Source organism: Streptopelia decaocto, assembly GCF_964273445.1.
Source record: "Streptopelia decaocto genome assembly, chromosome: 9".
In the NCBI taxonomy this organism is placed as follows: Eukaryota; Metazoa; Chordata; class Aves; order Columbiformes; family Columbidae; genus Streptopelia; species Streptopelia decaocto.
The window spans coordinates 293,907-582,264 of record NC_138664.1 but is presented as its reverse complement, the minus strand read 5'-3'; the positions used below and the strand labels follow the sequence as shown (position 1 = coordinate 582,264).

At 46.5% G+C, this 288,358-nt stretch overlaps 2 protein-coding genes and 1 long non-coding RNA gene across 7 annotated transcripts; 1 reads left to right on the top strand and 2 right to left on the bottom strand.

Moving 5' to 3' along the window:
• Positions 1-73,100: 73,100 nt before the first annotated feature.
• Positions 73,101-166,678, bottom strand: WDR72 (WD repeat domain 72). Its single transcript, XM_082060727.1, has 20 exons — positions 166,556-166,678; positions 158,874-159,035; positions 157,687-157,793; positions 154,065-154,143; positions 152,056-152,227; positions 151,448-151,524; positions 150,318-150,437; positions 148,322-148,503; positions 147,907-148,003; positions 144,566-144,707; positions 143,837-144,082; positions 141,741-141,961; positions 141,201-141,396; positions 133,229-133,434; positions 117,789-118,603; positions 113,943-114,034; positions 112,168-112,250; positions 108,073-108,178; positions 79,165-79,263; positions 73,101-74,000 (listed from the first exon to the last, which is right to left on the bottom strand). Exons 2-20 carry the CDS (start codon positions 159,024-159,026, stop codon positions 73,945-73,947), a joined length of 3,249 nt encoding a protein of 1,082 aa, XP_081916853.1. The 5' UTR covers positions 159,027-159,035; positions 166,556-166,678; the 3' UTR covers positions 73,101-73,944.
• A 387-nt stretch (positions 166,679-167,065) lies between these two features.
• UNC13C (unc-13 homolog C) lies at positions 167,066-280,067 on the top strand. Of its 4 annotated transcripts, XM_082061244.1 has the most exons (38): positions 167,067-167,099; positions 169,692-169,941; positions 171,260-171,289; positions 171,825-171,924; positions 177,133-177,250; positions 177,600-177,723; positions 181,553-181,673; positions 182,387-182,453; positions 209,959-210,023; positions 213,287-213,365; positions 218,028-218,099; positions 223,209-223,428; positions 226,494-226,721; positions 230,166-230,307; positions 234,350-234,519; positions 236,415-236,530; positions 237,200-237,363; positions 242,475-242,625; positions 243,459-243,527; positions 244,529-244,618; positions 245,605-245,733; positions 247,957-248,090; positions 253,120-253,205; positions 258,964-259,090; positions 259,384-259,480; positions 259,928-260,071; positions 261,068-261,145; positions 262,188-262,265; positions 262,656-262,685; positions 267,031-267,119; positions 268,653-268,802; positions 269,102-269,225; positions 270,457-270,513; positions 271,557-271,637; positions 273,036-273,183; positions 277,002-277,094; positions 277,723-277,882; positions 278,685-280,067. In XM_082061244.1, the coding sequence occupies exons 2-38, from the start codon at positions 169,920-169,922 to the stop codon at positions 278,968-278,970; spliced, it is 4,239 nt and encodes a 1,412-aa protein (XP_081917370.1). In that variant the 5' UTR covers positions 167,067-167,099; positions 169,692-169,919; the 3' UTR covers positions 278,971-280,067. The 4 variants fall into 4 exon arrangements, with proteins under 4 accessions (XP_081917372.1, XP_081917370.1, XP_081917371.1 ...); XM_082061246.1 differs by lacking the exon at positions 271,557-271,637 and having other exon boundaries at positions 167,066-167,099; XM_082061245.1 differs by lacking the exon at positions 262,656-262,685 and having other exon boundaries at positions 167,068-167,099.
• On the bottom strand, positions 271,499-276,263 carry LOC309443911. 2 transcript variants are annotated; one of them, XR_014184880.1, is made up of 4 exons: positions 275,790-276,263; positions 274,610-274,829; positions 274,045-274,224; positions 271,499-271,667 (listed from the first exon to the last, which is right to left on the bottom strand). It is a non-coding gene; the product is annotated as an uncharacterized lncRNA (long non-coding RNA). The 2 variants fall into 2 exon arrangements; XR_014184881.1 differs by having other exon boundaries at positions 274,610-274,725.
• Positions 280,068-288,358: the final 8,291 nt, after the last annotated feature.

The following is a 288,358-nucleotide window of genomic DNA, read 5'->3' as shown; positions in this document are numbered from 1 at the left end:
AGCAGAGAACTGAGCGCAGGGTCACCAGCTGCACGTTTGATTTGAATCGGGTTCACCGCACCACTCGAGTGCACCCAGCATGGGTCGCCAGGGATCAGCATCCAGGTGCTTGAGCTGGGCCCTCTGCTCCAGCTCTGCATTCTCAGATTCTCCATCTTCCCAGTCCTCAGGAAAATGGGTGTCCTTACATGCATCTTCATTTTTAACATAGAATTTAATGTGCTTGTTGAAAATCCTTATAATACACAGCGTAAGTGCCAGGTCACTACAACAACGGCTGCTTTAGCATCGCAGTAAGATTTATCACTTGCCATTTGTAGCAGGAACGTGCGTCTGCACAGTCTCTGAGGAGCCAGGCAGTTCTTACACAAATACGATGCTGTCCCATACACTCTGAGTCGACCCTCCTGGAGATCAGCAACTTTCACTATAAAACAGCAGTAAACTAATAACCACACATTAGCCGGTTTGTGAAACTGCTCTCACTCTTTAAACACATCTTGTAAAAGGAGAAGGGTCTTAAACCATGGCCTATAACTTGACTGTTTCAAGCCAGAGCCCAAGTGCCCTCGGAGACAAAGCTATTGCGGCAAACTACGGGCTGCAAGAAAGACAGCTGATTTTTCTTACCTTTCCATTGAAAGGACTTCTGTGTGCATCACAGAACCTTTTCAATTTTATTATAAAACCTCATTACTTCTTTTTATTGCAGACTTAGTGGAGCCTTCTTGTAGAAATTAATCATATGATTAACTGTGAGATGGTCTTTTAATACTGTAGAGACCATATATTGTTAAATGTCCTTCTTGACCCTTTATTTGCAACTTGGGTATTCTCGTAGGACAGAAAATAAGAGACGAATCAATGCAATAAGATATTTCATCCAGGGCTTCCTGCCCTACCCTAAACTCACATTATTTTAAACCTTATTATTCAAGGAAGGTATGGGATCAAAGTCAACTGTCAGAAGCCATTACAGTCAGTGGAGCCCTATCTGCTTATTCTAACAGGAAAACTGGCCAACATCATACATCTTAGCCTTGACTACCTTAACCCAATGCCTCAAACAGGGAGTTTTGCAATACAACGGTAATAGAGAAAAGGTTCTCCGAACTAAAGACACTATCTAAGACCAGATGTACAACCTCCCAAGGCAATGAGCCTTCCCATAAGGCTGCAGACAGAGGTTGTCAGGAGCAGAGACATTCCCAACAGAACACATGCAGGTGGAGAGGAACAAAATAAACAAAACTCATAAGCTCCATTACCCCAAAGACTTGGGGAGATGTTCAATGGAGCTGGAGCTCCTTTATGTGCAAGCCTACAGCTGCACAGAAACAGCTCCTGTCCTTCCCTTTGCCTTTTAAACGGTGCAGCTGCAGTTTCCATTTTTGCAGGAAATTCAATCTGAAAATTTGAAATGGAATAACAAACGCTTTCATCTGCTTGAGGATTTTAGAATGCACCACCACTTCTGTCTGTCTGTCTCTTGGAGGAGTCGCACCAAAGGAGCAGATCCACACCCCGCAGTGCAGCCGCTGTCCCACGACTCTCAGTCCTGACCATTATCCCAATAGCTGGAGCAGTTGTCAGCCCATTAAGAGAAGCAAATGCCAGTCAAGATGTCTACAACACCCAAGAGCTTTTTCACAGCACATGAAGTGCTGTGGAGGCTGCAGAGGCTCTTTGGGACAGCAGTTGGTTTGCTCTGTACTCACACTGTGCCCCATGTCCCAGGCAGCAGTGCTGCAGCGTCCCTGAGCCCTACATCCCAGGCAGCGGTGCTGCAGCGTCCCTGTGCCCCACGTCCCAGGCAGTGCTGCAGCGTCCCTGCGCCCCACGTCCCAGGCAGCGGTGCTGCAGCGTCCCTGTGCCCCACGTCCCAGGCAGCGGTGCTGCAGCGTCCCTGAGCCCTACATCCCAGGCAGCGGTGCTGCAGCGTCCCTGCGCCCCACGTCCCAGGCAGCGGTGCTGCAGTGTCCCTGTGCCCCACGTCCCAGGCAGCGGTGCTGCAGTGTCCCTGTGCCCCACGTCCCAGGCAGCGGTGCTGCAGTGTCCCTGTGCCCCACGTCCCAGGCAGCGGTGCTGCAGCATCCCTGTGCCCCACGTCCCAGGCAGTGCTGCAGCGTCCCTGCGCCCCACGTCCCAGGCAGCGGTGCTGCAGTGTCCCTTGCCTATAAGCCCGTTGGTCCTCGCCTGTTCTGTTTGACAGATGGATAGAAACACATGACAGAAAAAAAACAGAATACAGCTCTTTGATGTTATCAGCATTAAACCTGTACCTGTGCTTTACCAGTCATGAAATCCCTGGCCCAAAATGATATATCAGCATTTTTCTTAAGATGATGGTGAAGGGAGACAGGGTATTAATCTGAGCTGGCTATACCATCTGTCACAATTCTGTGTGATCGTGGTCACGTTTCATTTTTCCAGACAACAAATAAGGAGAAATGGCGTATCTATACTTCCCAGAGCCGGATATTCAAACTCAGAGAACATTCAGATATTATTGTAATGGGACCATTTTATTCCTAAGACTGATGAATCTCAAATCAAGAAGCAGCTGGATGTTCAGATACCCAGCTGGGGCGGAACCGGCTCCCCCGCAGCCCCGGGAGCTCCAGGGGTCCCACCGGCCACCGCGCGTCCGGGCTCTGCCCATCGCTGCCGCGGCTGCGGCTGCGCTCCAGAGAACGTACCATTTGAACCCAGAAATCAATGGTAATTGGTCTTTGTACAAACTCACTCTAAGTGAAAGACTCAATTTCATGTGATATCATACTGATTGGAAATCAATTTTTAACAGCAAAAAATGTTTTTAGGCATCTCACAAACTCATTCTTAAAGACCTGGATCACAACCATGTTACAGGACAGAAGCATTTGTCTCCATATACATAAAGATTCAGACCTTAAAACTACAGAAAAATCAAAAGTGAAATGTTGATGTAAATGTCCAACCATTCGAAGATCATTCAGTATCTCCCCTGTTGTAGGTTTGTTAACACAGAAAAAAACACCCAAATGGAACTGCTTTGAAGTCTTTACCACTACAAATAATGTAAAGCTGGAGCGCAATAAATACACTGTGTAATCTCACTCAGAGGAGCGACAGAAACATCGCACACGTGCGTTTGAAGATGTGAAACGTGCAGCCGGCGGCGCGCACACCCGTCCTCCCCACAGCACCGGCCCTCGCAATCGCACAAGAACTGGGGAGGCGAGCACACAAACCGCAGCTCAGACCTGCCCTCCTCTCCATTCAGCTGGAGCGCACGCAGCAACCACACGAACTGCTTCCAGCTCCGGGATTCTCAGCCAGCGCCGTGCTCCTGCACAGCACCACTGAAATAGTGCCGCACCTTCAACTCTGTTTGGGATCCTACTTCAAGACAATTTTCCCCGTTTGCTGCCCTCCTCTAGTACTCTTGCTTCAGCTCCAGCTTCTCTGAAGTACAAAAGGAAAATACTTTTCCTTTCTTATTTACAAGGCAAGTCTTATTTTCCCTGCATCCATTGACTCTCACGGCCAGAAGCTGGTTCCTGCCTCTCTCCATCTCACCCCATCACCGCCTTTTTGTCTTTTACAAAACAAACCTTACACGCATTGTCCCTCTCAGTTGTGTTGGGCTTTCCAGGAACCTCTAGAGCGCTACACCAGCCTTTCACCACCCTCACCCGCACGTCGGTTCGGAAGCCCCGCTCGCTGTGGCGCAGGGGAGCCCCGGTGAACGAGTCCCGGTGAACGAGCCCCACCGCCCTGCCCCACCCGGCTGGTGACGGCACCGCCTCCTTTCACCACCCTCACCCGCATGTCAGTTTGGAAGCCCCGCTCGCTGTGGTGCAGGCCGAGCCCCGGTGAGCCCGGTCCCGCCGCCCTGCCCCACCCGGCTGGTGACAGCAGCCGCCTCCTTTCACCACCCTCACCCGCGTGTCGGTTCGGAAGCCCCGGTGAGCCCGGTCCCGCCGCCCTGCCCCACACGGCCGGCGACGGCACCACCCTGAGGCAGCAGCTGCCCGTGGGCTCCATCGGCCCCAGACACTCCACCGACTGGCGATGCTATTGATCTGCACGGAACTACAATCCGTCTCCAGATGACTTCAGTGTATTTTGCCCGTACCAGTATTCCTCACTCCTTCAAGTCTTTTTTCTCTTACAGAACACACGTTAGGTCAATCTTTCTAAGTCTTCAAAACCCTAAATCATGTGTTTGTTTGCCTTCCACCGCACTTTTACAAGCTCAGTCAGCAATGGCCTTCCTGTAATACACTGCAGAATTGCAGATGTTCCAGACGGAGTCTGACTAGTGATTTTCAAGGTGGCAGAGTAACTGTAGTAACGCACACCTGCATTTATAGTTCTGCCAGCGTTTACCGTTCGAGACCATCTTTGTACGTCTGCGTTCCCAGAGCAATGTGGAAGTGCTGCCTCTCCAAACGCAAAAGCGCACGACTTCGGCCACAGCGACAGGCGCTCCCTCCCCAAAGCGTTCTCTGAATGTGGCAAAAAACCTTTCAGGGTAACTGACGAGTCCCATCCCCTACTCGCAAGCTTAACACGCTGGATGCATCCACAGCGGTGATTTTAGGTGTTGTAAGACGCATCAACATTAAATCAGTGACATGCATACCCAGTTAATCAAACGAATCCATAACCAAAACCTCAGAGTGACTCTAAGGGCTTCCACCCTCTTTGATTTCCTATTCTTTGGATGAGATACACACTCCAATCTCCTTCGTAAAAATCCCTTGGAGAACTTTGCAACCACCCTTCGGTACAACACTGGCTCAAATCCATCTCCTACAATTATAGTTCATTATGTTCCTCCATGCTGTCGATAGCCTCTCCTTCACGGTCTTCCCCTGCCATCCTGAAATGTACTCTAACACACAATGCTTAGGGACTGCTGCGCTATACCTTGGAGGGGGCATCATTTCAACACTGAGGATATTGATTCCAATGTAAACTTTATTTACATTGATGCTTTAGGACAAAAGATACCCCACAGAATCACTGCTAACGATTGCCACCCCTCCCCCCAGACTACACCCACTGACGGGTTCCTGTTCGGACCTGTCAGAGGCTTCTCGCTCCTCAGCCCCGCCGGGACAGAGGCGGGGGCTGTTCCGGGCCCGCGCGCGGGGCTGCTGGGAGCGGGACCCCGCAGCTGGCGCAGACGCTCCCGAGCCCCGCTCCAGGACATGAGAGCTCGGACAGGACGCCTGGATAACATCTCAGCGCCATCGCTTTTGCGGGAGATCCTTCGCACTGCGACAGCTCTGCCACAGCGGTGTCACATCCCTCTTTACACTTCATGTCTGTTCACACGTTGGCACATTGATGAATCAATTAAAGCACTTTCTTGGCTTTTCCTCTCTCCCTTTCGCATCAACATGGGACGGTTGGCTCACAGCACGACAAACTTCCACATCTAGATTTTCAAACTTTTCCTGGAAGCTGATGGGGACACGTGTTCCACATGTTAATAACCAGTAGGGCAGGACAATAGTGGAATATTTCTCTAGTTTTGTTCTTTTTCTTGCAGATGTACAAAAGGGTGGCTCTGGCCTCCCAGCTCTGGCAGACTTCGAAAAGGAGGCTCTGGTTTGACTTGCAACAACCAGTACTATCAAAGCTATTACGCTTGGATTGTGTGCTAAAAATACTATATCCTTGAGGTCTGGCCAAAATTTGGAAATCTGAACGAATATGCATTAGACTCAACTTAATTTGAGTTCCCAACAGAAGTTACTTGAATTTCAGGAGTGGTACATGCGCATAATCCCATTGCGATTAGAGAGCACTACAGGCGCTTCACAGCTTGGAAAACACCGCTGCTTCTACCTAGAGGTAGTAATATGGCTTAGAACGTACATTTAGGTACCCATGTTTAAAAACGCTGGTATCACCGATGTTACCATGTATATACCGGTGTAATCCATGAGCAGCCACTTGAACATCAAACCTACAGAAAGCCTGTTTTTCAGCAACACCAACACACACTGGCATTATCTCCTTCAAAATCAGACACCAAAGGAAAACCAAAATCGCACTGTAAAGGTTTTCAGAGCTGCTTGAGAGAGCAGCCCCAGCGAGCACTCCGGCCCGACAGCCCGACCGCCCTCCGAACCGCCACACGGCGCTTCCCCAAGAGGAGCAGCCGAGCTCCAGCGCGGCCGAGCCCCAGCGCGGCTGCTCCGCGCCCGGCCTCGCGCGCCGCAGAACCAGCCGGGCGCCGCAGAACCAGCCGGGCTGGCGGGACACGGCACACAGGCTGCTCTTACAGTTTGTACCCACAGAAATGCAGGCATGTGTACATATACCTTTTTATATATGTACACAGACATACATCAAACATACAGTGTGGAAATGGGCATTTTGCACAACTATAACTGAAGGGATTCGGTGTCCACTGAAGTTTAGGACCATGGAGGTCTGCCCAAAATGGTTTAAGCCCTGCCCAAAGATTTACTCAGAGCTAACATAGCAAATGGTTCCACTGAGACCACGACAGTACTTTAAAAAATATGCAAAGTAATTCACTTTAATGACTATTTGATTGTGAAATCCTTTGTTAACAAAAAAGGCAAACTCACACATGTTCTTTGAAGACAGCTACATTATTTTTTAAATAAAAGGATTTCCAAACTGTGCTCCCCACCATATGTGAAATAAATTCCCGTCATAAAGATATAGTGTCTAATCCTACAGTTTCTTTCTTATGAATGTTGTCCTCACTGTCCACTAGTGATTTTCCACGACGGGTCCAACCTGTAAAATGCATTTTTATAACATGGAGTTTGAGACAGATTTTATCCTAGGCATGAATAAACTGTTACCCTTTACAAGTCTTCTCGACCTGTTGCACCTGTGGAGTGACATTCCGAACCTTTCCCACATCCCTTTTTCAAGAAGGTAGATGAAATTTGTGTGAAAGCTTCTGTAACCTTTAATTCACTGAATTAGGGATTTCCCAATTAAAGAAGAAAGCGGTTCAAGGAAAAGTGACATGTGAGTATTTACTTTCTGTTTAAAGACTTTTTTTTGATTAAAAGATATTGGACCAGATAACACCCCAACATCAGTTTTTGCGGTGCTGGCGAGGGCAGGGTTTCTGCTGTTGCTAGGATATGCCGCCCTATCACAGCAATCTTGACAGTGAAAATTGGTGCCTTAATTTCCCAGCGGTCCACGCTACTCCTGACTTAGGCCTCACTCTGGTTAATCACGCTGTCATTCTCACTGCAGATTGCCTTCTGACATCTTCATCTGCAGACACATTCCACAGCCAAGTTTGGCGGCGGCAAGTCAATTCAGTGTTCCACCGGCGGTCAAGACTGCACCCGAGGTTGAGTTTCTCGTGAAAGAGCTTCACTGAGGGTGAGGAATACAGGAATTGAAGGCTTATTTTCCTTGGCAGAGCAGGCTGGGGCCACACCTGAGCAAAACGCGATAGGAGCGGTGATCCCGCTGGCCCCCGGTACCGCAGCCTCGGGAGCCGTTTACACGGCACCAGGAGCCAGAACCCAGAGGCTTCCCTTGCTCGGGCCGGTTTGAATAACACGCCGGGGAAGAGCTGCTTCGGGTTTACACTGAGAACCGGAGTGCGCGTCACACTCCGTACTGTTCTGTCTCACATGACAGATCCTGCTGAAGACAAAGTTTTAGACAGTTTAGAGAGCTTTTTATTCTGAAAATTAATTTCTCAGATTTTGCTGTGATGTCTGTTGCGCTGTTCACAATGTGTAATAGATTGCTCACAATGTGTGATCCATGGGGATAATGGGTTATCTGTATTAACTCCCTCTCAAAGTTGCAATTCATGCCCTCAGCTACCTGCACATCTGCTCCCTATAAAGCAGCTCCACAGCGTAGTAAGATGTAACATACACCCCGAGTATACCCTGTGAAGACAGGGGTGCTGCCAAATGCTGCTTAAGAAGCCTTTTTGAGGAAGAGTGACAGGTGTCTCAGGCTTCGCCTGGAGAGCGGCATTAAACCCTGTGAGCTCCAGACAAGGCGAGTCCCAGCAGGCTGGAGAGGGATCTGTCTGAAGAGGCACTGACCTCCACGATGTGCGAGGTAAGACATTCATTCAGGTCGAAATTAAAATAGAGATGGCACTCTGTACACAATTATATCCAAACTACAGGCTTTTTTTTTCCCAAACACATTATTGCTTCCACTGCTGTATAAGTCTAATGTGGCCACAAGCTACATTAGATCCCAATTTCCACCAGAGAATTCATGAAGATGTCAAAGTTATGTCAGTAGAGAAATGCAACAAAACACTGTGCTGTTTTGCTCTAGGTAGGAATGAACAGGAAGCATTTTAGTATTTTGAATAATTTATTGATGCTTTTGAAAGGCAGATGTGCTCTCATTAACACTGCCTCTCCGCTAACTTCTGCCCTTGCTACCAGGATTCCTTGGTGCCACTCACCTATTGTTCTCCCCACACTTACGACAGCAGCCCACTTCAGGAAGCTGTGCAGAAACCGTGCAGCCAGCCCTGCCCACAGCTTCTCAACTATCGCTATTATTTTATTGGAGAAGAGCAGACAGATCATCTGCTCTCAGCACCTTCCTTGGTACCCGGCAGGTCTCAGCTCTGAAGGCAGCAGTTAAACCAATGGGGAAAAGAGTCCTTATTTCCAGAGAAGCCAACGAACCAGACTCTGCGACTCCTGCCTACAAAGGCCAATAGTTCCACCAAGGGCATCTAAATTTAAACCAGTCTTCTGGTTTAAATTTCAAACTTCTCAACATAACCCAGTATAAGAGCCTGGAGTTTCTAGAAGGCAAGATAGCCCAAAATGGATCTGGCCAATGTAGCAATTAAGTGGAAATACACATAGCAGCATCTGTTGAAAGTGGGGCTAAATAAGCGATTGAAGTTATTCGGAATATGTAAATAAAACCCAGAATGAAACACAAATCTCAATACAAAGATACTACTTTGCAAATACACAAAATGGCAAATAAAAGGCACATACTTTTAACACAGCAGAGAGATCGTCTTGGACAAAGAGTTCCCAGTTCATACCATTACTAGTAAGATGACATGCGAATTGTAAACACAGCCCTCCTCTTTTCAGCAAGGCCAAAGCCAGCATGTTCCCTCATATGAAATAATTACACACCCCATCTATGTAGCAGCGACACACATGTACCAGACTCTGAAACCCAGTGATAAATTGCACTTCCCCAGCACCTCTGACCGCTCACCTGCACTCTGCCCGCTAATCCATCTCCGCCAGGGCTACCTCGGACCTTCCAAACCCATCAGCTGCCTGCAGACAACCATCATTTTTTCCAGATAATGACCTGCTAGAAAAAGTGTTTTCTTCCTTCCTACAAATGAGGAATTTGCCCCCAAAATGTATTGGTCTGCAGTTCAGGGCGCTCCTCAAGTACAAGTTTAAAGTCCAATATCTCAGAACACTTGAGGGCTAGAAATTAGAACTTTTATATAAGTGGGGAACAACTACAAACTCACCCCCTAATTATTCACTATAGGCTTTACCAGATGTAAAGGTTCTTATTTCAGTCCTGATAGATAAGACATGGGATTCCCACGTTGTGGTGTTGTGAGGCACAGAGACTCTCAGCTCACACGTCTGCCTCGCAACGCCTGTAAAACCAGCTTCACAGAACGGAGGGAGGTTGGTACAGAGGAAGAGAAGAGAAGGATGCACTCATACAGGATCCTTACAAAGCGCAGAATACATCGACTGCTACGTGGTTATATGTGTTACCAGGTACAGGTGAAGTCCATGCAGCCCATCACACCCTTGGATATATTGTTTTCTACCATGGCATAATTAAAATAGCAGGAGACACGGCCAACATTTCCAGCAGCGGGGTGCACGTACAGAGAGCTACTGAAATCAAGGCAGACGCCTCTCATTGTGAATTTGGGCTGAGGAGCACGTTCCTCCACCGCACAGAAATAACATCCAGCCAGAACACCGGTGGGACCACCGCCTCCCTTCCAGCTCCGCTAACGCGCTGTGATGGACGGACACGAGGCACCGTAAGGGACAAACGGCCGTTACGTGCTCCCGAGCTCACACGCGCTCCTACGCAAAGCTCGCGTCCATCTCGTTTCCCTGATCTCCGACTGGCAAGTCGGCACGATTCAGTAAACTGCGAGATCTCGGGAAGAAACAGACCTTCCCACGCAGTGCTGCCCGCAGGTTACTTGTCCTCCTTCGCTACTGCGCTACTGATTGCTGTCTCTCCTTTACAGGGAGCAGAGCACTGGGACATGCACAGGGTTGGGGACAGTCCCATCGGCGCGGGCTGGCACCACCGGGACATGCACAGGGCCGGGGACGGTCCCATCGGCGCGGGCTGGCACCACCGGGACACGCACAGGGCCGGGGACGGTCCCATTGGCGCGGGCTGGCACCACCGGGACATGCACAGGGCCGGGGACGGTCCCATCGGCGCGGGCTGGCGCCACCGGGACACGCACGGGGACAGTCCCATTGGCGCGGGCTGGCGCCACCGGGACACGCACGGGGACGGTCCCTCCGCGCGGGCTGGCGCCACCGGGACATGCACGGGGACAGTCCCATTGGCGCGGGCTGGCGCCACCGGGACACGCACGGGGACGGTCCCTCCGCACGGGCTGGCGCCACCGGGACACGCACGGGGACGGTCCCTCCGCACGGGCTGGCACCACGGGGACACGCACGGGGACGGTCCCTCTGCACGGGCTGGCGCCACCGGGACACGCACGGGGACGGTCCCTCCGCACGGGCTGGCGCCACCGGGACACGCACGGGGACGGTCCCTCTGCACGGGCTGGCACCACGGGGACACGCACGGGGACGGTCCCTCCGCGCGGGCTGGCGCCACCGGGACACGCACGGGGACAGTCCCATTGGCGCGGGCTGGCACCACGGGGACACGCACGGGGCCGGTCCCTCCGCACGGGCTGGCCCCACGGACACGCACGGGGACGGTCCCTCCGCACGGGCTGGCCCCACGGGGACACGCACGGGGCCGGTCCCTCCGCACGGGCTGGCCCCACGGACACGCACGGGGCCGGTCCCTCCGCACGGGCTGGCCCCACGGACACGCACGGGGCCGGTCCCTCCGCGCGGGCTGGCCCCACGGGGACACGCACGGGGCCGGTCCCTCCGCACGGGCTGGCCCCACGGGCAGCAGCTGCACCAGCACCTCACGCACTTGTGCCTCCTCGGAGCATCTCTGAGAAAACTCGTTTACCTGTATGTAAACTGAACTATACCGTCACCTGTCTCTGTGAAAACAAACTCCCCTTCAGTTCAGGGAGAGTTGCCTTTCCATAGGATACACTTTTCCATAAGACACTGCACACAGACCTTGTTTTATTTGTCTCGTAAGCAGTGAGAAGTTAGAGCTGGGATTCACACCTTGGGATCAAAGGAGCACAGGTATTTGAAACCTGATTCTTAGACTGTTAAAATGTTTGCTCTGGGACAAGCTCCATATGTTTTACCGCTTTCCTCTCACAAGTTACATTCTGTAATAAAATCTTTATGTTCTTAAGCTTTCTGAAAGTCATAAATTTACCAGAAAACACTGTTTTAAAAGAATATGATGAACTTAGGATGACATGGATTGACTCCCAACAGCCTTTCCCGGACCTCCATGTGACAGCAGCATTAGGCTTAGTCGTAGGGACAAAGATATGTTTAGGTTCTGAAAAAATCAGTACGTTCCCATTGGTGACAGACCTTAAACCAAACAGAAGGGTAAGAACTCAGGGACAAAGAAACATTTGTTTTGTTAATTGTTTAAACAAAAAATGCTTATAATTACCTAGGTTTTAATGGTTTTCTAAAGGAAACAGAACGGTTCTTAGCTAACACTTTGCTTTGTTAGAAGTGGAGAGGGTTGTAAATGCACTGTACCATTACCCCTGCCTCCCTTCGCATGTTGTGATTATGTGTTCAGTAAATAGCATCCCGACTAAAAAGACCTTGTTGTGAAATCAAGCAACATTAACTCATTAAGTCAATAATTCATGGATTCTTTTATCTAAAGTGGCAACATCACACCATCAATTCACAAAACAGCCACTTCTCTGAAGTGCGTGTGATGATAATAATGGATTTTCTAACAATACGCTCTCAGAGCAAGGTCACTGCGCACAGATGCAGTGGACGCCGAGATCTGACCTAGGTCAGCAAAACAAGGTTTATTATTGAACCTAATTATGAACTATCAAGATAATGGCCTAGACTAAACTGTTTCCTAGGGGATTATTTAGAAACTAGTCAGCCATTTTAGGTTCAAATCTACTGTACGGCGCTACCTTCAAAAGCAGAGCAATTGCTGCTGGTACACGCCGTATGTGCCGGGTATGGTACATACACACACACTGCACATTCATTTTTCAGTATCCCCAGAGCTGCCAAGATACCCACACGTGCACAGCACACACCAAATGAAAACGAACGGCGGTTCTGATGGGGTCGGTGCAGCCCAGTGGAGGCACAAAGGAAAGGAGGCGCACAGCGGCACGGACACCCGCCACGGGTAACAGCCAAGCCCTGCGCTCGGCTTGCGGCTGGACACCGAAAACATCTTAATGCAACGATGTTTTAATACAGCCTGATCACAATACAACGCTAATAAAAGAAGGAAAACCTATTTGGGATACCATTGGCTGCTTTCAGCCCAGCGACAGTAAAACTCATCATGTTTATCATATATCTCAAATTCACTCTTTAAGAGAGCTCATGTAGAAGTACTTCGTGCTTCCCACATTTCCCTGATTAGTTAAAATCAATGCGTGTGATCAAAGCTGCGTGCTGCTGGTTCTGTTCAGCTGAGAGCTTTTCCTGCTCCTAGAAGAGAAAGCATTTCAGCTGAGTTCATCTCTCCAGCCTGAAAAGTCATTAAAACCTTCCTTCCCTGTGTGTCTCACACCGTAATTCTCCCAGGTATAGAGAACTGACTCATTATTATTTTATATTTCAGCTCATGTAATTAGAGCCAAGTTTCAGAAAGGAATAGTTCCTTGAGATCGGACTGCTGCTTGTGTTAGAAGTGAAGCCAACCTCTGAGTATTCCTGGCAGGGGAAGATTGATTCCCTGTATGATTCCCTCAATTATTTAAAATGATCTTGTTTTTATTTAAGGTTTTGATTCATATGATAATTAGAGACCTATTTTAGAGATGTTTGTTTTCCTAAGATCAGAGTTGTGTTGCCGTGATAGACGTCCATCCCGGCGAAGCAGCCCCCCTGTATGGAGTAGCACGGTGTGACTGCCCCTTGCCCGGGGCCCCGGGAACACGCCGGGGAGGGGGGCGCTCGCCCTTCACCGCGCGGCCTGCGAACCGCGAGAGCCGGGGCTCCCACAGGGGCTGGGATTTGAAAGCAACCCTTCAAACCACCCTTGGAAAGGTTCACAAGCTCCAGCGCTAATACAGCGGGGCAATTTGCAGGAAACTTTGCGCTCCTCCACTCCGTGCTGACAAGACTGAAGGTGCACAAACTCAAGCCAAAAGAAGCCATAGGGAAAAGGAGTTTTTCACAAAAACCAAGATAAAAGAATGGCTTTGTCATGCATTGATGGAGGGAGTCTCTAGAAATAAATGTAAGAGTGAAGAAGGGGAGAAAAAGCCCATCAGTTGCAGGGGAGTGGTGAAAAAGCTGCCTTTCAGACATAGAGCTTTCTCCATTTCATGTCCTGAATTAGCCAGGCTGTGTTTATTCTGTATTACACAGACTTCTATAGCAAGGCTTCTGATCTTCTGTATAACCCTTTAACGAAGTCAGAGTTCACCCAACACTGACAGGTTTGGGGCTCAGGTCTGTCTAGGCCTCCAACCTACAAGACCCTTTTTGCGCATGCTGTACGTTCACAGCTCTCGTGGACCTTATGCAGCAGGGAGCGCAGATGATGTCCATGGAGATATTTAACATGATTTTAGACATCTAGTGGTAGGCAAATGCGACGTGAAAGCGAAGCTCCTCCGCAGCTCACCCTCTGGAGCACTCCTGCTAGCAGTCCTGCCCCCGGCGCTTGGGCTGCGCCCCTGGGCTCCCACGAGCCGCCCCGCGGCTGCGCAGCAACGCAGAGCTGGAGCTGACAGCTGCGAGCTGGGGCGGCACAGCGGGGAGCCGGCAGCGCCGGGTAAGGCTCTGGGCCACAGCAAATCTTTGGCTTCTATAGGGAACGGGATATCCAGGTTCTGCACCCTCGCTCCTGCACACCACCCTGATACCTCACTTGTGCTATGAGACCAGGCATGGCAGCCGCTCCGGCACAGCGGCTCCATTCCAGCGCCCTGCGCTCCGCTTCCCCGCCACGGGCTGCAGGAACAGGCTCCAGCCAGGACACCACGGAAATCACCAAGAACCCTCTCATTCCTTTCACTGGATACAGCAAGCGCTTGTGCAGCAACGTGAACACACCGGGTTTGGAAGGCACACGCGTTACTGCATTGTTCATTAACATCTCCGGAATCTTCCTACAGAAAGCTTTTATAACTGAGACAACTCCAAAAAGCATTAGGTGCAGTAAATTCCTAAGACACAAATGACAGCGGGCAGTGTTGAACAGTCTTGTGTAACTTCCAAGCATTTTAGTCAAGCTGATTTTCTCTTTTTTGTGTGTGCACGCACTGATGTGGTTTTTCATACAGCTCTGGTAAGTAGAAATAGCCTTTTCCATAACCTCATGATATGTATGTGCTGAATCAGGCCAACACATTGCTCCATACATAAGTGCAAGCAACAAAATCAATTGTCTGGAGCATTATCTGATGTAGTCGGCCACTGGAAGGCACTTTACATTCTGTTTATGCCCATTCCTGCGCGCTGTTTGAAAATAAAGCATCTCAAAATGGTGTTCGCTTTTCACCGCAATTCTGCTACACTTCTAGATTCCAGATAAGGAAGGAAACGTAGAATAGACATCATTACAAAATTTTAAGAGGCAAAATACTTTAAAACATTAAAACCTAAGTGTTATTTAATTGTATTTCAAGAAATACAAAATCCCTCTTCTCCTAGATTATCTTGATTTCAACATTAAAAACAGAGGTAAGACGGAAAGCCATCAGGCCAGTTCTTCAATAACAGCAAAGAGAAACTGCCTGATAGACAGGATTATACCTCCAGCATTACGTTCTTCCCGCCTTCCTTCAGTCCTCGGTTGTTCCCCAGTTTCTGGCTGAAGTCAAGTCTCTTTATCTGGTTGCAACTGTAGATGAGTATCAGAGTAGTGGAGTTACTAACTACAATAAGAGGATACACCGCGTTTGTGCTAATAAGCACTTCTTTTTAAATGCTAAGAGCAATTAGTCCTTTTGTGTCAAGTATCGATTATGCAGACTGATAGACAAACCCCCCACAGCCCCATTCTTCTTTCTTCTGGCTGTCTGAAGAGCAGAAGCGGCTCAGAGCGGCCGTAAGGCAGCGCGACGGGCCGGCCCGGAAACGCAGTCGGGGCGGCCGCGGCAGAGCAGCGCCGGCGGCTGCCCCTGGAAATGCAGCGCAGTGCAGTGCGGCAGAGCAGTGCTGGCAGCTGCCCCTGGAAATGCAGCGCAGTGCAGTGCGGCAGAGCAGCGCCGGCGGCTGCCCCTGGAAATGCAGCGCAGTGCAGTGCGGCAGAGCAGAGCCGGCGGCTGCCCCTGGAAATGCAGCGCAGTGCAGTGCGGCAGAGCAGAGCCGGCGGCTGCCCCTGGAAATGCAGCACAGTGCAGTGCGGCAGAGCAGCGCCGGCGGCTGCCCCTGGAAATGCAGCGCAGTGCAGTGCGGCAGAGCAGAGCCGGCGGCTGCCCCTGGAAATGCAGCCGGGGCGGCCGCGGCAGAGCAGCGCTGGCGGCTCCCCCAGAAACGCAGCCGGGGCGGCCGCGGCAGAGCAGCGCTGGCGGCTGCCCCTGGAAATGCAGTGCAGTGCAGTGCGGCAGAGCAGCGCTGGCGGCTGCCCCTGGAAATGCAGCGCAGTGCAGTGCGGCAGAGCAGCGCTGGCGGCTGCCCCTGGAAATGCAGCGCAGTGCAGTGCGGCAGAGCAGCGCCGGCGGCTGCCCCTGGAAATGCAGCGCAGTGCAGTGCGGCAGAGCAGCGCCGGCGGCTGCCCCTGGAAATGCAGCGCAGTGCAGTGCGGCAGAGCAGCGCCGGCGGCTGCCCCTGGAAATGCAGCGCAGTGCAGTGCGGCAGAGCAGCGCCGGCGGCTGCCCCTGGAAATGCAGCGCAGTGCAGTGCGGCAGAGCAGCGCTGGCGGCTGCCCCTGGAAATGCAGCGCAGTGCAGTGCGGCAGAGCAGCGCCGGCGGCTGCCCCTGGAAATGCAGCGCAGTGCAGTGCGGCAGAGCAGCGCCGGCGGCTGCCCCTGGAAATGCAGCGCAGTGCAGTGCGGCAGAGCAGCGCCGGCAGCTGCCCCTGGAAATGCAGCGCAGTGCAGTGCGGCAGAGCAGCGCTGGCGGCTGCCCCTGGAAATGCAGCGCAGTGCAGTGCGGCAGAGCAGCGCCGGCGGCTGCCCCTGGAAATGCAGCGCAGTGCAGCGCGGCAGAGCAGCGCTGGCGGCTGCCCCTGGAAATGCAGCGCAGTGCAGTGCGGCAGAGCAGCGCCGGCGGCTGCCCCTGGAAATGCAGCGCAGTGCAGTGCGGCAGAGCAGCGCCGGCGGCTGCCCCTGGAAATGCAGCGCAGTGCAGTGCGGCAGAGCAGCGCCGGCGGCTGCCCCTGGAAATGCAGCGCTGGCGGCCGGGCCACCGCGACACAAGCGCTCCCGACGCGGTGCTTCAGCAGCGTTCTGTGAAAATACCCACTGCCAACATCAGCTTTCTAGACCAAGCATGAAGAGGATTCTTTCATGAAGTTTTAATATCAATAATGTCAGGTGTTTCTAGTTAAATCTGTTTTTGAAATCGACTTTTTGCAGTTATTCTACATGCATTCGATTTAAAATTTTCTTTCTACATAATAAACACGGCTCAAAGTTCGTGCATTTAGAATCATATTCTGACTGAATTATGCAGCTCTGCCAAGACAGAATCCTCAACCGCCACAATCCAGGGCCAGCTGCGTGCGTTGGACACTGCATGTCCAACTGCTTGGTTTATTTAAATAGCATGCAGCTTCAATAACGTGACTTCACAGTCTTTTATAAACAAGTTTAAGTAATAAATAACCGGTATATTGCAACAGCACAAACACATGTTCTTTCAAGAGTGTAACAACACTCTTGTACCTTTATGGAAATTTAATCCTTCAAGGCAGCATTCGGCTCCCGTGACCCCTGCAGACGGCTCAACCGTCCCCGCGTGCTCTGCGCATTCGAGCCGGATACACGGACACAGTGAAAGAGAACTACCCGGCGTCAGAGTCACCTCATTTCACTGGCGGCAACAACGGACACTCGAGAGGTACGGGAGGTGTTTATTGTGTTGGCTCCAAGTATCTAACAGTCCTATGATCATTCCTTTAGGCACGTTTTCATCGAAATATGGGAATCCTTCAAAGCCCAGAGCAAGAGAAAGGGGGAACTCAGTAATTCCACATTTCCAGTGATGTGTCAAGGATTTGTTTTCAAGACAGAAATATAATGTTTTCATATGGAGATTAAAATAAAATCATAACCTTCTACAATTTCAAGTCCAAAGCAGCAAGGCGCTCAGCTCTGCATGCGACTGGAGCTGCTCCTGCTCAGGTTTTATATTGCTGCACTGCTGCTTCACACAAGTGACTGAAGTTATTTCATGAGCTCATTGATCTCTATGAATTCATTAAACACTCCGGACCTTATTAAAACAGCATGCTTGAAAGACAAGCATGGCGAGTGCCACGAGGAGATGTTGCTGTAATAAGGGAGGATGTAACAGGCCTTCATGCACAGTGCTCGAGAGCCAGAACATTTTCAAAGGGAATAACATAAGTAAGTGCCTTATAAGGAAGGTGGATCCTATACATATTGCAGTTTGAAGATTTCTTGATACAGCACATTAAATCCATACAAGGATTCTATATTCAGACATACACATGAACATACCAGCCTGTATCATATTCACGCTTTGAAGAGAATACGCAATTTGCCAAGACACTGTTATTACTATTTTTCCCTCCACAAAGACGTATACAGAGTACGAACATGGTATACACCAAGACTGAGCGGAGCATCAAGTTCCTGTGAATGTATTAAAAAAGTGTACAAACTGCTCATAATTTAGCTGTCGGGGGTAGCAGTTTGATCCCCTGCTGCTGGACCTGCTCAGGACCCCTGCTCAGGACCCTCTGCTCAGACCTGCTCAGGACCCCTGCTCAGGACCCTCTGCTCAGGACCCTCTGCTCTAGATACAGTCTGGGTGCAGAGTCCTCGAGTGCTCTTGCCCGCGTCAGGGGCCACATCGCGAGCACTCACACAAAGGAACGACAAGTACAAGACATAAACCTCTCTTCAGCCGATGGATAACTGCCTTCAAGGTTATGGCTATGTGACACATGCAAAAGCATTGCAGTGTATTTTGGTAAGTGCCTATTAGCACATACATTTATGAAGTTCAAATGTTTAGTATCAGGTTATTAATATATGCAGTTAAAACCCAAGTAACGTATTTCTGTGAATCTACCTTATCTGATTAATGCTTTTCCTTTTGCTAGCATTTCTTCGGCTTGAAAATACCTTCCCCGTTGTTTTCCTTTCCATGAGCACTGTTGATCCCATTACTGAAATCTCCACTCAACCATTAGGTTACTTTTCTAAGTGCATGCATCACTTTTGAAAGCTGTTGAACTTCCAGATTTATGACACTGAAAATCTAAGCCATTGATCCACCGTGCAAATACATTATGGAGAAGGCTCGCAGAATACAGCAGCTCCTCTACTGGAGAGTATTTCAACATGCTCAGCCCTGACCTGGGGCTCATCTCCAGAAGGGAGAAAAGTCTTGAGTCATTGAACTTCTCAGTCAGAACTAGAAAACGCACTAATACTATACATTGCTGGGGCAACGCTGACACTCCTGAAAGCACGGCACGCTCTGCCCATCAGCGCTCTGCTTTACGTCTGTGATCTGTGGACGAGAAGGTCTGCACCTCTTCCAGGCTTCACACAACTAGCAGCCTACGCATCATTTAAATGACTGAAATGCCACGCGAGTCTGTTGCTTAAGAGTCCTGAACTTCAGAATAAGGGCATCTATGAAATGTATTTAAAAAAAAAATCTAAAAACCCAACCTCTGTAAAAAGATGTGCTGCACAGAGTCAGCAGCTTGAGCAGGCTGCTCAAAACACACAAAACTGATTGCAGATCAAACATTTTAAACGGGATTTAACACAAATTTATTGGCAGTGAATTCTTGTATTATATTCGTGTCCTAACTGTTGGAAGGTGGCCAGAAAGAGGCAAGATATGACATTTAAATTAAATTTGCTACTTGAAAGAGATGTGTGCAAGTATTTAGAAAGAAATATGCATCTGTTATTTAATATTAGATAGGTGCACACTAACTATTTCCTGTAAACTCCACAATTACAATGAATAACCACTGTTGTGGGAAACAAATGTACAGCCAGCAATAGATCGTTCTTTGATGGGAGGTGTTTTTGCTTGTGAACTTTCTTAAAATACCTGGAATTACGTCTCCCCCACCCACTTCATTGACTGCAAGTGTTCCCTCTTGCTTTATGCCATTGGTTTACTGAAGAAAAATAGCAGTTTCTGTATAATGTAATTTAGGATAAATTAGAAACTTTGAAATATGCTTTTCTGTTGTGCAAATCATCTTAATCAAGGACCGCCACTAATACATTGACAATAATAGTGTCTGCAATGTTTTCCTGGAATGAAAGGGAAAAATTCTCATTTTGATAACGTATCATGTGACAAGAAATACGTAATAGCAGTGCCATTCGTGAGCACTGCGGCTGCGCAGCGGCTCCCGGAGCACGTCCCGCACGCGCCTCGGGTCCCGCAGGCCCCAGAGGCTGCGAAGGGGCGCTCCGGAGCCGCCGGGAAGCGCCGGGGCCCCCTCTGTCCTGCCCGCACCCCAGAGCCCTGAGCACCCCCCAGCTCCAGGCCCATGTTCTCAGAGCCCTCGTGCAGCTGCTCGGACGGGTACAGTTATAGAAGCTTCTGCTCCAGAAGAGGCCTGAGTAACCCTCCAGCAAAGGACAGTTAAGCTCCATCTCCAGAGCTACTTTTTCTCCTGAAGAATTAATTAACTTAAAACATTGCTCCTGCAGCCAAAACTTGATACACTGATGCAGAAAGATTAACGTAGCTGAGTATCACAGAGATGAAGAATTTCCCTCTAATTAAAACTTTCTGGCAAGATAACTGAATTGCCCTCATATTAAAGATTAATGCTTTTGATAGTTTTGATGGCTCAGTGTTCCCTGTAAATCATAACAGAGAGATGCTTAAAGAATTGATTCAAGCTCATTAATTGCAAAAATAAATAAATATCACACCATCTACAGCAACTATAAAAAGCAGAATACTAATCATGGCTAAGTTAATTTTTAATTCTGTTTGCTCGGCACTGCATCAGCGCAGTAACAAAGCCTGGCTGCCCGCAGGCTGCAGCTCGCAGCTCCCCTGCGCGTCCAACGCCCGTGACCCGCGTGGCACCGCGGGAACGCCGCACTTACAGGAACCAGCCTCCTCCTGTCCCGGCAGCTCCCAGACCCCGTCCCCCCGGCACCGCCAGCGGCTCCTGGACACGCAGCGGCCAGGCTGAGCCCCCGCTGCTCACTCCTCGCCCTGTTTGTCTTGTATTTATGGACTCTCTGCCATTAACAACAAAAGCAGCCCCCCGCTCCAGATAAACGCCTCTTCATTTGAATGTGAGCAACGTATTGTTTTTCAACATTAACTCAGAAGTTGTTAGTTTTACATACTGCTCTGCCACAAGCCTCATGTTAGAAGTGCCTGAGTTTGTGTTGAGGTTTTGACGTTCCCCTTGAACTCCAAGGGACTGTTGACTGGAAAACATCACACACCTTCAAGATTCTTCATTTGTTTTTCTTCAAGAAATGACAAAATGGCTGAAGGTCTGCGCATAGTAAAACTCAACATACAACTTGTTTAAAATACTATATGGGTCCGTCCTTATTTCCTGCCTTTGGCCATAGTTTAGGAAAGGATGTGGAGGTACCGTGTACCCGGGCGCGTCTCTGGCGCAGCCATTCAGCCACCTTTCCAACAAGCAGGCGGCAGCTCCGCCGCCCCGAGGCGGGAGGCACAGAGCTGCCCGCCCCCCCGCGACCGCGCTGCCCGGCCGCCCCCGCCACCGAGATTGCACTGCGACTGCAAACATACCAGACAACACCAACATTTAAAGTCTGCTCATGGGAAACTTACAGAAGCAAAGCCAGAAATAAACGCAGCCCATATTTCATCATGCAAACACTGCCAGGAGATTATTTTTTCAACCTGCTTCAGGTTCATCTTAGTATTAATTTAGTTTCCTATTCCAGTGTGCTATATGCTTGCAATCTTCGGTTAGCAAGCATTAGAGGTAGAATAGAGCAAAACTGCATTTTGTATGCTAACAAGCAGCACAGGAGGCATCGCAAGGGTCATTTTCTCCTGCAGGACTTGCAGAAGCGACGGTCGCTTGCGTGCGCCAAGTCAAGTTCTGATTCTGTGACTCATAAGGAAACTGAAGTTGATGGCATGTACAAGAACTACCCCATTAGTTTTACTTCCAGCAAGTTTTACTAGCTTTTGTTACTGTTTCTCCAGTTAAATCCACATGAAATATCTGATTTGTCTGAAGAACTATTTTATTTTACGACTAATCAGTAATACAGAAGACAAAGCACTGTTGGAGACGTGTCTCTGGTCTCTTAACAGACCTGGGGGCCTGAGATGAAGGGAACCAATGACAGTCTTCAGAGTTGAACCGGGAACTGGCACAGCTATTTACTTCTACCAGTATTCAACACTTCATGCTCACAACCATTTCCACATCAGCTACTGACGCAAACTCGAGTTTGAAGGCTGTCAGTATTTAATTGCAGAAGGAACAATAACCTGTTGCCTGATCCAATGGAGGTGACGTTTACCTGTTCACTAGGGCGCATGAATTTGGTGTTTGAAGGAGCAAGTGCCTACTGCACTAATTCAGTGGTTGCTTTGCAGTAAACCTGCAGACACAGGTCTGGACACCCCGGTGCGGGAAAGAGAAAATCAAAACGGGTTAAATGGCAAAGGCTGAGAACAGGGAATAACGCAAGTACCCATGTCATTGTGAAGCCATGGTCCCTAAAGCCTGGGCTATTAATATAATGCTGGCTCTGCAAATGGCTCAAGGTCTTAAATATACAAATATGTAGCACAAAATATATATATTACATATAAATATAAAGCACCAAAAATTGCTTTAACATTCCAGAAAGAGAGACTCCAAATAGCTGGGACTGAATGTTTTCTTATGTTTTGTTTCAAATACATACGAGATTCAACAAAGCCAACACTGATAACAAAAAAACCCCAACCCTATCTCGTTTTCCTTTTGCTTATTATAAATTTCAATTCTTGCTTTCAAATACAGGCATCCCCCGGCACTCCAAAGCTACTGCAGCAACAGGCTACATCATGTCAGTGTAAGAGAGCTAAAGCAGCTCAAAGAACCCAGAGTCCTGCCTCCTCTCTGAAGCCCCCGAGTCCCCCCTTCAGCCTCCCCATGTGCAGCGGGGGCTGCGCCGCACTGGCCATGACCGCGGGGGCTGCGCCGCATGGGCCACGACCGCCGCACGGGCCACGACCGCGGGGGCCGCGCCGCACGGGCCGCGGGGGCTGCGCCGCATGGGCCACGACCGCCGCACGGGCCACGACCGCGGGGGGCCGCGCCGCACGGGCCGCGACCGCGGGGGGCCGCGCCGCACCAGCCCCGCCGCGGGCTCCACCTCGCCCGGCAGCTCTCAGTGGAGCAAGAACCTCACCACGTACTGCACAGCCTGAGACTGCATGCTCCCCCTTCCAGACGTGACCATACCACCAGCACAGAGCACACCTGAGAGCGCATTCAAAGGCAATGGAGTAGCTCCTACTGAAGTCACTGGCCTTTGAAATCAATTTCTCTACATTGATTTCAAATGGACCTGAAAAAGACTTGCGTGTGCTTATAAAGTTGGAAAAAAATACTGAGGAAAAAAATACTGCATTTCCCCTTTTTATGAAAAATAAGCTCAACAAAATGAAAACCTGCATCATTTTTGCAGCCAATAGCTCAGACAGGATAGTATTGGCAGTGACTTACATGAAATTGAGGTCAATAACAGAATTTCAGGCATCTAAGCATGTTTATGTCCCAAACAAAGAAGAAGTAGACAAGAACTTCACTGTTCATCTTTTCATGGGCATGTTCTGAATCTGAACCGATTGCAAGAGCTGCAGTTGTGCCCGTGAAGCGAGGCAGCTGGAGCACAAGGCGGAAGGGCCGTGCGGCTCTCCTTGTGCCGCGCTGTCCTGGAGACGCGGCGCGCACACGCAGCACCCCCGGCAGCACGGAGGGCACCGCACCCAACAACGCACGCCTCCGCCCTGCTCACAGGGTATTCTTAAGCAATACAGCCCTACAGAACTATTAATTGGGCTGGTCCTTCCCGGGTTCAGACACCTGTTTTCTAGACGTTGCCTCTTTACAATGGGGTATCTTTACCTGAAGCTTCCCAGTTTAAAACGGTACTATGTAATCACCCAGCTCGCTGATTGAGAGGCGTTTGTCACTGTCAAGGAAGATGATAAAAACACACGGAGTCATACCTCGGAAAATGAAGACAGCAGAAGTATCTCATCTGTCTTACAATAATGTGATCATTACAGAGGCAAGGAGTAGAGAGCTCTCTGGAGAAGTGAACCAGGCCCCTTAGCAAAGAGGCACTTTTCTCAACACCCCAGAACACACAGAAAAGCACAGTTTCCATTTGAACAAAGTGGAACAATTAAAGCATCTCCAATGTCTTTATAATTCACATTTAGGACATTGAACCAAAGAATCTTTCCAAAGTGTTCTCGGTTGTAGGACCAGCACCGATCACTGAGCAGACTCGCATAGCCAGTACCCCCGAATCACAGACAACCATCCCCAAGAAAGTGGTTTAGCACATTAAAACTGAAAAAAACCCAAAAATCAGAAAAGTGAGCATTGCTGCCTTTTACAGAAATATTATGGAATGGTAAAGACTCAAGTGAAGCCAATATAGTGTGCTGGCGATCTGTGTTCTTTTAACAAATAGGCTATTCAGTCTAAGAATAAACCCCAGAAAAGATATTATTCTGGGACAGAGGATTATTGTTGTTTTATCTTTACTTCTTTCTAGCCAGAGACAATTCATCTAGAGGCAGAACTAAAGCAGTGAGGAAAGGTGTCTGTATGTGAAGCAGAGAGCTGAGCGGGGCAAACGGCGGCTCTCCCAAGAGAAGGGAGCTCTCCAGCCGCAGAGCGGACTACGGACCCAGCAGCACAGCAAGGCCGTCTTGGTACGGCCATTCTGACATTCGCCGTGTCTCAGTTCATCTGAACTAAATACACCAGAAAACAGCATGTTCTGGGCTTCCAGACTGCAAAGAACCATTCCTTCCGCACACAGCTGTGCAAATTAACCACTTCTGCTGGTAAAGCACTAACAAGACCTTTGGTATTATTCACATGACTACTGCCAAAGGTGAGTAACTGTGGCACTGGGCCATCTGCCAGCTGAGAGTTTCTGACACTTTTACCGAGTATTACTTTATTTTGCAAGTTGACCTGTAATGAGATTCTGATGGGCATAGACAGCAGCTTTTCAGCCAGCATAATTCAATGACAAAAAAATGATGGGTATGAAATTACATTTCTTTCATATCATTCTCCTGCTCCTTCTACTGCATCCCTGTAGCTTTTTCTTTTTTAAGCCCCAGATAAGGATTATATTACAACTTAGGGTAACAACGAGCAGAAAAAACGGACCATCTGAACAATAAGAGGTGCAGCTCTCAATAGCACAGGAAGATTCCGCTCCAAGGTTTCCCTGAAATGCGTTTTCCATTGCCCAGAGTGTAATACAACACGCTCAACACACCCAAAACCTCACTCGCCATCACTGCCCAGTGCACGGGGGACAGAAGCGCACACGGTCAAACTCGGGGACTTTCAGAGAGGAGCACGTGTTGCTGCTGCCCGCTGTCCCTGCTGAGTGTCTGCGACCCGCGCAGCTCAGGATCAGCGATGGCAGCTCAGCTCCGCACACGCTGTTGCTGCTGCCCACTGTCCCTGCTGAGGGTTCGTTGGGTCATGATGGGCCCCGGCGACCCGCGCAGCTCAGGATCAGCGATGGCAGCTCAGCTCCGCACACGCTGTTGCTGCTGCAGGTTCGTTGGGTCGTGACGGGCCCCGGCGACCCGCGCAGCTCAGGATCAGCGATGGCAGCTCAGCTCCGCACACGCTGTTGCTGCTGCGGGTTTGTTGGGTCGTGACGGGCCCCGGCGACCCGCGCAGCTCAGGATCAGCGATGGCAGCTCAGCTCCGCACGTGCTCCGTGCCAGCAGGAGCCGTCTGAACCAGCGGCCTGACACCACCATCGCGCTTGCTCTCCGAAGGCACAGCTGGCACTGTGGATGTGCGTTTTGTCGATGTGGTCTAAAACTGGAGAAGCGGATTAATTTTCAGTCCTACCGCAGTGTTAAGTAACGCAGAGGAGAAGCAGGATTATCAGCCAGAGGCCAAATTCACTTTCTTCTAGCCATCACCAAGCTCCAGAAGAAGTCAGCTTTCACATGAACTGAGGTGAAAATGCTTAGCAGGTAATTTCCAGTTCTCTTCAAAAGCCTAAAAGAATTCTTATTTGTATGCATAATTATCATTTCCAATGATCTGAAACCCACAAATTCTAACTTTTTTCTCCTGATATGAAAAGAGACGCACAATAGCCCATAACAAACAGGAGGTGACCGTGGTTCCCAAACCCGGCACAGCTCGCGGTGCGCGCTGCGCTGCTGGCGCGGGGCCGGGGAGCGATCGCCCAGGCAGCGCTCTCGCTGCTCAAAGATGAGCAGCACACGCTTCCCTCCTTAGAAACTCTATTCTAAAAAAATGCAACAGAAACACGTGCAAGAAATGAATGTAGCTGGTAAACAGAAACAGGCACGACGTTATGGAAACAAGTTTGCTCAGGTACTGTTTCCTGGAAACATGAATACAGGCAATAGGTCAGTGACAGTGTGAGCGTACCCATTCATAGGTGTGCAAACAGTAGCCACAACTGCCTGGTTGTCAGCTGGGTCATTATGAGATCTCTTGCGTCAGAGTAAATGGAGGTGTCGGAAACAACGGGGTATGACAGTGTGGCCTTTTGTAGGAGGGGAGAAACAAAAGGAAGTTTTGGGGAGGAGCTGTTTTTTTAAAGCACGGATGGTCCATCTAGGGCCCCTCGGTCATCTCAGGGCAGTGCCCGTGTTCCGTTCTTAGTCCGAAAGGAACACGTTGGGCTGGCTGGCGCTACACCTGTTCCCTCCCAGCCCTGCCAACAGCCAGCCTTGTGCTGCAAGCACCCGACCACGGAGGAACGGGCTGTCAAATAGCTGATTTCCAAGAGCTTGTGTGGCCTCATACGCGTTTAATGAACGCTGAAGCCAGACAGTTTAAGGCTGTCCCTAATTCTGCAGCTCAGGTCAAGATGAGAGGCATGTATATTGTATGTATGTATGGCTCCGCAAGCAGCCACACGTGGGGCTGTTGTTGGGGCCCTGAAGAGCACACTCAGTACCATCGTTCTCCATCGGTGTTGGACACAGTTTGTGGCACAATTTTTGTTGTCTGGGCATTTTCTACTTCCTTGTAAAACTGAATAAACAGCAGAATTTCCCTAAAACCTCATTCCCTTGAAAATGAAAGCTTTAACGCTTATCATTTTGCCTCCGAGACCGATGAGTTCTCTGACCAATTTTCATTGTCTCCAGGAAAACATGAGAATCACTCCTAAAAATTTCTCAAAGGAAAAACAGATTTCCTGACAAAGCAACTATTTTAAAATTCACCAGTTGATTCAGCAAAGTTCTTCAAAGTGTTAAATTAAAAGGTCTATGGCTTAGTTTTCTAAAAAAGCAACAACAACCCCACTACCAACACAATGCTGTAAGTGTGACTACGCCTGCTGGGAACACCGCGAGACGAGCTCTGACAGCACTGCACCGGTGACCTGGAGACACATCAGCTCTCAGTTGTTGCTGCTGTTCCGCAGAGCAGAGGAATGCTCCAGACCTGCCTGAGGAAGCCTTGCTGTGTCGCTCAGGGGCATTTCGGAGCGCCCGTCTCAGTATCCTCAGGCTCTTCTTCAGCTATTAATGATTTCAGTAGAACAGGAAAAAATCTGCAAGAGCTCAAGGCTCTTGTGATTGATAGAAATTTTGTTAATGTACAAATTAACTATACATGTGGCTTTTAAATTCAATTTAAGCCTGAAAATCTAACCTTGGGGGTTTGAAATAATGGGACATTAACTTCACTGCCTTTTACAAACTACCATGAAACATAAGTAAATGACAAAGATGAATAAAATCAGAATGATGAATGTTTTATAGTTGGTATTTTTTTTAAATAATGTTATTGCCATTGAAAACCTAAGTGAAATGAATTCGGCCATTTCAGCTCAGTCCCTGGTGGACAATAGTCCACATTTCAGAGGCATCACACATAATTTGGCAGAATTGGCAGCCTCGGCTCAGATGCGGCTCAGGGCCGCGTCCGCGCGCAATTCCCCAGCCAGACGGCCCTCGGCGCGGGGAAGGTCAGCGCTGGCGCTGGGGCAGGACGGCTGCGATTGCCCAGCCAGACGGCCCTCAGTGCGGGGAAGGTCAGCGCTGGGGCAGGACGGCTGTGATTGCCCAGCCAGACGGCCCTCGGCGCGGGGAAGGTCAGCGCTGGCGCTGGGGCAGGACGGCTGCGATTGCCCAGCCAGACGGCCCTCGGTGTGGGGAAGGTCAGCGCTGGCGCTGGGGCAGGACGGCTGTGATTGCCCAGCCAGACGGCCCTCGGTGCGGGGAAGGTCAGCGCTGGCGCTGGGGCAGGACGGCTGCGATTGCCCAGCCAGACGGCCCTCGGTGTGGGGAAGGTCAGCGCTGGCGCTGGGGCAGGACGGCTGCGATTGCCCAGCCAGACGGCCCTCGGCGCGGGGAAGGTCAGCGCTGGCGCTGGGGCAGGACAGCTGCGCTCATCACCAATACAGGCACGGGGCTTCGGCTGCTGGGACGCGCAGCCTCCCAATATATCATACTCTTCCCTTAAATATACATGCACCTGCACTTCCTTCCCGTCTCCCAGATAAAACACACCCTCCCTGTCCAGGACAGACAGCCCCTCAGTCAGTTTTACAACCCCTGTCTTCCCCCTCCTCCCTTTCCCACCCCACAGCCATATTTCACCTTATACTAGATTTAAAAGATTGCCCATTCTTGACCCAGAATACAGCTGGGCAATATACTAGTTTAATGGCAGGAAAACAGGGGCATCAATGGAAATTACAGAAAATCAAATTGAACAGATGTCTGGAAGCACATCAGGCATTGTAAATGTGAGGGATGCCCGTCAGACAAGGTTACGGAGGTGAAAAAGCAGCCCCCGTGTAAAAGAGCAGAGCAAGAACAAGCAGAGCAGCGCTCCCCCGCCCGCGGGCTGACGCGGGGAGGTCACCCCGTCGCTCCGCAGAGCGACTACGGGATCCGCCGCATACGGGACTATAAAATAAACAAGCCTCACAGTAACATCAGTGTTACAAAAATACTTTTGAAAACAATGTCGTTTCATTAAAAGCTAACAGAGATTCAGGTCAGGCCCTGAAAATACTACAACATCTTAGATTCCACGGGAATTTTACACTGATTGTAACTAGAGAAGACCAGATTTTTAAAAGTATTCAGACATTTAACACAGTAGATTGTGCCCAGTGGGATTTTTAACAGGGCCCAGACACAATTCCCATTAGTGACAGATTTGAAAAGCCCGCTGTCATCTGGGCATCCTCAGCATTTAAATAACTCTACAGATCTGGCTCAGAGTGGAGGTTTTTCTGCCTTCTGTGCTACATGTAAGGCAAAGAGTAGAGCCAGTTTCAAATATGAGCAGGACACACGAACTTCTGCTTTCAGCTCAGGTAACTCCATCCACCGAAACAGCATCACGGTAACACAGCTTCTGCTTTCCTGCATCCTACCAAGTCGAAGTTAACTGGAACAGTGGTCACATTAGGTCTTGAGAAAGGACAAATAAACCTTGCTCTCTCTTCTGAGGCAACGAATGTCTCGCTGAAATAAGCGTTTATACACAAGGTACCTTTTCCCTAGGTTTGCCAATCACATAGCACAGTAGTATAGAACTATTCTAGTATAGAACTTCCTGGAAATACTCTTTGTGCTTTCTAAGAGTGTGCCATCCACATGAGAATATTTTGTTCAGTTTGTGTCAAGAACTGTATTAACACACATTAACAGGGCCCAGGGCGTCCTCTGCCCACAAAGCCCAGGCTGCCACGTACATCTGAAAAATCAGACATCGCACCATTACCATCGCTGAAAAAGACTGCAGAAGGCACCTTAGTTTCCTCATGTACTGGGGTGTGGTCCTTGGTTCCCTGTACATAGTCAGCTCCCTTGACCGTGACTCCGACAGTTTTAACCAGGACAACAGCTCAACAAGATGGGCACTTAGCCAGTTTCAGATGTTTCGGAGTAGAAAAAAAATTAAAGGAAAAATAACAAACAAACTTGGACAGCAGGCTCTGAAGCCAACAGCTTCTAAGCTTTTATTTAGAGACAAAATGTTTTGAAATTACTAATAAAAGTTTCCCTTAAGTGGCGATGCAAAGTCAAGCCGCATGCAACTCGCATCTCAGTACGAAGTGACGACGCAGAGAACATCAGGTTTGACTGCCCCGGGTTACCTCGATGACGCAGAGAACATCAGGTTTGACTGCCCCGGGTTACCTCGATGACGCAGAGAACATCAGGTTTGACTGCCCCGGGTTACCTCGATGACGCAGAGAACATCAGGTCTGACTGCCCCGGGTTATCTCGGCACGCTCCCCCCTCCACCCGCCCAGCCCAGGCTCCTGCGGGAACGCGGCCCCGCCGGCCCCAGGGCGCCCGACAGACCCCAGACCCGCGTTGGGAGAAGGGCTCACGCAGCCCAACCGCTTCTCCCCGCAGGGTTCAAAATCTGGACAGATACCTGTTTACTACCACGAGCTTGAGTGTTGCCATGAAACCACCTTGCCCATCACTTTGTTCATTACTTCCAGTTCTTAATTGCTTGGACCACGCCAGGCCAGCTCATCTTTAATTGGAATAAAGAGTTAATCTTTCACACAAAGGACCCAGCTGAGCCTTTGTATGTATTTGAATGTGCAAAGGGCTGTTGGCAGTTTGGAGTGTGTGTGGTGTTAGCGGGATTTAGCTCATTAGCAAACCACAAAGGCTCTGCTGACACTGTACTCTGGGTAAAATACACGAGGCCAACCTACACCCTGTGGACATGTACAGCATAACTACATAACAAACAGGCATTTATTAATAATTTTATCTGTCACACATGCAGAAGGAGAGGGTGAGAAGTCAAAAGCTGTCATATGTTGCAACTAAAGAGGCATAATTAAAATGATAAGTGTCATGTGATTATAACCCTTGAAGAATTAATCTAGCATGAAACAACAATGGTATAAATACAACAGCATATGTTCCAAAAATTAATTTCACATAATAGGCAGCTGATGTAAGCACTTAGACCCAATTATGTATGGTCATACAATAGCAGCTGATGCATGGAAAATCTCCTCTATAGTGTACACTGCAATAATCCCATTATAAATGAATGAATAGAAAGACTCCTTTAAAGTCTTTGCGCTAGTGTGTATTTACAAATTAGAATTTATGGAAACATTACGTAGTTTTCACTTCTCCACTCATTTGTTTCAAGATTTAACTTTTCAAGCCATATATTGCTTCCTCAGTACCTCAAACCATTGGCTGTCCTGTGGAAACAGGATTTGTCACGACAGCAGGTACAACCTATATATTTGTTTAACCTTCACTTTAAATAATTCTTTAATTGTTGTATTTCATAAGTTCTACTCTACTCAAATAGGACTTGATTCCTATTGTTATTCTATCTGATTCTCCCTCTAAAGTTAAATGAAACAGAATACTGCATACTGCAGAGACCAGAATTGAAGAGATAATAATGACAACACTCATTGGTTGTTAGTGTTTAAATTAATGTTGAATGTTTTGGTTTTACTTACATTAACATTCATTTTAACACTCTGATGAACCTTTTTCTCACAGTGTGAGCAGTTTATACACAGCTAAGCACACTGGTATTGCAGTTCACACGAGCTTCGCTCTGTTGACCTCCACTCTGGTTGCGTGCAATGCAATGTCACATCCCAGCTTTCAGCTTGAGAGCACAATGTGCATCCAAAATCTTAAACCTGGAAGCACCGATAAGAATTCAGATGCACACAGATTGCCTCCTGACAATGACAGAAAAACTTATTCCAGAGAGAAACTCTATTTATTGATTAAGTTTTGGCCCTGAAATCACTTTGGATGCTTGTAAGGTCAATCAGAATGACCTACCATATGCTTCAATAGCCTTCTGTTCTCCTGCAAATTATGCAACTTTTGGTTGTGAAGCGGTGAACATCCCCACTGCTGCCACTGACTGGTGGCACTGGTTCTGCTCTGAAAAGCTAAAGGCAAATTTCATTCACTGTGTCTATAGAGTCAATATACTAAACAAGAGGAAAAACAATGGGAGTCTTATAGCACTATGACAAGAAAACAATGTTATCTACTCCATGGAATTAACGTTGAACTGTAAAACAGCATTCCGGGTGCCACGCGGGGCAAACGAAGCCAGAGGTAGCAGCGGACATGGAATTATCCATTCAGCTGATCACAGAACTATATCTGACAAAAAAACAACCACCCACCCACCACCAACCCCCCAAACCAAAACACTAACAGTCCTCAGCAAAGAAAAAAACCATACAACGTGCCTCCAAAAATTCACTTACAATGTATGCTACTAGTTCTTCTTACTTGGATGCGCATTTAGTTTTTTCTGGGAGCTGAAGAATGCGAAGAAATACATACAGCTCATTAAGCAGCCTCCTAACAGTTCTTATGAACTAAAGACACAGCTGGACTTTAAATACAAACAGCAAAGACACGGCCAAGATTTTAACAGCAACCATATTTGTTTAGTAGCCAAATCACATTTTGGCAGCAGCCAGCCAATGACAGTCACAAGTCCTTTTTGGGAACGTAATAAAGTGTTACCTCTGGAGAACACAATATACTGTTGGCACGTGGTGAACGGGCAGGTGGGAGCTGCCCCAGGAGCCAGGTGAGCGGGAGCGGCAGCCGCAGCAAAACGAGCAGAACAACAACGCTTCAAATACCGCGGCTTTGTTTTGTCTAAACGTCATCTATTTCCTATCAGCCAGGACAGGAGCAAAACATTTTAGGGAGGAATCAAAACATTTGAAAGAAAAACAAAATTAGAGAAGGCCAAGCACTAATTGCTTACTTGAAATAGGAAAGGAGAGCTTCAGTTTAAAGTTAATGCATTTACTGAGATTTTGAAATTTCACTTGACATTCAATTCCAGCCATTTGTAAACCACTGATTAAATTAAGGCTCCTCAAACAGCGGCACAGGCCAATGACAACGTTGCTGTAAGAGGCTGTCAGTCACCCAGCCAGCCCCGCTGCCCGCGGTCCCGCCGGCACCGCGCTCACGGAAACACCCGCGAACGCCGCTGACCCGCGACTCCAACGCGCTGCGCCCGCACACCGCGCTCATGGGAACACCCGCGAACGCCGCTGACCCGCGACTCCAACGCGCTGCGCCCGCACACCGCGCGACTCACCCGCGAACGCCGCTGACCCGCGACTCCAACGCGCTGCGCCCGCACACCGCGCTCATGGAACACCCGCGAACGCCGCTGACCCGCGACTCCAACGCGCTGTGCCCGCACACCGCGCGACTCACCCGCGAACGCCGCTGACCCGCGACTCCGACGCGCTGCGCCCGCACACCGCGCGACTCGCCACGAAGCGCGGAGCCGCACATCGCCCGTGCTCCGCGGCAAGGCGGGCACACAAGCAGCCCGTTAAGACGCTGTTTCTCTGCAGAGCAGACCAGAGCGCGGCTCCAGGGCTGTGCTCCACCACAGAACGCCGGATGAGCCAGCGGGCTGCTCTCACGTGTGGCACCTGGACAGGCCCCTTGGGGACACATTCTGCCAGGAAGGGATTATTGGCCTTCGCTAATGGCCTTTCTGCTCCTGGCTGTGCCTTTAAAGAGCAGACATCTACAAAGGCTTGTGTACCAGCACAGCCTGCAACCCATGGACTCGTCTCTGCACAGGAATAGGATGAGGAGGATGAGAAAATTCACTTCAGACAAGGATCCATCCCAAGTCCCTCAATTTTCAGCTAAGTTGCTTTCAATAGACTCAAGCCAGTTCATTACCAGCGGGCAGCGGGGTTTCTCCGGTCCCGCCGCGCTGGCGCGGGGCTGGGCGCGCGGTGCACACCAGCGACCCGCTCCCGGCTCCAGCGCTTGGGGCCGCAGCTACAGAGCTCAGGAAAAAACATATGCAGGTTTTCCTGAATGAAATCTTATCTTTATCAAAGAAGGCCACACATTTGGGCCTGGAAGTATTATAGTAACAGCTGTAACTAAGTGAGTGTTACTAAGAAAGGAAATAAGGAATCGGGAAGTATTTGAAGTTCCGACCTTTCACCCCAGCACTATGACTCAAGCTAATCCTGAAGACCTGACTATGATCTATCAATGATTTCTGGTTTAGATCCCCAAGAGTTAATTTGGTTCATGCTGGGAGAAGTTGCTTGATATGGTTTAAAAAGTGGGCTATTAGTAACGGCACATTACCTGTTTGTGCAAAATCATGCACACGAGCTTGCCTTAAGCACTGAATAAAACAGCAATATATACACACATTACAAGGTTCTGAAAGTACTAAATTGAAAAACAGGTTCAAATTTTGACAATGTAAGTCACGCTAAATTATTTTTCTCTCAGTAGAAAAGTCTTGACTGAATGAGAAGAGTATCCCTGGACTCCATGCCATGGAAACTAAGATAATGTCTGATGAATTTAAAAGTACTGGACACTTCAAAGGCTGCTTCATTATATCTTTCAAAAATATTGCTCTATTAGAGAGGCATTTCATCAGTTAGAAGGGAGACATTACTCAGTTTAATGAAATATAGCAGACACCTGAGGATGTACATAAAAATTATTTCATTTAAAATTAGGTATGTTTTCATGGATAATAAAGAATATTCCTTCTGAGCAGGAGAAAAACTGTCAGGGAGGCAGAGGTTACGGGAGGATCCCTCAGCGATGTTATAAAATCACGGCGGCATCAAAGCGACACCAAGTAAAACGCGTTCCCTTCTTTCTTAATTGTAGAAAGGCTGCGCAGCAGCTTTAATCATGCAGCCCACTCGATCCCCCTTTCAACAGAACAGATTTGCTTCCTTGCTTTTCCCCCAATTTTGGCGTCAAGTAAACATTTAAACTTTTCTGTCATACGAAATAAACAAAAGATATAAATACAGTAGCCAGGTTGAAGGGATAATGTTTTATCAGCAGTTTGACTGTTGTTTGAGAACAACCCTGAGATAAAAAGGAAAGGTTATTACACTGAAACAACCTTAATTCTTCAGGGAAAGAGGCGGGTTTAATGACAGCAGGCAGCCATCTGCTGCTCGAGGGCCCGTGCAGACGGAGCGCCCCGCACCCGCGGCCCCCGCGGCCCCCCGCCCCCGCGGGGCAGGACACGTCCCCCCAGGGCTGCGGGAACCCCCCGGACACGAGCCCTGCACCTGCAGAGGAATAGATTTTCATTTAATGCCCTGAGCGTAGAGGTAAGTTAAGAGATTAAAGGTCCTTATTACATGCTTAAGTTTAGCAAGCAAGTGTCCGTGTGGCTGAGTGTGCAGCACGAGGCATGACAGCTGCAAATGGAATGTTACAGGAGACACGGGTACCTGTTTGCCTGCAATGTTATGGGTCACTGCAAGGAAGGAGCTGCCAGGCGGGAGCTCAGCCCTGCTGTGGAGGCACAGACCTTGGCCGAGGGTCCAGGAATCAACGGGTTAAAACTGTGTAGAGACACAGACACATTGGAGATAATCCAACAAAGGGCCACGAGGATGACTGAGGGATTACAGCATCTCTCCTATGAGGAAAGGCCAAGAGCTGGAACTGTTTAGCCTGGCAAACAGAAGGCTCGGGGGATCTTATCAATGTATATAAACACCTGAAGGGAGGGTACAAACAGCACACGCACTTTCCAGTGGTGCCCAATGACAGGACAAGAGGCAAAGGGCACAAACTGATACACAGGAGACTGTCTGAACGTCAGGAAACACCTTTTTGGCTGTGAGGGTGACTGAGCACCGGCACAGGCTGCCCTAGGAGGTTACGGAGTCTCCATGCTGGAGATACTCAGAAGCCATCTGGACACTGTCCTGGGCAATTGGCTTCAGCTGGCCACGCCGGAGCAGGTGGGTTGGACCAGATGACTTCCAGAGCTCCCCTCCAACCTCAGCCATTCTAAGAGTAATAGATCAAATTGTTAAGCAAGCTTTAAGTTTATATTCCTTAGGAACTCAGTTCTCAGGAACTGAATCTTCCACACTGGGTGACAGATAAGGACACCACTTATCCAATGAGGCATTACAAGTTTACCCATGCAGCCTCCCAGAGCTTTTCCATACCAGCATTCCCAGTCTGAGTACACACAGCACACAGATCTTACTCCTTAGGCTGTAAGTAGAAAAAAGGTTTAACTGTGGTTTCCCTGAAAGGTCTCAGCTGCAGTCAGCATGTGCTTCTGAGAACAGAAGAGCGGAGGGTAACAGCCCTGCTTTGTTTCCCCTTCCCACAGGTTTGCTCGTGGGGCTGACCCCGCAGCCGGGGTGCGGTGATGGTTCTTTGCTGGTTTGTGTGTGTGGTTTTTGGTTGTTTTTTTCTCCACACCAGCAGCAGCACTGTTGGGGATGGTAAGGGGGTAAGAAAGAATTTTCTGTTTTCTCACACCTGTGCACCAGTACCTGTCACCCTGTGTACTGCACCATTAACAGGTAAAGGAGCTCAGGAGTGTCAGACTTCTGGGGACAACTCCAAGGAAAGGGGACAATACAAGTTTTTTTAACATCAAATGAAGATTACCATAACAGCAGCAAATTTGGATCTGAATTGACTGAGGTAACGATAAGAACCTGTGATATTTGAACTTGTGTTTAGCTGAGGTTTGCTTTAACCCTTACAGGTCTTCTGTAAAGCAGATTTGGAACATGCCACTGTATTTGCTGTTTGAAGCAAAAAGGCCTAAGTGAACCTCCCAAGTATGGAGGCCCATGCAAAATGTCACATCGCAACAGACTAAAACCCAATTGCTGCTCACAACACCTATTCAAAATTGTGAGCCCAGCCACAGAGAACAGCAAGCACGGGGTCAGGGATAACAGGGGCTCGTGAAAAGTTCCAGGTTAGTGCTTCCCTAAACCCACGACAAAGCACTGAAACAGCATCTTCCTGCAGATTCAGGAAAGGACTAAATAAAACCTCTCCATTTTGTGCTGTTGCTCTTCCATAAAGCGCTGATGATACCATTGCCTCCCGTAGGCTGGAGCAGTACGAACTCCATCCGACAGCCTGAGCCAGATTTCTAAGTCAATATTATCATTGAATGGGACCCATTGATCGACCAAGCGAAGCAGTAAAAAAATGGATCCCAGCTTGAGGAAAAAAAGATGACTCGGGAAGCTGCAAGTCTGGCTTGACAAAACTGAAGTCTCTGGGCTTTGGCTGGGTTATAACTGCAGCTTGCACAGCCCAATGAACTCCAGGCCATTATAACCTAGATTTAGCACCACACTACAGTTAAAATAGCTTCCAGACCAAGGTTTAACTTCGGGAGGTCAGGAGATGAAGCCCGACCTGGCTGGAGTAGACTGAGCCCATGACATGGTTTGACACAGTTACATGGTCAAACCAACCCCTACTTAATTACAGCCTTGGCAGCAGCTTGGCTTGCTAATGAGAGGCTGGCTGCAGCACTGCTATTTCCTGAACCTCTCTTGCCTCTTGGTCTATTGCACTTGAATGGAGAAGAATAAGAGAAGGAAGGAGGGGAAAGAGTGCGAAGCAAAGGCTGGTCCAGCAGAGCTCACAGTGCTGGAAGTGCCTCTGAAACAAGAGCTGCTCGTAGGAACCGCCCAGCCCTGCCTCGCACCAGCACTGTACAGCTTCTGTCGTACCTCATGGACACAGACGGAGCGCTCCTTACGCAGCAGGGAAAACGGTCTGTGATACATCACCACCCGGGCCCCCTGGAAGGTGAGCATGCGATAGGTACGGTGAACTGGGGCAGTCTGGATAACGACAGCAAGCCAGGAAACAGAAACCATAGTTACATAGTGCAAATTATCGCATCCCTTCCTGTAACCAAAAGTGCACTATAATAATTCATTAGGAACATGGATATTTCTTTTTGTTGTTTTTCTGCTGCAACGAACTTTGGTGATTACTATTAACAACCAAGAGTTGTTTTCAGGTGAAGCTATTTATTCATATCCCATTGAAAAGCATTGTGGGCCATTTATTATCAGTTAATCAAAGGAACTTTTCTAAACCTCCTGTAATGTTACCCTTATCTAAAAAACAAAACAAAAAAAACCCCAACTCATCTTTTCAGCTCTCATTTGGCTTCACTATACAGCAGAGGTAGATTTCAAGCATTACCAATACCCTGGCTATAACAAATAAGTACCACCAAAAGGCCTATTTTTATACAACAGACACTGGACTAGAGATGTTTTTTCTGTTTTGTATAGGTTACTGTATCGCCTTCATTACCAGAGCATGTAGGCAATTTTAATTAATACATTAAGAGACCTTGCCACACACAGCTGGCTCCTCTGATCATCTCCCACAAGAAAAGCGGAAACTCAACATGTGTATGCGACTCTTTTTCTTTGTTATTGTCTCTTTTCCAAGAGGGCAACAATTTGCTATTGGCCTGCAGTCCAAAATATTCATACTAAAGTGTTTTACCAAGGTTACATCACTTTAAAATCTCAGCTTGAGAAAGCCACAGAAAATTCAACCACGTTCTCCCCGAATTTAATCGGCTCCTCAGAGCCAGCTGAGGTGTCCCAGATTCATCTTTAGACATTACTTGTACTGCAGTAATTGCAGTAACAATCTCCACAGAGAGGACAGTCCGTTATTCACACCTACAGAGCATCTAAACACTGCCGATGTTAGATCAATGTCAGATAGACAGCAGAGTGTGCCCGCTGCTCTGCACGAGCCCCATCCCGTCCCGTCCCGCCGTCTGACGCGGCTCCGATGTTAGATCAATGACAGATAGACGGCAGCGTGTGCCTGCTGCTCTGCACGAGCCCCATCCCGTCCCGTCGTGGCTCCGATGTTAGATCAATGTCGGATACAGGACAGCGTGTGCCTGCTGCTCTGCACGAGCCCCATCCCGTCCCGTCCCGCCGTCCGACACGGCTCCGATGTTAGATCAATGTCGGATACAGGACAGCGTGTGCCCGCTGCTCTGCACAAGCCCCATCCCGTCCCGTCCCGCCGTCCGACGCGGCTCCGAGCCGGGGCCCTGCGCTGACCCAGCCAGGAAAACAGCTAACGCACACCTTCCAATCTTGGGCACTTTATTCAAATGTGAAGGCAACCAGTGACAGAAACACCCCACAAGATTGATACGGTTTGAAGCATGTTATGTACGACTTTGCTGTTCAACTTGCAAGTAATTTGTAAAGCGGGTCTGTCCTGACTATGAAACATGGTATCAGTGTGATTGGAATCAATAGTTCCTGCACTGTCATTTGTCACATATTTACAAGCCTGAAAAATAGTTCATTCTGTCCTGATCCTATAACTCAAAAGATTGAATCAGAGCCCTGGAGGGATCCTGGAGTGCGACACATTCATTCCTGGTCACCGGTCTTGGTGACGCTGCGATCGCCGCCACGCCGGGGATGCGACTCCAAACTGAAACAGGGCGCTCCCACGTGTGCTTTCTGCTCAAGTATATTCAAAACCTGTTGGTAAGTTGCCCTGTACCATTTTATTGTAGTTAACTTCAAAGAATGAACTTATTTGTACTGTAATTTGCTTTTCAGTTTTAATTGCCCTTTTTAGAGGAGCTTTCACACTTTTTGCCTCAGCTTTTTAACATTCCAAATAGTGCACCAGTTTTAAGGAACGAACGCAAGCCACAGAAAAGTCAAACTCATTCACGTTTTCTCCTTAAACTTCCCTTCGAATTAACTTTTATAGAAAAGTTTTAAAACCTCCCTTCTTGAAAGGTTTTTACGGCGAACTGCACGTCTGCTCCTGAGGCCGAACTCTGGACGCGCGGCCCAGCAGCCCAGCCTCAGCACACCCCGAGACTAGAGGGACTCACGGCGCTAAAGCAGAGCGCAGTGCGGGTCAGCAGCGCGTTGGACGGGGCGACACACGCCGTCCACATGAACAACTCAGACTCGCGCTCACAGACCACGTCCACTCACCCCGAACTGCCAGGATTTCTACGTCGCAGCCGAGCAGCAGGCGAGGGACTCCCCACCAGCCCAGGTCCAAAGGGGAGCCCGATGTCCCCTGGGCCGCCCCCGCCCTCCCGCGGCCCCAGAACTGGAGGGACAGGTAAGGTGCCCCTTACACGTGGGGACACGGGTTCCCACAGGCTCCCACACTTGCCCAGCTAAACCAGCATCCAGCCCAAAAGCAGCAGGACTCCCTTCCCCACAGTCCTTCCTCACTGCATATTTGGCAAAATATTGCTTTTTTTGGCAAAAAGGCCCTTAGCATGAGTTTCCCTTGAAACTATTGTCTCTGCAAAGTCACAAAAGCATCAGAGTCGCTTTTCAAGGTCTGCAGCTTAATCCTGTCCAAGAACTTCAGTTCCAAGAACTCTGTTTCGCAGCTAATGTGTCACACAGGCACAAGAAGAGGTTGGATCAACAGAAACAAAAAATCAAATTTCAGTAGAAAAACCCCACAATTTCAGGAGAGAGAAAGAAAAAGATAAAGAAAAGCATGACGGCACTTCTGACCCACGACTTACAGTCTACAAAAACACAGTGATATTTCCAATGATCTCTCAGGAAAACAAACCTCAAGTGCCAAGATGCTTCTAGCTCAAGAGGTAAAAGTGCCATTTTCAAACATAGAAATCCTTATATTTCTGTTTGTTCTGTAAAACTTCTGCCATATTTTTATATTTTATGCTGACCACAATGATTTATTCAGAAATACCTTATATCCACACATAAATCCATTTTACTGTAGCTGCAGCAAGAAAGGAGTGCCAGGACAGGCTCCATTTGTTATTTAGAAGCCAGATGCCCCAGGTTTCCCTTTCCAGTCTGTCTCTACGCATTCTCAGGCACCAGGTAATACCCTGAAGGCCACAGAGTGCTTCTCAATGCTGTGCAACTAGCAGTAGACACATAATGAACAAACTCGGAGCTAATAGGCCATGGGAAGAGAAGAGGATAGATGAAGGACGTTTACAGAGCGGGGAGTTTGTCAAAGTTAATTTGATCCTTGCAGTGACGCTCGGGGCCCAAAATCGAACCAAGCAGCCCTTGCTCTGCCTGTTTTTATGCCCCTTCAAACCACATTTGTGCATATCCTTCTTGTATCACTTGTCAGTTGTCAGAAACATTAATAGGGTTTAGAGCCTGTAAGCTTTCCTTAATCATCGCGCGTGTTAATCTGCACACTTCCTAATTCTTCATCTGTTGTCTTTAAACATCTGATGCAGTTTAAGTAGATCTGCACCATCTTCATCTGTAAAACCAGATGCAAAAGCTAATATCTCTGGTGTTTAATATCTTAACCCTTAATCTGTACTTTAGCATCAATCCCTAAGAAGATCAGTTTTTTAAGTATTTGCCTTCTGACTTTACAGCAAACAAGAACTCCAGCAACAGGTAAAACGCCTTACTTTAATTATACCCCATTGCTTCTGAATCTCCTAGCCATCGCTTTTCATAAGCAAACATCCAAGAAGGCAAATGAAGAAACCAAAGCACGAGAACGGTACTAGAGCTAGAGATGTGGTTACAAAGCCCTGCTCCCTATGTTGCCACTACATTTCCTGCATTCTTCATACTTTCCGTCACGAGTCACCTCACTGTGTGTTTCCATTGCGGCTGCACGCTCAGCCGGGGAGCCCACCGCGGCGGAGCCGAGCGCCCCCAGCACCCGCAGCGCCCACCGCGCCCCCAGCACCCGCGGGCCTCTCACCTGCGCCAGCCGCCCTCCTCAGCAGTGCCCCCAGCACCCGCGGGCCTCTCACCTGCGCCAGCCGCCCCCCAGCAGCGCCCCCCAGCACCCGCGGGCCTCTCACCTGCGCCAGCCGCCCCCCAGCAGCGCCCCCAGCACCCGCGGCCTCTCACCTGCGCCAGCCGCCCTCCTCAGCAGCGCCGCGGGAGCCGCGCACCACTCCAGCTCTCCAGTGTCCTTGTGCAGTCCGCCATGGAAAGGCGTAAGATGCCTTTTATCTGTCCTCTTTTGTGAATGCAGCTCCTTGAAGTATCTCTTCTTCTGTCCTGGAGTCATTACAGCCACTATTGCAAGCTCATAAGTTACAGAGAGCTCTGTCTGCAGGACGGAGACAAGAGGCTGCTGCTCACTTCAGTCACGATGGCCTTGCAAGGAGATGAATAGCCCGGGCCACCGTGGGGCCGGCAGCCTGGAAAAGCCAGGTTTGCACAGCTCTGCGGGGCAAGCCCTTCAGCTCATTCACACGGTGCTCTGGAGAGCCATGGAGGCACAGTCCACACGGCTGCAGCATCAGCCCTGCAGCACCAGGCTGCCGCACACAGTCATTTCTCCAGAGCACAAGCCAGCAAGCCAAGGCCACTCTCAGCCATCTTCTGGAGGCGCAGCCATCCCACCAAGCCCATGGCACACAGCTCTCCCCACCCCACTAACAACACTGCCCCAAGCCCTGGCAGGGCTCCTACTTGTAGCCTCCACCAGGTGCTGGAGGTGGGAGGAGGTCTGATGAGGCTCGTTAGCTCGTTTGCACCTCCTGGCAACTTTTGCAGCAGCAGAATATTGCCCCAGAGCCACCTGGGGGAAATAGGAGGTTCCTGTCACTGAAAATGTTCGGGGTTTTCTGTTGCAGTTCAGACAGTATTTAATGCTCTGCCTATGTAACGTTTCTTAAAATCAGCAGCCAGAGCAAGCCCGCCAGGCCTTGGCCTTAGGGTTTTGAGTATGTCTGCGTCCCCTCCAGTTCTGAGGTGCTCTGCAGCCCACACAGCACATGTGCCTGGCAGGCCCAGACCTCTGTGCAGCTTGGGAAAGACATGGAGGTGCTGGAGCAAGCTCAGAGGAGGGCCATGGGAGGGGCTGGAGCACAAGCGTGGTGAGGAGCAGCTGAGGGACCTGGGGCTGTTCAGCCTGGAGAACATTCTGATCTCCACCACTACCTGAAATGAGGTTGTAGCATGCAGGGTGTTGGTCTCTTCTCCCAAGTAACAGGACAAAAGGAAATGGCTTCAGGTTGTGCCAGGGAAGGTTTAGATTGGATATTAGGAACAACTTCTTCACAGAAGGGGTTGTCAAACGTGGGAACAGGCTGACCAAGGAAGCGGGGGAGCCGCCATCCCTGGGGGCAGGTAAGACGTGCAGATGAGGTCTTAGGGGCACGGTTTAGAGCTGGACTTGGCAGGGCAGGTTAACGGTTTGACTCGATGACCTTAAAGGTCTTTTAAAACCAAAGCAATCACAGAGGATACTAAACCATAGAACGATTCTATGGTCCGCAGCCCGGTCCCTGGCACCCCGCAGGACCCCATGGCGTGTTCTGGGTGGGTGTGGGCCTGGGGGCGAGCAGGGGCCCCGAGGGTGGCCCCGGGGAGCTGCTGCAGCAGCGTCTTTGTGTCATGTACTGATACAGCTCGTAAGCTCTGTCTTAGATGAAGCAGAGATTTCATCAAATTAACACAGCTCATTCATCAGGGAAACATTTTTGTATTTGTAATAGTGACAACATATCTAGCTAACTTTAATAATTACTTTTTGGTTTTTAATTGCTTTTAAGAAGTGAGTCTTTGCCAAGCAGCTGAAATGTCCGAGTGTGCTAAGGGGGCCCAGCTGTGCCTGCAGGTGAGGCTGCTCAGCACTGGGCGAGCACTGGCTGTCCCAGCCAGGCAGCTGTTGCAAATCCGTCACAAAATTGCTGAAGATGATTGCTAGCATTCTCTTTGCACATTCAGAAATCATTTCCTTTTCCATAGACTCTTGTCTGTTATTTGGGATAACTCAATAGTAAACTAACCAAGTAGAAAAGAACATTAGATTTGTCTGAAATCACCAAGAAACATGGATATGGTTGACATGGGTAGTCCTCTAATACAGATGCACACACACACACCTACACACACTCCCCCATAGAAAAGTGCCATCAATTCTTGACACAGGAAAAGAAATATTAATATTCTTGGTTGCAAATAGCTTCTCAGACTTATTTCAGTCATAGAAATCACCTACTACATTTCTTTTTCAATTGAAATGTGTTCACTAATGTTTGATCTGGTGTTTTGAACAGGAGACACTTGCACCAGAGGAACAGCCTGGCAATGATCTCCCATGGCACTGATGTATCTGCATAGAACATCCTATAGAGAAGGTGAGCACACATAACTCATCAAATCACAAATAGCTGACAGTTCTTAACAACGGCAGTCATGTAGCCAGACAGACGGAAAGCTGACACCCCCAAGCAAGCGAACACCGACCCACGAGTAAGATGTATCACTTCCATCACTGCTTTCCCTCGGTGTGAGCCATTATCTTTTACTAGCCCTAACTACGATCTCCTGTTGTTCCTATCAGAATATGAAATGCTCTCGGAAGCGGCGGCACGCTGCCCCTGCCCACGCTCGCTCTGGGAGGAGAGAGGTGGCGACTGGGCTGGGTGACGGGAGGAGGCTGTGGCCGGTCCCCCACCGGTCCCCTGCAGTCCTTCCCGACTTCAGATTCCGGTCACAGGCAGCCCCCCGGGGTGCCGCAAGGAGCACTTTCTTGTGACCACAGTGATAAAGCCACGATCACTGTCATCATGCTGCAATTACAAATGGCATGATACATGCTATGGGAAGTCTAGTATTTGCAGAGGTAAAGAAAAGGTTTTCCTTGAGATGACCAGATAGGCTAAAACCAGTGAGGTATTCTTTCTTTCTTTGCAATATCAATTAGAAAAGAGCGCCAATGAGACTCAAAAGTTACATTTTGTAATGGGTCCAACTGAACGAGATGTTTTAACGAGCAGAGGTCATTTTCAGCAACAAAGGCCAAAGTGCCTGGTAGATAAGGAGCTGTGGCAAAGGGCCGCTGGCACCATGCTGAACGTTAGGGTAAACCCTGAGGTTCGGGGAGGGATGGGCGGCTGCAAGGCTGCAGCCACCCCAGTTCAGAATACGCTACAAAGCTCCCAGTTCAAGCAGCCCACAGAGGAGCGGCACCTGCTGAGCCATCAGGAGCGTCTTCTACGTTGGTCTGCCTTCCAGAAAAGGCCAAGCATCAGACACAGCCTCACGCGAAATACTGCATTAGCATTTAACAAATTCCTCATTACTGCTTCCAAACTGTGGATTTGGTTATAGCATGCAAGAAGTCCAATGGAGGGGGCATTCTCTCCTAAGTTTTGGTAGCAGGAGAGGCAACTGGGTGTATGAAGGTCAGGACTCAGAAAGCACTTTTTCTTCACATGTAGTAAACCAGAGGAAAAAAGCAAGCAAACAAGCAAACAGCAGAGAACAAAGCACGCGGCAGCGCGCTCCACAGCAAGAGCACATTTAACGAGGAGGAGCCCGCAGCACCTCGGAAAGCACATCAGGTACGCCACCCCGACCGCCGCTCAGTCGCGCAGACCCAGCGCGCCGACGGCCGGCAGCCGGCGGGCAGGACGCCGGTCACCGGCAGAGGGAAGAGGCGCCCGCCGCAGACCGGGCACCGCCAAGGACTCCACAGGCTGGACAGCCAAACCGATGTAACGTCAGACCTGAGGATGGATTATACAGAGCTTCCAAATAAACAGGCCTCTGCTATTAACACACTTTAATTGCTACGAGAAACATAAATACAGGTTTAAATTTGGTTACATCTTCCTGGGTTGATATACAGGGTGAAAAATACCTTGAATATCATGACTACTGGCTCACACTTGCAAAAAAACCCAACCGACTTACTGTTAAAATTTTTGTTAAACTTAGTATGCAATGGAAAATTAAGTAAAACCATTATTAAACAGGCAAGATATTTACTGCTTGCCTTCTTGATTCAATCTGTTGTTAAAACGATAAACTTATATTTTCCTTTCACTTGCAAAACCTCTGACGGTCCCGGCCCCAGCGCCGGGCTGCCAGGCCCATGCTCTTCACACTAGGCACCCTGGGCTCTCTAGTTGCCGCATGTGTTTAATTTAATTACAATTAATGAGTTACAATTTCCCCTAAGGGAAAACTAGCTTTTGTTGACAAAGAGGTGTTTAGTGAATGGCATTCAAATTCTGACCTAGACCTCAAATTAACAGGCTCTCCATTAAGAATGCATGAGTAGCTTTAAAGACTGCATTTATCTGTCATGGTCCTTTAAGTCCTCTGTGATGTCTTAAAAAAGACAATCAAAACGGCAACACTACAAAAAGGATTCAAACATTACTTTTGATGGCCATGTTTTCACTGCAAAATATTATTGAGCTCTACTGGATTACAGTCCATAAAAAGACCACAATAAGTTAAAGTCCTACCTAAATACTGATGCCACTTTCCTCCATGCAGGAAACAAAGCACCAGGGCTCCAACAAAGCGGGTCATCAGACGCTCTCCCCTGGTCCCCATGCGCGGGGAGCTGCCTGATGTATTCCCAAGAGAAGCGCGGCTCGAGTGACAAAAAGGCGAGCCCAGTGTCACAGGTAAGTGAAGCAAACGGTTCAGGTGCACTCGGAGACTTTATTCTAACTATTGGTCTGCAGAACTATTTTCAGATCTATTTTTTTTAGTTGTTAACAGGGTATAAAAGAATACCAATTCCAAATGAAATGGGAAAAAGCTTTTTACAGTATTTCAGAAATCTACATGATCAAATAATGATGTCTGAGAGGCTATACATGATGCAGTAAAAAATTCAGTCTAGTTTCGAGAGTTCAGCTTGCATTTAGCTAACCAATGCCCGTCTCATTCATGTATTATCTTCTTATTGCAGGACGGGGTGAAGCAACCTGTCGATCACCCTCGGCCTGTGCAAAGCAAGCCCAGCTGCGGGTACCCTGACACTGTGCGGGTAACTCTGCAAAACCTTCTGGATTAAACTGTTAGAAACACTAGATACAGGGTTATTAAAATGTACATTTATGTGGTATAACAGTAACTGCAAAATCCGCGCAACATGGCCACGTGCCGTTGGTGTTTTTCTCTCTGTCTGGCATGCACTGTCAACTTTCTCACAAAGACCTGCATGTGTCCAAGGCTTTTTTAAATATCAGTTAATTAGCTTGTGCTATTCAGTAGTTTCTAGTCAGAGCTGCAGATTTTGACAGGTTTCTGCTTCATTCTGCATCTTACTTCTCAGTCAAATACAGTAGCAATACAGAACAATAAAAACCATCATTAACAGAACACAAACACCTACATTCAAGCTGCTAATGTGCTACGGCAAATTAATATTTCGAAGTGTTGCTGAATTTGTTGAAAGCAGATGGATCTTTTCACTAGGAAGTTCCTTTCAACCGGACTACTTTCAAAGGCTTTTACAATTTAAAAAGTTAAGCATGAAACTCAGATACTCGGGTATTTTTGCCCTGACAGTTATCCATAAGTACCCCTAATTTTAATTTACTTTGAAATTACTGTAAGCTAACAGCATTAAGTTTTTGGTGGTAAAAATTAGGCTGATGAGGGATGAAAGTAAGAATCCAAGACACTTGAGCAATATGGCAAAGAGTCAACCCCTACCAGCGGAGCACAGACCTGCCACCAGCATGCGGACTGACAGCGCTCTGTGAATGCTGTGAACGCACGGACGGTAACGCAGGAGCACGGGCCGATATTCGCCCGGGCTAACGGCCAGAGCCCGGCAAGGAAACAGAGGCAGGCGCGGCGCACGGCCACGGGGTCCGCGTTCACAGACGCCTGTGACAAATCCACCCCACTTCTGTCAGCTGAAACTACCTCTAACTTTTATTGGCTTGTTAAATGCATTTGCTGATTTTCAAGTTGCGGAGTATTTGGTAAAGGAGGTCTAGGGAACACAATGCCATCAGCTCGCTCATATTTCCTACATAATCTTGCTTAGATCACTACAAATCAGAAGTAAATTGTTCATTGTAAGAGTGCATCTGGTCTGAAGCTCACACGTGTACAAAGCTGCTGTCTCCACTGGGGAACTATTCCAAGAACCCTTGGGTTAACTGTTCTCTCGAGATATCCACCGTGAATCTGTGAGCGCCTGATGGGAGCCCCTTGCTATTTAGATAGTGAGAGATAAGATTTCTTCTTTAAATATTAGCTGTCAAACTGTGTTATGTCTTATTATGTTTCATCAGATTGGCATTCAGCATGATGAGGTTTAACAGCACATGCTGATAACGCACAAATAGTGTAACATGACTTAGGAATAAAATTAAAGGGCAGTGGACTACTTTCAGCCTAGATACCTGCTTATCAATGGTTTGAGAGAGAACACAATTCAACCACAACAGGAAATGTAACTCACGTTCTCAAACCTGGCCAGTTGTTCTTTCCCCAGGGCTGGACCAGACCAGAGCGGTGCGGGCGGCAGGTCTGTCCCTGCTCTCAGCCACCGTAACGTTGGCACAGGACTTCCAAGGTGTGTATGCTTTGTAGCTCCTAGACGAAAAAGCTGCCATTTCACAAGTATTCCTTAGGCTACGTGTTTTGGATGAGTATTTAAGAGACATGTTCTGTGTCCGGTACAATTACCATCAACTTGAGGAGCAGCAAAGGGCAGTTTCTAAACAGATCAACGAGCCTCCAAAATCTCTGTCTGACTAAACATGCTGAGCGCATTCTATGCATCGCAGATTATATACCTTTAAAACCCTTTCATCAAGAAGAACACCTTTTGAAAGTTGAAAAGAGACAGACTGCTGATTTTAACAGGTTACTCAAGTCTGTAGTCGAATTCCCTCACCCAAACTTGGGTTCCGCAGTTGTAAGAACTCAGCTGCAATTTTCAGTGCACTTCTTCCATGCAAAGTTTTCTTTCCTCCTAATTTTGACTGCTAATGTATTAATGGCAAATAATTTTTTATCTCCCTCCCTTTCTCCCCTAAACTTCAATTACAGGTTGCATTCCAAAAGATTAATATTTGTGCATGGTTGGGAATTAAAGCGCTGACCTTCGTACACTCTTTTTCCTCATTGTTTTTCCGACCATCTGCTCTGCACCTGACAAATGAGGCAGCGAGGTCCCTCCGTGTTCTGTTTGGGGTCTATTGGCTGAGGAACTCTTGGTCATCCTACCTGCCTGACGTCTGGGATCATGATGAATTGTCTCCAACTCCAGCCTCAGATTGTTTTTTAACATTTAATTTAGTTTCTTCCTGTGCTTGGATGAACATGGCCACGTTATGGATTTCTGCTCTAATGTACACCAGCAGGTTGGAAGAACAAGCCTCAGCAAGCTGTGGAAATAAGAGAGGCTGGATCAATAGTCAAGGTCACGACCCTGGCTCTGATTCTGTACACTGTCCTGAGATTTTCTCCCCTTAAAAGGCTCCAACTGCTTCTAATGTGGATCCAAGTGCATATTGAGAGAGAAATTCTTACCAATCAGCCCCCAAAAGGGTCGGTGTTGCTGGATCCTCTTACCTTTGGCATCTTACGTACAGAGCTGGCCAGGCATGCGCCCCTCTGCATTTAGGCTAAAAAATTAACACCTTTTACACATGATCCCAGGCAACATTTTGATAAAGTGATAGGACACTGAAATTTTGTCTTCTGGTGCTGGAAAAACATCCACTCATTCTGAGAGTAATTCAGACGGTACTAGAAACGATTTCAGATAGATATTAACTGCACGATCCAATCTTAATGAACATGCACAATTGTTACGTAAGCTAAAGAGACAAAAAATAATTTCACAAGTATACCTTGATTATAAAAGTAGAAAATACTGCCATGAAGTGTTGTGATAGAGGAACAAAGATGCCAAGTCATTTGTTGAGCCTGCTTTTGTGCCGCAGATAGAGCTTTGAGGCTTCAAATATATGACTGTAATGCAACCAGCCACACTCTGAATGGGTGTAATTTCCACTGCAGGACACGGTCATGCTGGGATTCAGTGCTTAGGAAAAAAAGAAAAAGAAAAAGATTGCAAAGGTATTTAATGTATCAAACCACCCCCCCAACCCTTGATACAGATAAATTGCCGTATCTGGTAAGACCCGGCCCACAATGATGTGCAGTCAATCCAATAAACAATTCAGTCTCCAGCAGAGATGAGCAGAAGTATTTCTCACACAAAGCAGCAACCTTTTTGTTGTCTCTGCAAAAGGGTGAAAACAATCACTCTTCAGTTGGCCCCGTTTCTGCCTTTCACGTAGCAGAGCAGAGAGAACACAGACAGAACGGAAGGTGGGTCACGAAATGCAGCTCGCTGCACCGCTCTGCCCTGACGCGGCCCGCCCAACCCCCAGCAGGCCGGCTACAGAGCGCTGCAGCGAGCACCAACAGAACACAGTGCTCACGCAGGCTTCCCACAGCAGCTGGAAATCGTTCACATGTAAAATTTGCCTCCCAGTCAAGGGAACGGGAATTGGTAGCGTTTCACATGGTAAAAATCAGGGATTTGTGCAGTGTGAGGAAGAAGCTAAGTGAACTTTATGAATTGACACAGGAAGGTTGCCCAGAGGTATTTAGGTGCCCCATGGGATCTCCAGTCAATGCAAATTCGATATGCAGTGGTTTTGAAAAATCTCGCTCCGTGCCTACTGCATGTTGAGGTGCCAAATCACTTCTAATAACAGTCATTGAACCCTGTTACCCATTAAAAAGGAGAGGTAGAGGACTTTGCTTTAGCTTTGAAATTGTCCTTTTGGTTCCAATGTCCAGCTTTGAATGTAGGTGTTTCTCTCCTATATGGTGAGGACTAAGCAATCAGACTCCTCGCTTGTATAGAATCCGTGCCAATGTGCCCGATTGTGGGACCACCACTCCACGCTCCTCAAGCAAATGATCTGACATTTTACTTGCGTCAAATACATCATCTCTATCTGCAATCTGTAGGAAAAATAAGCACTAAAATTTCCCCAAATCTGATGCCACAGAATGATGTGATATGGCTGGATGACTGAGGAGAAACAGAGAGGAATCAATAAAAAATCGTGAAAGGATGTTGTGAACAATACATACACAACGTGCAAGGATGGGCTAGACTTTCAAACTACTGTTCTCTTTAGAAATCAGCAGCACCTCAGCCTCTTAATGAACCGTTGCCCTCCTGTGTTCCTTATATGCGTGATTCTTGCATATGTTGTCCCTACCTACAAAAAATCTGATTTAAAGGTTATCAGCCACTTCAGTTTCCACCAGCTTTTGAAAATGTGGATTATCATAAATGCATGAAGAAATGCAGCCAAGTAAAAACCATCAAGCCATCAAACCGAGTAAACTCTGTCTCATACGAAAGCAAGAGAAAACGTCATATTTAACCGTTACTGTCTGCTGGCTCCTCTTTCTACCTGGCTCCGGGTACCAGACCAGGATCAGACTCGCAGCGCCAGGGCTGCTCACACTGTCTCCACGGGAACGCTCCTGCCCCGGCAGCCCTGACACCCCACCCTGCCCGTGCACAACTCCCAAATGAGACCAGGCCACTCACGGGCATCCTCCAGCGGCTACAAGCGGGCGCGACGGAGTGTGGCTCTATAGAGGCAAAAACTTCCAGCGACGCGCTATCACGTGTGTTACGCTCACACGTGGGACTGTGGACGTAGAAGAGCAATGTGGCACCACAAGGTCCGTTTGCAGGATTTCCTGAATATTCAAGGAGTCAGTATATATTCTGTTCAGGCTGTTGAACAAACACTTTAAATGACAAAAGCTCTGCTTGCAGACTGCCTGCTGAACTTGCCACCCTGCTCTACTTCCCGATGGAGAGTCAAAGAAGAAACGAACATTTAAAAACCAGCAATTATATACGTAAAGATTTTAACAGAAGAGTCAGCCTCAAGTAGCTTTTAGTGTCATCAGCCAATAACTCCTGTATTTTGCCAGAAATGGTAAATTAATAAACAGAGCTATGGGGTTGTTTATGGACTGAAGAGATCCTCCTTCAGAAAGAAAATAATATATTAGTGTACCACCATTATGTTTGCTTAAGAAGTATATTATTTTGCAACCTTATTTATATAAAAAAATTCCAAACCTATTTTTAAAATAGCAGAAATGTAGGCAATTGTGTGTAAAAAGAGGGGCTGAGCAGTGTGGCTGTCGCCAGAGTCATCTCCAAGAAGGAGAAGCGCGAGTGGAAGGCACCAGCAGAGTCCTGCGTGTGCCCCGGGAAAACAGCCGCTTGTGGCCAGAATGCGAGATCTGCAGAACTTAAAGCAGCCTCAGTCTTCCCCAAAGCTGTGTGACCCCTTCCCCTGCCCCTCCTCACCCACGGCCTCCCCACAAACACGCAGATGCACCAGCGGACAGGAAAGACGCTTGTGAAAACCGCAGTGTCTGCAATCAAAAGTACAACGTTTACTGTGGCTTTTATCAAAGACTTCAACTCCCTCATCTTAAGGAAAATGACCCTTTTATTTTGTTGTGGACATAAAATTATGGCTCAGGGAAAATTGGAAGCATTTCTGTTGAGGGAAATCAATTTTCTCACTGCCATATATGATCAACATGTCACAGCCATCACCTAGATAATAACAGTAAAGTACAAGTAAAACGGCTGCTAATACCGGCTTAAAAAAAAGAGCAAGATAACACTGCTGTGTTTTGGTTGTTTTTTCCCCCAAACATGTTTGCAATAAAAAAGGAGGAAGAATGCAAAGGTTTCTCCGGTGATCATAGCCTTTCAGAACAGTGTTTTATTCTGTATATTGATAGTCTGAAGTGTTGATGAAGCTGATGAGAAACTTGGTGTTCCTGCAAAAGAGTCAGTGCTTTGCGTAAGCTCTTCTGGGCCCTTCTCCATCAGTTGTTAATGGGTGGTTAATAACAAGGAGATGTGACCAGCCTGAGATTACCCAGCAGTATGTTCACATAGAGGCACCACTGAGAGCGCAGAAGCATCTTCTTCATTTGGATACTCCACACAAAGGAAACATCGAGTCTGACCTTGCTGCGGCAATGTTGATGGCCTCTGCTCGTCCTCCTCCGGGCCCTCGGCTCCGCCGTCCCGCCTCGGGAGGCGCCGGCACAGCCCGCGCCAGCACCACCGGCCCCACGGAACCGGGGCCTGGACACGGGGGACACGCCACAAGAGATCAAGTGCTCCTTGACGTTCAAACACCAGAGCTGAGCACATCTGCAGCGACGCCACAGCAGCACGCTCAGGGTACATCAGAGCTCTGCTAAAGAAAAGGAAGCTGTTTAGTTTGTCAGGTTAAAATTCAATGGTGCCCAGTAAACCAGCCTCCCCGGTATAAAACAAGCCCACGCTCCATGTGCACAACACTCCACAGCAACAAGGCCCCATTTGCAGCACTGAACACAAGTGAAGTTGTGCCGTGACTGTGGGATTCCCGTGAGCACCCCTGAGGATCCCAGGAGTGTCCCTGCGAGAGGCACCGAGACGGGACCGCGTTCCTGTTTTATCAATGACAAAAGCGAGGAAGAGACTTTCTACTGAGGTTGTCAGGCAGCAAAAGCATCCAATTCAAACCTTCTGGTAGTCACATTCATTACTAATCTGCATAAAACAAAGAATATGTTTATAATTTTTGCAGGATTTATTGTGAGTTTCATTGAAGTCCACCATGTCCTCGGTTTGGCAAAGTGTTTAAGAATAAAACTGCTGTGACTACTAATGTGCTTAAAATCAAGCATCTGCTTTATTAGGTGAGGAGCTCTGTGTAATGACTAGTGAGGGTTAAACATTACATTTTCCAAGCCTATCTGACCATTCTAAGAATATGCAATGCCATGACATGCTTCAAATCTAAATACAGTCGGGAAATGTGCTTCTAAGGAGTAAAAAGTATAACTGAAATGTGCTAAAAATACGGTGAAGACCTTTCAAATCCTTTTTTTAGCCTTTAATCCATTATTTAGCACTTCATTCTTTAGAACAAACCTGCAGAGCTATATCCTCAGAAGCACAACCTTGAAACAAAGTGTTTTCAGACATGCACAGAAAGCATTAGCAGCTCATTGCCAAATGACACCTGTGCGCCCCCGTGTCCCGATCCCTGAGGCCGGAGCTCAGAGTACGGAGTTATTCATTCAAACCCACTCCATCTGACTGATATCAACGTCCCCGCTCCGGGCTGCACAGACTAAGTAAATGTCCAGCTCAGACAGCAAACACTGTTGTCTTGGAATCTTTCATTCTGGGCTATTATCATGCATTTATCATTACGGTGTTTCATACCCACATACCCATAAATATTTGGCTTTGGTTGCAGGCAGACCCGAATGTCGTGGAAAGCTGACCTGCAAGTAAGTAAGAGGAAAATCTTATCTGTGGCCTTGGAGAAAAGGAGATAAAAGTGAAGGGAAAGTTTGAGTAGTGTGAGCAAAACTTTTTTGAAAGCTAAATTAAGTAAATGTCCTGTAGTCAGTTATTAACTTCACCTAGTTAATGTGGCTGTTTGGTCTAGAAAGGTTATCTGCTCTAACATTTCTTAACATTTTCATAATGTTATCAAGAATTAAAGAGGTAACATTTATCAAACACTGACAGTGTCCGTGAGTCAGAACAAAGAGCAGCCCCGCAGTGTGATAACGGCCAAGCTGCCGAGAGGCAGGTCCAGGTACCTTGGAGGTATTTGCCTTGGATGATGCATTCTTTGTCATGTCAAAATGTAACTTTCAAAGTACACATGTTACTGATTAAGTTACAGTCAAAAAAATCGTATTTCCTTCTAATTATTCCTAAAGCCCTATGCAAAAGATGGAGAAGGATAATCAACGGGATGATCCAGATAAAAGCGAGCCTTAACACGAAGAGAAATCAAAGGGCCCAATCCTCCCAGTCCTTCTGTGATTAGTCCTTAATCTGCAGTGAGATTGCTCACGTGAAAAAGAATTTACAGGATCAGATCTTAAATCTCCCAACTGCATTTTTCCTAACAAAAGGGGTGGATAAAATCCAGACCTAGGGTCTCATTGTGCCTGACAACGTGGAGCAGCAGTGGCAGCAGCCGCTGAGTCTCGAAGGCTCACGCTGCTCCAAAGGGCTCCCATTCCATCGCCGGGACTGACCCCTAACGCAGCCAGCGGAAATCTCGTTATAGCACTTTACGTCAGATCCCTTCCACAAAGCAAGTGACCCCATAAGAGTGAGCACGCCAAAGGCAGCCCAGAAACTAGGATTCCCAAACCCTTCCTCTACATCAGAAAGCAGAACCTCTGATCCAAAAGCTTGCTATCATTTCAAAATTTGAGAAGGCAGAGCAATTAGCAATGGCTGTCATTACCGCCTGGGTGTCAGAAGTGGCTACAGGTTAAGACATTGTCTCCCGATTCACATTTGAACAATTACATTTATGTGGAAGCTATTCCAAGCAACTGCAGCGTGCGCGTTAGCCAATGGAGAGGCTTGGATAACACGAACTAAACTGAACCCCCATCTGTCTCAGGTTCATCTCCAACCGTTCCATTCCTTTCCCAGTCGGATCTAGGCAGTAGCTGGCACTTCTGTGTCAACAGCTCTCATCCAGACCTACTTCTAGTCAATAATAAATAACTTGGGAAGAGTAAATAGGTGAGCAGAATTGCTAGTTACAATCTCTAACAAATTAAAAGGCATCAAATCAATATTACGTTTCAGTGGGACTCCACACTTTCCAATTCACTCAATACTTCCTAAAATTATCATTTCACCAGTTAATCAGGGATTATTTAAATGATGTGTCAGCCATGGCTTGGCTGTCAGTGCGCCTTCCGCGGAGTGCAGCACATCCTGCGCCGGGAAGGGGACCGGGATGCACGAGGCACCTGCGTCCCTGTGTCTCGCACGCACACCCGAAGGCCACGGCCCGGGCTCCGTCCTCTCCGCCCGGTCTGCGGCCACGGCTGGGACACGAGAGCGCACAGGCGGCTCTGCTGTGCTGTGCGGTGCCGTGCTGTGCTGTGCGGTGCCGTGCTATGCTGTGCAGTGCCGTGCTGTGCTGTGCAGTGCTGTGCGGTGCCGTGCTGTGCTGTGCGGTGCTGTGTGGTGCTGTGCGGTGCCGTGCTGTGCTCCGTGGCGGGGCCAACGGGCACGGGCACACCAGAGCTCCTCTGCTCACAGCTCTAGAGCTCCCTGCGCCTCACAAATGCCCCCGTTGCTCAGGCCAATGTACTGCTGTTCTACATTTTTCCTGTAAAATAGATCAAAATTATAGATGGCTCATTGTCCTTATTCTGTTTCAGAGATCATGTTACTTTGCTTTCTGATATCCTGACTCCTCTGTAGAATATAACGGGTCTTAGAACAAACCTACTAATCAGATCTGAACACATTACTGATTCTGCTTCCCTTCCTCATAAGCATGACACAAATCCCTTCCCAAAATGCACTGTGGGTTTTGCAGCAAAACAGCATTGGTAATTCATTTATTTTTTTTTTAATTATGTACTTGAAAATATTTGCTATTTTATGTAATACTTTATATTATTACAACCATTGATGTTCACCTTAGAGAACTGTGATTAGAATTACCAAGGCTAGTCCAGGATAAAGATCCAATTCCAGGCCAAATTTTGACCCAGGTTATCACCAGCAAGTATAGAATAATCTTTGGATTGCAGAGACATTGCTCTGGATTTCCTCCAGTCTGCCCGGGATCAGAATTGGGCTTTCTTTAAATACATTGTTCTCTGGGACGACGCCTTTCCAGATGTGGCACAATTACATCCTCTTCCCCGCAGGCCCATCTCTGAGCTGGAGGTTTACAAGCTCTGGTGGTTCAGAACGAGTGCCGGAGGGAAACGAGTTACAAGGGTCTCCCGCAGCTCTAAAGGTCCAAACTCTTTTGGTTTTGATGTGGAAGCCACAAAAACACACCAACCGTTCATTCATTCAGACTCCTCCCTCTTCGCTTGAAGGGTAAAAGGCACTTCCAGAACGCAATGGGCTGTCTCCCCACACCTGTGAAGCACTTCGGAAACCCTTCTACGCACTTATTACCTCTTCAGCTACCAGAGCAAAAAGACTCTTGGCATTCACAGTCAGAAAGTAATCTTTCAACTGGAGAATTGCTAAGCCAGAGGGGATAGCTTAGTGATCTAAACATCCAGGATCAAATTAAGCCTTGGTGCAAGAGAAAGCAACTCGGCTGACTTCAGTCGCTCATTTACATCAGAGCGGAGCTCGTCCTGCAAGACTGCACGGAAACGGGTCAAAATCCTGCAGGCGGGGCTGGTTGAGCGCAGCCCGTCAGCTCAGCGGTGCGGGACCGTGCTCACAAAATCCCGCAGCCCGTCAGCTCAGCGGTGCGGGAGCGCGCTCACAAAATCCCGCAGCCCGTCAGCTCAGCGGTGCGGGAGTGTGCTCACAAAATCCCGCAGCCCGTCAGCTCGGCGGTGCGGGAGCGCGCTCACAAAATCCCGCAGCCCGTCAGCTCAGCGGTGCGGGAGCGCGCTCACAAAATCCCGCAGCCCGTCAGCTCGGCGGTGCGGGACCGTGCTCACAAAATCCCGCAGCCCGTCAGCTCGGCGGTGCGGGACCGTGCTCACAAAATCCCGCAGCCCGTCAGCTCGGCGGTGCGGGACCGTGCTCACAAAATCCCGCAGCCCGTCAGCTCGGCGGTGCGGGACCGTGCTCACAAAATCCCGCAGCCCGTCAGCTCGGCGGTGCGGGACCGTGCTCACAAAATCCCGCAGCCCGTCAGCTCGGCGGTGCGGGACCGTGCTCACAAAATCCCGCAGCCCGTCAGCTCGGCGGTGCGGGAGCGCGCTCACAAAATCCCGCAGCCCGTCAGCTCAGCGGTGCGGGAGCGCGCTCACAAAATCCCGCAGCCCGTCAGCTCGGCGGTGCGGGACCGTGCTCACAAAATCCCGCAGCCCGTCAGCTCGGCGGTGCGGGACCGTGCTCACAAAATCCCGCAGCCCGTCAGCTCGGCGGTGCGGGACCGTGCTCACAAAATCCCGCAGCCCGTCAGCTCGGCGGTGCGGGACCGTGCTCACAAAATCCCGCAGCCCGTCAGCTCAGCGGTGCGGGAGCGCGCTCACAAAATCCCGCAGGCGGGGCCGGTCGAGCGCAGCCCGTCAGCTCAGCGGTGCGGGAGTGCGCTCACAAACGCTGGCTTAGGAGGGGCTGCTGAGAATAAAAGGGGAATCTGAATTTCCTGCAGGATATGGCACACCAGAAATGAGAGGAAGGCTTGGCTCACAAATGTGTTTGCAAATATACGGCATTGCATACAGAAGAAAAAAAAACAACAAAAAACGCTCTCCCCTTTTCCTTTCAAAAATTCTCATTTCTTTGCTTATTTCCTCCAAATATTATTTGAAGACGTCACTGGTTTGCAAAAATGCTCATCAAGACATGTTACCAAAATATGGTCAGTTGTTTGCTTTAAATAAAAAGCGGTTTTATCTAGTAAAAACGCCAAAGGCCAAACCACATGAAATACGAAGGGCGATGCTCGGGCTGCCGCACGCTCACCGCGGCTCCAGACCGGGCGCAGGGCGGCGCGGGCGGGGCGGCCCCGTGGCCGCGGGCGCCCGGTGGGCCGGAGCGGAGCCCCAGCCGGTGCTGGGCTGCTGGGAACAGTTTCACCCTGGGCTATTTTATCTTTCAAAATCATTTGCTCAAGTAGCCGACAAATTTTCATCAGCACAGAAAATGCTGCTGGACGCTCTTCAATTTGCTGTCCCATAGACAGTATGAATAATGCCATTTACTAATCCACTCCATTAGAAATTGCAAATTTTCCCTACTTTTCCACACTTCTTATCTGTTCTTGTTTCCACGGTGTTAAATGTGAAAACTAATAATCCTTCTTGTTTCAGACCCGGGGGAGCAATGAAGACTGCATTCTCCTTTTCACACTGCACTTTGACTAGGTATTTTCGTTTGTTCATCAAGGCAAAGTAATCAATATTTTAATTTTAAAATAAAGACAAAAGTATTATTATGAACAACACAAAGGTGATTTTCAGAGCTGCTGTACGGCCCTTCACAGGGAAGCGGAAGGGGAAATCGACCCCAGCTCCTGTTTTCTCCGACTTCCAGGGGACAAGGCTGCGGATCGGCAGCGGCAAAGACAACGTTCCAGTTCCAGAAATCTCCCAACCAGAAAGTTGTATCTTGGGCTTGTTTCCCAGAGCCCTGCAGCAGCCGAGTCCCTAAGTGCTGTTAGATGGCAATTACACCTTAAGCAAAAAGATATTGCAGATCATTGATTCCTGCAAATCTCCTCTCCTTTGAAGCAGCAGCACTTGCTTATGAATGAAGATACACTTTCACCTTGAAATCACATAAACCTATTTTCTCCATTTAGTCCTGGAAGCACACGAATTAGAAGTTCCAAATTGGATACATCTCATCCTAAGAAAAAAGAGGTTTGATCCTCAGAGCCTGGCTTTCAGCGGGCGAGATACGGGGTGACCGGTCTCAGCAGCGCGACCGAGGCTGTTTTGGGAGTGCCAATTGTCACCACGCAGCCTGCGGGATGCAGCCTGCGGGATGCAGCCTGCGGGATGCAGCCTGCGGGATGCAGTCTGCGGGATGCAGCCTGCGGGATGCAGCGGTGTCTGCGCCGGGCCGGCGCCCAGCCCAGCGCTGCGAGCGCGGGAGCGCACGGGGGAGCTGCCCTGGGCGCAAACAGGGACGGGGGAGGCAAACACGGCAGAATGAAGCTCTTCTTTGATTGCATGGAACATTGACTGCTGTAAATGTGACCTTAAATTCAAATTGATCTGATCTTAAATGCAGAAGATTTCATCTACCTTCCAGGCAAATATGCTCCATATGTTAAATACCAGTAAATATAGTTAAGTTCTCTGTTGTCTATGGATGGAATACAGAGCAGCTTTTCTGTAAAGACCAGATTCTCCCTTAGCAGCAGAGGATTTAAAAGGTCAGAACTAGTAATGATCAGCTGAAAACAAGGGCTCTCCTGAAAGCTGTTAAGACTGTTTGCATTTCCAGTAGCTGCTAGAGCCCATTGCTGGACAGTCATCACAGACAGTCAGCTGAAAGAGAACCTGATGTGGGTTTGTTGGTTTGGTTTTGGTGGTGTTTGGGTTTTTATTGTTTGTTTATGATTATGATGCTTCTTTCTTTCTTTACGTTTTAATGATTGACAATAAAAGTGGAATGTTGTTTTCAGGAAATAGAATCAAAAGTCAGATGAATCCCCAGAGTCATTCTAGGAAAACGGCCCCAGGTACAAGATGTAACTGACCCTGACTGGGGGGTTTAGGAAATAGCTTGTTAGTTATCTCAAAATTGCTCACTGTAAGGCTTTGCATCTTTCCTGAAGCGCTGCACTGCTCAGCACCTGGAGACCTGCTCACCAGTCTGGCTGCTCGTTTGTTACGCGGCCCCCGACGCTGCTCGCCATGGCCGCCCTCTAGTTCCTGGATCGTCCATCCTGGAAGCAGAGCAGCGCTGCTCGCTCCAAAGACAGATTGCCCCGAGTGCCAAGAGCTGGCAAAGATAAAACCCGAAGCCAACAGCAAAGTGCTCCTGGCAGAAGGCTTGATGGAAGCTTTAGGGAACTAATTCTGATATGTTTGCTTTATTTTCTTTTTAATGGGTTGTCAGCTGAGGAGAACAAACAGCTCCTCCTGCATCCAGAACCATAAGCATTTATTGGTCCAGATAAAGCACAGAGAAGAAATATTATTCAGGGTGTACTATAAGTCATCACCATGTCTCTTCAGGTAAAATGCCAAAGTATTTCTGTTGCACGGTTTTCACTGCGCTGCTCTGTGCAGCACGGACTGGTAGCGGGAGGTACTCACGGCCGCTGGAACAGTGCGGTTTAATACTGAACACATCCTCTGCATCTTACCCTGTAACAGCCCCTGAGGTGCAGGACTTCTGATACCATGAACAGGAAAAGCAGCTCCCTTTGGAAGGACGCACGGTGCTCTCAGTACAAGGGTACGCAGCCCTCCGGTCGCGGGAGGGGCTTGGGAAGCCCTGAAGAGCCCGGGAGCGCAGCAGCGCCCCAGCTCCGATGAGCACGCAGGGGAACCCCCGTCTCCGTGCTCTCCGCCAGTCCCCATTCCGGGGAAAAAGCCTTTATATTCCTCTTCTCAGTCCACATCATCTGGCATTGGATTGAGCAAATGGTAGACATGGAAATCGCTTTCCCGGCTCTTCAGGATATGGACCTGAGCACAAACATGGGTTTATTTTCTCAGTGTCTGGGAAAAGAAAATGCATTGATACTGTTTAGATACCTTTCAGAATGTTGTCAGCATAAAGTGCAGAAATACATCTCCCTGCGCTCACACTGACCGGGGCTGGTAAACGTACCACTGAGCTGACACCGGTGCCTTTGCAATGAATCAAGTCTCTACGGAAACCGGGGTTTACAGCAGCGTGCTCTGGCTTTAGAGCAGAGCGTCGTTTTACAGATCCATGTTTCCTTTATGTATTTCAAAGTGCTTTACACCATAAGCCTTTCATTGCAAGGAACTCTTTAGAAAGCAAAACTGCTAATCACCTTGTACGTTCTGGATCAGCTCCTCAGCTCCCTCACTATGTTTCGATATGACTGCGTCCGTGTTGCTATGTAGAACTGCCCAGAGGACGACCAGAATGGCCTTCGCATATCATTTCCCAAAATGAAAGCTCTTCTGGTCACTTTGGTGTGGCTCGGTTGAACTGGCAGCGCAGCGTGTGTCTGCTTGGCGTCAGTGGTCAGACACCGCGCAGCCGCTGGCTCTCCCATCACCTCCGTGGTGACGACGGCATCACCCCCAAAGGCAACGCAGGGCCGTGCCCCGGCTGTGGGCAGCCGCGCTGACAGGTTTGGGGTGGGTTCCCGCGCTGCCCGGCGCCAGCGGGGGCACCGCAGAGGGGGCGGCTCTGGGGCGCTCGGGAGCGCAGGAGCCGCTGGGCCCCTCTCGGACAGTGCGGCCGCGGCCAACGGGGCCAGCGGAACCAACACCCGCTGAGAAAGCTCCCAGTTCCACTGTTACGCGGGTGGGAGAACCCTCAGGCTGCCACTTTATCCACTGCAGCTCATTCACGGACTGGCAGCTTTACGCCCATTTTTAATGGCATCATTTACACTCCTGAAGAATTTGTGCCGGTACTGTACAAATAATTCTGATCCCAGAATCTACTCAGGCCTAACCATCCACATATATCAGTTAATGACAATTTAATTGCATATGCTTATCATAATAAATACTGAAATATTTGTATACAATAATATGTGCTAAGGAACACATTGAATTTCAGTTTGCCATTAATTTCAGTTTGGTATTTATATACAGCATATGGATTTCAACTTTTCCCTTGACACTGGCGTTGTTGAAACAACCACTTGATCTATTAAATTTTTTGAGTAGCTCTTTAAATTATAAATAGTGCCCAGCTGTTTATTTCAAGTGCTTTCACTACTCCAAATGTGGTTTAATTGTATTTGAAAACTGCCAAATATCAATGGAGATCAATCCTGTCCCATTGATCTGTTTATGCAGTTAAACATGTAGAATATCAGATTCGGGCTCTAACATATTTAAATACTGCTCTATTGATCACGCTGCCATGATCCAGCGCAGACGATGGCACCGATGACTGCGGGAAGCTGCTGCTCTGCTTTGCTCAGCCCAGACCTCCGTCTGTCAAACGGCACCACGGACAAGCCGACCCGCGGCTCTAACGCAGAGCGTGAGCAGCAAACCCACGCAGGATGCTCGCATCTCTGTGGGAAACCACAAAGACACACACCGAAAGGGGGAGAAAGTCCATCGAAACCCTGGCCCTGGCTGCCCGGACGTGGCCCGAGCGAGCGGGCGCTCGCACCAGCCTCGCTCCGTCTCGAACGCAGCAAACCGCTCTGGGGGCTGTTGCGCAGCTATAGGACAACGGTGTGAACTCGTGACACAGAACTGTCTTCTGCAGAAGATTAGGGGACTATTCCAACAGAAATGCTGAAATGCCAGATCTTGCAATGATGTTACTTCAGTCTTTTGGATTGGTACATGATCCTAGTTCGAGAGCTCTACAAGCAAGTAAAAAATACTTTGCTTCAACCCCAAACGCCCATGAGCGGATTTTCTAGAGCTAAACAAATGTCTCTTTTATTTGTTAGCTATTTTGAATATCCATGAAAAAGCTGACCAGGAAACATCAGCTTCTTGTATTTGCAGTTCAGAGTTAACCGGGCACAGAAGGAGCGCACGGGGAAGGATGAAGCGCCCCTTCCCACGCCACACACAGTCAGGGCCAGACACCAAAGATCAGTCTCTTCAACACTGAGGTTCCGAGGGAGCAGTTCTGTGTTGGTCCCTCTCAGAGAGCAGAGGGAAAGCACCTCCCATTCCCCAGCCATCCACAGCTAAGCGAATGCAGCAAAAGACAGAGGGAGAAGAGGGTTTAGAACTTGGGAAAAGGGGAGGAGTGGGATGAATTAAGCGGTAAAATGCTCAGAGGGTTGGCTGAGCCTCTCCAGACAAGCAGCAAAATGAAATGCACGCCCAGCTCCAGAAAGCGCCCGACGCAGGTGACAGCACTTCAGAGGGTGACAACACTTCAGAGGGTGACAGCACTTCAGAGGGTGACAACACTTCAGAGGGTGACAGCACTTCAGAGGGTGACAGCACTTCAGAGGGCGACGCGAGGAAGCGCCAGCAGTGCGCTCTCCCGCGCCCAGGACGGGGCTCAGAAAACCCGGCGCTGCGCAGACGGACACGCAGAGCTTCATCAGCTGGGCACAACAGAGCACAACGCCCTGCTTCTTGTGCCTCCCTGCGTGTCGGTAGCTGTGCAACGCTATGGGACAGCAAAGGAAAACCACACGCAGACCGCTCTGTGGTGTTTCAGGTGAGTGAAAGCTTGGAATGCAACCACCATCATTATTATCACTGGGCTTTGCCAGTAAAGGTAAGTAAGAAGTAGCCCTTGTCAAGTTTGCTTCAAAATGAAACCTTGCTCAGGCCTTGAGCCAACAGCGCTCCCTGGGAACGGGCGCATGTGCACATCCACCTCGCTGTCAGTGCGTGGGCTGTCCCGACTGCGCACAGGACAGTGCTTGAACAAAGTCCAAATGCTTCTGAACTTCTCTTCGTGTGCTACAGGAACACTAAATCTATAGTTTAAGATAACCTACACACATGTTATGAGGTCATATTAACTGCATGCTACTAGATTAATAAAGACTTTCTTCTATATTAGTAATAATTATCGTAACTTTTTACTTACAATAATTTTTGAGGAGAATACTGCATCTGCTTGAGACTCAGGACTCGCATTGTAATTGATGACTGTCGTTAGCAGGGCTTAAAGATTTCGGTAGCTGCTGAAAATTAATTGTGGCAGAGGTATAATAACAACAGTATTTTGTACATTAAGGAACATTAAATAGGGAAAAGCAGGCCTGTGTGGAGCGAGGACGACTCCCCTCTCCGCAGCACTCCAGCTCTGCTGGGACGGCAACTTGAACTAGCACTCATTCATATTTCTAGATTACTAAGAAGGATCTAGCTAATCATTAGTTTCTTTACAGCCTCTGGCAACCTTGTAAAGACTGGTATGAGTTAATATAAATCCCATGAAGTTCACAAAATGTGCTACCACTCCTGGAACTTTGTGGGAAACACCAACTGAATAACCAACGGAGAGGTTACGATCCAAAACATTTGCTGAAGGTACGTTGGTGTCCGAGCGCGACCGACATGGTGACGAACGACGGCTGCGGGGCCAGCTCTGAGCCCGCGCTCCCCTCCAGCACAGGCGAACACGCCTTGCGGAGGAACCTACGGAATCCGCTTTCTGTGAGATCAGCATCCACATGCCAAACCTTTACAACTCTGCATGCAGCAGCAGAGCTTCCCGCAAAGCCGGCACAGCACCCCTAAAGCGAGCTGCCCCGTCCTGCCTGCCCCGTCCTGCCTGCCCCGTCCTGTCTGTCCCGTCCTGCCCCGTCCTGTCTGTCCGTCCTGCCTGCCCGTCCTGCCTGCCCCGTCCTGTCTGTCCCATCCTGCCCCGTCCTGCCTGCCCCGTCCCGTCCTGCCTGCCCCATCCTGCCTGCCCTGCCCGTCCTGCCTGCCCTGTCCTGTCTGCCCCGTCCTGTCTGTCCGTCCTGTCTGTCCGTCCTGCCTGCCCCGTCCTGCCTGCCCCGTCCTGCCTGCCCCGTCCTGTCTGTCCCATCCTGCCCCGTCCTGCCTGCCCCGTCCCGTCCTGCCTGCCCCATCCTGTCTGCCCCGTCCCGTCCTGCCTGCCCTGCCCGTCCTGCCTGCCCCAAGGCCGCCCAGCCCGCGGCAGGGCTGCAGCGTGCGCTCGCAGGCTCTCGCAGGGCGCTCAAAGCAGGCAGAGAGCACCAAGTGCTGTCTGTCTTTGTGTGAATTTGCAAGCCTCTGCTGAACTTGCCCGTCTGTGTTTAAAGGCTTAACATGCACACAATCCTCTTCTCACAGGCAATACTCGCCACAGCATTCAGCCACAAATGCAAACCAGTCTCTCAGATAAAGTGGAAAAAATAAGGATGGAAGGGGTAAAATATGCAGGAAGCTCTTCTATCCCCATGTGGCCTGAAATTTGCTCAGGGTATTATACATGTGATTAGCAACTGTCTGTCAACTAAAGAAAAAACACTTGGAGAATTTAAGGAGGATACCATTTTTAGTGAAGATGCAGGACTCAAATGGTAATTAAATATAAAAAAGAATTATAAATTTCTGCCTTACAGATGAAGCCTTTGAAGACAGGGAAGATCAGTGTAAGGTTCTCCTGTGTTTTGTTTGCTGAGACCTGCCCCGTAACAGGTGGAGTCAAATCTATCATTGTATTGTTCTGGTACGACAAAAATCAGACCCATTTATCTTTAAAATATCTTTAAGAGTGCTAAACATAAGTGTATATTAAAGTATAGAAGAGTTTGACGAGGCAGTATTATTGATTACGAATGGACGTGGGCTAATACACATAAAGACTGGTAATACACATACATGGAGAGTTAAACGTCTGCACATCCGCTCTTTCTGCAGTCCTATAGCTAACATTTCACAATGTAACCGCAATCTTCACCTTTAAAACAGGACTCAGTATGGAATATACAATAGCAGATAAAAACAAATACACACACACACACATACACATACATACAGGGCTTGACCCAAAATACTTCACGGTGAGCCTGTTTTCAGTGTGGTCTCAGTAAATAAAGGTGATGCTTTTAATATAAATTTGCAACCTCAAAATTAGTGAGTTTTAAAAACTTTTAAACATTTTAATTTAGCATCTCTAATGGGAGATATTTTACATCCTAACATATACATTTTGGAAACCAAACATCAACCATGAGCACGTATGACTTTCTCTCTCTGGCAGCAGCATGTTTTGCATTCACACCACATGCTGACGCCACCCGCGGTACCTGACGGGGGGTCCGCAGCACCGCGGAGCCCGCGGCCCATCCAGCCCAGCCCGAGCAGGGGCAGCGCGGGGAGCGCGCAGGAACGCGTCCCGCCCATGGCCCGCGGCCCATCCAGCCCAGCCCGAGCAGGGGCAGCGCGGGGAGCGCGCAGGAACGCGTCCCGCCCATGGCCCGTGGCCCATCCAGCCCAGCCCGAGCAGGGTCACTGCAGTGAGCGCGCAGGAACGCGTCCCGCCCATGGCCCGTGGCACATCCAGCCCACTGAGCAGGGTCACTGCAGTGAGCGCGCAGGAACGCGTCCCGCCCATGGCCCGTGGCACATCCAGCCCAGCCCGAGCAGGGTCAGCGCGGGGAGCGCGCAGGAACGCGTCCCGCCGGCCTGGCGCTCGCACTTACTGCTTTACTGTGGGTTGCACTCTATGGTTCGTCTGTTTCTAAAGTACAATGAAGATTCCTGAGAGAAGAAAAATTCCAGTTAAGCACAATATATTTCTCTTACAGTAATAAGTGGTTGATAGCACTTAACTCTGACATTTTATCTACATACTCACCTAGCTGCTCCCCTTACAGTATCTGACTGATTCACAAACCATAATGGATTACACTCACCAAACTCCCATGAAGCTGGAAACTCTTCCTCAGTGTACACGGGCACGGAGACCCACAGAGATGCGCACAGCTTGCCCAAAAGCAGGGCAGACGTTCGAACCTGAACCAAACTCAAGCCTTTTCAACTCCCTTTCAGGAGAACAGCTTGTCTTCATAAACTGCTCTTGTGCTTGGGTCACATTTAAAGGGACCCAATATATGCTACAATGTATGACATTCACATCCATTTTGTCCCCTTTATTGGTGTATAGCTGCAAAGTAAAAGCAGTAACAAAACACCCATAACTTTCTAATCTGTTATTTACGTAACAGTATCAAGAATCAGAGCTGCCTTTACCAAGCTATCCAGTGCATCCTATCAAATACAGTACTTACATTTTGTCTACTTCTATGTGCAGAATGAGAACTTAAATGAATAGGTTTACCTGCATTTGTTCTATTAAATAAAGACAATGGCTTGGTTTGGAGAGGTCAGTAACTTCTGCACCTTCTCTTGCCGCCGTTCCTCCTCGGTCGCCGTGGACGAGCAGGGACACCACGTTCTCGGGGCGAAACGGTTCTGTCTGCGTGGCTGACGTCCCCCAGCTCGGTGGGGACACAGCAGCGCTTCCCCGGGCACATCCTGCCAGGCCACAGAGGAGACAAAGACTGCAGTGGATGAGCCCATACGCACCTTTATTTTCTGAAGTGACACACTACAGACACAAACCTGAGTTGGAGGGGTCAGATCTCCATCAGCAGCAAACGCGAAGCTCTCCAAAATGTGGCAGGGTTCAGGTCTCCTGCCTGGGTTTGCTCCCATCCTTCTGAGAGATGAAAATGCAATAGGAAACTCCAGCAAGAACATGTATTTTCAGCTTCACAATTTCATTAATATTGGTAGAGCACTTTCAAAATGACTCATACTGCATGCCACGTGTTTCTCTTGAAGAGGATTCAATCCAGTTTTATACTAACTTGTATCACATCCAGGAATGCACAGATACTACACTTAACATACACTCTGTTATTGTGTCCATACCCTTTTTCCATGGGTCTGTGGTAGCACATCTGAAGAGCCCAGGTCTGTGTTGTGCCGATGAAGCCAGCTGCCGCCAGCTCTGACAGCAAGGGCGGGCGCAGAACTGCTCTGCCCCGCAGATGAACACGGACCCGTCCAAACGCCTCCCAGCGTGGTCACCGGGAGCGGCTCAGCTGCACGGGAACGCGGAGACCGTCCCACCACGCTGTGATCCCCATGAGCCAGCGCCCTGGCACGTCCCTCGCTCGAACCCAGCAGGGCAGACGCAGCACCTGTCTCTGCAGTCACCCTACGGCACGGCCCAGGCACACCTGCGCGGTCAAATGCATAGCTACAGTACCAAGACCGTGAAAAAGAATATAGTTACCTCAGAAGGAGAAACATACTGGGCTCAAATAGACCAAGACTGTCAGAGAAGCAGTTGCAAACTAGTTATGCCCATTTTTTTCCTATAAACATGAAAGCATTCTGTTTTCATTACTACTTACGTTCCAGGGATAACTCCGGGCACCCAGGCCTATGAGTGCGATTTCATCAGTAGAACGAGAGCGGTCAGAGCGGGCGCTGTCAGCACCTGTGCAGCCGCGCTCCCAGGGCGCAGCGTCCGAGCACGGGGCGCACGCGTGGGGGCAGAGGGTGAAGCACCCGCCGGTCTCACTGCAGACGGCCCAGCAAAGCTGAACCGAGGCCGTCACTGAGGATCCTGCGGCAGTTCCACAAGACCCGCTCAACGCAGTTCACTGGTTGTCACTGGTTCCAAAGCCACTGTTGTGCAGCGGCACTGGTGTGGAATGGAAGGTGAACCTCACCACAGAGATCGCCACATTTCCGTGGTGAGTGGAGTGACCCCAGCACGCTCCGTGAAGCACTTTGGGATTCTCACAGATGAAAGGTGCTATATAAGTGTCAGGTATTGTTATACACCACTTAGGAGAACTGTTTCCATTTATTCCTCTGGATTTACTGTTGAACATTTAGAGATAATCGTCATTGCTGACAATAGCGGTAAGAACAGCACCCTGAACGCTGCAGATTGTTCTGCATTCTGCTTGTCTGTAACAGGAGGTCGCACACTGATCAGTAGGAGGAATTTTTTGACCATGCAATTATGGAGAACTGGCTATTTTTCATATTACATGGTCAAAGTACAACTGCCAGAGTTATTTACATGGCTGCATCGTTCACAGCCCAGCATTACTGAAAAGATTCAGCTAAAAGGTAAGAGCCTTCATGGCAATATTCAAACCGCACAGTACAACAGCCTCCTACGGTACAGTAGCACAGCTGTTTTACTCTATGACCTGTTTGTATTTTTCCACATTCTACTCATTCATTTTATTAACAGATTTTATCCACATGCATGCTGGATGTTTTTAAATATGCTTATCCAAGCACTAGTTGGAATTTACTGGAGATTCCACTGTCCATCCTAACACGGGTGCCTTTGCATTCTTGTGGCTTTTTTGGGAAGGAAGGGCACTTCTTTTAACGTAACAGAGCTCTGAACGTAGCCCAATATTGACCCTAATAGGATTGTGAAAGGTAGCCTATTTTTGCTAGGTAGAGCAGTGATTTCAGCTCTGCGCTAACAAATCCAATGGTCTTTATAACAACCGAAACCAGTCCTGCCCCAGTAATTCTCTCAGCCGAGTGGCACCTGAATATAAAGCCCCTCACGTTCCCCTTCTCTGCCGCTTCCCGGGTCTCTCCTCTCAGATTTGTGCCTGCAGTCGGGTGTCTCATTAACCTGCGGCTCTATCGGGCCTCATTATCCTCTGCGACCATCAGACAGCGCAGGAGCCGGGCTGTGTTACCGCTGACGGCTGCTGAACGCGCGGTGCCCCGAGCCCTCCGCAAGCGGCTCCGGCTGAGCAAGCGCGGCTGCAGGACGCGGGCCGAACCCAGCACTGCGTAAGAAAACAGGAGAGAAACCCTGTGTGCAAGGGAGCTGAATCTATCTCCAAGGAAGCCGGGAAGGCTTCCCTCTTACTGCCAGTGTCTCTAGCACAGAAGCTGTAAAAGCATTAAAATGTACAGAACTACCTCCTCCTCTCCCTGCAGCCAGCAAGGGCACTTTCTGGCTGATCCAGAAGGATTACCCAGGCAAAGGGGCTAAACGCTCAAGAACACGCAGTGCTGCTGAGGTTCACTTTGCGGTCCCATCCGCCTGTCCGGTAAATGCCGGCCGCGAGCTCGGCGCGGCGGGCGCTGCTCCGGCACCGCGGGCTCCGGCACCGCGGGCTCCGGCTGCGCTGCTGCGCCCAGCGCAGCTCCCAGAAACGCCCATCTGCCTCCAGCAGCCTGTTCAGAACTACCACAGAAGACCAGAGTGCAGCTTGTGGGTCAGTGTGGTCATAGTCTGGCCACGCTGGTATATTTACTCTTGCTAATAGAGTTTAGTTCTTTTCATGCCTCCTTACTGCCGCTTTTCCCCGCTCTGTCCCTGCGGAGTTTAACGACTGCCTGTCGCAGCAGGGAGAAAACCCTCAGCGTTCTGTAAAGAGTGTCATAGATTGGTCCCACTTGCAAGGAAGAAACAGCCAAAACCACATATGAGCATCTATAGATGTGGGCATTGTAAAAAAGAGTAACACAGGGTGCTCCATGTTCTGTGGGCTAAGCAAAAGTTTACACCAGTAATATCTGCTTAAAGGAGTAAAATAACAGAAAACGCAATTTTTAATAAAAAATACAGAATGAAACCAGTAAAGTCCTCAGAGATACGGCTTAGGACATGGGGAAAAACATTTCCGAAATCCCCACGAAACCGTTAAAGCCGGTATCACAGATGCTGCCCGTGCACGGGGCTGGCGCAGCGGAAACCAAGAGCACGGGAAGGCTGTCAAACATCAGCTCTTCTTCAGCAACACAATATTCTTAACTGTTTAGTGGAACAAACAAGTAAACAGAACAAGACACGTGTTCATCCCATGATAGATGGTGGATCCACCCAACTCTTCCCAGAGATTTCTTTACGGAAACCACCAAAGAACCTCTGTAATTTAATCACTGGCCCCTGCGACTGGCTGACTGCCTGTTAATTGCTCAGACAATACCCAAATTGTCAGACCAAAAGACCACCCAGTGATTCATTGGGCTGTCACTCCATATAACTACAGCAACAAATATAAGAAACAGTGCCTGGAACGAGTCTTCGCATGTGACGTCTTCTCTAATGCTTTTCTCAGTATCCAATCCATTAAAATTGTTCATAAACTTCTTTAGAAGCTCGAAAGGAGCAGCGATACTGCAAAGATCTCTCTCAGGAAAGCCATGTTTGGTAGCTGCCAGAGTGTCTACCTCAGATTGCTCAGGTAATGTGGTGATTCAGCCTAACAAGTTTGGGCAGCTCTGAGTCGGGGTCTCAGTTTTGTTGCTCTCTTTCAAAACCTCTCTGCTCAGCCCGAGTACATGTCGGAGTTCAGCCGATTCCACACCACGCCAAGCTACAGATATTTGGGACTTGTTTTTCCCCAGGACAGCTCGTGCTCTGTTTTATAAAGCACCGTGACCGGTAGAGCCCCCAGCACAACACGCCCCCGGCGCGTCCCACCGCCCGCTCTGTGCCCCCGGCCAGCGGCTCCGCTGCCCCGGGACCCGCTGCCGGCTCCTCCCTCTGCTGGAAACAACGCGGGACTGGGCCGGGGAATCCCGACACCTCCCGGCTCTCAGAAACGCACTGTGTGTCTGAAACCCCGTGCAGCAGAGAAAACACTGGCCATTTAACTTACAGGAAGAAAACACATCACAGCGTACAAACCACCAAATGGTGGCATCTATATTCATACAGATAGGACACATTGCCTTTTAAACGCTGATATTATGAAGTTACAGGCTGCTTTAAAGGTACATAGAATTAAGCTGATATCCATCTTTAAAGTAACCATGCCTTCAGTTCATTCTTGACAATAATAAACATGCTATTTCAGAATAAAGTCCAGAAAAAGCTGGAGTGCATGTCAAGGCTTGAGTGCTGCTGCCATCTACATGGCGGGAAGACTACAAGCCAACAGCAGGAGCCCTGCGGTGCGTGTCCTGGCAGAGGCTGAGGCTGCCACCGCCACCGCAGACACCAACAGATCCTCACTGCCCCGGGGTTCTGTGTGCAAAAGTCAGTTTGGTTTATAGTACAGTTTCCCCAGGTCCTTATTATCAAGAAGTTTACACACTATTTAGATAAAATTGGAGAATAAGGAAAATATTATTTTACTAGTGCTGGATATTGTGTATATTTTTCTGCTGACTATTAAGCTTTCGAATGGTAAACAACAAAAACACACAAAAAACCAAACCACAACAAAATCTCCCAGTTGCTGTAAAACTGGAGAGCAATGTACTTAGTGAAATGACGTACTCCAGGGCCATTATTCTTCACAGCTGCCTTATTGAGCGTGTTGCCAGAGGGAGAAAAACAGCCTTTATCTCTGTGTTTGCAGGACACAAGGTAAGTTCAGGCTGCACAACTGTCTTCTCAAGCAAAGGTTTCCAGAAAAACATGAAAGAAAAAATGTGCAATTAAATTTGTACCATGTGAGAATTTTATGGAACAGTCAACTCTAAAAAACCTCTGCAGATGTTTGTGAAGTTCCATATATTGAATATGTTTAGCAGCTTGCGGCGCTGTGTCTGTACTCACCTGCCGCACAGTCGGGGTGCTCGGGTTGCGGCACACGGGGTGCTGGGGCCGCAGCACACGGGGCACTCGGGTCACGGCACACGGGGTGCTCGGGCACACGGGGCGCTCGGGCACACGGGGCGCTGGGGCCGCAGTACACAGGGCACTCAGGTCACGGCACACGGGGCGCTCGGGCACACAGGGTGCTCAGATCACGGCACACGGGGTGCTCAGGCACATGGGGCGCTCGGGCACACAGGGCACTTGGGTCACGGCACACGGGGTGGTCAGGCACATGGGGCGCTTGGGCACACGGGGCACTCGGGCACACAGGGCACTTGGGTCACGGCACACGGGGTGGTCAGGCACATGGGGCGCTTGGGCACACGGGGCACTCGGGCACACAGGGCGCTCGGGCACATGGGGCGCTCGGGCACACGGGGTGCTCGGGCACACGGGGCACTCGGGTTGCGGTGCACGGGGCAGGCCTTCCCGTGCAGGTTTCCTGTGCAGCACACACACTGAGGACCTTCCAGCAGGTGCCATTCAAGAAACAAACTTCCCATGGTCCCCAAGAAGACAACCCTGGGTTACTGTGTGAATTTTATGTCGCATTCAAGTTCAGCATTACTTCTTCAAAAACAAGATTGATGAACTTTCACTTTGGGGATCTATGAATTCTAATTATAACCCAACTTGTGCCAGCATGAGAGCTGGGACGGGTGACACCAGCCCACGACAGCTTGTGCCAGCGTGAGAGCTGGGACGGGTGACACCAGCCCACGACAGCTTGTGCCAGCGTGAGAGCTGGGACGGGTGACACCAGCCCACGACAGCTTGTGCCAACGTGAGAGCTGGGACGGGTGACACCAGCCCACGACAGCTTGTGCCAGCGTGAGAGCTGGGACGGGTGACACCAGCCCACGACAGCTTGTGCCAGCGTGAGAGCTGGGACGGGTGACACCAGACCACGACAGCTTGTGCCAGCGTGAGAGCTGGGACGGGTGACACCAGCCACCATTCCCGCCACGAGAGGCAGATCCAGACACGCCCGTCCCCAGGTCCCTGTGGCTTCCCGGGCGCTGCGGCTGCCGGCACCACAGAGCGAGCTCAGTGCTCTGAGCGCCAGGTTCACCCAACTGCAGAAACCCCCCGAACACCAGGTGGTAAATGAGTCTAATGAGCTGCAAATATTCCCCAAACATAACGATATATGTATTTCTTTTTTAAGTCAAAAATATGTAGCTGCTTTTCCCACTGAGCACAAACAGACATTCAATGAAGCGCGTAGTTTCAGAGGAGGACTCCAATGGGTTTCTCCAACGTCACAGTGGTACATTTCTATAGATGACGGTGATGGCAGTATTTCTAGAAAACCAACATTTATACCCTAGACACAACCAGATTTATAATCAATTCACCATGCTTTCCTGTGCACAGAACATTATTTGTATTTTAGTAGTTTCTAAATATTCCACATTTAATTCAAGATGTGCAGTTTTCCTTGAAATGCAAAAGAAAATTCTAATTATTTTCAATTCATCTGATTTTGCTCAGTGTTAAAATGCTATTGGTAACAAAGGTCAGAAGCAAGGAGAGAGAAAAATTTAAATTTGATGTATGTAAAAGAATATTAAAATTGATGAAAATCTTTTATGGTCAATCCAAGTTAGTAAGATTTGGGACCACCACGTAAACCAGTGAAAAACTCCTTAAACTAGAGAGTTAATAGAACTATCTAAATGTAGTGGAATAATTCTAAATCTATTACCCATGGAAGTGCGAATAGATGCCAATAAGCTGGCAAAAAGAAGCTGATCTTATGGAAGCTACTTCCGAAAACAAATTGTTGCAGGCGTATGACAACAAGCACAAGGAGCCGTTCCATGTCCGTGGCACACGGGCACTCCTGGCTGCTCCGGGCACCTTTGAGCCTTCTGGGCAGGCGGGGTTTCTAGCACAGCTTACAGGAGCACACCTTGGACATCCAGGGATGCGGCTTCATGTCATCTGCAAAAGAAATGCATTCAGTCGCTTAGTGATTTTACAATATGAGGGATTAGGCTAGATTTTGGTTTTCTAAAAACAAGTTACTTTACAATCGTTTATAGAATAATAAACTCTAAAATTTGTATGTGTTTATGTTACAATTTCTATACTACAACAGGCAATATGGAACCCCAAACAGCTGCTGTTGTTTTAAAGGAAAACATTCCAGTGGATCAGCAGCAATAGAATCTGTTTTAAATTAATAGATTGTTTATGTTTCCTCTGCAAATACAATTTTCAGATGACATCTCTTTTCTTTCAGCAGAAAGAATCCTGCAATGGCTGTAAACAGAAGCAATAGGAAGTTATACTAACAAGGCATTATATTTTAATTCTGTCGTGGGTTATTAGAATTCCACAGAAAAGCACTCTCAATCATCAGTTCTTAGCTTCGTGATCTCGTCTTATCTGATGTATGGCAATATTTACAACCTGAATTTTAAATATTGCTTGTATTGGAACCTCTGCTTAACAGACACAACAGCTTCCGTGAGCCCACGAGCACCAAGAAAGCAGCGCACAGTATTTTTTCCCCATCTAATGGATATCTTGTAAATTTATCACGTTATTTACCATCTTTCTGTCTGTGCTTTCCTAGGGTGCTGCATACTCGGAAATTCACTGAACATTTCCTTTTCCATTCTGCGTCCATACTGATCAGCAGCCACACAGGTGACATTTGAAATCCTCTCCAGTGGATGGAACTTGCAGCTGACAAGTGAATATTTGCTAATTATAACTTGCCTGATTAACAAGACAGTCACAATTGTAGTGCTGTATCTTTAAGCACACTGTGGCTAATAAGGATCTGTTGTTCTTGATGCATTCTCAGTTCTGCCTCTCACAGACTGTAGTTCAGGGACAGTCAAGAGGTATTTCCCATTCTATGCCAAGGTCTATCTAGGACAAGCAACTGAGCGAGACTGTGAAAATGGCACAGACTTTGCTATTATCTGTTATCTACCCAGAATGACATTCTGTTGTGAAAAGCGAAAAAATGAAGATGGAAAAATATAATATGGGTGATGTTTGTGGAATGAAGGGATGGGAGAGGCAATGAGCGTCAGAAGGGACTCGGAGAGCCTGGCTGCTGACGGCCAGGAGCACACAGGCTTCTCACCACTTACATGGTTTTCAACCAAACGATAGAAAACGCTGTAATTTCCACCTCCATCTCCCAGCCCTGTCTTCCGCTAAGGAGGCTCAATTCCCCTCTATCACCCAGGGAATTAATAGTCCATTGCTCAGTCTACTGCAATATCTCTGTAGGGGGAAATCATGGGCAACGGGCACCTCTGCATTTCTTGTGACTTCAGCTCACATCTACTCCTTTTTCTCACGAGAGCTGTACTTGCAGAACCCTCCTTAGTGGGATTGCACGTGTATGAAGGCTCAGACAGCTCCAGTTGTGCCACGTCCTGCTACAATCCCCTCAGATTTTGACTGATGAAATTCAGAGCATTTGCCACCCCCTTAAGCCCACCAGAAGCAACTCCCTTTGGACGACACCACACTGTGCAGGTGTGGATCTACCCCCACGGTGTGTACAAGAACACTTGGGTGAACAGCGCAGACCTAGAGCTCTCACTCATACATCCACCTTCAGCTTCAGCCTCTTCCTCGCTTTCCCTCAATGTGAAAAATGTGTCTGATAAAATGGGCAACACTGCTGGGAATATATATGTACACCAAAGCAGCACTCCAAGGGAGAGTGAATTCTTTGCGGGGAGTTGATATGATTCAAAGCCAAGTTCTACACAAAGATGTTGTAATTCTCATCTGATTATTATGTTCGAGGCCAGCGCAGAGCCAAGTGTGGAAAGCCAAGGCTTTGCATGTCAAGCAGACGCGGTCCTCAGCGTGTGGGGAAAGTGGCAGGGAGAAACCTGCTATTAGGCATCTGGGCGAGGAGCCCAGCGTCTCCTCGGTGTGTGGGCGAAAATAGACGAGAGCCGCTATCACAGATAATGGCAGCTTGTAGGCACATGAAAGGAGCAACTAAAATCCATTTCACTTAGACAAGAAACTGCAGTCTGATATTTACCTGTGTCCATCACACGTGAAAAGTGTTTACTGCAAATTATCCAAGAGAAAAGTGCAGGTTGAGGGGTTTCATTACCTATCTGAGAGTAGTTCAGATCACACATTGAACTCTAGAAATCACAGGTAAATCTCAGATTGGTGTCTTGGGTAGTCAAATGGATTCCTGCTATTCATCTGAGTACAAGCCTTTTTCTGCAATTGCACATCCAGAGCAGTGAGAACATGTGCAGACACCCAGACAATGTGAAAGCAAAATAAGCAGAGTAAGCTTCGTGTGATTTTAGAAAATTAAGACCACTTCGACAATAACTGCCCGTCTAAAGTCAAGGTTAGAAACTCCACCTCCCACCATCCAACCCACGAGCACAGACACTTGTGCCAACCCTCCTGCTCCTGCGGAACAGGGAAGGAGAACCCTTTCTAGCAACAGCTGCAATTCCTTGCAGGTATACTGGCATATTTTCACCTTTTCCTCATCAGAAGAGACAATAAATTCAACATATATCTTAACGTCTCTTTTGCATGTACAATAACATCCTGTAAGCGAAGCACAAGAGGCTCTGCAGAACACATACATAGACATTTTAATAAAACCATACAAATGAAGTCTGTACTTTTGTCCAGACTGTGAATATGTGTGAGAGATTCTAAAGTCATCGCTTTCACCAAACCAAACGCTGACCTCTCAGATCCCGAGATACGATTCAAAGTTAAAGCACCTGAGAAATACCAGAGAAAATCACAGTCAACCCAATGTCATATTATTGTTTCACTGTTTGCTACTAAAAGTAAGTGGTAAGCTTTAAGTAAATGTATTGTGTTATCAAATCTTTCCTTTCAAACAAGCACTTCTGTCAGAAGTGTCTTAATTTCTTATCACAGAATTTCATCCACACGAGGAGCAATAAATAATTCATGCCGCAGCTCTTTGTTGTGCGTCCCTGAACTGCAGAGGCTGGAAGGCTGACAGCTGTGTCAGGACGAGCACCCAGGATCTGACATGACAAGTGACTAACAAGTTTCTTTCAGTCTATAGTGAAAGAAGACAATGGCATAAAGTGCAAAAACCAAATCCCGAAACAAAATGAAACTGTTTCTTTCTCTTTACCTAAGTGTTTGCTATGAGCTTATTTCCGACCCATAACCTCTGGTCATTTTCTAGTCCTGCCCAGCCCCCTCCGCTCCTCACATTCGCCTGGCCATTTACGCCTGTCCACGGATCAATATGAGCAATTCTTGGAGAAATACGATGTCTCCATGACAACCAAGCCACAAATTCTCAGTGGAAAGCAGTGAGACCAGTAGTGACATCTCCTGAGGTTTTCAGACCTATAAGACAAGATGTCTTAAAATGCAGGAACGGACAGAAACAAAAGCCAGAGTAATTCATTGTTTATTACTAGTTTAATGATGTCAGATGGACCGAATGGAACTCAGTTTTTAAGTTTAGATGCTTTATCAACACGTATTTTTGCCAGGCAATATTCACCTCCTGACAGGCTTTTATTCTTTCCGTTACTTCACACAGAAATGCAGAGTGCAGAACTGGATATTCAAACGTGCACTGGGCTGCACAGAATTAATGTAAGGTTAAAACTACTTTATCTTTGAGGTACATCAGTTCTCACCTGAATGCTTTAGTGCCACCTTGGTTCAATTCTCTGTCACTTCAGCAGAGGTCAGAACTTGAACAACCCACATTTTTGCCCATAATCACTGTTGAGGAGACCAAAGCCAGTCTCTGAAGGAGGTGCCGTGTACCACAGACTGCAGGTGTGGTCAGGATTAAACTTTGCTCCTCCTGAGTAGATCACCTCTTTCTAATCTCATGCTGGTTTCTGCTGTACAGCACTGAGTCCAAGCCTGTGTGGCTTTAAAATGAATATAGATTTACAATTCATTGGTTTCAATTATTCTAACACACCCTGGTGTTCATTTCTGTGGAAAGGATGAAAAGGGAATGTAGTTCAAATCAGGTATATGACAGCAGCTGAACTCCCGAGGAATCCTGGAGGAGCGGAGCGTGCTGAAATCTAATCCCCCCGACACGGGTCCGATCTGGGTTCTGAGTGACTTAGGGGACCTGACACGGATTTCAGGCTGCACCCTCTGACTGAAAATTAAATCTGGGCAGCGTTCCCCGGGGAGGGCTCAGGGACTGTTGGCAGCTGCCCCTGTCAGCACGGGCCGCGGGCTTTGGAAATCTCTTAACTAAGCTGACAGGCCGCAGAGACGATGAATCAAAAATATGATACACGGATCAGCACACAAAGATGCAGGAGGGTTCACAGAGACCAGACAGAGCGGGGAAGGAAAATATCTGGTGAAGACGTTTAACTCTTTCACTAATAAGGACTATGTGCAGGTTACGTGCATGGTAGATGTGGGTCAGGCTCACGGTTTGCTTAAAGGAACCCGGTATTTAGTTGCACAGAATGTTTTCGATCAGCTGTGACTCAATACACTTTATATTTAATTGTTTCCCTTTGGGATTCATTTAATAAATTTTGTAGATGTTCCATAACGAGAAAGATAATGAAACTACATGAAGATAAATCTTTTAGTCACCAAAAAGAATGCACTTTATGGATGTTCCTGTACTTAGCTGAATCAATGTTTAGAGCCATTAAAATGAAATAATGATTGTGAGCTGATTTGAGGAAAAGAATCAAGCTATTTAACGCTACCAATTTGCTTTCCTGCAGAGATGGTGTTTGGAGATCGCCGCTACATTCAACTGCAGTACATACGGCCCTTCCAATTTCTCCCCATCTCGTGCTGCCTTCGAAGGGTCAGACACTGTACATATATTAAGTAAGCAGTGTAGTCCAAAACTAATTATAATGAACTAGTAGTGTCAGCTTTCTTTTTGGTCATAAAGCCTTTATCCTTTCCAAGACCTGAATTCTTGATGAAAGAGGAAAGGATAACAGCTCCACACTGTGACCCCTGGAGTGACCATTAATTTGACACTGCAGCTGCTAAAATGGAAACAGCATTACAATGTGCTTTTTCCACAGACCCGAAGGCCGGGTCAGGTTTATCACTCGGTACTCGGTGACCGTCCCCAAGTGCCGCTCACCTGGACTCTCGGGCTCCTCCAGGACACATCTGTCGGGCGCGTCCTCCACATCTGGCAGGTTGGCCGCGTTCGAGCTCTTGTCTCGCTCCAGCGCGCTGACTGCAGCAACAAAGGACAAAAACGGGAGGGAGAAATGGACGTATCAGAAACAAACACTGCCTGATACGCTGTGGAGCTTTCCGTGCTGACAACATTTGTAAACACAAATAACAGGTTGAAATCAAACAGAAACTCCAAGTACTTCTGTGCACAGTTGAAAAACCTAGATGAGAATTCAGACGAGAATTTAGGCGTTGGCCTAAACGCGACCCCTTTGAGGTAAAAAATCTTTTATTTCTTATAGAATTCTACAATAATAAAGTAATTTAGAAGCCATAAAACGTGCTTGTCTGTTTCACCAAGGAAGCAAGTAAACAATATAAAAGATCAATTAGGTGGTTTTGTAATTACTGGAGTCATCCACCAGGGAGAGAAATGGTGTTTGTTCTAAGATAACAGTACGTTGTACGTAAGAAGCGAGAATGCCTAATAAAATCAGTGATAATTCCAAACTGCAGCAAAAACGAGACTGAGCTGCAGTTTAGAAATTACCCAATTTGATTTCTTCTTTTACCTAATGGCTAAAAATATTTTCATTTCAGAGCAGGAAAATATCTCCATGGAAACAATTATTTGTCTGTATATGACTTTTAAATTCACTTGGCTTGTGCTCAGATCCCAGGTAAGCTTTCTTGAAGGTATTTCCTTGTCAATGTCCGTCTCCCTCTCTTCTGCTCCGTACCTCCATATGGAGCCACAACTATAGCTTGACTTAATTTAAACACCCATTTAAGCTTCCCGAAATCATGGCTGCATCAACGCGGCCTCAGGGCATCACTCGGCAGGGAGATCTCAGAGGACACGGATTCCACTCCAGCGCCCCGAGCTTCCCATTGGTTTGCAGCTATTGATCCGGGTCGCCAAAAGGCTCCGTGGTTCTCGAGCCCTGCATCCGCAGGGGCCGTCTGAAGCAACCGGGCTTCAGCACAACTGCGGCATCAGATCCTTGGAAATGCAGGACTAAACCATTACAAATATGAACCTACGATAGTGACACTGTACGTCTCACCTGGAAAAAATAAACGGCAGTAATTGCCACGGCAGTGTTGACATGAGAATCTGCATGAGGTGAGCGGACACTGAAACCAACTCACAGTAAATAACGGGTGTTCACACACAAAAACACTCGCATACGTGCAGGAAGAAATAAATATCTTCAAAAGATATCTGCTTTTCTCTGATTTTTACAACATTTAAATAATTTCAAATACACTAATTGAAGGCCAGGATTCCCACTTTGAGAAAGAAAAGTCGGAAAACACAAGTGTGCGTATTATATTTAGAAAAAAAAAAGTTTTGTGCCCAATTCATTTGAAGACTGTTTCTAAAACAGTTCTTCCCATTCCGCAGCCAGCTCCACCGTGCGGTGACAGACTGAGTCATTACAGCCGCAGGAATCCGAAAGTCAGAACTACTCTGAACCGGAGCAATAGGGACATTTCCAACAGAATATACCGTGATAAAGGGAGAAAGCAAAAAGTACAGAGAAAGAGACAAATCACAAGAGCCATCCCCACCATGAAACACGGCAGCGACCAAAGATTCAGCATCACCTTTCCAAACACACGGTGTTCGCAGGCAGCAAAAACTGCAGCGAGGGGCGCGACGTGACCACGGCTCCACGTGCCCGTCCCGGACGGAGGTGCCGGGACCTCCCCGCAGTGCTGGAGCTGCTCCTGAACGGGACCCCCGCCCGCTCCAGCGCTCGCCCCGTCCCTGCCCGCGCCAGCACGGCTCAGTCACCCAGCTCGCACCAACCGGCCTGGTTTTACGGTGAGGGGGGCTGAGCAGCCACCTAGGGAAGGTGCCAGATTCAGCTGAGAACAGCTCAGAACACAGCGAACAGGAGAGAGCTAGAAGCAAGTCCAGACACAGGCGAGAGGTGTCACAAGGAGGGTCTGAAGTGGAGAAGAAAGACGACAAGGCAGGCGGCAAGGTCCCTGGGCAAAGCAGGAGGATCTGCGTTGACATGCCTGAGTTGACTGCAGAGATTCAGGAGAGGCTGGAGTCACTGAAAGCCGAGAAAGACAAAGACGAGAAAAAAGCGATCACATGTAGAGCTGATACTGCTGATAAACGACAAAAAAGAACAATGAAACACACTGATTGTTGATGGCAAGGAGTAATCAGAACAGCTGGGAGGGAGCGGGAAGCAGGGCCAGAAGGGTTTTCACAGAGGACAGAACTCTGGACAGAGAGAACGAGTTTCAGAAGGAAAGTGCCCATTTTGGAGAAACAGGAGCCAGGGCGGGTCGCTGTGCAGGCCAGGGGCGTGCAGCACGGCCCCGGCGCCGCAGCGCACGAGCCCTGGCAAACAAACCGCACAGCAGCGCGGGGCTGGAGGGGCGTGAGGAGCACGGCCGGTGCGTGAGGAGCACGGCCCTGGAGGTGCGTGAGGAGCACGGGTCTGGAGGTACATGAGGAGCCCAGGCCGGTACATGAGGAGAACGGGTCTGGAGGTGCGTGAGGAGCACGGCCGGTGCGTGAGGAGAACAGCTCTGGAGGTGCGTGAGGAGCATGGGTCTGGAGGTGCATGAGGAGCGCGGGTCTGGAGGTGCATGAGGAGCCCAGGCCGGTGCGTGAGGAGCACGGGTCTGGAGGTGCGTGAGGAGCATGGCCGGTGCGTGAGGAGCATGGCCGGTGCGTGAGGAGCACGGCTCTGGAGGTGCGTGAGGAGCACGGGTCTGGAGGTGCGTGAGGAGCACGGGTCTGGAGGTGCGTGAGGAGAACGGGTCTGGAGGTGCGTGAGGAGCATGGCCGGTGCGTGAGGAGCACGGCTCTGGAGGTGCGTGAGGAGCACGGGTCTGGAGGTGCATGAGGAGCACGGGTCTGGAGGTGCATGAGGAGAACGGGTCTGGAGGTGCGTGAGGAGAACGGCTCTGGAGGTGCGTGAGGAGAATGGGTCTGGAGGTGCGTGAGGAGAACGGCTCTGGAGGTGTGTGAGGAGAATGGGTCTGGAGGTGTGTGAGGAGAACAGCCGGTACATGAGGAGAACGGGTCTGGAGGTGCGTGAGGAGCCCAGGCCGGTGCGTGAGGAGCCCAGGCCGGTGCGTGAGGAGCGCGGGAGGGGCCGAGGAACACACCTCCCTCCGCTCGCTCGTTTAAAACATCGAGCTGTATGCTCAGTTTGAAAAGGAAGGTTCCTTAAAGGCACCATGAAAGAACAAAGTGAACTGAAAAGTTAAAAATAAGGAAAGAACAGTCTGGCCCAAATAAAAAGTGAAAGTAAAAAATAGCATTATTTAATAATGGAAAAAATGTTTTAAAAATGTTAACACTGACACCTACTTTACTGTGTCCTCCCCTAGGGGAACAGGACCTTATGTTCAAACGTCAATAGGGAAATGTTGTTCTGAACTGCTCATACCTAGGAGGCTGTTGCAATTTAAATTCTTTAAACATAAACAGCACAATCCTTATTCATTCTGAGGATACTCTGTCCTACTTTGGCTTTAAATGGACCTTAAAATTACTTTTGCTTCCCTTGGAAAGCTAATTTGTGTAGCCAAAGTGATGTAAATGTCTGGAGTATAAATGAGCCCCAAATCTACAAGTCAGACAAAAAGTTAAGGAACAATAATTTCTGATGTAACAACTCCAGTGACATTTTCTTTCTGTTCGGTGCAATGTCATTTCAATTATTACACGGACAGCAGAAATCACCTTTGTTAGCATGGAAGTAAAACAACAGATTTCAGTGAGGCAAATGACCTTGAACTCAGCCTATCAAAATGACATAAATCTTCATTGTACAAGATCAATCTGGAGAACCGTAGTAATTTTTTCTGATACATCTTCATAAGCTCTTAAGTTGTTTACTGAACTTGCTAGCCATTCTTTTACATTATTGAAACAGAGAAAGACATTAAAAATTGGTATGGCATTTAGAATAGCAACAGAATATAATAAAATCATAGTATTTAACACTTATGTGAATAGTTTCAAAATATTTCAAAATCCCCAAATTAAAAAAACGTTTCCAAAAAGAGATGGCACACTGATCTGTGACCGGCCCACGGAAGAACAGCCTGTGTGTGAATGATGAGCTGCTCTTCGTGAACAGACACTGGTCACTAACCACAGCAGCAACTCGGCGCTACAGTTTATCCCTGACTGTTCTGTTCAGCCTTCGAAAAGCCCTGTTCCGCTCCGGCCATACCACACGCCAGTCTCGACCACCTGCTCTGCACACCGGGTTGCACAGGGCACACACGGTGGAGAAAGCAGGTGAACAAACCCGGTAGCGTTTGCTGATAAGATGCCTCTGGTGTTAATAAGGCAGATTAGTAACTTCAAGACAATCTGTAGAGAAAACCAGCGCTTATTTGTCATTCGAAAAAGCAGATAGGGGAACCAAAAATTATTTTTCAACCAAAAATATTAGGCAAGATAAGCCATAGGTGATGTATTTAAGGGTCTATTTAAGGACATTTAAGGTTCAATACAGAACACAAAGCAACATGAATCTAAAAAAACTGCATGAAAAAAAGCTGTAAAGGAAAACACAATGCTGGTGTTTTTCTATTTCTGTAAATGGATAAAGCCGTTGTGCTGAGGTGCCACTCCTGGGATGTATGTGATCCACAGGCACTTACTGCATTATACTCGAGAAGCCTGATGGAGAGCTGGGCAACAAATGCTCTGAGTACTGGTTTTAAAAGCATATTCCATAGAAACCTTAAAAAGCACAAGAACAGCTTTCCTTGCTGAGACCAAATACCATCAGCGTAAGAGTTCAACAACCATTCCGTCCGTAACACTTCACCAGAAATCCCTCCTGAACTCCAACTCAAGACTTGGGGAATTCCAATTATTACTGATTTTTTTTGAACATTTAATAACTCCAAGTAGATTTTTATTCCATAAACTTCTCCAGTTTTCCCTTCAACATGTAGAGTTTTCTCATCCTTAACATCCTACACCCTAAATTGCCTTAACACGGCAAGCTCTGCTGTTTCACCTCACAGGCGTTTGTCAGCGCGTGTCACTATCAGCTTCATGTGAAATGCATTCTTGCACGAGAACAGGCACACGTACACTCTTGTATGAGAACAGGCACACGTACACTCTTGTACGAGAACAGGCACACGTACATTCTTGTACGAGAACAGGCACACGTACATGCTTGTATGAGAACAGGCACACGTACATTCTTGTACGAGAACAGGCACACGTACACTCTTGTATGAGAACAGGCACACGTACACTCTTGTACGAGAACAGGCACACGTACATGCTTGTATGAGAACAGGCACACGTACATGCATGTATGAGAACAGGCGCACATACATTCTTGTACGAGAACAGGCACATGTACACTCTTGTACGAGAACAGGCACACGTACATGCATGTATGAGAACAGGCGCACATACATTCTTGTACGAGAACAGGCACATGTACAAGCGCTGAGCGCTCTGTGACACTTGTGACTGAACTGTCCTTTGCTTTATCCTCCTTCAACCACGTCTTTTCCGGGTTGAGGATTACCATCCCATTTAGCTTTGCCCCTGTGTTTTGATGCCAACCTAAAAGGACACAATTATTTCATTAATGTTATAAGAAATGCAGAAAACATTCATGAAATGGCAAGTGAAATATTAGCCATGTTCTCCACCATTACGGAAAGAGAAGCAGCAGATGGTGAAGCTCCCGTAGGTGCTTTGGGGCGCCCGTCCTGCCGCGGGGACCCCCGGCTGAGCCGCGTCCCAGGACGGTGTCTGCCTGAGCCGGCCTGTGACCCGGGTTCCTGTCTGGGAAACCGTCCTCCTGCTATTTCTTGCCCCTCCTGTCTCTTTGCCGAAGATTAATCCTCCCTCAGACTAGATCCTTGCTCTTGTCCTTATTGAATTGAACCCCATTTTTTTTTCCAGACCATTTCTCACGCCATATAAACCACTAATTCATCTCACTGACAGAAGACATCAGTAGCCGGTCATTTCATAATTTCTAGTGTCGTTTAAGAAAACCTGCACTGATGCATGTAGTTGTCATTTAATTGACAATGGCTGGTTGTTATTTTCTGATGATCAAATATCACACTGGCCCAGTTTTCATTACATTTTAATTTTAAAGAGATTAAGAAATTAAGGTGGAGAAACACGCTGTTATTCTAAAGTGAGTGCTGTGGCATATGGAAGTCGGGCCTGTCCCTGAAATGAGCCATTACGGAACAAGCCGCACCAGCAGCTTCCGTGGCTCGAGCCCGCTGCACCGGGCGCAGCAGCAGGACCCAAGTGCGCGCAGGGCCCGGGCTGCAGACATCCCAACCCGGAATCCCGAGTCGCTCTTGTGCTCTCGAAGCCTCATGCAAACAAGTTCATTCCAGATGAGCTGCAGCTATAGAATACCTCTTCTGTAAGCATGACATTGCTGTTAGAGTTTTCATATACTTTAAATTAAAAAGTCCTGATGCTCCATGTTCCTCCCTCCCCGTGTCTATACGGACAGCATTACTGCACACAGCAAACCTGAAATTTTCAGTGATTCTGTTCCCACTACACCTCCAGGTTTTATTCACCCAGAGGGACTTCCCTACTTCTCTCAACTAAAATATAATGGCACGTAACAAATTACGCTCTCTAAGGACATCCCATTTCTGTTTCATTAGTTCAATGAAACATTCACTCAATTTTAAAGCAGTTGTCTTGATCTGAGTTGTGATTTATACCAGAATCTGCCCGTGTATTCTGTGTGTTATATATAATAAAACATCTAACTAGTAAAATTTATCTCGGTGGGTTCTGCTGCAAGAAATAAAACACTTTCCCACAAAATCCCACCCGTTTACTGCACAGCTCCGAGCATGCGCTTCTGTACAGCTCAGGAGGATCTGAAAAACGAAACAGTAACCCCAAATTATCTTTAATTAATTCTTTTATCACCGTACAGTGGCTTTTTCTTCTTGATGTCCTCTCTAGCCAGAAAGCCCAAACTTCTTTGTAATTTCCCTAAATGAGGATAGAGCATATTTTAACCAAACATGGTGTAAGACTGAATTATTTGATCACATTTAATCAACGTTCATTATCCCTCTCATTATTTTTTTCAGCAAGTAACTGGGAAGCAATAGAAAAACAATGTTTAGAGGAATTAGTGAAGAAGGCATTTCTAATGAAGGCGTACAGCATCTCCTCACCTGTCCGTTCTCTACAAACACAGAGCAGAACCGTCCCTGGCTCCTGCCGTGAGCCCGGCGGCGCGGAGGGCACGCGCGCACAGCACTGCACAGCACACAGCACTGCACAGCACTGCACAGCACTGCACAGCACACAGCACTGCACAGCACTGCACAGCACTGCACAGCACACAGCACTGCACAGCACTGCACAGCACTGCCCGCCCGGCGGCCGCTCCGCAGAGCAGCGGGGGACTTAAAACGCACCGAGTGTTTTAAAAACTGCGTTATTGACAGTACTGACTTCATCATGTTCATGGCACTAGACTGATGTGGTATTCAAGTCTAAAATCATTAATCAGGGAATTTTCAAAGGGTTCTGATTCAGTCCAGTTCTACACAGGAATTCCAGCTGTAGATTGCCTCAATTTGCTTTTAAAACCAAAATGAAACAGAAGCGTGCAGCATAATTATGACACTGACATATCCCTGCGCATAACGTGGATGTTATAGCTTGCACACTCCTGCTTTCCCTTGATCAAAGGTGCCCAAATAGCTTAATCCATGGGAAGAAACATACACAGAGCCTCTTTATTAACCTCTTCCGGCCAGATTATTGTGATCGTTTTGCATTCTGGCCCTGAAGAGTACTGCTGATGGGGAGGCAAAGCCAGCGCCGCCCAGCACGACGGCCGAGCGGCGGCTGTGGGACAGTGGAAGTGCTTATTTCCAAACCGCTTCTGCGACGCTCCCCGCTGTTAAAATGTTATCTGGCTTTAAAACACGTTCCGTTCAATTGTAAGCAGTAAGTAAACTTGGGCAGCACAGTGCTGTATACTGGAGAGTTTCACCAGCTGGTCAAAAGGCATTATTCCAAGAAACTAATGTGGTACAGGACTGCTTCCTGGTGCCTGAGACCTCTGATTGGCAAAAGCCAGTGGACTTTTCAGTCAGCAAGCTCGTTACCCATGGATGTGGCTCAAGGCTGACACACAGATTGACTGGTTCACACTAATTTACTTCACACAGATTCCATTTATCTCCTAGAAGATCCCCTGGCAGCAGCTTATAATGGCATATCCTAGGATGCCTGCCTGCATGAGTTTTTAAAGCTGCAGAGCTTGATGAATCTAAGCCCGGCAAACAGCCCCCAGATTGGGGACCGGGCGCAATCAGAACACATCAAGCAGCACAGCTGGGACTTGCCGGCGTGCTTGACTGGTTCGAGCAGCTGAGCATCACGGCGCTGCCTCCCCGCTGGCAGCCGCGGCTCCGGCACCGCGCGGCGCCGGCGCGGAGCCCAGGGACGGGGAACAAAGAGAGCGGCAAACGGGGAGCAGGTTACTGCACTGCACGGATACTGTTAACAGGTGCAGGAAAAATCATTACAACCTTTAATCGTCATGCAGCTCCAGGATTATCAAACTACATAATGCCCTGGTTAGCAGGTTTTGTGGCTAGGAATTTGGAAATTTTATTTCTCTCATGTTAACAGTTCCTAGGAAAAAAACTGAACAGAACTAAAGCTGTTGCCATTTCTTTCCTATTGAAAAAAAAATATATTCAATCCAGTAATACATGTATGATGAAATATAGTTACCGATATACTGGGTTTTACATTACAACAAGGTGAAGTACCGGTCAATGCAATTCCTTGCCTCCAGAGTACAACAGACTTCTATAGGTGTGAGCTTAAACATTGTATTTTTAAAAGAACTAAAAATACAGTCTTGAACTCTAGCTTTCAAAATTCAGGTAGGCAGAGACTATTCTTTAAAGTCCTTCTCACAAAGGAAACAGAAATTAATACTATTAGACAATAGCATTCGACATCAAACGTATTGCGAGAGATCCAAAGCACATTTAGTACTTAGGAGGTTAAAGACTCAGCTGTGGTGCTGGTTGATGAAAAAGCAGGATTAAGGCTTTAGTATGAGTCTTGACATGATCATGTTGTCTGCCTGCTGTCTTAAGCTGCAAAAAACAGCTGGGATCATCTTCTTATAATCTCCAACTCAAAGATGTTTAAGCAGTTCCCAATCCAATTAAACAGAGGTAAATATAAGGAAGGGACCTACTGAGCCAAATCATCTTATTTTTTAATGAAAAACAGCATAATTGCAGGTTACACAACTCCTTAATCTCACTTTAAACCTAATAAACTGCTGCCTTATAGTGCACACGGCAGGCCCAGTTAACCCCAGCACTCTGTATCAGTGTGCTTAATTTTCGATCATTATCCTTTATTATGTTACTTGTAATCCTAAAAGCCGATGATTGTGTCCAGATATTTGGCAAGGATTGTACCTGGATATACAGGGATTCCTCTTCTAAGAGTAGCGGATTAACGGGATAGTGCTGTGTGACTAGTAGGTGGTTTACAGTGAAACTGCCGGGCAGGTTTTAATTTGTGAAGTCCGTTTCCTCCTTCCGTCCCGTCCTTCCAACAACCCGCCCCTCCGAGCAGCGGCGCTGGCGCAGCGACCACCGCGGCGGAGCTGCAGGAACAACGCTGCCCTACCGAACGGCTGCTGACCAAAATGTTCTTTATCAAAAAACAATAGAAGATCTGGAAATCCTCTTTCTCAGATGGAATTGCATGCTCGGTTTCAAAGTGGCTCTCGCACGCACATGGCCCAATCATTGCATTATTACTTAAAGGCTTAGAGCACTACACCACTTACTTTCTGTATAGTCAAAAGCTTTTTCAGGTGTGCATATATGATCATATTGTGCCAAGGTATGTATTTTTAAATGATTAGGGTTAATACCATAAAAGCAAAAAATTCACATATGTAATCCTTCTACTTTGTCCCATAAATATGCACAAGGACCTTCTCTAAGGATGTAACAGCAAAATCTCATCAGGGACGACTTCAAATACAGACTCCTCCTGTCTGTAGGACCAAGAGGGAAATTCAAATGATGAGGAGCGAGCGGTTTGCAGTAGCTGTGTTACATTATGCATGAATCCTGGCTGCACAGTGTTTAATTTAAGATTTCCAGTTACACGGGTAAGATTTGTAGTGAACTGGCCTTTTGGGCAGCAAACTAGCATCGGAAAAATTGCTATAATTTTGTATTTTTTTAGTAAAAGTTAATACTTTTGTATTATCACTTTGCTCTAAGAACCGGGACTTTGAAAAAAGCAACACATAAGATTTGCCCTACAATTCTGAAGGTCGGCGATACAACACCGAATGCACTGGCTGTATCATCACGGCAGCCAAGCCCCTGGTTAGAATTGGATTTTTCGTTGAAGTCTGATCACTAGTTTCTTGTTAATTCCGAAAGCAAAGATTTCGATTGCTTTTTGCAATATACCTGGTCAACAGTATCTGGAAGGTCTTTACTTAGGCATTCCGACACCGCCTGTTCCCGGGCGCTGTTCGTTTGTGCACACCCGTATTCCAACCGACGCACGGCAAAGGTGGGCACACGCTGGCTATCTGGACACGATCCAGTCCTCAACAAGCAATTCCACATGGAAGCGTTCTGTCCATCTCCTGCAGGTATTTCAAACTATTTCTGGTGTTCTCCTCTTTTACTGGTTGATTTGTTTCTATTCCTACATGCTTTTAACTACCAGCTTGTCTGCACAATCAGAGGTGAACCTGGGGACAGACATATATATCCCTCTGCATACTGAAGGATAAAAACAAATTTAGTGTCTCAAGAAACCAAACTGCCGGTTCAGGAGATCACTAAAGGCTTCACTCTACCTTGTGTGAGGAGTGAAGTGGAAATGCCAAAAGGGCTCCTGCACAAGAAGGGTACAAATGTGCAGCAGGACCTTAATTGCAGTTTCAAAAGCACAGTGCAACGGCGGCGGCATAATTAACAGAGAACAGTGTTCCTGCAAAATAAATCACGGAATACTCACTCTCTGCTCAGGGCACTCAGCTCACCTCTGTGTTAACCAGGTGCGCTTCCACGAGCAGCAACAGGGCTGCTCTTGATTCACCACATGGCCAAGGCAGCTGAGATGAGGCGAGCAGCGCAGAAATTCTAATGGACACGGAAAAAAGATCAGAACAGGTATCGTAGAAGATGACTTTCCGTAACTACATTCAAACCAGCAGAGGACACAGTCACTTTCTCCAGAATATAAAAGGCATTCTGGAATCTGCCCAGTCTCTTCCAAAATAACCCAGATGTACTCAGCTCCAAAATGAAGCCTCAGCCTTCTCAGTACGATGACTGGGGACTACACAGCTGTAGCACAGCAGTACAGCTGATTGCGGTGACTAATGAAACACACAAAGCCCGCAGGCGCCCAGGCTCGCGCGTCCTGGTCTCGGCGGAAGGCGGGCGGGCTGCGCTGGAGCTGCCCGCGCTGCGCCCACGGGGAACGCTCCGCCAGGGCTCCCCTTCGCACTCCACTCAGTACCTGTCTGTTTGAAGTAGTTTTCCTAGTTTACATATAAGGTTGGCCATATTTCAGGTATGCTTACTTTCTGTTACTTAAAGTATGTGTGTTTTACAGCAATATTTAACAAACCATAAATTTACTACAGTATTACTAGAGGAAATCCATTTCCATGAAAGCTGTATATTCACAATATATTGTTGAAGTATACATTGCATTAATACTTCCCTGTGCTTATAAACATGAATACAGGTTATTTGTTTGTTACCGTGTCACGGCTGTTCATCACCTGCAGTGTCAGAGTGCACATCTCATATTGTCTGCGCCCAGGGCAGGACCAACGCGGCCTCTGGCTCCTCCTTTAACAGGGTGAAATCACTCCGAGGAACCACGCTGAGCTGCACAGCTCCCGTTGGGAACCCACCTGCCGTGTGGCTGCCCGTGTTCCACACTGTGCTGTGCCTTGTTCTCATGGCCAATCTTCTCTACAAAGTTTAGTGTTCTAAAATTCCAAAAATATTTTTCTTATTGTCATGTCATTTGTGTTTCCTGTTTACTCACCATGCAACAAAAACTTCAAATCATCGGATTGTTTGGGACTGAACTCACGCTGGCCACGTGTAAAGATATGGGACAGATGTGCATTTATTTCAGTGTAAGCTGTTAAGCCAGAAACTGTTTCCTCAGACATTGGTCAAGTTTTCTGGGTTCAGGAAATAAGAACATCAATGCATTTTTCACCTCTAGATCAGGATCATATCTGTAATCCAAAAATGTTTTAAAAATACTCTGGACACTCAGGTTTTTTCCTTTCCAGAATCTATTATAATCTCCAATAAAACGGTCTTCATGTGATTTACTTTTCTTGCTTTACAGTTCTAAGTTCTCCTATATTCAACTGATACGCATGTGTGGCAGATGTGAGAGATGCAGCTACTACTGAAAATATATCGAATACATAAATTACATATAGAAATAGTGAAGGGAATTCAGAGGAGGGGAGCGGTGAGAGCAGGAGCGAGGGGTGCGGGGCAGCTCCGCCGGCAGCGCGCGCTGCGCACAGGGAAGCAGACGCGCAGCCCCACGCAGGGATGAGATGCCGAGCTACCTGTGCTATTTCACAAGGACGAGCAGGTGCACACGTGGTCGTGAGCGCACACGTTTGTACAGACACCTGCAACTTCACCAGCCCCAAAGCCACAGCACATTCTTGGAGAGAATGAGGCTCATGTGAATCGGTAACTATATTATCTGTGCACAACACTGATTTCACTACAAAATGTGGCCAAGGAGAACGCAGCATTCCTTGACCCAGCTGATCAAAGGTCAGAAAGCAATTCTGAATAATAAATGAGCGCTGCTGACCCCGAGCCCGGCCCGGCAGGGACGCGCAGCTGCAGCCAGCCCGGCTAACGAGCCGCCCGGCGACACTGGGTGCCGCCAGGTACTAAACCAACCCGCAAACACTGCACTGATATTTACAGCGAAGTGCGACGTGACACACTTTGTAATCCTCGCTACAGCCATTATTTTACTGCTCCTCCTAGATGGCCTTTAACCACAAACATAATACCTGACTAACCGTTCCTTTAAGGTCTTTTCACATTTATATGGTTCCCATTCAGTGGATGTACTTTGAGAAGATATACTCTGATAAGGCATTTGTTTGGCACCTCATTTAATACAAGTAAAAAAAATTACTTTTACTATAAGCTTATATTTATTTTATTTAAATTCAAGCTAACATATTACTTCCTCAGTGCGTAAAAGACAAGCCCAAAGTGTGCAAGGCCAGGAAGGATTTTCTCCTGATCGCTCCACCAAGAGTCACCCCAGGAGGAGTCACCGAGCAGATGTTCGTGCAGACGAGCGGGCAGTGCACCCGAACTCACCTCGTACCCGTCAGATCAGCCCGTGCCTTGGGTCCCGTTCGGGCAGTGCACCCGAACTCACCTCGCACCCGTCAGATCGCCCCGTGCCTCGGGTCCCGTTCGTGCAGAGGAGCGGGCAGTGCACCAGAACTCACCTCGTACCCGTCAGATCGGCCCGTGCCTCGGGTCCCGTTCGTGCAGAGGAGCAGGCAGTGCACCCGAACTCACCTCGTACCCGTCAGATCGCCCCGTGCCTCGGGTCCCGTTCCGTGGTGCTGCAGCTGAGCTCCACGTCCCGCTCCTCGGCTCTGACACCGCCGCTCGTGGAATGTGCAGGAATACGCCCACATGTTTGCTTGTGTTCCACGTGAATTAGCAATGCAAAGCCAGACTTGTACACACCGTTGTCGGAGGTGTTTAGAGATTTATGCATAAGGAAAGATAACTGGCTTGGGTTCTCCTGATGTCTAAATACTTCCCTGTGAATGTAATTAGCTACAGGAACTACAAAAGCTACAGGAGCGCTCCTATGTCTCTTCAAAGTCACCATAATGACTTTTATGGAGGATGTATTTCAGACACTGACGTCTAGAGGCCACATTACGAACTCCACAGAAGAGTTACTGTGCTCCATTTGAGTCTGTTCTACTTCACATAAGCTACTTCGGACTTACCTGGCAGCTGGTGCGTAAGAACTCTGAAACTCTCCCCTTCCAGCGAAGAAGGGGAAAAAGTGCTGTCCTGTTGCACTGAAGGGGACTCTGAGGCACTAGGTACCATGAATATTGGTATTTTCTTTTAAGCTTTTTAAAGCTTCAGCCTTTGGGCTTAACTGCATGCTTGCATGCTCTTGGATTATGAGAAAGGATAAAGAAGAATGAGTAGTTAATTGAATTTAGTCAAACAATTTGTAATTCTGTATATTTCTACAACATTCTTTCCTATATAGCTTATCTTTAAACTAACCAGCGTTTAAAATTACACCGTCGATTTTTTCGCCTGCCTTTCAGCTCTGCTCTCGTCATGCCAGATCTTTTCAGAGAGTCACCAGAAAAGAACATGACCTCCCCAAAAGGCCCCACAATCGCTGTACATAATACCTTTGTAATATTTGCAGTGTTATGTACATTCTCACAGGTTCTCCGAGTGCCACAGCGCGACTTCGGAGTGCGATGCTACCCCGACACGTGCAGCCGGGATGTTCCCCCGTGGTGCTGGCGCACCGTGGGAGAGCGCGTCTGCCCCGAGCCGCGGCGGCCCGGAGCCGTTTAGATCTGTCGTACGAGCCTGATGAAGGCAGGCCGCGTGCCGCCCTCACAGCCCTCCTGCTCCGGTGAGCGCTGGGCGAGGGCAATTACACACTGTCTATACATAATCTACCCCAGCTCTTCACCGGGCCAAGGGTGTGCATGGAATACAACTCTGGGACTTCAGTACTGTGTGCAGATACCAATTAAACTCATTGCTAGAGAACCTGGCTGCTACATCTGAGTGCGTTCATTTAGGGAACCAGTAACAGTAACCAGCTCCTGTGCTACCAGTTGGCATGCAATTGAAACAAAATTTGATTATGAATAGATTAGATTAGAAAATTTGCTCAAAAATCTGCCTGTAGCTTTGCTTCATGTATTGGAGACAGCAGTAGCCTCCACAACAGAATTTCTTACTGCATATAGTGAATCAGTAAATTTACTCAGTCTTGCTTTGATTTCTTTCCTGGTACTAGATAATATGTGTATTTTTATGAGTCTGCTAGATTTCCTTAAAAACACTTCATTTGCTCTGCTTTATGACTGACACGAGCTCTACAGTGGGCAACCAGTGCCTAACACACTGTTGTGCTCCTTACTCGTCCCCTTCCCGGCTCCCCGCTCCCGAACACCCTCAATACTCCAGAGGCACAGCCCTCTGCAAAACGGAAAACCCAGCCGGCCCCGCCAGACCTGCAGCCGACCCAGAGGAACCGCCGTCTCATCCGTGCAGAGCTGCGGGAGCGTGCCCAGACCCAGAGGAACCGCCGTCTCATCCGTGCAGAGCTGCGGGAGCGTGCCCAGACCCAGAGGAACCGCCGTCTCATCCGTGCAGAGCTGCGGGAGCGTGCCCAGACCCAGAGGAACCGCCGTCTCATCCGTGCAGAGCTGCGGGAGCGTGCCCAGACCCAGAGGAACCGCCGTCTCATCCGTGCAGAGCTGCGGGAGCGTGCCCAGACCCAGAGGAACCGCCGTCTCATCCGTGCAGAGCTGCGGGAGCGTGCCCAGACCCAGAGGAACCGCCGTCTCATCCGTGCAGAGCTGCGGGAGCGTGCCCAGACCCAGAGGAACCGCCGTCTCATCCGTGCAGAGCTGCGGGAGCGTGCCCAGACCCAGAGGAACCGCCGTCTCATCCGTGCAGAGCTGCGGGAGCGTGCCCAGACCCAGAGGAACCGCCGTCTCATCCGTGCAGAGCTGCGGGAGCGTGCCCAGACCCAGAGGAACCGCCGTCTCATCCACCTGCCCTAACAGCTCCTTTCGGGCCCCCTCAGCAAAACCGGACGGTTGTGCCCAGACCACACGGGTTCTGTCACACCAGCCTGTTTTATATATACTAAAAAAGCCACAAGCGCGTTCAACAACTCAGAGGTAGCAAAATTTCTATTTCAAAGTAGGCTTAATATGTACTTTGCTAAAAATAAAAGTACTAGAAATTCATATTTCTTGTTCATACAGGTTTACTTTAATCTTATTCTTGATACTACGCAGCTTATTCACCAAGTAAACCCTAGTTTTCTAGCAGCCCATTGTATGCGGGGAAGCCTTCAGACGTTACCATTGCCAGAGAATAACTGAGGAAAAAAACCCCAACAAAACACAGCACATAATCAGGGACTACAGAATAATAATGGGAAATGAATAACATGTTTCTGATGAAAACAATTAGTCACAAGCATTACCAGCTGAAACTCGGCTCAGTGTTAAAGAGACAGTTTAGCAGCACACGGTACATCTATCACGGCTCCACAGACGAGTTATCGAGCTGTCTGTGAAAAGCAGAGCCAAACAGGAAAGCTTTCAGCAGCGCTGAGGCCCCTGATTGATAGAGCGAGATGATGCAAAGCTGGCTGATGGCCTCTCTGCAAAATAAAGTGAAGGGACTCAAGGTCTTTCATGCCGATCTCTGACCACAGATGAACAGCTACTTTATTACAGCGCAGATTGAGGTTGCACCTCAGTCCATATTCTGCCACTTCTGGATGCACACGGTTAACTTTACCAACACTCCGCTGTGTTTAACATAAGTGTCTGCCAGCTTCACAGGATTTAAAAAGGCACAGCTGATTGCAGCAGTTAAAAGCTTTGCCTCCCTTCTCTTTAACTGCAGTGACCAACAAAAATATAATCAGCTTTATCACAGGCTTCTTATCGCAGTGATAGGGCCGATTGTTCAGGGAGAAGCGTCTCATTTAAAAGACACAGAAAAACCCCCTTGTGCATAACAGCCAGAATGCACCTGCTGTGCTGCCTCCCTCAGAAATGAGGTTATTTACCTGTCCCACACTGCAGCCTCTGCCCCAGTGACCTGGCTGGGGTTCTGTTCTTCGCTGACACGGTGCCACAGATTTCACAGAACACATATTCCAGATTTGCCAAACCTGAGTCTTACCACACGCGTCCGCCTTCAGCAGACACCGCGCGCTCGTCTCCGGGTTTGTGATGCCCAGGAAACGCTTCTTTTAAGCCAAAAGCCAGCGCTGCCTGACCAATACCAAGTGTTTACAGCCACCCCAACAACCCCGGCTCGGGGGCACTAGTGGGTTCGGGCGGCAGCAGTGACTCTCTTTACATCAGCACCTGAGGGCACGTTTTCATCGCGTCACCTCCGCAGTCCTCCCGTGCGGGGAGGGTCCTGCCCCTCCAGCCCGTCCCTGGGTTATTCTCACAGTGTGCAGCAAACGCAGACCACAATGTTTAAGATCAACACCTGGGCTTGAGCCCCATGTTTTCCTCTGATATTAACACGAGTGTAGGACGCTGATGAGATTTTCTTCAGTGCTTAAATACCTAAAACCTGTTCACAGGGATTCTGTCCCCCTTCCTCCACAAACTTCGCTCTGGATACTTCGATGCAGTTTTAGGTGCTGTTTTGAACCCCTACAAGGCGCTTTCAAATGACCATGACCAGTATGTTTCCACTGCTAGTCAAGTCAGAAGAGCTGGAAAGAGAAAGAAGAGATGTGGGGACTACAGCTGTTTATCCTGTGGACATCTGCACACTGAATGACATTCCACCAAGAGCCTGACTCTGATTGTGCCCTGTTTTAAGGTTCTTATTGCATATCTGGCTCATGGGGTTGCTGAAGCAACTTCCCAGGAGTTGCTCTCATTCACTATCATCAGCTCTTCGCAGAAAAAAGCGCTTTCAGACACCTATTTGTCCTTAATTGCAAGTCTCTCCCATTGACAAGGCCAAAGCAGCGGCCTGGACTAGACAACTGGTGTAGGTCCCTTCCAACCGAACTGTCCTGGTCGGGTGCGTTTGACGTGTGACGTGCTCCCGTTCGGCGCCGCGATCGCCGTGCGCTGGACCGCGTTCCGGCCCGGCGCCGGAGCAGCGCGGCTCCGCACCGCGAGCGCACGGGTCACGCGTGGCCCAGCAGAGTTCGCTCCGGAAACAACATCTACAATAATTATTCCATTTTCTAGCAACTTCTGCCCTACCAGGAAGTCTTACTAATATCAAGACATTTGCTCCCACCTCTTCCACAGCCTTGATTTTAAAGACAGTGTTCATCACTGCTCCGCAAACTCTCCTCCTCAGAACAGCTCTCTCTTCCCATTACCGCAGGCCAATATTGACTTAGCGGCTGCTGCCTGAGCCGCGTCCAGCACCGGCGCTCAGCGCCCCGGCTCTCGCGGGACCGGCACGGAATCCTGCCTGGAATTCTGACTGCGGCGGCTGCTTTTCAAAGGCTTTTAAAACTGCTTTTACTAGCGCTTCTCACCAACTGCACACTTCAAATGTGGAACGTGCATTTGTTTTGGTGCTAGGCCACAGTCACCTAATTAGGTCAATATAAAAACTGTGAAACCAGTAAATGACCAAGTAAAGCAAAGAAATTGAGAAAAAAATTAACAATACTAATAATAGCAGAATAGCTGCTGGAATGTATCGTTCAGAATAAACAGTGCCTGTTGCTTCAGAAAACATTCTGTAATTCTATGCTCATTAACGGCAGGCTATAGGAGCACTTTAGAGTTAGAACTCTCGGACCTGCGGGGCCTGTTTCCCGGCTGCTGTGGAACGCACGTGGGCCTGTGCACTCCGCTCCCAACTCAGCTGTTTTACAAGAAAATACTCCTTTCTCTTGCAGGTTTTTTAATGCAAAATGAGATTTAGAGTGTCCTGCAGGATTTTGCTCCCGTCCCACGCAGACTCCTCCCCACAGCACGACCTGGTGAAGAGGGCGATGCTCTCACTCGCCTGGTTGGGTCCCGGGTCAGTGGGGCTGGGGCGATGGAAAGAGCAATGACCACTGTCCACACAGACCGGCGCCGGAGGGAAGAGATTTATGTCCTAAGCTTTAAACAGATGTTGTGTGTTTCTAAGCACAACATTCTAAACAAACTTCTACAGCATTTAAAATTATTTCAAAGTAACATTTGTCTCTAATGTTGAGAACACTGTGTTTTGACATCTGAAAGGCTGAGCTACCAGGAGGATTGCATTATTACACCTTTCTGCTGCAGAAGTTCAATCTTAGAATAAAAACCCTTTAAGAACAAAACACTGGTTCATATAAATAAAGGTGTTTTAAAAACCTGTATTGACTTTTGCATGTTATTAAGCTTTCCAGATGAATCCAGTTGTTAAATGGTTGTTCTAGTAACTGGCCTGTCATCTGGAAATGTTCCTAGATTGTGTTTTTGACACCGTGTCCCTGCAGAAAGTTGGGTGGTGTGACACAGAGAGCACAGGTTTGCCTCTCACGCTGATTACTTGATGTAATAGTACGCAAGCTTAAGTGAACTGTGTGTCTTCAATCTTCCCAATCACTTAGGGCTGGGCACCAGAGGATACCATCCATCATCCCTGGCCTGAAACATATGGTGCATCAGCAATCTCAGCCTGACCTAAATGATAGTAAAAGCTGCTACGCTGTTCACAATAAGAAATTGTTGTCCACTGAATTACAGGTTTGTGATTAGATTGCTAACATGGCCAACTTGATGTATAAGTGAAGTGTCCAGGAAAGATATTCCCTAGGATCCTCTGAAGATTAATTTATACCCTTGAAACGTGCACCAATCACAAGATGAAAAAATATGTCAAGGTATTTTTCTTGTGAACAAAAAAAGCACTGCAGCGGTAACGGCTATTCATTTATTTTTGGCAGTTTTAGCCAACAGAATTCAATAAACAAGGTTCTTAAGGGTTTTTGTTTTGTTACCAGGCTTTTACTGCTTGACTGCTAAAGCACTGAGCACCACAGTATTTTTTATAAGAGGGACAGCTCCCTCCTGCATTCCACTCTAAAATCTCATCTGTGACTGCAAATATCACACAAAGACAGCAAGAAAAATACCCCAAAATATTCCTTTGGTATTATTATATTCCTACGTAATGGATCCATAAATATCATACAGTATTAAGTATCTATTTTTAAGGTAGAAAACACACTGTAATACATCTGACCACTGATCCCAAAATTATCAATCCTGCTTCTCCCTGCAGCAGATTATGTGTGTCATGTTATTTACCCATCCATTCAGGAAACAGGCATCCACATCACACGGTTTCGCCTCGAACGGCAACACCAGCTTTGGGGGGACTTGTTGGGGGGTGCTATTCCAGAACAGCCCTGGCCCTTGAACCCTCTCTGGGTAGGACACAAACGGCGACCGGCACGTCTGAAGAGGCGCAGCCAGCGGGTGAGGAACCGCAGCACCTTCTGGAGCCCGTGAGCCGCGCCAGCACGCGCGCCCCAGCGCCGGCACGTGAGCCCCAGGGCCAGCACGTGAGCCCCAGGGCCGGCACAGGCACCCCAGCGCCAGTAAATGAGCCCCAGGGCCGGCACGTGAGCCCCAGGGCCGGCACGTGAGCCCCAGGGCCGGCACAGGCGCCCCAGCACCAGCATGTGAGCCCCAGCGCCAGCACCGGCCCCAGGGCCAGCACGCACCCCAGGGCCAGCATGTGAGCCCCAGGGCCAGCACGCGCCCCAGCGCCAGCACCCCAGGGCCAGCACGCGCCCCAGGGCCAGCACGCGCCCCAACTGCTAAACAGCAGTAGAGAAAGGCTCGTGCTGCACTCTGCCTGTACCAAACTGCTAAACAGCAGTAGAGAAAGGCTCGCGCTGCACTCTGCCTGTACCAAACTGCTAAACAGCAGTAGAGAAAGGCTCGCGCTGCACTCTGCCTGTACCAAACTGCTAAACAGCAGTAGAGAAAGGCTCGCGCTGCACTCTGCCTGTACCGAATGAACCGCTGAATAGCAGTAGAGACTAAAAAGGAACCAATGATCATTTCATGTGTCTCTATCAACAGCCTGAAAAAAAGTGTGTTTACTTTTAAAGATCTAAAGAGAAGGTATATCAGAGATTCTTCCCATTCAATAAACACCGGAAAAAGCACAGAGAAACCAAAATTGTCCGAACTGTACCGTGCATTTGAATTTAGAACACGTGTCATCCTCGCTGCCTTCTTGACCAGTGAATCCTATCCTATCCCTCCTAATGTTTTGGAGGAGTCTGAGATGGCGCCTGTGCAATTTGATTTTGTGTAAAAATACGCACCAAATCAGATTTCTGCTACATTAAGGAGTTCTCTGGTAAAATATATGATGCATGGAATGAAATAAGCTGTAGTTCTAGAACGAGTCTTTAAGCTTACTTCCTTTAGTACTTGACCACTAATATTAAAGACTACTGGATCAAAATACAGTTTTAATTGGATATATAGGACATGATACAGTGGTATAGTCAAACCACAGGTTAGATGCTAAAATATAACATTGATTTGTATTCTTTTACTGGAAATATTTGTAATGTGAAACTCGGATATAATACACTCATTTCAATGCACGTTGAGGACAGAGGAAAGCTGCTGCTGTCACCAGCCCACACTCCAAGTCCACTCATCAAACAAATGTTAGATTAATTGGTTTGCTGTTTCACAGACTAAAATGAGATTACAGATGAATCTAATTCTCATTAATAGTGATGAAATGTTGATTATACAATAATTTCTTACACTGCTTATTGCTAATGCATGTACACACAAAATTAGCCTGCAAGAGAATATTTTAAAGCAGCCTGAAGTGAGTCTAATAGTTTAATGAATTTTGTGACGTGCATGAACTTGTCCAAGAGCACAAAACTTCAGCTCCATCCAGAACCTTCCCACTCCTGCTGGCTGCAGCGCTCGCACCAATGGGAACAGCAGAGTGGACAGGCCAGTTTCATTCTGCACGTCAGTTTTAACATTCCTGTTTCTCAGGAACAAGAGGAAGTGAAGATGGGAACGTAAAGGAATAAACCAGCCTGGACGAGTCCCGACGGAAGGTGCAACGTGCGACAGGAGAAGAGGGTCAGGCGGGAAGGGCGCCCGGGGCGCCGGACAGGAGGGTCTCCGGAGAAGGAACAACTGCAATACTGTGTGGTCACAGAGGTTTGTTCAGATGCTGCTCTAAAACTACGGTTGGAAATACTTCAAAGCACAGACAGGCTACCCTGGAAGAGGGACGGTTCTGATCAATACGATTTAAAATACTACATATGTTAATCATGGATATTGTGAGGCTCAGAAGGACATTTCGGTTTATACACTTTCGAGGATCCACTTATGAGGAGAATCACCCAAGTGCAAAGGTTCCTCCGTGCCGACGTTCTCGCCGACGTTTGCAGCCCCCGAGCTCAGCCCGTGACAGGGGGGCCCGACGCAGCGCAGGTGCGGGAGCAGGATCCACCCCCGCCTGAGCAGAGCAGCTCTCTCCGCCGTCTGTGAACACAATTCTGACACAACGTGGAAATGTTACTGAAAATAATCCAGGGTGGGCTCATGCAGATATAACTTAATGAATACTAAGTGCAATCTATTAGTTCTGCTGTGCTTACTTGTCGGCTGGTGGAAACGTACCCTAGATCTTCATATGAAGATACTTGACCTCAATACCCCGGAAAAACGGAAAGAGTCTGAGAAAGCAGCAGGAAAGGACTATTGGCTCCTCTAAAGCAATGAAACCTTTAAACAACCCGCGGACAGTAAACCACCTCAGGTTCTCTCAAATATCTGCATATTAAAAACAAATTGGTAAAATTTGTGAGCTTAACAAACAGGTTATAAAAACTAACACAAACCCCTCGCTCGCTTTCCCTCAGGACGTGTCAATGAAAGATGCTTCTGTCTGCCTTTGGTTTTCCTGCAGGCAACTGAACTGTCTTTTTCTTCCATGGATTTAATGCGCTAACAAAGCAGTGTTTTCTCTTACGCTCCTCAAACCCACCGAGTCCCAACCGCTTGTGCGTTTAGTGCTCTCTCTTCTCAGTTTCTTCCAATTCAAAATCATGCCCATTGTCACAATCTCCCCATTTCCAGGTTCCAACTGATCTCAACCTTTATCACATCGGAAATGGGATCAAACTCTATTCTTGAATTTTTTTCATCAACAGTTTTGTGTTAGTGATTTCCACCGGACACTGGTAACCTTTGGCACGTGTTCACATTGCCATGTTCCTATTGTAATTTTTTTCTTCTCCATTCTTCTCGACTTTTCTCTTTCACCTCCGGTTCCCGTTGTGTCTCCATCCCCCTGTTCCTCGTCTATCAGAAATGACCCCCAGCTCCACCCGAGTTAACCCCGGTCGCACAGTAACGAGGGCACAGAGGAGTCGTTTGGCGGGAGCGACCGATCGCCCCCGTTTTCCGGCCCTGCGCGTTCCGGGGTGCAGCGTCTCGTCGGGACAGCCTCTTCAATTGTGCTGGGTACTTGATTCGTGTTGGATACGGGACCCAGCCGCAGCAAAACAAGCAGCTTCAAAGACTGAATACGTTATACACATCACAAGCCCAAACCCAACCTTGAAACTAACACAGTAAGGGAAATGTAAAGATATGGGACAGATGTGCATTTATTTCAGTGTAAGCTGTTAAGCCAGAAACTGTTTCCTCAGACATTGGTCAAGTTTTCTGGGTTCAGGAAATAAGAACATCGATGCATTTTTCACCTCTAGAAGTTATTTCCCCAGCACTCAGGCAACCAAGGCCAAGTTTTCATTTAAATGTTGTGTAATCTTTTTGATGTCGATGGTCCAAAGAGACTAATGACTAACAGAGCTGCCTTTTGGGTCTTTTTTGTCTGTTGAAATACAAAGTCAGAATGAATATTTGAACCAATATGAAAAGGCAGTAGGTTGCAACAAGGTGACAATAAGAAAGGAAACACCAGAGACAGAGGAACCCTTCTCTTTATCTGCACTTCCCTGACCACACCTGGAGACTCTGCGGGAAAGACTCATGTGCTGTGGGAAAGACACTGTCCCGGAACGGCTCCCTAGAGCTGGCGTTAAACCGGTGTCTGCAGCCGGGCCGATCCCAAACCCGGCTCCCTAGAGCTGGCGTTAAACCGGTGTCTGCAGCCGGGCCGATCCCAAACCCGGCTCCCTAGAGCTGGCGTTAAACCGGTGTCCGCAGCCGGGCCGATCCCAAACCCGGCTCCCTAGAGCTGGCGTTAAACCGGTGTCCGCAGCCGGGCCGATCCCAAACCCGGCTCCCTAGAGCTGGCATTAAACCGGTGTCCGCAGCCGGGCCAATCCCAAACCCGGCTCCCTAGAGCTGGAGTTAAACCGGTGTCCGCGGCCGGGCCGATCCCAAACCCGGCTCCCTAGAGCTGGCGTTAAACCGGTGTCCGCAGCCGGGCCGATCCCGAACCCGGCTCCCTAGGGCTGGAGTTAAACCGGTGTCCGCGGCCGGGCCGATCCCGAACCAGCGCAGCGTGTGGAACGCCGGCTGCCGCTCACCGCGCTCCCGGCGAACCGGGCTGTCGCATCCCGCTGCCCATTGATGTACCGTTACTGAATGGATTCCTCATTTCAACATAACGTATTGTTATATTCTAGAGAAGTCTCTGACAATTCTTTACACTAACCTATGAAATTCAATTGCCACCATTAATTTCACTCTGGTATTTATCAGCAGTAGCTTTTTCCTGCAAGAACCAATTCATTTAATTGAAAAGTTTAAAGAGCTCCAAAACCACACACAAGATTAGGTTATAGCTAATATCTTTCAAATATACTTAAAAGCTTGAATCATTAGCAGTTTCTTAAACTAGGAATTTTTAAGTGCAATCCAGAATTTATTGCAGCCTAGGCTTAGTGGTGTGATTTTTCACATTTAGATCTTTCACAAGTCTAAGAGGCACTTAAAATATTCTGTATTTAGGAATAAAGCCTGTACTTTATGCTTTCCTTTCACTTTTCCAGTTTTTGGCATTCCTAGAATATCCCATACATCAGTTCTTCAATTTAATATCTGAGCATGAGCTTCTTAAACACACGTATCCTCACGGGTTTTCCTAAAAGATAAATAAACCCAGTTCTTCACATTAAAACCAACGCGGCACACAGCGCCAGCAAGGCTCGCAGGCTCAGTGCTGCTCCGGGCGCCGTGGCCGTGGCTCCCCGCGCACCGGCAGGAACCGGCACCCAAGGGCGCCCCGCGGGAGCCACTCGGACATCCCGCTCCCACACACGCCCGAGGGCGACGGAGTCTCCCTCCCGGCTCCCGCTGCAAGGCTGGAGACCCCGAGGAGGGAAGCGCCGTGCGAGGGTGACCCGCGGCAGGACAGCTCCAGGAGACGCACGAGCTGCTGCTGGGGACACACGGGCTCCAATCAGCCGCAGGAGCGACTGTCCCGTTTCTTCGTGTCCAAGCGCCGGGCATTGGAATGAGAACAGCGGTGTTAGCACCAGTTTGCTTCCCAAAGGAGTTCTGTACACGGCTGGTCGTGCACCAGGTACCTATGGCATACGGGCAAACACCACGAATGAAAGCAAACGAAGAATGGCAGCAAACCTCCTCTCAGCTTGTGCAAATAAGAGCGGATAACTAGATTGTTAAGATTTTAAAATCACCGTGTCTGACCCACATGGCAGTGGAAAACACCAACAACCTATTAAATAGTATAATTAACCTGAGATCATTAATGATGAGGAAAAAGGCAAGAAGGGATAAAAGTGCAATGTACTTTTTCAGAATTACGATGAATGCCAAAAAAAACAGGGCAAAGCTCAGCTGCTTTGAAGAACCGGAGCAAAGCTTGTGGAAAAATCAATGTTACGATTGCTATCAATATGTTTGGAAGAGGTCCAAAATTATTATCCCTGACATTAACATAAAGAAATTGCAACTGTTTGCATTTATATTTCCTTTTAGTAACAATGGGAGAGTGTACCAGGACGGAACGCAGCTAACCCTTTCTCTGGCAGCCCCACACACGTAGCTTTTTTGATTCCTTATCCTTAGTTCTGGAAAATACATTATGGTTCGAGGGGCTTTTTGGTTTGTTTATTTTACTTCAATTAACAAACAATCCCGTTGGTACGGAACCCCAGAACGCAATATTGCATTTTAACAGTTCAGCGAGTGAAGCTGTTGTCCGAACGCCGTCACCCGCAGCCGTGGAGTGAAGGACGCGGAGGCTCCTGAAGGAGTAGGAGCTCTGACAAAGCAACTCTATATTATACTTCAAAGATAAAACTGAAGGTCAGATCCTGAAAGTTCTGCGTGTCTTTCTAAAGAAAACAGATTTCTATCCAAGTCAATAGAAGCTGAATTAAGGAAGGTTAAACATCTCCAGACCAATCTATTCATTCCAATTAAACAAAAATGCAGTGCAATACAATGACGATGGCAGCCGAGATTCAGGTACTTCTACTTCGGGTCAGAGTGCACAATCCCAGTCTTGAATTATGACTTAAAAACCTGAAACAATATTTAACCTTTACCTTGATGTCACACAAGGTGACAGCTACTGCACAACCCATAAATCCAGAGTATTTAATCAGATACAAGACGATACACCTACGGATGAATGACTAAACCCAGGCAGAGTTACACTGCCCGTGGACCTGCTCCTGGAGGGGCTTTTGATAATTCCTGCATATCACCACATGCCACAAATAGTTTTAGTCTTTAACATATTAGAAATCACAAAAAACCCACAAACCACCAGCACATGGTTGAATTCTAAATAAACCAAAAAGTTTTGTGGTGCCTATTAGAAAACAACACAAAACAAAACAAGAATATTCATGTTATTTACGTACTGTGAAAAATAAAGCAACAAGCTAAAACACGAACGGAAATGAGAACAAGAAGAAAGTTAACAGGATAATACCCACAGTGTAAAATCACCTTCCCCATCTTCCCGCATGTTCTCTGCCTCTTACAGAATACATTCAATTGCTGAACAACTAGTTCAAAAAAGCCAGCCTGCTGTACAGCACAGTCGAGATCACGAGGTCTGGAGAGTCCCAGCCGGTACACATGCACACCAACACTGCGTTCCTTCTGCAGAGCAGTTCTCCAGTTCGCTGCACAGCCTCCGGACAGCCGGGCAAGAACAGAATGACAGCAAAAGTCTTTACTAGACACATAAACACCCAAATTCCCCTTTCGGAGAGCGGAAAGCTGAAGTGACGCCCTGCATCCACAACCTGTGTGCGCCTCGATCCCCAGCTGGAGTTACACAGCAGCTGACGACGGGACTGCAGTGACCACTGCAGCGCTCTTCACCTAACACAAGTGGTGCTGCAGCCAGCACAGGAGGATTTCACACAAACCCGAAGACCTGAACACATCTGAGTTTGCAGATATCTGCAACTGCTGCTTCATTAGTCTCATTTTTGTTGTAACCCGCGTCAAAGCACCACATTGAAATACATCCTGAAAACGCAGGAAACATTAAATCAAATCCTATATGAACCTTGGAGCCAGGGGTGTTTCAGTCACAATGCATCTTGTCCCAAACCACATTCAAAGAAATGATTCAGAGCAATCTTCAGTGTATAAGCTGTACGTAACAGCTACTCGAGCTGCACTACACTGCACCAGCCCAAACTACAGAGACACCATTAGTTGCCGCCTGGAGCAAGTGGCGCTGATCGCGTTCAGCGCCCCGGAGCAAGCAGACCGGTAACAAATTTTCATGACAGACACACACACTCAATGAGATTATAAATTAGTTTCCCAGGAGAAGGCTCACTAATAAGATTGGATCTAAAATTTAGGTCACTTAATTTTAAGACCCAGCTAATGGGCTAAAAAAATAATATAACTTCATAACATAAATTCAGGTTCAATCTCTTTTACCATAAACATTAGCACCGTTGTAAAGTTGCAAAGAATAAGCTTCTTGTAAAATGAAATGATCTAATTGTAAAATGCATTTGGTATCTCCTTGCAGGGAGGTTATTTCTAAAAGAAAAAGATTCTGTATTACATTATGAAGTTATAAAATTTAAGCAATTAATTCTTAGTGCTGTATAAGTCCTGATGTCATAGAAAACATAAGTTTGTAAAACTCTTGGTTGATTCTATCTGAAAACACTGCTTCCTTTATTTGCAAACGTATTTACAATACCAGAACTACCACACGGTCCAAGAAACTTGACTTTTGTTCTTTAATGTTTAGAGATGAGAGCTCGACAATCACGTAAGGAAAGCCGCAGCCTGACAAGGTCAGAAATGGGCCGTTTGGCTTGTCTTATGCAGAAATACATTATTATGAACTTGTACTCCCAGCTTGTTCTGAGCAGGGGGGAAAGCTCTTATAACAGAACCTACCAATGAATTTTCCCCTCCTGGCACAGGCCCCTCGGTCCGGGCCGCAGCCCCAGCCCAGGCCCGCCCGTCCGGGCCGCAGCCCCATCCCCAGGCCCCTCGGTCCGGGCCGCAGCCCCATCCCCAGGCCCCTCGGTCCGGGCCGCAGCCCCATCCCCAGGCCCGCAGCCCCAGCCCGCAGCCCCAGCCCAGGCCCGCCCGCCCGGGCTGCAGCCCCAGCCCAGGCCCCTCGGTCCGGGCCGCAGCCCCAGCCCAGGCCCGCCCGTCCGGGCCGCAGCCCCAGCCCAGGCCCGCCCGTCCGGGCCGCAGCCCCAGCCCAGGCCCGCCCGTCCGGGCCGCAGCCCCATCCCCAGGCCCCTCGGTCCGGGCCGCAGCCCCATCCCCAGGCCCCTCGGTCCGGGCCGCAGCCCCATCCCCAGGCCCGCAGCCCCATCCCCAGGCCCGCCCGTCCGGGCCGCAGCCCCATCCCCAGGCCCCTCGGTCCGGGCCGCAGCCCCATCCCCAGGCCCCTCGGTCCGGGCCGCAGCCCCATCCCCAGGCCCGCAGCCCCAGCCCCAGGCCCGCCCGTCCGGGCCGCAGCCCCATCCCCAGGCCCACCCGTCCGGGCCGCAGCCGCCGCCCAGGCCGCGCGCAGGACTCACCGCTGCCGCTGCGGGCCCCCGGCCGCCCGCCGCCCGGCCTGTCCCGCGGCGCCCCGGCGGAGCTCCGCGCCTCTGCCAGCAGCGCGGCCTGCAGCGCCTCGGCCACCTGCGGAACGCACACACAGGACCCCGCTGGTCACCCAGCCAGCTGACAATCTGAACTGCTACTACAGAACTTTAAGTCTGTTCCAGTGAATGTCATGAGGAAGTCAACACTTACCTGTACCTTTCAGACAGTGATAACCACGTGTCTCTGCACACACACGGAGAGAAATGTCAGCTGAACACAAACAAAATGGTGCAAGTTTTCAATTGTGACTGCTGCCCACTAATGGAACGTTAATTTTCCTGTCTCAAAACCAGAAGCACTCATCTACTGCCTCCGTGATTTCAAGGGATCATGACCATACCACTGGGTGCTTTACTAATGCATAACAGCTAATAAAAAATATCTTTATTTTTACTATGATGTATGTGAAAATGCTTCATAGACTGAACAAGGATCTTGTATTTTAACTTTTTTCAGAATTTTTAGTGTCCAGTCTCTCTGAAAATTTTACAGGATGTTTTCCTGTTAGTGGTGATCCTTTATTCCTCCAGCTCGAACATGATAATACAGTATTTTTTGTGTAACACAGTAACACCGTTCCTCAAACCCCTCCAAAAGGAACATCTGCAGGAATTATGAGCAGCCTATAAATGCCACTTGCAGTAGCTGATGCGCCACGTATGGGCGTTAAGACAATGAAGTGCGGGGATTGTATAACAGTTATCACTTCTCTTTGCCTCAGCAGAGGAGCCCAGAGAACTGAGAAAGTTTAAAAACCAAGACATTTAGAAAGCACACGGAGACCGGACACAACGACCAAGGTTCCGCAATCAGTCTGATTTAGCAGGGTGCGGAACAGCGGCGTGTGCACGCCTCTTTGCCCGGTGCTCCAGATTACCCCTCAGGAAGGTGCTCGGTCATTCCCAAGCAACAGACATTGCTTGAAGACAGAGAGAACCTAAAAAGTTCCCAGGACAGCGTACCCCACCTCAATTTAAATACAAATTTAAACTTAATATACGAAATTTAAGTTATATACATTTATAGGATAGATTATAAACAATCTATTAAAACATTTGAGATGAGTATGAAGTTGATGTGCAGACCCCCTCAAGCCGCCCGGGTCTCTCAGCACGTTCAGTGAATTCGCGGGCTGTCCTCAATCACATTTCTAGCTGTCCTTGTAAATTCAAACCATTAAGCAGAACAAAGGCTGTAGGTGTCCTTTGTGACAAAATCCTTTATTGTAGACAAGTACACTACAGTCAGGTCCACAGGGTGAAAGTTCACAGCAAGCGAACCCAGGCCTGTGTGTTCTGACATAGCGCAAACCTTCATCTTGTTACAATAGCACTTTATTTTACAGGGGAAACCAACGGCAGTTTCCAATTCCTCACATCCATACAAGCCTGAGCTTGGGGGATTACAGGTCCTGACTTTACAGGAGACTCTTACAATATACCTACAATAATTAAGAAAGAGAGGGAAACACAGACATGTCCTTATTGTCCTGGGAGAAGTTTTGCCCAAAGCCCTCTCTTACAGAGGTACACAGCACAACGGTGCACACCGTGTGTTCACGGTGCTGTGCTCTGCTGAGGACCCGTCCCTGGCCTGGACCAGCTGGCAGCCCCTCGCGTTGCTGTGCTTGCCAGCCAGGCAGCGTTGGAACACATCACTTCCTCTAACACCCCGAGGAAAACCTGCGGCCAACGGCAGCGGGTGACACCGCGGGCGCCGTGCGCGTCACCCACCCGTCGCTGTCGAACCCCCTTTGCACAGAGCTCAGCGCGGTTTCACGTGCTCAGTTTTGGCCTCTCGCTGCATCTTCCCCAAGAATTCATACACCTCATCTCTCATTATCACCAAGTGATTAAAACCCAGCAGTTTTGTGTTTTTAAACACAAAAACAACCTACATGAGCACCTTTCGTTTCTTTGATAGTTTCCACCTTAGCATCCTTCTGGATTACACATGCATTGGCTATCTTGTTTGGCTACTAGTAAATAAGTTCATTTTCTTCCCCATAATTGTAACCACTCCTGTAAATACTGGCTGCTTTTTAGTTGGGATTGTGAAAAGTGACAGAAATTATGCTGCTTCTGTGCCTGAGAAAGTATAAATAGCATAAGTCCAACTACAAATAGAGATATCAAGGAGTGAAAAGTAATTGTTTGACTCTGCAGCAGCAAAGCTAGAGAGCAATTCAAAAAGAGAACTGAACAAGCGTTAAGGCAAACTGTACTGTTACACCCATCCTGAGCTACACTGGCTTCCCTCTCTACGCTTTATCACTGACTTCCAAGGATTACCATTGTCTCTGTGAGCAGCGGGACTCAGCACTGCTGGTTACCGCTCAGCCCATCCCAGCACCGAGCCCTGGAACCGCGTGCCCAGACGCGCTGTGCCCGTCACCACGGGAAGCCGAACACAGACTGAACACCAGACTCCTGCTGTCCAGCCTGCGCTCCCCTAGTCCTGGACTGCCGGGACAGCTGTCCAGACACCCACACTGAGGTCAGTCTGGCTTCAGGTAGATTCAGCACCATAAACACAAGCGCAGTCAGAGCATCCCAGAGAGATCCCTGTGAGCGTGGGCATCGGTACAGGAGGTACCAGCACGACAGCACCACCCTGCACCGGCCTGAACGTGCAGTGGCCTATGCTCTGAAAGAAAATGCCTTCATAACATCTCAGATTCAGCCTACCTTATTTTAGATACTAATGGAAATGAAGTAATTGAAGTAAGAAAAAAATACATGTGCACTGCAGGAATTGACAGAAAAAGATGAGAAAGTCCTGAGATGATTCATTCCTCCTAAAATCTCAGCGGTCTCTCCGTTGTCTGCCTTTTCCCACTGCTGAGAGGGAGGCCAAAGCAACTACTTTCCTCATGCAGATGATTATATCAGATCTTAACACGGTATCAACAGTTTCCCTAAATGTTAACTAACCTTCTGTTAGTGAAACTGCCAGCCTGTTAAAGTTCCACGCGAACCTCACCGCCACGTTTAGCACTGAGCTCCTCTGCCGAGATCAGCGCTGAAACCAGGAGCGCAGCCAGACACAGGGTCGCTTTGCTCTACAAATGCTTGTCCAGCTCACGGAGTAAGACACATTGGAAAAGGAAGCTTACTTGCTCTATAATAACTTTGTGAAGACAAAGGACTCTAGTCTCAGGAAAATCAACCTAACGAGAACAAACTTCACTCAATGAGATTTATAAAGATTTTAGAGCAGGAAAAAAGGAAGCAAATAATTTCCTATTGTATTCTTCCTCTCGAAATGCCTGAATAAAAGCATAGGGAGAAGGCATCTATCATTGAAGACTCAGGAGCTAGGAAGAGCACGGAAATCATTATCCAGGAAACCCACCGCAGCCTGACTATTCTGATAACTTGCGTCAGCACGATGATGACCTCTCTTATAAAATCTTAGAACAATATTTTTCGGATGTTAACTTGGAGGCGTCCCGCGGCCCTTCGGCCGGCCAGCAGACCCATCGGTCACCGGCAGCAGGTTTCCAGCGTCCCTGGTGCACAGACTGTGTTACAGCGCTGTGAGGACATGAGGAATCTGTAAGTGGCTCATCCTCTGGGTCATGTCAGAGTGACTATCTGAGAATGGCAAAAAAGTTTAAAAAGCAGGTACCCAGTGACGTTTTGGGTAAATGTACAGGAGTGGTTAATCGGGCTGCTCAGGATTAATAAGTTGGCCATAAACCTGTGTTTGTATAAAAAACCCTATAATTTGATATAAATTATTGGTTGCTGAATACCCACGCCTATTGCCAACACCACAAATTATTCTGGATATTTCCCCAACTTTCCCATATCTAAACATGTACTTTAAGGTAAAATAGTTTCATGTGTAGCATACTTCATAGCGAAATATTCATCTGCTTTCCGTAGATCTGAATGGCACAATGTATGTAATAATTTCACCTTAAATCCATAACTATTACGTCACATTCCAGATACAAAGAGTAAATTCCAGCCATGTTATTTAAGGATTACGGGGAGCAAGCGGCGCGGGCGATCTCCTACCTTCACGGACTGGTCGCTCCAACAGCGGACGAGTTTGAACAACGAGACGCTTCCGAGGTCTGGGGAGCAGTACCGACCTTCACCTGGAACACACACACCCCCCCTGTGAACGGACGGGACCCCTCAGGGCACACAAACAAAGGTATTAACAGCTGTGGTTTCTCACTTCAGCAACATACCTGAAAAGATTTGAAGAAGTGTCATTTCTTAGACTGTGCTTTCATCTGGTGCAATAAGCACAAAGGGTTTAGACATTATATTGTTTGAATATTTACTCTTATCCTAAATCAGATTAGTCTTTTTGTTTGTCTTGAAAAACAGAGAGGTCTGACATCCCACACAGTATGTTTTCATCGTAATTTTCTAAAGATACTGAGAACACTTTCCGATCTGGACTACTTACCTATGGATTTTACTAGTTAAGTTCTAAAACTACTTGAACACGTGTTTCTTTACCTTTAAAAGAGCAGTTAGCACATCCAGTGTCACTGTGCGGTCACCGTCCTGCCCAGGGCGGCGATGCGCCGTGGTCCAGCACCGCGCGGCCAGCGCCGCACCGGCTCTGCTCGCCAGTGACAGGGTTGTCACGGTCACGCGTTTGCAGGTGAGTTTTATTACAGCCCGTCCTGACTTTTCAGACTATTTTCAAAGCAAGGCACAGTTAGAACTGGCAGCTGTGCTGGTTTAGTCCACTTATTGCTCATTTGGACTTCAACAGACAAATGTGACGTCTCGGTACTTTACTCCTGTGTTTGCTACCAGACGTGTACTTTGGGTAAACTGGCTGCACAATCTTTTGAATCCACACAAGAATCTTTGGTTGCCAGGACCACGTAATGTCTTAGGAAGAGGAAACTGAATTGTAAGTAGCAACCGTGTGTGTTTTGGTAACACCAAATTTTGCAAGTGTCCTGAACACACAAGGCATTGACAACCCGCCGAAGTGTTGGATTCCTGCAGCAAAGACTGGAGTTTGAAAACCTTGCACAAGTGCCTGCACATTGCAAAGTGAACAGGGAGCGGTATGCTCTTCAGTAAATAACTATCAATATAACTATGTCAATACCTAACACAATATGATGGGGATATTAAGGTTTATTTACATAGGAGATGGTCAAGATTTGACCTGAAAGAATTTGTGTCGTCAGCCTGGACAGGACTTGGTCTGCAACAGGAACATCATATTTGTTAGGAAATGTATACTGATAAACACCCATATTCTGTTTAGGTGTTTGTTTAAGCACTTTAGTTAGTTGCATACTGTAAAAATGAACTTAGACTGGCTCGCAAAGCCCAGACTGGCAAACGACAGCCCGTGCAGAGAAGAGCCCGCTCCGCCCTGCGCTGGGCCGAGGTCCCGGGGCATCACCGCGCGCTCCGGGTGGCTCCTGCAGCACCGGGCAGCCGTTTGGGTTATCGGGTGTGCGGTAACGGCGACGAGGGACAACGGGGATGGGGAGACGGTGTTTTTCTTACTACATTCCTGTTTTCCAGATTGCTGGAAAATGTCTATAGAAGCTCGGCTGAATGCTTTGCCATCACAGAAGATATCCCTTTCGCTCCAGTATCACTTGATATCCCTTTCGCTCCAGTATCACTTGATAGTCAATGTTTTGTTGACATGTTTTTTGTGATGCTCACAGAACAAAACAACAGAATAATCCAGTTTCTGTATTTGCAAGCTGGACCTGCTCAAAGCTCAAGACTACAATTCTTTTCATGACTGAAATTAAGAACAGCTGAAAGCTCATATTGACACTCGTTCGTATACTTACTGCTGGGTAGCTCTCCATAAAAACTGGGGAATGAAGGTGCTAGAGCTTCTGTATTTTGCCGTTTGTCATGCACAGATTCTGATTTCTGTGGACTAAAAGGACATGAAACTGTTAAACCCTGAGCACACACAAATCTGCAACTGAGCTTCTCCTCGAGTCACCGCACCCTTTTGCCCACAACTTGACAATCCGGCACATTTTACTGCAGGTTTCTTTATTTTCACCAGCTGGGACAAGTTGCACAAAACCCAGCAGATAAACACATTTATGAACAACAGTTCATAGACTTGGGTTCAAGTTCTTCCTCAAGTCATGGTTTTCATACTTCATCCTTCTTTCAATTACAATCATTTTTTGGTGAAGTGTTCAAATTATGTTTAAAAATACTGATTAAAACACCCAAACAACCAACCACCACAAAAGAGATCAGTACTGCTCTACTCCACGTGCTCAAAGCACATCACTCACCGGTCACCGTTTTCACGTTCCACCATTTCATTTATCCAATCTAATAGCTCATAGTTCACAGCAACACTATAACCTGAAACTCACTGATCCAAAACCCGAGCTGAAAACCTGCGATAGCAACTAGACCAGAGTTTTTCAAGCAAGTGTTTCTCATTGGGGAACGATGATCTGTCAAACCCATGGCTTAAGCAGAAACACGTACACACGTGCTGACAGAACTTATGTTCCAAATGAGAATGTCAGTCTCATCCAAGAATACCCAATAGTCTATGCATTGATCCAATGCATTTTTCCTCCAGACTGAAGGTACGTATATGTGTGTTTATTTTATATAACAAAAGAGAGATTCCTTTCACTCTCCTGTAAAAGCAAAATCATCAGATACGTCAAAGGGGGTGTAAGTTTTCTAATCACATTCCCCAAATCAAGGCCACAGTGATACTAAGGTAACTCTCCATCCAGCTCAATTAATATTTCATTGCTATATGCAGAGTGGCCAGCACTAACACAAGAAAGTTGGAATCCCTAAATGATCACTAAACCAGCAGTGAGACACCGTGATGCACCGCAAAGAATAAATACAAACACCTATTCTCCAGCACCAAAGTAGGCAGAACCGTGAATGTCAGCCGAACACACGTTAACCAAGCGTTCCAGCTGCTGAAAAATCTCTTCAGATATTCTTTCTCCTGTTTTTAATGTCAAAGTTGAAAAGCTTTGGAGTCTGTGCAGTGTGGTAAGAGAGTAAACCTCCCCAGGATGGAGGAACGCTCTGCTGACGGACGGGCTGAACCGAGATCAGGACGCGCTTTCTGTCCCAGGCTAGTGACCGAACTAGCGAGAGCGGTTTGTACGGCAGCGATGGCGCCCAGCGAGGGGAGCCCGAGGGAGCCCGAGGGAGCCGTCCCGCCAGCCCCGCCAGCGCGGCGGCAACGCAGCGGGAACGGAGCGGGAACGCAGCGGGAACGCAGCGGGAACGCAGCGGGAACGGAGCGGGAACGCAGCGGGAACGCAGCGGGAACGGAGCGGGAACGGAGCGCGGTGGGAACGGAGCGGGAACGGAGCGCGGCGGGAACGCGGCGGGAACGCGGCGGGAACGCGGCGGGAACGGAACGCAGCGGGAACGGAGCAGGAAGGGAGCGGGAAGGGAGCGGGAACGGAACGCGGCGGGAACGGAGCGGGAAGGGAGCGGGAAGGGAGCGGGAACGGAGCGCAGCTCGGGCCATACCGCACGACGCAACGGCTCATCACGGCAAAGAGAACTCATTCCAGCCCTAAATGCGGAATTAACGAAGAAGGATAAATCATACAAAAGATTTAATGAATGAATGAACACAGATTATGACAGTTCATTCAGACCCCTATTATTTGCAAGAGAAAGAGGTGAAATTAAGGCTGAGTCCTAAAATCACGGCAAACAGGTCAAGTGCTATTCACGTTACACTTATTACCAGGGAGGGAGGAGGAGGAAAGAGGGAAGGCGGCTTTTTCCCTGGGTAGAGAGGAGATAACTTTGCACACAAACTGTTTTTGAGGCAATGCAGGAAGCAGAGATGCATTCAGGGAGCACCTTCAGGTACCAAAACTGTGCCTTTAATCTCAGATACAAAGATAACTACCACGTTCTGCTTTATTGTAGAAAGAAGCGTCTTAAACACGCGATTCTTTCCCGTGTCTCTCATCCACTTCTCCCACTAGTGCGGACACAGTAACATCATCTGGCTGGTTCTACGCACACAACTTGGATTCTGCGCGAACGTGGTGGTTCTCGACTGCAGCGGGACATCATTTGCAGCTTCACGGAGGTAAGGAAACAGTAAAATAATCCTTTGCGTATCTCGAGTGCTCTTACCGCGCTCTTGTTTGGGGGGAGGGAGGGAAGAGTGAATTCTGACTGCCGTCTGCACTGCTGAAACAGCTCCTGGAAGGTGGGGAGGAAAACTCTGTGCTATTACAGGACAGAGCCACCATGAGACAAATATGTTCCTGTAACCAGCAGCAAAAATTGTGGCTGCTCTCCTGTTAATTTTCTGACTCTACAAGAGATGACAGACAAAGAATGTACAGGCTCAACAGCAGGCAGGCGTGTGCGAGCACAACCGGGAGAGGAACGAGCTCCTCCCCCCAAAAAGGCATAACCGAAAACACCCCAACACCAAAACTCACAAACAACATAAAAATTCCTGTAATAGAATGGAATGAATAGTAACTCCAGTGCTCTGATCCAGATGAGGCCATCGGGAGGCAACAGCCCATGTCAGAGCATCACAAATGGCACCAGGCTAAACTCAGCTATAAGGCAGCTATAGGTAGATACACTATTCAGCTCTGGAAAAAGAGGTGATCCAAACCACGTCACGAGCCCACATAAAACACCTCGGAGTCTTCAAACAATCCACGCAATCCAAGCACAAATTCCTGTTCAAGCTGGAATGCCGGAAACAACCTTCTGTACACGGGCTTGTGCTGAATATGGCCCAGTAGGCAATGTGATTAGAAGCAGAAGTGACTGAGAAGCGCGCGTTTGTCCTGCAGGATGGTGCGATCTCCAGAGACGCTCGGTGCCCAGAGCTGTCCAAGACGGACAGATATTTGCCGCATCAGGATCAATACGTTTTTGTCCCCCTTCTTGCCCCTGGGCCACAGCATCACCAACACTGAAGTTAATTGTCCCTAAAATGCTAAATACAGACCAACCTGGGTTTGTTGAACAACAAAAGTCTGTGGACAATATCCATTGACTGATTAGTCTGCTCTATTTGGCTTGCTCAAATAATGTTGAGCATGCTATTTTTCCTTTAATGCTGAAAAAGCATTTAGTCAATAAGTTTGTTGTGAGTAACATAAATGTTATTTCGGACGGTTCTCAGAACGCGAGGGCCGATGAGGCATTCACTGCCGGTGGCGGCTGTTATTGCGGGGGCTGTACTTCAGACACTGTAACTAGGGCAGACTGTTGTTGTCTCTCTCATGTTTTATTTATCTGCGGAGCCAAGGGTCTCCTGGCAGAGGCAGCACAGGGCTTTCAGGGACAAGTTTAAACAGCACAATAATACAGGTCTCACTGTTCTGCCTAGTTTGAATTGCAAGGAAAACAGTAATCTCCAGAAAAACAGGGTGTGAATCTGGATAATTCAAGCTCTTGTTCTGTTGAAAACAATTAATTATTGCATCAGCTTTCTCATCTGTTAAATAGAGAAATATAAAGATACTTTATCCCAATCTCCTTTTATTCAAATAACATTCTATAAAAAAGCTCTAGAGAAAGAATGTAAACTCTACTGCAGTAGCCCATACTTAAGAAAAGTGTTTGTTTCATACTTTTCACTTTTTAACTAATATAGAGGAAGAAAAGACTCATAATGAAAAGGTTCTTACCTTGCAGCTTCACCTGTAACTGCTGAAGGCATGTTAATTATTCTGTTGATTAGGGCTATCCTGCTAAGTAAGAATACTGTTTCCACCCCCCTTGTTCCACTGGCATTTCTCTCGTGTCCATCCTTCTTTCCGGTTTGTCCGTCGGTCGCAGCAAGGTACTTGTTTGCTAAATCAAGGACTCTCGTTGAGAACAAGTTGATCACTGCGTGTTCCTCTAGCGCAGCACGATCGCGTTTCCACCCCGGCAACACCAACGAGAGGTGGTTTTCACCCGACACAAGTCCAAACGTAACAGGATGCCGGAGCCTCAGCAAACCCAGGTATCTAACGCAAAGATTGTCTATTTCTTTATCTACGCCCCACGGTAAGAGACACGACAGCAGCAGTTTAGCTGTATCGATGGCGACGTTCACGTCAACGCTTCCTGATGGTTGCATTCTAATCTTTCTCGAACTCTTCATCTTCTTCTGTCTTTTCACGGCACCACTTTCGTCCACAGGCCCAACTGTGTTATCAGCCCTGCCGGCCTGCTCCGAATGACCAGGGTCTCCCCGCCCGGCCGCCGCGGACACGGAGCCCGCAGGTTTATTCCTTTTCAACGTCAGCGCCCGTTTCTCGGTAGCGCTTCTGGCTCTTCCCAGAGTGTCGCAGCTGTGGAAGGAATTCGATGCCCTTAGCCCATTGAGTTCAGATGCCAGCAGAACTTCCTCAAGTTTTTCCAGATCAAATAAGAGAATGTGAAAGTTCGCGTTGTTCCATTTCATTTGAACTGGTACAATGGTGAAGGGCTGCTGGATGCAGGCGGTATCGGGTAACTGAAAGGAAAAAACAAACGTGTCCAAACACAAATCCGTAGTATTTTGTAATTTTCAAGCTATCAGCATAGAATTGCATAGGGAATAGGCCAAATCTATTAACTCTATTAAGTTCAACTTAGTAAGAAGTGAATAATAAATAGAATTAAGGAAAATGGATTTTCTTCTAAGTAGCTTAAGATACACAGAAACATGCGTGCAAACACTGTAATACAGGCTCCCCAGCATCTTCGGTTCCACAGCCACGCTGTGAGATCACATACATCTTTGCCAGAATTCCAGGCTGGTATTTCCCCTGGTAGGTCTCATTCCAAGCTGAAAGGCTTTTAGGAAAGCTTTAAAGAACACAGGCAAACAAATCCTACGATGCTGGAAAATTCCTGCAGACCTCGAGAGCGCTGCGGCACCAAGCAGCGTCGCGGGAGGATCATCCCGTTGTGAAGTTGTGAGACTGTGACACAACATCCTACATCAGAATCCGCTGTATCTACTAAAGACGTGAACAGCAGACGTGAGGGAGCACAAACTCCTCACTGATGCTGTGCCCGTTTCTTTAGGTGCTCACGCCCCGTACGTGTTCACTGCGCCACACAGGCCTGTGCCCCCCGCGCCGCACAGCACGGCCGTTCCACCCCACCAGCACCGGCACCGCCGTTCCACCCCACCGGCACCGCCGTTCCACCCCACCGGCACCGGCACCGCCGCTCCACCCCACCGGCACCGGCACCGCCGCTCCACCCCACCGGCACCGGCGCTCCACCCCACCGGCACCGCCGCTCCACCCCACCGGCACCACCCTTCCACCCCACCGGCACCGGCACCGCCGCTCCACCCCACCGGCACCACCCTTCCACCCCACCGGCACGGCCGTTCCACCCCACCGGCACCGCCCTTCCACCCCACCGGCACCGGCACCGCCGCTCCACCCCACCGGCACCGCCGCTCCACCCCACCGGCACAACGGCATCCAGAGGCAGCTTCCCAGTTTCAGTTGTCTCCTGGTCATCAGAAATATTCCACTGACTAACGCAAAGAGCTCTCTCTCTTGCAAACCAGTTGAATCTTCAAAGAAACGGTCAAGCGCAGCAGGCAGGGCAGCAGCCGGCTTTAACCCGAATGCCATGCTTAACTCCTCCGTCTCAAGACCACTCCTTACCTACCTCCTTCTACATTACAAAGTGTCATTTTATAGGAATAGCTACTGTTAAGCTTTATCTTGTAGTTACAAATAATGCAAAGACAAAAATTCTCTCTCTATAAGTTATTTGACTATATTGTTTGGGTAATAATATAATCTGGTTTTCTGTTGTTCAGAGAATGACGCTCCCAGCAGATGAGGATGCACTCTAAATACATAATCTTACTTAAAGATCTCCATGGGGAGTCATAAGTAAGAGATTATAACTGCTTGTTCAGGTTCTCTTTTTATCCCTTTCCTTTTTCAAAAATAATACATTGTACTTAAGCTGCAGGATTATTTTAAGCTTTAATTATGCTGCTTCCTAATACATAGGGCGAACCCCATGGAATGCAAACACTGGAATTCACAAGCTAGCCTTGACATAAATAGAAGATATTATTTGGCTTATCGTTTTCATTTTCTCCGTTCTATACATTCATATTTGGTTGATTAACATTCAGAAACCTTTAGGAAAATCCCCATCCAAACAAAGAGAACTTCTGTGACCACGTCGCTCTGTGGAGGCGCCTGGTGATGCTGCGTGTGCAGCCGCAATAACCGTCTATTGCCGATGGGAAAGCTCATTGGCACTGATCCTGGTGATGCTGCGTGTGCAGCCGCAATAACCATCTATTGCCAATGGGAAAGCTCATTGGCACTGATCCTGGTGATGCTGCGTGTGCAGCCGCAATAACCGTCTGTTGCCGATGGGAAAGCTCATTGGCACTGATCCTGGTGATGCTGCGTGTGCAGCCGCAATAACCGTCTGTTGCCGATGGGAAAGCTCATTGGCACTGATCCTGGTGATGCTGCGTGTGCAGCCGCAATAACCGTCTATTGCCGATGGGAAAGCTCATTGGCACTGATCCTGGTGATGCTGCGTGTGCAGCCGCAATAACCGTCTGTTGCCGATGGGAAAGCTCATTGGCACTGATCCCGAGCGCACCCACCGGTTGCTCAGCTCTGCCGCAGGCGTTCATTCCGGCGGAGGAAGCGGGACAGCCAAAGCCTCAGACATAAAACACCGTCTAGGAAACATGGACAAGCTATTCCCGCTAACAGAAGGTGACAGAAAATAGAAGGAAACCCATAAAACTAACTATGAACTAGAGTGTTGGGAATAAATTTGATGATGGATATTGAGAAGCAGATTAACAGATATTTACATTCTGTACTGTGCCTTTCATTTAGAAATATTTCACAAGAATACATTCTACTACATTCAGATAAATATTGCCATCATCTTTAACGTGTTTTCAAATGTAACATGAAGAGTTTAGTAACTCGGTGTCACAAACCACACCGAGAACAGCAGCCCTGCGGAGCCCGAGGCCTCACTGCCCGCAGGCCTCACTGCCCGCAGGCCTCACTGCACCCGCAGGCCTCACTGCACCCGCAGGCCTCACTGCCCGCAGGCCTCACTGCACCCGCAGGCCTCACTGCCCGCAGGCCTCACTGCACCCGCAGGCCTCACTGCCCGCAGGCCTCACTGCCCGCAGGCCTCACTGCACCCGCAGGCCTCACTGCCCGCAGGCCTCACTGCACCCGCAGGCCTCACTGCACCCGCAGGCCTCACTGCCCGCAGGCCTCACTGCCCGCAGGCCTCACTGCACCCGCAGGCCTCACTGCACCCGCAGGCCTCACTGCACCCGCAGGCCTCACTGCCCGCAGGCCTCACTGCACCCGCAGGCCTCACTGCCCGCAGGCCTCACTGCCCGCAGGCCTCACTGCCTGCAGGCCTCGCTGCACCCGCAGGCCTCGCTGCCTGCAGTGAGCTTTTCTGGCAGATTCAGTTTTCTATTTTGACAGCCGTCACACGACATGCGCTCAATACAGGCCCAACAGTGCACTTCAGTACATGATAGAAGTCTGTCAGCTACGCAAGACCTCCGCTTTTAAATAGGCAGCAGAATCTGGCAAGTAAAATGTATTCAGGGCCAAGAATTGTCAGGTGTCCTGATCACAGCGGTCACTGGGATGTGAAAAGCTCAAAGCTCCTGAATTTTCTCAGCAGCAGGTGTCACGGTTGGTGCGGCTCTATGCTCACAAAACATGAGCACCTCACCCAGCTGCTTGTGGAAGCTCTTCAGCTGCCCCTGCCCTGCCTCCCACATTCGCACTTGACGAAGCTGCAGCGCCCGGCGCGGCCGCAGCGCTCCGCTCCCTTCCCACGGCGCTAATCCTGGGCAGCAGCAAGCACGGAACGTGTTCGCTTTTGGGTGGTCGGTCTTTGTTTTAGATACAGAATAGCTCAGTGTCCTTACCTGCACAGACGCTTTTCTCTTCAACCTTCTTGAGGAAAATAGTAGCATTACATATAATATACGTAAGACAAAGAATTGTGTTTTGGGGACACGTTTCCAGGTGCTATCTCACATACAGTTTTGCAAAACAGCAAACTGGTAATGGTCTCATGGAATTGCCTCAGAAAACAAACACATAATGCACAAAATGGCTGGCACGGTGTAAATTAAGGCATTACAATAATTTCTGAACCCTCCGAGCCCTCGGTTGCTAGAGATGGCAGTCGGCAGCAGTAAAACAAATTGTCTCCTTGAAATGTGCTTGGTGGACAGCAGCCTGATGATTGGCAGCACAAATAGAAGACAAACGAGAAAGCCTTCAATCTGCAGCTGATGCACAGGAACAACATGGGGAGCTGCGTTTACAATAGAGAAAACATTACCAAGCTAATGGCACAGGCAATCATTTGACCACCATGCATCTCTGATAGCAGCAGGGCATCCATTTTCAGTTAAGTGTTAGAGTACCTTTTTGCTTTCTCCGACCACTGCGGGGGTAAAACAACCCGGTGCGTGAAACCCACTGACTGGTAATAAATTACTATATTGGATACTTTTTGTTTTCTTTCAGCAATGACTTTACTGTGTATTCCTGCTATCATTACCAATTAAAGTGCAGATTGCGTTAGCAAGCTATATCTAACTGTATATCAGTCCCCGCGCTCCAATTGCCTTGGCAAGTACCGCGGGGTCAAGAGGCTCCTGCGACCTTTATCAGCTGAGTCTCCCTGACCACTCGCTATTTGAAGCAATCTCAGCTGAACAGATGGACGCTTCTGCAGACTCTATAAAGCTTAGAATATAAAGATAAATGAAATTGTGTTTGGGGCTGCAAACTGGTTTATGAGCATAAAATATTGTTAGCAAGTTCCACAAAAATCTCACATTTCCAACAGCACATCTTAAACCCACACCATGAACACAACATCTCTTTATCTACTAGGAAATTCTATTATCTGCTGTAGCTTCTAAAAACAAAACTAAAAACTAGATATAACTTACATGTCTAGTTAGTACAAAGTCACTTCTGAATTTAGAAAGCCTGATTTTGTTACTTTAATCATTAGAAGACAAGCAAGAAGAAAATGTATTATAGTGTTTCAGCACGACAGTAAGAGCAGCGCACAGCGCGTGATCCAACGGGTGAAGAACACAAACAGCTGGGCAGCGCGGAGCAGGCGATCCAACGGGTCATTGGGTGGGGAACACAAACACCTGGGCAGCACAGAGCAGGTGATCCAACGGGTCATTGGGTGGGGAACACAAACACCTGGGCAGCAGGTGATCCAACGGGTCACTGGGTGGGGAACACAAACACCTGGGCAGCAGGCGATCCAACGGGTCATTGGGTGGGGAACACAAACACCTGGGCAGCGCGGAGCAGGTGATCCAACGGGTCATTGGGTGGGGAACACAAACACCTGGGCAGCAGGTGATCCAACGGGTCACTGGGTGGGGAACACAAACACCTGGGCAGCAGGTGATCCAACGGGTCATTGGGTGGGGAACACAAACAGCTGGGCAGCAGGAGATCCAACGGGTCACTGGGTGGGGAACACAAACAGCTGGGCAGCGCGGAGCAGGCAGGGAAAGCTGGACCTTCACTTCAAATTCTCCACCTCATGTTTCCTAAAGCCCTTTACATCACTGAGCCAAAACTTGGTCATACAACACATAACAGAAAGGTTCAAAGTCCCCAGGTGATGCTTGAAGAACTGATAATAATTAGATATAAATGTGGTCTTGTGATCATATTTACACTGATGTATTTGTAACTGAAAAATAATCCATTGTTCAACAATAACACTGAATGGTCTTTTGTTTGAGCTAAATACCATAAGCAAACCTGCCTTGTTAAGTTCGTAACCTTACATAACAGATGTAATACAGGCTTAACTAGATTTAGTGTTGAAAATTTCTTACATTGGATAAAACCATGGGATGCCTATATTTTTTTTTTAAGCTTGACTTGTTTTTCTGAAGAAGAAAATGCCCAAGAGGAAGAACTCTGCTTTCCATGTCCGCAGGACGCCATGGGTGTCTCACAACAACACTGCCCCACAACACCTTTTAGCGCTTCATTCTAATGTCACCCAATTCAATCAACAATTCAAAATGGTCTTTCTTACAATGCACCCACTGCCATTTGCAAATACACAGCTGTCTCATCTTCTTGTTCAGCTGAAAGGACGAACAAACCAGGATATGTGCGAAGTTGCATTTAATTAAAACAGTTACAAACAGCAGGTATATAATTGAAAGAGCTCCTAAACATGCACCATGCACTAACTCTAAAAGGACCTGCGCAGGAGAAAGGATACAAGTTACCAGCTCTACTTTCATCTCTACCTAAAGACCATAAACACCTTCTAACCCAACGCAGCCCTGTCAGCAGCCGCCCGAGCACGCTCCCCGGTCTCCCTGCTGGGCTCCGGAGCCTCAGCCGCGGGGAGCAGGCGCAGCCCCCGGGGAGCAGGCACAGCGCCCGGGGAGCAGGCACAGCGCCCGGGGAGCAGGCGCAGCCCCCGGGGAGCAGGCGCAGCCCCCGGGGAGCAGGCGCAGCCCCCGGGGAGCAGGCGCAGCCCCCGGGGAGCAGGCGCAGCCCCGGGGAGCAGGCACAGCCCCCGGGGAGCAGGCACAGCCCCCGGGGAGCAGGCACAGCCCCCAGCAGCAGGCGCAGCCCCCGGGGAGCAGGCGCAGCCCCCGGGGAGCAGGCGCAGCCCCGGGGAGCAGGCACAGCCCCCGGGGAGCAGGCACAGCCCCCGGGGAGCAGGCACAGCCCCCGGGGAGCAGGCGCAGCCCCCGGGGAGCAGGCGCAGCGCCCGGGGAGCAGGCGCAGCCCCCGGGGAGCAGGCACAGCCCCGGGGAGCAGGCACAGTGCCCGGGGAGCAGGCACAGCCCCCGGGGAGCAGGCACAGCCCCCGGGGAGCAGGCACAGCGCCCGGGGAGCAGGCACAGCCCCCAGCAGCAGGCACAGCCCCCGGGGAGCAGGCGCAGCCCCCGGGGAGCAGGCGCAGCCCCCAGCAGCAGGCGCAGCGCCCGGGGAGCAGGCGCAGCCCCCGGGGAGCAGGCGCAGCCCCCGGGGAGCAGGCACAGCCCCCGGGGAGCAGGCACAGCCCCCAGCAGCAGGCGCAGCCCCCGGGGAGCAGGCACAGCCCCGGGGAGCAGGCGCAGCCCCCGGGGAGCAGGCACAGCCCCCGGGGAGCAGGCACAGCCCCGGGGAGCAGGCACAGCCCCGGGGAGCAGGCGCAGCCCCCGGGGAGCAGGCGCAGCCCCCGGGGAGCAGGCGCAGCGCCCGGGGAGCAGGCGCAGCCCCGGGGAGCAGGCGCAGCCCCCGGCAGCAGGCACAGCCCCGGGGAGCAGGCACAGCCCCCAGCAGCAGGCACAGCCCCCGGGGAGCAGGCACAGCCCCCGGGGAGCAGGCGCAGCCCCCGGGGAGCAGGCGCAGCCCCCGGCAGCAGGCACAGCCCCCGGGGAGCAGGCACAGCCCCCGGGGAGCAGGCACAGCCCCCAGCAGCAGGCGCAGCCCCGGGGAGCAGGCACAGCCCCCGGGGAGCAGGCACAGCCCCCGGGGAGCAGGCACAGCGCCCGGGGAGCAGGCGCAGCCCCCAGCAGCAGGCACAGCCCCCAGCAGCAGGCGGGCCAGGTCTACCCTCCCGAGGCAGCGCCAGGCCCACGGGAGCAGCGGTGCTGCCGCCCCACGGTCACCCGCCACCCTCGGCCTCAACACTCCACTCACCCACAGCACTCACATACGTTTAACGGGGGCGTTCAGAATTTCCTTCGTTCATTTACCCTTTTTAAACCTCAGTACTCACATATAAACAACTAAGTGTCAAAGCCGCAGTTGTTCACATGCGATGTATGCTTGACCTGGGGCTTCATCGTTTGGACAATGCAGTCCCAAACAAAGGTGTCAATTCATGATGATTTTCCCATATGAACTAGTTTAAAGAAGTGCTTTGAACTTGCCTTAAATTACTTCTATTATACTATTCATTACACCAACTCTGGTAATATTCCCGAGGATACCCAGATCCTCCTGAGGATCCATCTCCCACACAGAAAACGCTACAATATTTTTCCAGCTCACATCACCCATGTTTGTCTATCAATTCAACTGCAACATCAGCCAGGTCAACCTCCTTCCTCTAAGAGCACAAATCTTTTTTTGGTCTTTAATCCCAGTGGAGAATGTTACAACCTTCGCAGCGCTTTGAGCAGTAATTGTGGCATCACTCTTGATGAGTCTGTGGCAGAACCTAAGTAATTAAGCCGAGAGTGTTCGAGCCCAAGCTGTGATGAATGGACTGCGCAACCGGACAACCCTGCCTTTCCATCAGCGCGGGGACAGATTGCCGGCCAGATGGGTCTGCTGGGCACCACGCGTTCGCATAGTTCCAAGAGAGCCGCTAACACATCTATTGCTCAGCGCAAAGATCTGCTATGAAAATGAAACGTTTCTCTTATTTTGTTTCCACGTCCACACTGTCTGCCTGTCTGTCCATCACAAATACCGAACTTCAATTTTTCACTGGATTTAATGCAAGTGTACATATAGAAGTGATCCTGGAGACAAATAACATGACATCAAAGAATAACTGGCAACTAAACCTAATATAGAGAATATTCTTCACATTAGTTTTTAAACAGGGAAAACAAAAGTTTTCAGTCACTTCCAGTATAATAATAGAGAAACAAGTTTGTGTAAATATATAGAAATTGTGTCTGAAGAGTTGAAATAAATAGCTTAGGCTTATTCTCAGATTTCTGTCAGACTGTTACTTACTATCCACACCTACAAGTTTAAAGTGTGCTACAATATCATCATTGCAAGTTTTTGCTTCCATTTTGCTTTAAGTTGATCAATAGAAAAACCCACTGAAATCAACCAATTCTTGACAGAATCCCAGGATGTCAGGGGTTGAAGGGCCCTGGAAAGCTCGTCCAGTGCAATCCCCCCTGGAGCAGGAACACCCAGCTGAGGTTCCACAGGAAGGTGTCCAGGGGGTTGGAATGTCTGCAGAGAAGGAGACTCCACAACCCCCTGGGCAGCCTGGGCCAGGCTCTGACACCCTCACCCCCAACAAGTTTCTTCTCAAATTTAAGTGGAACCTCCTGTGTTCCAGTTTGCACCCATTGCCCCTTGTCCTGTCACTGGTTGTCACCAGAAGAGCCTGGCTCCATCCTCCTGACACTCCCCCTTTATATATCTGTAAACATGAATGAGTCCCCCCTCAGTGTCCTCTTGTCCAGCTCCAGAGCCCCAGCTCCCTCAGCCTTTCCTCACACGGGAGATGCTCCACTCCCTGCAGCATCTTGGTGGCTGCGCTGGACTCTCTGCAGCAGTTCCCTGTCCTGCTGGAACTGAGGGGCCACAACTGGACACAATATTCCAGGTGTGGTCTCCCCAGGGCAGAGCAGAGGGGCAGGAGAACCTCTCTGACCTACTAACCACCCCCCTTCTAACCCACCCCAGGTACCATTGGCTTCCTGGCCACAAGGGCCCAGTGCTGGCTCATGGTCACCCTGCTGTCCCCAGGACCCCCAGGTCCCTTTCCCCTACACTGCTCTCTAATAGGTCATTCCCCAACTTACACTGGAACCTGGGGGTGTTCCTGCCCAGATTCGAGACTCTACACTTTCCATTGTTCTATTTCATTACATTTTCCCCTTGGTGCAGCAGCTCAGAAACTGCAGGAACTCCCAGCAAACTGACACGTGGCCCAAGCTGTCAGTATCTCCCAGGGTTATGATGCCTTTTAACTCATACCAGTTTAATTTTATAAGTTATTACTTCACTGTAGTAATGTTGCTACCTGGATAAAACACTTGAGAAACTTCACAGGAAATGCAGAACTGAAATGCTTTGCATTTCAGTTACAGGAAATAAAAATATATGCACACCCCCCCTTCATTTCTTCACTCATTCCCTATTACACTTAATTAATATACTACTAACACCAGCTTCTGATCACCAGGCCCAGCAAAGAACAGAAACACCCTGGCAGCAGCCACATCAAGGTTACCAGCGTTAAGGAGAAATGTTGTACTTCCTTCTGTTTCGCTGTGCTCTTAATAATCCACTCCATACAAATGATCAAATCTGTAACTCCTCATAACAACACTCTAAATACCACAAAAGAAAAAAACAAACCCCAAAGTAACCTATGTCTAACATACCATGTTTATAGTACCACTCCTGATTTTGTATTTGCTAAGTATTATTTGGTGTTTGTGCCTGTAGCTCATTTCCATTTTTCTATCAGTTTCTATCAGTTCCAGTGAGATGTAACCAGCAGTGATTTCCCAGGCTTCCAACAACCATTGCATTTTTAAACTGCATCCTTTGCTAAACTAAAACAAATAACTGCTGTTGTCTTTCACTAATTCTGTTCAGCAACATAACAAAGTAGATATTTCTTCTATTATTTATAATTTCTGTACATTCTTGTTTCTTGTTTTAGGCAAGTATAACAACACAATTTGGCTTTCCCACTAAGGAAACACGTGTGCTCAGCCGCATCCTGCCTGCGTGCGTTTTGCTGAGAGCAGAATACATACGCTGTTATATAAGCAAATGAGTTCTTCAGGACAACTAATACTAAGTAGGTCAATTTAAAATGTTTAAAATGCATTTACAAGTGTTATAGGAACTGGTATTTAACTACTCTGCTCATAATTATTTCTAGTAACTGCATAAATCAAAATGAGCTTTTACAGATCTTGTGTAAACCCTTATTTAGGTATTTTGACTCTCTGCACCATACATTAATGCTCAAAGAACAGTATTTTAAGAAATAATCAAGTGAATATATCAAGTAAATACATGTGACGCTCCTGTCAAAGTTCATAAATGAGTAAGTACATTTCCCCCTCATCCGCGCCTGTTCGCCTCCCCAGCACTGCAACCCAGCAGCCCAGGGCTCGGCCATTATTGCACCAACTTTGGAAGCTGCTCTTCCCCTCACATTTTTACCCAGAAGCAGCTCAATTAGGTTATTGAAATCTCTAGAAAGGTAAGTGCATGATAAACACAGCTTTCTGTCCAAATTATTTAAACTGAGAGCTAGGATTATTTAAACTGAAAAGCTAGGAAGCTTTCTAACATGAAAGGTGTCTGGAACATCAGGAAAACAATTCCCAGACATACCCAGCTCTTTATGTGCTTCCATGAAATCTTCATATGATGCATTAAAGCATCTTCATGTGGTTTTTTTTAAACCAGCTTTTCACACAGCTTCAATTTTCAAAAATAACTATATGACTTAAAGGGGTAATGAGAGCTGGTTCCATATAAACACCATGAACACACAATCCAGTGTGCAGTCCATTGCAATTAAGAGCAGCGATTCAATACCTCTAGCTCGTGGCCAGGTATCATAGCAACCCCGCGTCACCGAGCGCCCGGCTGCTCAGCACCGCTCAGCAGAGCCGCCATGGCGCTGCACGGCGCAGCCACCGCGGGGCTGCTACAGCCACAACAAAGAAGGCCGCCCTAAAGCCCCGCGCTCGGCAGACGGGCAGGGACGCTGCAGCCGCACAAACCGGGAAAGCACAGAGCAAGAAAGCGTTTTTGTCACCAGTTACACAGCTCTCACACCCGTACCCTAACGTGCATCCACATAAGCTGGAGAGTTGAAATAACGCTGCCTTACCACATTGTTTACACAGATCCACAGAGTACTGGCTTTTTCTTTGCCTTTTTTTCTCCACTAAACACAAGCATCATTTATCATCAACATTAATCTGAAAATAAAGCAGCCCCACTTTAAAAATAATATTTAAACTTCCACAAATGAACTCTAGATAGTCTTGTATAAATCTGCAAAAAAGAGAAAAAATAGGTTACTGCGAACAAGAACCCGCTATTGATTTTTGTGCGGTGCAGTAAAGCATCTCCATTCTATTTGGCTGCTGTCACAGCCACTCTTTAACAGCTGGAGTCAAATTGCACTATTTACAGCAAGAGCCCTTGTCAAGTGGACCATAAGTATTCTAACAATACACTATTCAAATGGCACTTTGCCACACAAATTGCTGACTTGATGAATACCCTATGTCAATGACTAGGGCCAATGTAAAAGTTTCATTTTTATGAGAGGTTTTACATTCACGTATTAAGTAAAGCTTTCTTGAAGAACTATTAAGCTATATATTTGGGGTCTTTTGACACAGAAAATAATTAAAATCTGTTTAAATATATCAAGGGGATTTGACAACATGAATATGGATCTCGCGTTAACTGCATTTGTCACACTCATCTGTTATTGGTACTCCCACCGGCACGTGCGGCACAATAAAAGAATTTAAATGGTCAAAACACCATGAAATCAAAGCATTCTGCTTTTGGATCTGTGATTTACATGATGACAAACGTTTTGAAAGCAAGCCTTTGAAGTTGGACTCGCCATAGAGTAAAAAGAAACCATTGCTTTGCAAATGTTATCTCTGCTTGTCTGAATACAGCATTAATGATAAAATAATGTGATAGTAAACATGAAGAAAAACCACTGAATCTTACTTGCAATCTTAACGTGGATCATCTCATTGTACGAAATAAGGATCACTCGCAAGCACAACACCAACAGGACAGCACGGGCACCCCTCGCTCGTTGGTACCTAAATCTTCTGAAACAGAATTACTAAAGAGGAGGCCAAAACTGACTTTTTAAAATTAGAAACGTGATGAACAGTTTTGTGTGCTGTTAAATTTCTACTAAACAATTTGCCAAAGAAACACTCAGTGTGCATCTATACCAAAACCTTTTGATAATCTGAAAGTTCCACGATACTTTCATCTGTGTGGTCGTTACACGCTTATCAATACGGTACGAAACGTCAAACTCTCCAATATTCACAGAATTCTCACTAATTTCATGGGATCTGGGCTTCAGGAGACTGTATGAAGGTGATGCAGTACAACACGGCGCTCCTGAGAACAGCGCGAGCTTCCCGCACAGCAGCGGAGCACAGCGCGGAGCTCAGGCGCCTGCGCTCGGCACCGGCCCGCGCGCTCCGTCGTGCGGCCGCACCGGGCTCCGGACGGCGCCACGGGCCCCGCACACCCAGCCAGCGCCCCCGGAGCTCCGGACCCTGCTCTGACGGCGCTGGAGCTGCAAAGAGTCACCAGATGCTACGGATGACGGATTTCTGATGAATGAGAAGCGGTTTCCCAAGCACAGAACTTCACTTGTTAGGAAATTAGACTGCGCTAACTTGACTATAATGGCAGAAAAGGTGAAATCAAGAAAAAAATTAAAATCTTGACATTCACAGGGAAGTCTAAGACACATTAATAATATTCTCTCAATAAAAAGGTTTTTATTGGGACAAGATAATTGATGAACAAAGTTTAAGCAATAAAATGGAATATTTTATTGAGAATCAGAGCAGCCAAGACATGCGCCTGAAAGCGCTATAAATTATCATTACAACTCCACCGCTATCTATTGTGATATTACCTCCAATTTAAGATCATCATAATCCCCAAAGCATGTTCAGCTCTACCAAAAACTATTTGCCCATATTCCACGAGCAGCACATTTTCCTTCCAGCCACTTTGTTAAACTGAAAATCCCATGAATTTAATAGATATGACCAAAGACAACTAGTCGAACTTTTCCTTTGAAAAGGCGAGAGGAAACTGTTCCTTTTCAGAGGAACGGAGCGATCAGGTTCTGTGTCAATGGCTGGCTAGCGCACCATCTGCCCCACAGCGCGCTCAGCAGGATCACGTCTAATCAGACTTCTCAGAAAATAGGATCAAAAACAACTTCAGAAATCAGACTCAGGTTAGTAAAAGGTCAAAGAGAAATATTAAGAGTTAAACAACAAACATTTTAAACTTAAATGTAAATTTGTAGCTACAATTAAAAAAAAAAAAATAAAAAAAGAAAATTTCAGGATGAGGACTTAGATTGAGCTGTACTCGATCAGGCAGAATTGTGGGACACAATTAATAAGGCAGACACAGGCCACGGCCCATTCTGTGGGCTGAGGGAGAACATTCTCCATCCCCCACACGTGCGGAAGGTCGGTTTGTCTGCGCCACCGAGAACAGAGCTCCCAACAACCAGTAATTAACGCTAACCTAGAACCAACGGCATCGAGGCCTCCTTAGGACGCACCGATAGCAGCGCTCAGTGAACACACTCACTCCCGGTGCACAAAAAGGGCTTTCAGAAAAATGGAGGTACCGTTATTTTCCAACCCAAATAAGGTTATACCTAACTCCTTGAATTTGAGATTGTATTAAATCTGAGACAGTTTTAATAGTTGCTTTTACATTTAATAAATACAAGCTTTAAAAATATCTACAAATAACTGACAAATGCAGATATATCTAGGCCACAAGCATAGAACGACTTGCATTTCAACCTTACTTGTCATTATGTGGTGTCCCAGTACCCGTTTTCTCCAACAGCACATTAACAATAGCTGCAGTGTGGTATTCCCTTCTATCATTTTTTCAGAACAAAATGACAGAACACATCTTTTCCACCAGTCACAGTTATTTAGTTTAACAACTTCCATACAAAATTACTAGACAAAGCTGAGTACAACGCCTGGCCAAACTGCTCCTGAAGACGTCAGACCTATTCGCAGCCTATTATCTCAAAAGGAGCACTGCCACCCTCTTTTTATTTAACCATACTCATCTAAACGTAAAGCACTCGCGCTCGGTTCTGTAACGATGTTAACAGAAAGCCATCCAGAACACGAGCGCTGAGCGACAACAGGAACCTGCGAGTTCACAGAAAAGCAGCAGTGAACAGCCAACAGCGTGGTGCCACGACGTGCTTTTCTCAAGACACGCGAGCCCAAACCAGGGGGCTGGTGGCTCTGAGGGCACTGCTAACAGGGGCAGCCACAAGCACGGGGAAGCAGGGCTGGACTACGGGCGCAAAGCCTCCGAGACAGCGCCTCCAGGAGGGTCTGTGCTGACCCTGCAGAAGGCACTCCCACCTTGCCGCCTGCTCTGGGAAACGGGGCTCAAGGCACAGAGTGAGCCAGTCAAAGCAAGGCTGTATAGATTACAACCAGGCCTCCACGCCCCTTACACAGGGCCGTGCGTCGCGAAGGTGAAGGGTGGAGAACGTGCATCACAAGCCATGGCTCTGGAGAATCACTCGCTCTTACCTCATCGGCCGATCTCTGTGTGCGGGCAGGACCGTGGCACGCCATGCCGTGCTTGCAAGAGCTGGAGGGCTTGTGTCCCGCGTGTTTATTGCTCTTCGACTCCGCAGGCGCAGGAAGGAAAGCTCCTGCCGCCAGGGATTCCGAATCCCCCACGCAGGCCAGGATCGCCTTCGCTGTCTCGCCCGTTTCGTGCCGTTCCAGCGTGCCTGCGGAAACAAGAGAAGCTGTAATGTTCTCAAGGAACTGCACATTGCAGTATTAGCACAGAGCATCTCATGTGACCAGATAAATCACCAAACATTTACAGACCAGAAAACTAATTCTTCATTTTCTGGACCTTAGAAATGTGATTTTACACAATGGTCTATTCTACAGCTTTACTACTTAAAAAAATAGAAAGCTTTATTTCTAAAGAAGCAAATACCTTAGACCTCAGACCACAAAAACAAGATATTTGTGTAGTGTGTGAAGTCGGATGTTTTCAGAAGCAGCAAATACAGACGAACAGCACTCCCCTAACTCTGTTCAAAACAGCGCCATTTGTTTTCTTCTCACAAAGCATCCCCATCATTAACAGTGTCAACAAAAACACACGTATGTAATATTTCAGTGCTGTCCTCTAGTGTTCTAGATCACAAACAGCAAGGCAAAGCTCAAACGTTTCCTTCCATTCTTAAAAACCACCTTTACCTGACACTTTAACAGCTGAACATCCTACATGCAGGTCATCGGTCAGCAATAGGAACACCTTTCCGAGACCGCTTATCAGCCGTGCGGCTCCAGACAACCCCAAACCTTGCACTGCTGTACCAACTGACAGGATTTTCACAATAACTTTACGTAGAAATAATTTTAGTAGTAGTGCTTAACTTATAGCTAACATTAAAGATATCTAAACTGAGCCTAAATATATTTGAAATGAGCTCATACTATATACTGCACATTTCCTATAGGAATTAAACTCATAAGAAATCGCTGAAATGGCATCTTTCCTGTAACTATCAGAGATAAAAGACATGTGAAGCATTTAAAAAGTATTCAATATCTACTATAACATGAGATGGTTTATTTTCCCTTAAGTTTAAATTCTTTGTAGCCTCAAGTAATACAACATGAATTTTCCCTTCCACTGCTACCAGAAAAAATGTGTAACATCGGAGTTCTATCAGTAACACCTGCTAAAAATATTGGACTGGGATTGAGGGATCTCATACGATAAGCGTGTGTGTACGTGTGTACAAAATCCCTTTATCTGCAATTATTTCTCTGAAACTCATCCATTTCTGTTCACTGTTGTATCTCCTCTGTTACTTCTACGGCCATGAGTCAGAACAGAAGAAAGTAATGCAACTGATTCTTTGTTCCCTAGAAAATCAATTGCATACCATACATTACTGTAATATCGCACTGAAAAAAGCATCACCGCGGTTGTTTTGAACACGTCGTTTTCTCCATCCCTCCCCAGTCAGCGCTGGAGCTCACCACAGGACTGCAGGTTTACCAGAAGGAAACCACGTCAGCCAGAGGCCTGGCCGCGCAGACGCCAACCAGCCCAGCCGCTCGGCCCCGGCACCGCCAGAGCGGAGCCCGCGCCAAGAGACACCCAACCAGCCCGGCCGCTCAGCCCCGGCACCGCCAGAGCGGACCCCGCGCCAAGAGACACCCAACCAGCCCGGCCGCTCAGCCCCGGCACCGCCAGAGCGGACCCCGCGCCAAGAGACACCCAACCAGCCCGGCCGCTCGGCCCCGGCACTGCCGGAGCGGACCCCGCGCCAAGAGACACCCAACCAGCCCGGCCGCTCAGCCCCGGCACCGCCAGAGCGGAGCCCACGCCAAGAGACACCCAACCAGCCCGGCCGCTCAGCCCCGGCACCGCCAGAGCGGAGCCCACGCCAAGAGACACCCAACCAGCCCGGCCGCTCAGCCCGGCACCGCCAGAGCGGACCCCACGCCAAGAGACACCCAACCAGCCCGGCTGCTCAGCCCCGGCACCGCCGGAGCGGAGCCCGCGCAGACGCCAACCAGCCCGGCCGCTCAGCCCCGGCACCGCCAGAGCGGAGCCCACGCCAAGAGACACCCAACCAGCCCGGCCGCTCAGCCCCGGCACCGCCAGAGCGGAGCCCACGCCAAGAGACACCCAACCAGCCCGGCCGCTCAGCCCCGGCACCGCCAGAGCGGAGCCCGCGCCAAGAGACACCCAACCAGCCCGGCCGCTCAGCCCTGGCACCGCCAGAGCAGAACCCGCGCCAAGAGACACCCAACCAGCCCGGCCACTCAGCCCCGGCACCGCCAGAGCGGAGCCCGCGCCAAGAGACACCCAACCAGCCCGGCCGCTCAGCCCCGGCACCGCCGGAGCGGAGCCCGCGCCAAGAGACACCCAACCAGCCCGGCCACTCAGCCCCGGCACCGCCAGAGCGGAGCCCGCGCCAAGAGACACCCAACCAGCCCGGCCGCTCAGCCCCGGCACCACCGGAGCGGAACCCACACCAAGAGACACCCAACCAGCCCGGCCGCTCAGCCCCGGCACCACCGGAGCGGACCCCGCACAGACACCCAACCAGCCCGGCCGCTCAGCCCCGGCACCGCCGGAGCGGAGCCCGCGCCAAGAGCGGCCCCAGAGGCCTGGCCCCCAACCAGCCCGGCCGCTCAGCCCCGGCACCGCCGGAGCGGACCCCGCACAGACACCCAACCAGCCCGGCCGCTCAGCCCCGGCACCGCCAGAGCGGAACCCGCGCCAAGAGCGGCCCCAGCGAAGGGTTGTACAAGTCACACCAGCCCTGTGGGCAAATACACGTTCTTAGAAGTTCCTTTGCAAAGTTAAGAAGTCTGGAAATAACACGGTCGCTGAGCTGATACTGGTTTGGCCTCCTTACACACACGCCGTCTCTCGAGCTATAAGCACGTCCTGTTTCCCTACACAACACCCGCAATCCTCCACAGCAAAAGATGAGCAAGGGTCAAGAGAATCGCTGCTCTCCCTTATGGCTCAGTGAGAAGGACTACACTTCCCCATCACCTTCTGTGGCAGGTCCGCCATGGGGGCCAACGCGTCTGCACACACAGCCTGGCTCTGTGTCGCTCTCCTCCGGGCAGCTCACCAGGGGAGGACGCGAGTGCTTCAGAAACATTATCCTGTTATCCCTGGGAAATTACCAGGAGTTCATGCTATTTTTATGGGCAAGGAACTGAGACAGATTACAATACATTTTTAATAAATCCAAGAATTTTGGGGGCACAGTATTACATTGGAAAGACCTGACTATAGACACTGTTTAGCATCGGACAGAGCCTCAAAAATTCAAACCAGGTCAGGTTAGCTCCAAATGCCTCTATAAGGGCCTCACCCCCAGTCACCTTCAGAGCCAGACCATTCTGTGCAACAATCTTGTGGATATATAGTAGAATATGATTCAGTTAAGGCTATCATACCGTAGTGGTAGAAGAGGATAAAACCACGTTTTCAACAAAAATCAAGATCTGAGTGGCCTGACTTTTTATCCTCTTCTATATGAATACACACTCAGGAGTAAAACATGAAAATACACTGTAGGCTTCTGTGATTAAATATCAGAGCATCTTCCCTGGCAACAGCTCCAGAGCCAAGTGCTCAACTTCTGACCACAGGAGAGGTTTCAGCTGAAGGAACAACAGCAGCCCGAAGAAGCGGTAAAACGAGGGATGGGACAGCGGCACTTCAGCTCTGAAAACCGCGGCTGCCCTGGAATGAGCAGGCGATCTCTATGAACATGGAGCATACTGATACTTTACACACACACGTATATAATCTTATCTTCGACTGCTGACAGATGTGCTTGTACATATTATAAACTTATGGATGCAAATTGAGAAACACCTGAACATGGACGTTTGGTTACTGAATGTTCCTACTACCTACAAACCTATTTTCCAAGTGCCAGTGTCATGCCATAACAAACACATAATTTAGTATGTGTAGTTTAGAGAAGAGAAAATTAACTTATCAACTGAGAAAATCCCGTCTGGATTCACATTGGGCAAGAATTATGACTCAGCCTCTCAAATAAGAGATTTTTTTCCCTGAGCACATGTATAGACAGGAACACTGAATAGAAAACAACACCCTGACACACAGCTTAGTTTCTTACTGACAGAAGGCTGCAATATCATCAAATCAATTTTGAAAACAGAGCTCGATCTTTAAATCATTTATATATCATTCATAAGAGCAATCTCAAATCCCTTATAAGGAGCACCTTGCAGAAGATCTAGCTTAAAAACACGTTTGCTTGCATATACTTCTTAATCATGGATGTCTGTATGGGTGAGTGTATACATGTGTACAGGTTTGTGTGTACATCTGGAGCCACAATAAAAGGGCACAAAGTGCATAGTAAAATGAGTGTGATGGAAGGAGGTGGGAAATAACACAAGTATTGCAATGTATTTATTTATCCAATACACTTCACCCTTCTGAAGACCCCAGGTACTCCCTTGCAGAGTGCTTACGTGGCAGAGACAATAGAGAACTGTGTTCTATGATTCTGGAACACATCTGTAAGATAAAACACCGGGGGCGTGTGCAGGCGATGGATGGAGAAACCGTACAGGCGACAAAGACATTCGACCACCGCAACAGTCAGAACCGGGGCAGGGTGGCTATTGTTCCAGAAACTGTTATTTGTTAGAAATATGTTTTCTCTGATTTAAAGGAAAATATAAAGAGCAAGAAAAGACACAGCCTCTCAAATCTGAAGTATTTGAAACATATATGAGCCCAAAAGCTTTTGATTCAGGGGCATAAAATAACAGTGGATGAAAGGGGAAAGACAGGGTTTTCCAGCAGCAGCAGCACCGCTCTGACCCTCCACCGCACATACAAAATACAGGAGAGGAAAGTCTTTATCTGTAAAGCTGTGGCCATGGCAACCAAGTCTCTGGAACAGACAGGAGGGGAGTATTTCACTCTCCTGGGCAGCTCTGGACCACCAGATGTGACCGGCTAGAGACTCCTACAACATCTCATTTCTCCTCCACACCAAGCACTGCGGATGGGGTGTTACCCTGCGCACACAGCTCTCTGCTCCTACGGAACGATGAATTTTACCGGGTGTCCATGCACACCATCCCCAGGATTTTCAATATATGCTAACCAATGCTTCCTCACCCTTCATGTCTTCTAGAATGGGATTTAAGTGACAACCCTCCATGTTACTGCATGTTATCGTTTGCATTGTGTTACCTTTAACACCCCTGGAACTTCCTCACAGAGCTGCTTTGTCAGAGAAAGCCGGTCTGAGCAGACACCGCAGCGTTAACCGTTCCACGTCGGCACTCCTGGCCGAGTCCTCTCGCCCCAGCCCAACGGCGCTGGGCCCGTTAACCCCCCCCGCCGCTCCTCCTCTCTAAAGTGGGAGAGCGGAGGGGCAGAGAAATCAGGATCTCAGGCCACGCGGCGTCTGCCCCGACTATTAATGCTGGAGGTCCGACCATGACCTAAGAACAGAAGAGCTGAATCGCCGGAGCCTTTTTCCAAATGCGAAAAGCTCCCTTTGGGGAAGACACGAGCCTTTCACAGCCTCCAATTAACTCCTCCCAGTAATGCAGCCGGGTACCTCACATCTGAGCCATAGTTTTGCGAGGGCTGTTCTTTGTGGTGTGACAAGGGAGGATGAAATCAGGTGACTCCCGCTGTTCGGGAGATCGCTGTCGGGAATATCGAGTGGGACCTATTTGTCCTGATCTCAGAGTGTGCGCAGAAGTGGGGTCTGGGATAACAAAGCAGACGTCAGGGCCCACGTTCTGGGTGTATTCACAGGTGCACCTGACTCAGGATAAACCTGTTATTTAAACACGGTGCTTCCCAATAGGATATTGTGTGATTCTAAAATGAAGGAAAGGGTGTGAACTGAGCACGTGTAGAACCTGTGTGTGTACAAGGCTGACTGAACAACAGGACTTTGGTTAAAGCACCAGGGTTGGACTGAAATGAGAGAGTTTATTCAAAGTCCAGAGTGTTTTGGAAAGAAACCCACTACCTAATGAAGCAATTTGTCCTGCACAGACCGAGGGAGGTTTCCCGCGCGCCGGACGGGGAACCGTTCACACCGACGGCCCCAGTGACGGTGACCGTGTCCGCACCTGCTGCTGCGCCACTGCTAAACGCGCACTAAGCACCTCGTAAAATAACAAACCAGAACAAGACAGAACGCAGAATGACATGTTCTCAGCAGATTGATTCTGCAAGCGTGATGAACTTCAAGAAATAAATTCATATTAAACGAGTACTAATTGGAAGACTAAATCTACCTCTGAGAAAGGAGGATTGCTCTTTAGAGCCTATCCCTTCTTAGATAGAAACGTGGCTCACTGGACGTGTTGCCATATGTGTACGCAGCAAGAAAAACACCACTGGTCCTTTTATTACTACTTCTTACATACTGATATTTAACTTCACAAAAAAAATACCAACTGCTTAGGAAAAGGTAAAAGCCATACAGAGAACAGCTGGTTTCCTTAATGAAGAGGATTCCAAGTGCTGGCTGTCAGAAAAAATATTCAGCACTTTAATTAGAATAAAATCTGTTATTGATTTCCATATTTGTCTTCTAGCACACATAAGGTTGGAACATATCCTGTACACATGCTATATTAACATTCCAAATGTATTATTAGATCAATATTTATTGTCATGGAAAGCTCTTCCACTGTAATGGAATGTTGCTGTATCCATATATTAAAATTTAGGCAAGATGCATTAAACTACACATGGCTTCTGTATTGTTTTCTATATCACTATGCATATGCAAGAACAACGTTTGAACTTACAACAGAATAATTTTCCTTTGTTCTGTAAACCAGGGGACTGCGGAAGGACAGGATTCGATGTATCTACTCCGGATGTGTCAGAGCCCCAGCCCCTCTAGCTCCCCTGGTAGCCAGGGAGAAGATGCAGCCTTTCACCTACTCCTGCCTTCTGCTCCTTACAGAACCGGCGTGAACCACCAGCCCACAGGTAGATGTCTTAACTATTGATAGAAGTCTCAGGTTAGATAAGGTAAATTCCGCTTGATGTCAACTATACTCTTGGACTTCTAACACATTTCATCACAAACAACTTATCTGGAATAAATGCAGCCCATTGTACTTGAGCAACTTTCCATGGACTACACAAAACAGGGTATCTCTGGCAGACTCGTGAAGAGAGGGTACAAGAAGTTGTACAGGGAGAAGTAGCAGCTTAGACGGTGTTATAACAACTTGTAAATTGCGATCTCGGTGCTCCATTAGTAAAACTACGTTTCCGTACACTATTAATATGCTGCGCATTTCGGTGGGTCTAGATTCATTAAGCACTTACCCCTCCCACAACACGTAGCTGTGAACAGCATGGAAACTGTTTAACAGTTTAGCACCATTACAGCGTCTAACAGTTCTGTCTGTCAAAGTTCAAATAACTGCATCTATTCCCCTGTGAATCAGCATCACACTCTCAAATCAACCGGGAATCTACAGTTTAACCTGAAACTCCCAGCTTTAGTTTGCCTGGCTACACAGTGAGAGCTTTGCAATCATCTTCCGCTATTAACTGATTACCAGTTCCCTCTAAAGGTTTCTCAGATCATGGTTTTGCTGAAGAAAGCAGAACTTCCTGCCCTGACGTGGGATTGTTAGGACTGAAAATGTCATTATTTTTAATAACAAAGAGAATAGCTTGCATGTTATTTATAGCTTCTACAAATCCTCAGCTCACTGCAATGTCAGCTCATCATCTGATTGTCAGGATGACTGAAGCTCTTGTATTTTACTAATGACATACCTTGAACCACAGGAAAATTTCATTTTTTGCCTGTTCATATAAACATTTAAACTCTGATTAATATATTCAGCGTGTCAGTATTTCTGCTTTGGTCTTCTATAAATTACGTTCACGTAACGCAACATTACAGACAAACAAAATTAGGGAAAGTGAACAAAAACCCCTCTGAGTTATTACCTGTTTCAACTTCCCAAATATAAACCGACTCATCTTCACACCCGACAATTAGCAGATTTTCAACAGGGTCGAATTTGATCTTCTTCACAGGAAACAAATGCTTCCGGGCATGCAGGAGACACACTTTCTTCTGCAGGTGTAGAACTGCTACGGAGTGATCGCGGCACACGCAGCACACCACGCTGGCGTCCCTGAGCTGCAAGACAACGCTCCAGTTCCAACACCATCACCAGCCACAACCGCATCGGTTCAGCTTCCGAAGGCAGGAGATAACCAGATTAACACACAAATTGAAAATCACGATATTAAAAAGCACTGAATTGGTTATTAAGAGCTTAAATTTAACATGTCACTGGTTTAGGATCATTTTTCTGAATCACTGAAATACCCCTGGAATTAAAAGCAACTTTCAAACAAGACAATTAAATGAACATAAGTTAAGGATAAAGTGTTGTAGTATTTCCAGCTGTTTTTTCTCTCACATACACGCACACACACACAGAAATACTTTTTTGAGACACGATTCATGCTTTGACCTACTCTGTAGCTCTCCGGAGCCCTGAGGAGCTCGGTCACCGGCCCAGCCTGCAGGCTGAAGCGCTGCAGGACGGCTCCCGTGAACACGTCCCAGCAGATCACCGCGGAGTCCTGGCCCCCCGACAGCAGCCAGCTCGGGTCGAATCTCACCGACTTGTCATGTGGGTACAGCAGACAGGTGACTCTGCTGCTGTGACCGCTCAGAACCTTGTAAGGTAGGTTATCTGAAACAAAACGGTACGTAAACTATTTCTGTTCTTAAAGAACAGAGGTTCCGTATTTTACAGTACATTTGCAAACAGTCAGGAGATTCAAAAGACTACATGCAATAATCCTTTCCACAGGATCAAAGAATTTTGAACATGCTCCTTAAAGGGCAGACTTTTCCCAAAAGGTCTGCGCCCTGAGCTTCATCTCCCGAGATGTACCCTTTTCATTCCCTCTGTGCAATGATCTTTTAGAGAGAAGACGACAGATGACCGCTGCCCACAGAACCACATCCACGCATCTCACCTGGGGACTCCACACAGACAAATGACCGCTGCCCAAACCACCACATCCACGCATCTCACCCCAGGGACTCCACACAGACAAATGACCACTGCCCACAGCAACACATCCACGCATCTCACCCTGGGGACTCCACACAGACAGAGGTGACCGCTGCCCACAGCACCACATCCACACATCTCACCCCGGGGACTCCACACAGACAAATGACCGCTGCCCACAGCATCACATCCACGCATCTCACCTGGGGACTCCACACAGACAAATGACCACTGCCCACAGCACCACATCCACGCACCTCACCCGGGGACTCCACACAGACAAATGACCGCTGCCCACAGCATCACATCCACGCATCTCACCCCGGGGACTCCACACAGACAAATGACCGCTGCCCACAGCACCACATCCACGCATCTCACCTGGGGACTCCACACAGACAAATGACCACTGCCCAAACCACCACATCCACGCATCTCACCCTGGGGACTCCACACAGACAGAGGTGACCGCTGCCCACAGCAACACATCCACGCACCTCACCCCGGGGACTCCACACAGACAAATGACCGCTGCCCACAGCACCACATCCACGCATCTCACCCCGGGGACTCCACGCAGACAAATGACCGCTGCCCACAGCACCACATCCACGCACCTCACCCGGGGACTCCACACAGACAAATGACCGCTGCCCACAGCATCACATCCACGCATCTCACCTGGGGACTCCACACAGACAAATGACCACTGCCCACAGCACCACATCCACGCACCTCACCCGGGGACTCCACACAGACAAATGACCGCTGCCCACAGCATCACATCCACGCATCTCACCCCGGGGACTCCACACAGACAAATGACCGCTGCCCACAGCACCACATCCACGCATCTCACCTGGGGACTCCACACAGACAAATGACCACTGCCCAAACCACCACATCCACGCATCTCACCCTGGGGACTCCACACAGACAGAGGTGACCGCTGCCCACAGCAACACATCCACGCACCTCACCCCGGGGACTCCACACAGACAAATGACCGCTGCCCACAGCACCACATCCACGCATCTCACCCCGGGGACTCCACGCAGACAAATGACCGCTGCCCACAGCACCACATCCACGCACCTCACCCGGGGACTACACGCAGACAAATGACCACTGCCCACAGCACCACATCCACGCATCTCACCTGGGGACTCCACACAGACAAATGACCGCTGCCCACTCCACCACATCCACGCATCTCACCCCGGGGACTCCACACAGACAAATGACCGCTGCCCACTCCACCACATCCACGCATCTCACCCCGGGGACTCCACACAGACAAATGACCGCTGCCCACAGCACCACATCCACGCACCTCACCCTGGGGACTCCACACTCACAGCGGCCCCAGGGCCCCACCCGCGCAAACCCCTCGGCAGGACCAAGGTCCGACAGGTCAGCGGGAGGAAGACGATCACCACCTCCCGTTCTCCTCGCCTGTTCTCAGGGGGTTTCTCCAGGGCTGACTGGAGCGGGTGTCAGAGCGCGCTGCCTCCTGGGCCCGGCCGAGGCGAGGTGGACAGGACTTACCTTTCAGCACAGCTCTGTTTTCTAGAAGTCTTGCTCTTGCGGTTTTCAAACCTGGTGTTACAAAAATGTCCCCATTTTCACATCCACACACAAGCCTATCAAGACTGGGTATGTACACAGATGAACTGACAACTACACTTCCAATTCCGTTGTTAGTTGCACAAAGGTGATCAATAAGGCTCTCCAACATTGAACGGTGTTTATCAAAATTATCCTGAAGAGTCCACGTTGTTGTGATTGGGATTTCTAGAGGATGGGGGAAAAGAAACAATAATTTGATTCTTCTAGTGTTGGATTTTTTTTAATTCAAAACCAAAAATCCAAGCAAAGCAAAATATACAGTTTCATGTCTTCACTTCCCCTTACCCACTTGCCTTACCCTTCTGCAGCCCGGCAATGGCAAGTCAGCCGTTGCCACTCCAACACTAGAGCACATCTCACTAAATCCTGTATTTTATACCTCCCTCTGAACAACCATAGGCAGGACCAACTATGTAAATTTTCATGACGTTTGGTGTAGAAGCACTTATGGGCAGATGGTAAGGAAACAGGAGCACTTATTTGCTCAGTTCCATGAAGAACTTTTAGATGCTCATCTTTGTTAGTGTCTTGCTCCTTCTAACTACGGGCAATTATCACAGAATGAACAAACGAGCACCGGTTTCTAGTGTGAAAATATCTTCATGACAAGTTAAGACAAAGATGCTCTCAGGAGCACAGTTGCCAGACCTTTTGGTGGCCCATCAAACGTTGACACAGGGACATCAGGAACGTGCCACAGAGTGATCCTTCCTGAGGCTTCAGCAGAAAAAAGAACCTTGTAGAAAGGCTCCTTCCTTTCATTCATGAAGCCCATGACAAAAGGAAAACTCTGCCAAAAATAACAGTAAATCAATATTTGGATATGAAAGAGATGATAAAATCAGGTAATAATTGCAAATTCAAAGGGGTTTTTTACATCAATAGCTGTAGAAATATAATACAAATCATGGCTGAACCCTCGCCTACCACTAAGTCTTGCCCAGGCCAGGTCTCCTCGGCCTGGTGCAAACCTCCTGAAATCACCTCTGCTCTGCCTGCATCCCAAGTGGAGAAATGAAGGGGCAGGGCCCCTAGTTCACTGTCTCTACCTCCTGAAATCACCTCTGCTCTGCCTGCATCCCAAGTGGAGAAATGAAGGGGCAGGGCCCCTAGTTCACTGTCTAACGGAGGATACGCCAACGGTATCACCGGTGCATTGAAAGAGGCAGCATGAGTACCAAGGTCAGGCCGAACAAAAATGCCGTGAAACACTGATGATCTTCACATCGAAACAAATTCAGTAAAGCTTCAATCATGTTACTACAAATAATGAAAGATAAGAATTATGCTTTTACATGGAAGGTAATAGTCTATAACACTAACAGTGGGTCATCTGGAATAAGTTAGATACTGCAGCGGTATATTATTGATAAACAGACTCACTGGCACCTGCCTAGTTCCGTTCAGTCAATGCCAAGACTTATTGCAGTATCTATCTCAAACACCATGTTTCTGTTCTTCCGTGAAGACCTAAGTCCGTAAGTTTAATTTGTCTGTAGGTGTAACACCACAGGTAGTTCTACATCGCCACATCAGTAACACCCAAACTATGGATGATCTACTGATGACTTGCCAAGAACATCCTGTTCAGTTGTTACACAAGCTCAGTTCTCAATATCAGACTATTAAAAACAGGTGAGGTGTTTAAGAAGAAACTGCTAGTTGCTCAAAACCTCTGCAAAACTCAAGAAAATAAGGAATCTCCAGGTATGTCTGCATTCCTGTTTGCAGCAGGCTGGCGCTCTGAAAGTGAACGCTCAGTTCGGTGCTGTGGAGCTGCCTTGGAGCACCGACTCAGGATTCTCTTCACAGGAAAGTAAACCGGGAGATGTGTGCAGGGCCACACACGACTCCACACCAAACCCCGCGGGTGCAGCCGGTGCGCGGACAGCGCGGATGGAAGGCCATGGCACAACTGCTCTGTGCCATACATCGCCTTCGTTTAGTGCAGCAACAGCTTCATCCTGTTTGCTGCAACACAATTTGAAATCCCCATATGTGGGATATATTTTATTTAGAACACTGAAGTCTGGGAGTAAATTGCACAATAAGCAACTGTGCTGTAATGTGGTTCGGTTTATAATCCAAGAACGGAGATCACAACTGACCATGGCACAGGCAGCTCTGTGGTCTCACAAAGCTGCTACAAAACCAGTCAGGCAGTAAGGCAAATATTACAGCAGAAATACTAGGAAAGGGCAAAGCACATCACTTAAAAGCTGCATGTGTTTTGGGTGAAGCACGCACGAGCTTCATACCGCCACTGTAACCCTATTATTTGCTAAAGCACGTGCTTTGGCTATTCCTTTTCCCCTTCTGACCTTCTGGCAGCTTCAGCAGTTACCGGTCTGACTTTAGATCTCGGCATTTGGGAAGAGCTGAACGGCTGTGCTATTGCCCCTCAACAAACTTAAATCCGTCAGGCTTCACCGGAGTATGCAACGACAACACCTTCCAAGAGCCTGTAGCTGTCAGCAGGAGAAACGAACACGAGGACACCTCACCCGGGTGTATCTGACAAGGGTTCTGCACGGGCAAAAAACCCACCTCCCTTGATATCCACAGGAACTGCTTGAAGACCTGCCTGAGTTCTCATGCAAATACGCATCAGACAAACTAACTGCATGCAGGAATTACTATAAATCCACAACTTCCAACAATTGCTACATCATAAACAGTATTAGCCATAAGACTTAGTAAAACCATAACCAAAGCTACACAGAAAAATCTGTTATATTTGGTTTGGTTCTCCCTTGCCAAAGGGTATTTTCCCTACTTCCTAATTCTAATAGATTTTCTAGTTCTAAATCAACTGTTCCTTCGTGGTCACACAAAGCAGTGCTCTAGACGGAGTCGAGATGCAGGTATCCAGCACAGCTGGGGCCCCGCGCTGCGTCGTCTCCGCAGTAACTGCGGCACCTGAACCTGGGGCGACAGCCTCGCCAACCGCCTCCTCTGGCCCAGGAACAGACACAGCCTCGCCAACCGCCTCCTCCAGCCCAGGAACAGACACAGCCCGCTCCTCCAGCCCAGGAACAGACACAGCCTGCTCCTCCAGCCCAGGAACAGACACAGCCTCGCCAACCGCCTCCTCCAGCCCAGGAACAGACACAGCCTCGCCAACCGCCTCCTCCGGCCCAGGAACAGACACAGCCTCGCCAACCGCCTCCTCCGGCCCAGGAACAGACACAGCCTCGCCAACCGCCTCCTCCGGCCCAGGAACAGACACAGCCTCGCCAACCGCCTCCTCCAGCCCAGGAACAGACACAGCCTGCTCCAGCCCAGGAACAGACACAGCCTGCTCCAGCCCAGGAACAGACACAGCCTGCTCCTCCGGCCCAGGAACAGACACAGCCTGCTCCAGCCCAGGAACAGACACAGCCTGCTCCTCCAGCCCAGGAACAGACACAGCCTGCTCCTCCAGCCCAGGAACAGACACAGCCTGCTCCTCCAGCCCAGGAACAGACACAGCCTGCTCCTCCGGCCCAGGAACAGACACAGCCTGCTCCTCCGGCCCAGGAACAGACACAGCCTGCTCCGGCCCAGGAACAGACACAGCCTGCTCCTCCAGCCCAGGAACAGACACAGCCTGCTCCTCCAGCCCAGGAACAGACACAGCCTGCTCCTCCAGCCTCCTCTTAAAAAGCTTCTAAACCTATTTTAGACCAGCGTTAACTTTAAAAAGCTCTCCCTTTTTTGCCAAAATTAGCCTAATTATTGAAGCGATTTTTTTTCTATCTACAGCTGAAAATAAATGATTTTTTTTCCCCATGAAAAATATTGTTAGAATTTAAGACAAAAATACACTATGAGCATCTCCAGGTTAGTAAGTAACAATTTCAAGGTTAAGGGATAAACTTTACTCATTTTTTTCCACAGAACAATTAAAACTTTAGACGAATACTACAATTTTTTAGGGATCATTTGGGTTACTGCAAACAAATAACGAATGAACCTTTTAAGCTCCATGTAAACATTTCTGAATGTACCTTATCTTCCCCCAGAGCAGTAAAGCAGAGTAAGTGAGGATGAACAGCTTCTTTCAGCGCCCTCGCGTCAGCAGGATACGTGCTTTTGGAAAGCCCACTGCGCAATTCGGAACAACAAAGCAAGATTTTGAAACTCGTATTTTTTAGAAAGCACAACAGTAACATCCAAGATTCACCAGTTCAATCAAAAGTTGCCGAATCAGTAATTACAAGCGACTTTCTGAAGCCGCAGCACCAGCTGCCCAAGTTCTACATGGCTAATCTCAGTCCTGCGCTCCCCGCTGTGCCGGACAAAGAGCGCGGGCTGTCACACCCGGGGTAAATCTGCAGTGCCAAAGCGGTTTTGTTCTCGTTTTTGATCACTTGCAACACGCAGAGATTTTCCATAATAAACCCCCCGAAGTTCATCCCGTACCTGAACTCTGCGTGTGCGTTCCCCAGCCCAGCCCACCTGCTCGGCAGCTGGTAGATGTAGCCGTGCCCGTCCTCCGTCCAGACGACGAGCCGGCGCGCCGCCAGCAGCTCCCCGCCAGCCCAGCGCTGCCCGCTCCGGCACGGCTCCGCGCACAGCAGCGACAGGTCGCAGTAATCGTACACCTGCGCTCGGGGCAAAAACAACAACATACAGAAATACAAATAGTACTGGCACGTTCATTTTAACCCGAGCTCATTTGGGGCACCGGATCAGTAAGCAGAACATTAGCTTGACTGTTTGTAGTTTGACCACCTTTTTTTAAAGCCAAAGCGGTTTTCACATGATCAGCCACTGCGAACTCAAAATCAAACTATTTTGAAGACAAAGACACTGACAATTACAAAAAGCAGCGTTAGAGCCTTCTGCTACATTAGGGGTATTTGATGGGATCTGCCTTGTTTCGCCTTGCATTCATAGTTAATATTTACTGGACTATTCATTTCTTGCAGAAAGCTAGGTAATGAATTTAACACATAAATATGACATTGAAGACTTTGAACTATAAATGCTTATGTCTGTATTCTTCAAAAGACGAGCTGCTGGCAGAATCACAGCACATATCAAAGCAGGTTCTTCCTTCTTCTCTGGGGAGCAAGAGACTTTTCTTCTTTGCAAATTAATTGATAGCAAAGAACACATATTCCCCTTTGCTTGCAAGAATTCTCTCTTGCATTTCTAGAGCTGGTAAAAAACACCAATAAGCTTGTTTGCTTCCTCTGCCCTTCCCGTTTTGAGTCAAAAGAGGGTACAGCTGGGGCAATGGAGGATACCGGCTGCTTGCTCGCACTCCCGGGGGCCTCACGGAGAGAATATCCATGGCTACATTTTTATAACTTACTCCAGCAGTGTGAGGAAACATTTCAGAATGAGAATTTCTGCTAAATACTTGAAGCTAATTTTGATTAATTAGCTAATTTGTCTCTATTTTGATTACTGTAGAAGTGCGTTAAGGAGCCACTTTAAACATACATGTGACTCTCTCCTGCGCTACACATCTCATACTTGGATAATAAAGCAGTAAGCTCATCATCATCTTTTATTTTAAAGCTGTATACTGATTGAAATATGGAAGTTGAAAACCAAACATGACTTGGGTATCTATAACTCTACTTCAAGGAGTAAAGTATGTGTATTCGAATGCATACTGCAGGTATTACAAGAAACATGGATGTCTTGTGGAAAAACATCTTAGAAATTAATAGAAAACAATGCACATTACACAGATTTGTTTTTCCCATGAAAAGCCTATCCATCCTATACATGGCATTTCTTTATAATGGTTTTGCACAGACTTCTTTAAGTAGCCCCAAAGAAGTCTCAGGGACACCCCTCAACTGGGCCACTCGAGGCTGACTGAGGGGTGCTTGAAATTCCCACCCGCCCCCCACCAGCAGCGGTGCTTGGATCAAATCCGTGTGTCGCACTAACAGCTCGGGATTATTTCAAAAGGAACATGAGAACGCTGAGAAAGAGAAATATGGATTTTTTTTCAAACAATAAAGTTCAGTTTAACTACAATTTCAAATAAAATAATAACAGTTGAAGTAAGTCAGTCCGGGGTCTCCCCGAGCGGAGCAGAGGCCCCGCGCCAGCGCCTGCCCCGCCGTTACTGCTGTACCTCAGTACCTGCCCCGCACCTTCGGCTCCTTTGGCAGGTGCTCTGGCGGGGTCACAATGCACGCAGGGCTCTGAGCTGCCGAACACCCGAGGGAAACCCTGTTCTACCCAGCCAAACACAGCAATACAAAATAAACACTTCATCTCAGCCATGCAGTTGATATAAGCAGAGAAGGGATACAGAACACCATTATATCTGAAAATTAGTGAACACTTTTTCTTTAAGCTGAGAAGAAAAACAAGCATCTGCGTGTAAAAATCACATTAGCTTTTCAAAACGGACAAAGTTCAGAAGAAGGTATCAGGCTTCACAACGCACCTGCCAGCAGGCGGGGGACACGACGAGGAGGAGCCTTTCGGTGTAAGCGCAGAACCGCACCGCGCGACAGCTCACGCAGCCCAGAGCTCGGGACTCCCGCTCGCTCACGCTCCGTCTCTCCTTTATGGCACAGAAGACAAAAAGCCATCTGAGCTTCTACTTCTCGCACAGAAAGAAACCACAGAAAATGATTTTGTTCACATACACTTTCAAAATGCAAAGCGACATATAATTCTTAATTAAGAGTCAGATAGGAAGACAGCAAGGTTCCCAAGTACCACGAGAACAGAAGATATTCCGCATGGCTCAGACCTCGATCTCACTTAAGGAAGTGATAACGAATATGGAGAAGGATTAAAGGCAGGTCACAGGTAGCAGATATTCATTGCACCAGGTGCTAAGTATTCTTCAACCAGAAAATAGCTACAACCTATACACTGACAGTATCAGATTCAGAACAGCTCATGGACATTCTGCTGTCCCACTCATCCTCGGTGCATCCAGGACAGTCAGATGTACGTGTTGCCACACACCTTGTTTGAACTTAACACCTATAAGAAGCAGTAGAAAAGCAATTCATTTCCTCAGCTTTGTATTGCTGAATGTACAGATGGTTTTAAAAAAACATGTCTTTCACCCTTTTCATGTGAATATCAGACTCATGGCGTTGACCATGCATAATACTTTGCCGTAATACCGAGATCTCTCTGTTAATCCAGCTCTGGGGTTGAATTCAAACAAAACACTGTGTTCCAATTCTAACGCTTGTGCGTGCCCAGTGACCACTGCCGAAAACACTAATACAGAAAAGGTGCAGGGAACAAGCGAGTGACAACGAGGAGAGTTTTCCCAGTGAACACAGCACTGTGGGTCCGAAAGAGGAAAACAACGTCTGAAAGGTCGTTTTGGAGACAGTAAAAGCGTGACGAGGGGGTACACAGGCCAATTTTAAAGAGTCTTGAGTTTAAAAAGGTGCGTTTTCAGAATTTTGTGACAAAATTAATAAATTCTATTTAATACATATCCAGAAGATCCAAATCCATTCATATTTTGCTGTAACGTATCCTTTCCTTGAGAATATGACTTAGTTCACGTTATCATCCAAATCCCCATTCCCCACCTCAACTGACCTGTATGCTGTTGAAGGATGAAGACAAGTCCCACACCTTGAGCACTCCGGTTACAGACACCGCGACCAGCGAGTCTTCTGTGGAAGTTGAAGTGAGACAGTCAAACCGACCCCGAGGAGAACCTCGGAGCTAGAGAGACACCGGTGCTCCGCACAGCACTAACACCGACACTCCGCAGGACACCGTTTAGATGAAATGTTAATTTTACATATACTATTCAGAAATATAAAACATGCAAGCAAGTAGTGAATAATTATTTTGTCCAATCAGATACATTTCAATAGAAGACATAGAAGAGTGAGTTTCTGCTTTTAATTTCCCTGATATTACATAACTAATCAACACTTATATCCAAGAAATTAGGTGCGTACAACCAGTGTAGAGTCTGCTTGTTTTTCTCTTTAAGAAATGTATTTAAACGAATCACCACCAACATTAGGAGTATTAAAAACACCTTCTTACGTGCTGTCAATGAAACGTTAACAACTTGTACATTAACAGCTCTGTAAAACACAATTAGCTATTAAATCTAGTAGGGTTGTACTATTTACACAGACATACTTTATCGCTATTTAATTGGCCTATGTAAGTACATCCAAAATGTATACCTTGAATTCTTGCAGAGTGTACAATGCACATACAGTTTATCCAATCAGAAGACTGCGAGGACAGAGCGTGAAGGACACTCAGAGTCTTGGCATCGATAACGAGGACATCTCTGTACTCTCCGCAGCAGAGCAGCCAGCCCTCCCCGGCCATCCGGGCCGAGCAGCGGTAATACTGCGCGAGAGGAGAGCGTCGGCATGCACGGCTACACAGACGGACACGGTTTCACAGTCACGTCACGCTGGGAGCTGTCACCAACATTTGCAGTAAAACACCACTGCAATGTGAGAGCACACACCACTCTGCTAGTGACACAAGCAGTAAAACACCACTGCAATGTGAGAGCACACACCACTCTGCTAGTGACACAAGCAGTAAAACACCACTGCAATGTGAGAGCACACACCACTCTGCTAGCGACACAAGCAGTAAAACACCACTGCAATGTGAGAGCACACACCACTCTGCTAGCGACACAAGCAGTAAAACACCACTGCAATGTGAGAGCACACACCACTCTGCTAGCGACACAAGCAGTAAAACACCACTGCAACGTGAGAGCACACACCACTCTGCTAGCGACACAAGCGTTTCACGTGCACTGATAACATCTTATAGGCACACAGTTTAGAGGTGCTTTGCACTGAAATCACTGTCTGCCCTGCCCACACGTTCAGATTTGGGGCAGCAAAGTGTTAATTTTCATTATCAATCACTGAACGGTTTGGGTCTGGATTCTCCAAGAGACCTCATCAGAAGATTCACAATGAATCTCATTCTTTTTCAGGAAGTATTTCTGCTCCCTGAGATATTCTTCACGCTGACACTACATGTCCTAGTGCTCAGAAGATTTCTTCTTTCTCAAGAATCGTATACAGAAAACAAAAACCAGACACACAGCAAAGCACTACGGAACAGAGACGGCAGAGGTGCAGAGTGACTATGAAATGCTAAGCATTTCATACGTGTGGAAATTTGCATTTTGGGTAATATCTGTCTCTAAGTTAATTGCTATAAATGCATAAGCAGCCACCTCAAATGGAATTTACAAGTAAATACTATCGCTAAAGTAAAGGGAACGATCATGTAGCAGATGAAAATATCAGTGAGACCAACAAAATTGTGCCACATTCACTACAAGTTCTCTGCACATTCTGTTTTGCTTGGATAATAATTGTTGGTCTATCAGTTAACTAACTGAACTCTGAAAACAAAAGCAGCATAAATAACTGGGAATAGGATAAGTATCACCACAGATGATATGAATGATCAGAGGCAGAAACGCTTAGCAGCAGGAACCACTTGTAATTACTGTTACTCTTAAATTAGGCTTGAACTGGAAGATTTGTACAGTTGGTCCTCTGAGAAAATCCCACACTGGTTAAGATCCACAAACGGTGGAGAGTTGACCCTCGTGCTAAACTCCATTTCAACGGCAAACATTCAGTTTGCACTGCTTGACATCCGCCCTTTCCAGCTGAATCCAGGCTGGACAGGGGAACCTCCCAGACCAGACACGTTAGTACTTTAATTAAAGCCTACATTAACTAAAAATAAAGCAACGATTTTCAGTGGTGATGTTATCAAAAACCGAGAGTGCACGAAACCTCCCAGACAACAACATTCTGTCTGTTCTCTCACATGCAATCATTCCCCATGGAACACCACCGCTGCAACCAAACATCACAACGGCACCACAGCATCCCAGAGCCCAGACCTCAGTGTTCATGGACACCGCCCTCCAGACACCTGCAGCTTGCAAAGGATCACTCTGGGCTGATTAAGGAGTTCACAAGAACATAAAAGCCTCAGTTCTTTTATTAGAAGGAAGTAAAAAAAAAGGAAAAACAGCAAGTATAAAACTACTTATATTGCAACAGGTTTTTTTCTACTATTAAGTATATTGCAGCTATACATTTAAAATTGTATGTTTCTGAAAAATAGCATGTTAATAAAGCAAAATTTGTCTTGTAATGAACAGAGATATTCCACGAAAAGTTGCTATACTTACGTAGATTGCTGTATGCCTATAGGGAAGCTTTGCGTTCTCAATGCACTGTCCACTAGTGACATTCCAAACACACATTTCCCTGCCAAAGACAACTCTATATTATTCTCTGTCATTTCCACTCAATGGGCTGGAATAATTTCATGCCAGCAAGTTTTTCTTTAGTGCTGTACTTAAGTGCAGCCTGGCCGTTTAGGTGGCTTTTTGTTACAGATTACTGGGTAAGAAAACGTTTGGTCATTAGCAGGGGTGACATGCAGTATCTGTTTCTTTTTGGGTTGGTAATTACACCCTGCTGCCTTGCAGCAAACCTGACTTTAAGGCCAGCTCTGGTCTACAACAAATTGTAGGTGTAGTGCCATTACAGCTCGTCAACACATCACCGTAACTGTCTGTCGCTGGCACCACATCCTCCTGGAACACCATTCACCTCGGTGCGGGGGACGCGCGCGTCCGAGCGGCGGCTGCGCCCGCGCCCGGCCAGAGCGGCGCCTGTGCCTGCGCCCGGCCAGAGCGGCGCCTGTGCCCGCGCCCGGCCAGAGCGGCGCCTGTGCCCGCGCCCGGCCAGAGCGGCGCCGCGGAACCGCGCTGCGCCCGCGCCCGGCCAGAGCGGCGCCGCGGAACCGCGCTGTGCCTGCGCCCGGCCAGAGCGGCGGCTGTGCCTGCGCCCGGCCAGAGCGGCGCCGCGGAACCGCGTGCGCCCGCGCCCGGCCAGAGCGGCGGCTGTGCCTGCGCCCGGCCAAAGCGGCGCCGCGGCACCGCGCTGCGCCCGCGCCCGGCCAGAGCGGCGCCGCGGAACCGCGCTGTGCCTGCGCCCGGCCAGAGCGGCGGCTGTGCCTGCGCCCGGCCAGAGCGGCGCCGCGGAACCGCGCTGTGCCTTCGCCCGGCCAGAGCGGCGGCTGTGCCTGCGCCCGGCCAAAGCGGCGCCGCGGAACCGCGCTGTGCCTTCGCCCGGCCAGAGCGGCGGCTGTGCCTGCGCCCGGCCAGAGCGGCGCCGCGGAACCGCGCTGTGCCTTCGCCCGGCCAGAGCGGCGGCTGCGCCCGCGCCCGGCCAAAGCGGCGCCGCGGAACCGCGCTGCCCAGTCAGACAGCGACCCCACCAGGCTGCTCCGCAACCTGCACCGGCCCCGCACCGGGCGCCCAGCGCCTGGGACACGGCCAGGTACAGCCAATTACCCTTAACTTCAGTGTTCCAGAAAGACACACCAGCCACTCTTCATCTATACACCATTCAACATGCTACAGGACTGGAGTACGACAGGAACACCATCAAATTAAACGTTGTAACTGATGTTGTATAAGGTGTGTTTTCATAGCCCAACAACTGAATGTTAAACTTCAATGCTTTTAGATTTTATTTAACCAGCAAGCAATATTTCCACAGTTGAAAAAATAACTTCAGGATTTCGGAGATAATATTCTAAGACATTCTCTGTATGAGGGCTTAAAGAACACCTTGGGAAAAAAATACTTTATATCAGAAATGTTACTTAGTGATTTGCATTTTAATCTACACACTTTGACATTTTATGATAATCTAAAAATATTACTTGATTTATATTTTTCAGCTGATCAAGAGCAGTGAAATCTACACACCTGTATTGTAGCATCAGAGCTGATAGACCACAAGTCCCAAGTTCAACAGAATGCTTACGCTGTTTGTTAAACTTGTCAAGGCAGAGCATTTCTCCTTGTTTATATCAGAACGACAATACAGTAACATCGCTAAGGCAGTAAAGATGATACATACGTGCAAACATGTACAAAAGAGTCCAGAATATAACTTCAGCTCCTGTGTGTTGTACTTAATTTACCGTGTGTACTAACACAGAGTGAACGATACCACATGCAGATAGACCCGTCCTGCTGTATATGCTGTGTGCATGCACAGGACATCAGTCAAAGCTTCGGAATCATTATGGATTAATTTCTAGATTTCCATATAAAAAGTACAGAAATGCTGCTCAATACTCGTCCTTCTGGGATAAGTCAGCTACATGATCACTTAAGAGATGCTGAAGTAGGATGGGGAAAAGTACCATGTTCCATACCATTTCCTCCACCCTCAAAACAAGGAGATGGAAGCTTGAAAATAGCAGAAGTGAATGATTCAGAAAGCAGAAAACGCAGTTCGACAATCCCTGCATCTCCTGAAGGTGAGGCCTCCTGTTTGTAATTATCTCAATCCGTGCGGCCATCTTCAGGGCTCAGTGATGGATGCTTTGCCCTTATGTAACACGGATGAGAAGTCAGCCGTGATGTGGTACCAGCGAGGGGCTGAAGGGGCCGGACTGCGCAGTGCCAGCCGGACGCGCTCCGAGCACGCCGACGAGCCCTCCGGAGGCAGCACCGGCAGGATGCCAACATCGCTCTGCATGGCACATCTATAGCAAAAACCTCATCTGCTTCTTAACGCTTTTCACCCCATCCTTTTGGAAATACAGCATCTTTCTCCCAGCATGATCCAGAAACAGCACTGCACTAACAGAACTTCAGAACTGAGGAAAAAAACGGCCTCACCTCTGAACCCCAGTAGAAATGTAGGAGGCCAGCACAAAACTACTTGTGTAGGCTCCTCACCCTCCTTTCCGCACATGACAACCAGAACTGTTTACCAGGATTGTTCCAGCGGGGCAGTCTAACCTCCCAATATTAAGAAGCCTGAACTAGTCTGTTCAAGTCACCCCTTTCTTGTGTATTTGTGGTTCAGTGTGAGAATCAGACAGAGATGCAGCTGGAAAGGACAAACAAGCTCCTCAGTGAGGAAGCAGCAGCCTTACGGTGCTGGAAGGTGCGGCTTGAAAAGGGCAATTGACAGGAACTCTTCCTGGCAAAAGGTTTTAACAGAGCTGTCCTGCTCATTTTAAAAGATGAAGCCAAAACAAGGAAAATATCATTAAGACAAACTAAGGAAAGCCCCTAAGGAAGAAGCCAGCCCAAACTACTTTCAACAACCGGAATCCTGAACAGATGAGCTTCAGACCCCAGCTGAAACGATAAGCAAATATTCAGAGAGAAAACAATCTCCTGAATGGTAACGTAGCACAAATGCAAAAATTAGTTTGAGTCAATCGATGGGCCAAGTCCCAGCAAACACGTAGGAGAAAAGCCGCAAGGTCGGGAGCCTCTGAAAGGATGCGCTCCAAGCAGCACGTCAGGTCAAACCAAGACGAGGAACACACAGGCCTTTTATTCAAAGGCAGTCTTTCAGTGCTTCTGTACACATTCACCGAGTAAGCGTAACCTGGATCAGAGCACATCAGCCCCTTGTACTGATTCAGTTCTCAGGACTGAGCTCCGAAGGCACAGGAAAACAGCACCATGATACTAAAACGCTTCTGAGCCCGTTGATTGTCTCCCACAGCCATTTGACCGGGGCCTGGCTGACCCCGAGCAACGCGTTCTCCTCACTCCTAACCAGACACCCGAATGTGCCGAACCCCACGGCTGCCCAGGAGATGAGCTCTTAGTTAGACTATCATGTATAAGCAACACAGCCACTGCTGTACTTTTCATATCATGGAAGAAATGGATTGAAAACATTCTGTCAAATGCTGAATCTGGCCAAAACCTGCCATACATTTCATTATTTAAGAAATTAATAATTGAATATTCGGTTACCTACCCATTTTCAGTAGCACTTACTACATATGGCTGTTTCTCAAACTCTCTTGCTTTTGCCAAACAAGTTACAGAAGCAGTATGGCCAAAGAGCATTTCTTTAGAGGAGATCTAGGAGAACAACACAACAGTTTAACTCAAACATAATATTTTCTGTATAAACTAAGCAGATCTAAAAATTAGAGAATACTACTTGTAGATGTTATTAATGAGTAATTGTCAATCTGCTTCGTATTTTTATATTCTTCAGTTACCTTTCTGGAATGTACAAAGATGTAGATGGATTATGCAGTTTGCATAAAGTACAGACTCTGTATTCACTGCAGTCTAAAAATTGCACCTGGTGAAGAACTTTTGGAGCAACGCATGCCCTAGAACAGGCAACGTGCGGGACAGCTCTGGCCTTCGCCCACAGCGTGGAGCAGGGCTGGCAGCGACGGAGGAGTGACGCAGGAGCGCCCCGAGGCACGTGTTCCATTCCGTGTGTTCAAGTAACCCCCAATTAGCCTCACTGCGGGCAAAGATCTTAATGGGAAAAGGTGGCCGTGTAAGAACACAAACTAAACTTTGGAGCTATATTTGAGCACAAATAGGGCAGCCAAATCCAGCAAGAACAGAATCACAGCTCTAGGAATGCAGAGCAAAAATTGGAACCACTTTCACTGTCTTCTATTCTATGAAAATAAATTGAAATAGTCAAAGCAATAGCAATAATATGTCAGGAGGTTCGCAGCTTTGTTGTACAAAAACTACGTATTTCACCTTTCTTCTTCCATCTTTCTGTAAACTCTCCCATTGTTAACCCAGTAGACAGCTCCAGTTTTATAAATATATATTTTTTCCTTAAATTACAGGCCAAAAATGATTTTTTTTAAAAAAAAAAAGAAAATACAAGAGCAGAATCCTGATAATTGTGTATGTTCACTTGCTGTCATTACTCACAGCACACCATCTCCAATTATAACCCACAGGTCATGATAATCTATGAAAAATTATCCTAAGTCTGTAAATTACTGGTTGCTCATATAGCCACTTCAACACTCTTTGTTTCATTATTTTCCTATAACAAATATCATACTACTATCTTTAAAATTTAATCTAAGTGGAAGTCTGGATAATGCCATTATTAATAATAAAAGCTGAAACTCCAGTGTGTCTTTCTGGCAGACCGGCAACACAGCGGACACGAACCTTTAATTCTGATGAAAGATCCCAGAGACAGAGTTGTCCTTCTTGACTTCCCGTGACGATGGTCTGCTGGTCGTCCGTGATCATGACGGCCGTGATGCTGTGCGCCGGAGCCGCGCGCCCCCACAGCGCCACGGCCTGCGCCCACGCTCTCATGGCCAGCACCTGAACACAGAACGGGTCAGTGACCGTGGTGACACGGAACAAGAGCAACAACGCAAAACAGAAGGGGGGCAATTTAATCAACATCTGAAAAGGGAATCTACAAAATACTGCTGCAAAAAAAGTTGATGAGGCATTGAAACATTTTCTAGCTGCTGCTGACATCATACCAATGCTTTGATTAAGATCGCTATCCACTAATAGCTCAAACGTACAGCACGACAGTGATGTGTCACTATTTTAGATCTAGGCAGTATCAAACACGACCAGGGTTAGCAGGGACCAGCACCATCACAACGCTGGAATACCAGCACCCATCCTGCAGTGCCCCACACAACCCAGCTTAGCGCTGCTCTGCCCAGCTGTGGCAGGGGGCAACACCTACTTTTTGTCCTACCAGCAATGATACCATTGAAGAGAGAATTCAGAGCAGCTGCTTGCAGCCACTAAGCAAAACCCGCCTTCCAGGGAAGGTGTCCTGGAGAAAGGGGAGACAACCCAGCCTGGAGCACCCAGCCTGGAGCACGTCCTGAGCCAAGATTTCAAACGCAGCAGGTGACTACATGATATGCAGGAAAAGGCATTTAAAAGACCCTGGATTCGGTTTATCAAACTGTTAACTTGTCAGCCATGGTTTTATAAGCCCTATGAAAATGGCTGCGAGCAGAGGAAAGGTCTTGATTCCTGACAAGGACACGAGGGGAAAGGCTCATCTACCGAGAAAACAGGCTGAAAAGACTGGTACGGCAGACCACCGAGGTCCTGCCACGCAACCGCAGCCAGAACAACGGCAGAGCAAGAGCAGTGCAAGAGAGCATTAACTGAGGTCAAGAGTTCCTTAGCCTAAATCACATTTGGTTACATTTTAAAGCTCTTTGTGGGCATATTACAATATACTGAGACACGTTATTTATCTCAGCCTTAGAATTTGACTTTTCTAAAACTTATGTTGTAAGTCTCTACTCATATGAAGTATTATGCTTACTGGTGAACACCGAAGTCTTATTATCTTCCAGTTTGTGCCCTGAAATGGAAGTTGTTCTAGCCAAACTCTAATGATACATTTTTAGGTATCAGCTAAGCAAAGAAAATCCACCATTTTCATAGGGCTTATAAAACCATGGCTGACAAGTTAACAGTTTGATAAACCGAATCCAGGGTCTTTTAAATGCCTTTTCCTGCATATCATGTAGTCATTTACACTTGTGCCATGGGAGTGTTCAATTAGCGTAAAACACCGTAAGGCAGCAGAATTCAGGTTTGTACTGCGCTGAATATGAAGTCATAAATTACATTTTCTTGTAAAAGCAGCATAGAATCAAGATCAATATTCCTGGCAGACCTACTGCTGAGCAAGTGATGGCTAACAGAGAACTCGGACCAGCAGCACAACTTAGAAACCAGACAAATTGATAGAATTGCTAATATATACATGATCTATTTGCACACGTTTGTTTTAGATCTCCATGAGCATCATGAATTAATAAACAGCTACTACTACTACAGACAAAACGTTGCTTACATAAGAGAATTAATTTAGACTGAAATATTACATGAACATTTTGTACTTTTTCTTTTGCATTATAACTGAAGCCTAAGAGAAATAAAAACCAGAAGGTATATGAACTTCTGTATTAATATAAGTCCTTAACTGTTTTCCTCTTGCTTCTTGGTTAACCTTTCTTTTGGATTAAGATATTTTGATGCTCGAGTATTTTGTGTGAAAGTTTTGCTTCCAAGAATAGCATTTCCCCAGAAACCCTGCACACTCACATGCACACATCCACACCGTCTGACCATCAAAGCTCCATCAAAGTTATTCAATGATGCTGATGGCACCTCAAGCAAACTTTTTTAAATAAAATCAACAGATATTTATCAGACTGTTCCTTTAAAAACGTAAAAAGTGTTTCCACAAAGTCAAATATTGCCCAAGGCACATCTGAACTGCAGTAGCTTATCAGCGCATGTGGAATTCCTCCAGCTCTGCCCACTCAAGCACAGCTGATTCACAGTATTAACCCGTACTGCAACTTCACATCCAATTCCTCAGACCTACTACCCATGTTCCCCGCTTACAGCCTAATAAACGTATTTGTTGCTCCTGCCCCTACAATCACACTGCCAAAAACAACTCCCTCGTGAATGTAACCAAAATTCCCTGGTCTTAGTTAAAACCGTACCAGTTCATCCCACTACTAACTGGCCACATCACTGCTGTCCTCTCTAGTTCTACAAACACTTTTCATCCCAAAACCACACCACGAACCTCCGTTAACGTGGAAAATGATCCACATTTGCACAGCTTAACAACAGGCACACATCCCTGAGCTGCATTTCTCCACACAAAAGCTACAACCCCGAAGCCGACGGTCTGGGAACACGCGGTTAGGCTGAAGGGCCGCGCGAAGCCCCTGCGCTCCAACGCAGAGCCTGCTCAAAGCGTAAGGACAGCCTGAACCATATTAAACTATCACCTACCGTTATAAGAACCACGTTTCTTGATAACGAAAATAAATATTCTGATTTGTAAATTAATTCATAATTCACCCATTCTCACACACGTGAAGGTCCTTAAAACTAGGAACTGAGCTTCCCAGAAACCTAATGGCAAACAGTTCACACAGTAAAACCAGGTGTGATGGAAACCTCTGTCTCATAGCTACAGCCCATAACAAAAGCTACCAAATAGGAATTTATAGATTATTTATAGAGGGAGAAAAGACTTCGTACAACAGAAGATCACTCTACACATAACAGCAAATCTGCCTTTTCTTGATTTACATTCGCACTTATTCCATTTCTCCTAAGCATCATAAATGATCAGTAAAATTTCAACTTTTTCAAGTCCAGTTAAATGTGTGGCAACTGATGCAGGCACAAAAAAGACGCACAAATTCACTTACAGTGCTGAAAATGTTAAGAGATTAGTAGCAGTTAACTGTATTGGATTAAAAATACAAATATTGGGGGGGAAGGGCAGCTAACAAAAACCACCCAACACAGGATAGATGGCCAAAATTATTAAAAGCAATTATTAACAGTTTCATAAAAGCAGCGTGTGTCTCTTCAGTCCCGCAAAATCCCGTCTGTTCTTTGGCTTTATCTCACGTCCTCTCTTGCCGTCTACATAAGAAAATAAAAGTTCTATCAATATTTTTTGTACTATTACTAAAAAGCTAATTGTTTCCTTTCTCAATTTACTTTATGATGTAAACATAGCATTCTCCTGAAAGGTGTTGTATATTATCGCTGGTAATCAGCAAAGATACGATCTTTCCAGAACTAAACAACTCTATTCACCAACTGTCCACAAGAGACACCAAGTCCATCTGAGAGGCATAAATAATAAACATATTGCATTTATATAATACTTGATAAAAGTAATCTAAAGATACAGAAGTGACATAGTGCTGTCTTTGTAAGCCTGCAAATGTCCCGTATTGATGCTCATGATCGTACAACAGAATTAATAACTGGCTCCTTTAGGATGCAGTCTGCTCTCTGTGGGTCCAGCAGCAAAACTAGTTTTATATTTCAAATATTTTAGTTAATATATCTAACCACATAATGGGCAACAAGTAAAATCCTCCAGCAACCAACATTTCTACTGTATGTCCCACTCCCTCACGCTTTAAGACGTTCTGCCAGCCCCCTCCGCATTGCGCGCCTTTCCCTCCGCTTCGCCTTTGCGGCTCCATGCCAGGATCCTGCCAGGATCGCACGGGCCTTCCCTCCAGCCCTGCCGGGATCCTGCCGGGATCCTGCCGGGTACACCCCGTGGGGCGGGGGTCCCGCTGAGCGGCACCCGGCTCTCCCCGGGGCGCGAATAAAACGCCTTTGCAGTCCAAGGGAGCAAAAGTCGGGGGCCAGGAATCAATACAACCCACTTTAACTAGCGAGAGCCACCTAGTAATACCTTGTTTGTATTTCTTGAACGAGTGACACAAGAAACACTTATTTCATTCCACACAATAATTCACCACAATCAGAAGGAGCACAGTAAGGGCAACACCATCTCCCAGCTGCTGATTACATCAACGGTTTGCAGCACAAATTCAATTTTATGATGTTAATCTCAGCCTGCCACTCAGAAATTTTCTCTGAGGGATATGATTTTTCTCTGGATTTCATTTTAAGAATGATTTTCTTCTTCTACAATCAATAAAGATATGTTTTCATCAAAAGACTCTATCTTGGCAGAATTCAATTGGCCATCTCAAAACCTTTTGGTGACACAATATTAATTAAAATAGTTTATGTTGCGCCTAAGCTGGAAAATGGGGCAGTGAAAACATCAACAACTCGGAACACTTGTGCATTACACACTGTCATAGGGTGCAGTAGAATAATCTTCACCTCCACATAAGCTGCTACATTATTTTAAGCTTGCTGGAAACGTGTCACAAGGTGCTCTTCTGCTAAATAGAAAAATTAACACTGCGTGCAAATTATAAATTCCCACTTTCTTTCACTGTCATTAAAGGCTTCAGCAACAACGGTTAAACAGCTCTTAGATCACTGACTATGTCAGACAACAATTTCTGCATGTGAGCTAGCTACCTTGGTTTTAAATCACATACATCACCGATCTGTATACGTACAAAGTTCACTTGAAAAAGAAGTACATTATACAAGTGTGTTTGGAGCCATACAAGATCTCTTTAAAGAAAAAACAACCACATTTGTTTTTACTGCCTGAAAAATGATGTCTGAATGTTCTATGAGCTACAAGAAGAGCAATCTACAGGAAATGTTGCTTAAGCACGACACAGAACTACGTAGATGTGGATTACCTGCCGCTTGTAAAGCCGTAAGCATTCAAACGGTGTGACTCGCGCCACCTTCAGCGGAGGTGCTCATTCAGATCGCGCTCAGGACATTCGCTCATCAGTTCTTACAGGAAAGCATCAGATTCTGCAGAATGTAAATTTGCTATCTACCAAATTGCACCTTACTGACCTAAAGACAGGTTTTAACCTCAGTTTTATATACGTTAAGTTACACCCACCTTTACCGAAAAGAAGTTTTCCACGTAAGAAAGTGCTGTTTCCTTACGCTAGTGAAGAGACAGCCCCTTACCTTTTCTTAATTATAAACTGTCTCTTGAGCAGAGACACATTTATGACCTTCAGAGAGTCAATGATCCCAACATAATCCACGTGAATCAAAGGGTCTGCTGAGGTGGTGTCAAATCCAAGCTTATGGCCTACATAACTTGGAAAGCACAGAGAGTAGTACACTTCAAGTCTGTGTCAAGACTTCCCATAGATACAAGGAAAAGTCACACGTAATCTACAAGAGCTTTGATCGACTTTCATGTTGATGAAATATCACAGATTCCGTAAAGAATTAGCCATAATTAGACTACAGAATTAGTTGTTGTTTACACTGCTTTAGCAGAAAAGATATAAGATCTGGTAAGGTCAGGATACATGAAACCTAAAAACAACAACGACAAAAACACCACCACAAAACAAACAAACAAAACCCTTAAGAAATGTCTCGCACTGGAAGGCAGTGAATACACATCCAAGTTCTGCGTCCCGCATTTTGTCTTCCATAAGTGACCTTGAAATCATTTAAGATTAAAAAATAAAACCCAGAGAGGTGAGTTCCTGGCTCAGCTACACTGTACTGCGGAGCACTGAGATATAAACAGCACTGCAATCAGATGCTGGAAATACAACTACAACATGCCATCAGCCTTTGGTTTTGGATAATGGATCGCTAGTCAGTGGTGTAATCAATTGCATCACAGAAAGGTTTTTGAACTCTGACAAGAACTGCTCATTTTTCCATTGTGCTCTCTGAACACTCTTCGGTTACGGAACAGGCCTCTGTGCAGTGTTCTCACCGTGGGGCGCGGAGCTGTTTAGTGTAAACAACCCCGGACAATTTATTATGTATACACAGTCAAATCTGCTTAAGCAAAAAGACACTGTTGATCATGAAGCAGAAGCAAAGTCCAAAACTGATTCAATGCATTGCAATGCATGGATTGCACATTTTGTTACAATAAACTTCTAATTTTAACACTGCAGGATTTTTAACGAGACAAGCCTTTGGAGCAGAACCAGCTCACCTGAACAGCCATTTTTGCAATGGGTTTTCCCAAAAGATCACAGTTCTGTACCAGCGGCATTACTGACATGCTAAAATCTCATTAAATATTAACAAACTACTACTGTTCCTAGCATTAACTAGAAAAGTAATTGCCATAGGAACATCACAAGGCTTTAAGTGAGCCATTAAGTTTCTAATCAAGCAAGTCTCAGAAAAAAAAGTTGCTAACCAAACTGTTTTCCAGAGAAAACAGAACTGCTGTACAACAAACAGAGAAAGTCTTCTACTCTAAGGTGTTGCACCTACTCAATAAGGCATCACTAAAATAACACAAAAGCATTTTCCCATTTAAATGAGCTGATATTGTGAACTCTGCAGTGCCCTCCCTCACATCGCTGCTTTTCCCTACGCAGACCAGTGACCGAGCATACTCTGCAGCACCACGGGATGTACATTTGATTCACCACATTATCTCGGAATCAGAAGTTTCAGACATCTAACATCAAAGTTGAAATACAATGAAGTCACACAGTTGATGCTAAACGTACAGGGGACCAAACAAAACGCCCAGAAGCTCGGATGAAATTCGCTCAAGACCAAACGGCACAGCAGCCACAGGCCCAGCGCCGCACAGGAGCCGGGCAGACCCGGGCCCCGCTCTCCTCGGCCAGCCCAGCGCCGCACAGGAGCCGGGCAGAGCCGGGCCCCGCTCTCCTCGGCCAGCCCAGCGCCGCACAGGAGCCGGGCAGACCCGGGCCCCGCTCTCCTCGGCCAGCCCAGCGCCGCACAGGAGCCGGGCAGAGCCGGGGCCCGCTCTCCTCGGCCAGCCCAGCGCCGCACAGGAGCCGGGCAGAGCCGGGCCCCGCTCTCCTCGGCCACGGCAAAGCCTCACCCGCCCTGGGCCGCTTCCCGCGGCAGCAGAACCGCCGCCGCTGCCCGGCCGCAGCCACCCCCCCGGCTGCCCCCGCGGGCACCAGCGCGGCCGCGCCCCGCCACCCCGAGCCCGGCCCGCTGCCGGGAGGGGAGGCCGGCAGCCGGCTGCAAGCGGGCAGGGAGAAGGGGGAGAGGAGCCGGGCCCGGAGCGGGCTGAGCAGGCGAGTCTGTGCACAGCCCCTTACCTGCAGCGGAACGGCGGCGGCAGCGCCGGGGGCACTGGGGGCTCGGCGGGCGGCGCGGGGGGCACTGGGGGCTCGGCGGGCGGCGCGGGGGGCACTGGGGGCTCGGCGGGCGGCGCGGGGGCGGCGCGGCGGGACGGGCTTCACTGCGGCGGGAGCAGCTGCAGCCGGCGCGCGGCCGCTCCTTGGGCGCCAACAGCCAAAGCGGCACGTGCCGGCGCCGGCTCGCGCTCCCCGGCGCCGCCCGCCGTCCCGGCAGCGCCCCCGGTCCCGGCAGCGCCCGGGACAACGATCAGCGCGGCAGCTGAGGGCAAAACAGCGAGGGGAACAGGAGCCAGATACCCAGTATGTGGGGCTGAACTCGGGCGGCAGCCGTGCTCATCACCTGTGCGCCCCACACGCTGCTCCCCGCTGACCCGGGCGGGGCCGCACCCCACTCGGGCACGACCAACAGCTGAGGGCCGGGCCGGGCCGGGCCGGGCCGGGCCGGGCCGGGCCGGCCCTCAGGGACTGCCGCCTGCCCGCTGACTGGGCACAGGAAACTTTCAAGTGCCCGCCCTACTTTAACGGGGTAAAAATAACATTCTCAGGGGCGGCAGCCGGGTGCAGCGGCCGCAGGTGGTGCCGCTCTCCGCAGGTGGTGCCGCTCTCCGCAGGTGGTGCTGCTCTCCGCAGGAGGGGGCCGGGGCCGGGGGCGGGGCCGGGGGCGGGGGCGGGGCCGGGCGCGGGGCCGGCGCTCGCAGCCGCCACAGGTGCTCCGAGGGCGGAGGCCGATGCCGCGCGGGTCTGGGGCCAGCAGCCGCTGTGGCGCCAGGGCTCGGGCGGTAAACCCGCGAGCTGGGCACCCTGGTGTGAGGGGTCTGTGTTGTGGAGCGTGTGAGGGGAGGTGTGTATTGCCGGCCAACTGAAGAGCACTGAAATACGGTATCTTAGGTGAAAACTTTTCTGGATTTGCTTCTGGGGATTTTGGTAGCAGTCATGTTGAAAGTAAAATGAGCTGATGCAAGTCAACTTACTTAAAAAATCACAATATTCTCAGAAAAGACACTGTTAGGCTGCTGTCAAATCCCATATAGACCATAGCAGTAGTATGGCAAGTAATTTGATTCTTTTTATGATGTTCAGTGATTTGTTAAATGTAAAAACTTTAATATTTTTTAAACAAGTACAAATACAAACACACATTAGGTGGAAAATATTGTGGCAAAGACAACCCCATACAGGAAGATAAGATTACGAAGATTAAGTATTTGTATGTACTTCCCTGTTCTGCGGCACAGAACCTGCATTATGGGAAAAACAGAATGAACATGGACTTATCAACATACCTGCTATGGGATCAGCTGCATTTGCATATGAAGGCAAACAATAAGAATTACTTAGGCTCAAAGTACTTTTTATTAATAACTTGTGATGTTTGTAGAATATTCATGAATTGAAATCCATAATGAATTGTAGTATGCGCATATCACAAGTTGAAATGTCACACCTGGCAACTGGTAAGGAAAGGGAGAATGTGCACCAAAAAGGTAAGTAAAACTGGTCACGCTCTTCAGCTCAACAGACGCCGCTTCTTTATTTCGGAGAAAATGGGATTTGTCCTGAGCTGTGGCTCTCCGTGGGGAGGTGCGGGCAGCGCACGGTCACGGCTGCTTCCCGCAGCAGCTCAGGCTATGGCCACCAGGTGTCTCTGAATGTAACGTAAAAGTAGTTAAGACAGCCACGAAGGCTGCGTGAGAACAGGGATTCCAGACACGGGAAAACTTCTCTTTCTTGGGTTACAAAGCTGCACTTCACAGGCCCTGGTGTGGTGGGGATTTCAGCTCCCCTGATGTTTGTGGGAAGGACGACTCGGCCCGCAGCCACAGTCTGGGAGGTTCCTCCAGCGCCTTGACGAGAACGTTGTGATGCAAAGGGCGGAGGAGCCGACGGGGAGAGGAGCTGCTGGGCCTCGTCCTGGCTGACGAGGAGGGCTGGCTGAGGCGGTGAAGGCTGAGGCGGTGAAGGCTGAGGCGGTGAAGGCTGAGGGCTGCCTTGGCGGGACCTCGTCCTGGCTGACGAGGAGGGCTGGCTGAGGCGGTGAAGGCTGAGGGCTGCCTTGGCGGGACCTCGTCCTGGCTGACAAGGACGGGCTGGCTGAGGCGGTGAAGGCTGAGGGCTGCCTTGGCGGGACCTCGTCCTGGCTGACAAGGAGGGCTGGCTGAGGCGGTGAAGGCTGAGGGCTGCCTTGGCGGGACCTCGTCCTGGCTGACAAGGAGGGCTGGCTGAGGCGGTGAAGGTTGAGGGCTGCCTTGGCTGCAGCGCCCATGAGATGGTGGAGTTCGGGATCTCCTGTGGCAGGAACAGGATAGCAAGCAGAACTGCAAGGACCAAACTGTTCCAGTTTGTAGTAATTGTCTCCAGTACTGCTCATAGTTTCTCAGGGTGCAAAATCAGCTGACAGGTTTTCTGCTTATCCTGTTGCTTTGCTCTCTCTCTTTATAGCATACTTTGTTACAGAGTTCTTTATTTCTATCTTCTATCACTTATGGAGTCTACTGAAAATTATAGTATACACCTGGGGATGCACAGTCTGGATTTCTGAAAGGTAGAAATGAATTGGATGGAAAAACTGTGTGGGTTTTTGTTTTATGTGTTTTTTTGGTTGGTGTTTGTTTGGGTTTTTTGCGTCCCTGGTTGTGAATTCCTTCTCATTGGTTTCAGTTTTCTGTGTTATCACAATGATGATAATATAGTTGTTTATCTTTGAATTTGATCTGCCTGTTTTTTTCTGTAATAGAAATCTTCTCTCACTAGCTCTCATTTTAAGCAAAAGATTAAATCAAGGGGAAGGCAAAAAAAACCAGTATATCTCGCAGTGTTCTGAGGTGACTGGCACATTTCTACATCTGCTAATGGAAAGAAATGGTGATGAACATTGATCAGCTGAAGATTTCACTGACTATATTAATTTGCAAAGGAGCAAATTTCCCTTCTTCTCAAGGCAAGAATTTCAGGAGAAAGATAGTTTAAAGTGTTTGTGCTCCAAGGTCAAAAGTTCTTTAAAAGGACATGAGTCAGACTAAAAGTAGCCAAGGAAAGATGGTTTCATTATGTCCACAGGTAGAAATGTTGGAGATGCAAGGAAACTGCTCCTACACTCTATATTTGTAATATCAGTTGAAATTTGGCTGCTTTTTCCCACCAGGTTTATTTTTAAATATTATTTTCTATAACTAATATCTTAAACCAACAACAGGCTGTGTTTTCTTTTTCATGTGAGAGTTGAGATTTTTGTCTTCCACCTGTTTTTGCAATCAGTATTCAAATGTGCTCTGTTCCTTGTTTTCCGTATTATATTAAAATCCGTATTCATGACCATAGCTGTTGCATTACAATATCCTGTAGAGGAGGAACTTCCTGAGAAGAACAATATGTAGTTTTAATGCCAAGTACGTAAATCATCAGACTGAAAGGTCTTTCGCTGTTCCATCTCAAGAGTGTGTCCGGAGGGAGGAAGAATGTGTTGGTCTGTCACTGCCCCATCAGCTGGCCGGTTTTCCTCTGCGCAGCGCGGGAGGAGCGCGCAACGCAGCACAAGTGAAACACGCTTGCGGTGAGGAAACAGGAGGAAAAGCCTAACTTCGTCTGCAAGCCAAGCTGCTTTTTTCCCATTTGAAAAAAGCTTCATTTAAATTTATGTTCCTTAAAATATTTTTCTATTGAAATGGAACTTCTTTCTGTAAAAGGTAGGTTTTTCTTAGCATATAAGCTCCTTTGCTAATGTGACAAATATTTAGTAGGTGGCTATAAAAAGCAACTTCACAAACTGCAAATGTGCAGTACTCGTTGAAGCTGATGAGAATATTTCTTGCAGCATTTCCGTCAAGGGAGGTCAAGCAGGGGCAGCGTGTAAGTTCTGCACTCTGCAGTGCAGCTGGACTGCAGCGTCCGGGCCCTGCCTGCGGCTCAGCAACAGCTTGGCCTCTCCCCATTTGCCTGACAGTGAAAGCTTTGTCAGTATGAGACATGGAGCTATTCACGCTGTCAGACGTTCTGCAAATATGGAGCAATTCCTTGGAGTACTTGGGGATGTTTAGGAATAGATGAAGGCAAGAATAAGGAAAGGAATGTAGGTGAACTTAGGCAAGCGGGAAGGGAAATGGAACGCAATGGTAAACTTTTGGGAGCCTTTGCACTGCAAAGTTGCAGACTTGATGTTTTGTTTTATTGACAATTACTAGCTCCTAAATATAGTAGTGAAATACCATATATATATATAACTATATAGTTAGAGCAGGACTGCAGTGTGATGTTTCATTCAAATTGAACCGAACTGTCTTACATGCATTGATATGGCAGGAAAACTTAGAGAATATTTAATTATATTATTTCCAAGTTTAAATTCAATGGATTTTAGTAGCCAGACACTTGATACAAAATGATGACCAAGCTAGATTTTCATAATTATAATTACTATCTGAATCACAAGCCTATTAGCTTCATGGCATTTTTCATTAATGGAAGTGATACCATAATGTGGAACTTACGGCTGTTGAATGAAGCCAGATTTAAAATGTTCACTTTTGAACTGATAATGTGTTTACTGCAGTATGTCTTTTCTAATAGGTAGAGTAAATACGATTCAAAGTGAATACAAATACAAAGGATTCTTTGTAAGATGACAGACACTACTTTAGATTATATGAAGTCTGTAGGCCTGCTGTGACTATTATGGAGAAGCATTTTGAACTAGCATTATGAGGTGATGGATAGAATGCTATTCTCTCTGGTCACACAGTCTCCCTTCGTGTTACGTCTGTGTAATTACTAAGTTTCTGTAAACTGTGGGGACTTATGACATGGTTTATGTCCCAAGGAGTTCTGAGTAATCGTATTATCGCACTGCGCCTGATCTTGCATTTTTAAAGAGTACTAGTTTTCATTTTTGATTCAGGGTTTCATACCACAGAAATGCCTTAGATTTTTTTTTCTTTCCATAAAATGTATAGGCAAGTGTTGATAAGGTATTCTCTGGATATAATATATTTCTCTTTTTTTATATAGTGAAAAAAGGAAGGTTGGATAAAGCAGCTGGTAAGTCTGATTTCTACCTTTTAATTTCTGCTCTACACGCGAAAGGATCATTTAAACCTGGGAGTACTGCCTTTCATCGTGGTTCAGTTAAAACAAAACCAACCAAAAAAAACCCCATATATTTTAAAGATCAAATTAACAAACAGCATTGTGGCATCACACAATCTGTAGTTTTCAGTTATCGTTATTGTCTCACAAACTAGTGGTATTTAAAGGGTATTTCTGCTAAAAGGAATTTTCATATCATTTTATGACCTAAGTGGGTAATCAGTGAAGAGAGGCTATTTTTTTATATGAAGAGAGAGCAGGATTTTAGCTTAACCAGAGCAGCCAGGAGACTGTGTCTGCATTTTCCCAGTGAGGAGCTACAGGTGGCAGATCCTGATGGACAGATAGGATATAGGCCCTAGGCAATAAACATGAACCCAATCAAACCGTCCAGGACCCTGTAACTCTGCTTGCAGGACCAAGGTTTAGCCAGAGTGGAAAATGAAGAAATAAGTGGGGTTTAATGCTCTGGTTCTTTCTTTTTCAGATACAGTCAAAACCTATGTTGTTTTAAAAGTCCAAAATGTAAAAAGCGCAACAATAGACAGAAGGGGGAGTGACCCTTGCTGGGAGCAGGACTTCATGTTGTGAGTAACTGCGAATTCTTATCAATTGGTTTTGTTGTATCTTCACAGTATCTGGATAGTTTAGAGCAATCAGTAACATCTGAGACTGTGTACAGACTGTAAAAGCAAAGAAAAACCATTCAGCTCAGAGAAAAGGTGCCAGGCTACTTCTAGGGAACAGAACACAAGTTGATTTTGCAAGCCACGTAGCAGATCAGGGCCAGCAGTCAATAAAGGGAAGAAGATCTTTGTTTCCAGTAGCTTTAATTTCATGTAATGTTTTAGGAACACAGGAACCAGAAAGAGAAATCAATCCACATGCAACTTGATTCTTGTTGTACTCAATTTCTTTACTGTACGCTTCATATTTTATATATTCATTTATCTACTTAACTGCCAATATAAGCAGCTTCTTTGTTATTGACCTACTGTTTCTCGCTTCTGTCTACAGCTCTTTGACCTCTTCACCCAACTCTCCATCTCGTTACTCAGTCTTTCTCCTCTTTTCTCTGGAGCCGTACGCTCCACCTCACTGGTCAGGGGGCTGAACGCTTGCGTAACGGCTGATTCTGGGGAAACTTGCTTTCAACCGTCAGTTTCAAAGCACTTAAAACCCATCAATATTTAACGTCATTAGATGCTGAGATAATACCTTCATCTCTACTATTTGTGTTCCCTCCTTTCTCCCTGCACAAATCTTTCTGTCAGCACACGCTCTTTATTCTTGAGGTCTAGAGGGTTTTGTACAGAATTAAACATGTAATTTGCTTTAGTTATTTTTATGAAAGATGTCCTAATTACAGTGTAACTACAGTTTTGTTTTGGTGTTGGGGGGGTGGAGGTCTGTTGTTTTGGGTTTTTTTTTCCTCTAATCCAAGTGTTTCAGTATTTTGTCAAAGAATGAGTTGTTTTGAGTAACTTTTTGGTACTTTCTGGTTATCAAAAACTATAAATCTATTTGGGCAGGGTCTGTGTGTGTGGAAACCAACATTTTGATTGAAATAAGCCCCCAAATTTAATTTTATTCTACATTAATAACAGCATTTCTAAAATATTCTCCATTTTTCTTCTTCACAAGTATTTCACATATATTAATTTAATAGTTTCTTAATCTCACTTAAGGAATTCACCTACACCGCAATTTTTTCCTAAAGTTTGAATTGAACTCGGAACATTTTTTTTGTCACTGTGGCGGGACGCAACCCCCCCTCTGCCCCTCCCGCCCTCACCTGGCGGGGCGGACACACCCCCCTCTCGGCTGTTGGTTTGGCCCCAGCCCCGCCCAGCGCCGCTGAAGGGAGCCCGAGGCGCGGGACCAGCGGGGGGTGTTCGGAGGCTGCGGGGGCACCCACAGCCGGGGGGGTGCGGAGAAGCTTCTGGAATGCTCACGTCAGATCTGATCAGCCAATTAAAAACGGGACTCTCCTCGAGACTCCGCCCCTTGTCGCGGGTCTCTCGGAGCACGAGCCAGATGCTGCCGCCGAGACCCCGGGACGGAGGCTCCGCCCGCCCTGCGGCCGCGCGGTGAGGAAACTCGGCCCTCGCGGCACTGCCGGTGCATCTGCTGTCCGTGCGCATTGCACGCGTGTTGATACTGTCCGTGCGCATTGCACGCGTGTTGATACTGTCCGTGCGCATTGCACGCGTGTTGATACTGTCCGTGCGCATTGCACGCGTGTTGATACTGTCCGTGCGCATTGCACGCGTGTTGATACTGTCCGTGCGCATTGCACGCGTGTTGATACTGTCCGTGCGCATTGGCACGCGTGTTGATACTGTCCGTGCGCATTGCACGCGTGTTGATACTGTCCGTGCGCATTGCACGCGTGTTGATACTGTCCGTGCGCATTGCACGCATGTTGATACTGTCCGTGCGCATTGCACGCGTGTTGATGCTGTCCGTGCGCATTTGCACGTGTATTTTCTGTACTCAATGCGAGTACGTGTATCCCTTTAAAATAGCCCCCCCCCCCCCGTGTCCAGGCACGTGTGCGCTCCTCCCGGGCTCGGGGCGGCTCCTCCCGGGCCCGGGGCGGCTCCTGCCGGGCTCGGGGCGGCTCCTGCCGGGCTCGGGGCGGCTCCGCCGTTGTTTTGCCGAAGCCGCGGTCACGCACACCGTGGAACTCCTGTTGTATTAGTTGCTGCCCTTAGTAATTTACTCAACTGATATCCGAACCTGTACCCAAGTCACTTTGGAGTGCTAAACCCTGTTTCTCACCGGTTTACCCTCTTGTCCTTTAAACTAACCTCGGGGTGCCTCTGTGACAGTTGTAGCAGACAACTAGTTTGTGTAACTGAAGACTCTGAGGGACTGAAGGGCCTGTTATATTAAGTATATATATATGTACTGTACATGCTATTTTATGGCTAGATGTAATGACATATCAAAATCGTTGCCAAAAATTCTGACTTCTGAGCATATAAAACTAATTCCTCCCCTGCTTCCCGGTCATCAGGCTTCTCTAGCAGACTGCTCAGAGCCAGGCCCGAATTACCCAAGCAGCAGGATCGGTCTTTGAAAACGCTAAGGAAAATTAATATCAACAGCTGGCCTTTATAAATAACATACTGCAGCTTTGACTTTTCAAAAGGTTGTCATGTTTCAATGTAAAGGAATCATTGCTGTATGATACTACCATGTTGACATGACTTTTTGGAACTTTTGGAACTTTTTGGAACAGCGAAACTGCATTTTGGAAGTTTAAACAATACATAATTTTTAAAACACAAGCTGTTAATATCTGCATGTAACAGAACATGTTACTTTACCCTCCAAGTGTACTGCAAGAGACAGAGATGGAGAGAGAGCCCTTAAGCAAATTAACTACAGTATGACTTTGCAAAGTCTATATAAATGTATTTGTGAATGCCTACTTGTAACGCCTTCTAAAAGCAGGCAGCAGATGGAGCTACAGCAACCCCATTTCATATTTGCTAGAAATGTGGTTCGGTATTGTTTTGTAACATCTAAATTGCAGACTAAGAAAACAATCTTAATAAATGGCTAGTTCTCACTGATTTCATGGGACACTCATTTACCTACTGATGCAGACATAATAGTTCCATAAAACATTGGTCATTCTGTGTGAGGTATGTAAAATTTGCATGTGGTCAGTAGGTCAGAGAGGTTCTCCTGCCCCTCTGCTCTGCCCTGGGGAGACCACACCTGGAATCTTGTGTCCAGCTGTGGCCCCTCAGTTCCAGCAGGACAGGGAACTGCTGCAGAGAGTCCAGCGCAGCCACCAAGATGCTGGAGGGAGTGGAGCATCTCCCGTGTGAGGAAAGGCTGAGGGAGCTGGGGCTCTGGAGCTGGACAAGAGGAGACTGAGCGGGGACTCATTCATGTTTACAGATATATAAAGGGGGAGTGTCAGGAGGATGGAGCCAGGCTCTTCTGGTGACAACCAGTGGTGGGACAAGGGGCAATGGGTGCAAACTGGAACACAGGAGGTTCCACTTAAATTTGAGAAGAACCTTCTTCCCGTTGAGGGTGTCAGAGCCTGGCCCAGGCTGCCCAGGGGGTTGTGGAGTCTCCTTCTCTGCAGACATTCCAACCCCCTGGACACCTTCCTGTGTAACCTCATCTGGGTGTTCCTGCTCCATGGGGGGATTGCACTGGATGAGCTTTCCAGGGCCCTTCAACCCCTGACATTCTGGGGTTGTGTGAAGTAGATAAATTAAATTTCAGCAGTTGCCCTGTCTGTTACCTTTAGTGCAGGAAGAAATTAGAAATATTTTAATGTGACTGTGTGTACACCTGTCCTTTAAATTTTCCGGAGAAGTGTAAAATATTATTTAATACATTTGCTTTTCTGTTGTGTATATGCTTTTCTTTTAACGATATTGTAGGTAAATGAGTGTCCCATGAAATCAGTGAGAACTAGCCATTTATTAAGATTGTTTTCTTAGTCTGCAATTTAGATGTTACAAAACAATACTGAACCACATTTCTAGCAAATATGAAATGGGGTTGCTGTAGCTCCATCTGCTGCCTGCTTTTAGAAGGCGTTACAAGTAGGCATTCACAAATACATTTATATAGACTTTGCAAAGTCATACTGTAGTTAATTTGCTTAAGGGCTCTCTCTCCATCTCTGTCTCTTGCAGTACACTTGGAGGGTAAAGTAACATGTTCTGTTACATGCAGATATTAACAGCTTGTGTTTTAAAAATTATGTATTGTTTAAACTTCCAAAATGCAGTTTCACTGTTCAGTTATCAGTGCAATAGTTTTAAAGTAGAGGTCCAAAAATACCAGGAGATAAGAACTCACAATCTGTCTTCTGTGACATATTTGTGAAGGGAGAAGCTGAACAAAGATTCACTGTACCTGTTCGGCCGCATGAGTCCAGCAGCAAAGCAGACACCGAGCCAGCCAAGGCAGTGTTTTCTGAGAGTGACGGGACAGGTCCGGTACCCACCTCAGGGCTGGTGCCCTTTGCCCTTCTCCGCTTTCACTTGTCCGTGTCACCTTGAGTATGCAGTAGTTCCTGTAGTACACCACATGCATCAGGTGAATTCAGTCAAATGTGGATATATACAATCAGTCACAGCAGAAACCCCAGTGCCTACTTTGTTATATTTTTGTATTCAAAGAACTGGTCTGTAACTGCTTATAGTAATATACAGAGGAAGGCAGACATTCCATGAGGAAATAACTTCTCTCTTCATTTTAGTTCAGTGTTTCCGGTGAGTCATATGACCTCACAAAATTTGGTTTTAAAATTCTGGCAAAATAAGATTGTGGTATGGTATAAACGCTAGTTATAAAATGTGTCCTATAAGTAAAAGTTGCATAAAGCCTGGATCAGCAACTCTCAGAGTTGAGAGTTGTTTTCCCATTGTATTTTTATTGTATAGTGCAACTTTTCAATTCTAATGAAGGGAATAAGCTCCAAACGTCTTTTATACCCGGAGTCGTTTACAATGAGAACAAGAAACTGTTTCTGTTTCCTGTAGGAAGTGGTCTAGCACTTCTTCCTTCTTCGACAACTGGGGCTTCTGTGCCACATTCCAGCAGAGTTGTCCTTGGCAGTTCGTTAGGGCAATCCTGAACAATAAGAATTGGGACCTCTGTGCATCATGCCTGCTACCTTGCATTTTGAGTATTACTGAAAGCAAAACACCTCTGTGTCTGCTTTAAGTCACTAACTCAAGTTACTATGGTGGATTACTGAGCAGTTGAGATGGCATTTTCAGTTTAATGGTTTGTGTGTTTATTGTCTTTAGTGAAATCGGTGCTGATGCAAAGGGCTTCATTATAGAGCTGTGGAAGAAAGGCTTGCTCTGGGATAGCATTTTAGGAGTTCTGTGGATTCCCCTTGCAACTGTGCAACATGCAACGGATGTAAGTTGACTTTCTGTGGAAATATAAAACACTGACTGAAGTCTCATATGTCCTATTATAGCTCATAAATGAGTTTCTTATTTTTAGCCTTGCCAAATACTGATGACATTTATGGTGGATTTGTATTTATTGTAGAGCAAATATTTTATTCTTTTGAATTCCATGCCTGTGAGAAAATTTGAAGTCCTAACTACTACTTACACAAACAAAAGTTGGAAGAATCTAGAATGGATCCTAAGCCTATGAATATAATAAAGAAATGCCGATTGACTTAAGGGAACTTTCATTCAGGAAGAAGTGAGTAATGCTATAAATCCTACCCAGGTAACTCTCCGAATGTTTTTCCTAGGAAGGTCCAGGTACCTGGTGGACATTGCATTCTGAAGTAATAAAAAAGGGGAGTGACATTCAAGGCACAAAAACACCAACTTCGCATGAGATCTTACTAGATGTCTACTTGGCATTACCATTTGGTGAGTTATGGGTTCCTGAAATACGATAGCAAATAGTAATTGTTGTCTAGAATCTGAAATGCTTGTTTGCCTCTGGAGAATTTGTATAACATACTGATAAGCCCCTGAGAGCCACTTACCCTGAGGAGCTGGATGAACCATTCCACGGGTTCATGTTCATCTACATGTGGATTGTAGAGCTAAAGAAAGAGGTATTAAGACTCATCCTGCCAGCGCCTGTGCTGTAGCTCTGCATCACGTCAGCTTTGACCAGTCATTGGCACCACGTAGGTTCTAGTCACGTCTAGGACTAAACAGCATTTTCATTTTAGTAGCAAAGGTTCTCTGCCCTGGCGAATAGTGCATATGAAGATGGAAACTGCATATATGTGAATGAAAATAGTGTGTATGAAGGCAGAAATGGAAACTGAACATTAAATAATGTGTGACCTCACATTATTCCCAGATTTAATACAAGGAGATTGACTTTATCAAGATTATCAGACCATCTGTATTGACACGGTCCAATATGCCAAATGAGGTCACAGAGATAAATTAGCTTAATATTTAACTCTTTAAACAGTCTAATGAACTATGGCTAAAGAGAGTTATCCTAAAATCTATACAATAACAAAATTAAAAAACATGCAGAAATGCTAATGAGAAACAGTATCTTTTGAAAGGCAGAAACAGAAGTCACACCAAAAGTCTGCTCTCCAGCTGTTGAATGTTCCTTTTCAAATGCGTTGTCTGGAGCTGAAGTTGGCAATGCAGTTAATGCTGAGTAGAGCAGAGCAGCTATTTCTGATGTTTCTGTGTGTAGCCTGCATAGCTGCACTCTTGTTAACACGTGGTGGGATGTATACCTTTTCACACAGTAGCTGGGCTGTTGTGGACTCTTATGAGCCACAACAGGGCCTAAATCTATTTTTTGTTGCCCTTCAGACATTACTCTTTACTCAGTGCTTCTTAGCCTTTGAAAGATAACCTAGGGCCTAGTCACAGTCTGGGTTTTGTTTTAGTCTTGTTCTGTTTCATTGCTTCACTGTGTGTTTGGGCATTTCTTTTTATTTGCTGTTGGTTGGTTGGTTTGGTTTGTCGTGTTTTGTTTTGTTTTGTTTTTTCCCAGCAGCCACAAGGAGTTTTCAGTTATCCGAGTAAAAGTTCCTATGGCCAAACGTTTTTCTTGCTATTCACATGTGCCTCCATGGCATTTTCACAGGATAATTCTGTTTCTCTAAGCATGATGGAAAGTGCACATGTGTCAAATAGACTGAATCCTCAAGTATAAAAAGAGAATAGCAGTACAAAGAAGGAGTGCTTTATAAAGAATGTGACAGAACAGGACAACAGTTTGTGCAGTAACAGTGGAATATCCATTATAAAAGGAAATTGGTACAAATGGTATTTCTTCTATGTGCTGTTAATTCTCCTTGAAACTTCCTTTCAATCAGCAGCGTGTTTTGTGTGTCCTTACATAGTTTCCATATCGTAGAAACCTGGTGCAAATCTGTTGCAGAAACTCTAATTGTGTTGTTACTAGCTGTAAATCCAGGTTGTTTCTGATTTCAGGCTGCTGCTCGGAGGGAGTGTCGGTCCATAGGTTGATGCCTGTATTCTGTTTCCAAATATTTACATTTGAATGAGTTTTAAAGGCAGTTCCTGGGAGCTCTGTGGAAATCCTGTAGAGGTCACTAGTACACCGTGGATTTCTGTGCAGAGGGAAGGCTCCAAAGCCATTAAGTCCAGGGTGTTGAGAAGCCACATGTTTAACTTTACCCTCCACCTGCAGTTGGACTAAGACATCCCATTTGATAGCTTATTCTGTTGAATGGCTCTGGGCTCAGCTGTGAGCAGCTGAAACTCTGTCCTTGGCCACTGGAACAGGTACAGCCTCGTCGTTATGACAAACGACATTGGAACGGTAGAGGACTGCAGTCATTTTATCACTTTCCCTGGAAGGTGTCCATTTGAGAATGCCAGATACCTGGTGGGAATAGAGGAGCCTTCCACAATGCTTTAACAACATGGCTTCATTTGTACTTGAAGCACTCCCTGTAGTAACAGGCAAGTGTTTTAGCATCTTTAGTTCATTCATGAGTGCTTTTGTCTAGAGGTATCATCTCATGTTAGTTGCAGTGGCAGCAAAGTTATCGTGTCACCATTGCCAGCCAGACTGAACCCCAGTAAAAAAAAAAGGCTGTGAAGTAAAATGAGGATCTTGTATATTTAAAATTCTGCAAGCAAATTCACAGTAATAAAACACGGACTCTAGATAAATACTACATCGGAATTGTGAACATGTTAAATATTTCTAAAATATAAGTTTTTTTAAAAGATAATCAGGTTTTGTTATGAAATACAGTAATTTTGTTTCAAATTTGTTAGGTCACTCTTGTAAGAGAAGACAGAAGAAAAATTAAAGGACATTACTATCTATCGTGCTCCTTAACAGTCAATTATACCTCACATAGTGTGAGCTGAACAAAATAAAGATAATTTTACCTAAGTGGAATGTATTTGGCAATGGCTGTAATTCTGAACATCATTTGTGTGACGTGGGAGCTACAATCTCGTTTTGCCAAGTGGCCTACTGAAAGTCAGCACAACTCTAACCTCAGAAGTGGTTTTGGGAACTGCCATGCAGGCGTTCACCTTTTAGGCTCTTTATCACATTCTGCCGTATATGTTAATTAGCAAATGAGGATATAAGGTAACAAGAATGAAGTAACAATGATCAATCCCTCTTTCTGCGATAGGCACCATACTATTAGTCGCTGATAGAGCAAGGGACTAGGAAATGAGAACATGAATTGTTCTGATACGATTTTGATCAGCCTGAAACAGGGCCATGAAAACTCATAGTGTAGTGATTTGGAAAACTCATGCATCACAGTATGAAATTCTAAGTACAGAGCACCTTAGTGTCATAGTTCACATATGCTTACAACCTAACAGTTGGAGTTAATTGACACAGCGGGAAAACCACAAGATCATGTTTATTTCAAAAGTATTATCTTGTATCTTCTCTTTGTTTCACAACAGTGTTGGTTTGATTTGGATCAAAAGATAGGACATAAATTTTAGGTTTTTGGCAGGTAACCATGTGCAGCTAAACAGTGTGAGAGGAAGTCAAAACCTGGTTCCTAATGCAGAAGCGAAACATTAAAAATGGAAGAAAAGAAAATTCTTCTAATCAGTAGGGAAGAAAATTTCCCCACACTTCAGAGCAGATGAGGAGCCCTCTCCTCTCACGGAAGCGAATCGGACAGGTCATAGAGCACATGTGCTGCAGGAAATCGGCTTGTGCCTCCAGTTGCAGCTGAGACTTGCCGGGTTTCTCCAAAGACATAAGCGCTTCAGAAGAGTTCTAGACCAACAGCACATGGAATTGCAGTACAATTTGATTCCTTACTTAAAACACAAACCGACAACAACAAAAAACCCTAAACCAAACGGGAAAGAGCCTGTCTTGGAATGCTGTGCGTGGACACAGGAGAAATGCATGGCTAGTTAAGAGCTGAAGTTGGACTGGAAAACTAAGAGATCCATTTTCTTCCCAATCCAGCAATAGCTCAGTTTTCAGCTGTAAAATGAACTGTTTCCAAGTTTGTCTAACAAAAAGGTAACTGGCTTAGGCCTGTTTTCAAAGCAGCAATCAGAAGATAATCTTGGAACTGTTTCTACTATTCTTGTAAAAAGTAATTTAATTGTAATAATGTTTTGTAATTGGCTTGATTAATTCCCTATTACTATGAACGGAATGAATTGATTTAATGTGCAGTCCCTCTTTCAGAGGTTCCTGCTGTAAAACGGACTGGAAGATTTCTAGCAGTTTCTCTCTCTGCAGATACCCACAAAGATGCAGATGGCAGAGGCTGGCACGGGGGGACAAGACGTTCACACCGAGGTACACGTGACGGTCTGTCGGCCGCGGGAGGTGGTCTCAGCATACAAGAAAGCCAACTAAGGTATTTTAATTTCTCATACCAGATGAATCATAACTTTTTGGTCTGTTCTTGGTTTTAAGTACTGCATGACATGGATACGTATGCAATTCTTTTAAGCAAGAATGTGACTGGAAGTTTTATAAACATATAAAACCATAAGGCATATGTTTCCATTATGCTGAGACAGAGCATCATAAATCTTCCTATTCTGTTGAAAGAAAAAAACCCCTGTATCCTGTGAAACCAGTTTGTAAATATGTGTACCTTCCCAAGGAATCTCTGGTGGTCAGAAAAGAGGATTTCAGACTACAGAAAATGTAGATATTGAAGGCAACCAGAAATATCTTGGGTAAATTCCTACAAAACAAGAATGTAATCATCTAATGATTCGAAGAGGTGAATCACGTTCTAGAATCTTGTGCAGTAGATCATTATGTGTATACAGATGGCTTCAGAAGTGCAAACGTTGGTCGATCCGCCTTCATTTAAGGTGATGTTTTAAACGGTAATATTTTCAAGACAATACACGTATTTATTGGCTTCCCTGTGTTCTTTAATGGCAGATACATGGTAAAGCAAGTTTCTTTCCAATAAAATAAATCTCTCACCAGAACTGCAAGTTATTCTTCCAACCCACTTGTCCGTAGACTTAGCAGAGCACTTTCAAATATTCTTTTTCAGCATAGCTGTTCTGAATATGTTTTTTTCCTTCTTCCCGCACCCCGTTTCTGCAGGAGAAATAAAGATCAAGCTGATGGAGGTAATTTTGCAAAAGCAAGATGGGCCAGGGCTATTCAGAAGGTAAGAGCTGCTCTTAAAACTACTGCTGTGTTACTGTAATTTGAAGAATTTTCCCAGATGGAGGCAGAATTTAGTTGAAGGATTGTGGTTCGTGTGAAAGGCTGCGCAGCCACCGCAGGACCTGAGGGCGCGGCTGCTGAGCTCTGCCGGCAGAGACCGTTCCTCCTGCTGGGTCTTACATCTGCCCGGTCCTCTCACCTCAGGATTGGCTTTATTCTGAAACAGAAGGAGGATGAGATTCTGAAACTTCTAGATGCATGAGAAATTACTGTAATTTGGCCATTTTATCTGTGTTGCATATTAATCCAGAAACCATATCTTCAGACGTCTATTTTTTAATAATGTTCGATTTTGAGAAACCTCGGTACTTCAATAATATTTAATAAGAATGGTTTAAAGAACATTGTTTTAATATTTTTTCTTTAGAAAAATCTCATAAGTTGTCCTGATGATACCACTGCCTACACAGGCCTTTTTTATTAGATGTGATAACTAAGGGACGTTATGATGATCACTTGCTCTATTTATGTGGTCAATGATGGTACCAAGTGTTTTCTTTCTTACTGCTGCTCCTGAACTGTACAAACCATTGTCTCACAGGAACGGTTGAGAATTCAGACCTCATCAGGTTTTGCCGAGGTTGCTCAGTAGCTGAGTGGTCATGTCAGTTGTGTGCCACTCTGGCTAAGGGAGAGGAGCTGATAACCCCGCTCTTGGTGCCGTTTTTCGCCCGAGCGGTTCAGCGGCGGCTGCTGGCGCTGCTCGGGGCCGGCGGGCGCCGCTCGGGGCCGGCGGGCACTGCTCAGTGCCGGCGGGCGCCGCTCGGGGCCGCTCGGGGCCGGCGGGCGCCGCTCGGGGCCGGCGGGCGCCGCTCGGGGCCGGCGGGCACTGCTCAGTGCCGGCGGGCGCTGCTCGGCGCTGGCAGGCGCGGCCGCGCGTCCCCGGGGAGCGGCGGTGCTGCCCGCCCTCGCAGCCTCAGCCGCTCGGGGGGGCCGTGTGTGGCCAGGAGGCCGCACGCCTGGTAGGACGTTGGTACTGCTGTTGTTAGGTTAAACGCTGCCTTAAGTACATGTTTTCCCCTCCCCGAAGCTCCCGGGCAGCTGTGTGCCTCAGCCGAGGTGGCTGGCGCCCAGCGGTGCAGCAGAGCGCACCTCGGGGCTTTTGGGAGGCCATGGCTGTTGTGCGTAACTGTTGATGTTTCTGAGGGGGAAGTAAGTGTCAGAAGCAACAATGTATCGTTTTCTGTTGTCATTGGCTTTTATAGGCCTGGCGTTGGGGCTTTTTGCTTTTCTGTAATTCCTTTTAAATACCTCAATTATTTTAAAGTAACCAAGCCCTGTTTCAGCAATGTTTGTCGAGCAGCTGTCTCCACTATATAGTCTTTGAGTGGAAATTATTTCACACAGCTCTTTCAGATTGGTGTTTTAAAAAAGCTTGGGATAAGTTGTTTAAGAATTTGGATCTTAACTACCCAAGGTCTAGTAAATATTTTGTGCGTTAACAAGTGCTGCAGCTGTCCACTCACCCAGCGTGTTGTACAGGAGGGCACCTGCGCTGGAGGCCTTTAGGAACAGAGGAGTGACAGTGGTGGAACTCAGGATCTCCTGTGGCAGGAGCAGGACAGCAAGCAGGATTGCAACCCTGGACTTCTGCAGGGCAAAATTTGGCCTTTCCAGGCAATTGCTGGGGGAAATCCCATGGGCAAGGCTGCTTGAAGGTAAAGGGGCCCAGGATAGTTGGTTGGTGTTCAGGGACTGTTTCTACCGGGCACAAGATCAGAGCATCCCGACACATGGGAAGCCAGGGAAGGAGCCAGGAGAGCTGCGTGGTTAAACAGGAGCTGCTGGGTGTGCTCAAGTGGAAGAGGAGAGTGTGGGGGTTGGGGCGGGGGGGAGATTCCTCGGTTGGATGGTCTTTAAAATAGATAACTACAAAATACTTAAAATACTTACCTTAAGCAATAACCCTCTGCTTCTTTATGGGTATTTCCTCACAGGCGAAACAAACATAAATTCTTAGTGCACTAAAAATATGTATAGATGGCTTAAGTTCCAGTAAGAATATTTTGAATAGTATGCTTTAAATGCTAACCTATGGAAATAAGAAATTGAATTAGGCCGTTTTGATGAAATACGAGATGGCATTCAGCATTGCACCAGAGGCATTGTAACTAATGAATATTTACTCAAATATTGACCAGATAGGAAAAGTGCCAAATGTTTGTTTTGGAGAACGTATCGTTCTATATAAGAAGTTGTCTCAGCGTCTGTTTGAAATAGCAATAGTTAGGCCTTCTCACAATCATACAGGATATAGCAGTGCTGAAATAAAAGCGTTAGGGAAATCCTCGCCATGTTCGGGAGGGCAGAGGAGTTCAGCATTTGAGGGAGAACTGCGTATCAGAGTGAATAGCTTTTAGAAGGATGATGCGGGACTAGATAGGGTCCTTCAGTTGCTTCTCTGCTTATCGATTAAAAACAACAATCCAGGCCAGAATTATTTTACAGTAACCCAATCCTAATATCTGTTTTCCAGCTCCCTGTTCGCTGCACTGCTAGGAACAGCGAGCAGTCGGGGTTTTGTTTGTTTGCTTCAGTTCTCTAACATTTGAAATGAGTGCTGTGAAGTACTGGCAATAATTTTGAAATGGTGCTTTTAGAGGATTTTTTTTCTTTTAACTTTGTGTCAGCCTTGAGTGCAGTGAAATGGGTTTTCTCCTTTCCTCCTGCCGCCCCGGTTGTGACTGTCACTTTGATGGTGTCTTTAGCTACTCATCCTGTGTGTAGTAGAGACTGCTGGAATCACTTGAATAGATAATTGCCACCTGCTGCGATGGGTGTGCATTTATGAAGTGCAGAGCCTGGGAACCGATTCCTAAGGCTGACATTGCACCACTCGTGAGTTACCTCCTGTGTCATTCCACAGCCGTGTTTAGTGATAGCAGTGAGTGCTGGAAGCCAAGGGTGGAAATGGGAGGGAAGGTGGCTGGTCCCATAGCCTGGAGATCAGTAGTGATGGTGACACAGATTTACCTGGGCGTATCTTCCCTACGTGCCTTATTTCTTAGTTTGAGAAACTGGCGTAGTACATCTGTATTTCACGGTTTATGCCATTAAATAAAAACATATTGATGTGTGTTCCAATATTGAAAAAATAAATAAAAAATATAGAATTAGATATTCACTGTGGATTGTCCTTACGCTGTTCTTTGTGATTGATGGTTAACCATATGATGGATGCAGTGGTGATGCTCAGTATGGAAATGCTCACTAACAGACAAGTTACCAGTAGCTTAGTTCTGTCAACATTATTGATTTACTGTCTTATTCTGAAACAAAACTTGATAGACTAATAGTAAAGCAGATATTACATAGTGCCAGCAGTGGGAATTCAGGAGTGATCAGCAATCATATCGGTGGGAGATCTAGGACCAGAAAGAGAGGAGAGCAGCCAGGAGTGGAGCACTGGGCCTCAGAATCCTGGCGCGGACAACGACAGGTCATATACTGAAAAGCCAGTGCATGGTACTGATGGAATCTAAGCTGGAGTCAGAGGGCGCCGGGGGAATATCCAGGAGAGCAAATGGCCCTGGTTCCAGATTTATGATAAATGATGTAACCCGCTACGCTGGCAATCCTGGCAATGTGAGCGGGATTGTTGCAGGCACTCAGCTTCTAGAATCCTTGCAGCATCTGCCTTGGAGTTCCTCCTTCATTGTCATGTATTCTTGTGATTTACCCTCCTTACCCATTTTCACATTAGTGGGGGTGGTTGTTTTAGTCCTCTACTGAGGAAGCTTTTCCAGTTTGGAGATGTGCTCTTTATTGCTGAATCTTTCTGTGCTGCTGCTACTCATGGTGAGTCTCAAGAAGACTCTTCATTAGTGCTGTTGAGTATATACTTAAGTATATGACTGAGGGCTGTGTGGAATGGAGATGCTGTAACTCTCACACTCCAGGTCACTTTTGTTCCAATGAGCTTTACCATATGTGAAGAGACTCTGCAAGCAAGATAAATGTGACTTAAGAGTCCAGAGCAACTCCTTATTTCTTAATATGAAGAACAGAATGGCAGGGCCAGGGCATTACTAGGCTGATCGTTGCCAGGTGTATCTCCCTCGCAAGAGTGTGTGTGTTCCAGTTCCATGTCCCGCTGGGCTGGGAAAGCCAGGAGGGAGTCCTGCGCCGCTCCTCGAAGTGGCCGGATCCTTGCTGGTACCGAACTGCTGTCCTCACATTGTCTGCCCTCCACCATCTCCCCTTCATGGAATTTAGCTGCATAATTTTATAAAATTGGTTTAAGGAAACAGTTTTTGGAAAAGTTTAGTGCAGAATAAGAAATGGCCGTAGCCTTCGTAATTTCAGAAACTCCAAAACACTTACCGTAGTTATCTGAAGTAAAATCTAGAACAGCTCTACGGGTGGATTCCCTGCACTCATGATATATCAAGATTTGTATCTCATGAATAGTTATTTTCTCTTTTTCATTCTTATTACGAAGTCTTCTTTTTAGAAGAAAACTATGAGATTTGCAGTAAAGAAAATAATCATTGTAAGGAAAAATACATCTTGTATGGAGAATAATGTCCGGCCGCAGCCGGGGCAGCCGCGGGGCCGGCGGAGCCAGCAGGGGGCGCGCTGGGAGCGGCGGGGTCCGGGGGAGCAGGGGATCCAGGGGGAGCAGCGGGGTCCGGGAGGAGCAGCGGGGTCCGGGGGAGCAGGGGGTCCGGGGGGAGCAGCGGGGTCCGGGGGGAGCAGCGGGGTCCAGGGGAGCAGGGGGTCCGGGGGAGCAGGGGGTCCGGGGGGAGCAGCGGGGCCCGGGGGGAGCAGCGGGGTCCAGGGGAGCAGGGGGGTCCAGGGGAGCAGAGGGGCCCGGGGGGAGCAGCGGGTCCGGGGAGGTAACTGGCAAGTGACCACAAAAATGCAGGTGGCCCAGGTTGCGATCTGCTCCCTGCGTTGGCTTGGTGAAGGCTGACACGGGCGCCGCTTCAAGAGCCATTCGAGCCATTGGCTCACAAGTACCTGGGCTACCACGACTCTGAGCATTTTACAGAAGCAAAACCTCTGCTCACATATTTACTGTAGAAAGTTCTTAACATCATATCTGTGTGAGGATCGTGTGAACAGAGGTACAACATAACGTTGTGGTGAAGGTGAATGTGGGTAAGTCCCGTTGCAAGTAATTAGTATGTATTTATACATGAAACTAGATTCTTCATTGGTCCCTATCACTATGAGCTAGGTCAGCACTTTGCTGGCTTGGGCAAGTTCTACGTGGAATTTTAATTCCAGGGTAGATAAGTCATAATTAGGTATGAATGTGAATTGGTTTTGTTTTCATGTGGTTTTGGTTTTCCTCTCAAATATCAATTGAGCGGCACATTTGGCAGAGCAGAATTCCATGCTCCTGCTGGGCTATCAAACAAGTGGCTTCAAACCCAAACATTCGACATCTGGGAACATCAGATTGCTATAAACAAGCTCGGTACTTAGCAACTTGCTTGAAGATGACAACATTAACCTAAGACTTATGAGTTAACATTATTTGCATTTTTTTTTATTCAATGACCAAACCTTATATTTTTGCAAAACATTCCCAATATTTACTGGTTTTACTGCCTGTAGTCTTAAAACTATTTGCCTTAATCTTGATTGCAAGCCAGTTTATTTCTGTGTTAGGTGTGTGTCTGTTGTGGGTGGCCGTGTCTGATTAGGCTGCCAGATTTTTCCTTGTCCTTCCATGAGCAGTCCTGTCTGTTTTGAGTCACTGTTGTTCCTTCTCATGTAATTAGGGCTGTATCAGTCAGTACCGATACCAGCGGAATATTTCCTGTTGTACACTTACATAAACAAGTTTTACTGTATTCTTTCCTGGCTTGCAACGTGGCAGATTTGAAGCATCAGTTTGTTTAGATGAAATACTAAGTAATTGCTGCAGGCTAATAATTACAATGAGATTTGAATAATGAAGCATTCATCTGGTTCTTAACTATAAATCTAATTAGTGGAGTGTTTATAGGTTGCATTCATTTCAGCAGGACAATGATATACAAAAGAATCCAAAATATTAAGTTTACCGCTGTATGTAAGATATTTTATTCTAGAACAATTCCAGTTATAAACTGTACTTAAAAAACATTGTATCCCAAGTTCTCATTACTGAATAATACAAGATTGCAGAAATTGAAGGCTACAGCCAATAAGCTTTAATAAGTATTACTAGAAATTATTCAATATTTTAACTGCTTCCTTCTGTTCTAGGCAATCTTAATATATTTTTGAAGTAAATAACTGAATGACAGGTTTCACAGATGTGTCAGCTGTTACCAGAAAGTCCAAAGGTATTTTATTTTATCCAGGAAACATACATAATTTACAAGCTAAAACCTGGCGGCACTAAAGGCCATGTGAAGTGCTGTCCCCCACGGTGACGGGATGATGGTGTGCCTGTGGGGTCAGGCAGGTGCAGGTGTTTGATGAAACTTTTACACGCAGATTGTGCGTCTGCTTTGTACGTAGACTAGTTTTCCATAGGATCATTCTGGATGCGTTTCTGTAGTTCTTCATGTGCCAGAGTTTTAAACACGTCTTCAGTATATGCAAGGGCGAATGTGGCCTTACGCACACTGAAATCAGGAAGCATTTAAAAACACCCCTTGTATTCTGTACAGGGTGATACAATAATAAAACATTCTGCTCTTTGAGTCCCAGTAAACAAATGCTTGAGTCCTGCTGACGAGGTGTTAATTGGGAGCACGTGAAATACTTTACATGGAAGAGTATTTGATATGCTGCTTATTATCTGGAGCATAGTTAGATAATCATGGCACGATGGTAGTTACCTATTTAGCAGCTTCATTTTGAAAACGATCGGCTGTTGATGAAAGCACTGCTGAAAGAAATAGCTGTGCAGTTGTTTCTCTGGGTCATGCCAGACGGATAAATGAAAGGTGAGGTGAGAGCAGCCCCGCCAAGCAGGATGTGCTGTCTCACACTGTGGTCCTGGCGGGCACTGCTGCGCTCGCTCGCCCTCGCCATGCGCGGCGTGTGTTGTTTCCCTGAGCAAGGGCTCTCAATAAGGCAGCCGAGGAGCTGCCTTCCACGCAGGGGGGCTGTGGCTGTTGCAGCGAGTGCTGCATTCAGGAGCGCCGGCAGGAGGAAAACAGCAACGGGTGAAGTTGCCAGCACGTAGACCACCAGGATGATCACTGTTCTCTCGTGTCGATGTTGAATTTGAGCAGGAGTAGGATGCTGACTCCCGTTCTGCTATTAGAGAGGAGAAGTGAAGCTGCACTGCACAATGAATTGGTAGCTAACACGACAATTACTCTGAGCTGTTAGCACAAGTTGTAGGTGGGGGAAAAAAGGGAGCGGGAGTCAAAAAAAACCCAACCCATTGAATGCTACCTGGGGAATAGAGCGGAATTGAGAGCAGAGACTGCTGCGGACGAGCAGCACGCCTGATTGCACTTGAGTGGAACCGCTGAGCAGCAGCCTCATGCGTTATTGTACCGTTTTTAAGGCTGAAGGAAGAACAGCAACATAGCGATGGAGTTGTGTATGGTATTTCTGCATAAATGGAAAACAATATAAAGATGGTGGTATGTAATTTGTGTTTTATTTTTAAGAAGACTTTAATCCAGGTATGTATCCTCTCTGTATTTTTGTGCCTGGTCTACATACATTTTCCTGTTTCCTTTGTTTCCTTTCCCTATTTTCATTCTGAACGTACCTCCCGCTGTTGTAGCTAATGCGATGCATTGATTTGTTACTGATTTGCTTTCTAATGCTGTAATGTTGATGAAACTGCCTCGGCTTGTGGACTTAAGGATAAACACTTCATTAAAAAGCGGGGGGGTATTTTGCAATGTTGGTAAGCTCACAGTGTAAGTTGAGCAAGACAGTGTAGTATTTGATTTCACAATGAGTTGGAACATTTCAGTCAATATAAAAAGATAATTTAGTATACAAACACATGGTGAAGATGTAGTACATTTTGCTGATCTGCCAGTTCTTTTTTCCCAGTTCATGATAGGATTAGTAATAAATTGAGCTTTACAGATGCTTTTGTATTTTGGGGTCTTGATTAATCTCCGAGATGAACACTCTGCAGCTCTCTTTTGCTCAGGAGACACACTTGATTCTGTGCCACAGCTAAACCTGTGTTTGAATACCCTCTCATGTAGCTCGCCCGATCCACAGCCTAAAATAGCCCTGGAGCTGTTTAATATGTTTCTGTTCATCCGTTTGGGTTCAGGCAGTTAACATTTGTATTTTGCCTTCTGCAATGGTAGGAGCCAAGTAACATTAGCTGAGACCATTTTCTTGCTGTGAGGTTGATGGTTCATTTTGCTTTAAGAGGAAGAATCATGCAGATGTTAGAAAATCTGACTGTATTCAATAACCCCCCTGTATTCAATAACCCCCAACTTTGTTCAGTCACCGAGGTCCAACTGCAGTTTCTTGTCTTATTGTTAACATTTCCTTTCAACAGACTACTGACTCTGTGTAATAAAGGAAATAGAACATAAAGCTATGTGCCCTTAAACTAAGGACACTAAGTTGTCTTCTAATGGGCATGTCTAGTAAAAATGTATTAAAAACATTTAAGGCATTAAAAATAATGCTCATCCAATTGTTCAGTAGTCCTGAGATCTCTTAAAACATTCTGTTGCATTTCTGATTTGAACGCAGCCCAGTTTGAAGTGAGTTGTGGGGTTTTTGTTGGTGACGTGCTTTGCTTTGCTTTGGTTTTAATAACATGTTGGTACAGAAAGGGTTAATATCAGCTCCAGCTTCTTAATACTGATGTTAACCCTTGGCTGGCAGGGGTTGTTCTGTCGTAGAAGTGCTCACTGGTATAACATTACTTAATTGCTTTCTGATGTGAAAATACACTCTGATGGCAAAGTTGCAGTTATTTTTCCCAGGAGAGGTGATACAATGCTCGTTTCCTGAATGAGGCTGTCAGTGATTATATAAAATAGGTGCCTTTATGCCTTTATTTAGTGCAATACCCAGCTATGATTTGGCAATTGCAAATGTAAGGTTACTTGACACATTAGAGTGTTACAAAAATCAGTGCTAATTCTTACCACAGGAATCATCATACTGAGAAAAGTGTGGAGAGAATGCTGTTGAGTCTAAAAGCATGAAAGAGTGAAATGTAGTATTTAAGGTTAAAACATCTTTCTTCATCATAAATCACTTTGGTAAAGGATGTTATGATAGAAATGCTGATGAAGAGTCACCTCAAAGACTTTTAAATTTGGAAAGAAGTTGTGATGCAAGATAAATGTGGGTTTTCTGGTGGGGTGAGTTTTCTCACGGCCTGCGGAGAGCTGTGTGAAGGATTCCTGTCGCTGTGCCGCGGGCTCGATCCTGCGGTGGTGGCAGCACAGCGCTCTCGTGACGACTGTAGATCGCTGTGGAAGCCCTTCGGGGAGCACAGGTGAAGCGGTTCCACAGCGCTAGCGAGTCGGAGGTGACTGCTGGCTCAGGACATCTCCCAGTTCATCAAAGTGTCGAGGAGCTTTGAAAATTCCAGTGTTTCTTTTAACTTCACTGTTGTGAACATGTGGGCAGAGTGAAGTAGTGTAGTGGACTCTGCCTGGTGAGACCATTGCGGGAAAACAGACGCTCTGAAGCATAAAAACTCTTTGGCAGCTAAAGAGGTTCTTTCACAGGTTTTGGTTTTGCCGTCTGTGGTGTTAATTGGGTTGAGAGCTCTAAAGCAGAGGTTCTTTCTTCCAGGTGGAAATGTAAGTGTCTGTCTGCAGCTCTCAGTATCCTGAAGCACAGAAAGCAGGGAATCTTTGTTCACACGTACCGTTCTTGTCGCCGAGAGTGGCGCGGCCACGGTGCTGGCCGCGGTGCTGGCCGCGGGGCCTGCTCGGCGCGGTGCCGGCCGCGGTGCCGGCCGCGGTGCTGGCCGCGGGGCCTGCTCGGCGCGGTGCCGGCCGCGGTGCCGGCCGCGGTGCTGGCCGCGGGGCCTGCTGGAGCCGCGGGGCCTGTGCTCCTGGCGCTGTTCAAATGCCAGTGTCACAGGTGATCGCAGCCACTTACCAAACGAAGGGCTTCTTTATCCAAAACAATGTGTTTAATACTTTTGTGTTCTAAACATCTAGTGGAATCATTAGTTAACTATATTTTAGAAAATATTTCAAACCTTTTTGGGGGGAAGGATGGAATCCAGGGAGCCTAAAAGTAACGTTTTGCCCATTTAAAGTTGTTCCCTTAATCTAAACATTTCAAAGAGAATTTTTGCAAGTAGTTTAAAAAATGATCCCTTAGGGGAAAAAAATGGCTGGATTCTCTGAATGTGTTTGGATGCCATGGTTGTACAGGTTGTTTACAGTGGCAGAAAAGTTTGACCTGTTAGTGTTATATGGCACTTTGAATGTACTCTCAGTATACTGTGAATATATCCTCTGCATATGTGTTATGCTGCAGTGTTAATTAAATCACTTGGGCTATCAGGTTATAATGCTCTAAAGAAAACTCCCAGTTAAAAACACTGACAAACTTAAGGACAGAGCTGAGATTGGGTCAAATGCATGACGATGCTTTCTATTGTTTTAAAGGCACTAAATAGGTTCTGATTATTCTGTACTCTATACAGTAAATCTTTTGTGTATTTGTAGTAATCTGACATAATCGCCTGTGTGTAAGAGTCTGACTCATACTTAGAAGCTGATACACCTGGTACCGACTCAGGTATATCAGTGATACGGTTAGCACCATATTGCCAGCAAATAACTTCTCCCTCTCCGGGTTTTCCGTTCCTGTTGTAGGTACATTAAATAGGAGTGCGCTAACGAGTGGAGTTACCTCTGAATCGCAGCAGCTGTTGAAGTGAGAGTATTGGCTGAACATAAGTTTATATAGGGTGGAATACATCATATATACAGCTGTAAAAGGGGGGAAACCAGCTCTCAGTTTCACTATTGCTGCTGCCTTCATACGCTGCAATCTCTTTCTCTTCTCTTCATTTAAAAAGTTGAGGAAACAACTAGAAACATTAAAGAAAAAAAAATAGCCAGATAATAATGAAGCTGTGTTCCACATCATCTGCAGTCTCCTCACCCCTGTGTGCATTAATATATCCAGCTACGCTCTACTAAGCTCTCTGCTTCTTTAAATGGAGCTCATGTTAACTGTAGGAATCTATTCAATCGCTCTTTACATTTAAGTATTAATCTACTATATTGGGCAAATCTCTTCCTTTTGGTTTTAGTTCCACTCAAGGCTATTATCCTTTAAGGACAATCACTTCAAATTTCATTTTCATATTTGTAATAAAAATAGCATACTACACAATTGTTACTGAAGAAATGAATGGTGTTCTAAATGTCTTCAGCAGTTTTATTAGTAATTCATCAATAACTGGCAGATTCGACCTCACAGTTACTCTAACTAGACTTCTCAGAGAGAAATGTAGATATTAGGAATAAACACAAAGGTGCAGAGGGTAGCGTCACTAACAGAGTAAGAAGAGTATTGCAGAGTAAGTGTGTTTGTTCCTTGCCCGACTCGCGCCTGTCTCCGCCGCAGCTGAGGACGAGCCCTCTGCAGAGCGCTGGGGCGGGGGCAGCCCGGCCGCTTCCGCTGAACTGCGAATTCACGGCTCCTTCGAAGCTGGCCTGCAGAGAATATGCTGCTGTGTGGTACAGTGTAGTTTAATTGCAGATGACTGGTAAACCACTGGGTTAATTCACTGATACACAAGGCTTTGCATACGGTTTCTGTTTCAGGTGCTGTTCTAAATCACAATGAGCCCAAGTCAGTTTTCTTAGCATGTGCTACTTGCATCTGTTGTGATCCTTACACTTGATTCAGTTGTATGCTGAAGGAACAGGTAAGTCAAGTCATAGCTGTGGATGACCGGTTTTGCTGTACGCCTGTTACTATTTAGATTGGATTCCATGATGTATTTCATGGCGTATGTGTAAGCTCTTCAGGACAGCGGTCGGTCTTGCGGGTTAAAAAATCAGCAGATTCTAGTCTCTTTAGACTGGGCTGAAACAGCAGTTTGGTGGTTAGTTTTGTTGGTGACATTCCCCACGAATAGAAAGGCAATATGTTTAATGGTGTTCAGATCCATTAACAGCAGAAAGGAACAGCTTTGTAGCCAGAAGGAGAGTGCTGTTAGCGCTCCACACCTCACCCCAGTGTAGAACAGGGCAAAACTGTCGGTGAAACCCGAGGAATTCCTGGAACAAAGAGTAATGATCGAACAGAAAGCAGGGCTGCTGTCTCGCTGCCGTCCTCCTCAGGTCTGCAGGCAGCAGATCTGTGTGGCTGCACAGTATTGAGCGTCACCTTGCTCAAGAGACTCAGCAGTAACACAGATCTAAAGTGTCCATATTTAAGAATATGAGGAGAATTTAAGAAGAATATAAGGCGGCAGATAATCGTGAAGTTCTTCTGCATGATGTCATCTGAGATGATCCTCAGTATAGTGCTGGTATTACAGTAAACTGATGAAGCAATCTGGAATATACACAGTTATGCTCGTCCAAAGGTAGCAAAGTTTTAGCCCAACAGACATACACTGGTGAAAGGTGCGGTTATGGCAGGATAACCTATTCCCAGCTGACCATAAGACCAGGCGAAGACCATACTTGAGAAATCTGTAGATCTGACTCCTAATGGTTCTGTTGCTGACAGTAAGAGTGCCTCTCTTAGCCTCGGCTTCTGGGGCTGCCGGGTGGAGCGCTTACATTTTCTGTCCCGTGGGATGGATTTGTTTCTGTGAAGCGTGTTGCACGTCACAAATAGCTGTTACTGCCCATAGGCAGCAGTGGCTGCTTTGGCAGTGCTGCAGAAAAAGACTTTGGGGTTTGTTGTGTTTCCCCCAGTGTCTGGGTGTTGTGAACAAGAAGTGCCATGTGCCTTTCTGCAGAGAACGACCGCTTCAGTCTCACCTGCCTCCCTGTCCGCTTCCAACGCACATGAGCCCCTCGTAGTTCGTTAGCAGTGAGCAGGCTGAGCAGGGCCGTGGTCCTGCCTGTTTCCTGCTTTTCTGGGGGACAGGCTGCATCCACAGAGCTGCCTCTGAATGGACAGGGTGCTGCTCCACAGCTCCAGTACCTGGGATCTCAACAGAAGGTCAGCAGTGATCTAGCTCTTTTTTTTTAATACTGAAATTATTTTAAGATTATTCCATTTTCTTTATTAAAATAAAGGGCTGGATCTAATAAAATGAAAAGAAATGGGAATCTATGAGGATTATTTTGCAGACATGTAACTAAAATACACTACTTGCTTTATTTAAAAAGCTATTGTTCTTCACCCAGCCCACTCCACCCCCTTCTACCTGACACATTAGTTTTAGGATTAGCAGTAAGATCCTTTATACCCGCTGCTTCCAACTGACAAGTTTTATTTTGACAATGCTTTGTTGTCAATGCTGTCCCTGAAATCAATGCAAATTAAAATACCTGTTCACAAAGCTGATTCACAAAAGTCTATATTCGGACTTTAGCTAAACAATTCAAGGAATTGTCATTGTGTCCTCTCTTTACAGAGGGAATCTATTAACCATTTCTTTTATTTCTAATCTCGCAATCCATACCACTGTGCAGTTTCCTGCTCTATAGCTATCAAGCATGTAGTCTGTGTTGCTCTAACATCTCAACTCAGTTCCTTCTGCTTAGAATGGGTTAACACATCTGTGTTCAACTTTATCATATAAATTGACTTAAATCAATAAACAAGCAAAGTGAAGATAAGAAATGGGGTCCTGATGGCTTATTGGGAGACCTGGATAAATCTGGACAATTGCTGAATAACAACTTGCAGCTCATTCAGATAGTTGACTTGGTCCTGTGTCTTCTCCAAAGACTGTTCCTTATTTCCTAGTTTTAGCCTACACAGGTTTTAAAACAGTAAGAACAACCCAATACAAATCTTTACAAAAAGAAATGTATGAGCCTTGTCATGACTAAAGCTTGGTTCCGTATGTAGATACACCATTTTAGAAAAGGGGTATTTGGCAGGGCAATGGTAGGCTGTAAACCAATGAACAGATCATCTGACTAATATAGCTGGATGGAGTGGAACTCGCATGAGAGAACATAAATCTGCTCCATTTAGCAGATCTGTGTGTGTCTGTAACAGTGCAACTTCTAATTTATTATGGCATTGTCAGAAACGGGGTGTAGATCAATTGAGTATTGAATTTGCAGCTATTTATAATACTTTCAATTACCTCTGATAAAAAGCATAGGTTAGGCTTTGGATAAAACATATATATGGCTGGCTATGAAATCAATATTCTTCTACAGGGAATTAAACCTGATTTAAAATGAATGGCAATGTTCATTATTCCAGTGTTAACTTCATTATTTCTTGATGTTCTGTAGGCTGAGCCAGTAAAGAAGCTTTCTGGCTTGTTTATATGTCATTGGTTTGAAGTCTTTTCAATGAGAAGAAGGTCCAAGTTATCAGAGCAGTGTTTGTGTATGAGGGTACTTCAAAGCTTTGGTTGTGCGTGCAGAGGAGACAGGCGGTCCGGCTTCGGGTCTTGTCCAGCAGACACTGTGCCTCCATCTAGAAACAGCCTTTGATACTGAAAAGTGTCCCAAGATGGTTCCTTCCTTTACTGATAGTTTGTGCAAACAGGGCAGCCTTGGCTCCGGTGATAGCTTTGTGACATTGCGAGAGCTGCTCTCAGCTTGCCTTGCAATCGCATGTAGACCCATGGAGCATTCTTTTCCTTCCAAACATTACTTGCTCTTAGTTCTCTCTTAATACTCTGACTTTAGGTATAAGCCTGGGTGTAAAAGAGGTCACAAGAGCTATGCAGATGCATATATGTTAAAAATGTGATTCATTTTCCACAAATATTTGACCTTTTCTAAAATAACAGGCAACAACTTTGGAAAGGATCAGGAACGTTGTCTGTTCTTGTTTGCTCTGCTGCTTTATGCAAGTTTTGTTGTAACTAGACCAGAAGTAAGTGTCTGTACGTCCTGCCCTCCAGACTCCAGCGGGCGGCCCGGCGCTGCCAGCTCGGCCTGGCTCTGAGGGGCAGGTGCGCTTCGCTGCGCACGAATCGGTGGTTCCTGTGTGACTGACCGTAACACGAGGATGATGGGCACGTCAGTTAAGACAGACTTTGTAAGGAAAGAGCAGAACTCGAGGTGTGGAGGGGCCATAACATTTCCTGCAGTGCCATGATGTTTGCAGACAGGGAGGACAGCTCATAGCCTTTACTTCTCTTAGACACCACAGAGCAGGTTTGAACCCTTCATATGTCCTGTATCTAAACAGACTTCTTATTCTGCCAAAGAATTTTTAGCTGGTTTGGAAAGGTGAAATGGCTGTTTTAAGAACCACTTCTTTGCTGGATTTTTCTGAACTATATACCTTGATGTTATTCTGTAGCTGCGAGACTGGGAGGTGCATGATACGCTGTACAAATAAGTACAGTTATGTGGTTTAACTGCATTGACTTTGTTTCTGTGGAATACAAGCTCTTGTTTTACGGAATAGAAGTTTCCAGATACCCCATTAAATATTTTCTTACTCTCCTGTATTTTAGATCAAATTGCTGTGTTGTTATAACGGCACCTGAGACTTATCAGTCATGTTGGTTTCTCCCTCTTGTTTTGTGTGGGTTTGTTGTTTTGTGTTTTGATGTTTTTTTGGGGGGGAGGAGGGTTCTCGTTTGTTTGTTTTCCCTGCAATCAAAAATCTGTACAAATTAGTAACCTGGGTAAGAATGTTCCGTTAGTTTCGTTATGATTTTCTGTTATTTCTGTAGTGATTTGGTTTTGTTTTCCTTTAAGAAGGGCAGCAAGGATGTCTGCCCACTCTGCGTCCTGGCTTACTGTAATATGTGTTAGAATCTGGTATAAAAAGAAAGCAGCAATTTCTCAGACCGTAGTAATGTGCACAATTCAGTCTCAAGATACAATAGGACTTCATGAATACAATACTGGTTCGCTGCACAGAATCCCGCGTTGCTCTGAAGGTGAGCCAAGGCAGACCTGTTTCTGTTTTACTAGTGACAAGCACCTTGTTCCCGAGTCGGCTTTTTGAGCACTGCTGGGTGCCCCGTGGATCTGAATTGAAAGGTCGTTACTCTGAAAGAATGCTGACGACATCAGTGCCAAACATCTCAGTTAAAGTCAATGAATCAAACTGGACAAAGAAGCCAGTAAATGAGTATAGCTCATTCATTTACGTTAAAAATATTTGCCTAGAACTGCTTTCAACTTCAATTTTTCATGCACAATTCTATTCAGACAATTATGGGGAAAGTATAAATGCTTAAATGCTCTGTGTTTCCATTGTAATCCAGTTAAAACAACATTAATGCTGTTGAATGAGAAGTTTGGCAGCCATTATAATGTCATTCCCTCCTTTTTAGATACTCCAAGAAGACACGTGCAACAGAGGGAGATTTGCAGGACTTACAGAATCCCTCCAGGATTTGGGCTGGAACAAGAGGATGTGTCATTTTTTGGTTTTTTCCTTCTCTCTGTCAAATGATCAGTAATTTATACATCTAATTTATACGTCTGTTGTGTCTGTTGATGAAATATTTGTGGATGACCCTGTTGGAGATACAAATACTTGTCTGGATCAAAAGTTGTGTTCTGTGGAAACAGTTTAATATAAGTTGCATTCCATGGTTTCTTCCCTCCTGAAGAGCCTGATCTCAGCTTACATAGATAAGATTTGCAAAGGAATGTTTACAAAGAAATCGGGAACTAGTACAAAAAGGAAAGAGAGTTGTCAGAGCAAAAAGGACCAAGACTTAACTCAGATTGGACAAACAAGGAACCCAACGTTTTCCAATACTTTAAAAAGCACCGTTAAGAAGATTACCAAATGTCCCTCTGCCCGCAACCTGTCAACCGAAGAAGAGGAAAGTAATAGAGAATTTTCGCTTTCTCCAACATTCAGTTACAGAGTCGCTATTGCCAATGGACTGCAAAAGCACATTTTTGTAACAAACAATAATAATGAAGATATAATTCAAGATTTGTCTTCAAATGGTAGTTCGCATTCTGAGTCACTAAGTGAAATCAAGAGCAATAGCAGAAAAGCCGAGTACTCGTCGCACACGATGCCGGTGAGACGCACCAGGAAGAGCCTGAGCAGCCTGGCGCCGTCCGACGGCAGCTCCGACGGGGAGCGCACGCTGCACTCCCTGAAGCTGGGAGCTCTGCGCAAGCTCAGGAAGTGGAAGAAGAGCCAGGAATGCGTCTCATCGGACTCAGAACTGAGTACATGGAGGAAAACATGGGGCCTGAGAAGTAAATCTCTGGACAGAACTGGCCGTCACCAGAAATCACATACTCTCGAACCTGGCTTTAGCTCAACGAGTTGCATTAGTCAAACCCATGATGTTATGGAAATGATTTTTAAAGAGCTTCAGGGAATAAGTCAAATTGAAACGGAACTCTCTGAATTAAGGGGACATGTTAATGCTCTGAAACAATCAATTGATGAGATTTCTAGTAGCGTAGAAGTTGTACAAAATGAAATTGAACAATTGCGAACTGGATTTGTACAGTCCAGAAGAGAAACTCGGGATATACACGACTACATTAAGCAGATAGGCCATCCAGGAAACAAAGCAAGTCTTAGGTTTCTAAATGTGCCTGAAGAGAGGCTTGAAAAACCTGAAAGCACAGTTTACAAAATCCTAATAGATAAAATGGGGTTCTCAGAGGCACAAAGCACTATTAACATTGAGTTTGCCCAAAGGCTGGGGCACCAAAGAGACTGTCCAAATGCCAAGCCAAGGCCCATTCTCGTTTACTTTGAGTCATCACAGCAAAGAGACTTGATTTTAAAAAAGTCGTATAAACTTAAGGGAACTGGCATTGGAATTTCTACAGATATATTTTCCCATGACATAAAAGAGAGAAAAGAAAGAGGACTGCCTTCCTCCCAGACGTACGAGAGCATGGACATGAAACCTCTCCCTGCGGAGGCAAAAGCTAAAACGCACGACTGGGAGTCACCCGACAGCGATAGAGACCTGGAGTCCGACATCAATCAGAACAGTTACGCAAAGGTATCCAGATCAGCACTTCAAACAAAACCAAGCGCTGCAAAGGGCAATATTGAGTCACCAAATACTCAAGACCTTAACACAACTGCTGACAGCAGCAGCTTTTCAAACAGAAGAGATTATGGTAATCAGTCGCCAGAATTTGACAACGTGGAAAAACAATCAAAGAGCTATTATTCAGACATGACTCCTCTATGGCATTTGCAGAATGACTTTGCAACACCAAAACTTAGCCGTTCAGAGTCAGATTTCTCAAAACTGTGTCAGTCTTACTCTGAGGACTTCTCAGAAAATCAGTATTTTAGCAGAACGAACGGCAGCTCGCTGTTGTCCTCCTCTGACCGAGAGCTGTGGCAGCGAAGGCCGGATGACTCTGCGAACTGGTACGGCAGCTCCCAGGAGCAGACCTTTGTCCAAGACGCGCAGCAGTATCCAGAGCCGAACGAAGCAGAGAACACAGCAACTGTTGACAGTGGAGTGAGCAATGGACTAGTATGTGCATCTGGAGACAGAAGCCACTATAGTGGTTCTCAGCTTTCTTTACATGGTGATCTTTCCCCATGGAAAGGCTGGAATCAGCTGGACCAAGGGGCAGATTTAGGCCTAGACGCATCCAGACAGGAGGTTTTCGTGTATGATATGAGCAGCCCTTCAGATCAACAGACAGACTTTGCAAAGTGCCAAAGTTCTGACCTCCAGTACGATACCGAAAGCTATGATTTTACTCTTGATGGTACTTCTCCATCATGTCCAGGCCTTGATAGTGAATCACAAAGTCAGTGGACTAGTCAATATGATGATTATCAGGAAACAAATTCAATCTCCCCCTATCAGAATCAAAACAGTTTGCCTATGATGTACCGCAGTCAGAGTGAGCTACCAAGCGATGACTCGGAAGAAACGGCCCCGAAGTCATGGCACAGCCGGCTAAGCATCGATCTTTCCGATAGGACTTTCAGCTTTCCTAAATTTGGATCTACACTCCAGCGTGCTAAGTCGGCTTTAGAGGTAGTCTGGAATAAAAGTACACAAAGTTTAAGTGGGTATGAAGACAGTGGATCATCTTTCATAGGGAGGTTCAGGACTTTATCGCAGTCTACTGCAAATGAATCCAGTACGACACTTGATTCTGATGTTTATGCTGAGCCTTATTGCTACAAAGCAGAGTATGAGGAAGACTTAATGCAAGCGCCTGGTGAGAATGAAACAGACTATGTAGAAGTAATGGAGCAAGTTCTTGCTAAACTAGAAAACAGAACTAACAGTAGTGAAACCAGTGAGCAGGTCCAAGAATACGAGCTGGGGCAGCCTTCTTACGAAGCTCCGTACGCGGGGGTGTCGGGGGAGCAGCTCGGCACCCAGCCGGGCTGCGTGCTCGGCGCGGGGACACCGGACGGGGAGAGCGACACGGCTGCCGACACAGAGGTGAAGGAAGACGAGAATCAGAATGTCCCGGAAGTGCTCACTGAAACCCCAAGGAAAAAAAGAATACGACCGTCATTTAAAGAAGCCGCTTTAAAAGCATACAAGAAACAAATGAGTGATTTGGAAGAGAAGATCCTTGCTGGAGGTAATGGTGTTTTAATGTTGTCTTTCCAAGTAAAACATCCTTCTTACTAGAGATGGACATTAATTGCTGTGTGGTACCTGATGCTGCTTCCACTGAATTGGGTGACAAAAGTTCCACTTATGTCTGGTTTTTGTTCCTAGAGTGAAACAGTCCCAAGAAAGTCAACAAGCTAAAATTGCTTGTTTTGAAGGAATTTTGGAATACATTTAGTCAGTCATGTCTATAAGAAATTTTATTGTTGAATTTCAACAACTCAGAAGTTAAATTTCATTATATTTAAATCCTATAGAAAGAACTAAACAGTTCTTGGTTTCCTTATGGCTTTGCAAATGTATTCACAGGAGTAATCCCTCCTGTTCAGATACCGCAGTGCTTCCTTTAGCAGTTTCCGAGGCAGGGCTGATTCTATATTCATCCTGACGATCCGTGTTCTGCATCCTGGATGCAACCTATAGCTCGTTACATACTTGTGGGAATGTAAGTCTGAACCGACTTTAATTGTGTTCCCAGCTGTACCCCTCAAACAAGTAGTCAGCCCCAAAAACGGGACGAGAGGGGCGTGCAGGAAAGAGAGAGCTCTAGAAGGTACCAGCCCTGTGTGAAGAGGCTGTAGAAAGGGACTTAACTCAGTGTGTTGACACAGTTTTATTCATGATCTTTTGCATCTGTCGTAACAGACTTCAAAACAGACAGTCACATACATAACTGTAGTAATACACAAAAATGGTGGTTTTCAATATTAACATCCACTGTATTGCAGTTGTTGTAATATTGTATGTTTATTTAATTGGGAGCACGTAATTACTATAGCTTGCCAGATGGTAATTGTCACCTTGACTGAATCTTCCATTTCTTTATCTGCCTGGAAAAATAATCAGCTGATCCATTCATTTCAAAGCTGGAGAATTGTGCCTTTGGCCAAAGATTGTATTAGTAGTAGTGAGCGTCCAAAGCTCCAGTTACTGTAAAGTTCCTTTGTACATGGACAAATTGGTCCTATTATTTAAAGTCTGTACATTTGTATATGTTAGTGGATAACGTAGGCTGTGAGAGAACGAGGGGTTATTGGACAGGATGGTCTCCAGTGGTCCCTTCCAGCCCCAGCTGTTCTGTGGTAAGGACATACGTTTTTAATACCTTGTGTGCAGCTTTGCAGAAGGATGTTTTCTTTGTTGTCTAAGACAAACACGTTTAACTTCTGTTTATTAATTGGATTGCACATATACTTTGATTTAGTATGGGAAACACCGTTTTTAGGCTAGTTCTGCGAGGAGTCGTGTGGCACAGACAAGCGCAGTTCTCGGCCTCTCGGCTGTCACAGCCGGCCCCTCTTCTTTACCTGCGGTTCGTGCGTGTCCAGAGAATACTTCGCGTACTATTCACGCAGATAGGAGTTTGTAGATATATCTTTGTATCTTCCTTTTCGTATTTGTAGGAGCACTAATAACTTAAAAGAAAAGTGACCAATAGCTGATCTAGAGTTCACATTACTTTTATAGATGTTTGGGGTTTTTTTGGTGGTTTTTCCGCTCTTATCCCTGTACCTGATTCACAGTCATCTTCCGATTTCTTAAATATGGATGGCAAAGTACTAGTTGCAGATCAAATTCCTTGAATTAATCTTTACTGTATAACCAAAGCATAACCTATTGTTCAATGAATTCTTTTCCCTCTCTGTGTAGGCAGGAGCAGGTGGACAGCAATCTGGCCAACCAGAGATGTAGACAGATCAAACAGTAGTGTTATTTCTCCAAATTAGTGCAAAAGAAAGGTTTAGAATAATATTATTTTCATTCTAGTAACACATGAGGTAAGGTTATGGAAACTTTGGTACATAAATAATTGATTAGTGTGCAAGAGACCCATTGGATAGTCTCGTTCTCTGTCTCCAGCTGGTGAGAAAAAATACGCTATGGGCTGATTGCTTATGTATTATTTATGACAACGTGGTTTTGGAGGCACACTGGAGTGAAAGTAATGGGTGTATGGGCGAGAGGAGATGTGAGTGGTACATGAGTAATCCTCGGATTTGAAGTTCTGTAAGGACGGAGCGGCATTGTGACAATGCACATGTATTACTGGAAGGATTCATGGCTTTTCAGAAGAACAGCAGAGAAATACTGGCTAGTGGTTTTTTCTTTTACCGCTGTAATCAAGAATAATGCTTACCCTTCATTTATTGCTTCAGGCCTCGCGTGATGTTTTCTAGCTTTCTGTTTTCCTGGTGGCTGCTTGCGTTCCCTCCCTATCTCGATACTTTCACAGGTGCTGGAGTGAGCGTTGTGGTCTCTCCTGGGGAGCCGGTTGCGCTGGATGAGCGTCCAGCGCTGCGTGCGCCCTGCTGAGCTGCTGCGCGAGCACAGACTGGTTCTGTGAGGGGCGCTTTACAGGCAATGCCTTCCTGATCTGCTTGGTGAAGACCTTACTGATCGTTAGTGACTGGTCAGGCTCTTAGGAACCTTTGGTGTGAGTTTTCTGCCACAGAGTAACCTGTGGGTTGCTTGTGGTGTCACGAGGGGTGAGCTCATCTTTATACACGCACACGGTGGCAGGTCAGATCACAGGGACCAGGTGTGTGCGGTAACTTTATAACATGTGGATGAAGGTTGGTTTTCTGTTGTTCTATAGGAAGGGTTAATGTTATGTTTAGTGGTGTCTGACTGAAGAACAGAGCTTAGAGATCGGTATCCATACAGCCTTGTTCTGCACATGCCTGGAGGAGGCAGCGCGACGCTGTCGTTGGAAGGGCAGGAGTCAGGGACGTGGTACCGCGCGCCCCGCGCTGGGCTCGTTTGGTTCCGTGAAGGACGCCGTCACCAGAACGAGTTACTGATGCGCATTTCAAACCCTGCTAATTCCAACTGTGGTCTTTTGAGAGAAGTGTATGTTTTCTCATTCCGACAGCTTTTCTAGCCTTTTTGTCTAGTCAGATGGTGGAATTCCAGTTTATTGTATAAAATACCACAGTAATTAATAAAAACAGGACGCGTATATTAGCATGTATTATGCCAAACCGAGCTGCTGATTCTTTCGCTGACCAGTGGTAACAGCTAATGCCAGGCAATCTTGTTCACACCAGTAGAAAAGACGGCGTTGATAACAGTTGTATTTTCCCCTTTTTAATGAGTCTGCCATTGTCACAACAAAAGTAACAGTTTGTCATCTTGCAGGAATTCATTGAAATCTCTGAGACCCTCCTGTTGTCGTAATCAGCTCATTTCTTCAGCCTGCAAGTCAAATGTTTTGTGGCAATGTTGGCTGTGTGATATGGAAGACTTGCAACAGTCAGTTATCTGTTTGCTTTCATAGGCGATAATTACTTGGTTCCATTTACTGTTAGAATTGGTATCAAAAAGCTAAAGTATCCCTCTGTCTTTTATAGATAATCTGTGCTTTACGATTCCCGTGTGTTGTGGGGTTGTTTAGAGCGCTCTGCAGTCGCTCCCCCCGTCGCTCTGTCAGGGAAGGGACCTTGGTTCTTCGAGACCACCAGAAACCAAGCAGCAGTGCTATCGTACCGCACTCCGTAATCAAATCGTTCTGTTGATAGGCCGTAATTATTCTCTTAGACACAGGTTTCAGAAGTTGGTAGAAGTATCTAGCAGCTGTGAAAGACAATAGAAAACGCGAGTCATTCAAAGTCTAATGGGACTTAATTTCTAACCACCAGAGATGTTTTCAAAGCATGTCCCCTTGTTTCAGATTTGCAGACCGGTTTATTAATAAAGACACGAATGCAGTTTTATTTTCGCCAAGCTGACCTCTTGTTTTGGCTCTCGATGTATCCGCTAGTAATTTTTCTACATGACTGCTAGTGAAGTGCTAGCAGCAATCCTTCTATTTCTGCTGTCAACTAAGCTTTATTCAAGTCTGACCTTCTCTTTGTCAGACAAGCATCGCTCATCTTCTATGATGTGCTAGCTTGAACATTATCGTCCGGGCATTATACAGTATATCTGCCGAGAATGCGCTTCAGCAACACAACATCCTCCAGGCTTACGTACTGTATACATTCTGTTCTGTGGTGACAATATTGGCTTCTGGCTACATTATTATTTTAGCATGAGTTAATTTGTGTTATTGTTTGGACAAACAATCTACTACTTCAATGTGCTGCTTTTATTTGACCTGGTTTTCATCTTTTATTTCCCTTCCTTAGCAATACATACTAATTAGAATTGTCCGGCTCTGACTACAAACTCCTTCTGACTAAGGGTGCTTTACACGTTATTTCCATGAACAGCTGTATTGTTATCTAATCCCAGCGAGTACTATATCTAAAGGGTTTGCTTCCAGGAATGACGTAATTATCAGTCAGTTTGACATTCTTGCTGCTGTTTTGCAGCATTAAAGATGAAAATGATACTTTGAGAGACTAATTAGCTTCAAATCTTTTTCCAGTTTGGTTTTGTATAGTTATGCGCACTTATAACAGTGGAAAATCAAGGTAATAATACCATTTCAATGCTAGGGTTTCCTAACGGTTTGGATTTTTATGACCTTATTACAGTTCTTGTGTTATGGTGGGGGATGGTGAACTAAATTTTTGCGATCATCGAAGAAAGAGAAATATATTAGGAAGATGTTCTGCTGCTCAGAAAAATACAGAGTGGAATAACGACGTAAGCTTGAAGGACACTAACGACGGGGATGGGGGAATCTGCCAGCCTCTGCGATACAAATACCTGTGCTGACTGATGAAACTACTGTCCAGCATGTTTCTGAGGGTTTCATAAGCCGCACAGCCGAAGGTCTGTCTTCGCTTCTCTGTCTCCCAGGCTGGTTTAGCTTCCAGGCTGGAAGAAGCTGCTTTTTCAGCATCCTTGAGATTTATTTTTATTTTTCTTTAGGAAGTTTGGATATAGAAACTGTTTATCTTGCGTGGTGAACTCCTGTGTTGTGTGGTTACAGCCAGCAATATTGCCATTAAAAGTGGATAAATCAGACCATGTGTTGCCATCCAGAGACCTGGACAGGCTGGAGAGATGGGTGGGGAAAATGTAATGAAACAGAACAAGGGCAAGTGCAGAGTCTCGAATCTGGGCAGGAACAACCCCAGGTTCCAGTGTAAGTTGGGGAATGACCTATTAGAGAGCAGTGTAGGGGAAAGGGACCTGGGGGTCCTGGGACAGCAGGGTGACCATGAGCCAGCACTGGGCCCTTGTGGCCAGGAAGCCAATGGTACCTGGGGTGGGTTAGAAGGGGGTGGTCAGTAGGTCCGAGAGGTTCTCCTGCCCCTCTGCTCTGCCCTGGGGAGACCACACCTGGAATATTGTGTCCAGTTGTGGCCCCTCAGTTCCAGCAGGACAGGGAACTGCTGCAGAGAGTCCAGCGCAGCCACCAAGATGCTGCAGGGAGTGGAGCATCTCCCGTGTGAGGAAAGGCTGAGGGAGCTGGGGCTCTGGAGCTGGACAAGAGGACACTGAGGGGGGACTCATTCATGTTTACAGATATATAAAGGGGGAGTGTCAGGAGGATGGAGCCAGGCTCTTCTGGTGACAACCAGTGACAGGACAAGGGGCAATGGGTGCAAACTGGAACACAAGAGGTTCCACTTAAATATGAGAAGAAACTTGTTTCCAGTGAGGGTGTCAGAGCCTGGCCCAGGCTGCCCAGGGGGTTGTGGAGTCTCCTTCTGTGCAGACATTGCAACCCCCTGGACACCTTCCTGTGGAACCTCAGCTGGGTGTTCCTGCTCCATGGGGGGATTGCACTGGATGAGCTTTCCAGGGCCCTTCAACCCCTGACATTCTGGGATTCTATGAAGATAAACTCTTTTAAGCTCGTTGTCACTCAGCAGTATAATCCGAGATGTCTAACCTTGTATCCCTGATTTGAAAAATACATTCGGTGGTTTCTTACATAATCACAGTTCATTCCTTATCTCCATCAAGGACACATTGCTGTCAGTTCTGGTAGCCTAATGACTACCAAAGGGAATTGCCTGGTGACTGTACAGCTCCCGCGCTCACACAGCTCAGATTATTCCACAAGAAGCAATAAACAATGAAGTTGTGAACCTGATTTTGTTTCTGAAGATGCAGTCATTTCTTACAAAAAAGAGATGCTCTCAGAATCTCATTTTGGGGAATTTGTGTCAGTTTTCTTCTTTTTTCTGCGTTATGCGATATCTGTCCAGCAAAGAGAAGTTAGACTGCTTGCCTTTTTTTTTTTTCTTTTTTTTTTAAACCAAGCATGTAAAAATTCTTTTTTTCCCCTTCCTAAGTTTTGATTGTCACTCTCCTTCCTAAGTTTAGCCTAGATGATGCTCCGTTAAGGGAGGTGTAGTGAGATTAGATAAAGCTTTCCTGTGGCCACCGGAGGAGAGGCGGCTGCATGGCTGCGTTTGCTGTGCGTTCCAGTTTGGTGATGTGACACTGGTAATACCTAGCAGCTCAGTCCTTTTCAACCTGTTTCAATCATACAAAATCAAATATAATCTGCCCGGTAAAACATGTTTTGAACAACTTATCTCCGGTTTCTATTCTGACCGTTGTTCTGTATGCGCTTTGCTTTGATCACAGAAGTAGCCTTTAAAATTAGTGGCACGAGAGCCTGTTGGTTCCTGGGGTTGTCGGTGCTATGCTGTATGTACCTTAACTTTGCCAGTCTGTTTTTCATATTTGTGTTTGAATGTGATCTTTTCTTGTACATAAACAGGTTTAAAAATGCAATATGACACACATTTAAGGTGTAAATAATAATTTTGTAACGTGTGTAATGTGAGATATCTCCAAACATCTTAAATACCTGAACTATGTAAAGGGCCTGTAGAACATGTGCTCCCTTTGGGGAGGAAAAGTGGAAAGATCAGCAAGGTGACAATTAAAACAATACAGTTTCATGTATGCACTGTATTATAGTGTCAAAAAAAAGATACATCTATCAGTGTAATAGTATATGAAAACAATTCTAATGCACTGGTATTTTAAAATGAACCAGACAGTAAAATAAAGGTAGCGTTTCCTCTCTGCAAATATTTCCTGTCTTGATAGTAAATGTGAATACATCACACTTTTGCATTAAGCCATTGATGAGATATATGTGTATCGTATGTTATACTTTGACAATTGTAGTTCATCTATTAGTGTTTGGGGGGTAATCTCTGTCATTATATGAATAGCTGTGATGCAATAGAACAGCAACAGTTCAGGAGATGGTTGGTTGTTGGTTTGTTTAACTGTATCCTTGGTCGAACACTCGTTTGTTGAGGATACAACGTGATGGTCTTGCCACGATGGTGCAGCCAGTCTCAGGTGTTACTTGGGTTCTGCTCCGCGTTAGGAAGTTAAAGCAGTGACAGCTTTTGATAGCATAAGATACGTTCTGAGAAACTTGTCTAACCTGTATTCCCCTTCTTCCCGATTCTCTTTCAGATAGCGGTTCTGTGGATGAAAAGGTTTACAGTCCTGTCTTTACTATAGGGATTGTGTATTTTGTTGGTGCTTGTTTGTGACTGATTTGACCTGTTTGGTTCCTCCATTTTATCGTGAAACGCGCATGTTTCTCCCAGCTTTCCGCTCTTTTGTTCTCCTTTGAGTGTATTGCAAACGTGTGGCATTTGTTAACAGGATGAGTCTCACTGTTGTGCTTCTCATAACTGCCAGCACGGGGGTCTGCTGCTGTCAAATACCATGTGTGGGATTTTTGCCTCCAGTTATCATCTACGCTGTATACACCATAGGACTTAAGGGACAATATTTGGGAAGCGATATCTAATCTTCCCATGGGTTTTTCAAGTGAATGCTACCAAACATGTTCCAAAGTAGCAGTGACTCTGGCTTTGCCTGGAGCTGACCCTGCTAAGCATTGTCATAGTGGGTGTTCTGTGTTGGTGCAGTCAGACTCTGCCCCAGACTCAGAGCAGCCCGGTAACCGCACTTCTTCTGCTCTTTGTTAAAGGCTCGGATAGTAAGTGGAAGTTCCTTGGATCCTTCAAAGCTTTATGCAGTCCAGGCATTTAGTGGGTAAGTACTGATATGACTTTGAATTTTATTTGTATCTGCAAATTAGTCTCGTAATGTTATAGTGTTTTTTCCAAGTTTTGTTCTTGTGAGAAATTGAATTATTTTAAAAGGAAGATAATCAGTTTCATTGTGAACATCTTCCTTTAATTTAAGTCCTTAATTTTTACGAATTTAATGCAGCAGTTCAGTTGCACAGGTCAACCGGATGACAATTTTTTACCTCTTTGCATACAAAATAAATGCACTTTGAAGCTGTAGTTTGATTTTATGTCTTCATTTTAGTAAATGTGTAGCAATGTAGCAATATCAGTCTAATATCTGAAAGCTCAAAGATCTTGCAGTTGCTGAGAGGGAGTGGCAGAAAGCTGTTCGTTTTGTCTGTCTGTCTCCAGGCAGCGCTGTCTTGCAGCCAGTTCTAGAGGTTCCTTCCCCAGTATCCGCTCACGTTTGCAGGTTAAACCTTTCTCCTCTTGCTGACAGAATTTACATTGGGCCAGACCAGCAGTTTAAACTCCCTTTGCTGTCTGCAGTATCTCTGCACAAACTTCTGTTTCACTGGGACTCCCTGAAAACAGGGATGCAATTTTAATTTAAGTTCCCATTCAGCTGAAGAACCCGACATCTCAAAGACTCTCGTGGTTCTGTTTTAATCACACCTTCCACTCTAGTCCTGCATGCAAACCTAATCCTGAATTCCAGAATCCCTCAGCCTCTTCCTTTTCCCTCTTACTGTCTCACAGAAGGTGTTGCCATTTGAACTGAGGTGAGAGTATCTCCCTCACAACCGTTGGATACCTTGCTTTATTTATACAGCAATATTTCAATTGCCTCTTTTCTGCTTTCCTCTCCCCTCTTCTCACAGCACGATGCTGTGAACCCATCCCACGTGCACCAGAACATCTCAAGTCCGTAGCACAGACTGCAGCTCGTCATTCTCTGCAGTGATCTGCGCTTGGCTGCATGGAATGAGAGAAAAGACCAAATACAGTTTTCCTGGGGCTTCTTATGCTACTTCCCCATTAAAAGGCAAAAGAAAAGCTCCATCTTTCCTGTTCTTTCCATGCCAGTATCCAATAATATCTTCATCATTTTATTGGAGACGAGACACTGCGTTTGTTCTCTCGGTATTTCTGAGGAGCACATGGAGTCAGTTGGGTTCTCCGTCACGTTTCTGAGTCCAGGGCAGTACTGTTCTGCCCTTTGCAGAGACTTGCTCTGGATCAGTTCGCTGCTTGCTTGGTAGCAGTGATGTCAGACACTGATCATTTTACTACGGGCCCTCATCCATCCTGAAATTCGCTAATGGTACCAGATGGTGCTGCGTGCAGATGATTACTCCTTCCCTTCAGTGCCGTATTCTCAGTGGTAAAACAAATGTATTGTTCTTGAACTCTCTGACAAATTCAAATGGATGATTGTTATGCAGAATGTCTTGGGAAGCACACAGAAATAATCAGCTTGCTTTGAATGATAACTTGTGTGCCTTCAGCTTCATCATCTTCTGTGTCAGGATGTTGTTGCGTTGTTATTATTGGAGGTGGGGAGGGGAGTAGAGAATTTAATGTATAACCTACATAACATGAACAGTTTGTCCATGACCGTAGTGTTTAATGTTCCAGAGACTCTACACAAAGATAATCTTTCACTGTCAATGGCATATTGCCCAGTTTTAGTTCTGGTACTGTAGCTGTTCTGGTTTTCAAGGAAATTCGAGCTCACAGTGCAGATCGGTGTGTGAACCTGTACTTGCAGCTGATGGCCAGCCCACTCAGCCGAGGCAGGAAACAGATGACTATTTTTTCTCTTATAACTAGAAGGAACTCTATACCTTCATTAAGGTGCCACTGATGCTTCAGTAATGCTTTTAATCTGTTTTATCTCTTTATGCTCCAGGAGGTTTATATTCTTATCTTGATTAGATGCTATGATTCTATGATATGACAGCCACAGAGATGCATATTGTCAAAGGTAAACTAAGTGTGGCATGTTATTACCTCACCTGGCTCTAGGAAGGCCTCCATGCTGGTTTTGCAAGTCAATGTGTCTTTTGGAGCTTCCTGTCTCCACCATATAAATTCTCACAAGCTTTATGCAAATCCGTTCTTTTCTTTCCCTTGTTGCTCTCTTTTCATTATGACCACATTGATACTGAGGAAACCATTCACATAGACTGCAAGGATAGTAGAGGGAATTCAAATGGAGTCCTTGGTTTTATGGTATTGCAACAGTTCTGCTAAGGGAGCATTAATTTTGAGAAGGATGTTAACATTTAGACCAGATTTTCCTTCTAGACAGTTTTGCAGCACTGTGAATACTGTGTCGTTAGTATCACTACTGATTCTACGGGTTAAGAATATCAGCAAATGTAGTTTTAATGCTGTTCTGCTGGTGCTTGATTTTGAATAATTGAAGTGTTTTGGAGGGGTTTGTCTGTTTGTGGGGTTTTTTGTGGTTTTGTTTTGTTTTCCAAAATATTGGGGGGGAAAAAAAAGGTTTACAAGTTGTGATGGCAGTGAGGCCACATTGCCTGAGGCTAGCACCAAATCATTTCAGTTGGCGAGCATCATGTCCCTGGGACATGACAGGCAGTATGACAGGAACATGAGGCCAGAACTTCTTAGCAAGCAGCTTTATTTTCTCCAGAAGCTGGGGCGGCCCAGAGGCCCGTTAGCGCCGGTCAGGGCTCTGGCGCCCGCCTGGGCCGGTTAGCGCCGGTCAGGGCTCTGGCGCCCGCCTGGGCCCGTTAGCGCCGGTCAGGGCTCTGGCGCCCGCCTGGGCCCGTTAGCGCCGGTCAGGGCTCTGGCGCCCGCCTGGGCCGGTTAGCGCAGGTCAGGGCTCTGGCGCCCGCCTGGGCCCGTTAGCGCCGGTCAGGGCTCTGGCGCCCGCCTGGGCCTGTTAGCGCCGGTCAGGGCTCTGGCGCCCGCCTGGGCGCGTTAGCGCCGGTCAGGGCTCTGGCGCCCGCCTGGGCGCGTTAGCGCCGGTCAGGGCTCTGGCGCCCGCCTGGGCCTGCGCCTGGCGCCGCGCTCGGCAGCCTCGAGCTCAGACGGGGGAGGGAGGGAGGGAGGCTCGAAGCTGTGGTCACAACGTCAGTTTTGCGGCCTCAGCCAGAATCTGAACCAGGAACACTCTCATTTTTCATAATAACTAGAACACTTCCCTTCTCTAGTTTCAGTTTTGACTGTAAGTACAGCTAACACAAGCAGTTCTCGGGGATGCGCGCCTGTAAGCCGCAGGGTTAACTTCTCCTTGGGCTCTCCCCGCAGCGCGGGCCGCGGGCTGTACGGGATCGACAGCATGCCGGACCTCCGCAGGAAGAAGTCTTTCCCCATCGTTCGGGACCTGGTGAGTGACTTCTGAGGCCATAAAACTGTTGATTCGTTTGCCAGTTGTCTGGATCTTCCTTGTAATTACTATTAATATGAACAGTGACTCGTCAACAATTGCTTTATGGGAAAAAAGGTATCTTGAAAGAATGGATTGAGGCCAGTAAAAGTCAATGATGCCGTTGTTATAATTTACTAGATAACTCTGAATATTTCGTCAGATGTTTAGATATTACTTGTGAAATCAAGTAATGTCCATTTTGTGCAATAATTACTAATTTTCACGTTGAATGGGGTTACGAGGACAGCTGTTATTGAGTGCTTGGCGTACCCATTGACTGGATTTATTGTGATACAGAAAGAGGAAGAAAATTCCTTGTTAAAAAAGCAGCCCTGGGTCAGTATAAATGTGTTAAAGATTTGTGCATCCTTTTGGGACAAGATGAGGTGTGTTATTTTAGGAGTCAGTGTAGACAATAATGATCTAGACAAATAAATTTCATAAAGGTGAAAAGAATGGTAGTTCCTTTGAGATTTATTCTGACTTCCAGTCTAAATAAGATTAAGTAGAATCTCTGTGCTCTGAAGAATTTTAAAGTGCCATTCATATTTCTCTTTTTCTTTTCCTGAAGTATGGAATTGATAATTCAATAAAATACATGTTTAGTTCCTGGTGGTGGCGAGCGCCAAAAGCAGTTTCTCATGATAAAGAAAGGGCACCAGCCAAAGTCAATGATTGCTGTCGTTGTCTTTGAAAGATCAGGCTTTGCTGAGTTCCTGCTGCGTGTGTTCTCAGCTGCTCCGTTCGGTTACCCTGCAGTGCTACACCACACTACCGAAGGGGCGCAGAGAGAGGGCACAGCGCGAGTCTAGTGTAGAGTTCCTTCGGAAATGGATGAAAAGTTGCAATTTATGACATAGTAGAGCCACATCCATTGCAACCATCTTCTTGACAGCAGCCACTCCTCTGTAATTTTTATTACACACAAGTATAATTTACAGGCACATTGATATTTTAATGCATAGTAAATAGTACTTAGCTTTATTCTTAATTGTTGGAACTGTTTACAGACAGGTATTGCTCAGAACAAATTAAAACATCAGAATCTTATTGTTAATTATTCACTTAGAAAAACAACATAATTGTGAAAACAGGTAAAGTGAAACAAAAAAGCAAACTCACATTTTGCATGGTGGGATAAAACATTCATCGTGTTCATCTTTTGTGTCACGATTGCAGTGGAACGATGGCCGCTGTGTGCCCAGCGCTGCAGGATAACACCTCTGGAGAGAATGTCCCTTCTAGGGAGGCAGCTGCGGGGTGTTAAAACGGAAATTTATTCTGGAATTCAGTCATTGTGCACTTAGAGTACAGCTCTTGACTGTGTGCTTATTAAAAATAGCCAGTTCTTTTCAATTCAGTTCCGCAGCTGTAAACTTAAAACAATTTTACCAACTTAAGAGGAACTTATTTCACAGAATCCCAGGATGTCAGGGGTTGGAAGGGACCCGGAAGGCTCATCCAGCCCAGTCCCCGCTCTTTGGAGCGGTGTCCTGTAAAACCAGCCGCTACCCAAGAGCCCCAAGCCCCGCCTGTAGCGCCAGGCTTAGTGCAGGTCATCTTCATCTTTGAAAGATCATTTGTATTTGAAGGCATGTGCATTTGAGGGAATCTCCTGTGAGTTCTGAGCTTATAATAGGTTGATTCCAAAATACCTCATTTAAGTCAGTAAATTAATTCTCCAGTCCTTGTAAGATCCAATACATTGTAAATGGTCTTTTTTGTTTACTTATACAATCATTTGAAAAATACAGCAATAATATTGCTAGAAGTGAGTGTTCGACTCTTTGGACTGACTGAAAGAGATATCATTTGATATATTTTTTTTTTGTTGCAATAAACCTGACTTAATTATTAATACCCTTTTTCATTTCTTTCCTATCTTTGCTGGATTTCTCAGGCTATGGTAAGTGCTTTTATACTAATAAATGTTCTAAAATGTTCATAAGAACTCTTATGGATTTCATGAATATCATATTTTATGCTGACCTTTTATTGGACAATAGAAAAACTATTTTATGACCAAGAAGTAAATCCTAAGTGCAGTTGTGCCTCATGTGGATGACTTGTCCTCTGCTTCATACGTGCCAAAATTATTAGAAGAAGTTTTTTACAAGTGTGTCTGTGTATTCTAAATATCCTTTCTAACGATACAAGCAGGTTGTTTAGGACCCAGTCATGGTGCGTCCTCTGTGGAACCGAACAACCTTAGATATCGTGGTAAAGAGAAGTTAAAAGTGTTCCCTACTTCTAAATCCTCTTGTATCAATCAGCTGAATTATTTTACCTCTCTTCTAAAAGGTGAATGTCCCAAAGCACACAAAGACCTCTTAGGTACTATGGTGTAATTTTTTCTAATAACTGAATTAGTGACTCATGGAAATATTTATTTTCACCAACTTTGGCACTTGTGAAGGTCCCTCCTTACTTTCCGAGTCCCTCTGCACTTCTGGTTCCTCGACATGAGTTTCTATGCTTTCAGCTGCTGTCTCGGTGTAAGGTGTATCGAAATGATGGGCTTCTTCCTGGGATGCTATCTTTGACTCCTCTTTGTTTCCATAAATTCACATTCTGGAAAATCCGGTTTTCAACAGTAGTCTTTTACTAGTTCTCTCAGATCTCTGAGGTACACCAAGTTTTTCAGCAGTGCCTCGCAGTTCTCCACTTTCTGTGCCTGATTTGGATGGAGTCGTTAGGATACGGCAGGCAGAATCCATCTGGGAAGAGCTCTCTTTGCGGAAGCCGTGAGCTCCTGAGGGTCGTTGTGGGAGTTCTAGTACAAGGTCGTTCAGGTGCCAGGGCAGAGCTGTGCACGGCACGGGCTGGGACAGACGGACAGACCCTCGCCGGAGGAGCCGGGACAAGGGTGGGGTGCACTTGATAATGCAGCCGCTGTGGCTTCTGCTCCCCAGCAAACGTTCCTCCTCTGTGCTCGTTTGGGCTTTATGGGAGGTGGCGCTGCAGCCAGGGAGAGGAGTGGCGGGAATTACGGTGGAGGTTCTTTGCATCCATATTAACTGTAGTAGGACAGGTACGAATCTGTGCCAAAGATGATTTCTTACCCTATAATTGATTTCACAAGATTACTAATTTTGTGTTTATGTGCAAGCTTAATTATCATCAAGGGAAGCTTATTGAAAATGGAGTGGGTATGTTCTCACAGGAAAGTGAACATTTAAAATTAAAATGAATAGTCTCAATATCTCTAAATAATAAAAAAAAATTCATTTAAATTATGTGAGCATTTAAAATTCTAAAATGAGAAGAAATGGTAATTGTCTCACCATCCAAAGATCAGTGATGCGGTTCCTCTGCTGATGTCAGCCAAAATTGCTTCTGACCTCATGTGTATCTCACAAAAATAAGAATGTCACATGCAAAATATAATTGTAACTTTTACTGTCATGGCTCTGTCGTGGTGGACTGCACAGGAAGGGGAAAATCTGTGTCCTCGCAACAAAGGTAGAACCAGACTTACGGTTATAATTGATCATCCTCACACTGCCGGACTGCGAGGGCAGCAACACGTGACAAAGCAGCCGCTAGATTACAGAAGAACAGTGATAAAGTGCAGGTATACAGGCACCCTTGGAATTATTTAGAATTGGGAAGGATGCATGAGCTCAATTTTCCAGGTAAAATACAGTAATATAATAGTGTTATAGTTAATATTGTGTACAGTGGAATAAGTCTTACCTGTTTCTGTCAGGCCAAAAGGACGTTATAGTAAGAGTTGAAATATTATTTGGAAAACAAAAAGAACTCGTTCCCCCAGGTTCTTTTTTCTTCTAATCATTATACTCTCTGATTAATTCTCAAGGACCCATTTAAATTACAGGAATATTGCAGTAAGGAAGAGAAATATTCCTTGTTTATTGTATGTTCTTCATTTCGAGTGCCTGTGTGTGCTGGGCTGGAGCAAGCGGGGCTGGCTGTGCTGCCGAGGCCGCGGGCGCTGGAGATGGGGGGGTCCTGTGCCCGGCACGTCCTGTGGGCAGAGGACAGACAGAGACGGTTCCAGCCTTGGCCCTCCCTCCAAGAGCCGGAGTGTTTGTCCATGTGGCTGTTCAGAGTATTGGATTCATATTGTCTTCAAGGAAAAAAAATCAAAGGCTTTTTAGTTAAGAAAAGTAGCATTTTATATACATGCACTTAGTCTAGAACTGCTCAGTGAGTTACAAACCCTTATCCAGACTGGTAGCTTGAACTGTAAGACTATTGCAGAATGATCTCCCGTGTTGCTGCAGGCACAGACAGCTTCCAAATGAGGGCGGAATGCCCATCCTCGTACCACGTTCATTTGGTTGGCAAAGCAGAAAAACAGTGACAGCCTGTGGTTTAAAAAAACGGAGTCATAAACCTCTGAATAACAGGTTGTGTATTAGAAATGGCAGTTGAGCCAGGCACTTCGGAAAGAAACAGTAATGGTGATGGAAAGTGCGCTTGCATTATGGACTGAAACCTTAAAAATTGTGTGCCACAAACTTTAGCGAGAAGCTTTTGTAACTCCTATAGTTTTGCTTAAATCCAGTAGCAAAATCAAGTGCTACTTGCCTTCCATTAGATTCTCCCATCAGAATTACTAGTGCAAGTTTTAACGTTTGCGTTTGTTTTAAACAGACACTTGCAGCTCGAAAATCTGGTATTTCCATGGCCATGCTCATCCGGACCTCCATAAACAACGATGAAATGGTAAGTGTTTGCAGTGGAAGTTTAGGTCATTTAAATAGTGGAGACGTTTTTGTGTAAAGCTCTTTAGAAATTAGGCCAGCCTAGACACTCCAAACTGGGTAAAACCGAGTGTAGAAGCATTCCATTGCTTGTGTAGGAGTGTTCAGGGCCTCGAGCAGGATTTGCTGCCCGGTGCACGGTGACAAGGTCGGGTTGGCTTCTGCGGCCTCCCGTGCATGACAGTCAGAAGAGACTAGGCAAGAAGCCTTTGTTTTACGGAAGAGTTACCTGGGAAAAGCTTTATTTCAAGGTGTCTGGCCGCACCATGCTTTGCCTGCCGTCTTTCAGCGTCCGTCTGTCTTCATCACACCTCGAGTACAATTACAATGACAGGACTCTGTGGGATTATTTTGTTTCCCCGTCCTTACAGGTGGTTGCGACATTATTTGATTTTCTAAATGCAACTCCTGCCAATGACTCAGTTGATTCTAGATGGAGAAATATTTGATTCATGCAAGAAGTAACCAGGAAAATATTTTGAAAAATCTTTTTCTCATAGCTCGTAAAACCTGTGCGTTGCGGTTTTCCATTGTTGACTTCACTTAGTTGTGCAAAAGGAATCTGTTTTAAATGAAAGCACAACAGGCACCGTTTTTCTCAGGAATACTTAGCGTGATGCATGCGGATTCACATGCTGAACTAAGCAAAAGCACTGACTGGGAGCACTGGAGCCAGCCTGGAGCCAGCCTGGAGCCAGCCTGGAGACAGCCTGCAGACAGCCTGGAGACAGCCTGCAGACAGCCTGCAGACAGCCTGGAGACAGCCTGGAGACAGCCTGGAGACAGCCTGCAGACAGCCTGGAGACAGCCTGGAGACAGCCTGGAGACAGCCTGCAGACAGCCTGGAGACAGCCTGCAGACAGCCTGCAGACAGCCTGGAGACAGCCTGGAGACAGCCTGCAGACAGCCTGGAGACAGCCTGGAGCCAGCCTGGAGCCAGCCTGGAGCCAGCCTGGAGACAGCCTGGAGACAGCCTGGAGACAGCCTGGAGACAGCCTGCAGACAGCCTGGAGACAGCCTGGAGACAGCCTGCAGACAGCCTGGAGACAGCCTGCAGACAGCCTGCAGACAGCCTGGAGACAGCCTGCAGACAGCCTGCAGACAGCCTGGAGACAGCCTGGAGACAGCCTGCAGCCAGCCTGGAGACAGCCTGCAGCCAGCCTGCAGACAGCCTGGAGCCAGCCTGGAGCCAGCCTGGAGCCAGCCTGGAGACAGCCTGCAGCCAGCCTGGAGACAGCCTGGAGACAGCCTGGAGACAGCCTGCAGCCAGCCTGGAGACAGCCTGCAGACAGCCTGCAGACAGCCTGGAGCCAGCCTGGAGCCAGCCTGGAGCCAGCCTGGAGACAGCCTGCAGCCAGCCTGGAGACAGCCTGCAGCCAGCCTGGAGACAGCCTGGAGACAGCCTGGAGCCAGCCTGGAGCCAGCCTGGAGCCAGCCTGGAGACAGCCTGGAGACAGCCTGGAGACAGCCTGCAGACAGCCTGGAGACAGCCTGCAGACAGCCTGGAGACAGCCTGGAGACAGCCTGCAGACAGCCTGCAGACAGCCTGGACACAGCATGGAGACAGCCTGGAGACAGCCTGCAGACAGCCTGCAGACAGCCTGCAGACAGCCTGGAGACAGCCTGCAGACAGCCTGGAGACAGCCTGCAGACAGCCTGCAGACAGCCTGCAGACAGCCTGGAGACAGCCTGCAGACAGCCTGCAGACAGCCTGGAGACAGCCTGGAGACAGCCTGCAGCCAGCCTGGAGACAGCCTGCAGACAGCCTGGAGACAGCCTGCAGACAGCCTGCAGACAGCCTGGAGCCAGCCTGGAGCCAGCCTGGAGCCAGCCTGGAGACAGCCTGCAGCCAGCCTGGAGACAGCCTGCAGCCAGCCTGGAGACAGCCTGGAGACAGCCTGGAGCCAGCCTGGAGCCAGCCTGGAGCCAGCCTGGAGACAGCCTGGAGACAGCCTGCAGACAGCCTTGAGACAGCCTGCAGACAGCCTGGAGACAGCCTGGAGACAGCCTGCAGACAGCCTGCAGACAGCCTGGACACAGCATGGAGACAGCCTGGAGACAGCCTGCAGACAGCCTGCAGACAGCCTGCAGACAGCCTGGAGACAGCCTGCAGACAGCCTGGAGACAGCCTGGAGACAGCCTGCAGACAGCCTGCAGACAGCCTGGAGACAGCCTGGAGACAGCCTGGAGACAGCCTGCAGACAGCCTGGAGCCAGCCTGGAGACAGCCTGGAGCCAGCCTGGAGACAGCCTGGAGACAGCCTGGAGACAGCCTGCAGACAGCCTGGAGACAGCCTGCAGACAGCCTGGAGACAGCCTGCAGACAGCCTGCAGCCAGCCTGGAGACAGCCTGGAGACAGCCTGGAGACAGCCTGCAGACAGCCTGGAGACAGCCTGGACACAGCCTGCAGACAGCCTGCAGACAGCCTGGAGCCAGCCTGGAGACAGCCTGCAGACAGCCTGCAGACAGCCTGGAGCCAGCCTGCAGACAGCCTGCAGACAGCCTCCTAGGATGTACCCTACACTGGGAAAGGAAGTGGTGCATTTCTCTTACACTCTTGTTAAGCTCCAAAGTAGAGGAATGGGGGAGCAGAAGATGTTGACAGATTTTTGGGGAACTGAAACCTATAGCACAAGTGCACATACGTCCATCAGTCTTGTCTGATGTATTGTGAACTTTCTGTGCCTATATGGTAATAATAAAGGAGCGGTTTGGTAGTGCTCAGGGGTGAATTGATGAGGCAGGAAACAGCTGGGGTTTGAAATGATCTTTCAGCAGGAGCAGTAGTCATTTTGTTCCTCTATCTCAAAATGGCAACAAAGTTTGATAGAATGAAGGAGAACAATTAAATCTTAAAGAGAAGTTAAGGCAATTAGTGCAAATTGATGCCTTTTCCCTTTAACGTCACAGCTGTTACAAACATACCTAAGTTCAGCACAAGACCCTAAGATACTCCACATGCTTTACTCAAAGATTTCTACTAAACAAATGGATAAAACCATTTATAGGTATTACTACCTTTTATGACAATCAGTGAAGGTTCAACTATTAATTTCCATGCTGCCCTTCATGCAAAATCTACCAGGCTGTGACTTTGGAGAGCTAAAGGTGCAAGTTTGGGAGATAATGCTAATTACAAATGCAGGACAAGAAAGAACAGTTTGACCTCCACGTACAGGTTTTGACTGAAGTGGTGCTGTTCAGAGGAGAAAGAACGTAAAAAGCTGATCACAGAAGAGGTGAATAAGGAAACCTGTCTTACGTCCTCATTAAACACACTAAAGGGAAGTGGGTATTGCTTGAAGAGTAAATGTGGTGGTACAGCCAGTAAAACCACTTGCAAGATATTGGGAAGAAGTGGAAGGTGATGCTTTTCTGCTTGGTCTCTCAGTAGCCAGTGGAACTTAATGCCCTGAGGGATCATCACAGCTGAGTAGAGCGAGATTTGGAAATAAAAAGAACAGACATTTTCAGGCACAAAGAACTCTAGAGATACTCTCCACAGAACAGATGAAGTGCAGTCGCTGATGACAGGGAAGAAAATCCCCTTAGGGCAAGTTATTCCTATGATGAAGACTTTTCTGGATTCTACTCTCCCTCAGCTTTTCTGGAGGGAATCCTGTCGGCTCTGATGGAAGCAGGTCATTTGGCTGATGAGATTCAGTATGGAAATTGTTTGAACTAATGACTCCTGTTAAAAATGAAATGCCATTTACTCCAGAGTTGACAACCTGAGGGTGAGCGCGTTGAGCCGGCCGCACAGCGCCGCTGCCGTTCGGGACAGCCCACCCGTGACACGGCGGGCTCGTGTGTTCGCAGGCACTCATTCAAGACACTTTAAGCAGCGTCAAAGTATTAATTTTGGTGGTGTTTAAACATACACTTTCAGCTGGGCATTCGTTTATTGCCTTGCTGAACAGACACAGAGAGGCAAGTTTGTGAAAATAATATGCAGATGACATTGAAAAAGTGTCTCAAACAGTATATGGCAGAAATAAACTTCATTTCAGAGGATAAACAGATAACTAAATAATCCTGCTATATATCAACAGTTCTAAATGTTGCCATTCCCAGAACTCAGTGAATGCATATAACAGATACATTTAAACAGAGAGGAGCATTAGCCTCTAGACAGTTAGAAATAAATTCTCCTTGACAATTGTGGTTTGCTTTATTAATAACAGGGGAAGGATCGTGTTCAGCAGTAAAACCGATCTATAAATTGTGTTTTTCAACTGAAACCTTCATTTAGCCTCAGATGTTGATTTCGAGGCCTGTGGAGCCGCACCATTTCATTACTTACTGCCGTCTCAGAAAGAGAGGGCGCTAATGGCAGAACTCTGGAATGATTTGAACTGTGAAGTAACAGCGAAGCTGAACGGGTGAAAGGGTGGGATTTGTAGTGATACCACCAGGTGGGCGAGGGTGAATCTGCAAAGGTTTCTGAGGAATACGATTGCACAACGAGCTGCACAATTCCCTTCAGGCCGTTGTTGGAGTTCCCGTTGTGGTCTCTGTAGCTGGGGTTGCACCGGGGAGGCGGGGGGCTCCCGTTGTGGTCTCTGTAGCTGGGGTTGCACCGGGGAGGCGGGGGCAGAGGCCCCTGGTCGGTCTGCCGGGGGCGCCGCGCAGCCCGTCCCGCTCGCCTCTGCCCCGCCAGGCCAGCGCAGCCCTGCGCTTGTTTCCAGGGGCCTTACGATGGTTAATGGTCTAGGATACGCTAGAAAAACACCCTGGAGAGCAATTCGATATTTGTTTCAGTCCTTCCTGCGACATCAGCTGCTTCGTTGGGTTCCACAGTGTCCTCAGAGGGGATAGGATCAAACATCCATCAAGTATCTAAATTCCATGGGAACTCTTCTGTTTGCACGGTCAATCCAGGCTTCTTTTGTCTTCAAAGTGCAATGCAAAATGAGTAAATCGGTATTTTGCAAATCAGTTCGTACTTCTATGTATATTCTGATATTTTGTAACCTTTAAAGTGTAATAACATACACTGTAGCTCCAGTTCACTTGTATTAAACAGCACTTCAACCAAAGTCTTGATTACATTATGTTTCTTATCCAACAGAAAGTACAAGTCTTCAAGAAGACGTTGCAGGCTTTGATCTACCCAATATCGTCAACTACGCCTCACAACTTCGAAGTCTGGACGGCTACAACTCCCACGTACTGCTACGAGTGCGAGGGTCTGCTGTGGGGCATAGCCAGGCAGGGCATGCGCTGCAGCGAGTGTGGCGTCAAGTGCCATGAGAAGTGCCAGGACCTCCTGAACGCTGACTGCTTGCAGAGTGAGTATTTCCTAACAGCTGAAGCTTTGCAATACTTCACACCTTTTGATTTTGTGTGTACACCCGGATATTTCCTGAAATGAGGGGCCAGATGGGAGATGTATCCATCTTTTTGCTGCAAAAGACATGCAGAATTGAAGTATCCTCTTTATCTTTGTTTTCACTTACCTGAAGCAAAACTCAGCCCAGAGGTTCCCTGGCCCATATCACCAGCCCCAGAAAACCATAACGGGTGGTTCGGAGCACCATGTTGCTTTTGGAGGGTTTTTGCAGATACGCACATGACAAGGTAGAGAGAACCTGCAGAAATAAACAGGGTTGCATCGTCTGTGGTGTGAAGAGTTGGGAAACACCGAGAAACTGAGCCTGGAAAGAGTAAACTTTGAGAGGCAAACTGCAGATAGGAAAACCCATTGAACACGCCTAAGAGGTCCCGATCTTGCCATTAGTGTGCAAATGGTTTTGAACATCCTATCGTATTTTTTGCAACAGATTAATTGTTCAGTGAGTTGAATATTGTAGTACTTGAAAAATGAGGTTCATGTAATTTGCTTCATTTATGTTAAAAATATTTATTGTTCCATTAAAAAATGAATTGACCAGTGCGGTTAGTTAAATCTGTATTTCTAAGAAAGCCGATGCTAACAGTGCCGTAAAGTGAACTGAATGTGGTTTTATCACAGTCGTCCTTTTGGCCATCTCATGATCAGTTGGAAATTTTGGCCTCCAAGCTTCTGTGGTTTGTTGTTTGTGTTTTTTGATATGCAGTGATTGCTAATATAGGCTGTAGAAATGAATTAACGTCTCAAGGTCTTTAAGGTCAATATCTGAGCTTGTTCTAAATTAGGTTTTAAAAAAATCAGTAGTACTTTCATTAGCCCTCTCATCTTCAACAAAACATCCCTTTGTAGCAGTAGGTGCAATATTAAATCAGGATTGATTTTGATCATGTTGAGTTTGTAGCAGTCCCTGGGCTTGTTAACTTCCTGTGCAATATCAGCTACAATATTGTCTTAATTAGTCTGATCAATACTGTGTGAAAAGAGCTGTTGATAGACTGTCAGCAATAGAGGATGTAGAAGTAGCTGCGATAAATTATTTAGTAGAAATAGAAGGCTATGCTGATTTTTCAGTAAAACTTAAGGAAAGTTGCATTTTAACACATATTCCAATTTTATCAGTATTATCTCAAAAATAAGCAAGATTTTCAAGCGGAATATGTACATTATGCCTTCCTACTTTACTGTTTATATATATATGTATATCTATCTTTCTTTGTGATCCTCCAATGCCCTAGGAAACCTTCAGACACAATCAAAAGAGTAAAGAAGACAAAGTATAGAATAATTTTCTGTGAGACTCCAGCATGAGATGACCCTTTGCAGCTCCGTAGATGTGCTGCTCGTTTTTTCTTTGGCCGTTTCAAGCTGAAGTGCCTCAGCAACAAACGCCATCAGAAGAATGTCATGGTGTTTGATGGTATTGTAGAAATATATGAATTCTGATTGCATAGTAAGTTATTCAACATAATTTTATCTTAATTTTACTATCCATTGAAAGGGAATAATAGTACTGTATTTGTTTCTTTAACATTTGGTAGTCCATGCTGTCACGTTACACTCTGGGCGAGTTATGGATCACTGCCAGTGTGCCAGCAAGAGAGAGCAAGTGTTGCTGCATCTCAGAACCGCCCCGCAGTCGCTGCGCTCGGCCATAAGGTTTCTCTCTGCACGACACAAGCCTTTGGAGCAAAGCCATGCATTTCTTACTTGAAAAGAGATTGGTTTAGTTAGAAGGTTCTCTGCTTTCTACTGCCGAGACGCTTACAGCTGTTAATGCATCTGCATCTTCCTGTCTCATGAGAGGAAGGAGACTGCAGTTCTCTCCCGTGAATCCTGCCCCTGGCCTGCAGCTCCTCAGAGCAGGATAATGCAGGTTCATGTCACTCTTCCTACAATGAATTTGCAAGATTAGATTTCGTAAGATTCCATATCCCCATCTCACTCTTTCCAGAACGTTCTTTATGTCTACTAGACAGAGTATTCTTTGGAGAAATTCCCTAGGTGCTTCCAGTGTTAGAATACTTGGAAAAGCACTCCCTTTAATCTCTTCAGCTGCAGCCTGAGCATAATGTTGTGTGTGCTCTCTGGGAGACGGGGTGTGGAGGAGCGGCTTACGCAGCCGTCAGACGCCGCGCCGTTGCCGTCGCGCTCCGCGCAGCGCTCTTGTTCACACGTGGTGTTCAGAGCGCGCTGCTGGTCCGGAGCGGGGATGGCAGGTCGGCGTTACAGAGCTGTGTGACAGTTAGGGTAATCCCAGACTCATCTAAATGCTCAAATCCAGTGAATTATTACATCCAGTAGATTGTGAATGCTGCTTTAAATGGATTTTTGTGGTAATTATGTTTTTTTAATGAGCACTGTTCCAGGAAGGAGTGAAAAGCTTTCCATGAGTGCAGGCAGCACTGGCAAATATTGAGGTGTATCTCGAGGCAGTCAAGAAAGCATCCGAAGCTGCTATTCGTGTTTCTTTCTACTATTCACTAGATTTCCACTGTGAAAGAGCGTAGCAGGAGTCTCTGAAAAATGAGGTGGAAACATTATCTGCTTTAAATACTGTTTCTACTAGTATGGGGTGGTTTTTACTTGAAGAGCTGTTCATGAATGCACTATTGGAGTTTAGCTAGTGTCAGAGGAGAAGAGCGGAGCAGACAGTCGCACGTGCTGCAGGCTCTGCACACCTCTTGCACAAATCAGCAGGCCTGACTGTGTCAGAAGAGTTCCTCACTGTTCAGGGGTGTTCGCTGTACTGACCAGTACTGAACAGCACGGACTCAACAAATATTTCTAGTAGAACAAATACGTGACTGAAGTCGAATTTTAATGTGAAACTAAATCAATTGATGATTTTAGGTATCACAAAAACAAGAGGCTTGATATTACCCAGACAAAACTCAGCTCTCCTCTGAGTGCTGCAGTGCCAAGCGCTGGCTGGAGACTTCGGAGGAGAAAAAGAACTACGATGGCAACTTTTTAATCAAAGTCTTGTCTTTTCCTTTATTTCAGGAGCTGCTGAGAAAAGTTCCAAACATGGTGCAGAAGATAAAACACAGAATATTATTAGTGCTATGAAGGAAAGAATGAAAATTAGAGAGAAAAATAGACCTGAAGTGTTTGAAGTGATCCGGGAAATGTTTAATATTTCCAAAGAAGACTTTGTACAATACACAAAAGCAGCCAAACAAAGTGTTCTGGATGGAACGTCCAAATGGTCAGCAAAAATTACCATCACAGGTACATTTTCTTCTGAAAATGTTTGCTTTGAGAGCTCTTTCTTTCCTGTCCCCTGGTTCAGGAATATGACCTATTATGATTAGAGCTTGAATCGTGTGTTCAGTTGCGTACTTGGTGTGTTTACAAGGGCTGAATTCATCGCGTGCTAACTGGAAGAGTTTTAGGTTACTGCTGTTGGCAAAACCGCTTTACATCGCACTGCTCCAGGAACAAAGGCAAGTAAATGGTCTGCGGTGCCTCCTCTGCTCCTGCCAATATCTGCTGTGCTGGCGCTGAACTTTTTGCCACCAATTGCAAGAGCTGAAGTTCACAGAAGCGTTTATGGGTTTTCAATGACTGTAACGCTAAGAACGGTGCAGCTTGCAATTCGGGCCCCGTTGGGTTGGAACTCATTATCCCTTCTTGTTGCTTGGCTGAGGGTGTGCTCTGGTTTAGTGGTGCTGAGCCGGACAAACCTGCGCACCCAGGACGTGCCCAGGATTGCTTCCAGCTGCGCCAGCCGGGCTTCTCCGAAACATTTCCAGCTCCTTCAGCTTTTGAATTAAAGCCTCAGCACAAAACGGCTGAATAAAAGCTCAGCTGACTACACAGGTCAACCTGACTTTGTGTGGTGTCGGAGTAGAGACAAGTAGACGTCAAACTGAATAACCAACGAATTGAAAGGCATTAAAGGACTCTGTTCCTTTAGATCTCACATCAAAATTAACCTCAATTTCATTTTAATGTTATGAAAAATTATAAGCCCTCTTCTGATATTAGAAGTATATTAAATATTTTCTCTTTCTCTAGCATCTGCATTATTCCTGTTATGGGGGATAAGGAGATAAACTTTAGGAAGTTATTTTTGGCTTTTACTAGGCAGTTTTCCTAAAAATAAGTGAAAGAAAAGCTATATTTTAAAAATTAACAATAGTGTATACTCAAGTAACATATTTTTCTCACTATTTAACGGCAACTTGCCTAAAAGGTATGTTTAAAACAGCTCCTGGTGGTTCACCCCTCTACATACGGTAATTTTTCTGCAAGATCAAACACACACATGCTGTTAAGAAACACAGGAGTGTCCTTTACTACCCTTTTCATTACAAAACGTGTGAGGAGGGTACCCCGAGCAGATGGATGCCGTTATTTTAGCAAGTTATGCAGTAAACCTGCACGTCTTCACGCTCTATCTGGGTAAACATCACTTTACTAGTGTTGGTACAAAACTCAGTTATATTGCTGGATGGCTTGGTTCTTCTCCTTCAGAAGTAAAACTCATACTGACTCGATTTCTGCAGAATCGTGACCTAATAAATAAATCATAGAATAATTTAGAAAGTGATACTGGAAGGGGTTTCTGCAGTATATTCAAGTTTTCTGCTGAAAGCAGGGCTGATTTCCAAGTTAGATTGGCTTTCCCAGGGCTTTGTCCAGGCTGGCTCTGAACTCTCCCGGGATGGAGGCTGCAGGTTCTCTGGGAAGCGTGTCCTGCCTCTGGACAGGCGGCTGCAGTTCTCAGCCGCTCAGCTGTGGAGCTGTTCCCACGTGTCCGCTGGGATCCTCCTCCTGCAGGGTGTCACCCGCTGTGTGCCGTCGGGAAGGGCCTGTCCGGCTGGATCCTCCTCCTGCAGGGCGTCACCCGCTGTGTGCCCTCGGGAAGGGCCTGTCCGGCTGGATCCTCCTCCTGCAGGGTGTCACCCGCTGTGCCGTCGGGAAGGGCCTGTCCGGCTGGATCCTCCTCCTGCAGGGCGTCACCCGCTGTGCCGTCGGGAAGGGCCTGTCCGGCTGGATCCTCCTCCTGCAGGGCGTCACCCGCTGTGCCGTCGGGAAGGGCCTGTCCGGCTGGATCCTCCTCCTGCAGGGCGTCACCCGCTGTGTGCCCTCGGGAAGGGCCTGGCAGGAACAGGCGGCGTCCTGCAGGGCGTCACCCGCTGTGTGCCCTCGGGAAGGGCCTGTCCGGCTGGATCCTCCTCCTGCAGGGTGTCACCCGCTGTGCCGTCGGGAAGGGCCTGTCCGGCTGGATCCTCCTCCTGCAGGGCGTCACCCGCTGTGCCGTCGGGAAGGGCCTGTCCGGCTGGATCCTCCCCCTGCAGGGTGTCACCCGCTGTGCCCTCGGGAAGGGCCTGGCAGGAAAGGGCGGTGCACGAGGCTGAACAGAGCGGCTGTTGAACCTGGGGCTGGCACTGGGCACTGGGAACACAGGCACGTCAGGGGAAATGCTGAGCTCGTGTGCTGTCCGTTCCGCCTCGGAAGGATGCTCTGGGCTGCCTCGTATTCAGGCCAGTGGAATAATTAAGAGATCTGGAAGACATTTTCTAAGATGCCACTTAATTCTCCTGCAGAAATAGGAGAGGGACACTTCCTTGCCTTCTAAACATTTCCCTTTGGATTTCAGTGAATAGGGAAGACAAAACATGTTCTAGTTGGTTCCTGAGAGTTGGTCTGTTCAGGAATGAGACGTGTAAAACCAAAGTCGGCAGGTATTCCTGAGCCCACACCCGGAGCTGATCTGCTGAGTAGGAGGTGCCGTTCTCGTGTGGTCGTTTCCTGAGCACACCAGGGAGCTCCATTATCCACAATGACTGACCTTAGAGAACGTTCACTAAGTGTTACTACTCAGGTGGTTTAAATAATGTGTGCAAAATACTAAAGCTGGGAGACACAGCAAGTGTTTTGGATGCAGCTCTCCGGGTTTTATAGGCTGCTGTTTGACAGTTCTGCTTCCTCCTGAGATTTCCAGTTTTATGAATTATGATGGAAAATAAAATCGTGTGTATTTATATTTGCCATAAAATGCAAAACATTTACTATACACCCACAGTAACTGTCAGCAAGGCTCACAAACACGTAAGCCGTTAATGATAATTGATCTGAACTGTCATCCTGTCTGTGACACAATAGGAAGTATTCTGAAAATTCTCGTGGTTCATCACTCACATGAGAAAAACAAATGCCAAAGTCGTAACCATGCCCTTCATGTTTAGTTTCATAGCTCACCGCGCAGACTTTTAAAATGTGAAGATGTTTTACTTCAGAATGTCATTTCGATTTTTGGAGAAATTCTGGGAATCATTATTTATTTATCTAATTGGAAATATGGAAATTTTAGGGAATTCTTAGTCTCAAACCAGGTTATAGAACAGCCTTATATTACTTGCCATGCAGATTAAACCAAAGGTTGAGAAAAGTGTCTGAATTATGCATGGCAAGAAAAGTGTTTGCTTTGTACGCTGCGGTGAATCTGTAGTGTGTTGCCCTGTTAAACCGTGTTTCTGGATGCTGTGGTCCAGAAGGCAGCTGGAAGCCTCGTCTGGCTCCAGTGACAGGCGCGGGAGTTCTGCAGAGAGCTTTGTCTCGGGAGCCCTTGCAGGGCTCTGCTTCCTGCCGCTCCCGGCGCCGCGTCCTCTGCTCGGTGCCGCGGGGCTGTGCGGGCTCAGGCGCCTTCCTCTCCTTCCCTTGCAGTGCTCTGTGCGCAGGGGCTACAGGCCAAGGACAAAACCGGCTCCAGCGACCCCTATGTCACTGTGCAAGTTGGCAAAACAAGGCGGAGAACAAAGACTATTTTTGGAAACTTGAATCCAGTGTGGGATGAAAAATTCTATTTGTAAGTATGGAAGATACTGTTGTTTCTTGCTTTTTAAATTTACATTTAAGTAATATAACGCTACTAAGTGAAACAATTACTTAATTTGAAAATATTTGTTGTCTATACCATGCATATTAATAGCGTTAATAAATAGGCAGGTTCTGAACGGAGAGAGCATAGGAGTTTATTGTGACTTTATCATATGGTAGTCATACAGCTCATAATTATGCATTGTGGGAGATCTATTGGTGATATCTATTTATTGCAATTTTGGGGGGAACTTCAGTAACAGTTTCCAGACTGGGACATGAAATACCAAATGTTTGACTTATAGATGCCGTCTGATCTGAGATGCTGCCCATGCAAGTTAAACGTGGTTTTATCCAACATGACGGTTCTCCTGGGTGCAAAGGGGAGCTCGAGAGGAGCTGGTGTGCTCAGGGCTCTGGCTGGGCTGTCCATCGAGCCCGGCTGTGGTCCAGAAGGCTGATGTCCTGTCCCCTGGGGTTGCCCACGGCCTCTGAGCAGGACATGGCACAGCCTGTTGCCGTCGCACCACGGTTTACCCCGCCCGCAAAGCAGAGGGTTCAGTCTGTAATTCGTTGACTAAGCTTTCAATGTATTTCATACCAGTTTGGTTCTGGCAATGTTCCTAGAACTACTTTCAGAAAGACATATTACAGTGCAGAAATTCCGACTCGCAGGTACTGTTCCTTTCCTGGAAATATCGCCTTAGGACACAGCGCGTTCCTGACTGAGAGCGTGACCCCTCTGGTGACATCTGATAACAGACGGGTCACGTTAGAAGCTACAAAATGTGCCAGACCAGAAGTGAGCTGGCAAAGGGTCGCACAGGCCTGTCAGTAAAGTTTGTTAAATCTTAGATATAGCCTAACCTTGCTGATTGCTTACAGAATTTCACCAATATAGTCTGTTTCATTGGAAAAATGATTTTCTTTAAGCTATAGAAATAATATTTCTTTAGTGTAGTGCGCTGGGGGAATCTCTCCACCTGGGCTGACTGCTGAGAGTATGCAAAGTTGGGGTTCGTGTGAGGGTCTGTACTGAGGACTGCAAGGAAAGAATGCTGCTATGATGGGTGTATTTCATTTTGACAGACTGGGAAATCAGTCTCCATAGATTCTTTACCAGCTTCCTCGTTCATTTGCATTTATTTCTTTACTGGAAGTCGCACGGTGTCAGTTGGTTATTACTTGAACACTGGGTGCAGATCTCTCAGATGAGGTGCTCAGTCAGGACATTCCAGTGCACCCAATATTAAATTATCATGTGGCTACAATAATTAAGTTTATTATTACATTTTTTTATTACTCCAGCCATTAGAATAAGCAGGAATGCCATGGGGTTTATTCCACGTCTCTGCGGCATTCTGTAAATGCAGAAGTAATGTAGTGTCACCAGATTGTTGATGAATTATTAAAACTGTCTCCTCCATCCAGCACCTCTGGATTTACTGCAGCATTTCCAGCTTTCAGAAGCACTGGTACCTTCGTTCTCTGTGTGCTGAAGCGCTCACGTCTCACCTTCCAGCGTCACACCTGAGTGGACAATGTAACTCAGCCTATAGAGCTGGCTGGCTAGACGAGGAGCACCGAAGGCAGCCTGCGTTGTCGTTGCCTTGAATTCCCTGGGCTGATTGTCCTGATCCCAGCCAGAGCTTCCTGCAGAGCCACAGCGCTTCTGCACAGACTTCCCCGGTGACCGGAGCAAAACCTGTATCTGGCTTTATAGAGCTGTTCCTGGGAGTCCGGGCGAGCGAGGAGCATCATGCAGAGCCGGCTCTGTGCATGCGTTAGTCAGTCTCCCTGCAGCATCACTGCTACAGGGCAGGCCCGTACGTGTTCATCCACCCTTCCGTTCCTGCATCACAAATCGATACACATCACAAATCCATATATATCAGGCATAGGAACATTATGAACATATAGCAGAGCTGACTCAGTGCTGAAGATCTGCACACAAAGATGAACATTAGAGTAAAGCCACTGGTTCTAACAGGTCTCACCATGTTTCACTGATCTGAGGTTAAAGGAGAAAAAGATGTGGGAGAGACAAATGAGGATATCATGGAAAAGTGCAGTCGTCCCAACGAGCTGAATAAATGTTCCTTAATCAGCTAAGTGTACATCAGAGGGAAATTGGTGTTGTCTCAGGAGAATAAAAACATGGTATTGGTACTTAAGTACCATTTAATGACCTTCTATATGGAGCATCTCCCTGGGAAGCAAAGCAGGAACAAGGTGTGTACGAACAGCACAGATGTGATGGGTGATGGATCTTCCCCGCCACTGCAGGAATCCCCTGGGCGATGGTTCTGTTGGGTGCACAGTCAGAGCAATTCCGGACTCCGGCAATGTTGTAAGGGCTACATTTTAGGAAAATTAAATGGTTTCTGGGTTTAGCCCAGTTTCTCCATTTGTCTTCCAATATTTTACGTATCTCAACCCACAAGCCTCTTGTTATATTTTTTCTCTCCCCTTTTTAGCTGAGGAGGGGCAACAGCTGTCAACCCACCACAGCTCACCCCACAATAACATCAGGGAGTCCATTTGAGTAATGAGGTAATTTATGAAAATCCCGATTATGGGAGAAGGTTCGATAGGTGATTGCAGGGAAGCCAGTCAGAAGACAAAAGGAAACTGTGCTGGATTAATTTTGCTGATCACAGAACAATGTGAGTTTTAACTACTGGAGATATCTGCAGTGATAAGGGTCTGGAGCACAGGCGGACGGAGGCGCGTGTGCGATGCCGAGTGATGTCACTGAGGCGCAGTGGAAGCCGTGCGTGCCGTCTGTGGTGACTGATTGGCCTTGACAGTAATAATGCCATTTAAAGCACTTTATACTTCCAAAGCCCATTACCACCACTAATTAATTCTTAGAACCCCCTGAGGGTGCCAGTTGGGAGATAAGTTATAGTATTACTGTTTTAATGCTGGGAACGCTGAGACAGATCACTGAACAGTGATAGTGCTTGGAATAGAATTCAAATAGGATCTCTTAGTCTAGTGTCAAACTAAGACCTTACTGAAGACGAAAATTTGCTGGTGCACTTTAACGCTATATTTATTTAAAGATAATCAAAGATCCGTAATAATTGCAATATTTCCGCAGCATTCCTGAACGGGTATGAAAAGCGCCCAGGCAGTGCAGGCGCGCGGGTGCGACGTGGCGGCCGGCGGGGCCGCCCAGCCCGCGGGCGCCAGCGGTTCCTCACCGCCCGGCTCCTGCGGCGGGTCGGCAAAGTGCTGACAGGCAGCGAACGGCCCTCGCTGTGGCTTCTGAGAACAACCAGCAGGAGGGGGGCTTTCCGTTGCCCTGCAAATATGTGCAGGACCGTGCTGGGAGTAAGAACTTTGATCCACAGGGCGATGAAGATTTCAAGTGAACCCATCTCACTCTCTCCTACGTCCAGTAGTGTCTGAAATCCACTCAACTCATGGGAAGTTCAGAAGCCACTGGAATTTGCAAGGAATTTGTTAGGATACAGCAGCCTGTCCCTACTCCTCCTCACCAGGGAATGCATGTCTTGGAGAAAAGTAATATATCTTCTAAGGAAAGCAGCTACTTGTTTCCCCAGGTTTTTCTGCTTGCCACATTGTCTGGTGTGGTGGTTGTGCATACTTGCTGGGGTTTGTTTCAAAACTTCCAGCCACGAACTAGAAATATTCTTGAAGATTTTGTCACTTTTTGCATTATAACATTCTAAGCTACTATTTTGTGGTCTACTGTATGTACTACATAGCATTCCTAAATGAATAAACCTGATCTAACTGTATCTTTCCTAAGATATTTGCTAAGTAATAGCATCAAGAAGTACACATTGTAAATTAATTAATAATTTTAATGAGGAGTTTGTGACATTCCTGAACACAAACCGTGTGTATATATAGCACAGTGAAGTTAATATCTTTACTTTCTCTTATAGATGGTAATTGTCGGTTTGTCCCTGGAGGTCAAGGACGATGGATTAGACAGCAGTGTGAGTGCACGCAGCTCAGGTACCACTCACATTCTGTGTTTTATTATTATTTTACAGTGAATGCCATAACTCCACAGACAGAATAAAAGTAAGAGTGTGGGATGAAGATGATGACATCAAATCTAGAGTAAAACAACATTTTAAAAAGGAATCAGACGATTTCCTTGGGCAAACAATCATCGAAGTAAGAACACTGAGTGGAGAAATGGATGTCTGGTATAATTTAGGTATGATCCTTACTGTGTTTTTCAAACATATTTAGGTAGAAACTCAGCATCTGTAGATTTGGGGCTTCAAAATATATAGCTTTGGTACCAATATACAGCTTTTAAAATCCTGAATATTAGAGGGTGATTTCAAGATGAAAGATACTTTCTCGGTTTTGATCCAGAGTTATGTAACTACAGAGAGCAGACTGATGAGAGCAATATGAAAAGAAAATATTTAATATTAATGCTAAAATTAAACTGTGTAAGCAAACAAAACATTTCAGGTCAGTCCGTTCACAGTAGCAATCTGTGGGAAATACATCTGTAGAAAAATCTAGCAAATAATGTTGCTGGCTGTCCACATTGATTTTGTCACATATTTATAAAATCATTACGTCACGTTCTGGGCCCAGCCGTCTGTTCCTCACGGTGCTCTCACGGCGGTTCTTAGGAGCCCTGCTCGCCTGGGCGTTGGTCCGTGCCTGTGGCTGTGCGCCCTGCGGTGTCCCCGCCGAACGCAGCCCCGGCAGCTCCGGCTGCCGCTGTCCTGCTGGGCGTTGGTCCGTGCCTGTGGCTGTGCGCCCTGCGGCAGCCCCGCGGAGCCCAGCCCTAGCAGCTCCGGCTGCCGCTGTCCTGCTGGGCGTTGGTCCGTGCCTGTGGCTGTGCGCCCTGCGGCAGCCCCGCGGAGCCCAGCCCCGGCAGCTCCGGCTGCCGCTGTCCTGCTGGGCGTTGGTCCGTGCCTGTGGCTGTGCGCCCTGCGGCGGCCCCGCCGAGCCCAGCCCCGGCAGCTGCCGCTGTCTTGCTGGCTCCTTCCCCGCCTGAACGGGCCTTCCAAGACTCTCCCTGGCGAACCAAGTGTTCTGCACTGGCCCTTTAAAAGTTAATCTCCTAGATTTGATAATAAAAATGTCATAGTAACATTTCTGTCCAGGTTGCCTGCTCTATGAAAGCTTTGGGTGAATTATGAGACATAATTCTGTGAAACTGCAGGTCATTTGTGTCCTAATCAGCCGTCCTTGTTTCCCTGCCTGGTGTTTCATTTCCCAGTGACGTGTACAGGTGTGTCAGGGAACTATTTGATTCTTATTGGCAATGAAAAAAGAGCCTTGCTTTGTGGCCTGTTTATAGTGAGATTTTCTTAAAGGTAAGATAAGTGGGTCATTATGAATTCTGAATTTTATTCCCTCAAACCTTTAGTGACTTAAACGGATCTAAAGCTGGGCTTGCATCAGCAGGGCCTCGCTCTAGAGCTGATGAAGGCTGGGAGGCCCCCCACACCCCGGGTGAAATGGGAGCGCTCGGCTCGCTCCCTGAAATGCCTGCACACCAATGCACAGCACGGGGAACAAGCAGGAGGAGTTAGAAACCTGTGTTAGGGCAGGAGATTACGACCTGGTGGCGATTCCGGAGACATGGTGGGACAGCACGCGACTGGAATGTGGCCATGGGTGGCTGTGGCCTTGTCAGGACAGACAGGCCGGCCAGGCGAGGTGGTGGAGCTGCTCTTTACGCGAGAGAGCAACCACAATGTATTGAGTAAGATTCAGCTTAGCTCTGTAATTGCAATAGTAGTTGGTAAAGTCTTCATAAGGAAAGTATCAATAATGAAAATTAGTACAGATATCAGGTAGAAGATTGAAATGATTTCTGTTGAAAAGGGAAAAATGTTAAATAAAGCACTGGTTTGGATTTGGCAGATAAAATAAGACAGATTATTTACTTCATAGTTCGATATTCTGCTTCATGGCCTGAGCCGTATGTGAGGTACTTAAAAATAAAGACCTTTTTCTTGACAGCAGGACCTTCTGGCTTTAAAAAACATTCTTCTTAAGGCAGAGTGATTTATGAAAGCTTTTCACATGACATACAGATGTTCGTGGTAGTTACCAACACATTATTTTTCTGCTCTTCAGAAAAGCGGACAGATAAATCAGCTGTCTCTGGTGCCATTAGATTGAAAATCAATGTTGAAATAGAAGGAGAGGAGAAAGTTGCTTCCTACCATGTGCAGTACACCTGTCTACACGAGGTACGTTGAAGAAAGCATACTGTACAGAAGTTACTACTCAGTTGTTGCATTGACAAGGAAAAACAGCTACAAAACATTAGAACCGTTAAACAAATAACTGCTGCTGCACCTCAGGACAAGTTTATTTCAGACATCCCACCGCGTGTTGCTGATGGCGTGTCAGGTTCAGAGTCAAAGGCAGAGCTGTGACACCAACGGGTCACCCCACCGGTGGGGGTGAGAAGAGAGAAGAGATGGAGCCCGCTGAGTTCTCCCTATACCAGACTTTATATTAGCATTTTGATGCTCCGTACATGCTTACTAGCATCAAAAAGATACAACCATTTCTGTATATTACAGAAATATAGCTAGTAATTGTAAAGGGCTTATTTCCTGCTACATTAATTCGTATTTTGGAGAGAGCAGGAAAAAGCAGGAAAGACACAGACAGTATAAAATTTGGTTCTCCTATCCTCTAAATTTCTTTTGTCAACATTGAAAAAGAAAATCACTGATAAACCCATGTCTTTGTGTTTACCAAATGATGATTAGTTAATGCCAGTCTTCAGGACTTTTTTTCCTGAAGAAACAACTAAGGATGAACATATTGATGACTATTATATAGCGTATACCTTCAGAATGGCACTTAAAAAGCTGAAAATTCCTATTTGAAACATTTCTTCCCTTCAGAATCTATTCCATTACTTGACGGAAGTTAAATCGAATGGCACCGTGAAGATCCCGGAAGTGAGGGGTGACGAAGCCTGGAAGGTGTACTTTGATGATGCCGCACAAGAAATTGTAGATGAATTTGCAATGCGCTATGGAATTGAAGATATTTATCAAGCTATGACGTAAGTATTATCATGTCTGGTTTCCTACTCTACTGTCAGTAACGTTTGAGGGAAGCAGTGAGTCCCAAGCCTTCATGCATTCATTCTCCGTTTCACTCCCGTTCCTGATTTAAAATTCTTATCGTTTTTGCCCATCTGATTCCAATTCAGGTGCCTCTATGTGCAATGGAATGAAGATAAAAGCATTTTATAAGCTGTTCCTGATACTACCTGTAATGCATTTCTTAATCATTATGATACCTATATGTGACAGTGTTCAGAAAGACTTCTGCTGTTCCAGATGGCATTAGGATCATAGAACAGGGTTTCACAAGATTATATATAGATATTTGTATACGTTGTTTCACTGATTCACCTGCAGACCTGTGTCTCAGAGCACTCAGACTTTGGGGAGAATAATGAAAACACGGGGTCTGTCATGGCGAATTTTCTTTAGGACTGTTATCTGTTGTTTTTATTCGTGTTTCTGAGATCACCTTTTTCTCCTGGAACAACTTTAATGGCTGGGAAAAGGTGTACAGCTTCTTGGTTTGGAAAATAGAATGTTCAGATTCTATTTGGTAATGATGTGCTCCCACTAAAAGAAAAGCAATTTTCTACCACACAGCAGAGAGAGAATTTGAATGTAATCACTTGGCCCAGAGGAATATTGTGTAAGCATTTTGTGCTTGAGAATCTGGTTGCAGAATATTTCTATTGCATGTCTCATGATAACATTGTAAATTAAAATGTTTGCACTTGTAAATGCAAAACTGACTGTGCTTTAATAGCCCACAATTCAGACCCCAGAGAGCATCCCCATGCTTCTTATGCACCCGTATCAGGCTCAAGTGAGTTTTAGGGTGCTGCTAATGAAATGCTCTTTTCCTCTGAATGTAATTTTTTAAATTCATATTTGTTTGCAGTTTTAGACTTACACATTATAGAAAGTTTCAGTGTCACTTAATGACAGGCAGTCTTGACACCTTTAGGTATGGACAGACAGTATATGCTGGCATAGGAACATATGCTGTTCTGTATTTCTGAACACAACATAAATCTAATTAAGCCTCCCTAAAGTACCAGTTCCTAGAACAGTTTGGCATCCTGTTCTGCTATGGTAATGAACACCGTCATTGTCTATCATTGCAGGTTCATGCTGGTTGGTCTGTCAGCTGTGATCCTCTCAGTAAACTCTGATATTTGTTTCTGGCTCTCAAATTAATACCTATTTATATTTATTTCTTTAGAGCACAGAAATAATATTTCAAAAGGATAGGCTTGATTTTCCAAATACACTGAGACTACTCATCAGCCACAATTGTGGCAGCTCAGCAAAGATAAACAAGAATTTAGATAATTGTATTGTTTCTGTGCCTGACTGCTTAATGGAAAATCAGTCCAATAGGCGACCAACTTAAAGTCCTTAAAACATGAAGTTCATGCTCTTCTCCTCTCTCAATCAGCATCAGCAAAGAAATTCTGCATTTGCTGCTATTCAAAACTTGTCACGTATGCATCAGTGTTTGTTTCTAGATCAGCAGGAGGTTACCTGTGCACCACCAAAGCCTTACTGGAATGTGGATATCAGCCCAGACGATGTCAGATAGGTGGTTATTTACCTGCCTTAATTGTCCCCAATGAGACCTTTTCCATTAAACTTAGAACAAATGTGATTGCATCTGCTGTTGGAGACCAAGTCAGTTCTTCCCTAAGGATGCCCACTTAGAACTCGTGCTCTCAGGATATCAGTTCCAACTGCCCAGTTCCCACGCAAGGAAATCTGCTTTTAAGTTGCCAGATGTTGAATTCACATGAATATGAATTCAACCATTGACCCCAAACCAAAATGCAAGAAGCCTGCTTGTGTTGCAGTAACTGCGGCTCTTTGAAAGGTCTTAACTGTATAGATTCCACAATCCACTCTTCTTTCCTATGATTATTATATTTGTCCACAAAATGTCTGCATTGGAAAAAGAAATGAAGGACGACTACCATTTTATATGGGTCAGAAGGACTTTATTTTTGTGAAGGTGGAGCATGTAGTGAAACAGTGTTTGACTAGGCACTGAAATTACATGTAATGTCAGCATCCTGAATTTACTGTGCAGCGAAGTCAAGTGCAATAAAAGCTCTGTTAAGATCTTTGCCTCTTACTAGCACCACAGGCTAATGCTTCCAAATCAGCACCAGAGTTCTCATTCCAGCAGGCCTAGGCTCTCTCTAACGTGAGCCGTAAAGCCGCAGGCCTAGGCTCTCTCTAACGTGAGCCGTAAAGCCGCAGGCCTAGGCTCTCTCTAACGTGAGCCGTAAAGCCGCAGGCCTAGGCTCTCTCTAACGTGAGCCGTAAAGCCGCAGGCCTAGGCTCTCTCTAACGTGAGCCTGCCTCTCTTGCGTCCCAGCCCCAGGTGGATCCCCTCTCTTTGCAGTCTCTTTGCCCAGTCACATAAACCAGGGCATCCGGCAACCGTGCAGCTTCTCAGCCTGGCTCTGGAGTGGGATTAAGGGCCTGATTCATCCCAGCATGCACTCCTGTTGAAATATTATGGCTTCAACACTTTAGAGACTCTGGATGGTACTTTAAAGTAGCAAAATATGAATATGTGCTGGGATTTCCTCTAGGTACTTGTACATGCATAATTAATGACTTGGGTTTTTTTCTTGGGAATTATGACTTAAATTATAAGAGGATTTATCTTGAGTGAGATGTAAAAGAGCTAGAAAATTACAATTTCAGAAGTTTTCCAGCCAATTGCTTTTCAATTACAGGATCAATTGGTATACATCTCTTGTGCTTTATTTTTTTTAGAAAAAAAATAGGAAAATACTTTAATTTATGGATCACATTGAGTGAGTTTTGAGCACTCAATGGAAATTAAGAAACAGTTTAGTATGAATCCTAAACCTTTGTCCTGTGTTAACCAGAGTGACCGTGTAACTGCAGCGATAGGTGTTTAGCATCCCATTTACCCTACTGCAAGCAGCTGATTCTGTTTCAAATCTCTTACTGCATTCTGTAGCCTGTCTCACTGACTGAGGAGCGCAGTCGAGCCAGTAATTTCATGGTGTTCATTTCTGATATCGAGGTACTGAATAGAGATCAGGTATATTAGTGAGGACTGATCCCTGGGCCTGGACACTTGGGAATTTTCTTCCGTAGCCGGATGGAGCCCTGGCAGTGATGGGCAGCACACGTTACAGCTCAGATGTCCCATTGCAGAGGCGGCGGGAGCGTCGCGGAGCCTGGCTGGCTGTGACGTGAGGTCCTGGCAGCACCGCGCGTTTGTAACGGCCCGTTCTGCATCTGCAGAGGAGCGTGTGTCTGGGCGCTGCAGAAGCAGGAGCGAGACAGGCTTGATGTGCTGCCTTCTCCACTCATCCCATTCCCCCGATTTCCCTTTTAAAATACATAGGCTAACAGAAGAAGGGTTGTTTGGCAGGTATGAAATCGCAGATTACCCCAAAGGGTTATGAAAAAGGCATCTGTAAATATGCTGAGTCAGTGGCGTGAGAGACCCCAGAAAAGATAGTGTTGTCTCTTCAGCAGAAGCAAGTTTGTGCAGCCTTGGAGCGTCAGCAAACAGGAGCATGATGAACAGGGTCAGGCACAAGATCGTGAGGCAGGCCTCAGAGGACCAGAAACAGCAAGAGGGTATCAGAAAGCGTAGAATCATAGAATCATTTCGGTCAGCAGACACCCTCAGGATCATCAAGTCCAACCATAGCCTAAACTAGCACTAAAACATGTCCCTAAGAACCTTGTCCATACGCCTTTTAAACCCCTCCAGGGACGGTGGCTCCACCACTGCCCTGGGCAGCCTGTTCCAATGCCTGACAACCCTTCCCATGAGGAAGTTTTTCCTAATATCCAATCTAAACCTCCCCTGGTGCAACTTGAGGCCGTTTCCTCTTGTCCTGTCACCTGCTGCTTGGGTGGAAAGACCAACGTCCTCCATAATGTAGGTGGGGTGAGTTTGTGTGCAGGCCTGCAAGAATGTGTAAAGAGCTCATGTTTTATACCTTTAGGAGCAGGAATGCAAATGCAAGATGAAATCTTGAATGACGTGGTTGGAAGAATATTAGGGCAGTGACCGCAGTTACGAGTACCAGGCTTAGGCTCAGCAGGACCGAGTTCAGTTAGTGTCCTCGGGTGGGCTCTGGGGCCCAGGCGGTCCGGGCGCCGCTCGCTGCTCTGCCTCTGCCCCGAGGACACGGAGGAGCCGAGATCAGCGAGAGGAGCGTGCAGCCAAACCGAGCCCTCGGGCGCACGGGGAGCCCCAGAGTCCCCTCCTGTTGGAACGCGTACTCATTTCACCTCCAGCTTCTCTGCCTAATTCCCCTCAATCTCTTTCCTATCTCTCTGCATTTACTCCTCATTCCTTTATCTTCCTTCCATTTCTACATTACTATAAATCTTGAAAATCAGATTTTATGTTTTGCAATGGTGTTGTGTATTCACCACATGTTAGATCTATCATCCTTCTTGTATCTCTCTTGTTTTCTTATGTTGTAAGCTCTTCGTGCGCTATAAGCAAACACCTCCTGTTGTTTTAGACAAGTAAACAGTGCCACTACATTACAAGTCTGGGTTTGGCTGGTTCGGATTTAACAGACCACGCAAACTTTACTTGCCCGAATCAAAGGGAACAGTTCCACTTATGGCCTGAATCAAATCAAAGTGACTCAGAAGCTGCTCAATGCCTGACCTGTTATACATTGTGCAGCCTAAAATACATGCCACAGTAAAATTCTGGTTTGAGTCTTTTTGTTGGCATCAATTAAATCCTTCTCTGCTGGAGTATAGATCTTTTGTGGCCTTTTATGATTATAAGTTTGTCTTTGATTTTAACTTTGTGCTTAATAATGAATGTTTTGCTTAATAGCAATTAGGATAGTTAAATAATGTTTTGGTATATAGGATTAACAGAGTAAGAAGCAAATGTGAATCTGATGTGTTTAATTTGAAAATATCAGTGTGCAACAATTATATCAGTTGTCTGGATTTTCCTCATATGTATCTGCACAATTGTCCAGGAGGTAGCTTGGAAGTTACATTATTGGAACTGAGGGAAATTGTGTGAGAAAAGATCAGAATTCTCACCATCTTTAATAAACGTCTGTTTGAATTGTAGGCACTTCTCCTGTCTGTCTTCTAAATACATGTGCCCTGGCGTTCCAGCAGTTATGAGTACGTTGTTGGCCAATATAAATGCTTTCTATGCTCATACTACCGCAGCAACTAACGTATCTGCCTCAGATCGATTTGCTGCCACTAACTTTGGGGTGAGTAGACTTTCTTTTTAATAGAATTCTGCACGGTTTTGTCCAGTGAGCTATGGAGTATGTTCTAACATGAAGATTGGTAATTAGCATCTCTCATTAGTATTACTTGAGAATGGCACAACTCAGCTGAGTATGGCACAGCAAAATATTTTCACTGCAACTTTGTCTATCAGGATAACAAGTTAATCTCCACAGTTGAAGGGAAAACAATAACTACATAATAGTACTTAGCTTATTCTTACAAAATCTCCGTTTCAAAGTATAATTTTCAGTCACACTTTTACCCCAAATTCTGCTGTAAATGAGCATCATTTTGTACACATCAAAGGGAGGGGGAAGTGCTTTCTCCAAGAGTGGAAGCAATTACAGGGCAAAGGTAAAAATGTAACAAGCTTGTCTGTTCTAATAGAGCTTGCTAACATAACTGAAGACTTCGGACTTTATACTGAATGGATGCTGTCAGTCCATTTTTGATCAGAGGCAGCAGGCAGTGTTTTTCACTTTCTAGATATTGTGTTATTTAACAATGCATCAGTCATTAAGAAAGGAAAACAGTGTGCAGGAAAGCCCATGTCACCTCGCTGGTGACAGCTGCACGGTGTTGGTGCATACCATGTAAATTGCAATACAGAACAGCAAGGGAAAATAAAGTGATAAAAGATACGTTGCCTGGCCTTGAAAAACAGATATCTCAAACCAGCACTTTTACGTGAAGCAATGGAAAGCAATCTATTTTTCAAATAAATTAAGAATGCAGAGCAGCTTTCTAAAACCCCACCAGTGACAGGAGCCTGCAAATTCTAATGCAACATGTGCTTGTTTTCTTTTTACAGAGGGAAAAGTTCATAAAACTGCTGGATCAGTTGCACAATTCTCTGCGGATTGATTTGTCCAAGTACAGGGTACGTGTGGTGCCTTCTGTCTGGGGGACAACTCAGTGGGTTTTGTGTCAGTATCCCCGGGGGCTCTATCTGCTGAAAGTTTGAGAGATTAATCCCTCTTGTGGCGTAGAAGCTGAAAATACAGGGTGCCAACAAGACACCCCAAATCCTTTGGAACAAAAGCTTACAGATTTTAAGCAGTTTAACCATATTTTTCCAATTTGGGAAAAAAAAAAAAAAAAGAAGTTATTATTTTCTGTCCAAAAGCTAAGAATGGGTCAAGGAATGAGCAGACATTCAAGAGGGAGTAGGATCCAACAACTGATTAAATTAATCCCTAACTTCATTATGCTAATTCCTCTGGGAATTACCTTTACTGACTCAGGTAGTGCAAGTTCCAGTTACTGCTGTATTTCTTCTGAGAGGCCGACATCTTTCCTACGGCTTCCATACTGAGATCCTAGGAGTGTTTCTACACGCTTCCACGCGATAGGAGCTCAGGTCTCGTCTCTTTGCGCTGGGGTCTGATCCAGCGCCGGCTCTCAGGAGAGCAGCGCGCGCCGCTTCCCGCCGCCCGAGCGTCTGTGCCTGATTGATGTGCCTTGAGTACGAAGCCAGGCAGTACTTCGTCGCTCTTCTGCTAACCCAGAGATCAGAGCAAGCTTTTATAAACCATTTCTTCAGTTAGGCTTGTTAATGCATTTATGCCTACAAGTGATTTATGTACCAGGGATGGCCCATCAATGATTTTCATTAGCAACATTTTTAAGTCTTTTTTGTAGTATTTTTTACTCCATTAATGTTTTGGACATATCACAATATTTTTAGTCATTCCTATTACGAATACAGGCGTGTTATCAGAAGTATTCCTATTCCTCTTAAAGTGATACTCATCACTAACTTCAGGTTCACCATTTCCAGTCCTTCCAAGCGGCAGCTCAGTTTTCCTCGGGGGCTGTTTCCCAGCGCCCAGGTTCCCACCTGTAACTCAGCTGTTGTCATTCCTGTCTTCCATTCACCAGGATAATTTTCCTGCCAGCAATTCCGAAAGACTCCAGGATCTGAAATCAACCGTGGACCTGCTTACCAGCATCACTTTCTTTCGAATGAAGGTATCGTCCTTTATTAACACCGTGACTCTAAAAAAAATGCTGTCGCCTTTTATTTTCCAGGAAAATCATACTCTAGTTAACACCCCTAACTCCTTCAGTTTTAAATTAAATACCTCAATGTACTGACGATCATTGAACTCATTCACACTTTGTATTATCAGTTTGGTAAAGCCATTATCTGTGATAAATAAACAATTAAGTTTTCCTTTTTTAGCAATTACTTTACATTTCCTGAAGGAAACAACAGAAATTACCTTTTAGATCAGTGTAAAGTTAAGTCACATGAAGCTAATTCAGCTGAACTCAGGAACACGTAGAATGATGTTTTCCTACTAGTATCATAACACAGTTAAACAGCAAAATACACCTGATAACTGCACTTGCCTTAGTTGCTCCAGATTTTGATATTCAGGTGGTCAAGTTCTGAAAAGTTTTTAGAATAGAATGGTATACATAGTTATTACTGAATGCAAACATAGAAAACCAACATTTGTTGCCATAGCATGTGATTGCACTGCGACAGGCACTACATAAAGAGAATTAAACTGATCCAGTAAGTTGGAGTTCAAATTAACATATCCTGAAAAGCAGTAAAAAGCTGAACCCTTTGCTTTAAAAAATGAAGAGCTACTTGGCTGATTTTCAGAGGAAAGTACATAATTATGTGTCTAAATAGTTCCTAAATAATAGAAAAACTTCTTAAGTGGGAAACGTAAAGATGTAAACCCTGGGCACATCTGCCTTTTCCATTATATGAATAGTTTCAGTCAAATAAAACTTAGTGATACAACCTACTTGCTTAAGTGTATGTTCTATTGCATCTTTAAGCTAAGACCTCCTTTGGTTATCACAATTTTAAACATTTATATCATTATTATATTTCTAAACTTTTCATCCTGTATTACAGAACTACGGTAATTGCAACACTTAGGTTTTTCGTGTTAAATCCCCTTGTGCATGGTGCGGTTCCTGCACTCTGTTCGTAGGTGCTGGAGCTGCAGAGCCCGCCTCGCGCCAGCGCCGTGGTGAAGGACTGCGTGCGAGCCTGCCTGGACTCGACCTACCGGTACATCTTCGAGAACTGCTGTGACCTCTATTCCCAGCTGGTGGACCAGGTAGGACCAGTCAACCTGTTTCATGCCATATTGCTCATTCGTTATTTTTAGTTTAGCGTAAGTAAATACAAAGCATCTCAATGTTCCTTCATACCAAGGTTCTTTTCATGTTATTTATGAGAGAAGGAGCAATGTAACACAAACCCACAGATGCCTACGAACTCTAAAATGTTTGACAATATGAGTTTCAAAGTGAATGTGTTAACTCCTAACTTAGTCATCCCATTGGACATGACTAAAATTTTCCAGTGGCTTTAGGGAAGATGATGTTAGATTATTACTGTTTATTTAAGATCCATAATGGGGATCCAAAAGATCCAAAAGTGGGTGTTCCTGCGTGTTATATGTACTGTCTCCGTGTGTAACTCATGTTAATCACCTCCTGCATTTGCTTTTGTCTTCAACCTAGAATTTTCAAAGATGCCTGCCCCAGTATTTCTAGAAAATACATTTAATATCTGATTATGTGCAGTAGTCCGATGTGAGGTGAAAACAGAACAATGAATGATGAAACTGAGGGTGCTCAAGCTGGAGTTTTGGGAAATTTATCACTATAACAAGAGCAACAAGTAAATCAAAAAATATGCTCAGCAGTCCCCACTTCATCATTTTATTAGTCTCTACTTTCATGTTCGAGAGACAAGCACCGTTATAAAGCAAATATCTTGCAGCAAAACAATCCCCCTGGGGAACAGCAATATTTCCTGGGGTAAAGTACGGTCAATGCTCACAGTGTGCAGAAAATGTCATACTGTAGTTTCATACCAGAATACAAAGAACAGCTGATGACAAAAAACCCAAAACAAATGGGTGCTACAGATAGTAAAACATGACATCTTGACAGCCTTACAGACACATACATTACTGTCCTCGTTATTCGAGACACAGCACTCTGATGAGTAACTGCCTAATTCCTTATGCAGCAGACGTAGTGTTTTCGGGTTTTAATTAACACTGATCGGAGTGCAGAGGTACCGCCTTGCATTGGAAAGAAACAATGCCTTGGGTGAGTAGTTTAGGGAGCGCTTTGATAACTTTCTGACTCCTTTTACAAATATGTCACTGTTTCTGTGTTCTTAAGAAAACAGCAACAAAAAAGAGAAGTCTTGGCTGGTGCTCACGATGACTGAAGTCCCCTCAATATTCTTTTTGCAATCTTCTCCACTGAGTGAAACCAATAAAGTGCAGATCAAATTCTTCCTGTTTTTTGAAAAGCTCAATACACATTGATCAGTGCAAATCGTTTCATGACTGATGGTGCCAGCACACTGGAACAAAACACGGGGATACTCTGTATTTGACACCTGCTCAGAGGAATAGGATTGAAGTTGTAGCTGATTTTGGAGACCTTTTCTTTTGTCTGTTGCTCGGTTCTGGGTGTTGTCTCAGTGGAGCGCGGTGCAGGAGACCAGGAGCTGGCAATGAACTAACTAGTTCTGGAGCCAGACGTTGCACAGCTGTAGCCGCACAGTACTTATCTCTGCTTAGAGGTGTCACACCTTAGGGCAGGTCGATAATGTGTTACTAACATCCTGGCTTTCGGGAATCAGTTTCTGTGCTAACGCGCCGCTGCAGGCTGGCGTGTGGATGGACCTGCGCTTGCAGAGCTGGCTCAGTGCTGCTGTGCTCTTCTGAGTCCCTGGTCACCTTTCCATTGGGGATTTGGGAACCCAAGCCACTTAGTTGCCTTTGAAGGTGCACCTCTTTTTCTTTAGTAGACATGACAAAACAATAGTAGGTTATTAATTTCTTACAGAAACGCTGTAAGAATTGAATCGTGAAGCATGTGAAGTGTGACTGCGAAATGCGTTCAAAAGTATGAAGTGGGAAATGAAATTGTGCAGTAGTGAAAGCTGGGGAATGAGGAAAGATTTCAAGGCCTTGGGACGGATGGTAGAGGAGTCTGGGGCTCAAGTGATTTTCTCTTCCCTCCTTCCAGTTTTGGGTGGTGATATGGGAGGGAATAGAAAATTCAGTCTGTAAAAACAGACTAAAAACCAGGTCTCCGTTGATCTTTGCTGACCTGTCTTTGCACTGTGTGTGTCCACAGCCAGGTGCCATCTGCCATACGAGCTGCTCTAAGATGGATAGAGAGTCCGTCCAAAATTTCTGAAGATTCTTAATACATCATTCTTTCCAAGCAATTAACATTCTACAGATGGAAATCCCAGCAATTTTCTTTAATTTCTCTAATGTCAAATATACTCCATCTTGTTTTAACAGAGTAAGAAACAAGAAGTTCCTAAAGAAGAACAGGGACCAACAACGAAGAATTTGGATTTCTGGGCACAGCTTATTACGCTGATGGTCACTATCATAGATGAAGATAAAACAGCCTATACACCCGTCTTGAACCAGTAAGTTATTACTTTCCCCATAAAAAGTAAGAATCATGGATTTATTAAAATAAGGACAGGAAATACACTGGAATCAGTAGTTTTATTTTAAATATAACCTAACTAGAGGTTTTTGAAGTATGGAACGTAACAGTGACATAGTTTGACTTAGTGCTGTGATCATGGAAAGAGAACCTTTTGTTTCACGAACACCATAGATACGTGGTGTATGAACCATCCCTACATGTTAAATAGAAAAATATTATGTGAGAGAGCTAAATGGATGGACGGAAGGGAAAGTTCAGTGAAATAGTGTGATGATATTAATGTTATGATTTTATCTTGGCACATAAAAGGTGCAAATCGTGCTGAGGCTTTTTAAAGCATTATAATAGATTTTTAGGCTTGTGTTTGTAAAAGAATAATGAACTTCACAAAAACCCCTCTACAAATTCGTTCCTGGCTAGAGAGGGAGCCTAGCCGGGCCGACCCGGAACTTCACGAAAGGAGAACGGTTCCCTGGGCTCAGCAGAGACAGAGCTGACTCCCAGCACTGAAGAGGTAACAGGCGAGCGAGTTACAATCGATAGCCAAGACAAGATGAATAACTAACGTTTAGTAGAAAAGAGAGAGCCAGGCAATAAACACAGGAAGAGGAGATAGAATGCTGGATTTTGAAAATTAAATATACAGAAGGAGTACAAAGGAACATATTTCACATCTTAAGGCTGAAGAAAAGGATGTTGCACTAATAGAAATGTGCCATGATGAAGGCCTAGGGAGAAGTTTTAGCTTTTTAGAGCCATTTTACAGAGAGATTCTAGAAAATCTGGGCATAGTGTAGCTGTGATGACTTATGCAAAAGTTAAAATTGAAACCTATATCCATGTCAGGCTAAACAATTAATAGAGGTGTGCAGTGGCATTTAATGGAAGGGTCGGGAGGGGGAAAGAACAAGTCTGTTTCTTTCAGCCAAAATGGGGTAGTCGAGTGTACACGCAGATGTGCTCGTCTGTTGGTAAGAGGTATCGTACTTTTTGTGGGCTCACAATATATTTACCAAAGAAACCTCTTGGCGATAGTCAGAGGTTGGAAGATATTTCATTACCTTCTGAGTTCTTCCTTTCTTCACTGCTGTTTCGGAAGCGGAAGCGTGAATACGGTGAATGAAACGTCTCTGAGAAACAGGAGACGCCAAGAGAGAGAGATGAAGAGGCTGTGGGTGGAGAAACTAGAGCAACTATTCACAGTAGCCTGGGAGAGTTTGGTGGGTTTTCTGTTTGTTTGTTGTTTTGTTTTGTTTTAAAGTTTTCCTGACACAAAAGCACCGTGTAAAAACTGGTAACAAAAATGACAGGCAGCCTCTTCCCTCTTTTTTACCCCAGAAAAGGGATAAAAGGAAAATGTAAGTTGGATGCATAAGAATATTGCAAAATCTGTGAGTCCTTATCAGCAGCGTGTGGCCACGCGGTGTCTCAGTGGAATATCAGGCCTACATCCATTTGAATCCTGCTGTAGAAGTGAGGTTACTGGAGATCCCCAGGAGAGCTCCAAGTAATCCCATAGTAGTTTTCATAATGGTGTAATATTGCTCAGAATTCTTTTCCTCAACCAGTTTTGGAAACTCTGTTTTTAAACGTACCTTGGAGGCAAAGAAGATGGTATGATGGAGCAGTTTGAACTGTGTCAGATGATGAATCCAGATGACACATGATGTGATTGCCTCAGCAAGCTTTGCAACAGCCGAAAGACCACACCAGCCCGTTCCGTGGGAGTTGTGTGGCAACCGCAGCTCTGATGTGATATCAGAAACTTGACAAGTTCGAGGGGAAAACATGAAGTCTGGTGTTAAGGTTGTAAAATTCTCATTCTGCTAGTTAATACAATGTAAAACGTGATTGGAACGATTCCCAAGCAAATCCAGGACTTGCCAGCACTTGTCAATATGCATTGTACACACCCTGAGACAGCAGAGATTGCTGTCAAAATAAATTATCTGTTCAGCTAAAATGATCAACAAATCAAGAACAAAATCTTCAACTGAAATCTGCTTGTGCATTTGGAAATGAGGATCTAAGCTTTGTGCCACTGCGCATCTTCAGTAAAAAGCTTTCCCTTCAGTTGTACAGCACGTAACTCAGAACAGCCGTGTGTGTTGTAAGACAGATTTAAGAAACAAGACAGCTGTGGTGGGACTTCTAGATTTGTTATTTACTGATTCTTACATCCCTGTAATTCCTACGTCCTCTATTGAAAATATTAAGTGTACATAATATACTTAGAAGCAAAACCTTCTGAACAGATGAATATCGAAGAATAACAGGCATAATAAAATCTCGGTCATGTTCTCCCTTGCAGTTTACATGACCGCTTATTGTGTACTGTTCTAAGATGGGCATTTCTCATAATGCTGATAATTCAGCCTGTCAGTTTAATCAGGCTGCGAAATGAGGCTCACAGAACACACGGTGCGAGCTTGTTGAAGTCCTGTACTTGGAGATCAGCATCAAACATTAATTGATCACCTGGAACTTTCTTATTTATTTTGTATTTTCTCTGAATATTCATGTAATAGTATGCGTGTATATATATTGGTATGTAGGTATGTATATTAAAGCAAACTAGAACCCTGTCCCGTTGGGAACAGGGCTCAGGAGGAAGATTCAAAGCTGAGCTCTCTGGCTGAGTGGCGCTCGCCTGTCACGGGCTCCCGCGCAGGCACCTGCTCTGCCTTCTGCCCTGTGCTCTGCCTTCTGCCCCGTGCTCTGCCTTCTGCCCTGTGCTCTGCCTTCTGCCCCGTGCTCTGCCTTCTGCCCCGTGCTCTGCCTTCTGCCCTGTGCTCTGCCTTCTGCCCCGTGCTCTGCCTTCTGCCCCGTGCTCTGCCTTCTGCCCCGTGCTCTGCCTTCTGCCCTGCGCTCTGCCTTCTGCCCTGCGCTCTGCCTTCTGCCCTGTGCTCTGCCTTCTGCCCTGCGCTCTGCCTTCTGCCCCGTGCTCTGCCTTCTGCCCCGTGCTCTGCCTTCTGCCCTGTGCTCTGCCTTCTGCCCCGTGCTCTGCCTTCTGCCCCGTGCTCTGCCTTCTGCCCCGTGCTCTGCCTTCTGCCCTGTGCTCTGCCTTCTGCCCTGTGCTCTGCCTTCTGCCCTGTGCTCTGCCTTCTGCCCTGTCACGGGCTCCCGCGCAGGCACCTGCTCTGCCTTCTGCCCTGTGCTCTGCCTTCTGCCCTGTGCTCTGCCTTCTGCCCTGCGCTCTGCCTTCTGCCCTGTCCTCTGCCTTGGCTTTCTAAGCTGTGTGTCTTGAAGGTCGGGGATTTTTCTCGTTACATACTTTAAAGTTCCTGCATAGTAATTTTTTTAAATCTACCAGAAGCCTCTAAGTGCTACAGTAATGCAAATAATAAATTATAGATTATTATAACGTGAGCAATCTTAGAAATATGAGTAGCCAAATGAAAGTAAACCCGAGCAGCTCTGAGCAGAGCTGTGTGTGCGTGGTGCGCGCCCTGGCCATGCGCTGCACTGCCCACACAAAAACGGCCTGCGCTTCATGCAGTGCATACAGAGAGAAAATCGTCACCAATACTCCACAGGGTCATTTGTGCATCAATCAAATGCACAAATGGTATTATGACAGTAGGACAGATTGTTTAAGACATAGTAAAACATATTTACTTGTGTACACACCACTAATCAAACAAATGCATTTTTCTCAGACCCAGCCTTACGTTATGGCCAGAGACAGTGTCAATATTCAATCAAGTGTTAAGTGTTTCCTCAGCGCAGCATTGTCGAAGTTGAGCTGTGGTGCTGAGACAACACTCAGGCTGGACCGGACATGAAGAAATTAAGACAGTTGAAATACATTTGGGCTTTTGAGCAACAATTAATTTTGTGTTAACAGAATTAATACAAAGTTCTGTAAGTGAGCAGCCATTAGCGTAGCGAAGGCGTATCAGTGATCTGAGCTAACAGTTGCTTCACATTAAAGCAACAGAGCTAATGAGCTATTTAAGTTCTTTTTCTTTGCAGATAAGATGAGGGTCAAATACGTCCCTGGAAAGAAAAGCTCCTTGGATCGCATTGCTGCCACCTTTAAGAATTGTTACAGAGTTTCTGAATTTGATTGCTGCTTCAGCAGGTCACACTGCCGTGGGTCACATTTTCTGCTGCTGCAAAGCGGTGCAGTGAGCTCAAGGTGAAAGCCACACAGCTCCGTGCGGTTCCTCAGGAACATGTCCTTGGGGCTTTTATGTAGGGACAGATATTTGCTTGGGGTTTTGTTGGGTTATTTTTGTTGGCAGCACTGTTGTTTTTGTAAACGACAGACCAGTACCTGTCCTTCTGAACACCCCGCGATACCAGCGTACAGTGTCTCGCTGGAACGTCGGCTTGGCCAGTCGGTGACAGTGCAGACGGGGATGAAAGATTAAACGTTTTCTTTCACTTAGAATAAGAAGCAGCTGAGATCTATGGAAAAGTTGGGGAAAATACTTGCTTAATAACAGCAAAGAGCATCTAAAAAGGACTGTTTCTCAGAGATGACATGAGGCATAGGACCAAAACTAAACTTTTTAATTGGAAGTATTTCTTTTTCTACCTTTTATAGTCCTTACTGTTTTATCCATACTTCAGAGTGAAGTCTTCCAACAGTGATTTAACTAGTATAATCCAATGTTGCTTCACAGACAACTTTACATTTTGTGGTGTAATAAGGGAAATAAGGAGAACGTGTAGCTGCTGAACGTCTGAGCCACCTGTGTCAGGTTGTGTCATAAGCCATCTGGTTTATCTGAAGTTGAAGAATTATCTGTAAGACAGGTGGATGTTTCTTGGTTTAAAATGTCATGTGAGGGAACTGGTGCAACACAGCTAATTTCTTAGGCCCCTAACGTTAGACACGGGGAAGTTTTTATTTGAAGATTGGATGGTTCATGTAATTGTACGAAGCACAAGACAGAACAAGGGGAGTTACTTTGTGGCATACTTGCCTTTCTGCTGTGCAGCTGTAAGCATCATTTCCAGCATCAGGTGAACTGGTGTAATGTGATTGATTACAGGTTCCCGCAAGAGCTGAACATGGGAAAAATCAGTGCTGAAATCATGTGGATTCTGTTTGCCCAGGACATGAAATATGCTCTGGAAGGTAATTAGAATGAACTATTTATTGCACTAGAGAGTTCACCGAGACTGTTTGCCACTGACATCAGATGCCTGTGAATGGTAAGAGTTTTCTGGCGTACTTGTTGAAGGTGTTTACCAGATTACTGGCAGGGCGTTGCAGAGGAAGCGAACTGTTGCACTGCAGCTATATGGAGTTATGTGCGGAAGAAGCAGACAAAAGAGCTGTAACTTGAAATGCTGCTTGTTCTTACCTAAATCTGACAGGAGAAACACAGATCTGCTTGCCAGAGAGCGCCGTAGGCATTCCGTATTTTCTTACTGGCTGAAAATTGCTGATGGCAAGAAATTTTTTTGCTTTGAATTCTACAAGATTAGGAGCAAGCCCTTAAATATGGTCGCACCCGATCCTCATGGTTTTAATGGAGTTCGTTAAAATGAATTGCATCCTGCTCTGCCAGTCCCACCTTCCAGGTTATTAACGTGGGCTGCCATCTGTTCGTATGAGGTGTCCAGGCTGCGATGGCAATCTTTGTGTGATTTGATTTAGTGTTAATCACCTGAAGCAGCATCTTTTGTGTTACAAAGTTGATTCCTTTCTGCATCCAGTCAAGAAGCAATGCAATAGTCCAACAACACTGGCAAAAGGAATGCTGATGTGATAAAAAAGATTGAATTAGCTCATCCAAGATCCTGTTTCTGGTTTTTCCCATGCTATATATTCCCAAATATATCCAGCCATTCCCAGTGCATAAGCAGATACCGTCATCCTGATTCTCTGACAGACTCCTCTTCATGACAGAAACTGATAAAGTGATTGGAAAGAGAAGAGACAGGTCTGAGTTGATGCTGAGCACAGGGACAGCGTACAACAGAACAAACAGAAATGGCTAATGCTGCCCAGAGAAATGTCACGCCGTTTGGTGTCGGATTTCAGCTCTGTTTTCACTCTAGATTTACAGAGTTCCCCTTAAGATGGGATATAGCCTCAGCTTAGCGGGAGACTCCAGAGCAGATTTGAGGTGGTGGAAAGGAGAACACGGCGGCATCAACCAGAATGCAGGGTTTCACCAGGATATCAGAACGTGAGACCTTTGTCTTTTGGTGTATCCCAGTCTGCATTCACACATTTCAACAAATGTATTCCATCCCCGTTTCTCCAGAGGCCTGAGGAATAGAGAGTCATACGCAGTCTCATGGGGGATTCAGAAAGACAAGGAAATTACATTTGGGGTTAATAATAAACTTTCCTTTGGCAGATAATCAATAAGATTTGCTGTGACATGAGTGGAGGAGGAGGGGCGTTGGCGATGTGCTCCGGTTACTGACAGCGGCCGCACGCGCGTGTGCCGAGCGCTGAGCACGCGGCGCAGCACCCGCCACGTGCAACACGCGCATCCCCGGCCTTGCCTAAAGTCACTGTCACCGTACCAAATCGCACTGTTCTGTTGAAGTTAATTAGACCAGCTAATTACGACAGATAAAGTGGACAGAACTGCTCCCGGGAGCTAAGTTAATATTTCTTCGTGGCATCATGTTGTGCTGCATCACTGTGTCATTTTACCAGGAACTACCGCAGAGACTCCTGGAATGGCATGAGCTTGCACTTGGGGCATCCCACCGTGTCCTTTCCTCATTCCCTAACCCATTTTCCTTTATTTTTAAACACTGAACCGTAATCAGAACAGTGACCCCTGAGTGTTCATACTTGCAGTATGAGTCTACAGTAATCTTAGTAAGTTAAAGCTTCTTTATGACTGGTTGTGGTGTCTGTGTGGGGCCAGATGGTACTAGAAAAAACGGAGTGCACCAGTGAATGCCCAGCTTCGTTATTTAGTTTTAATTTGTCACTCAATAATAGCAGTGTATATTGCCCCATATACTTAGTGAAAGCTCTGGCATTATTTAATCTCCTTTTAAGCACTTCATATTAATCCTGTTCTGAAACATTTTTAGCTCATACCCAGGCAATCACTGACTGTAAAACGTTTGTACACACACTTTTCCAGTGTTGCCTAATTGTGAGCAAGACAATTTTGCTAGTCAACGTGTGCTACTACTACTGTGCTAGATAGGTTATTAGACTGTAAATGATGCTTTAAATGAACCCTACATTGATTAATAATTAGGGGCTGTTTACAACTCACATGGCCCTGTCCTTTCCACCAACTAATTAGCTGAGTATGCAAGAGAGAAGTGTTGTGCTCAGCTGGAGGGGCTGTGTGTCTCCTATAGGAGCAGGGAGAAAGCTGCGTCTTACACCAGGGGCAGTCAAGGCTTCCCCTGGGGTTCAGGAGCTGTCCCAGACCAGAAGAATAATTGGCCTCTTTCTTCTTTCACTGTTCTTCACCAGTAGCATTACTAGTTTTGCAAAAGCTAGAGATAAGTTAGACATAAGTCTAACTAAGTCAGACTAAGTGATTGTGACATAATTAACTTGCTATGCATAAATATTCTGTGTAGTAGTTATCTCTGAAACATTAAAGCCTGGAAACTGGACAAGTTTGGGGGCTTTTTGTTAAATATTCACCTATATTTATGTATATTTAGTTAGTTTGTTCATTTCTACAGCCACATTTCCTTCTTGCAGTTTTTGTTAGTAAGGGTTTGAAATACTCTTTAAAACAGCCTTGTTAGAATCCTTCAGGGAGTTCAACAAAAAACAGGGGCGAGGAAACTGCTGTAAAATAAAATGCTCTCAGCTTTTGTACCAGAATAAAGGGAAATTAGAGCTGAACAAAGTATCAAATTGATTACCTGAACATTTAAAATGTTCATCTTTTATGAAGGTTATTAGATTTTCCTTTTCAGCAACTAGTACATATCAGAAATGACGTGGATACTCAGACTGATGGTACCTAAGGTCAAAAAGGAAAAGAGAACCGCAGTGAACAGTATTCTACTCCAGTTTGTTAAATGGCATGGTATCCTCAGTGCCACGTAGACGGTTCTGTTAACAAGCCACAGTTATGACTTCATTGACAAAACACCACGACACTACCAACATAAAGCCGGAACATAATAGTTGTATTACAGTTTCTTTTTGTTTGCTGCCTTAAGAAAAGCATCTTGGCTTTCTTAGCGATTGCTGACATCAACCCTGGTTGCAGAGCATTGCAGTTTGGTTACCGGCCCGTCAGGAAAGTGCCTTGGATTATAGTCCTTCCTACAGGATCTTTTTATACATGTTTCTGTAAAAGAAGAACAGCTGGCACGTCTGTCTTGCAGAACGTCCGGAATGGATGTATCTGTGCAGGACAACACGGGGCCCGTTCTCCCTCCAGGGGGACTGACACATCTCCAAACTGCTGATGTATATTCTGTGTCGTCCCACGTTTGCGTTAACTTGTGCAGGTTTTTCAGAAATTGAGAAAGTGGGTCCTGATCTAGATTTAGAGTTCGTACAGTGATGCTCCTGTGATTTCTGACAGAAAGGGGTGGTTACTGTCAGTAAACCTACTGATACCATCCATTAAAACTGCCTCACGCAGGCACCATTTTCTCTGTTCTTTGGTTCGTATAGACTGAAGAGGTAACACACATGGATACACAAGGGCTCTGTAGATCATGTGTGTTTTCTGATGTTCTGATAGTTAATATTAGGAATTGAGGGTGCATTTTTCACTTATGTGTAGCTACAATAATATCCTAGGAGACTCTTTTGAAATATTCTTTACAAGTTATAATAGCCCCAAGAAAACACCTCAATTATTCATGAACGACTAGCGCGCTCATTTCTCATGTGTGGTAATTTAGATCTTAACTTAAAAGAGAAAATATAAATGAATGGTATTGTATAAATTGTACCCTTTAGACAAGTTTGCCCATCATTGGCAGCAGCTCATTTCTAAAATGGAAATGAGCATTTGCTTGGTTTGTGATACTACAGCAAACACTCTTCAGTTGCATTGTATAATCTAATAACCCATTCATGCAAAAAATGCTGTTCATTTCAGAAATTCCACTCTGTTGGATGCAACAGAAGATGGTTCTTAATAATGACTTGAGCGGTAGATGTGCAGTCAATTTGATAACAGTAAGACAATTGTCAAAGACTGGTATCACTTTTAAGAGCTACCGTTATTGAGCAAACGTGGTCACCCAGCTGTCTGTAGTAACAGATTGTGCAAAAACTACCAGAATGAAACAAAGATTCCTCGGGTCTGTGGGAAGGAAGAATCGTGAGGGTACGCAAACACTTTCTGCCCATCGCTCTCTTAATAATGGATGATACCATGCTGGGGAGAATTCGTAGTACTCCCAAGTAGTGATGGGTCGTGGACGAGTGCAATATTGAGACAGAAACTGAGTTACGTCTGAATCAGACCCACAGAGGCACTTCAGTAGCCGATTCCCACAAAACTTAGTAGTTCGCTGCATAATAATACACTTCTGAAATATTTATTTCTCGTATGGCACAGTGATATTAGTAGAGTGCTGATTTGGCATTATAATAAAACTACGAATTTCCTTTGAATGTACCTGATCAGATCTGAAAAACACAGAACCGGGTGGTGTGTTCGGGTGTGTGTATGACAGAGGATGGGATGCTCCTGCTGTTCAATAGAATCAGGTGCACATCCCAAATACATATGCAAAAACGTGTAGTACTGTGTTAGCACACAAGCAGCAGTAGGACCAACGAGGAGGTGCGAGGCGGCTGGCGGTACGCGCCGCTTACACGGGAACGTCATTGCTGCTGAGCGTCTGTGGGAGGTCACATTGTAAGGGAAAAGACATAACTGTTTTGCCTAAGGAAGAACGCCGAGCGACACGAGACCTCAGCGGGACGGGGCTGTGAGCAGGAAGGGTTACGGTCCCCGGGACGGTGGAACCGTCGCTTCCTGCGTGGAGACGGACATGGAGAGCTCAGCCAGGATAAGGGGGAGGGAGGGGACAGGGCTGGGGGCACAGGCTGCAGAGCGTGGTGGGAGAGCTGAAATGAGGGTCACGGTCCTGGGGAGGAGATGGGCGTGTGTTACCCACCAGTGACATCAGGCTTCAGAAATGCAGGAGGTGGTGACAGGTGGCTCCATGATCTGCATATTGATTATGTTGAAAACAGGAGACTGAGAAAGTGGAGAAGCCCATTTGAAAAACTTCAGCGCTTTATTAAAGCAGCTTTTCTACTTGTGCCATGCATAAATTAGATGGCTGTAGAGCGGCGGAGCTGTCTCCTCTTTCGTTAGCTATATAGGACAAACGCAGCCCATTTAGTAATGCAGGTTTCACAGATTCCTGTAGGACTGTCATTTATAGTTGTTACTTCATTTGGCTACAGAGCTGTATTTGTCCTTTCTAACTCGACACCTGGCACAGCTCCCAACCCTGGTCTAACTCAAGTGCTGAGGACGGGTCCGCAGGGCAGGGTTCCCCTGCAGCAGGAGCGCTGCGCTGCTCCCCGAGGAGCTCTGCTCTGCTCTGCTCTGCTCTGCTCTGCAGTGAGGAGCTCTGCGCTGCTCCCGAGGAGCTCTGCTCTGCTCTGCTCTGCTCTGCTCTGCAGTGAGGAGCTCTGCGCTGCTCCCGAGGAGCTCTGCTCTGCTCTGCTCTGCTCTGCTCTGCTCTGCAGTGAGGAGCTCTGCGCTGCTCCCCGTTCTGGTCTGGTTTTCCAAAGAGCACCGAGACCCTGAACACTGGAGCGGTGGGTACATCTGCCTCTAAACCACCCGATTGTTTATCATGCAAGTACTATATTATTATGTCACTAGTGCTTTGAGGCACGAGAATGTTATTTACTGTTAGAATGTTGTTAAATGCTGTTATTTCAACTCATTCTGTTACAGAACATGAAAAGCAGCGGTTATGCAAAAGCACAGATTATATGAATTTGCACTTCAAAGTGAAATGGTTTTATAATGAATACGTGAGAGAACTCTCTGCTTTCAAGGATGCGGTGCCTGAATACTCTCTGTAAGTAGTGTAGAGGCACGTCTCTATGTATATAGATATACTACTGAAATTATTCTTACTGCTTTGGGGTAATATTCAGCTGCTGTTTTCATTTTCACCTTTCCTCCTGCAATTGATACATTCAGGCCTCTGCTTTTATGTGATCTATCCCTAACCTCACTCCTTAATCTGCTGCAATTTGGCTGATTTGTTGTATGGGATGGGGCCTGTTATCAAAGAAAAATAAAACACAGCTGATGTTTCATTAAAGCAGATAAATGTACATACTTTACAAAATCGGTTTTTATTTTCAGGTGGTTTGAACCATTCGTCATTCAGTGGCTGGATGAAAACGAGGACGTCTCAATGGAATTTCTTCATGGAGCACTAGAAAGAGACAAAAAAGACGGGGTGAGCCTTTACTTTTTAAAGAAGAGAGTAAAGAAAGTATTAAGACAGTTATTTAGTATTACGAAGCCAAACGTACCGTTGGTCCCACGGTATCCTTGTCACACCTCACAAGACGCACAGTCAGTAACGACTGTTGAAGATAACCTGTGGACAAGCTGCTCTGGTCCCATCTGCCCAAACTCCCCAGAGATGTCAGCCCATGGCTGCACTGAACTGATGTGGTACTGATGTCATGAAAGAGAATTTGGCTCTTATTTTTAAGAGGTTGGAAAGTACTAGAAATGTGTAAAGCCACATTTCTCAGTGTTAGCAGTGAGACTTTTTAATTTCCTTTTTTTCTTTTTAATACTTTTTATGACTCTGCGAAGAATTTCACATGTAAGAAAATCAGTTCATATGGTTTTGATCTCCGAACAAGTATTAACTCATTTGAATGTTTCTCTCTAGTTCCAGAAAACATCGGATCACGCTCTCTTCTCTTGTTCCGTGGTTGATGTCTTCACACAGCTCAACCAAAGCTTTGAGATTATTAGGAAGCTCGAGTGTCCTAATCCAGAAGCACTATCTCATTTAATGAGAAGATTTGCAAAGGTGAATTAAAATCACTGCACCTCAACTAAGCTTCAGAGAGGGTGACATTGTGTTGCCACGTACTTAAGAGCTAAGTAATTCCAGTGTCGTTGAGAATCAATCTCTTCTGCGATCTTTAGAGCCTTAGAAAGATGTGCTGTCTGTGGCTTCAGACTGGCTTTCATCTGCTTTGTCAAAATCATTTACCAGTTTGAGGCGTTCTAACCTCTCTAAGATCTCATATTTACATATGCTATACAATCGATTATTAAGCACTGATTACAGTTCCATTGATGGAGCAATTCAGTGAAATGCAATTATCTCATTATTCGGTGCAAGGGAAGGAGAAGTTGAAGGTATGGCAATAACGTATGGTTGGCAGAAGTCCTTAGGCAGTAGTTCTCATCCATCTGCTGTTGGATAAACTCAGTTTGTTAGGCCAGCTTTCTGTTTGAATTGTAACATTTCCTCACAGGACCTAGATTTCCATCATAGTCCTGATGGCTTTAAAAAAGCTTGCATTTACATTTATTTCTGTTCTCCTATTGCAACAGTTTTCCATTGCAAACAAAGTTCCTATTTACATTATTATCGTAAGGTAAGCCCATATTGCCAGGCTTTGAACAGCACACCTTTGGTCTTGTTTCTCCATTATTTGTAATCTATACATTATAACCCTAGAGGATCTTCTGACCTTGCTGCCGTTCCATTGAGTACGGAGCTCGTTGCAAGGAGCGGAGCTGTCAGTGCCTCTCAGAGACAGTGTGACCAAAGCTGAAGTGTCGCTGCCCTTGGCGATTCCATTCCATGCGGAAAAACCCACCAGCTCTTGTGTGGGAATTTGGAAATGTGCTCACGGGATTGTGTGTTTTGTATCTAAAAACATACCATATACTAAACATGGAAGCACCTGTCAAATCGATACTTTATATAAACCTCATTTTCTGTGTTTTTTAATTATTATATTTGTTTTAAATTGTGAAATTAACCATTTAAAAGATTCTTCTCTTCTCCTAGACTATCAACAAAGTGCTTCTTCAGTATGCTGTAATTATTTCAAATTATTTCAGCTCATATTGTGATAAAGAAGATGTGGTGAGTAAGAAGCGTGTTTTCTTTCTGCCTCAAAAATGATGTATAAGTGACTTAGTGTACTTTTTGAAATGTAATTATTTTTGTCTGTGAGAAAAAGCATGAATGGAGGAAGAGATTTTTGGGTTGCTTTATTTTTTAATAAGGTCAGCATGCTTTCATAGCTGCTTACTTTGCTGTGTAAAAGCTGGAATTGGTGGGATTAGTTAAGAATTGTAGTTAATAATTTCAGTATTAAAGTAGAAAAAAAATGCAAGATGGTCAGAAACACCCCCTGGTAACAGCCTGATACAGTGGTGCACGTATCTTCATCCTCTGGTTTTTCCAGCCAGAAGAGAACGCTGCTTGTTCTCAGCTGGCGTTGGCTCGCTCTGTGGGCGCCCTCAGAGGCCGGAGGACCCGCTGGGCCGCGCGCAGGCCGCTGGCGCCCGGCTCTCCATCCCTGAGCGCTGAGGAGCATCGGCGCTGCTGTGTTGACTCGCTGCTTGCAGGGGAGTCCCAGTGAAGGACCAGATTGCCATGGACTCAGAAATGAATGAGATATGGGCCCTAAAGATGTGGTTAAACAAACCAAGACGTTATCAGTAGCTTAACGTGACTGAGGCGAATTGTTCTTGTAAACCGACTTTTGGGTATCACTGATGGGCAAACAAAGGCAGTACTGCCAAGGCAGCCAACACTTAGCAGTAGGTCACTATGGTTAGTAGTGTGTTGTGCAGACGTGTCAGTCTACGAATAGATGAGTAACTGCAGTGCTGCCCTCACTGCTCACCTGTGAAGCGCAGCGCTGACATGGCTCATACCAGATCCCGGCGTCTTGCCGCCTCCGGTCTGGCCCTGCCCTCTGGGCGTGAGGCGCTGTCGTAATCCAGGGGCCACCAACATACACACAGTGGTAGAATTCAGAAAGACATTTATTGCAGCTAAACATCAACTATTGGTGGTTCGCGTGAGCAACATTACAAGAGACTAAACTTATGAAGATATATTCATACATAAAAGGAACAAAACCTGCACATTCTCACATTTGGTGCTCTCTTTGCAGCCCCGTATCTTGATGAACAACATTCAACAATTAAGAGTCCAGCTTGAGAAAATGTTTGAGTCCATGGGAGGAAAGGAGGTGAGTCATAATTGTTTCCTGGTTCATTCAAAGTTGCTTAGAGATCATTAGCACCATGTTTTCAACCCAGTTTCACTTGTGCTTGCAAAGAAAATCAAATTTAAAAAAAAAAAAGTCTACAATGTAATGTCGTGACAGCACTAGACAGAGTTAACAGCATTTCACAGAAACATGCTAATGATCTGTAAAGTTCAAGCAGCACTGGGTGTTCTGTGTTGTAATCGGCAGTGCCAGCTTTGTTTTACTGTTTGTATTGGACTATGCTTTGCTTTTTTATGTACTGATGTGTTTTGCCTGTATCTGAAAACTCTGTACAATATGTGCCTTGTGCTTTGTCTGTAATGTGTCCTGTCTTTGTCTAATGCCTTTGACTCGCACTCCACTGAGCAGAAGAAAGAAGGAGAGAGATTCTCTTATGAGGTTTGTGATAGTAAGCATCTTTTATTATTCCAGACCATATTTTCTAAGGTTAAGACCAGTCACATTTCCTACTAATTTCCATTGATGCATTTGTGCAATTCCCCGTGATTTAAAATCAAAAAGAGCTATGCCTGGGCATTCAGTTGATACTCTAAATTGAAAAGTCTTACTAGGCAGACAGTGTAAAGTCTTTTGGAATTCCCAACAGATCTATGAACCATTTGCGGCACCTGTTGAGAACCTGCGGGCCTGCTTGCGGTCAGGATTTGGCGCCGCTTCAGCAAGAGCTGCTGCTCAGCAGTGCAGAGCGTGCTTGGCTTTGTCCTTCAGGAGCCTTCAGAGTGCCCGAAGTGCTGTCAGCAGTGGAGGACATGAACATGTCCTCCGATAATTTGCTGATTTGCACCATTTCCTACAGCTGTGGTGCAACATGCAACCCTTGGAGAGAATTGAGAGATCCTGTTCTAAAATGCCTTTGTTAGGTACCTTAAGTGCGTCTCTGATAAAAATGCAAGAAAAAAGATCTGGAAAATACCTTCAGAGTTTTGTTTGCGTCTCGTTAGGGAAATTTCTTGAAGAAAGGCACATTCATCTTCAATTTTGTGCCACCCCTGTTGAAGTTCTCCTGAAGTGTTTGCCCTCAAGTTGGAATACCTATTTTCCTGGCTATTGCAAGAGCATGAACGCTAACAGCTAATTGACCTCATCGAACTGGTACTTAAAAAACAAAGCCAGCAATAAAATCCGTAAGCAGGTTCCTCGCAGGAATGAAACAGTTTAATTTTTTGCATGTGGAGGGCATAAGAATTCAGGTGGTTTTCAGTGGAATAATAAGACCCATTTCAGTTGAAGCAAAACTAATCCTAAGGAGAATGAAACGCTGTTAATCCCCTCGGTGTCGCATTGTGAGCAGCGTCTCCCCGGCTGCGCGGTTGGGACAGCGCAGGCTCCGCGGCTCCCGCGCTCAGGGCCATTGCCATAGCCATAGCCATTGCCATCGCCGCGCAGGGAGCTCCGCAGCTCCGCTGGCACCAAAGTAAGGTGGTCTGAGCAACACAGGTTTCTTATTAACTCTCCGCTGTAGCCAAGCAGGGAACATACCTAAAAAATCATATAAATGAGATCAGCCTGCCTTAATAAAGAGTAGTAAAGTGGGATACAACCCACTGTCTTTCCTTCTTCAAAATCACGTCCTAAATTATGGTCACAGATTATCATAATGTAGAATTTTTGCTTAGATCCTGTTCGTTTCGTACAGAAGTAGTGCATACGTTTGCAGTAAGCCACTTTTCTTGTCTGACAAGCTGGAAGCTGATAAAAAGGCAAAGACAAAACTGCGTTGCTCTTCACCAGATGGCAGAACAGGCAGGAGTGAGTTACTGCAATTGGCATTTACAATAAACAGGTGGAAAGAAAAAGCAGGTTGTTTGTGTACAACAGCATTACACTGACTGTAGGCAAATCGTGTTTCCTCTCCAGTAAGTTCAGTAACGACTTTACCTGTAATGCTTAGGAATTCCTATAGGAATCTGTATGTGGTCCTAAAGACTTTGATGGCATGACGGGGCCCCGGGTTGAGCAGAATAGTCCTGAGGTGTCTGTCTCGGAACCTGTTAAGTCAGAGGCCGAAGCGTTTAAAGAAGCGGCAGCCAGACGCGCGGACGGGGGTTCAGTGTACCCAGCTGGTGGAGCGGGGGCAGAGGAGGCGCGACGGCCATCAGAGCCAAACCAGCCACCGCGAGGGCTCTGACATACCCGCATCTTCCCCCATGCACACGGAACATGTAAAACTGCTTCTGAACAGAAGTTACCAGGTGGGCCCATTAGGAAACTGTAAGCAATTAGACCTGTGGCACTGCAGATAAATGGAATTCAGATTAGAGAGGTTCCATTTAACTCCTGCAAAAGTAATTTGCATCTCTGTAGTTTCCTAGAGAAACATTACCGAATTCGCAGTTGACAGGATTATGTCCATACTAGCACGCATTAAATTACAGCATGGAATAACTCAATCTAACACATTATGTCAAAAGCAGCCAAATTCATCAGATCTTTAATGCTCTTCCGAGGCTTGTATGTGTAAAAATGTCACGGTTTTAGGCAGCATTTGGAAACAATGATGTTCAAATACTCCTCATTTCGTTTTCATCTCTTCAGCAAAAGCATTCTCTGCTTTTCTTTAGCATCCAGAAAAAGTCAGACTTCTAATTATCTATTTAATAATCCGTAATTAGCAGATCTTGTGAAAGATTTCTCAGCATGTTCTGTTGGGGGTGAAAATAAAATCTATTATTCAAGAAGGCAGTAAAATAACAGCAATATTTATGAACCTAAGAAAGCCAAGCAAATTAAGAATTGGAAGAAAAGTATAATTAACATGTTAACAGGTTAATAGCATTTCCACTACTAAAGTAAGTCTGCTCTTTAGAAAGCCCAGATGTTGGCGGCCGAGCAGCCCACAGTGTATGCGGGACGGCGCCCGCGCAGCTGTGAGCCAACAGCAGGCCAAGGGATACGTGCTGTTTCTCTCGTTTGATTCTCAGATCAGATATGGCACATTAATGGAACTTGTTTTTTCCCCTGACAATAATCTGCTCAGGTGTGTGGGGGGAGGTTTCTTACATTTTTCTGGAGAATTGTTCAGGCATGTGGCTTTTTGGGGTTTTTTGTCCTCATCAGACCCTGTGGAACAGGTGAGACTTGAAGAACTGTGGATACTTAATTCTCATAGGTGCGCATCCCTTCATGACACCCCTCAGACGGGACCAGCGGGCTCTGTCCGTTCCGCCTGCCCCGGGCCGGTCCCTGCGCTCCTCAATGAGCACGCTGGGTGCTGAGCTCCCTGCGCTGGGCGGGTTTGTGTCCCCTTCCTTAAACTGCTGCTGGCAGCAGCTGCCGTGAAGAACTGCAGGCTGCATTTACCTGGGTTCTCGCACAGCTCCCAGAATAACTGCGCTGTCCAGAAACAGCCTGGCTGGTGCAGCAGGGATGGGCGCTTTCATCGTCACTGCCGAGCCAGGCGTGCTGGGTCTGTCCCCCGTGGGCTCTGCAAAGCCTGATAGATGAATTAACCTCTTCCTCACTGACGTGCCTCCCGGGGCAGCTTTCCTCGCTAGCACGGTGCGTGGAGCGCCGCGAGTCGCGGTCTCAGTGTGAGTGCTGGGGTGTCAACGCGCGCAGGTCTTGCGGCTTGTAGCTTCATTCGGCCGTTTGCACGTGGCTACAGGGCGTTTCCCACACAGTGCTGTCCTGAGAACAAGCAAACCCGGTATGAAATGTATTAGCAGGAGTTGTTCAAACAATTGCTGAAATAATAAATCCTTCTAAAGCACAGATGAAATTCCTTTTTGAGCTTCTTGTTTCAAAACTGTGGTGTTTTTCTGTAGGGTAGTCGTGTTGTGAATTGCAACCTGTTAGAATATTTAGGAGGGAGACAGTAACCCTTCCTGAGCTGACTCAGCTCCACTGCACAAGACCATCCTAAAACTGTCTTTGTGAAGTCCCCCCAGAATTTCATAGTATAGAACCATCATTTTTTAATTTGAAACAGAATGCATAGCAAATAAACAAGTGGCCAATATCAACAGAGTGCCTTTTTGATTCAATATCTGTGCATGGATCCCATCCCTGTAAACGTAAAACCATATTTCTGCCCTGCATTCTCGTTTTCCCATGCTCAGAAAACCCGTATCGGAGGTACCGCAGCTGTTCTCCTGCGCGTCAGAACACGCTGCGCTGTGCTCGAATTACGGATGTCCCCACGGGCTTTAGAAACACAAGTACTGAAATGCAGTGGATTCCCCTCCCTCATACCGCCTCAGTGGAAGCAGCATGGACAGCCTTCAAACCACCTTTTCTACTTTTACACTGCATTAATGGGAATATGGAAACATCTTCAACACCAATCACAAAAAATACCAACTGTGCTGAAACCTATGAACGTAATTAAAAGCCAAAAGCATCTGCAGTATTATTAGCACAAACACTAGAGCGTCTCACACATCCTTCTCCTGGTATGCCCTGGGAGTAACATCTGCCTGATAATGGCAGTTCTGTTCTTGTGGCTGCCAACACAATTTGCACCGTTCCACAGAAAGCCATTGTTTAATGGCATAGTTTTGGTTTCTAACAGTATAATTCTTCACTATTATAATAAAATGTTTTCCTTTAAATGCAAATTGGATATTTAGGCCTACTAAAGCAATCCTGTGTTGTAACAGGTGTTTCCACAGTTGGTTTTCCATAGTGCAGTGCATCATTGCATACAATTCCTCATTCATCAGTTGTAGTGGAAACCCCAAAACATATTGTATAGGTGAAGATTACGCTACTTATCTCTTTGCAGTTGGACCCTGAAGCCAGTGTCGTTCTGAAGGAACTGCAGGTGAAACTTAGCAACGTATTGGATGAACTCAGTGTAACATACGCTACAAGGTAAGAAGCCTATTTTGCTGCAAACCTCAGAGAAATACTCCTGTTCCAGAGCGTACCTCCCTGACTGAGCGCAGTGGGCGTGCGGGTGCCTGCAGGTGCAGCTGCCTGCCCCATGAAGCGGGCTGTGTTTGAGTGTGCACGTGAGCGTGTGCGTGCAGACTCTGAAGCACACGGCAGGAACTTCACTGCAAAGAAACGGAAGATGTTATGTGGGCACGAACGTGCTGCAGCAGCGAGGCCAATGGCTTCCCTTCCTGCTTTGGGAAAACAGAAATTGCTGGTTTGTTCTTGCCTGATGCTGTTACACTTGTAGCGCTCTTTCTGAGCGGGCTGCTTCAACCAGGGATGCCTGCCAGTGCCGAGCCTGCTTCACACCGCCGGGGAACGGCCCTTGGTCGTCTGCTCAACCAGGGATGCCTGCCGGTGCCGAGCCTGCTTCACACCGCCGGGGAATGGCCCTTGGTCATCTGCTCAACCAGGGATGCCTGCTGGTGCCGAGCCTGCTTCACACAGCCGGGGAATGGCCCTTGGTCGTCTGCTCAACCAGGGATGCCTGCCGGTGCCGAGCCTGCTTCACACCGCCGGGGAACGGCCCTTGGTCGTCTGCTCAACCAGGGATGCCTGCCGGTGCCGAGCCTGCTTCACACAGCCGGGGAATGGCCCTTGGTCGTCTGCTCAACCAGGGATGCCTGCCGGTGCCGAGCCTGCTTCACACCGCCGGGGAACGGCCCTTGGTCGTCTGCTCGCCTGTGGCTCCGCTACACTTGTCTGCTGAGCCTTACTCTCCAAATCCTCCACTAACCAGAGCGCATGCTGCAGTCCCCAATGAGTGTGGTGCTGTGCCAGCAGCGCCTGCGCTCTAAGAAGCTGCAAGTTAATTTTACTTCAAATTAGAATGGAATCTAGGAAAGAGGGATTAGTGCCGTGGTGGTGTTCATGAGGCGAAGTCTGTAGTTGCTTTTTTAACCCATCCTTGAACTGTCTTCCCAGGGCTTCTTTCTGAATGAGCCAGCTGGGTGTCTGCAAAGGAAGAGCAGGGACAGCTCAGTTCAGGGCTGCTTCAGACAGCCGGAGTGCTCCTCGTGGGTCGGGTTATCGCGGGGTTTGTGGGGTTAAGATGTCAGAAAGGCGGCTGATGTCGAGGAAAGCCGGTGTGTCCTTCTGGCTTTTCTGGCAGTGACTGGTGCTGAGGGTTTCCGTGAGCAGCATCAGCAGCAGCTTCATGTTGATTTTATCCAGGGCTTCGACGTGTAGGTAATTACACATCCAGGTGCACTTGGAAAAGTTTCCCACTTTCCCAGTGTTTTCACATGGGAATCTGCATTCCCTTTTTATGCCTGGCTGTGTAGCTGGAACAGCTTACTGCCTAATTACGATTTTCAGTCTGTAGCACACGCAGTATCTTGTGTTTGTGAACTTTCCATCTTTGCAGAAAACTTTTAAGTCTTGTTAAAGAACCTGATGCAAAAATGATAAATGTTGCTTTCTACCCCAGAATTTTCTCATTCTCTCTTTTTTCCCCCCATCCTGTAGTTTCCAATTTATTATTGAAGATTGTGTAAGGCAAATGAGCAATGAGCTGAATCAAATGAGAGGCAATGGGAATGCAGCAGCTAATAAGAACAGTGCGGCCATCGATGCCGAGATTGTGCTTCGACCTCTCATGGATTTCCTGGACAAAACGTAAGCGTGGCAGGGAACGGGCAAATGCTCCATTAATGCACGTGTAAGATTTGACTATTTTTGCACCACTGTCAAGCGCGGTGTCTGGATTCCGAGTGTGGAAAAAATTACCTGCTTTATCTGTAATTTTTTACCAAAAATATTTATTGATAATATTGCAAAATAACTAAGCTATTGAGAAATCCTTACTGGTAAAGTTAAACCATAATGGCCATTAATGTGAGCATATAGTGATACAACACCTCTGAAGTCTTAAAGCTACGTTTGGAGACTGATTTGTGTTTTGGTTTTACTTCCAGCCTAAGTGTCTCTGCAAAGATCTGTGAGAAGACGGTTCTGAAACGCGTTTTAAAAGAGCTGTGGAAGTTAGTCCTGAACAAAATAGAGAAACAGATTGTGCTTCCACCTCTGACGGACCAAACCGTAAGTGTCCCAGTTCACACACAGTGTGCGGGTCTGTAACAAATACTGTGCTTTATGAGGTGTCATTAACGTTCCAGCTCATCACAGGACCGTGGCCAGCACTTCATTCACTGGATTTGTTCATTCGCACTGTAATGCTCTGGTTTACTATGCATACTTAGAAACAGCCTCTCTTTCAATGAATGTGTCAAATTTATATTTCTGAGACATTTCATTTGCGTTTCAAACATTTTTGTGCAAATTTAATCTGCAAATACAGAAGCAGCATCCAAACGGGGTAAGAGCCTCTGCTGTCCGTGGGGGTCCGTGAGCTGTGTGCGGGATCACTTGCTGCGCTCTGACTCACGTGGTTCAGAGTTGTGGGTTTTCTGTCGCTTTTTTCACTTGGTTGCCCATAATGCAGAATTACCTGTCAAAGACCTGGACAATAGCACAATGTGGTTCAGTTAGTTAAGATAGTAAAACATTTTTTTAAACATTCCCCTGAAGAGTTTGAATATAGACCTTTACTTTTAACCATAGTGGAAATAACCTTTGAAATCCAGGCGCTCAGAACTGCCAAGAACTGCTGAACTGCCAAGTAACTGCACTAGTAATTCTGTTTCTGGGAGTAATAAAAAAGGTGAGCATGGAATTTCAGCAGCATTCTGTTTCTCGAAGACAAACACATAGGCAGTGGACTTTGCTGTCAGGATTTGGCAATTGTAAAATGTTGTTTTAACTTCGTAACACTTCGGTATCTTCTCTTTACAAAACAGCTTCGGGTGCTGTTACGCCGGGTCCCTCACCTGAGCGTTTCACTGTAGACAGTTAAGCTTTTGGAGGTTCCTCAGGGCCGCTCGCGTTCCATGATGATTATTGATATTGTCATAGCACCTGGAGCTATGGTTATGGACAGATATCTCATTGACACACTGTATAACAACAACCCCAGCCTTAGCTTAAAAATACTAAACACAAAATGAGATAGCAGACGGGAGCACACAAAACCAGTCAACAGAATATGCGCTATTTGTATGGAGCGTGGGACACTGGAGGGAATCGTGCTGCAGGCATTCAGCGACTTGGCCTTAGCAACTGAATGAAAGTATGTCTCATGTGTAATTGAAATTTGTATTTAGCTTTGCAAAACAGTGATTTTGGCTAATGTCCTAGCAGAACAGAACATCACGTCATAAAAAACAAACACCATGTAGAGAGGCTGTTTCCTGAATTTTCAATGTGATTACAGGGGCCCCAGATGATATTCAGTGCCGCCAAAGATCTTGGACAGCTATCAAAACTGAAGGTAATGGAGCCAAATAAAGCCGTGAATGGCTTGCTGTAATGAAGAGAATAGATGAAGTGTTAGTGACTGTGAGGCCAAGCTTCATGTCGCATTCTTGTGCTTGTTTACTACCTAAGACTGATTATTCATAGGTGAGTAATGTGATAGAGCACAGACTGTGTGCTTAACTGGTAAAGCGATCACTAGATGCCCACAGGAGACGTCCTTCCCACGTTGCACAGATAGGCCCTGTAAGCACTGAACCTCACCAGAAGAACACGTCACTAGCCATTTTTGTCTGCTTATTCTTTATGGTATGTAAAGAAACATATAACGTACTTCTACAGTGAACCCCTCAGCACTGCATTACCAAGTCCTTAGGGCACCCGATGGGGAGGTCAGACAGCTGACACCAAGGTCACTTGGTTGCCAGTCAATTCTGCCATCAAGATTTCAGATTCGTGCAGAAATGCAGTAATTTGTGCTTCTATGAGTAATTGATAAGTTTGCTGGGGGAGTTAAAATGTTGCCTAAATAAATCAGTGGATGCTTATTTTAGACAAAGATTTCACAATAATGTAGTCACTTTATGACTCTATTAAGCTTATGTTCTAATAGGAAACACTTTTATTTTAAACGAACATTAATTAAACAGTCAGGTTTATTTATAACATTGTTTCAGTATCACCGAATAAAATTATTTTAACTTAAAATGTAACCTTTTCCCTGTTCTCCAGAACAGAGAAGTAATATATCCTACAAAAAGAAACAAAGCAACACAGATATTCAATATTAAACATTGGTTCTTTTTCCCTACAATCTATGTTTTTAAGAAACAACATGATCGCTTTAGGTTATAATTTGTTGTGAAAAAATCAGAAGTTGAATTAATCCCCATTAATTGTAGGGGCTCGGGGGCACGTGGCAGGTTGGTCTGTGTGTCCGGGAACGGGCGGAGCGCAGCGCTGCGTCCTGCTCCAGCGCTGCGTCCTGCTCCAGCGCTGCCTCCTGCTCCAGCGCTGCGTCCTGCTCCAGCGCCGCTGCAGCCCCGTCTTGCTTTGCAGGAGCACGTGACGCGGGAGGAAGGCCGGGGCCTGACGCTGCGGCAGTGCGCGGTCCTGGACGCGGCCCTCGCTACCATCAAGGTGCGGCTCGCTCTGCTTGTCCGTTCTGCGCTGGAGTGACCGAGAGCACGAGTGGCGTAAACAATAGAGTCTAAAATAGAATTGTCCTTTAGAAGCATGAAGATCCCTTTAATATGTCAAGAACCATTTGATCCTCAGCTGCTTGCGTTAGCTTGAAAGCAAATGTCTGATTGTCTCCTTGCAGGAAGGTTAGAAGCGTGGTCCCGCCAGCTGCAGACAGGACCCGCACCTCCTGAAGGAGGAGGTGGCCACGGCTCAGCTGCAGACATGGATGACGTGGGGTTTTATAGCACACCAGAAACCAGGGCTTTTAACACCACGCATCAATTACTGTGTACTGTTTTAAATTCTATGTCCAGCTGAATTTATCAACTATATGTCATTTGGAATTCACCACCTAATTTACTGTCACTCCTACATAATTTGATTTAATTTAAAGATGCCATTTAATTATTCTACACATTGGTCCCTTTTCAGTGAAAACAAGAAAATCCCATTCATTGCACACCTGTTAAAAACACTTCTGAATAAATTAATTTTTATGCATTACCAACATTGTCTTGATGCAGATGTTGGTAATGCGTAAAAATACTCTAGAAAAGTCTTAGCATTGCAGTAAATGTTTTACATTAGAGTTTTAAAGGAGCCACAATCCATCCAATCTTACCTGGTGCTAATCGCATTACTAGAAATACTGATGAGTTTATTGGTTATTGATAAAGTAACGCTGAAAGGATTAGGCCACAGGCCAGCTGAAATGTGCTGAAAACTTTGTTTTCTCTTCCGCTCCTCTTATGGTTACTGCATTATGCTCCGAAACGTAAAGTGATCAACAGTGTCCTTTTTTGGATTAAAAACTAGAGAATTTTGTACAGTCCTCACAGACTGGATTTCTGAAGTCAAAAGAAATCATTAGTGAGTAAGATTAAATGTATTTAACAGTCCTTTTCACTTTGGCCTGGGGTCTTTTCTTGATGTAAACAACTTGAAAGGAATCAGTTTATAGAATTAACAGCATATTATCTGCGTGCACCACATTAATGAACCGAGCAAAGCAATGCTCTCTGAAGAGCCTAACTTCACCGCGTAAGCTCTGCTTACATCGTACGGCAAAAACTGTTTGTCCAAAATGCTGAGCAAATAGCTCTGATGATGCAGAAATGTGACTCGGCTGCGAGTGCTCCACGGCAGGACCAGCCGTCATGAGCACCAAAAGAACCCTTCTGCTCTTCTCTCCCCACCGCTGCAGCGCTGACTTCGGGAGCAGCTCTGCGGCCGCGGGAGGGCAGTTACCGCGCCACCGCACCCGTCCATAGCCACACGCGCTGCGCGTTCAGTAACTGTCTGTCTGTAACCGGGTGACTCGCCGCTCTGAACAGCCGTGCTGTGTTGTTTCAGCAATACTTCCACGCTGGAGGAAGCGGCCTGAAGAAGGGGTTCCTGGAGAAGAGCCCAGACCTGCAGTCCTTGAAATACGCCCTGAGCCTTTACACACAAACGACTGACGCCCTGATAAAGAAGTTCATAGACACTCAGACGTCTCAGAGTAAGTGACCTATAATAGAGAAATAAGTGTGTCAAATGATGTTTTAAGTGTTCTAAACGGTTGGTTGCCAGTCACATTCTCCAAACACTGTGGTACTTCAGAGTTTACTGTCACAGATTTGCCCCTGTGACGTTATCCTGTACCAACTGCTGGTGTCAACCAGTGGGGCTTGTCCAGCGCAGTGAGTTCATCAGCTTGTCACCTACCAGGAAGAATAGTTCCTATAGCTGTATATGAACACTGAGTATCAGGGTTATCTATAGAAGCACTCCACACGCAAACAGGGCAGTAGAGGCCATATCAGTGTGTATTATAATTGCAGAAACAGAGTAAATTCTTAGAGTTCATTGGCAGCTCTAGGTACTTTCAGAGCTTGGAGGATATTAGTTACTAATTACAACTAAGGCATATGTCATGATTTTTGTAGTTAAGGTTTCCCTTGGGGATTAAGAACAAAAAGCATTGAGCAGCGTGTCCCTAAGGTCGTCACCGGTTCCACGTCACGGAACACACGCTTCTCCTCTAGCAGCTGCTCTGCGGATTCAAAAGGAATAGGAGGCTTCTGCAGACTAAAATGCAGCAGAAATGCTTTGTAAGTCCTGAAACAGAAACCTGGATTTCCCGATTTCCATCATGATTCAGTCCGAGGTCTGCGTCCTTGCCTGTGCTTGCATACCCGTTTTATCAGAACTGCAGGAAAACAAGAAAACCTGCCAGCACTTGATCTATTTTAATACTCACCCACAAATGTACAAGTTGTAGAGCAGCGTGCTCTTTTGCAAACGACATTGTTTGGTGGCAAAATGTTACAGTTTTACATACAACTCATTATAAACTGCTAACTAAATTAATTTCACTTACCTGAAGTTCACATTCAGTATTAACCAGAGGGTGTCCGGGTGATTCTGCAGCGCCTGTTGTAAGCACATTGTTCTGGATCAGAGTCTTCATTTTCAACCATACACTAGTGTTAGCACTGCCAAGAGCCATTTTGTGGAGCAGGTCAGTTTTAGCATCTCTAAAATGGACACCGATGTAGAGCTAAAGGATTTTCAAGACATGGAGTCAGTTTAGCGCACAGAACGGTGTTTCAGACCCTGAGCGACTCCCATCTTCCGCAGCATTTCAGAGCCTGACTAGTATCTTACACGCTAATTGTGATTGATACCCCTGCAAAGAGCGTATGAAGCACAGCCCAGCGAGTCTCCAAGCGTCCGTGCAGCGTCACCAGGCAGACGCCCTGAGGTTCCACCTCCGGTTGATTCTGTTTCCTCTGGCCACTGCTCAGCTCTAAACTGTCACTTTCAGATTGGACACTACTGTAAAAGTGATTTTTTTTCCTCCTCTAAATTCAGCTGCAGGACACAATTTTGGCACAAATGTAGACTATAATACGGATTGTTCTGAACATCTTTAGTGACCGTACCATTGTTCCGTGTGCTCCAGTCATGTCAAGCGTGGATCGGTTGTAGAACAGTCGCTCAGCTGCGGGACCTGGGGCTCGGTGCTGCCTGGCTGACACACACCACAGCTGGCTAACAGCTGGATGGGATGGAAGCCAGCACAGAGTATCAGCAAGGAAAGCTCCAAATGACCATGTATTAGTATATTTATGTATTTATACAAGTTGTCAACCTACATCAACTCTAGACAAGAAAGTCGGATTTCAGTTCAGGCAGGATGAGTTAATTTTAATGAAACTTGAGCCAAATTCAACCACAGTTTCACAATCAAGACAAAACTATAAAGGACGAACTCTTACTGTATGTCTGCATTTCAGAGAAGGAGAAACAGAACAGTGAAGTAAAACTACATCCGTATCTGTGGGTCCTACTCTATGGTATATTTGCCTTACTGTTAATGCTCAGACCAGTCCTGGTGATGCTTCTCAGAATTCATTCCTTAAAAATGAGAATTTTCAGCCTAGCAGTCACCTATTTATTGAATTAAGTTATACATTCACCTTTTAGAGTACTTTAAAGGGTATAAACATTGAAAGGAGATTTATACCTGTGATTTATTTTAGCAACTGTCTTAAATCTTCAGTAATTTCATAAACTAGAGCCTGTGTTGTGAATGTCTGCGTTTGATTATCATCAGCTCTAATAACATTTGGATTAATATGATTTTAGTTTTAACAAACAATGTAAAAAAGACCACTTCAAACATTAGTGTTCTGAATTTGCTCTCATTCATTACCACTAATATCTACAAAGTAAATACCATCTAAAGTAGTTACTTATTGGAAATAGAGAAATATTTTTTCTTGTACATGCAGAGTAGCTTAGTTCCATAAATATCACCACAGAATGGTATTGTTATTGTAAGGTACATGATACAGCAATCCATAGCGGCAGGGCTGCAATGTACGTTTTAGCTGGACCTAAGGAGTCTGCGCTGCGCAGCAGAAGGTGAACGGTGGTCGGAGCGCCGCGCTCGCGCTGCCGGCTCCGCCTCACGTGGGAACGGCTGCAGGAAAGGCCGTTCTCTCCCATCACCTGATTTTCAGTGCATTTCTTCATTCTTATGGTGGGCAATTGAAAGGAAAAAATGGAAGAAGCATCTGAAAACAGTAAAATATAGTAAGCAGAATGTAAAATATTCACCTAATGAGAATGAGTAGCTGTAACAGTTACTCCATACTCGTCTTGTGAAGCCACCAGCACGAGGGAGGGAAATCACAAGATCCAAGGGAAGGTAAATTCAAAGCCAAAGCTGCGTTGCGTGTTCTCCTGCGACCCGTAACGGTACGAGGCAAAGCAGAACCTCGTTATCTTCTTAAATAGATGGAATCAGATCCAAATACTGAACTTACAGTTAACTTGGCGAACAGCAAACGCACCATTGTTTTGGCGAGCAGATCAATGACATCGGACTATGGGAAATAGAAGTTGTTTGGCAGCTCTTGTAAGTGAAAAAGCAACTTGTTTTTCCTGGTCTTTCACATGTCAGAATTGTTGTATTATTTACTGTCATATTTTGAAAGCTGTGCGTGTTCTATTATGAACTTTAAGTCCTACAGAGCATTTCCAGTTCTCTCATAACCTACACTGCAGACAGAATTTTGCTCAAGAAATAATCCCCACTTCATCCACTCTAGTTGGAAATTGAGGTCACGATCATGTGTTACACAACCTTATTTCAAGAAAGAAAATAAACAGAGCAGCCTTAGAAGCTGCAGAAGTCAGCACACAATTGCAAGGAATTGATAGTAACGAGCAACAGAAAACATAACAACAACAAATAAACTTGCAGAATTAAAGCCAATATAGGTATTCTAGCATATGCTAATATCAAAATCAATGCATTCAAAAGAGTGGCAGAAAATAGCCATTTGAAAAGTTCACATATTGAAAAGACTGCTTGTGAAGCGTAACTTGTAGCACTTTGTCTGTGCCAGCACAGAACTTTAGTACTTGGCTTAGACTTGACTTAACCCCCAGCACAGGATTCATCAATAGCCATACAGAGATGACTTCCCACATGTGGGCTTGCAAGAAGATGTCTGGGCTGCACAAGCAAACAAAGTCTGACAGAACCACCAAGTTTTACATCTCAGGATACAAACACAACGACAACCGGAATGCGAGGTTCCAAATGAAAGGGGGTTTTATTTTACTGAGGCCCTTCACATAGACATTTGCACTTGCAAGGTGCAAATCACTTATGACTCTGTAACTGATTCCCACTTAAATATGAAGTGTGTGTCAGAAATTCGCAGTGTACATGACAGAAAATAGCACTTACCTTCTTTCATTGTCTGTTTCTGTGGATGTATAGAGAAGCCAAGTGTGCTCATCTCCTCATTATTATTTCAGGTCACAGCACTAATAATACGGTGGGTGAGATATCCATACAGGTGGACATTTCCACACATCCTGGAACCGGTGAGCATAAAGTCACTGTAAAAGGTAAGAAAGCAACTACAAAGTGCAAAACCCCAAAGCACTACATCCTAAGTAAACCATACCAGTAATGAAATAACAAATGTTAAGTATTACAGTACTTGTAAATCTCTGAGTATGGCTCAAGTGATTAGGGCTGGACTTTCTCCTTGCTCATCAGCAGAAGTTAAGCTGATGTGGCAAGTACTGCCCATGCGTCTCTGTGTAGACACAATTTACTACATGAAGTCATGGAATTATACATTCAAATGTGCCAAATTACACTGCTGAATTAATTGCATATCATTTGATTTTCCAGAAGCTGTAGCAAAGCTGGGTAGTGAATGATTGCATCAAGACTTTAAAAGTTAAATTGTTAACAAAATGTCTTTGTTTTGCACAACCTGAATTGCAGAGGAAACCCACTACCATTTATATTAGTATAAGCTATTTTTTTAATTACAGTGAATGTAGCAGACAAAAGAGCTGTTAATGTGAAGCATTTGTAAAGTACATGTTTATATTTGCTGGGTATTGGCCTCCTGCAGCAAAGCCCTCAGGTCGCCTCTCACGGGCTATACGAAGCCATGTGGACAGTTATTTGGGCCTCGTCCAATGGAACTGTATTGAACTTCTTTGCTTTTATTTATTATAGTTGTAGCAATTAACAAACTAAACTGGCAAACAACAGCCATGTTCCGGCCGTTTGTGGAAGTTTGCATATTAGGTCCTAACCTAAGTGACAAGAAAAGAAAACACGGAACCAAGACAAAGAGCAACACCTGGTCACCAAAATACAACGAAACTTTCCAATTGTAAGTCTTTTTTTGCCTGTTACTTGCACATTGTATGCAATTTGTCAGAATTTTTTGCAGTTAAACTGGCAAGAACATGAAAAAACATCCCAAGGCCTCTATACGTATCAGATAGACACGACTTCAAAATTATTTAGTAACTTGTATCTTTGTTTTATATTAATGACAACACTAAGCTTTCAGCACCCTGACCCTGCCCGCAGCACCTGACCCTGCCTGCAGCACCTGACCCTGCCCGCAGCACCTGACCCTGCCCGCAGCGCCCCGACCCTGCCCTGACCCTGCCCGCAGCACCTGACCCTGCCCGCAGCACCTGACCCTGCCCGCAGCACCTGACCCTGCCCGCAGCGCCCCGACCCTGCCCTGACCCTGCCCGCAGCACCTGACCCTGCCCGCAGCACCTGACCCTGCCCGCAGCGCCCCGACCCTGCCCTGACCCTGCCCGCAGCGCCCTGACCCTGCCCGCAGCACCTGACCCTGCCGCTGCGCGCCCTTGCTCTGCAGTTGTGTAAAGGCGCGGCTGTTCTGACAGCTGTGGGACCATTCTGGGTGCTTTCCAGGAAAGGTAAGAGTGTTTGTTTCAGCCGTTGAGGGAGCGGTGAATTACCCGTTTCTGTTCAGGTCAGTGGGCAACAGAGGCCACATCACCAGTAGCATCTGAACAGTTAACTGTGTAGATGGATCTACAAAAACTGAACTATTACCGTCACTTTAATTTTCACAAGGTTTCTAGAGTAAGTTCATTCCTCAGGGGAATTAAACTGAACTGCTTGTTCTAAATTCACATTTTCAATCCATGCAGCATCTTGAGCAGCGAAGACAAGCCGGGCGCCTACGAACTGCAGCTGTCGGTGAAGGATTACTGCTTCGCGCGGGAGGACCGCGTGGTCGGGGTGACCGTGGTCCAGCTGCAGAGCGTGGCAGAGAAGGGCGGCTGTGCCTCCTGGTACCCCCTGCTGAGAAACATCTCTGTGGATGAAACCGGGCTGACGATCCTCAGAATACTTTCTCAGAGGAACAATGATGAAGTTGCTAAAGAGTTTGTAAGACTTAAATCAGAAACACGATCTGCTGAAGAAACGGCCTAAAATACCCAAGCGATGCAAGATTGTCGCCGCCAAGAACTTAGATCCAGTGCTGTCGTCTGAGTAGTGCATGCATGTGCAAATCTGTGGGAATGTTTAACCATGTTTTCAGTGTTTGCCAGTACTTCTGTACTATATTTGCAAGGTATGTCAAGGAGCTGTACATCTTTTATACATATTTTGGTCTTTGGTAAAGTAATTGTCCCAATGAAGTGCCAAAACTAAGATTAAGAGTATAGGTTTCATCGTATCTTTTTAAATGCTGATTTCACCTCATCACAATTCCTGTATTTTTTTAACGGTTATTAATAAATCATTAGCTTTTTCAAATTAATTAGTAGGTTGTCTCTGTTAAACTACTGTGCTGCTTATTCTAAATTAAGTTACCTCCCTTACTGTTACTTTAAAAATACGTACCTGGTTTTCTTCAAACTGTCATTTATGCAAGCCTCATCTTCGGTGTCTTACGGATAACTTTTTCTATCATTACTACAGATGCAGTTACTTACAGAAAGTGTTTGTAATTTTATAATTACCAATATAAAGTAATGCTTTTTGCATAAAAACTGAAAAAGGATGGGAATATTTTATGCTAATCTTTTTCCAACCTTTCATAACTATCACTGTGAAGAAATGCTGTTAAAGTTCTCAAGAAGCTGTGCTTATCAGAGTTTGTTACTGATGTTTGATATCTCGAGATACCTTTGTTCTCAAACTGCCAAGGTAATACCGAATTTGTATCAAGAGTCAGTCCGCACCTGCAGGAAAGGCGGCGCAGTGCAGCACGGGCGCTTCCGTCATTCTGATGATCGGTGCTGAGCAGGGCTCGGGGTCCGGGACAGGCGATGCCGCTTTGGGGCTTGTCTGTAGAGGCTGTTTGCCAAGAGAAGAGATGCTGTGAGCGTCTTCACTCAGAGTTAGTACCGTTGCTTTACATACTTAGCTGTGACATCAGTTAAGTGCTCTATTTCTTATTTGTTTTTTTTGAAAAGTTAACCGTTTGTACTTATGCAACATTACTATGTATTGCACTAAAGCAAACTCTGTGTTCTGTAAATATATTTAGTGAGAAATTGTAAAATAAAGTATGAAGAAACTGCTTTCTAGTTTTGTTATTTATGTACCTATAGGTTTTACATGCATGTGAAGTCCATGAAGCGGGTTTACAATACAGCTTTATCATATATCAAAGGACGATTTCCAGTGTCTAACATCTGGCTCTTTCGTGTTAGAGTTGATACGTCAGCCTCCTAAAAATCTATGGTGAGGAATGCACATATACATAATATAATGTTCTGTAATAATACACTTATTTGTCATTGGTTTTGATTAAAAGTGTTTCTAATAACACAGGTTGCAGTTTTGATCTTGGCTTCGGGGACATACGTGGCGCGTTGATGCCAGTCTTGAAAGGCTGGACAGGGCTCCACACAGGTAAACCGGGTTCTCTCCAGGGTACCCTCTGCGAGACATTTACATGGGACTTTAAGGACGTTTCAACACCTCAATCCTCTTCCTTGAATAAAAGTAGAAAGTGGATTTGCCAGAAGTGGATTTAGAGAAGATCTGCTAAAAACACTTCACTAAATCGCAGCAGGGAGGTCAGTCCCGCGCTCCGTCTCAGCTGCACACACAGGCCGTAGTCAGGCGACTGGTAAAGCCAACCCCTATGAGCTACAGCTTTAAACAGCACACTTTCATGTGTCACTTTTTAACAGTGAAATATGTATTTTCTAGATCAAAGTTCTTCATGTGGAAGATGAGAGGAAAATATGTTTACATCACAGGGCTGTTTTAAATGTTGTGAATCAGCACGCAATGGTGCAGCACCAGCGGGTAAAACACAAACGTATCATGTAGTGAACGTTAAAGATTTCCGTGCTCTTTTAAAAGCTGTTATGTTAGGGAAGTAACTATTCCAATTGAGAAAGCCATGGTTTTGACTTAGGAGAGCGCTCTTCCCCAGCGCTGAGCCAGCCCCGGCAACGGCAGCGCCGCCTGCGCTGCCACCTCCGGCGAGCGAGCCGGCGTTCAGCCGGAGTTCCGCTGGTACGGGTTCAGCAAGACAGCGAATACAAATACATATGCTTAGGAAATAAAGGAAAAAAGACCGAGGAGAAGAGCAAAGCTAATCTGGGAACAAATTTTTCATTCTCTGAGAAGACCATTTCATGTGCACCTGGAATAAACAAACACATTTAGAGCAGCTTGTGATGTGATGGTAACACTTCAAGTTAACCAGTGTACTCAGAACTGACCATTTTATATCACTCTGTTCAATAAGGGTCAAAAGAAGGATTTTTGTCCTTCTAATTTCATTTTCTAGAATCAAACTGTAATAGCCAAATACAGGGAATTGAATTAAATTTTCCTTGCTGTGCTGCCTAGCTAACATCTGACAAAAAAGGAAGTAATGTGTGAATTAAATACATGAATATGAGATGAAGTTAATACTAACAGACAGTCTGAAATGTAAAACAGCTTAGCTTACCTCAAATAAATTTGTCTAATGCCATTTAAATGACACCTGCATTAAGAACACAGCACCTGAACTGGCCTTTATGTTTCCTCATGGGACCCTGAACCCAATGGAAACATCTGCCAGAGGGAACCACACCTGCATGTACTTCACGTACTTCACTCTTCTGAGGAGTTAAATTTGCACCAAAATAATATATATGAGAGGGGTTGGGTCATCACCGAAACATTCAGCAAGAAGTCACAGTAACAAACTATAAACAGCCTTTTCTAATTATCTCCTTCCTATTGGCTGTTACCTAAAATCTCTTCTATGAAAGTAAATCTAAACTTAGTAAGATTCCAATCTCCTCTTACGTCACATACGTTCCACCACCAAAAATCCCACTAAGATGTATTTTACTGGATTGTAAATAGTTGTAAAAAGTTTTTCCTCTACCCTGGAAGACTCAAGAGATCCTTCCTGCAGAACTCAAGAACCGCATGTGCCGTCGTTCAGCTTCCTTATCACTCCCGCTACGTTCCCCATACAAGTTTTAGCACAGTCACAACTACTGTCTTGTTTGTGCAGCTTCTTCACAGGCATTGTCTTTTACAAAGAGGCCATTTACACAAGCCTAGTTAATAGACATATTCCACACTGCAAAGGAGAGTTAATTCCAAGAAGTTTTATAAGTCATTGTATTTGTTTACCTGTAAATAAAGAAGTCATTTGCACAACTTATTCACATCAGTTGTTAACAGGAATGGTTGGCCGTTATAAATCTCATGTTTAAAGGAGAAGGTGAGTTGCTGCTGTATTTTACTGTCACTGTTGCTTCCAGACACGTGGGCAGACAAACCTGTTCTCAGGGAAGTCAGGGGGAGCTTTGTCCAACGGCTGCTCTTCAGTCATTTAAGTCAAGCCGAGCAATTTAGTTTGAGTTACTGTAACCATTCAGGACATGGTTTTCCAGTTCACAGGCTGAATGGAACTTTGAAACTCATTAAAAGATGAGCTGAATCAGAATCATACATCAGAGGGAGCTGGACTCCTCCTCCGAGTGCTGTGCGTGCTCTCGTGAACAGATGTCGGCGTGTCGACGCGGTCTGCATCACGGGTACAGGTCTGTACAAGAAATGGGAGGCAGGTGCCAAATGCCTCCCCAGGATCCCCGAGTAACCTGGGTTGGAAGGGACCTCTGGAGACCATCTGGTCCCCTCCTGTTCACCGCTGGGCCCATGAGAACAGGCTGGTACCATGGGGAACAGCAAAATCAGATGGACCTTCGGGTTTTGCACCTTCAGATAGATGCAATTAGGCTGACAGACTAATTCTAACTAATAGCCCACCCATGGCTGTGACATATCGCAAACAGTTCTTATGAACAGTTGCTTCCATGGCTCTACAGCCAACTCGAGGTTGAGTGACCCCCTAACAAAATCAGCATCATAGGCTTTTAATAGTGATAATTACAAAAATCTGTACAAAGCCTCTGTATGAAGATCTTTCATTATGAAATCAAGATGTAAAAAAATTAGACTATGGCTGAGTTAATGGATTAATCATTATCGTTAATGTTAATCAAGAATATAATAATTATTTTGATTTTAAGCTCTCCATTAATTCATAGCTGTCCAAAAGCAGCTCTAAATGTTACATCTAATGTCTCACACTATTTTATGGTCAGAAGGGGACTGCGCAGGCTTTGCCTGTAGAGCCCTTTGTCCTTTCCGCACGCCTTTTGCGCTCTGTGATTAATGGGTGATGATCTGCAAGGTGCAATCAGCTGGAAAGTTATCGCATTAATGTATATAAAAGAAAGACTTATGTCTAAGTTCTTCTCTCTTATGGAAATTGAGACAAAAATGTTCTATATCAAATGTGCACAACAGGAGAAGAAAGTCCTGATATTTGAACCTGCAGATCTTGGTGGATAATAATCCAGTATTTTTAAACCAAGAAAAAGTATCAGTTTCCCTGAGCAAGAAAAATCTGACTCGAACTTCTGGAGTCAACAGCAACACGAGTCTCTGGGCCACATACAGACCGCACATACAGGACAGTTCCCTATGGAAAGCCATCCCGTCAATTAGTGTGGAAAACATGCCAACTAGTCAAATGGGAGAGAGTATCTTTAACTCCAATAGGTTATCAACAGAATTGCTTGAGAAGCTTACAGAAGAGAAATAATAAAATGTTCACTGTTTAATCTATTTTAGTAGTTTTCATTGATATTCTCATGTTAACGACTGTATAAATCGGATTTGTAGGCAAATACTGAAAACAGAAGAATAATTTAGCATTACTGCATTAATCTGAATTAAGTACCCATTTCTTACAAATCCCTTGAAAACTAAAGGAAAGAGCTGAACAAATATGTGGAAACATTAAATTATGGTATTAAATTGAATGTAGCTAGCAGGCACCAAATGAAGGTAAATGGATTCGTGTTATTTCTAGCATACAACTGGGCAAATGTCAGAAAGGATTCCGTTGTTACACACGCTTATTTTGATGGTATTTTCGTATCATTGTGCTTGCCCTTTGGCATCACATTTACCTGATCGACTTGTACAACCAAAATTCCTAGAAATAAATGTTCAGAAAACAAATTATTTTAGCAATTAGAATCAAGAGATAGGATACAGACATGAGACTGTGACTAATGAGCAGAACTTGGATGTTACAAAAAGATGTCACTGGAAGTATTTTTTGAAATAAAGAAAAAATAAAGCACATACCTGGAGCATATCCGCTGCTTTCTCTGTGCTACTGTGAATAAACACACACTCTGCAGATTATATGTCAATCTGTAAATGATGAATCTACAAAACCTAATTTGAAGACAAACTCAATCAAGAAGAAAATGAACAAAAAGGTATTTTCAAACACGTTCTGTAGCTGAAAATGAGCTCACCTAGACTGCTCCTGAATGGCTCTTGGGCTATGGCCATTCTGGAATAATTCATGAGCTTACCTAGACTGCTCCTAAATGACTCACTGCCTGTGACCATTCTGGAATAATCCACGGTCAGGTTTCAAAGACTGCAGCAATTAAAGCTGGAAACGCTTCCCTGCGAATTTAGCTAAATAAATTAATCACTACAGAATACGAAATAACAAGTGGGCATACTGTATAGTTTGTAGTGAAAGCCATGAAAATGTCACAGATTAATTTCCAACTAAAAAAATACAAGATAATCTGAAAAGGTAATCCAAGGAAGAGAGAGAAGTCTGCTTTTTACTATTTTTCTGTTACTTATTTCTATTACAGCACTGCGGGTATAGTAGTAACTATAGCACAGTGCCAGGCTGCATTGAGTCGGGGTCTCACATAGGTTAACGCCTGGTTTTTAGTTTTTCAGAGCAGTACTGGAGTCCCAGGCCAAGAGGACAACCCAGAGAGCGCTGCGGGCCGCAGAACCGGCTTCCGGAGCGGCTCACAGCTCTGGCCTGGAACCTGTGCCTGTACTGGGTTTGGGCTAAATGCACCATGGAGAAAACACACTTACGCTGGCAAACACAGCTGACTTCGCCGGAGCTGTAACAGCACACGCGGGCAACAGTCAGACACCCCGTCTCCCTTCCCGGGCGCACGAGCCCGGCTGCCCGTCCGCTCCGCGTGCGCCGGCTCCTCCGGCAGCCGCCGGCAGCTCCGGCTCGGCCCTGCGGCCAGGACCCTCACCCATCGCAGCGGGAAGCTGTTCTGTTGCTGAGCGATGGCTCCTGACTGCAATGTGAGTTAAGCCTCCAGGCCTCAGGTCATGACACTAAGAAAACAAATGTCAATTACTGACCAGCAGAATCAAAAAATGAAAAGGATTTGCCAGAATATGCACTGACCAGTAGAACACTGATGGAAAATGACAGCACGTTGAACATGCTCCCCTCCTCTAGATAACGGCCTCCTAGATTTCCCCGAGTACAGACAGCGCTGTACGTGCTCAGTGCCTGCTAGCTGGGTTTTCATTTACAATGCATGGCAGGGCTTCATCTCTAAAAACCACAGAGATTATACGCATTACGCAGCCGTCACACATAAAAGGCACTGAGCACAAGTAAACTGGATACACAGAATAGCTGCACTGTTATGTTTTTAAATTCTTAAGTGACCAAAATGTTAATATTTGAAATATATATTAAAAAAATAAATGGAAACACAAGCCATGACCTTGCCTTGCTCGGACAACTGAAGTGACACAGTACGGGTGCTCTGAACTCCCAGCTGTGAGCACTGCTCTCGAGGTCGAAGACCCTGGAAGACAACGAGGAAGGGAGAGGAGTCCCGCAGGGATGGCGGAAGAGACAACCATGGTACAGGTGAAGGGTAAAACAGCGCGAGCACTGGGATGTTTTACAGAGATAAGGAGGGAAATAACCTCCTTTGTGACATAACCAGTCAGTGCATATCTCTTTATACAGTCACCTTCACTGTGTTTTCCGATGGCATGAGGGACACTCAGGAGAAAAGCTGGAGCGGAGAGAAGGCGGATGTGGGCGAGGGCTGACGGGCAGCCGGCCCCGCCTGCGCTCCCGATCCCAGCAGGACCGGGGACACGGCCTGGACCGCGGCCCCGCGCACACGGAGCGGCGATGGGTCTGCACTGGTGCCGTGTCCTAGTCTAGGGCAGGAGGGACACGGCCTGGACCGCGGCCCCGCACACGGAGCGGCGATGGGTCTGCATTGGTGCCGTGTTCTAGTCTAGGGCAGGAGGGACACGGCCTGGACCGCGGCCCCGCACACGGAGCGGCGATGGGTCTGCATTGGTGTCATGTCCTAGTCTAGGGCAGGAGGGACACGGCCTGGACCGCGGCCCCGCACACGGAGCGGCGATGGGTCTGCATTGGTGCCGTGTTCTAGTCTAGGGCAGGAGGGACACGGCCTGGACCGCGGCCCCGCACACGGAGCGGCGATGGGTCTGCATTGGTGTCATGTCCTAGTCTAGGGCAGGAGGGACACGGCCTGGACCGCGGCCCCGCACACGGAGCAGCGATGGGTCTGCATTGGTGTCATGTCCTAGTCTAGGGCAGGAGGGACACGGCCTGGACCGCGGCCCCGCACACGGAGCGGCGATGGGTCTGCATTGGTGTCATGTCCTAGTCTAGGGCAGGAGGGACACGGCCTGGACCGCGGCCCCGCACACGGAGCGGCGATGGGTCTGCACTGGTGCCGTGTTCTAGTCTAGGGCAGGAGGGACACGGCCTGGACCGCGGCCCCGCGCACACGGAGCAGCGATGGGTCTGCACTGGTGCCGTGTTCTAGTCTAGTGCAGAGTCGCTTCCACTGGTTGTGGTTCCAGCGGAGGTGCCAAGGTCAGGCTGCATACACAAGTTCTGCATTTCATTACCCTCCAGTACAAAAAAAAATCAAAAACATATTCCCAACCTGAAGGCCATTACACACAAGTTCAACCTAAAGAGTCTGCACAGGTTATTTCCCTGGATAATGTATATCCAAGACACAACAGTATTAAGTAGACAGGATATTCTCTTGAGGAGCTTGAGAAACAAGAGCAATTTGTGTCTAATGATGCATCAATGTTGCAACATGCTACTTTGCTAGGTGACAATATTAAATCAATATGCCCTTAAAATGCTTTCCTCTTTTCTGTGTAACTTGTGAGAAACTCATGTCCAGACTGAGCTTCCCCAGCACAGCGACCGCCGTGAAATCAGGTCAAATCCTCGTTCTGCCCTGCTCAGCTGGACGTCGGGGAGGACACTGCAGGAGCCGCTGGAGCGCGCTGGAGCCAGCGGCAGCAGTGAACGTGTATCAAATATGCTCTAGAATGTTCAATAGCCCATATAATTGCAGCCCATCTTCCCTCTGCTGCAGAGAACTTCATTTCTGATCAGGGAGAAGTTCCACAGCAGAAGAAAGTGGCAGCCAGGAATAGTTTACATTTAACACTTGCTTACTGCATTTGTATTGGATGGAGACGAGTGTGTAACTCTGAGTACATGCCCTTCACTATCACACAGACAAGGAAAGCTTACATACAAAATCTACTGCATTAATTGAATCTCTTTTCTATTTAAAAAGTGCTTATGAAAGCCTGCAATTTTGGTAAGTGCTGTTATTTAGACTGGTTGGCTAAATAAACTGTGAGGAGTTAAATCTCATGTAATGCTCCAAGTTGGCTACGGAGGCTGGTGCTGAGTAGAAGAGCCCCGTCTGGCTGAACACCAGGGCTAGAGCCAGCCTATTGAAACACACAACAGGTTTAAAATTCAGCACCTCGCACATCGGTTCTATTAGCAAACGCAATTAACTAGAATACTTAGAGACTGAGATCTGCGAGCACATTAGAAAACAGAACCTGCCGAACAGAGGAGGAAATCTTGGACGATATTATTTACAACAGCAATTTGCATCTGGATAACAGTATCAAATAAAGTATCACTGAAAAGACGACACCCCAAACCCAAAACAAGGTATGTTGCAATAAAACGGAGAAGGGCAGAACTGAAAGCAAAGGGCCTTTCTCCACAACAAAGTCTGTGCTATTCTAAATCAGACCTGTCAGACAGTGAGTCCTTTGAGGCTTTGACACAGTAAATTATTTAGACAACTGGCTGAAACAGGATAATTAGCAGGTATCTATATACCAAGGTGACTGTGACAAACCACAGGAAAGAAACACGAAACTCTTCAACCTGTATTGGGAAGGAGGTCCAGCAGGAGGAATAAAGTTAGAGACACATTTTGAGATCTCATGATAAGAACAAAATTTGTTGGATTTCTATCAAGTACCAACGTGGGGTATGTCACTACCTCTGCCGAGAACTATGGGTGTTCACTGTTTGATACACTTCAATCATTTTACTGGACCAAGCAGGGACACTTGAACTGACTGGTCAAGCAAACCTGCCCCTGGTAGCTGGAGGCACTAAGTGAAAAAAAGAAGCCCACAAATAATCTGACTCCTT

What these genes read in the sequence shown, in the direction of transcription:
- WDR72 (XM_082060727.1), bottom strand. Translation starts at nt 159,026, where the DNA reads ATGAGAGCGTGGGCGCAGGCCGTGGCGCTGTGGGGGCGCGCGGCTCCG. An exon ending in ACACTCTGCAAGAATTCAAG is followed by an intron (nt 151,525 to 152,055) that starts GTATACATTTTG and finishes CAACTTCCACAG; the next exon opens with AAGACTCGCTGGTCGCGGTG. An exon ending in CATCCTTCAACAGCATACAG is followed by an intron (nt 150,438 to 151,447) that starts GTCAGTTGAGGT and finishes TGTGCCATAAAG; the next exon opens with GAGAGACGGAGCGTGAGCGA.
- UNC13C (XM_082061247.1), top strand. Translation starts at nt 199,092, where the DNA reads ATGGTTTCTTCCCTCCTGAAGAGCCTGATCTCAGCTTACATAGATAAG. An exon ending in AGCAAAAATTACCATCACAG is followed by an intron (nt 226,722 to 230,165) that starts GTACATTTTCTT and finishes CTTCCCTTGCAG; the next exon opens with TGCTCTGTGCGCAGGGGCTA. An exon ending in AGACACTCAGACGTCTCAGA is followed by an intron (nt 273,184 to 277,001) that starts GTAAGTGACCTA and finishes TTATTATTTCAG; the next exon opens with GTCACAGCACTAATAATACG.